General features: G+C 38.1%; 2 protein-coding genes and 2 non-coding genes across 8 annotated transcripts; 1 reads left to right on the top strand and 3 right to left on the bottom strand.

Annotated features, from left to right (window-relative positions):
• Positions 1–15791: 15791 nt before the first annotated feature.
• Positions 15792–176678, bottom strand: Clcn5 (chloride voltage-gated channel 5). 5 transcript variants are annotated; one of them, XM_058578705.1, is made up of 16 exons: positions 176493–176678; positions 175769–175889; positions 174232–174387; positions 161495–161636; positions 65515–65661; positions 44249–44400; positions 41386–41485; positions 37119–37306; positions 33109–33231; positions 31964–32170; positions 28839–28919; positions 27872–28414; positions 25525–25711; positions 24269–24667; positions 23899–24115; positions 15792–21998 (listed from the first exon to the last, which is right to left on the bottom strand). In XM_058578705.1, the coding sequence occupies exons 5-16, from the start codon at positions 65654–65656 to the stop codon at positions 21908–21910; spliced, it is 2430 nt and encodes an 809-aa protein (XP_058434688.1). In that variant the 5' UTR covers positions 65657–65661; positions 161495–161636; positions 174232–174387; positions 175769–175889; positions 176493–176678; the 3' UTR covers positions 15792–21907. The 5 variants fall into 5 exon arrangements, with proteins under 5 accessions (XP_058434688.1, XP_046298509.1, XP_058434687.1 ...); XM_046442553.2 differs by lacking the exon at positions 161495–161636; XM_058578704.1 differs by lacking the exons at positions 161495–161636; positions 176493–176678 and adding an exon at positions 176089–176209.
• Positions 67484–67557, bottom strand: Trnav-cac (transfer RNA valine (anticodon CAC)). The gene has a single exon. It is a non-coding gene; the product is annotated as a tRNA-Val (tRNA).
• LOC124091524 (U6 spliceosomal RNA) lies at positions 157757–157864 on the top strand. Its single transcript, XR_006851368.1, has one exon. It is a non-coding gene; the product is annotated as a U6 spliceosomal RNA (small nuclear RNA).
• A 44813-nt stretch (positions 176679–221491) lies between the features above and the next one.
• Usp27x (ubiquitin specific peptidase 27 X-linked) lies at positions 221492–224439 on the bottom strand. Its single transcript, XM_046442596.1, has 2 exons — positions 224386–224439; positions 221492–224116 (listed from the first exon to the last, which is right to left on the bottom strand). The coding sequence occupies exons 1-2, from the start codon at positions 224437–224439 to the stop codon at positions 221783–221785; spliced, it is 2388 nt and encodes a 795-aa protein (XP_046298552.1). The 3' UTR covers positions 221492–221782.
• Between the last annotated feature and the right edge of the window lie 33103 nt (positions 224440–257542).

The following is a 257542-nucleotide window of genomic DNA, read 5'->3' as shown; positions in this document are numbered from 1 at the left end:
TTTTCTCATCAACCCAGGGCCCATATGCATTCCCTTGATCTCTCAACACAAATCCTAGCCTATGGTTTGGGTTTTGTTGCTGTGGATTACTAAAGGAGGACTTGAATCTGTGACTTAAGGGAGTCATAGGTTCATGTTCACTTCTTGTACTTGTTCCCAGAACCTTCATTATCTCTGCTCTTTCCCAGGGAGGTTGCAGGTGAAACTCTAGTAACTGTAAAGTCACATGGTCTGAGGAACATCTACAGGGGCAAAGCTCCTCTGGGCTTGGAGCCAGGGCCCAAAACAAGCTGGAGCTGGTCCAGAAAAGCTGGGGATCAGGAAGTCAAAAGCCCAGGAGAGAAATCATTCTGCAGAAAAGACATCTGTGAAAAGCAATCTGCTCCAATAAATGTTAAGCAGAAGAAAGAAAGAATAGAAGACACTATGGATCAGCATTATTCCAATTGTGTGTGTGTGTGTGTGTGTTTACCATCAATATGAAATACTGATTCTGCTTTAAAGGAAATAAGAAAATAGTTTATTCTGAGCCAAATATGAGTGATCATAGCCAGGGAACACAGATTCAAATTACCCTGAATGATGTATTCCACTGTAGAAGAGGTTACATGAACTTTTTTAGCCACAGAAAAGAAGAAACCCATAAATCCGTACATTTACCAATTACATTGGTGGGAAGATCAGGTAGGCTAGCTACAGCAAAGCCAGGAAATTTCTATAGGTTTCAGATGGTATAGTATTCTTAGCTTTAGGGTTGGTGTGGGCTAGAGCTCTGCCAAGCTTAGTGATCCATTCTGAGAAGCATATGTATTAGTTACAAGAATGTTAGTTTAGGAACAAAAGTTAAGGTCAATGGCTATTAAAGGGCTTATGATAGTCCAAAGCAATTTTGGCTCTCCACCTAAAACATTCCATCTCTCCACAACCCTGATGTTCTATTCAGTCAAGGCCAAGCAGTCTGACTAAGGGCCAAGGGCCTTTAATATTGATGCAGCTTCTTTAGAAAACATTAGTTTATAATACAAAGTGTTGTACATAGAATAATAATAATAATTCCTCTTAAATCTTAGTAGTGGTACTCTGATTGAGTGCATTGTAAGTAATTTTGCTTTCTTCATGATAATATTCAATTGGGGGATACTGGAAATTGAACTCAGGGGCACTCGACCACTGAGCCACATCCCCAGCCCTATTTTGTATTTTATTTAGAGACAGGGTCTCACTGAGTTGCTTAGCACCTTGATGTTGCTGAGGCTGGCTTTGAACTCATGATCCTCCTGTCTCAGTCTCCTGAGCTGCTGGGATTACAGGTGTGCACTACCACGTTCAGCTCTAATTTTTAAAATCATTCTATTTTTACAATAAACCTATATTTATTTTATAATAACAGAAAGTGAACACTTTTGCCTTTTATGATTTTATTAGTTCATTATAGTTTTACATAATAGTGGGGTTCATTTTAACATAATAGTACATGCATGGAATATTATTTTCTCCATTTTAGTCCCCAGAACTTCCTCTTTCTCTTCTTTTCTCCCTCCTCCTGATCCCCTTTCCCTATTCTACTGGTCTTCCTTCTATTTATTTATTTATTTTTAGAATTGGTGCTTTATAGCTATACATAAAGTTGTTTTCAAAAGCAGATATTTGTAGCAGGTGTGGTGGTAGACATCTATAATCCCAGATACTCAAGAGTTTGAGGCAGGAGGATTTCAAGTTTGAGGCCAATTTGGGCAACTTAGTGAGATCTTTCTCAAATAAAACTTTTAAAAAGGGTTGGGATACAGCTCATCAGTAGAGAACTTGTCTAGAATGTACAAGGCCCTGGGTTCCATTCTGAGCATGGAAAAAAAGAGGTAAAAAGCAGACTTTTGCTTTTCACATGCCCCAAAGCCATCTCTTGTATAGTTGGGAACTGAGGAGAGTACTGGGGACTTAAATAACAGAAATGTATTTTCTCACAGTTCTGGAGGCTGGGAAGGTCCAGCAGGGTTGCTTCCTGATGAGACCTCTCTTGCAGACATACAGATGGCTGCCTTCTCTCCCATATGGAGTTCGGAGACTAATAAGAGAGATGGAAAGAGAGAGAGAATACAAGAGTGAACCCGCAGCTGGGTGCAGTGGCACATGCCTGTAATTCCAGCAACTACAGAGCCTTAGGAAGGAGGATTGCAAGTTTGAGGCCAGCCTCTGCAACTTAGCGAGACCCAGTCTCAAAATAAGAAATAACAAGGGCTGGGGATGTAGCTCACTGGTCAACCCCACTGAGTTCAATCCCCAGTACCAAAAAAAAAAAAAAAAAAAAAAAAAAGAGCACATGCATGCTCTGGTGACTTATCTTATAAGAACTCTTAATTATATTAGATAAGGACCATATTTGTATGACTTCTTTTAATGCAAAACCATTAGATCCCATAATCCTATATATTGGGACACCTATAGAACAATTTAAATTGAGCAACAAATATCTCTTGTGGTCACTTTGAAGTAAATATATTTTATAGTGTTTTATTCTTTTTATAAAAGTAATTGGTGAATGATTATAGCATTTGAAAAATATATGTATATATACACATATGCATGCATTTATATGTGTGTGTGTGTGTGTGTGTGTGTATAGCAAGGTGCAGTGGTGCACATGTGTAATCCCAACGACTTGGGAGGCTGGGGCAGAAGGGTCACAAGTTCAAAACCAGTTTTAGAAACTTAGCAAGTCCCTAAGCAACTTAGGAAGACCCTGTCTTAAAATAAATAAAAAGGGCTGGAAATGTGGCTCAGTGGTTAATCATCCCTGAGTTCAATCCTTGGTACCCCTCCAAAAAATAAAAAAAATACATAAAGGATATGTAAGCTCTAGATTAGTATTTCCAACCTATTTTAATGCAACAGTGTTGCTATCATTGAAATATTCACAGAATTGAAAACTTAGGGCTTAAATGGGTAATTATTTCCTTATTCCAAATGCAGCCACACTGAGGATTAAGGCTTCACTATATGAATTTGGAAAGCACCCAAACATTCAGTCCACCACAAAAGTAAAGGAAAGGGATGTACATACCTCATACATTCCAGGCAGTTTTCACACATAATCTCATGAAATTCTTTTAGTTGCTGATCTTGTAAGACAGGTGCTAATTTTTCTATTTTATATGTAATAATAGTAAACTTTATTAAGCACTTACTATGCAGCAGGCACAGAGTTATGGGGAATCCCTGTAAAGCAGTGGAAGAGAGCTTGGTGAAATTGTTGTCTAGGGCTGGGGTTGTGGCTCAGTGATAGAGCGCTCACCTAGTATGTGCAAGGTCCTGGGTTCGATCCTCAGCACCACATATAAATAAATTAATTAAATAAAGATATTGTGTCCAACTATAACTAAAAAAAATAAATATTCAAAAAAGAAATTATTATCTGTAGGTATGTGGAAAACAGAATGCATAAGTGATGAGCACAGTTATTTAGTTCAGATTTCTAACCAAAATGTTAAAGACCTGGGCCAATTTTTTTCTTGATACTTCTGCGATAAAATGTGATAAAGAAAATAAGATGATGCCATCTGCAGGAAAATGGATGGAACTAGAAGCCATTATGTTATGCAAAGTGAGCCAAACTCAGAAGGTCAAGGGTCCTATATTTGCTCTCACATGCAGAAGCTAGACAGGAAAAAGGAAATGGAAGGCATGGGTGGAGCTTATGAAAATCAAAGTGAGATGAGTAGAGAAAACGGACCAAGGGGTGGAAGGTGGGGAGGGAGGGGGGGAGTGCTGGGGAGGGATATTGGCCAAATTATATTGTTATATTTTGTGCATGTACAAATATGTAACAACAAATCCCATCAATATGTACAACTATAATGCACCAATAAAAATGTGGGAAAGAATGCAAGAGGACAGACATAAATTGAAGGAAAAAAAACTGTTAAACCAAAAAGGAACCAATATTTGATATTTCTCAGTTTCTCCCAATGGCCAAAGATGCTAAAATTAAGAAAAGGCTTCCAAGCACTATTAAGACAAAAGGGAAGGAAGGGAAGAGAGGGGGGAGGGGAATGGAAAAGATAGTAGAATGAATCAGACAGAACATTCCTATGTTCATATATGAATAGATGATCAGTGAAACTCCACATCATGCACAACCACAAGAATGGCCAGTTATACTCCATGTATGTGTGATATGTCAAAATACACTCCAGTGTCATGTGTATCTAAAAAGAACAAATAAAAAGAAATAAATATTTTTAAAAGCAAAATAAAGAGAAAACACAAAGGATGTGATTGTACAACTTTTTGTTAAAACCTCAGAAAGATGAAAGTATCAGGGTGGCATTCAGTCACACAAAGCACCCTTTCAAGAGATTAAAGGTGCGCCTCAGCGGAACCTTTCAAACAATAGAGCCCTTAGGAAGCTTAAGAGCTGTGTCCATAAGCCAGCTCAGAAAGAGTCCAAGGTAAAGAAGGGCTTATCTTGAGAAGATCTGTGGGTAAGATTCTTTGTTTCCTAAGGAGTTAAACCCTAGCTAAATCCACTGAAGACTAAAAAAGTTTTGGGAAAAAAAATGTATTCAAGCACAAACACTTTGCAAACATATGTTCCCTTCCATGGAAAAAGAAGGGAGAAGTAATAGGCCAAAGAGGCCCTAAGAACGAAACAAGGAACAGGCAGTATTTGCCCAGCTGGATTTCAGAATTGCCATAGATCAGTGGCTCTTTGATGCTTCCCATCCCCCTCCTTCCAACAAAAACATCCACAGCCCTTATCCAGAGGTTCCTTGTCATTTTATGTTGGTTATATTGGGGGAGATTACTTGTCTCTTCGGTTCCACAGATCCACAGGTTATGAAGAACTTTACCTAAAGGATTACATCCACACCTGGACCAGACATAGATGCTGAGATTTTAGACTTTCAGGAGGTGAAGTAATGGAGTGCAATTTGGGGGAATTGGAGAAGGAAATGAATATGGGAGGGACATGAATCATTGGAAATCAAGGGGTAAGCTGTGAAAAAAAAGACTCTACCATGGCACCCATGACCCTCCCCTTCTAGAATTCATGATCTTAGCCAGGTACAGTGATGCATGCCTGAGACAAGAGGATCGAAAGTTTGAGGCCAGCCTGGGCAATTTAGGGAGATCCTGGGGGTGTAGCCTAGTGATAGAGAGCCTCTGGGTTCAATCACCACTAGTGAAAAATAAAAACAATTAGAATCCATGCTCTTGTGTAATTTTGCTCCTTTTGAGTGTAGACAGAACTTGTGACACTTTTCTAGTATACAGAATATGGAAGTGGCAATAGGGTGTCACTTTAGCGATTTTTATAATATCTTGCTAGGTATCTGCTGTTAGGAGACTCTTTACCTTGCTGGCTTTGATGAAGCAAGGAGTCATGTTGGGGGTGTTCACAATGACAAGCATGATGATCAATTTTATATGTCAATTTAACTGAGCTACAGTGCCTAGATATTTGATCAAACATTATTCTGGATGTTTCTGTGACTGTTTTTTTTTTCAGATGAAATTAACATTTAAATCATGCAATTCAAATAAAGTAGATTACTCTTTCTCTCTTTTTTTATGGTACTGTGGATTGAACCCAGGCATGTTTAACCAAAGAGCCACATCCCAGCCCTTTCTAGTTTTAGTTTATTTAAAGACAGGATCTCACCAAGTTGCTTAGGGCTTCACTTAGTTGCTGAGAGTGACTTTGAACTTGCAATCCTCCTGCCTCAGCCTTCTGAGCCACTGAGATTATAGGCATGAGCCATCATGCCCACCAAAGCAGGTTACTCTCTACAATGTGGGTGGGCTTCATTCAATCAGTTGAAGGCCTGGATAGATCAAAAGATTGTCTTCCCTAGAGCAAAAGGGATTTTGCCAGAAGATGACCTTTGGACTTGAACTACAATATCAGCTCTTTTCTGATTTCCAACATGCCATCCCACCGTGCAGATTTTGAATTTATCACCATAATCAATAAGCCAATTCTTTAAAATGAACCTCTCAGCACATGCACACTATCATGGCCTATTTGGTTCTGCAGAATCCTAACCAAAATAACAAGGAACCAAGACTGGCCACTGGCAAGCAGCAAGTGAAGCTTTCAGTCCAAAAGCCCCCGGGAAATTTAATGCTACCAATGATCATGTAAGCATGAGTATGGATGTGGCCCACGTGAGCCTCAGATGAGAGCCCATCCCTGCCAACACCTTGATTTCAGCCTTGCAGACACCAGCTAATCCATGCCAAGACTCCTGACTCACAGATACTGTGAGATAATAAATGTGGGTTATTCTAAGTTGTGGTAATAAAGTTACACAGAAATAGACAGTTAAAACAAGAAGGTATGGGAACCTGGGGATGCCTGTCTATATGGAGTTAAAACTCTTTTTTGCTTTCAAGGGCTCTTCTAGCTTCCAGAAAGTCTGCCCTGTGTAATACTTTCTTAGCAAAAATATCCTTTGGAAATAACAAAGCCTTGTTTTGTTATAGAAAGAGGCTCAGGAGTTATTCAGACCTGGACTTGAATGCCATCTCATCATTTACTATCTGTGTGACCAAGTGACTTCACCTTCCCACCAGCACAGATCTCCCTTTTCTACTTGATATAAAAATGCTTCTTAACAGTATTGTGGTCATTTTGTGATACTGTGACAATATACCTGAGATCATCAATTTAAAAAAGAGGAAAGGTTTATTTTGGCTTACAGTTTAAGTCCATGGCTGCTTGGCCCCATTGCCTTTGGGCCTGTGGTGAGGTAGAACATCATGGTGGGGAGTGTGTGGTGTGATAGAAGAAACTGTCACTTCATGGCAACCAAGGAGCAAAGAGAGGAAGGGACTAGGATACCAATATCTATTTCAATGGCACACCCCCAGTGACTTACTTTCTCCCACTAAGACCCACCTCTTAAAGTTCCACCACCTCCCAATCATACCACAGGACAGTGATCAAGCCTTCAATGCATAAGCCTTTGAGGGACTCTTATCTAAACCATATCAAATATCTACTTCTCAAGATTATTGTGGGGATTAGATAAAGTAAGCATGGCATCTAATGCTTGAAACAAGTAAGCACTCAATATTCAGAACTTTTAAAAATAATTTGCAGAGGGCTCCTAAACCTGATAATCAGAGACGCACAATTACCTCTACTTGCACCAGATCCAGGGCCACTTGGCCATCTACGGCAATAGCTGATATTGGTATGATGAAAGTCTAATGATCATGCTCACCATTCCCTTTATATGGAGAAAACCTAGAATGCCAGGCCCCATAAATATTTGCTGGAGACTCATACAGGGAATACCAAAAACCTTAAACCTCCACTCCACAGCAAGCATTATAAAGACAAGAACTGTGTCTGTGTTGTTTGCTGCAATTCCCCCAATACTCAGCACAGGGCCTGAAACAAAACAGATGCTCAGTAAACAGTTGTTGAATGAATGAATGAATGAATGAATGACTACCTCCCCTCTGAAACATGTTGAAACTTAATTGCCAATGTAATGGTATCGAGAAGTAATTAGGTCATTAATAGAGATTAATATAGTTCTTGTGGGACTGAATTAGTTACTGTGAGGGCAGGTCATAATAAACAGGCAGCCCTTTGTATTTTGTGTCTTCCAGATGCACTTGTTTGCCCTTTCACCTTCTGCCATGTTAGGATGCACTCACCAGACACTCTGCTATACCCTTGAACTTCCCAGCCTCCAGAACCATAAACCAACATAGGCTTCTTTACTTTTTTAATGATCCAGGCTCTGGTATTCTGCTACAGCAACAGAAAATGGAATAAGACCAGGCATGGTGGTACATGCCTGTCATCCCAGAAACTCCAGAGGCTGAGGCAAGAGGATTGCAAGTTCGAGACCAGCCTCAGCAACTTAGTGAGACCCTGTCTCAAAATAAGAAATAAAGAGGGCTGGAGATGTAGTTCAGTGGTACAGCACCTCTGGGTTCAATCTCCAATACTGTAAAAGAAAAGAAAAGGAAAGGAAAGGACCTTTTTGTACAACTACTCGGCTTTCTACACACATTACCCCCCTCATTTACTTCTTGGTGCTACTCTCTAAGTTAGATATTAATATCATCTCCATTGGGCAGAAAAGATAACTGAGATACAGAGTGGTTAGGGGCCTTGCCCAGGATCACACAGCTAGTAGAAGAGGTAAAATATGAACCAAGAGCCGTTAGACCCTAAAGCCTATGCTCTTTCTACTACACCAGTATTGTGACCTGTTAGCAGTCATAGCTTTTTAGAAAGGTTAAAGGCAGAGGCTCTATCTTGTTTGGCTTCATATCTCAAGTTCTATCCCAGGAGCTATCAAATGGTAGAGGTTCAAAAAATATTTAATGAATGAGTCTGTCAGCGAAGAAGTCTTCTCATTCATCCATTCAATAAATATTAATTAAGCCTATACAGTATTCCAGGCCAATCTAGGTAGATACAGGGGACACACTGTTGAATAACAACAACAACAAAAAAAAAAGTATGGGACTTCCATCCTAATTGGAGAGATAAACCATGAACAGACAAGAAAACACCAGACACTGATGACTTCTGTGAAGCAGAAATAGACAAGAAAGAGCAAGAGTCATTAAGAAGGACTGGAAATACCTGTAATCCCAGCATCTTGGGAGGCTGAGACAGGAGGATCACGAGTTCAAAGCCAGCCTCAGCGACTTAGTGACGCCCTAAGCAACTCAGTGAGACCCTGTCTCTAAATAAAATATAAAAAATGACTGGGGATGGGGCTCAGTGCTCAAGTGCCCCTGAGTTCAATCCCCAGTACTCCTTGCACCCCACCCCACCCCCACCCAAAAACAAGGACTGGGAGATCATGAAAGACTTCTGGAAGAGAGGATATTTGACACTTAAACTGAATAACAAGAAGGAGGCAGTCCTGTAAAGGTCTAAGGGAAATACATTTGAGAACAATGAAACAGTTAGTGCAAAGATCCTGAGGCAGGTGTAAACTATATGCAGGGGGGCAGGGTAAATTACAAAACAAAGGTAGTGTGCTAGGAGCAAGTGAGGAAAGGTGGTGAGTGGTAGGAGATGAGGTATATTCATTTGCTCAGGCTGCCCTGACATGGACTGGGAGCTTAACCAAGAGAAATGTATCTCACAGTTCAGGAGGCTGGAAGTTCTCAGTCAAGGTGGTAGTAGAGTTGATACTTTCTTTTTCTTTCTTTCTTTTTTTTTTCTTAGAGTTTCACTAAGTTACATAAGGCCTAGCTAATATTCTGAGGCTGGTCTCAAACTTGCGATCCTCCTGCCTCAGCCTCATGAGTCACTGGAATTACAGGTGTGTACCACCATGCCTGGTCAGGGTTGATGCCCTCTAAAAGCTGTGAGGAAATATCTATTGTATGTCTCTTCCCTAGCTTCTGGTAGTTTAATGAAAATCTCTGGCATTCTTTGGTTTATAGGAACATTACCCCAAACTGTCTCCTTCAGATGACATTCTCCCTGTGTGTGTACCTGGATTCAAATTTCCCCTTCTTTTAAGGACAGTGCTAATATTGGAGTGGGGGCTCGCCTATTCCAGTATTACCTCATTCTAACTTAATGATCTCTACAACAAATAAGATAGCTTTTTTGGCATTCTGGGGGTTAAGACTTCAACATGAATTTTTGGAAGACAGAATTTAATGCGTAACATGGGGTTTGCAAGATACGCCAGAAGAAGGTAATAGAAGGCCTCAGAGACAAGGGGAAGGGGTTGGATTTGCTCTGGATGTAATGGAAAGTCACCAAGTGTTTCAAATCAGACAAGTGACATGATCTGATTTGTTTTAAAAGGATCATGCTGGCTGCTATGGTAGATTATGAAGGAAAACAGCCCCCTATGCCTGCATGAGTCATATAGCTCCCTGGCTGAGGATAGCAATTCTCGTCATAACAACCACTTACTGGACTTGAGGCTTTGGTTTTCATTGTTTATCATTAATTCACAGGAAAAAACAAATTTAGCTTCCAATTGATGGGATCAGCACATCCTTATAACTACCTCTAAAAATATTGTTTTCTTTCCTGGATGTTCACATTAAGAATATTATAAAAGTAACACAAGCTCTTGGTGAAAACTTCAAACAATATCAAGGGAAATAAATGAGTAAATATAGAACCTCAGACACTACACCCCCAACCCTTCTCCATTCATACTTCTTCATTTCTTCACCTTCACATTTGCAAAGAAACCTCCTTGGAGATCTTCCTCCTGGAATTGTTTCTCATCTCTGTCTCTGTTCAGACTCTCATTCACAATTAAATTTTAACACTCAAACAAACCATCTAACTTCACCAAGGCAGGCTCCTATTATGTCCTTCCCACAAATTGACATTCAGGATAAACAGGAGCACTGAGCCACAAGATTCAGGGTAGATGTGATCATGCTGGCTCATGCCTATAATCCCAGTGACTCAGGAGGCTGAGGCAGGAGGATTAAAAGTTTAAGGCTAGATTCAGCAATTTAGTGAGACTCTAAGCAACTTATTAAGACCCTGCTTCGAAATAAATAAATAGATAAAAAGGTCTTTGGATGTGGTTCAGGGGTAAAGCCTCTCTGAGTTCCATCTACAGTACAAAAAATAAAAAAAATAAAAACATCAGGGGCTCAGGGTCAAAAACATGGAATTCCAATTTTTGCTACAATACTTTCTGTCTCTGGGATACTGAGAAAATCCCAATCAAATGTTAGCCTTCATTTCCTCATATTTTGCCTATCTCATAGGGTTCTAGTGAAGTTCAAGGGTACTCTTAAAAAAACATTTCTAGAATATTGTTGAGTGTAGACAACCCTTTTCTCTACTCTCAATACACACAGTCTTATCTGCTGGTGATCATTCATAAACCAGGAAGTTTTGGTATTGTAACCGAAGTTACAAAGAAGAGTGATACTGGATGACAGGCTAGAGGGGAAACAGGTACAATTGACTTTGTCAGTCTGGGTGACATCTGATGTGAATGTTCTTTGAATGACTTTGTTCAGATGTGGCCAAGTGGGAGTTGGAGGTGGAGGTAACAAAATGAGTGAGTCCTTCTTGACACTCATTGCTGACAGACTGCCTTCAGGGTGCCTAGGCTGCTCTGGTATAGTGGTGCATTCAGAATTTGAGAGGTAGAAATAATTGGGGAACATTCTGGTGGCAGAGGAGTCACCAGATTGTCATCAAGATTGTGCTATTATTGGGAGAGGTTGCCAAGTCCATTGGCCTTAGACTTGGGGAAGAATGTATTTTTTCACTAGAAAAGACTGCTAGTTTACACCATTCAAACTTGACTATTTTGGATCATCACCAGGACATGGGTCTGTTTTGTCCTTTATTATATCACCAGTGCCTAATATAGTACATGGCAACAAGTAAGTGCTTAATAAATATTGGTTGAGTGAACTGATTATTCCTCATACATTTATCTCTTTTAGCCCTCAGGACCAAATGAATAATGATAATGTTCATATAGCCAATTTGTAAAGTCTGGTTTTCATAATCAGTTTCAATTTATCATCTCAATGGTCCAGTGAAGCAGATTTTTATCATCATTCTTTTTTTTCCTTTTTTAATGGTACTGTGGATGGGACCCAGGGCCCCGCACATGCTAAGCATATGCTCTACCACTGAACCACACTCCCAGCTCATCATTCCTACTTTATAGGAGACGTTGCTGAGGTCCAGAACAGTCAAAACATGCTAAAATCACCCACTGAATAAATAGAAAAGACTGAAATACATGTACTTTATTACCTACAAAGAGTTGTACTGAGATGGTGATAATCAGGTTGTGACTTAAAATATAAGAAGCCTTTATGGCTGCCAGGCACAGTAGTGCACGCCTGTAACCCCAGCAGCTCTGGAGGCTGAGGCAGGAGGAATAAAAATTTGAGGTCAGCCTCAGCAACTTAGCAATGTCTCAAAATAAAAAAATGAAAATTAAGAAAAAAAAAAAGGTCTGGGGATGTAGCTAATTGGTAAAGCACCAATTTCACAGTACACAGAACAAAACAAACAAAGCCTTATGGCTGGGTAATGGTGGTATCTACAAAGGTGGCGTACATCTGGGTAAGACCTACATCTTCAGACAGGAAACAGGAATAAGGAGGGCAAGTTTTACACAGACAGTATTCAGTAAACTCTGTATTTTCTGAGTTCCTGCTCTTTGCTAGACACTGTTTGGATGCAACGGTAAACAAGAAGCAGAAAAATGAGTTCTCTCAGGTAGTGGCAGGTGCTGAAATGGTATCCACTACATAGGAGGCTCATAAGGACTCAGGTTGGGATGAAGCCTGCTATACTCCTCCAGAGTTCTCCAAAGACTAATCTAAGGCCTGGTTCCAAATTGTCCAGGAATTTTTTTCAAGTGTCTCCCTGACTTGACTCTTGTTTTTATTATTTATTTATTTATTTGTGCTGTGAATGGCACCCAGCGCCATGTGTATGCTAGGCAAGTGTTCTACCTCTGAGCCACTTCCCCAGCCCAGAAATGTGTATTTTAATTTTTCAAATATTTTAGTTGTACATGGACCCAATACCTTTATTTATTCTTATGTGGTACTGAGGATCGAACTCAGTGCCTCACACATGCTAGGCAAGTGCTCTATCACTGAGCCACAACTCCAGCCCAGAAGTCTGTATGTTAACACCCATTTCAGATGATTCTGATGCCCAGTCAGGTTTGGGAGCCATGGCCATAGGTAAGCTAGAGAATCACATTCTACATTATTGGCTTCTTTTCTTGGCTCCTTTTTCTTCTCTAACTTTTAGTTAGCAAGTTCTACCCTGATCTTAGCTATAAGGCCTCTATAAGAGACATACTTGGACCAGAATATTAAAGAGTGGGGGGTGATATTCACCATACCCCTAAGCCAATGAGGTAACCGGAAAAACATGCCCCTTAGGCAAGGAGTATGTTCTGGAAGCCAAGCCATACTTCAAGGCCCATGATCCCCTTTCCAAGAGGAGACTTCCTTCAAGGCCAATTTAGAGACCCTGAGTTTTGTTTAATCAAAAAAAAGGTAGTAATTCCTTTACAGTAAGTCTTGAGTCTAGGTCCTCTGGCTCCAAATCCTTTTACCATTCTTTCTATCTTCTATTTGCAGCCTTCTGACTTAAGATCTTAAAGTGGACTAGTAGAGACATGAACTGTGGGCAATGCACAGGCATGGGAGCACCTCAACCTGACACCTTGAGGAGGACTAAGGGAACCCGAAAGTGGCTTTCTTATGAAATGAATGCTGCTCTCTGTTCAGAGCCCTATTATTGTTTTTGAAAACAATAAATTTTTCTTTTTAGTTGTACATGATAGTAGAATCCATTTTTCTACAAAAGTATATCAAGTATACAAGCATAAAATATATCTTATCCTAACTAGGACCCCAGTACCCCTCCTTCCCCTTCACTTTCCCTACCCTTGCTCCTTTCCCTCTATTGATCTTTCTGCCATTTACCCATAAGAACTTTTTAAACTTATGGTTGAGCATTTCTTTAATCCTACATCCCAGTAACAGTTGTGAATGCTTATTATGAGGTAGGAGAGCCTGTGGGAGGATCTATAGAAGCTCAAGGGAAGGGCAGAGCCTGAGATTCTAAGGGAAGGAACTTAGGAAACTTGAGATAGAGTCCAAAGATGAACAGTTAATGATACCTGAGGATTAGAATGATCAAGCTTTTTGTTTGCCTGGGATAATCTCAGTTTATGCCTCCTGTCCATGAGTGTCATGACTACCCTCCCCTTGTCAATTTGGCTTAGTCATGCAACAAATGATATGTCCACCCTAATAAGGGAGGGACTGGAACCTTCTTTCCCTATTGCTTTTTTAATGTTTTTTTAAACTGTCAATGGATTTTTTACTTTATTTATTTTTATGTGGTGCTGAGAATCGAATCCAGGGCCTCACGCATGCCAGGCAAGTGTTCTACCGCTGAGCCACAACCCCAGCCCTCCCTGTTGTTTTTATCCAGTTTGCCACTGCGAAAAGAAACAGCTTTCAGATATCAGGGTGGTTAAGCTCCTTGAAGGCAAGGACTGCCTTGTGATTGATTTTCTTAAATAATAAGAACCTGTCATATTAATTTTTAAAATAAGATCACAAACTTTATTATGCACATTACAAAGAGACTGTCTAATCAATTAAGACCTACCATGTGATTTAATTCAGTTTTCTCAGCACCTAGCTATAGCTATGAATTTATGCTTTTTGCCCTACCTACCTTGGATACAGTTCCCTTCTGACCAAACCTTAGCCACACCAATACTTTAATGATTGCACTGACATCTGGTGGTCATTTCCAGGTTTTGTTTGTTTTTTTTTTTTTCTTTTTTCTGGGCAGTTCCTGCACTAGATGATGGATCAGTCTGTACCTCATACTCTATCAAAGCAATTTTTATCTGAGCCCTACACTGACTAGACATGACAACCCTAATACTTAATAAGTTGTTGATAGCTGGTAACAGATGTATTGTTTTTTCCTCAAGAAATATTCACAGAAAGGGATGATAGTGTAGAAATGACTCACGATAAACTAATAACATCAAGAACTGAACTTCAGGGCTGGGGTTGTGGCTCAGTGGTAGAGCACTTGCCTAGCAAATGTGAGGCCCTGGGTTTGATTCTCAGCACCACATAAATAAATTATTAAAAAAACACTGAAGTTCATGGTGGGATTTAGGTTTGTGAGGGAGTCATTTTTACATAGAGATGTTCTTCCTGAAATGAAACCAAGTAGGCCAAAGGCTTTCAAGTTCTTTGTAGCAGCAAAATATTGAGTCAACTCCAATGCAGATGTGATCAAATGTTTGCTAGAGAAAAGTCTTAAACTTGGATCCATGGCAAACTGCCTTATCAGTAGTATTTGGCTAACAAAGACAGGGAGGGAGGGTCGAGGAGGTGGCTGATGTGGGGAAAATAGCAAGAAAGTAGAAAAGCCATACTTCAAAGTATAGCTGTTCCTTTATTTTCTGTGTTCCAGAGATGTGTGGAAAGGGAATGGCTGCATATTCAGTCACCTCTCCATGCCCAATCCCACTGTCACTACACGGTCACTACAGAGGGCTTTCCACAGGGCATATTTTATTCCCAACACACCATGAAAAGGATACTAAGAACCCTGGCATTCACTAGAGGAATATTTTAATCCCCAATAGCCCTCTTCATTTGAAGGGACTGTAGGCAACAGCCCTGTCAAAGTCCACGAGCTTACATCATTAAAAGTTCAAAAAGAGAAAAAAGGAAAAAATATAGCTCCCAGATTGTTCTCATGTCCTCAGGAAGGTATCACCAATGTATGAGACAGAACATTTAAGTAGGTATAATGATGACATTCTTTGCCATGGATTCCAGGTATCTGGAATATCACAGAAAACACAAGCTGCCCTTCAAGGGCCTCCTTCTAGTAAAAAGAATGTAAAAATAAGTATTTAATAAGCTTTTGTGTTTAATGAGCCTCAGCCTGGTGCAGTGGCAGTGCCTGTAATCCAGTGGTTTGGGAGGCTGAGGCAGGAGGATCGAGAGTTCAAAACCAGCCTTAGCAGTGTTGAGGCACTAAGTAACTCAGTGAGACCTTGTCTCTGAATAGAATACAAAATAGGGCTGGGAATGTGGCTCAGTGGTTGAGTGCCTCTGAGTTCAAACCCTGGTACCAAAAGAAAAAGAAAAATGTGAACCTTACAGTTGGAGTGTGCAGTTCCTTTCTATACTACCCTCCCCCAAGCCCCACACCCGCTCCCATGTTTTCTTTTATGGTTAGAAGTCAGCAGCTACAAAGTTTAGGGTCTTCAAAAACACACCAGACACCATGCTGGATAAGGCTGTGCTTTATTACATGCATAATTACAAATATGTGCTAAGTGAAAATGTATAAAGCAATGGCGACCTGGATTTAAGCCACACAGAGAAAGGGCTGGATGATCCCATCAACCCTTCTGCCAATGTCCATTCCATTGCCATTAACATGATTGTTTCCATTTCTTACAATTTGCATAGCACTTACTTGTCAAAGTACTTTCAATTCATTGTCTCAGTTTATCCTCACAACAACCCTGTGAGGTAGGTAGGGCAATTAACACTATCCCCATTTTGCAGATGGGAACACTGAGGCACAGAGCGGTTAAGATCTTGAGGCTAGTTAGTAGAAGCATAGGGAATAAAAACCAGGTCTCCGAACTCCCCAGTCATATCTTCCTTTTTACACTATGTCACTATGCATGACCAGGGAGCAGGACAAATTGAGCAGTGAGCCACAGCTTTGGTTCAGGCTGTGTGTCCGAATAAGCAAGTGAGGATAAAGCTAAGAAAGCAAGGCTACAGGGTTGGCAACACTCAAATGACTGTTCTGAACAGCTCAGCACCAAGCTTCCCCTGGCAACAGGCTCCATAGGCTTTGGTTGAAGCTAGCTTCGGGATGCCAAGTTAGTGCTGATGTCTATACATTAGCTTCATCTGAACTTTGACCAACACTCAGGAATTACAATTTCCAGACAGGTTTTCTTTGGCTACTTCACTTGGAGCCGGCACTACAAATGAGCTTATTACAGAGATATTCACATAGTGGCCCGTGGGCTGGAACCCAGCCCTTCTGACCCTCCTGGCCTTAGTGGCTCACCCAATGGCTGGTATACTTCCCATAGCCAGAAATGAATGGGCAGAGGTATGAGCAGGAGGCTGGTCTTGGTCAAATGAAGAAGATTCACCATCAAGACATTGTTGTCACCCTTAGGTGACGTGACCAAGATGCTGTCAGGCCCATTGCCTTTCTGGCCTGTACCTGGTTAGCAGCATAGCTTCTAAAGATAGTTTAAGAGAACAAAATATTAAACATATTTTATCATGAATGGAATAAATTCATAATCATTATACAGTCCCAATGGACCAAATACATAATAAAAAAGTGAATACTTATATAAAAAGCTGAGTACTAAAAAGGCAGGCTGATGGGGGAAGAAAGGAGTATGAAGAGGGGACAACATGAAATGGAAGAGGGAAAAGGCGCATTCTCGAAGGATCATGTAATCTGAGGTATCCTCAATATGATAGTGAGGCTGAATATTCCCACCCTAGAAAAATCATCACAGGCCCTGCCTTCTTCCCCATTTTGCCAGTTGGCATTTCCCTCACCAAATCCTAGACTGTCCATGAACTCCAACAGATGTAGACTAGTAGAAATAATGAGGTTTAGCAATGAATACTTCATAGGTCTGCCTGGAGGTGCTAAAGCCCTCAGCCTTCCCAAGGAGTGTCTGTGGCTTTAGCCCCAATGGAGCAAAGTGCCCTCAGCCCCATCAACTTAGGAGGACCTTCCATGTTCTGTTCTTAGAATCATCCTTTCTCTCCCTTCCAATGCCCACATTCAAAACAATTTACTTGTCAAAATGGATAGAAATTTGAATTCAAGGCATGGTGGAGGGACAGACAGGAGAGAGAAAAGGAGGGAGAGGGAGAGAGGCAGGGATTGTTTTTTGTAAACTCTCATTTTTCTATCATCACATACCATTTCTCCTCAAAAAGCCAAACTCTAGGCAAAGCATTCATTCAATGAGTGTCACACAGACGCTGGAGGCCTTTGGTAGGAACTTAGAGGTAGGAATCTATGACTGTAAGATTGGGTTGGGTGATCTGATAGGTCCCATCATGGAAAAGCAAACTCTGCACATTCCTTCCTTCCTTCCTTCCTTTCTTGGGTGATTTGGCAAAATCAGATTACACCGTGGAAAAGCTACTTCCGTTGACTGTATCTCTTCAAAACTTTGCCCAGATCCAGATGTTTAGAAATGAGAATGTAGCCAGCAAATGCTGGGGGTGTAACTTCAAGTTGCTAACACCCACCCACTTTTCCCAGAACGTCTCTCCTTAGAGCAAACAACTGAAACTGAAGCAGAGCAAATTCCAGCCATCACTCAAGGTCCCTTGCACTGACTGAACTTCAAATTTACACAGCTCCTGAGCTTTCATCTGAGGAACTCTCATCTATTTCTTTTCAATATATATAATACACAGAGAGTAGGGAGCTAAAATATAAATGTAAAGAAAGTTTATCACTGAGATGGTGCGAATGTCCTGGAGAGGCCTCTCTGAAGGTAGGCCCTTGAGCCAAAATGACTTTGAACCTCTAGTTTGCTTAGAAAGCACAGCTTCGGGGGCTTGCTTGACTTTGTATCTCCATGAAGTACATGATCAAGCACTTTCTGTTTATCCCAATGCCAGGATGCATGGCATGGGTTATGGGAATGCCTTTTTTCTACCTTCTTACATAGTTCATATACTTTCTCACCCAGACTTTTCTATTGTCCTCACTTTCAAATCCTTCCCCAAAAGAAATCCAGGTAATCTCAGAGGTGGTTTTAAAAAAAAAAAATGTTTTAGAACATTTTAATTTGGCTCACATAGTTAGAGTATTTTTTCTGGGGAGGGAGGTGTACTGAAGGTTGAACCTGAGGCCTTACACATGCTAGAGAAGCACTCTATTACTGAGCCATATCCCCGGCTCTTTTTAAAATTTCTTTTGTCTCGGGGTCTGGCTAAGTTGTCCTAGCCAGCCTTGAAGTTGTGATTCTCTGGCCTTAGCCTCCCAAGAGAAATTTCTTTTTTTAAAAAAGGATTCTCACTCTTCCTGTAAAGGATTTACATTTAGCCTTGGGTGTCAAAGCAATTTGTTTTGAAGTTCAACCAGAAAATTAATCATTTCCTCTACCAGCTTGCAAATTCAAAGTATAGTCAATGTCAGATAATCCACCAGATTTGTGGATCATATCATCTCTGCTCTATAGCAGGGCTAAGCCAGGATGCTGGGGCCAGAGAAAGAGGAGAGCATTGCAACTCGTTTCTAATTAAACAACAAAAGAGAAATAATCTTTACCATAGCCATTATTTTGTATAATCAGTCCCCTACTTCTCGTCTTTGGTTTAACTTCTCATGCACTAATTTTTTTTCATCTTCCTTAAATTATTTAAATTGGATAGCTGAAGATACAAAATATAGCAATTAGGTTTTTACAAATCTATGAACTCTCACTCCTTTCATGGCTGGATGGCTACCAGACATCTTTCCCTGGAAAATCCGAACTCAGCTGAAGCACTTGCTAGTATTCCTTTGTAAAATCTTCCCTTGTAGCAGGTGATTTTCTAATCCCAAATAGACTAGCCTCAATTCATTCATTTTAAAAATTACAAATAATCTAGTCTTTTGCCACTGAGGTGACCACCTGAGGCTACTGACAGACCTCCATATACTGGCTTTGTTTTTCTGGTTAAGTATGTCTAACTGCTGAAATGGCATTGTCAGGAAGAACATTTTCCTTTACCTCAAGACAAGAAACTCTTGAGTGTCATGGTGCTGAGCTAGTAGTTTTGTATAGCTCTTTAGCCACAATTAGCCAAACTTTGAGCCATGCACTATAGCTACTTCTAGAGTATGAGCTACAAGGATTCCTGAGAAACTGAGGTTAATGAATGAGATTTATCAGGAATGAGGTATCAAAGGGACATTGTCATTCTCTGGAGGGCCAATCGGTGCTTAGCATCTAAAGTATACCTTGGCACAGTGTTATCTGATTTCTTGAATTTATTCTCTGAATTAGCACCTTAACACTGGCTCATCTATCTAAAATGAAGAACAGAGCATAGAAGAAACAAAGGCAAACAAGACACCCTCCATGTCACTGCTCCATGTTAAAATACGACCAAACCTCCCCTTGCCACCAAACACCAGAAATAGTCATGTTTCCCATTTTGCAAACTTTAGTGGGCAACAACAGCTAATGAGGCACATATTCAACCAGAAATATACACATAAGAACTTTGTTTTCTACACAATATACAGGGTGGTCAGGCAAAGAGACATCTCACAGGAAAGAATCAGTGGCATGGAAGGGACCAAAGGACATAAAGCTATCGAGCCATGACTATAATAACAATGTACCCTGGAGCATGTTTTTTTTTCTTTTTCATTAAAATGCTAGAGTGATATACTTAAAAGGATAAACTCTGGTGGTTGCCTTTATATTTTTAAAGATAAAAATCAGAACAAGCCTTGGCTACATAGCTCTGAGCATTAAAATAATTTCAGATCTTGGAAAGATAAGAAGTAGGGGTAAAAAGTCCTAGACTCAGGAATCAACAACTTTTAAAATGAGGTACACTGAGGTGATTGGGGATTGGGTCTAGGGGAATGTGCTGAGTGATTGCTGATTCTGGGCTAGAAGGATGGGAGGAAGTGCAGTCTCACTGCCATGGGCATCTGGTGCAGAAACAGAAACATGGCGGCAGCAACTGGGCCACATGGCAAAGAAAAGGGCTGTGTATCGCCTCTAGTCCATGTGTCATATGATTGCTGAGCCTTGGTTTACCATTTACCTAGCCCTAGAAGTTATTATTTGTTATTAGGAATGATTGACCAGCCACAGTGCTCAACCCCAAAGGGAGGATTCAGTATTGAAGAGTAAGAAGGGGAACAGAATGGAAAGGGAGTAATTGCACATGGGTAAAACTATACAGAAAAAGAAATAGTGGTTGGAATGATGGCGGTGGTTCTTTAATTCCACCAGGTGTCCCTATAGTGTAAATTGTTTAAAACTGTTCTAAGTGTGGTAGGAAATTGAGACAGGCACCTTTTCAATTGGATACAAGCACCTTTGGTGTCACCAGGTCTTGTCCACACCCCTGGGTCTTAGGATGGATTTGCCTTTTGGAATTTTAAGGACCCCCAAGGGAGTCACAGTTGCCCATTCTGTTCCAAAGCTTTGAATATATTTGAAAGTATCCCAAGCCTAATCCATGCTCATGGGGACAGCTGGCCTGTTATGAGTACTTCACACTGGGAGGAGCATGAGTGTCAGTTATTTCAATCCTGGTGGTCTTTACAAAGGAATGCATGAGGATGTTGCCGCAGCTCTGAATCTTCCCTGGTTTACCAGTATGCAGTCCAGACTTAGTTCCCTTTACTGTTCTTACATATTCCAGAAGCCTAAAGCACCATCATTCGTGGAGGTGGCATCTGGTAAGAGTTTCACTTAGGACCTCACAAAAATGTGAAATTCCTAGTCTTTGACTTTGCTTAGAACTTTACTCATCATTCATTTCAAGGAAGCTGGAAGAAATCATTCGTTGCTACAAATTCATGGCAAAGTCCTTGTCTACTAGCTAACAGATACCATCTGGAAAATTACCATTTTTTTTTTTTGCAGACAAGGAGAAAGCTCTATAACTTATCTTTGTGCACTTCAAAAGAGTACCAGGAACAAGCAAGCTATAAAAGTCAACCTCTCTCAATTCATTTAGAGGAGATTAACTAAAGCAGCATTGTCTTATAATCAGAAATTAAAATTAACATACATAAACATAGAACAAACTAATAATGCTAAATATTGTAACAGGAACAAGAATAACATTTGAACTGAATCTTCACAGTCTAGAGAATACCATTACTATTTTCCTTCTGGCTTTCCTTTCGGTGGTTTGAAAAGCAAAGCCCCTTAGTTTACACTTCATCTTCCACCAATGACAGTTAGATCCACCAAAAGTAACTTTTTCATGAGTTTCCTGCAGGCTATAGGTCAGGACGGTTGGAATTTTTCTTGCATAGTTTTCAGTGATTGCATATTGGCTAACGATTACTTTTAAATTAAAAAAAATATTTAAAAAAAAAAACAAATATAATTAAACCACAGCAATCTTGTTTACTCTTTCATGAGATCTTCCTAATGCAGTATCACAGAAGCCTAACTGTATTTTCTCCTAAAGAGAAGATTAATTTCCAGAGATTATGTAGTGCAACTGGTTAACTTGTACGAAAGAGACAACACGCTAATATGACTTCACCATCCAAATATGGGAAATGTGTTTTGGGTACCCAGTTAATAAAATATATCCATGGTCTGCAATGTCCTTCCTGTTTTATATCCAGAACAACCCCATGATTCTAGTTGAAGAGAATGGAATCAGGATCTTGGTTCGCCATCTGTGCTATATGCTTTAACACATCCTTTTTGGTAATGATTCCAAGCAAACGCCTAAAAGACAAACACAATTCGACAAAACAAAAGTAAATCTACAGTTAAAACAACATTCCCAAAAGATGACACTTGTCCTCCCCAGTCTTTTTCAACTTTGCCTTTAAACACTATCTGCACTTCCAGAATGTTGAGACAACAGGAGTTGGATGCATGTTCCAGGCAAACAGGACGATGCACCAGTCCCTAAATATATGTGAGAACTTCTACATCTGGGTCTCAGGTCCTGCAATTTACTCTGCTCTATATTCTCTAAATATATGAATCTTTCTTACTTACTGCAACCCAGTCCAAATGTTCCTCTTCCAGAAACTTTCCTGATCCTATAAACCAGTAATAACTGTTCTGCTCCCAGCAACAGCATGTTTTGTGCAGGCCTCTTCTATAATAGCTGCCCTCTTTGCTACTTTCCTATAACCACTTGTGTATCCTGCATTCCCCCATAACACTGCAGACTCCTTGAGGATAGAGAAGGGTATTATTTATTTTTGTATCTCCACAGAATCCATAATACCTTCTTACATGAAGTAGGGATTCAGCAACTGTTGAATGAACCAGTTAAGGAGAGCCCCCTTACTGATTTAGATTCTGCTAGACATCAGATATGGCACTTGAAAATTTTAGAGGAGGGAGCAGCCAGGCATGATGATGCACACATGTAACCCCCCAGCTACTCAGGAGGCTGATGCAAAAGGATCACAAGATTGAGGTCAGCCTCAGAAATTTAGTGAGACCCTATTTCAAAAGTCAAAATAAAAAAGGCTGGGGATATAGTTCAGTGATAGAACACTTGCATGTACAAGGCCATGGATTTGATCCCCAACACCACACACACAAAAAAAAAAAAATTAAAGGAGGGGGGAATTCTTATGTAGCGGCTGGATGAATGCAGCAGAAAAATGTTCAGAAAAAAACTCCACCCTTCTCCTCTCCCGCCTCTCTTTTCCAGTAAAAACTGAAGGACTTCCTTTACTGGACAAGAAATATCCTGGGAAGGAAAGAGCCATGGACTTTGGAGTCGGAAGATTTGTGTTTCAAGCTACCTCCATTGTTTATTAACTGGGGACCCTCATGTAAATCATTAGACCTCACTGAAACTTGGTTTTCTTGTCCTCAAATAATAAGAACAAAGGATTGTAAGGGCCAAATACAATAGTCTCCTTTAAATTGTGGTTTCAGTTACCCATGATCAACCATGGTCCGAAAACAACGCAGTGCCATATTTATTGTCATTATCTCTTACTATGCCCGATTTATAATTTGAACTTTATCATAGGTATAGGAAAAATATAGTCTTTTTTTCAGGGGCAGGGTACTGGCAATTAAACCCAGAGGAACCCTACCACTGAGCTACATCTCAGACCTTTTTTGTTTTTATTTTTTAATTTTGAGACAGAGTCTTGCTCAGTTGGTGAGGCTAGTCTCAAATTTGTGGACTCCTGCCTTAGTCTCCCCAGTTGCTGAGGTTACAGGCATGCACCATGGGACCTGGTAGGAAAAAAAAAGAGTTTTATATAGGGTTCAGTACTATTTGCAGATTCAGGCATCTGATGGCGGTCATGGAAGGTATCCCTGAGGATAAGGGGAACTCTTGTTCTATACATATCCTACCTGATACCATTATAATTTCAGTGCTGCCTGAACATGAGAACACAGCTATTTCCTTTGTAGGCGAGGATCTCAGTTATTGATAATATGCATCTAACAACTTTCAAATACATTCTCTTCCCCAAATTCCTTTTCTACTAATTATGATGATCAAAGTAACATATCTACTTTTATCTCAGAGCTTCAAAATGTACTACTAATGTTCATTTACACTGGATTCTTCTTTTTATTTTTCTGTCTCCATATTCTCTTTCTTCCCACAAGCAATTTGTCTTCGCCCAAGAGTTCTTACCCATTGTGTGTAACCAGGCACTGTCGTAGTCCCAGCTTGCGGAAGATATCCACTACAATCTCCATGGGTGTCAGGTCAGTCACAGTGAAGGGGCTGAGATCCAGGATGTTCCGAAGCTTCAGGGTAGGTGGAGTGTATGGTGGCATTGGAGGAGAATGCTCAGTGAAATAAATGATAGAAGTGCTCACAACTCCATCCTGTTTCTTCCGAGCATTTTCTATTTGAACAGAAAGGGGTTAAGTTGAAAACAGAAGTGCTAGTTCAATCATTCTGGCCCCTAATCAGTCCCCTATCCCCTGTCCTCCCCCATTTTGTGCTGATTTATTGAGTTACATAGTAGATTCTATGATCTCCTCTCTAAAATACTTACCAATTGAAATAATGAGATCTCTTCGAAGGACAAAGCCTACAAGTCTTTGAGACTCCCGGGACACCACCACTGGGAAGCCACTGTAAGTGGTTTCACTGATTATGGTTTCTACATCTTCCACAGTCATACTGTCCTGAGTCAGGACAGTCAACAAAGGATCATTTCTCCGGGGTTTCATCACATCCATTGCCAGGGTCTTATGAGCAAACTCTTCTTTGGCTTCAAGAAAGGGGTATCCATTGAGACGGATATGGGCATCATAAATGCCCTCCCGTCCAAGTGCATCTGCCACCCACTTGCTTGTCATGGCTGCAGCCATCAGAGGCACAATATATTCCAAGCCGCCAGTCAGTTCAAACATTATGACAACAAGAGAAACAGTCATGCGAGTCACACCCCCTGCAAAGAAATAGACACAGGCTATTGAAGGGACACAAAGCACAGGATTCATTCCAATTATTGGCCTGTTACAGGCTCCATACAGGAAAAGCTACTTACCAGAACTAATGCTAGAATGGAGTCCTACCTATAACTACACAGACCCTGAGACTCTAGTAATATTATAATCAATCTGACTCAGATTTTTCAAAATAACATCCACAGAAATATAAGATACCTTCTTGTATTTTTTTTTCATTTGGTGCTTCCTTTCCCTAATTATAAAAGTAATACATGCCACTGTAGAAAATTCAGAAAATATGGAACAAAGTCATTATTCACAAGCTCACTGCCTATTAATAAGCAGAGTAAATTTTTAGAGGACATTTTCAAGTTTTCTATACACAAAAACATAGATAAGCTCACATTATGTATAAATATCCACCATGCTCTTCGCCTTCTTTATGTGGGGAATATTTCACATATTATTACAAATTTATTTAACATCATATTTAAAGATTTGAACATGTTAACATCATATTTAAGGGCTGTGTAATATAGTGATATATGGATGAACCATAATTTATTTTATCAATTCTTTACTGTGCAAAGTCAGGTTGACTGGAAATGTTTCGTCTCATAAATAATACTGTGATGCGTATTCTTGTGCAGCCCTCTTTGTCTAAATTTCTGATCATTTTCCCAGTGGGAAAGAGTAGAATTAGCTCTCATAAAGCTCTTGAAAAATAGCAAACACATTAGGAAATGGATGATCGTTTATAAAATTCTGCAGTCTGTGCTTAATATCACTCTTCTTTTGTATATCAGCTGGATAGCTGGGTAGCAACTTCTTTGAAATCATTGTGAACCCTACTCACCTAAGCAGGCAGCAGCCCCAACCATCGCATAAAGACCAGGGGTGATGCAATCAGCTCCCTGACTACACCAACTATTAAAGATTGTCCAGTCATGGTGGTAATAAGCCAGTTGTTCCATTCCTACTCCTAAAAGCCGACCTGCTATAGCACCAACAGCCATGCTAGGGATAAAGAGGCCAGAAGGGATCTGCAAAGAGAAAGCAAGAGATGGTTAGTGACAAATGATGCGACTGCTTGGCATACGGTAAGGGCTGGAGGACTGACCCTCTGCGAAGCAAACAGGCCATTGACAATTTAACTACGCACTATGCTAGCAAGTGGCTATAAAGATTTGTGTAACACTACAGGGACTAGAGGTTCTCCAGGACGTGCAGGCAAGGATGACTGCAAAGAAGCTTACCCTGATTCGGGGTCCATCAGGCAAGAGCCTGAACTCTCCAGACCAACACAGAACTGGAGGCAGAAATTAGGCCTTTCCCAAAGAAAAAGGAAAATAGATGGAGTTTCTTATATATGCAGACATTTTCCCCAGTTTGAATACTTATCAATTACAATTTCTGACTACAGTGGTCTATGCTGAATGCTCTACACGTAAGATTTTGTAGATTCTTCATAACAACCCCAGGAGGTAGGCATTATTATTCCCAAATGATCAAGAACCTAAGGATCAGAAAGGTCAAGAAACTCATCCAAGGTCAGGATTTAGTAAATACTGGTGCTTGGATCTAAACGGAATGCTCACAACCATGCTCATACATTGAATCCTAACCCACTGTGCACACAAAAAGGATGGTATATGAGGTTTCATTGTTTTGCAACAGCATAAAGAAATATTAAACAAACATTTTAAATAAGCAAATGGCTATGGTTGCATGCTTAAGCAAAAAAGGATACTTCATCTATCTTCCTGCTTTTTTTAGGATGCTGTAATAAATTATTAATATTCTGTTCTAAGAGGGAAATTATGTCAAGGATAATAAAAACAGCAGATTGTTTTAAAATAGTCTGAATTTGATTTTGGAATGCATTTGAATCTGGTGTTCTGAGGGCCTACAAATTCCCTCTAATTTTTACCCCATGGTTTCATTGTTTTATTTAACTGAAGAGACACTGCAAAACTTTACAGGGCCTCCATCCTATTTCTGTGTTGAGGGGCATAGATGGTTAGATGATGTCTAAGAAAGTAGTGTTGCTGAAACTAGGTTGCTGTCCCTTATTTTCTGGTTTGAGTCTCTGTTTCCCCAGAGAATACAGGGAAATACTCTGGTAGTAGGGTGCTAAAGAGAAGAAACAAGTAAAAACCTAGTAAGGAGGAGGAAATATCTTAACAAAATTTCCTTTCTGGTTTCTTCTGAAATATAGAAATGATTACTGGTATTTAAAATAAAACATGCGAGCCTGAGTTTTCTTTTTTTTTTAAAAAATAAATTAACACATAATAATTATGCATATTATTGGGTACAGTGTGATATTTTAAAAACATGTATAAAATGTATAATGATTAGATCAGAGTAATTATTATATCCGTCAGCTTGAACATTTATCACTTCTGTGTGTTGAGAACATTCAAATCCTCTCTTCTGTTTTGAAATACGCAACAAATTATCGTCAACTGTTGACACCCTAGTGAGCTATACAACACTAGAATGTATCCCTGCTATCTAATTTTATTATGTACCAGTTAGCCAACTCTTCTCAATCTCTTCCTCCCTATTCCCCTTCCCAGGATCTGACAACCACTATCCTACTTTCTCCTGCTAAGGCCTCCACTTTTTTCAGTTCAGGGAAAACATGCCAATGTCTGCTTTTAATAGTTTCAGAATTATATTAACTTGCGAAATGGATCCCAGTTGTTGAGTAGTTGCCTTGATTCCAAGTGTAAAAAGCAACAAAAGTAGTTATATATATTGGGCTGAAACATGAAATTCCTCTTTGAAACAGCCAAAATGGTTGAGTACCATCAACTTAATGGGGTTCAGAGAATATACTTTATGAATAACCTCTAAAGCCACCCTGTAAGAATTAATACCATACAGGACAAATATTGTTTTTTGGTTCTACAGGCACCTCACCATCCTTTTTGAGGGAAAATTGCTTCCCACAGAAAAGGAAAAGACATGTCTCCCCACAATCTCATCACTAAGGTTTGCATTTGGTCTCAAAATAATCTTGGACAACTTGAGAGAGGTAAAGTTATCTAGGAAGTTATGGGAACAAGTGGGGGTAAAAGAGGCTTTGGGGTGGGGTAATTACCACATGAACTATTGTAACTGTAAGATACCTTGGCTTTGCCCTCAAAAACCCACAGCCACACACACAGCCACTAAGTGCCAAAAGAATTCCTCACCTTCATGCCAAAGGTGAATATAGTAATGACAATTTTCAGGATGAGTGTTAAAGCCAGCTGCCACATGGCACTGTAGACTCCCACGCCAGCCGGTCTGTCAGGCAGTTCACCGCCCTTGCTTGTATTAAAACGGTTCTCATAATCACACAGCTTGGAGGAGTCCAGAAGGCCACAGTCATTGAACAGCTCAGAAATGAGCTCACTTGTACTCATTCGGGTATATTCATTGGGGAAAGCCAGGATGGCAGTGATGGCTGTCACGATGAGTACCTCTATGACGGGATACTTGCCCAACTGAGTGGTCTTACGCTTCCGACACCAGGCAATGTTTGTGCGGATAAACAGAGCTCCCCACAGACCACCAAATATGCCCAGCAGAATGAATGGTACAAGCTCAAAGAGATGCCACGGGGTGTGAAACTCCACATAAAACAGAACTAGGCGGCTGTTCCCAAATGGATTGATGGAGCGTAGAGTAAATGCTGCCACCAGGGCAGCAAAGAATGAACGCCACAAAGTTTTGAGGGGAAAATAGTAGCTGACCTATAAGAGAGGAGGTGAGAAAGCAAACTCGGTCAATACACAGAGAAATGATTTCAGGGGAAAAGGTGGTGCTGCTGGCATTAGAGTGGAGGATGACAACCGCCCAGGGATTTCTGGTCACACAGTAAATCACTGAGTTGTGCCATGCACTCAGGGACTGCAACATTTTTAGATATTGGCAAAAATCCTGACACACAAGCATGCACATGTCAGGTGCAGTGGCACACGCCTGTAAACACAGGGATTTGGGAGGTTGAGGCAAGAAGACCTCAAGTTCAAAGCGAGCGTCAGCAACTTTAGCTTAAAAAATTTATTTTTATTTTGAGACAAAATATTAACAAATAAAAATGGGCCTGGGGATGTGGATCAATGGTTAAGCACCCCTGGGTTCAATGCTCAGTAGCAAAAAAAAAAAAATCATTACCTCTTCCAGACTGAATAACACTCCTCCGATAGGTGCCCCAAAAGCTACAGATACACCAGCAGCAGCTGCAGCTGACAAGACCTACAATCCAAAACTCAAAATTAGCAATAAAATAATGCTGCTTTTCCATGTTCAATCATATTTTTAAAGGAATGTTGTTACCACACATTTTCTTTTTTAAAAAAATCCTGTACATGCTCCATATCCTCAAAAATGTAGTTCAATTTCTATTTACTTTGAGAGCAACCACTATTTCTGGATGTTGAACACACATACGTGGTTCCCATACTTATGCAGGACAAAGGGCCTTCCATTTGTGATTAATTTGGATATGGGCTGTGTTCTAAGTTATGCCTTCCATCTGCAATACACCCAATTCAGTAACTGATGTATTTATTCCCTACCTAAAATGAAGTACTTACAGTGATGTTTACATAGCACTTTGCAAAGGAATGTTTTTCAAATGAGATGTTAAAGAAGGCTCTAATGATACAAAACTGAAATTACAATTGGCTCACAGCTCTTCTGAAGCTGCATTATTTATACAACAGACATTTAGCTTTCCATGCTGTGTGCCCTACTCTATGCCCATTAACCTTTAGAAACAGAAATAGGAAGGCAGCTCGATTTTTAAAGGAAGAGAAAATGCTAAATATGTTTAGGCACAGCAAGGAAAGGGGCTAAGCAGGAGAAGAAGAAGCTGTTAGAGGGAAAGAGAACGAGTGATATTTAGAGAGTGTCACCTCTGTGTGTAGGCATGTGTGAGCATGTAAAATGTACAAGACAAACACTGATGATAGCAAACAAAGCATAGTTCCGTAGAAAGACAGAGTCCTTCCCTTGGATTCTAGTTGCTGTGGAGAAAGAGTTAATTGGGGGAGAAAGAAAACTCATAGCTAAAATGGCTTTTCATTTCAGACAGCCAACATGCAACTTGAGACAGAGGATTTCACTGTGTTTAGGATGAATTAGGGTGGAGAAGAAGGATTGAGTTGGCTGCTGCTTTAATTATCTACTGCAAGGTAAAATCAATCTATGCCCATCCTTCTCAAATCAGTTTTAATCTCAGCCATCTACCCACTTGGACAAGGCCACTGGCCACAAAAGGGTACCACCGATGGTAAGAACAATAGGAAAAGATAACTGGATAGTCTAAATGAGCAGTAGGAAGTAAATTTGAGATCCAAGTATCCACGAATCTACTCAGAGAAATATATGGCATCTGTACAGAGAAACAGGCAAATCAAACTTCCCTTTCATAATATAGGGGAGTATTTGAGCAAAAATGACAATTTTCTGGATGGAAAGTAACCAGCAATCTATAGTTTCAAACTCATCTCCATCAATGGAAAACCAGCAACAATCCACACTTTATTCTTGCCTGTTAAAATGTTTTTTTCCCTTCAACTCTGTTGCTTCCATTGTATATTATCTCTGTTTAACAACCTCTCCATTTTAACATGGACTTTGTGTCCCTCTACCACATAACACATACATAAACAGTCTACTACATAAGCCCATGTCACTTCTGCTATTTTTCCTCTCCTTTCTATGTGTATCAGGAACTTTCTCCCTTGAACTATCAAAATTTATTCTGTATTTGAAACCTCAGTGCCTTTCAGTTTCCTTCTAGGTCTTGCAGTTAACCTTTTTTGTTTTGTTTTTGAAAACCTATTTGTTTTCTTTTGTTTTCAGAAGAAATCGCTAGATTCCAGATTTGTGAAGCATCTTTCTTAATGAAATCACCTTGATCTTTGATCCATTACATGTGCTTGCTTTGTAATTCAAGGAAAATAAGCTAGAACCATTATTTCCTTAGGTCCTTAATTATAGCAGGATGAAAAAGGAACCAATGGCTTGGAACATTTTAAAAATGTTCCTCTTCAAAAGAGCATACATTAAGAACTGAATAAATTTGAGAACAACTACAGCGATGCTAATTTAGCCCAGTGGGGGTAGGTGTTTAGCAGAGCTGAGGCAGGAGGCAGAGTGAGGTCTAATCCAGAGAGAAACCAAGTCAAGTGTGCCCTTAGATAGAAATAAAGATAAAAATGTTGACACCTGAATTGCACAATGCATTTATATTTACTCTTGCATAGGAAATAAACAAGTTCTGCCAGGTGCAGTGGTGCATAGAGGCTGAGGAAGGAGGATCTCAAGTTTGAGGCCAGCCTCAGCAACTCAGTAAGACCCTCAACTTAGCATGAAGCTATTTCAAAATAAAAAATAAAAATGTCTGAGGATGAGAGGATACCTGGGTTCAATCCACAATACCAAGGAGGGAAAAAGGAATAGAAATCTTCTTCAGACAGGTGCAACAGCACATGCCTATAATCCCAGCAGCTTGGGAGGCTGAGGTAGAAGGATCGTGAGTTCAGAGCCAGCCTCAGCAATGGCGAGGTACTTAGCAACTCAGTGAGACTCTCTAAATAAAATACAAAATAGGGCTGGGGATGTGCCTCAGTGGTTGAGTGCCCCTGAGTTCAATCCCCAGTACCCCCCCCCCCAAATCTTCTTTAAAAATCTGTTAAAAAATTTGTAACTCCTTTTGTAAAGAAGCAACATATGCTTGCATAGGATTATATATAATAAAAAGTTAAAGTCATTACTTCTCTTTCCCTACCAGATCACTGGCCAACTCACCAGAAGTAGACATTTTTAACAACTTGGGGTAAACCCATTTTCCAGACATAGTAAGTTCATAGATATAAACATTTTTGAAATGTTACCTGAATTACAATATGCATATCAGTCACAAACTGACTTTTAAAATTTAATATTATTCTATCACCAGAATATCATATGTAGGACTACCTCATTCTTTTTAAGGGTTGCATAATATTCTATTATACAGGCAGGATATTGTTTATTGGATTAGTCCCTTCTTGATGGACACTTTGGTTGCTTCGGATTTTCACTATTTTGATAAACAGTGTACTGACTATCCCCAAAAACCTGTGTGAACACACATGCTAGGATGCCTGTAGGATAAATTCCTAGAAGTGAACTTTCTGAGTCAAAGGGTGTTTGCATTCACTATGGAAGAATTCCCAGATTTGCATTCATAAGACTGTATCACTTAAGTGCTCATGTAAAAAGTAACTATTAAGGCCATTTTTCATTACCTCTCTGCGTTTGGCTTCATTCTTCCTGTATTTGTTGAAGCAGTGGCAAAGGATGTTCCCACAGCAGCAAGCCACGTGCACTAGGGGGCCCTCTTTGCCCAGGCTCAAGCCAGAGGACACTGCCAGCACCAAGGTGATGGTTTTGATAACCAGGGTCCACTTACCCAAATAGCCCCTAATAATGAAACCACTCAAGATAGTTTTTATCTGCAGGACAAACAGAGAGATTGAACATAGACTAAGGAAGTAAAACAAGGTTAAGAAGCAAAAATCTGGGCCTCATCATAGAAACTACATCTTTTGAACAAGGGAGGTATAAATGCTTGATTTAAAGGGAACCCAGTTTGGGAGGGAGCTCAGGAGTTCAAGAAAGGTGGAACTATTCTTCAAGCTTTCATGTCCCCCCTCCCCCTTTTATTTTGGTGGTGGTGGTGAGAATGGGAGCCATGTGACATCTGGACAAGTGCATACTATATATGAGAATGGATAGCTGGAGAAATTTGAGAAGGCAGATGGGGAGGAATAGATGTTTCCCTTAGTTTACAAAATGGTGGCCTAAGGGGCATGTTCTGAGAGAGCAAGGTCAATGTTCTGGAACCAACCTGAAAGATTAGATATAATCTTGATCTCCTGCCAAAGAAATGACTACTACTTGGTCAAGAAACAGACAGGGGCAAGGTCATTCTGGTGACAAAATTTCAGTGGTTTTAGTCACCATAAAGCAACCTATGTCAAAAGTAGTTAGAAATAGGAATTCCCTTTAGCCTAAATTATATTGTGGGAGAAAGGTAGGGAAAAATTATAGGGAAATGGTTTTATTTCTTTTGCTCTACCAGAGTTGATAATTCCACTGTTTTTTCTGGTCAGAATCTTGGGGCTTACCCTGGGAACTTCTTGGGTAAGGACTGGGGAAGGTGTTTAGGAGCCTGGTTTAAGAGGAATCCTCAGGAGGCTCAGAATCAACCCCTTTTAATTTCCAGGTCACCTAGGCTAGGAGAAAGCTTCAGGGAGAACTTAAAGAGGCCTCAGGATCTGACTCTGTTTAATATTTACCAAATTATGGTACAGGCCGGAACACACACTAAAAGCTTTTAACCAAAAAGATTAATATTGTTACCATTCATAAACCATTTCAACATACTCACCTCAGGAATTCCAGAGCCACAGGCATAAGGTGCAAACACCTTGACAAGAGATACAGCAAGGAAGGCAAATAGGAGAGCCCAGAGGACATACATGAAATAATTGACTATGTAGGCAAAGGCCCCCTAGAACAGGGAAAAAAAGAGAGAGAAGTTCATTTTAGCTGAGATTACCTCAGTGAGGTATGGGGCTCTTCTGAGTCATGGTTTTACAGGAAAGAGTTCAGAAGGAAAAAGGCCTATATTAATTTGCTCAAATATTTCTTTCCACATTGTTCAACAAGGCAACAACTGATACGGTCAGGTCACTTGGTATTGAAAATTAAGATGCTTTGTTACACCTAAAGGAAATTCACACATTTTAGAAATGGACAGGAAGAAGATCAAACTCAAAACCCTGAACCAAAATTCACTGTTTATGTGAGTGCTTTGATAGGTTTTATAGTCTAATATATATGATCCTGTATCAATTTTACCAAGCATTTTATCAGTTCTTTTAATGAAATGGCCAAACCCTGGCTACACGTTTGAAGTGAAGTCCAGCTCTAAAATTTCATTACATTCACCTTTGGCTACCTATCTTGGTGTCAAAATCTCACAGGATATTATAGTGACTAAAATTCTTGGGTGGTTTTCCTTCCATCCTCCATCCCATTTTTCCCTTCCTTTTTTCTTGTGGTACTGGGGACCAAACCCAGGACTGCTCCACTACTGAGCTACTTTCCCAGCCCTTTTCTATTTCTTTTGTGACAAGGTATTTCTAAGTTGCTGAGGCTGTCCTTGACCTTGTGGTCCTCCTGCCTTTGCCTCCTAAGTCTCTGGGATTATAGGCATGCACAAGTGTGCCTGGTGATTTTTCTTGTTTATTGCATATGTTTAAAGTGTACAACATAATGTTTTTCATTTTGTTTTGTTGTTTAGGTGATGGGGATTGAACCCAGGGCCTTGTACATGCTAAGTACATGCTCTACCACTGAGCTACACTCATGGCCCTGATGTTTTCATATACATCTACATAATGAATGATTATTACAATCAAACAGACATACATAATCATCACCTTCCATTGTAGCCTTTCTTCATATGTGTGGTAATAGCATGTAAAATCTCTTAGCAAAATTTCAGTTCTTCTTCTTCTTCTTCTTCTTCTTATTATTATTATTATTATTATTATTATTGCATTGGGGGATTCAACCCAGGGGTGCTCTATCACCAACCTACATTCAAACCTTTTTTTTTTTTTAATTTTTTGAGACAAGGTCTTGCTAAATTGCTGAGGCTGGCTTTGAACTTGCAATACTCCTGCCTCAGCCTCTTGAGTAGCTAGGATTACAGGCTTGTGCCACTGAGCCCAGCAACAATATTAACTATAATCCTTACATGTTATATTCGATCTCTAGATTTATTCATCCCACCTAACTACAAATTCATACCTTTGGCCTACTTCCCATCTCCTTCTACTCTTTGTCCCTAGTAACCATCATTTTACCAACCTAGTTTATTTAAGATCCCATATATAATGATGACATCTTTAGAGATGCAGCAACAAGTATGTGAGTAGAAAGTTTGATGACATATATTTCAAAGAATAAAATGGCAATATTTCTTATGTACTCAGCATTGAACTCAGGGCCATGTACGTTAGTCAAGTGTTCTACCACTGAGCTATATCCCCAGCACCTTTAACTATTTTTAAAATGGAGAGAATATACCTTTAAGACTATTCCCTTTGATAATGAAGTATGCTACAAAAGAAATCTAGTTTGGACCACAAATAAGGATTCATTAAAATTAATGGACTGGTAAATAGTCATGCCTTACAAAAAAACAATTTTGGACCCTAGGAGGTTATGCTTGTTGGTAGAAATATTAGGAGTTGAAATTCATTCAAATTACACGGAATACAAAACTCAATGGACTTTTTGACTTTTCAAAATACAAAACATTATTTATATAATTCACTGACCTAGACAAAGAGTGCTCAGGTTTTTTTTTTCTATGCTATAAGCTTGATACAGGTTTTCCATGATTTTAGCTCCTCAAAGGCACAGACAATTGGTATCTCCTTGCCTTTCAAATGTAACCTAGGAGCAAGGAGACTCCAGAGGTACAAAACAAAGAGGGAAAGGGAGTGAAGGGTAAAGTAACAAACAGGCCAGAGGCACAGATGAGGCCAAATTCTTGGCAGGAGAAGGTTTCCTAAAACCTAGAAGACTCTTTCCCCAGGCTAGGATTTCATTCATAAAAAGGAAAGCCAGAGATAGTTGTTGCTCAAGCAAATCTCAAACTCCAGGTCTGGTTTGACAGTAACTACTGGAAAACACACACACACACACACACACACACACACACACACACACAACTATATGGGGACAGACAGTATGAGGGAGCCTTGTGGTCATAGAACTGTCCTACATTTTCACTGTGCTGGTGGTTATACAAAACTACACATGGGATAAAATCACAAAGAACTCTATCTCAAATCAGTCAGTGTAAAACTGGTAAAATTAGGTCTGTGGTTTGTATCTAAGTCAATTTCTTATACTATTTGTCATCATTATGCAAGGTGTTATTTAGGGAGGCTGAGTGAAGCATATAGAGGATCTCCTTGTACAACTGTTTTAACACTTCCTAGAAATTTGTAATTACTTTTTTCAAAAGTGTCTCATCAAAAGCAAGGGAAACACATGCATCCATCCACCTTCACTCACCCTGAATTCCAGGACCTCTCAAACTATTCTACCCAGGTCCTTCTAATCTAAGACAGTACATAGGGTAAAGGGAGGTGGTACCTGGAAACAGAGCTAAAACAGAGATCTTGAAGTTTCTATAATCACCCTTCTGTGCTGGAGAAAGAGTATTCCTTCTATCTAACTGGATTTTGGTACCCATTATCCAACCTCTCTCTCCCCAATCCCCTCTCACTTCCCAGCCTCCAGTGACCATTATTTTGCTCTCTACTTCTTTAACTCTCTATTTATATGTGATCTGTTTTCAAAAATAAAATTTCAGAGTATAAGCATATGTCCTAGTCTTGCTTTCCCCACTTTACCAACAGAGTGGAGGAGTAGGGAGCTAAAATGTACCCAATGTAGTTGGTGAAAGAGTGGAATTGGGAGTTGAGAGTTTGTTTTATGTGCTTTCATTTTCAGTGGGAGAGAGCTAACATAACAAAGTGGTAAGAGAAAGGAAATGAACCAAAAAGCAAAATCACTTGTGCACCAAAAAACACATGCTAGAGGACAATAAAAATGTTGATTTGATTGCAAGATGTGACTATAAGCAATTTTATTCCTAGGTTTCTGTTATTTAAAAAAAACATTTTTAGTTGTAGATGGACATAGTAACTTTATTTTATTTATTTATTTTTATGTAGTGCTGAGGATCAAACCCAGTGCCTAACATGTGCTAGGCAAGCACTTTACCACTGAGCTACAAATCCCAGCCCGGGTTTGTGTTATTTTGACATGGAATATATCATATGTTTTAGTATTCTAATGCGACACTTGGGAACCAATCACTTTTGGTGTTCATATGATAAACAGATTTTAAATGAAAATTTTTGTGTGGTGCTTGGGATCAAACCCAGGACCTTGAACATGCTAGGCAAATGCTCTGCCACTGAACCACTCCCCTAGCCCTAAACACATTTTTAACCCATTCCCTCCTTCATTAGAAATCATAGCTTACCTGTTGGGTGCTTCTGACATTCCCATTGAAATTATTAGGGAAAGACATATTCAGTTACATTGTATACTAACAACTCAGAAGACTTGCTGGGCTTATTTTAAACAAACCAACATTTTAAAGATAAGCAACAACTGATTGCCCATGTCAGAAGAGATGGAAATAGGATTGTGCATAAACCACAGAACAAGGCAGCTGGCATGTGTTCCCCTTTTTATAAAAAGAAATACAGGGGGAGATTCCACAATAGCCACAAGTACAATATCAGAAATGAAATAAATGTAAGAATAAAATCTAGTGGTTCCGAAATCATCACTGTATGTTACCTCATCTGTGTTGATGATAAGTTGGGACCAACTATTCCACTCTGGACATTTGTCTCTGTCTTCAAAGGTGACATGTTCAGAGTTCCAGCAACAGTGTTCATGGTTAAACCAGAACCCTCCTGTGCATATGCCTTCTTTTAAGTCTGTCATCCAATGAGCAGAGATGTCTATCAGGCCAGCTAAGGAACCTGGTTTGTGAGGGAGAGAAGACCAAAGTTAAATTCCATTTCTGATACTCTGTTCTTCAGTAATCAAAGTTTTGTCAGCAAAAACAAGGGAAAAGGAATCAAAATAACTGACGAGCACATACATTGGCTTGGTTTTCACTCATTATCTCCCCCATGAAACACTGGTGTCTGTATACAGGAGGGACTCGGGGAGAAGAAGAACAGTTGGTTGGGAGTAAGGGGCTATTGGTTTTGTCTTTAAGTTGAATCTACCTGGCCAAGACACTGCTTTGATTTAGACGGTAAAGTTTATTCAAGATTATTTCATTCTCGATATATATGTACATGTATGCTTACACACACACACACACACACACACACAGTTGAGAAAACATGACTTGCCCATACTGATAAATATTCTAATGGTGGTTATTGGAGATGGGGAGGAGAGCTGGTAAAGTTTATAGAAAGAAAGGCTGATCCTACGTAGCAGGATTTTACTACACAGACAAGGGAACTAGAGCAATGGCAGGAAGGCATTGTAGGCTAAGGGAACTGCATTTATAAAAGCACAAACTATGATGTGCATGGAAAATTAGATACATTGAAGCCTTCTGAACCTCGGACATGAACATTCTGAATTTTTCTTAGTGAGGAGAAATAAATGCTATTATACATGGAATATTCTTCTAAAAGAAAAATAAGAAAATGAACAGTGAACTGGGGACATATGTATTATAGATAGTCCACTGATAGGGTTAAGATAGTTATAGTGCTTTAGATTCTGGCCTTCTCTTCATTTCTGTCTTCCAGATGAAGAAACTCTGGCATAGAGAAATTAAATGACCCAAAGTCATGCTTTAGGGAAATAGTAAAGACATCATAAAATTCACAGCCCCTGAATTCCCAGACTGTTCTTGCACTCAGACACACTGCTTCCATTGTTGCTCTCCAGTGCTTAAAAACAAAATACTCTTGTGTATGAGGGAAAGAAAAATAGTCACTGACCACCTAGTGACAAGAAATACATTAAAAAGTGGAGGATATGACGCCTACATTCCACCAGGCAAGAGGCCATGTCATGTGTGTGTTTTGGTAGGTGCTAAAAGTGTTAGCACAGGCTATTTACATCCTTGAATACCCTAGTCAAATCTAGCACGTTGTTTGACACCAACTTTTGGCCACCCCACCCTCCAGCCTTCACTTCTTTCTAACTCATATTGAGTCATAGTAAGTCTGCCTGGACTTAGAAAATTAACAAGATGTTATATAGTTTGACTTACTCTCTGGTTATTTCATGTGTGTGTGTCTTATTTTACCCAACGCTATTACCCACCATCTTATCCTTCCTTTTATTTCTACCTGTCCTCCTCCTTCTCTCAATCAGCCCTTTCTTTGCTGGTTACAAATTTTATTAGGTTTCCCCTGAGCCAAAGAATAAAATGCTATCCCTTCTCCTTGTTATCATTTTAAGATTTTGCCCCTCCTTTTTTCCCCAATGACTACCTAAACCTCTACACTAGCTTCTGTGCCTTGAAATATGGCTCTTTTTATATATCTGAGATGATTTTTCAAGGTCATTGATGTGCTCCTAACTTCTAGGCTGTATATCCTTTTCCCGTCATCTTCCTTCTCTTTAGCTCTCTGCAATATTTTGCATCACAGACCACCCAATTCCAAACTCACCGTGCTCTCTCACCCTGTATGAGTCAGAAAGAGCAGAGTTAACATCCTAGACCATGGGTTTGCAAACTACTTCCCAAGGGCCAATCCTTTATTTGTAAATAAAAAGGTCCTGGTGGCAGCCAAGCTCATTTGTTCACCTGTGATCTATGGCTGCTTTCATGTCACATCAGCAGAGTGGAACAGGTGCTAAAATATTTATTAGCTGGCCCCTTTATAGAAAAAGTTTTCCAACCCCTATCCTAGATAAAAATCTAGCTATGGATATAAGCCATTTTTTTAAATTTAAAGTAGCCATTTTCTACTTTGTGGCTCATGAATCATTATCCCTTGGTAACAGCAGCATTATTAACAACTGGGCAGTGTGTTAAGTGCCATATCCTATTTAATCCTCACAGAAACTCTTAATGTAGGTACTGTTATTATCTCCATTTGACAGGTCAGTAAACTAAAGCTTCTAGGGGTTAACAAGAAACTTATCCAAAGCCACCAAAAATGTAGTGGGACTGAAATTCAATCTCTAGCTACCTGAAATTAGATCCTGGACTGTTACCTACCCTCTAACACCATCTCCTCTAGCTTTTCCACCTAATTTCTTCTATTTTTTTTTTCTTTTTTCCGTACCAGGGATAGAACTTAGGGTCATTTAACCACAAAGCCATATCCCCAGTCCTTTTTTTTTTTTTTTTAATTTTGAGACAGGTCCCTCTAAGTTGCTTAGGGACTTGCTAAGTTGCTGAGGCTGGCTTTGAACTTGTGATCCTCCTGCCTCAGTCTCCTGAGCCTCTGTGATTACAGACATGTCCCACCTTGCCTGGACACACATAATTTCTATTTCAGTCTAAGATTCTAGATACACCTAGGCCCCATCTTTTATTTTCAATTTATTTTCTGGTACTTGGGATTGAGCCTACGTTTCTCTACTTCTGAGTCACATCCCCATCACTTTTTTTTTAATTCTGAGACAGGATCTTCCTAAGTTTCCTAGAGCCTTGGTAAATTGCTGAGGCTGGCCTTGGACTGTGATCCTCCTGCCTCATCCTCCCAAGTGCCTGGGATTACAGGTATGTGTCATTGTACCTGGCATCATTTAATGTTATAAGTACATACCTTTTGGCATCTCTGCCTGGCATCCTTGGCTCTCTGCTTCCCCCATAATAGAAGCCTATTTGAGAACTTGCTTTAAAGCTATATTTGCATAGCATATATACTAGTTTTACTTAGACTGTATACAGTTTAAGAATCCCTAATCTGGAAAGCTCCACAATCCAGAACTTTCTGAGCTCCAACATATCAGCAAAAATGGAAAATTCCACATCTGACCTCTGAAGATGGACCATAATCAAAATTCATATGGTCTAAAAATACTGTATAAAATTACCTTCCAGCTATGTGTGCAAGGTATATATAAAACATAAATGGAGACTTGGAATGTAGTTCCTTGCTAGAGTGCAAGAGTAGCAAGTACAAGGAAGGCTATGTGTTCCATCCCCAGCACAACAAAACATAAAATAAATAAATTTCAAGTTTAGATTTGGGTCTCTTCCTCCAAATATCTTATTATGTGTATGAAAATATTCCAAAACCAAAAAAAAAATCTGAAATACTTCTGTCTGCAAGTATTTTGGATAAGGGATACTTAGCCTATATTATTTTGAGTGGTAAAGGAAGCTGATGGAGCTAATAGAAAAAGGTGGTATAAATAAATAAAACAAAGAAAGAGGTGGTACCATCTCACTGCTCAGCCACCATGAAAGAATGCAATGAGAAATTCCTTGAAAGAATGGACCACGTCACATGCCTTTATATACCACCAAATGAAAGAGTAGACAAAAGTTCAAGAAACAGCTGTCTCAGGGAATTCTTGTATGCATCTGCTCTCCTAAACTCCATTCAGAATACTTTTTTAAAAACTGTGTTTTTAAATAAAAATTGGTATATATGTGTCAAAAAACAACAACAACAACAAAAATGCCTGATGATTTCTAACAGAAGGGCTCTTCCTCAAGATAAGTACTAAAATGCAGGGTGGACATCGCCTTAAAGTGAAAATGGGCCAGGCCCGGTGGTGCACACCTGTAATGTCAGCTGCTTGGAGGCTGAGATGGGAGGATCACAAGTTCAAAGCCAGCCTCAGCAATTTAGCGAGGCACTAAGCAACTCAGTGAGACCCTGTCTCAAAATACACAATAGGGCTGGTTGAGTGCCCCTGAGTTCAATCCCTGGTACCCACCCCCCAAAAATGAAAATGGTATGTTATAACAGACAAAAGATGTTTAAATGCAGTTCTTCATTTGTTTAAGGTAGGAGATTCATTTCAGGTAGAAAAACAGCATACAGGCCAGTTCATAAATTAGGGGAGGGGCACAACACAATTTTCAGAGATTTGTTTTGAAAACTACCATAGTTGACCATACCTGATAAAAGTCCAATAAGGAGCATCAACAACCAGCCGGAAAATGCATCGCTCACACTGTGAATTAAGGCCCATGTTGACTCTTTGCTTTTATTGGTGATCTAAGAGAAAATGAAAAAAAAAAAAACTATTGGTATATGCTATACATACTCTTCCTTCACCTCAAAATTGCTCAGTAAGGAAATACAATGATAATCACCTGGGAATAGAGACCCATGGAAAATTACTTCTCATACAATCTTTAACTGAACGGATTTCACCAAGAACTTTGAAGTTTCCTGTACTCTACCTTCATCTGTAGTACTGTGTTGCTCACAAGTACCTTATCTAGGGCTTCCCTAATTTAGTCAGTAATTTCTTAGAATGTCAATCTTTTACTTATTGTAAGGATCTCTTTCTGTCTTGGACATCAGCTATCCCAAGGACAGTCACTTGAAACCAGAAAATAGTTTGTCTCGAAAATATAAACAAACAGAGACTTATGTGAATGATGAAAGTACAATCTGTGGTTTATTTCATAGAGCCATGTTTCAGGTTAGGCAAGTTCTAACACCCAATCCCATGAACCCCTAATTTTTTATTAATCACAGATACTTAGTGATACCAGAGATGTGTTTCTTTCATTTTTTTAGAAACCTGAAGGCACAAGCTAAGGCTATCAGAATATAAGGAAAGTTTTACCTTTTATTCCCAGCCTGGTCAATTTAACCTTTCAGTATCCATATTTTTAAAACCAACATTCTGCCAGTTTTGTCATGGGTACTTGTCCCTTTTCTGTACCATTATTTATTAGACCGGAAGTAGTTGATTTAGCTGTCCTACCTTCACCTACAACATCACAATAAGCTGAAAATTTCAAAAGAAATTTAAAAATGCATTTTGATCTATGACATTGTTTCCAATATCAGTGCTGAAAATAGATGAGGTTACATTTTTTTCCCTGTGACATTATTTCCTATCTGATAACAAATCATTAATGCTAGTGGGAAAAAAAGTTCCCATAGACCATGTGATAAATGCACTTCAGTTTTGGATTCCTAATTGTTATCATTTATCTCAGATGCAACCATTAATAGGAGAAATATGCTCTTGTCATATCACAGGTGACTCTCACAATTTGAATAATGTGAATATGCAACTGATGACAAACTGAACTCTGAAAGCAGAAATTCAGCAAGATTTCTGAAAGCAGAAAGCCAGCAAGATTCTCAGTTCTAAAGTCTGCCTGATTAATTGATATGATAAAAAGATTATGGAGTATACTCCAGAAATCTTAGGAAAAACACATAATGCCTTATATGATCACCCTTTTGAGTTGTGATAACTCAGTAGAATTACCACAATTCCACGGATTAAGAAGGAATTTCTCAAAGCCTGTATCCAGGACAACCTGACTCCCAGGGGTTCAGGTGGTCCTGAGAAAATCAATCAAGAGCTGGGAAAGGGCTTAAGAATGAAAGGCAAAGGCTGGGGGTGTGGCTTAGTAGTGGAGCACTTGCCTAGCATTTACCAGGCCCTGGGTTTCATCCCCAGCATTGAAAGAAAGACAGAAAGATTTCCACCTGACCGCTCAAGAGATTTGCTTGGCTCTGAAAGGAGGAAATTGTGAATTCAGGAGAGAATGGGGTCAGCTGAACAATCACATTTTTAATTTGAGTCAAAGTAGAAATAGTAAAGGAAAAAATACTACTACTGGGCTTCGGTGGTGGTTCAGTAGTAGAGAACTTGCCTAGCATGTGTGAAGCACTGGGTTTAACCCTTAGTACCACATAAAAATAAACAAATATGTCCCTCTACAACTAAAAAAAAAAAAAAAAGCATTAAAAATGCTACTACTACTGTGGCCTAAAGAAATGACTTACCAGGGGATCACCTACTGACAATTGTTGGGCTAAGGTTGGACACTTACTATTTTTTTAAGTTTTTTAGTTGTAGATGGACACAATCCCTTTACTTATTTGTTTATTTATTTTTTCATTTATTTTTATGTGGTGCTGAGGATCGAATCCAGGGTCTCACAATTGTGAGGCAAGTACTCTACCACTGAGCTATAGCCCCAGCCCTGACACCTACTATTTTTAATGAGCTCTCCATTGTGGCCCTTATGCAAACTAGAAATTTGGATTCCCTAAATTAAATGATACACAGCAACAAATTAAAGGCAAATGACCTTGGCAGACTGCTCTGAGAGTTTTCCACAATACTTTGAAAAGAGAAAAGTGTGGAAATTCTCTTGCCAAATTCAAAAGAACCTCTGCCATAACCCTAATTACCATCTATTACCTATTGCATTAAATTAAGGCCCTTAATCTGAACTGATTGGTCTTGTGGTATGAGTTGAATACATGAATTTATTTGAGTTTTATGGTTGTACAAGAGCTATAATCATAAGGAATTCATCCCCTATGATTCAGTAAACACCAGGGCTATGAGAATTTTTTTCTTTTATTCCTTTAAAAGGAGCCCACTAACTTATTTTAGTTTTAAAATTCTTGCTTCAAGGAAAAACCCGCAAAAGGGAGATGAGAAGGGGGAGGAAGATCTTTGACTTTAATTTTGCCACCCTCTTTAAAGATTGTTTTCACCTCTTCAAAGGCACTTATACCCATTCCAGGCCTGTAAGGACCATTTTTAATCCCTTATTTTAGGAAGACAAATCATCAATAAATACAATTTTGTAAAGCATCTAGGATAAAAATAATATTCAAGATGTCTTTCAAAATAAGTTAAAAATTAAACTCTACATTGATAATAGATATCAAATTCAGTCACATCCAGGACTGAAGAAAGGAAAAAAAATAAAAAGTATTTTCTAACACTTCCCCCAGTATTTCCTAACACTCACGTACCATCCTTTGTCTTACCTCTCGGTGTCTATCCCGGTCTCGAGACTTCTCTCTCACCCAATCAATTGTGTTGAAATCATCATAGGTACCTACACCTGGTATTGGCTCCTCCAAGAAGTCCATGATCCTATTTGAAGAACCTATTCCTCCACCATTGTATGACTTGTTCCCTATATTGAATGGGAAACAGACATTTTACTTCATTTTTAACACCTCTTTTCTCAGCTCCAACAGGTGAGCCTTTAAACTATCAGATGACTACAGTTAGAGTGTGCAATATCCTTACCTGGTAGGTACATCCATCACATTCAGAGGTTTTGTGATCTAGGCCCATTTGATGAGTAACTAAAGGCAGTGTGAATGGAAAGGGACAGATGAGAGCAATAGTACAAAGAGAGTAATAATAGGAGTTGATCTGCAATGAGAAAGGATTTACAGAAATATCAGGAAGGAGTTTGGAGCAGTGTAGTTACTTCAGTTTATGGAAGACAGACAAAAGGGTCAAAGGTCTTTGCAGACATATCACATCAAGAACTATTTTACAATTACAAGGCAGTAATTCAATCATATGAGATGGCTTTTGCCTAACCAGGGACTCCAAAGAAAGCATGTAAGCCTCTTCAAGAGTTAAGCTACCTGGAATGTTAAAATTTCCCTTCAATAGGCAGAAGACTTGGATTCCTAATATAAGGGCTCATAGAAACTCTAACATGTCAGAAAGTCGAAGATTTCCAAGTAGAAATTTAGAGAACAGTGCATGGCTCAGTGATAAGATGTCCTTCTCTGATCTTTCAATTAGAAAAATAACACCCATTTGCCCATCTCTCATGGTCCTTTACTTGCTTCACTTTCAGCATTTCCATCACAATTACTTATGTGTATTTTTTATCTTCCTTTCTAGATTAAAAGCTGGTAGTCCCGTATCTGATTCATCATTGCCTTCTCCACAGTGCCTGGCACATTCCTGATACTCAATAAATATCAGCTGAAACAAGATGCATGTATTTGATGGATGGCAGGGACGAGGGAGAAGTATCGAAACAGTTGTACTCACACATGTTTAGTACTGCTTAACGTACTTGTTCAAAATATTTTGGCAGAATCATCTGATGAAACAATATTTAGTTATTAAACACAAAATGTGAAACAGTATTGAGGAATTTATGCAAATTGCACACAGGAAGGAAAAATGCAGAGTAATGCCATCATTTAATGCACCGAGCCAAAGCTCATATTTGCAGCAGGGACAACCTTGGCAGGACAAGGTTTCATCCAAACTGTTTGGTAATGACTTCTTCTGCAGAGAAGGCCCGAGTGGGCCGCCACTGACTCCCTCCCCACTACTGGCATGCCCACTTTCACTAGAAACTCCTACCAGACAACTTCAGCACGCTCATGGGGTAAGTTTGAATGAATACGCCAAGCTGTATGTGTTTTACCAACTGTAATTCTGCTGAATGTCTAATTCAGCACACTTTACACAAGCAACGTACACATTTGAAAGGAAAAGCTCAGCAGAGTTCATATCATCTGGAGGAAGCGGGTAGGACAGGGGGTGAACAAGTTAATCTTAAAACCCCAAAGCAAAGTCCTTTCCATATCTTCACTGGTACCTGGCTGTAAAATGGATGGCTGCTGAATCACCAGCCCAGCATTTCCTATCATGTCAGTGTCATGCTGATAAAGATGAAAGCTAGTGTGTTGTTTGAGAGTTTGGAGAGGAAAGCCAGCTAGGAAATAAGGGCAGAAAGAGAATAAAGTGCATATGGGGGAGAGGGGGACTAAACTGTTTCAATTCCTAAGTCAAATGCTGACACGAACACAGGACTCCAGACAACCAAAAATTGACTTTTAAAAGCAGCTTAAGGCTTCCCTTGAATTTTCTCTGGCTTGAGAGTTCTTTCAGGAAGGAAAAAAAGGGGGAAAGAAAGAAAGGATTTTGTGAAACTGATTTTTAAAAGCATCTGAAAGCTATCTAATGTTACTTTCTCTCTCCCTATATATATCAAATGAGTCCCCCAGCTTTAAGGATCTTAAAGCAAAATGAAGATCTGCAACAGCGTCCTGGCAGGAAAGAAAGAATCCTATTACATCACTAGGTAACATGAGCACCACCGCATCATCCTCCTTTGTCGTAGTCGGTCTCCTGTTAGAGACGCAATTGTCAGGCCCCTCGCAAAGGGCAGGCAGTGATTAGAATCCTACTACAGACTGCTTGCGATTCTCCAGATCCCCTGCTCCCGGGGGCATGCTTCAGTCCTGAGTCAGGCTCAAGTCTGCTTACCTTCAATCACAGTTCTCTTTTTTTCTGCCTCAAGGAAGAAATAACCTTGGCAGCCTGCATTTAGTCATTTAGGTTGAGGCGCTTTTACAGAAGGAGCGCCGCTGGCTCCCAGGCGCTTCAGAAGGGCACTTGCTGCGTTCTCCGCCTTTCACAGCAACAAACGCCACCTAAAGAGCCACCAGTGCTCCCCGGCGGTCAGAGTGTGATGTCACTGTTGGGATCACGTGACCAGACCCTTGGACCAGCCTTGGAGAAAGGAAGATTTTTAACCGAGCACGGAAGCCTTAAAGATGTAGTCTCATCTAACCCAATGCCATCAAACTTGGGGCAGTCAGGTCAGCTCAGAAAACTGGGGTCCAGACAAAGTTTTATCCTTCAGACCAATCATTTAGCAGAAAGTCCCAAATCATTTACAGTTACAAGGGTCCTAACTAAAAAAAAAAAAAAAAAAAAAAAAAAAAAAAAAAAAAAAAAAAAGGAGGGAGGCAACAGAGAAAGAGTTTTTAAAATGCACTGGGTAGATATAACATGAATAAAACCTTACAAACTCAATGCTGAGTGGAAGGTTCCAGAAGCAAGGAGCACATAACACTATCAGTCTATACCTGTAAGTTCAAAAACAGGCAAACCTAAAATATATCATTTTAGGATCCATTGATTACATTATAGAGAGAAGGAAGAATATGACAAAATGAAAGACTGGATTTACTCAGAGGAGAAGGTTGCCATCTGGGAGGAGCACATGGTGAGGGTAGGATTTTTGGAATTCTGGTCATTTTTCTTCATACAGGTGGTGGTCACCTGAGTGATTACTTTTAATTACCATTTAAAGTGTACACATGTTTCCTATCTTAGTTGCTATAGACGTATCATGATTAAAGAAAAATGTGAAGCTGGGAGCCATGGCACACTCCTGTAATCCCAGCAATTTGGGAGGCTGAGGCAGGAGGATCACAAGATGGAGACCAGCCTTGGTAACTTAGTGAGACTATGTCTCAAAATTAAAAATAAAATTATACAGGCTGGAGTTGTAGTTCAGTGGTAGAGTATCCCTGGGTTCAATCCCCAGTACTGCAAAAAGAAAAGAATAATGTGAAGTCAGGTGCAGTTTTATATATCTATAGTCCTAGCTACTCAAGAGGCTGGGGTAGGAGGATTGCTTTGAGCCCAGGAGTTGGAAGCAAGCCTGGACAGACCTCATTTCAAAATAAAAAGTATTTTGGGGATGGGGTTGCAGCTCAGTGGTAGAGTGTGTGCTCAGTGTGCATGAGGCCTTGGGTTCAATCTCCAACACTACAAAAAGGAAGAAATGATGGAAGGAAAGAAGAAAAACATGGATAAACTAAATTGCATAATTACTTACCATACAAGGTCAGTTCTTTAATAGCACCCAGACACTTTGAAACCTCAGAGTACAATCAATAAAATGAGTTATTTCTTAGTAGTAATACTATCTTGTCGGGTGTGGTGAGGCACATATAATCCCAGAGACTCAGAAGGCTAAGGCAGGAGGATCACAAATTCAAGGCCAGCCTCAAGAAACTTAGTAAGACCATGTGTCAAAATAAAAGTAAGAATAAAAAGAACTTGGGATGTAGCTCAGTGGTAGAGCACTCCTGGGTTCATTCCTCATTACCACAAAAGGAAAAAAAAAAAAGTAGTAGTGCTTGCCCCAGAAAGCAACATTGACTTTGACACTCATTAATCTCACCTGGGTGAAAGCAGTTACAGCAGCCCTGACAATAAATTCAATACTATATTTCCATTGTTTTAAAGGCTTTCCCTTCCCTGGCCCTATTCAGAAGGCTATTTTTAAGCAGGTCTTAATTAATAGTGCAATAAGGCCAGTCCAGGAAAAGAATAAAATTGCCATCTTAAAACTCCTTAAGTGAATCAAGAGGACAGCCACTGTTAAACATTAACCCAGACACAGTGCGCTCCAATAATCAGACTGTACATGTAGGGCTCTGAAATGTTATTAGTTTCATCAGCTCTTAAGGTCCAATATGACCTGAAATGTTAACACAACAAAACCTTATAAAATGTGAGGCATTGAAGGAAATTTGTATGCTTTCAGTTCATCATAATTTTAACATTTCACTCTCTGGATGAACTAATATAGCATTAATGAGGAAAATTTACATTATTTGGCAATTTATATTAAGTGCCGATGAATTACAAACAGTAAAATAAATAAACAGTCATCTATGGCCCAAGTGTGACTGTCTTATACAATTAAAATTTCAGAAAACTAGGTATATTTTATTCAAAGAGGATTACATGCCCAACCTCATAAGCTCCTTCAAAGTCACTCTTTATTAAATAGGATTTTATCTGTAATATCTGAAGACCTCTGCAGAATCTACTCACATTATTTAATAAGAGTTATCTTGTTGGATTATTTCACATTTCAGCAGATACAGTACTAGCAACCAATGTAGCAAAATAACTCTATTTTGGGGGTACTCAAAAATACATAGTTCTATAGATTATATAGCTGGGCCCACGTTAATACCTTTTACTGAAATTTCTGGTGTTTTTCAAATGTTCTATCAGTGACTCTAAGGAAAGGACTTTTTAAAAAATCTCATGTAAGGTTGTTTTCTTTAAGTAGGAGAAAGCTAGTAGGTATGATGCAGTGCTCATGCTAAAATGAGATTTACTTACACTTAGGAATAAGAAATGAAGCAGAAGTATTCAGAGTCTGACATGCTATATTTCTTTCATTTTTTTCTGTCTCCATTCCCTACTCTGCCAAATTTGTAATCTTTAACATATGTTCATTTTACAGACTGCTCAGTGTAGAACAATTGCTGTTTTTTATCTTTTGCAGTACTGGGGTTTGAACCCAGGAATGGTTATCTCCAGTCCTTTTTATTTTGAGACAAGGTCTCACTAAGTTGCAGAAGCTAGCCTCACATTTGTGATCCTCCTGCCTCAGCCTCCCGAGACACTGGAATTACAGGTATGTGTCACCATGCCTGGTGGACAATGGTTTTATTATGAAATTAAGACAAAATGTTTGCCAATTTTAATGCAGTTTATGACAAATACCCAAAAGTTAATATTTTGGGGCATGCAGACTTATCTTTTTGGAATGCAGATTTGAATAGATCATTTCCTGGTTTCTAAGTTGTTGGAGGCTCCTACAACAATGTCTTGAAAATATGTTCAGCAGCAGAACATTTAATGAGAATTTGGCACATGTGTGGACCAAGGATTTAAAAATATTCATAGTAATTTTTAGAGTAGGAAAACTAAATATTTTAAATGTATAATGATGATGATGATGATAATGACACTACTACTCTTTTAGGTTTCATCAGTGAGAGAGATTAAATGGTTTGTTCTATTTAACCAAGGTGGTCGTGTCTGACTTTGTGGGTGGAGGGGTTTGAAACCAGGGGCTCTTCATCACTGTGCTACATCACCAGCCCTTTTTTTTAAATTTTGAGTTGGAGTTTTTTGTTTGTTTGCTTGGTTGGTTTTGGTACCAGGGAGTGAACTTAGGGGTGCTTAACCACTGAGAAACATTCCTAGACCTTTGCATATTTTATTTAGAGACAGTGTCTTACTAAGTTGCTGAGGTTGGCTTTGAACTCACAACCCTCCTGCATCAGCCTCCCAAGTTGCTGGGATTATACGCATCTGTGACTGTGTCTGGCCCATATGTGATTTGATTACAAATAACTTAAGCCATTAATCATATTCCACATCTGGTTGGTTTCTTTTGTTAGCATTTTTAAAAATTTAATAGCAAGAATAACTTCATAAAACTTAGCAGTCAAGAATGGCAGCAAGGGGCTGGGGTTGTAGCTCAGTGGTAGAGCACTTGCCTACCACATGTGAAGCACTAGGTTCAATCCTCAGCACCACATAAAAATAAATAAATAAAGGAATTATGTCCACCTACAACTACAAAAAATTTTTAAAACAATAAAATTTTTGAAAAAAAGAATGGCAGCAGGACCAAATAATGAGGTACAGACAAAGCAACAAAATGCAAAATGCTTTTCAAAATACAGTGTTTAAAGAGGTAAGCTTCTTGTATGTACATGTACTGGCAAGAAAAACAAGAGTAGAATTAAACAATGAGCCTAAATGTCAGATTGGACTCCAGTTTCTCTTCAGATCACAGAAATCTTTTCCTCTTTTACCCTCACATTGGGGTATTTAGGTGAGTCTAGATTTTTGCCTCTGATAGGAAAAAGAGTAAAACTTATGTCAAGTTTTGAAGGCACAGTGAATGTTATAGGTAAAATAGTTTAATGCTTTTACAGGAAAATAATTCAAGTTAAAGTACAATTAGATCTTAAATTGAATGATAGAAGAAAAGCCCCCTAAGGGCTAATTTGCCTTAGCTGAGTCCAGGGAAAGCATACAGTAAACTATTCAGAAAAGAGTCAATATTGAAACAGTCTTCCCCTTAGGTTATACTTAGGTTTAAAGACTTTTTAACAATGGGTCTTTAGAAGCACACTGCTTGAATGAGAAGGCATATAAATGAATGCATTTAACCTATTTCTTATTATGGAAACCACTTTCTAATTTTTTTTCTAAAAAGTCACCTGATGCTTAAGGCTAGAAACACTCCTTAAAATACATGAAAACAAATTCTGATTTGAGAATAATGTTTACTTCATTCCCTAACTAAGAAGCCATTAGAAATTTACCTGGGGGCTGAATAGTAACTGATTAAGTGAACTAGTTAAACACTAACAAAGACACAAGGAGAAAAAGTAGAAAAGGAAACCTCAGCATAGATCTTGAAGTACTGGCTTTAGTAAGATCACACTTGTTGGGAGGGCTTAATTGTTGACAATAGCCTAGAGAAAGAAATGAGCACTCAAAGAAATGGGGTTGAGGTATTGGTATGTGTCACAGGACTTCAAATGGTCCCTTTCAAAATGTATTTCAGTTTCCCAGGGATATATTGTATTTTTTCATGGCTGGAACAACGACCACATCAACAAAAAAAAATCAACATGATGCCTAGCACACATCAGCAGATATCCATCCTGTGGTCATTTAAATTTTGCCTCCATATAACAGCAAACACTAAGAATCTATTATGTGTCACTTATCTCCTCCATACTGGCACACCCTACTTCCCATTCTTGGACTGCTTTGACCATTCTAAGATCTCCCAATAAGTCATAAGCTTTCACATTTCATTTCACCTACACATTTGAGAAAATATTACAGCTAAAACACTAAAATTAATCAACATTTGTGAGACCCTTCTATCTTGTCATTTATGCCTCTATCTTGCTTTCAATCTTGCTTATCCAAATCCAGTCACCAAAAAGCAAATATTAGTGGAGTAGCTCTCCCAACTAAACCTTGGATAGTACTGCTGGACCATATTATTATTTTTATTATTACTACTACCAATATTATTACTACTATTATTCAGGGCCTCATATAAGTTAGGTATTCTACCACTGAGCTACATCCCCAGTCTTTTCTTTTTGAGGTAGGCCTTGCTAAATTGCAGAGGCTCACCTTGAATTTGTAGTCCTCCTGCCTCAGCCTGCCCAATTGCTGGGATTACAAGTGTGTGCTCCTATACCCAGACACATTATGGTTTTTAAAAATATTTTTTTTTTCTTTTTTGTAGGTGATCACAATACCTTTATTTTATTTATTTATTTTTATGTGGTGCTGATGATCAAACCCAGGGGCTCACACATGCTAGGTGAGCGCTCATACCACTGAGCCACAACCCCAGCCCCTTGTTTTTGTTTTTGATACCAAAGATTGAAACCCAGGGACACTTAACCAATGAGCCACATCCCAAGCCCATTTTATTTTTTATTTTGAGACAGGGTCTTACTAAGTTGCTGAGATTACACATGTGCACTAATGCACCTGGCCCACATTGTGTTTTAATGTACTATTTTAGTTTGACCCTGGAAAACTTATTCAGGGAGACTCTTCTATTGGTATGCATTCATATGACATACTGGCTATTAAATACTGAAATACCTCTGTAGCCATAGATAAATAAGCTCTTTCCTGAGGACCCCCCTCTCCACCTCTACTATTCCTTAGAAACTCCTGAATTTTTCCTGGATCCAGCAGCTAAAACCCCAGGAGGCCCCAGGATTCATTCCCAGTGCTGTCTGACATTCAGTCTGATAGATCAGTGTCCTGTGTTGATTTGAATATCACCTCTGCCCTCCTCTCATTTAGGGAACCACTGCTTTTGTTCTTGCTCACAGCAGGTTTAAACTTGCAAGTTTTAACCTAAGTGTCTAAGACACCAGAAGGACAAGGAAGAAGAAACTCTTTACTAACTCTGCTGAGAGCTAGACAATACAAGGGTTGCTGAGGAAAATTGGTAATGGAACTGTAAAAACTGCAACAAACCTATGGTATATAGTATTGACATTATTTCCAAGATCTTGTTAAGAAAACAGGAAGATGAGGCATAGAAGAAAGGGACAGGGGAAACTAAAAACAAGCATGAATCTAGACTCTATACCAACTCTGGCTCCTAATTTCCAGTTGGACACAGTCCTATCCCTCCTGGGTTGTAGGCATTTGCTTGAGGGTCTATTTCTTTTATACCTCCCACTCCCGGCATCTGCTACAATCTGGAAGTTCCCAACCTGCTACACCAGTACAGCCAGGGTGCTAATTAGCAGAGTTAGGACAAACAGCATGAGGATTTTTGGCTTGGCATCTGCAGGATCCCACTGAACAGAAAGACACATAAATCAATGTAGAATTGGAAGTAAATGGGCTAGATTTGTCAAAGGTGCACAGAGGGCTGTCCATATAAAGAAAACAGGTCTGTGCTCTATTATTTCATTTTTTTCTATATTAAGCCTACAATGGTTTCTCTTTATTAATATCCAAAAAGAAGTCCCCACAAGAGAGTAGCAATTATTCTCTAATGGCGGAAAATACTTCCAACAGAGGAAATACCAATCAGGAGACTTTTCTCAAATCACTGAGAAGACTCTGATGTCATAGACAGAAAAGAAAAATGAATGGTTAGAACAAAGCACATATCTCATCTGGAAATTAGCCTTAAAGAAATAGTTACACTTTTTCACACCAATATGTATATGTTATTCAATGCAGTGCTGTTTGTATTAACGAAAACCTAGTATTAGTTTGTATTAATAAAATACTTGGAAACAATGAAAGTGTTCAATAATAGGGGACTAGTGCAAGGAAAGAAGCAGACAGATGTGTACTGAAATAAAAAAAAATATATCCCTGACATATTGCACGTGAAAAAAGCAAGTAAAAATCATAATTAGGGCTGTGGTTATAGGTCAGTGGTTGCCTAGCATTAGGGAGGCACTTGCCTAGCATGAGTGAAGCACTAGGTTCAATTCTCAGCACCACATAAAAACAAATAAATAAAAATAAAGGTTAAAACTTAAAACAATCATAATTAAAATATGTTTTTATGTGTATCTGTTTGTGTGTGACTGGATGGAGAAACAATTGAAAGGAACATACCGATTTCTTTTCAGCAGTTGGGTTTAGAGTGGAGACTTCCACATCTTATATACATGGGTGCTATTTGAATCTTTTATAGTGAGGTGCATTTATGTGTTATGTAACTTTTTTTGTGTGGTGCTAGGATTGGATCTAGGGCTTCATGCATGCTAGATAAAGATTCCACTACTTAGCTACACATCCAGGGCCCCCCAGTGTAAGTGATTTTGAAAAGAAAAATAACTCAGAACAGTAGAGACAAGACATGCAGAGCAGTCCTATATTTTGGGCAGCAGACCACTGTGATATTTAGGAACAGATACATGATAGTTTCTGTTGAATACTAGGAGGAAAGCCTAGTTTGTAAATGAGTTAATGGAAAAAAGCCTTTGTGATTGGAGGGGCCTATTTTTCTAGCAATGAGAAGATATGAATTCTAATCCCATCTCCACAGCTCACTACTTTGTTACCTTGGGCAACTTCCTTAATCTTGCTGAGTTTACAGGTTTTTCATCTATAAAATGGAGGGATATGAGCAAGTATGATTTTTAAGGTCCCTTCTAACTTCATGCTTTATTATTTGAACAATGATTCTTGATATGATCACTCATGTACTGTATGGAATGATTTCTGTGAAGACCTTATCTCTGAGGAATTCTGAATGGTATTGTAATTGCATAGTTATCTGAGAACACTCTTCAGGCAAGATCATAAAATGGTGCTACCAATCCTTAGAAGAGAGGTAAGATTCAGTTTGTCAGTCAAATATAGGAGATCTAGTAGTTTCCTGGGACCCAACATTTCTGGCAAATGGTTAACTAGGGCTACACCAACATGGTTAAATTATCTCTGATAGCCACAGACCCTGGAACATGCAAGCCAGATCCCTGAAGCATTACCACAACTCCTCTACCACATGGCATAAATTGGAACACGGTGGGGTGGAAAATAATCCACTCAGGAATTATAGTACTACCAAATGCCCTTAAAAATATTATATTTCTATCAAGAGTAGACCAAAGTGTTTCACTGATTGGGAAATAAATGGAGGGACTGGGGTTGTGGCTCAGCAGCAGAGCACTCACCTAGCATGTGCGAGGCACTGGGCTCAATCCTTAGCACCAAATAAAAATAAATAAAATAAAGGTATTGTGTCCAACTACAACTAAAAATATATATATATTAAAAAATAAAAATAAATGGAAAGCTTTCTGACTCAGTCCTACAAGTAAACAGCTTAAAATTTATCATGCTCATCCTTAGAAGAAAAGATTAGACAAACCGAAAAATCAGTGACTTTTTCCTGGACCCATCAGAGAAATGTGGTTTGCAAAATAAACAATCAACCCAACATCTGAAGATATAGACTTATCCAAAGAGACACAGAGACACAGCTGAGATCTGCTTACCTTTTGAAAAGGCTGGAGCCATAACTTGGGTAGAAAAGCTTAAATGGCAACTTGGACGAACTGCTGAAGGCTGTGTATAGACCAATGTGAGTCTAAGAAACTTAGATCCACGGTCTCGGGGGATTGTCTAAGACCAAACCTCTACTTCCAGGAACCTGACCAAGTTCTCACAGTGAAGGTCCAAGAAAAAATCCCCTCTTCATTCTTCTAGGGGAGGAGAATAATCCTCATTGTGAAATATGCCCCAGGGCAAAATACTTGGCCTGAGTCTTATCCCAACTGGGGTAAGGGCATTCCTCCTAACTCCAGCTCCTTCTAGCTTTCTAGTTTCACCTAAGGGGGAACATAACAAGGGACAGGGTTTCAGGTAAATAGATAGATTGCAAATGATAACAGTCAGGGAATGGAATGGAAAGCAGGGAGAACAAAAAGCTAAATATCACAGGTGAAAAACTTGTGAAGGTCACAGCTATAAGAGAGTCCCAATAAAACAATGAGAATTAATCAGAAGATTACAGAACTGCTTCCTCACCCACACTTTACCACCATACCAAAGGACTCTAATATAATAATAGTAAATTACAGTTGAAAGAATTCAAAACAGAGAATCTCTAGAGGAAATGTACTTAGGGAAACTCAAAATCAAGAAGGGTGATGAAAATAAGAACAATATAGAAATCTGGCCTGACACCTAGTTATACCATACAGTAAATATGACCCAAGTCATAGGCAATTTGCCATAAATCCTAACACAATGAAATTAAAATAAAAACTAGTAATGGAAAAAAATGCTGGGCCAGGAACTGGTGACACACACATGTAATCTCAGTGACTCAGGAGGCTGAAGCAGGAGGATCACAAATTCAAGGCCAGCCTTGGAGACTTAGTGAGGCCATCTCACAAAATAAAAAAAATAAAAAATAAAACAAGCTGGGGATGTGATTCACTTGATAAGTGCTCCTTAGTTCAATCCCAAGTACCAAAAAATAAAATAAAGAAAGCTAGAAAATCCCTAAAGACCTGGAAATTATAAATAACCTATGAAAATTCCAAATAACCTATTGGCAAAAAATGGAAAATTTTTTAAATATTTTGAAGTGAATGAAAACACAATATCCAAAATTTGTGGAATGCATGAAAAGCAATGCTTATAGAGAAATTTATAGCATTTAATATTAGAAAAGAAGGCAGACTTAAATTAAAGCCTAAACTTCTACCTGACAAAGTCAGTTTCTCTGGCAAGTGCTTCTGAACACTTAAGGAAAAAAATAATACCAATTTTTCACAATATCTTCCAGAAAATAGTAATATAATGATATCAATTAACACCAGAAATATTTGGGAACACTTCCTGACTTACTCACGAGGCCATTACTCTATATGAAAACCAAATAAAGATATTACAAAAAAGGAAAACTACAGGAACTGGAGATGTAGCTCAGTGGTACAGCATTTGCCTAGCATGTGCAAGGTTTTACAGAATCCACTGTAAAAAGAATGAAAAGGTAAAAAGAACGAAAAGGTAAGCCATGGGCTTGAAAAATATATTTGATAAAGGACTGGTATTCAAAATACAAAGAAGTCTTAAAATTCATCAGTCAGAAAGCAACCTAAATTTTAAAATGGGCAAAAGACCTAAATCTTATCAAAGAAAAAATATACGTATGGCAAATGGTAAATGAAAAAAAGTAATCACCACCATTTGTTACTAGAGGAATGCAAATTAAAACAATAATGAGATACCAAACGATTAGAATGGTCAAAATCTAAAACAATGCCAATTTTGAGGAACTTACATTCTTTGTTGCTATGAACACAAAATGGTATAGCCTGGAACTCAGCAAGACCCTGTCTCAAAATAAAAAATAACAAAGAGCTAGGGATGTGGCTCAGTGGTTGAGCACCCTTGGGTTCAATCCCTGGTACTTAAAAAAAAAAATGAGCTAACAATCCACACAAAGACATCCGTGGATTTATTTATTTATTTAGGTATTGGGGATTGAAATCCAGGAGTGCTTTAAAACTGAGCTACATCCACAGCCTTTATTTTTCTTTTAATTTTGAGACAAGGTCTCACTAAGCTCCTTAGGGCCTTAGTAAAGTGCTGAGGCTGGCCTTAAACTTTCAATCCTCCTGTCTTGGCCTCTGGGATTACAGGAATACACTATTGTATCCCACAACATTTGTGAATTTAAATGTATATTGCTAAGTGAAAGAAGCTGGTATGAAAAGGTTACAGACCATATGATCTCACATATGTGACATTCTGGAAAAAGCAAATTCATGGAGATAATAAAGCAGATTGGTGGTTTCTGGGAGCTTGCAAGGGTGAGGTAAAGCATAGATGTTTTTCAGGGTAGTGAAAATATTCTTCATGCCACTGTAATAGTGGATAATATCACTCTGCATTTGTCAAAATCCATAGAAATTCACAGTACAGAGTCAACTTTAATGTATGCAAATTAAAAAATCATTTAGGAGTTTAGGATCCCAGGGTGGAATGTGGAATGTGACAAAAGAATATCTGTATCATAGATTAATGAAACAGCCTCACTGAAGGGGATAAGAGGAGAAGGTGCTAAACCAAGTAACTAGAAAGGAATCTGAGAGCAAAGGCAAAAAGAACTGTGCATAAAAACTGCACTCTTTGGGCTGCGGCTGTAGCTCAGTAGCAAAGCACTTGCCTAGTACATGTGAGGCACTGGGTTTGATCCTCAGCACCACATAAAAATTAACAAATAAAATAAAGGCATTCTGTCCATCTACAACTACAAAAAAAAAATTTAAAAAACTGCATTCTAGTAGATAAAGTTGTCTCTCATAGAGGGTACTGGTCAACAATTCCAAAACCAGTATACATGTATACTAGTCATGAACTAATGGATGATGGATGATAGGAGCCAGGTTTCTCTTTGTTCCAGAGGAAGGTAACACAGATAAGTAAGTGGGGGCGGGGAGGCTAAGATGATCCATGTAGTGATGGGTTAGAATTAGAATCAGTTTAAGTTTTTAGCTTAATTTAGACTCAAGTTTTCCTTACATTTCATGCTTAGCTTTAGACTCAAGTGGATGGATGGATGGATAGATACATACATACATACATACATTCACACACACACACACATACATACACAATGGGGTATTTATTTATGGTGCTGGGTGATTGAACTCAGGGTCCTACATATGCTAAGCAAGCATCTGAGCTGTATCACCAGCCCACATGCTTTTGTGTGTCTGCATACACACATATATTTCCTTAGTTGGCTAAGAGGCCTAGTAGCAAGAATGTCTTCATAGAAATGAGCAAACATACTGCCCATTGCTTGGTTCCATAATATTTTCTTTTTTTCACCTTTCTTTGTGTTTTTTTAATTATTAGTTGTTCAAAACATTACAAAGCTCTTGACATCTCATATTTCATACATTTGATTCAAGCGGATTATGCCATAATATTTTCTAAATAAAGGAACCAGAGCTCCTTGGAGAGATGCTTGATTCTAGTATTGGAGCAGGAAATATATAACACAGGTCTGGAGCATATTGTAGTGTCCAAAAGTAAGGGAATGATTTAAAAAAAAATACACACACAATAATAGGGGTTTATCAAAGGGAAACATAGACAACTAAAAGAGCTCCCAATGGCCCAAGCTGGAATAATTTGAGCAACAACATAAAGTAGAAATGAATTACAACCCAAAGTATAAAGTAAATGAATCCATAATGATATAAATGATTGACTAAATAAATGAATGGAAGAAAACAGACAAATCTTAATCCTAAATAATTTCTGTAGATGTTTTACCTTCAAAGAGGTGAAGAACTTAAGTGTGGACTACACAGTGACTTCCTTCCAATGAGTATAGTATGGAATGGTGGAAAAAAGAATAGTTTCACAGTAGAGAAACCTGACAAGCAATCAATCATCGAGGCCATCGAGGTTACCATCAACAGCAGTAAATCATGTTGACAGGATGGACCTTTGATATGATGTGCTGAGAACGGCACTTGACCTCAGTGGTCTCCCTCCTCAAAACCTATAATCCAGTCTAATCATGAGAAAAACATCACATAAATTCCAACTAAGGGACATTCTACAAAATACCTGAGCAGTGCTCAAAATCCTTAAGGTCACCCAAAAACAGGCAAGTCTGAGAATGTGCACAAGACACGATATATTCTATGTAATGTGAAATTCTGGATGAGACATTAAATAATCACTAAGTAAATCTGAATAAAATATGTACTTTAATTAATTAAAAATAGAAATAAATAAAAGGGTGAAACATTAGAGGACATCAATTCTAAAAGCTCCCCATATCCCTGTGAAGTAACCACAAGCCTACAGACACCATCATAGATATCATTTTAAAGATTTAGCATCTGGCCCCACAGAGGTTTAGAAATGGGACACATTTTTTTAAGCTTAAAAAGTAGCAGTTAACTGCCACCCTCCCAGACTAAGTGTCCAGGGGAGTTCCAGAATTATGAGGATGATGGATTTTGAAGTACCTTTTCTTCTCCTCCACACACAATCCACACAATTGCTTTAGTTGGGCAGCTCAGGGGAAGCCTAAATGAGGTTAGAATGGTAGGTTTCTCCATGAGCTGGAGTCCAAGATGTTTTCCGTTTCTCCCTGGAGGAAAATTATGACTTTTCTACAACATAGCAGAACAAACAGAACTTTTTCACAAGTTACTTGATGGAATTCAAGTTCCATCATGTTTTCATTGACTATTTATTTCATTCAACTGCTATGATTCTTGTTCTGCTCTGGGACATTGGGAGGTTATGCTGAGTCTTGACAGGTGTTATGTGGGAACACACCCTACCTCATAATATGCTTCAGCTTTGAAGTTATCCCTGACCCATTTCTATTTTATTCCCCACATCTAATCGGTCATATCAATTTCCCCTGTGAAATTTCTCCAGAACCTATTATTCCTTCCTCTTCATTCCTTTGTCTTCATTCAGGCCTTTTGATCTTTTCCCTAGATTTTTAAAATAACAACAGCTTTACTGATCTCCCACTCACTGACACTTCCTCTCAATCCATCCTCTATACTGCCAATTCTCAAAAACTCAAATCTGATCATGGCATTCCTCTGATTTTAAATCATTTGAAGTGACTTGGTTACAAGATCCCAAAGCACACACAATCTGACCCCACCTAGATTTCTAGCTAGCTATCCAGCCTATCCCCTGCTGCCCTCCCTTCTGCTCCAAGGGCCACCATCCTCCACACCCAGGAACCTTAGACCTCAGACAGGCAGAGTCTGTGTTTCTGGAATTCAAAAGGCATTCTCACGCTGCTGCACCTCTACGTGTGTTGCTCTCTCTGCCAGGAATGTCTCCTCGTGCAAATAGTTAATGCATTCTGGGTAGAAAGACAAGAAAGTGAGGGAAAGCAGGGAATGGGAGAGCACTACTAGAATAACACAGTGCTGGGCTCATGTCTGGGTCCTCCATAAATACTAAATGAATGAATGCAGTGCTGACCATGAGGTCTAGATTGCAGAGGCAGGGAGTGAGAACAGATGGACGATGAGAACAGCTCTGAATGTTTCCCTTTTTCTATTTTCCTCCCCCTCTGCTTCTTTCAGATCTCTGTGTTTATGTTTCTTCTAATTTACTGACTACTATAACACTACCTCAGATGCATTTAGCCATGCCATGCATAATTTATTTATTCATTCCCCATAAATCAATTCCTCTAGCCATCTGGAAAACAAGAACCACTTTTACTGCCTTTCAAGCTCCTTCCAACTAATCCTTTTAGTACGTGCTATTGTGCCTGCTACAAAATGTAGTATTTTATGCACAGTTTTACCGTCACGTATCAAGGATGTTGTGACCATTTTTCTGTTGGTACTGTCTATTAGGAAACCCCATGTGAAAACATTAAATAAAGTAAGAATGATTTGAAAGCAAAGCAAGAAAACTGCATTACTAGAGATTATAGTAAGTGGACTGATTTCTGCATGTGGCTCATAGAAAGCAGCCACATTATTTTATGGTCAGACTTTGAAAACCACAAGCAGTAATTCTCCTATAAAAGCTAGTGAAGAAGGATGAAGGAATTCTCATGTAAAAGCCCAATCTATAATCACAGGCAATGTGAAAAAAGAATCTTAATCTGCCTCGGTTTTCTACTCGATGAAATGGGAATAATGAACTGTCGCTTGCCCCAATCATCACTGAGACCAACACGAACACACAATGTACTTTGGTGATATGGATTCTATGAGACCATTTTCTATTAGAAGCAACCATGATAACTAGGTAGGCCAAACTGGCTTAGCCAGATAGAGCCATGATTGCTATTATAACTGACCCACTATGGATACTAAATGCATGTAAGTGCAAGTGATGTGCAAACACAGTTTTCTTTTGTAGAAGTAGGCAGATATGAAAAATCATTAAACACTAAACCATGAGTATCTCCCTTTTGTGAACTTTAAATTCAGGGTTGTCACCTGCTGGCACTTTCCTGAGTTATCTCTTGTAGGCAAACTTCTGTTCTAGGTAAACTTCTATTCATCCTTTTTAACCTGTGGTTTTTATACTGAAAGGCTTACCCAAATTCATTGCTTCCTCAGAAAGAGGCATCCATTACTTAAATGTTATTCCCAAGTTATTATCTATTGCCATGCAGTTTATTTCCATCCTAGTACTTATCACACTGAGTAATTTACTATGTAATTTGTCTACAATTGGCCCTATGTATTCAAAGGTTTCCACATCTGTGGAAATCAGCTGAAGATTGAAAATATTTTTAATAAACTGTGTCTTTACTAAATATGTACACTATTTTTGTCATTGTTCTCTAAAAAACACTACAAGTATTTTATAGCATTTATTTTTTGTGGTGTTTTTTCGTTTTTGTTTTCTTGTGCTGCTGGGAATTGAACTCAGGGCCTTGTGCATGTGAGGCAAGCACTCTACCAACTGAACTATTTCCCCAGCCCTAGCATTTACTTTTTACCAGGTATGATAAGTAATCTAGAGATGATTTAAAAAATGAAGGAGGAGGGCTGTGGTTGTGGCTCAGGGGTAAAGTACTTGCCTAGCACATGTGAGGCACTAGGTTAAATCCTCAGCACCACATACAAATAAATAAATAAAATAAAGGTATTGTGTCCATTTACAACTAAAAATATTTTTTAAAAAAAGAATACAGGAGAATATGTATATGTTCTATATAAACATTATGCCATTTTATCTAAGGGACTTGAGAATCCACAAATTTGGAGTCTGAGGACGTCCTGAAACCAATACCCCCTCTGATACCAAGGGACAACTGTATTTACTCATTTATTATCTTCTCTCACAAGATCTAAGTTCAGATCAATATCTGTCTCAGTTCCACCACTGTATCCACAGTATCTACAATAGTGTTTCACTCACAGTAGGTGCTCAAAAAACTATTTATTAAATAAATAGATGAAGGAGCTTTGTCCTTGCAGTGATAATAAGTTAAGGTTAATTAAAAAAATTTTTTTTTCAGTACCAGGGATTGAAACCCAGGGTGCACTACCACTGAGCAACATCTCCAGACCTTGTTTATTATTTTAGAACAAAGTCTTGCTAACTTGTCCAGTCTGGCCTCAAACTTGCAATCCTCCTGCCTCAATCTCCTGAGTTGCTGGGAACTTAGGTATGCACTACCATGTTCAGCTAATTCAACTTCTTAGCATGACATGCAAGATTCTGACTTAGTTATTTGAGCTTACATTCTGTCTTTTTATACCTCTGTATCTTATGCTTATTGATATCTTTCTGCAAAACCTTACTTTTTGTCTGGCATGTTCTCCTTCTTACAAAACAGCTAATCTTTCAAGTACCTGCTCCAATATACCCTTTTTTGTGAAATTTCTGAACCACTGTAGGTACACAGACACACAAGACATAATTTATAGAACTTATGCTATAGAATTATAGCAGTAAATAATAATGTAACAATGATATCTAAATTGTTTGAGATAGTATCTCACTATACAGCCCAGCTGGCCTCAGATTCCTGAGCTCAAGTGAAACTCCTGCCTCAGCCTCCCCTGTATGGGAACTACAGGAGTGCAACATCATGCCTGGATGATCCTTTATATTTAACTTTATGAGCATTTAACTCTATGCCACATACAGTTATAAGTACTTTATAGGTATTATCTCATTTAATCCTAAAACAACCCTAAGAGGTAGGTACTATCATAAGTACTTTGTGTGGCTGTTTAGCTAGCTAGAATTAATTTAATGAAGATAAGGATGGTGTCAAAGCCCTGCTAATTCCCAGAACCTAAAGTGTCTACAAAGTTGCATGCCCTTAAAACAAATTTGCTAAGTAATGAATTCTGACAGTACTTCTTTGTCTTCTGTCTTTGAGAATAGCAACACTGGTCAGTTAAAGTACCCTACAATAGTTTTAAAGTAATTCTACAAATTTAATCTTAAAGCTATAAAGTCCTTTCTAAAAGTACAAGAAGAAACACAGAAGTCCCCACTTTTGTGGGGATATAACTGACTATATAAAAATTAAAATATTTGTAGATTTGTGAAAACAAAGTTATAAAATACAAACCAGAAATGGAAAAATATGTCCAACCTATATCAGACAAAGAAATAGTAATAATATAGTAAAGACTCCAATAAATTAATAAGAAAAGATAATCAGACCATTAGAAAAATAGAAACATCATATGAACACATGAAATCACATTAAACTCCATTAAATAAAAATTATTTTTAAGTGGCCGGGCATGATGGTGCACACCTATAATCGCAGCAACACAGGAGGCTGAGGCAAGAGGATTATAAGTTGGAGGCCAGCCAAAAAAATCTTAAACAGTCTGGGGATGTAGCTCAGTGGCAAAGCATCCCTAGGTTCAATCCCCAGTACCAAACAAAATAAAAGTATTTTAAATGAAGATTAAAATAATAATGGAAATTATTTATTTATCCTATCATATTATAAACTTTTAAAATGATGATATTCAACACAGTGAGGTTGTCAGAGAAAAAAGCACTATTACATTCAAGTTGCAAAAATGCTGTTCATATGCTTAAACAGATATGTATCTACAAGGTTGTTCACTGCAGTATTGTTTGTAATAGCAAAACATGGTAAACAACTAAAATGTGCATTAACACAAGTTTAGTTAACTACAGTACAACCGTATCATAAGATTGTATACAATCATGGGAAAGTAGGTAACCAAACAACTTATTAGGAGAATTTTCACTTTGTAGATGTATTCTAGTTAATAAAAATCCAGTTACAAAATGGGAAAAGAAATTGAACACAAACTTCATCAATGAATATGTAAGGCTGGTAAATAAGCACATGACATTGATATTAGCCATTATTAGCCATTAAAGAAATTAAATTGAAACCATGATTAACACTACATACTTCTTAGGACAGCTAAAATAAAAATTAGTGAAAATACCAAGAGCTGTAAATGATGTGAAGCAAGTGGAACTGTCATGACTATAGCTAGTTCAGATGCAAAATGGTATAGGCAGTTTGGACAGTGGTTTGGCAGTTTCTTATAAAGTTAAACATACTAGCTCAGACATGTGTGCTAAGAAATGTGTTAAAACTCAGAGAACAGCATACCAGAAAGTAAATAAAGAAATTCCAGATACTTGGGGGGGGGGGGCGCTGAGGCAGGAGGATCCCTGGTTCAGGGTCAACCTGAATAACTTAGTGAGATCCTGTCTCAAAATAACATATCAAAAGGTCTGGGGATGTAGCACAGTGGCAGAGTGCCTCTGGGTTCAATTCCCAGTATGTATGTATGGATGAATGGACAGATGGATAGAAGGAAGGAAGGTAAATATACATTTACCATATGACCCAGTGATCCTATTCCTGGGTATGCTATTCATTTAAAAAAGATAAATCTCTAAGGCATTAACTTGAGTAAAGAAGCTAGTCTCAAAAGGTGACATGTGATTTAATGTATATGACATTATCAAAAAGAAAGAATACAGGGACTGAACCTGTCAGAGGTGGAGGTTACAAGAATCTAGGCATGTGTTAAAATACAGAGTCCTGTGTGTCAGAAAGGAAATTTTACTGTACATAAATCTAAAGTAAATTTTAAAAAGAAATTATTGTCATCAGTAATGATAATACCTTCTATTTCTCGGTCTAAAGGAGGAACATCATCTCTCAAGGAGAAATCCATAGCTGTTCCTGGTATGTCCATCAAGTCTTCATCGCTGGAGCTGCTCTGGAAGCTACTAAAACTCCCCTGCTGAAAACCTCTGTTATCCATGGCTCCTATAAAGAAAGAAAAATAGGAGGCTTATAATAATGACATCTAAGTCCCCAACCCCTCCTTTTTCAGTTGTGGTAAACACATATAAAATATAACATCTGAATCATTTAAAGTATGCAATGCAGGAGCACTGAGTACATTTGCAATGCTGTGCAACCATCACTACTATCCATTTCTAGAACTTTTTCATCATTCTAAATAGAAACTCTGTACCCAGTAAACAATCACTCCCCATCCCTCAGTCCCTGGTAACTTCTATTGTACTTTCTGTGTCTACAGACTTGCTGACTCTGGATATTTCATATAATGGAATCATACAGTATGCAGCTTTCTGTGTCTTGTTTCTTTTACTTAGCATAATGTTTTCAAGGTTCATCCATGTTAGGGCATACATTTGACTAATTTTTGTGGCTGAATATTATTCAACTGTATGTATAGGCCCTATTTTATTTATCCATCGATTAGTTGAAGGACACTTGGGTAGTTTTCCCCTTTGAAGTTGCCACTTATCCTTTTTTTGGAGGGGGAGGTACCAGGGATTGAACTCAGGGGCACTCAACCACTGAGTCACATCCCCAGTCCTATTTTGTATTTTACTTAGAGACAGGTCTCACTGAGTTGCTTAGTACCTTGCTTTTGCTGAGGCTGGCTTTGAACTTGAGATCCTCCTACCTCAGCCTTCTGGGCCACTGGGATTACAGGCATGTGCTACTGCGCCCAGCTGAAGTTGCCACTTATTCTTATGCCTTCTTTTGTATATTTACTTTGACAATACAGAACTGTGAAGTACTTACTTAATATACTCAGTCACCCTCTAGTTATGTACCTCTAGACTATACTAAATACTAAGTGGGGGGCAGGGTTGAGAACCATTAAAATGAATATAAAACCAAATAAGAGCCTGTGTACAAATATAAATGGAGTTCACAAATAATTGAGATTAAAATCAGATACAGTATTGAGAAATGTACTGGTCATATTTTATTTTTTAATATTTATTTTTTAGTTATAGTTGCACATAATACCTTTATTTTATTTATTTATTTTTATGGTGGTGAGGATCAAACCCAGGGCCTCACACATGCCAGAAGAGTGTTCTACCGCTGAGCCACAACCCCAGCCCCAATACTATAAATTTTCTACCTTCCAAGTGCAAATTCCCAAATTGTAACTTTTACTAAAAAAATAATCAGCAAGCTGTTTAAAAGAAAGACAACATTATGCCCAACTATATGTAACCCTACCCTTTCCCCCATTTAAAAAAAATTAAGTCTTAGTAAAAGATCATCAACAGTAAAGTTCTACTGAATGAAATAAATAATACTTGTTTTGAGGTTTCCTGTTCTTTTATAAAACTTCTTTGTCAGGCATGGTGGCACACACCTGTAATCCCAGCTACTCAGGAGACTAAAGCAAGAGAATTCTGCATTCAAAGCTAGTCTTGGCAAAATAGCAAGATCTTGCCTCAAAAATAAATAAATAAATAACTGGAAATGTAGTACAGGGGTAGAGTGCCCCTGGGTTCAATCTCCAGTATCAATCATTCAATAGAAATTTCTTGTTCTAGGTTGTTAGAATGATGCTTGATGAGTCTGGTAAGAAGAAAATTAGGATATCTTCAATAAAGGATAACTTCAATAAAAGACCTAAGAAAGTAGAATCAGAACAGATAAATATTTTAAACACTGAACACAAAAGAAAAACAACCAATATTTGCTAGGTACTTATCCATTTCCAGGCATTGGGCTATGCGCTTCAAGTAAATTCTTTCATTTAATTTCTCCATCATTTCTGTGTCTTTTTCTCTGTGTGTGTGTGTGTGTGTGTGTGGTGCTGGGGATTGAACCCAGGGCCTTGTGCATGTGAGGCAAACACTCTACCAACTGAGCTATATCCCCAGCCCTCTCCATCCTTTTTATGCTATGGCATTATAACTCTTTTTAAAAATATTTTTATTAGTTATAGATGGACACAATGCCTTTATTTTATTTATTTTTTTTTGTGGTGCTGAGAGTCGAATCCAGTGCCTCACACATGCTAGGCAAGTGCTCTATCACTGAGCCACAACCCCAGCCCACATTATAACTCAGACAAGAAACTGAAGCTTGGAAATGCTAAGTAATGCCCAGTTAAATTTTTCTGAAGTTGGGCTCCAAATCACATATTCAATTTCACAATACCTCCCTTGTGATAAGTGACCAGCCTGAGTTAAGTGAGTGACATTTAAGAAACATCTACTATGTATAAACATTGTGGGATACTGGGACAGATAGAATAATGATGCTGTGTAGGCTGAATGAAATGACTGGGAGGCAAAGATTTGGGAGTTAATAATGTTGAGGTGGTGGTTGAAACTAAGAGATCAAATACCCCAAGGGAAACTCTGTTTACTAGTGGATAAGTATGAATGCAAATAAAAGAAATGCATTCTCACTATTCTGCTATATGCACAAACAGTTTGAAATCTGTGCACATTGAACTAAATATGAGGTTATACTGGGACATTACTATGTTTTATGATATGCAGTGAGGTAGGGAAGGGAACAAAGCTACTTTAAGGTACTAATAATATATAAAATAATTAATCATAACACCTTTTTTGGTATTAGGGATTGAACCCAGGGGTTTCTACCACTAAGCTACATCCTCAGCCCCCTTTTTTTGTATTGGGCACTGAATTCAGAGACACTCCACTACTGAGCCACACCCTCAGCCTCATTTTGTATTTTATTTAGAGACAGGGTCTCACTGAGTTGCTTAGCACCTCCTCACTTTTGCTGAAGATGGCTTTGAACTCACAATCCTCCTGCCTCAGCCTCCAGAGCCACTGGGATTACAGGGAGGCACCACCAGCCCAGCTGTTGTTTTATTTTGAAACAAGTTCTTGCTACATTGCTGAAGCTGGCTTCAAACTTGCAATCCTCCTGTCTTAGCTTCCCAAGTCACTGGGATATCAGGTGTGTACCACTATGCTCAGCTGATTACAAAATCATTTCTTTGGCTACACAAACTTACTTTGCTGTGTGGATTAAATGGGTCATAGGATACTAATAATCCATGTTTTGCAAACTCTGCCAAGCTCCTTTACACCTCACCAATTTATCCTTGCTGGGCTTTCCCCCCTCTATACTGCCTCCTTCACTCTCCTTCTCCTGAGAGGACCCCCTCCATAATGCTCTTACACAAAATTCTCTGCCTCAACTTCTGCTTCTAGAAAGCCAGACAAAACAGGACTGTCAGAATTTTTTTTTCCTATTACTTAAAAACACATAGGAAATCTTTACTCTGTCTTCACTCCTCCCACCTAGGAAATAAATGTCTTTACTATTTAAGAAAAAATATTTTTTTTCTGTGTTGATGTTAGTCAAACTGATACGACTGCATTCAAAAGCATCTTCACTTCGGACTTTAGGAGAACATGCTGTCTCATATAAGCTTATTTCCTTTTTAAAAAAATAGTGAAAATCTTTTTTTGGCTTTGCAAATAACTGTTCTCCATAATGAATATTGCATTACTCAATGAGGACACAACTGGCAAACATTGTTGGGAAGTATTCAAATAGCATAACATTTGGATCTCCTAAGCAAGGTCAAGAACACTATACAGAATTGCCGACTTAAGGATTTATTTCACTTCCTAAGCTTGTTTTTTCTTGGGACACCGTTCATAGGATTTGAGTAAAGTACACTATGCACATAAACTTATTACTATTTATTTTATTTACAAGAATGACTGTTAGCAGCACACAGGGCCATAGACATACACATATCTAACAACCACATATCCCAGGCTAACTGCTTAAACCATGACTTTTTCCTCTCAGAAACTCCTGGCTTCCTTTCTAAAAATGTAGTTCCTCAACTTTTAACTGTTTCCTTCTTCCTCCTCTTATTTTTACTATCATCATCATCATCATCATCATCATCATCATCGCCATCTGCAAGGCTAGGGATCAAATCCAGGCCTTGTGCATGCTAGGCAAAGGCTCTACTATTAAAGTACACCTCTAGCCCTCTGTCAGTGTTTTGTACTCTTGCTTTGAACTTGACATGAGTGGATTTCTTCAAACCATCATGATTTCTATGTTGAGTGCTTCTTTCTCACTTCCTAATTTCTCAACTGACATTTGGGGGGATACAAAATTTGGAATAATACTAAATTTCTGGAAAAGTGACAGAAGGAATACCTACATGAAATCGCTATCTGGAACAGATCTTATCTTTTCTTGAGGTTATAATGTTGACAATCTTGAATATAGGCTATTTATTTGTGGACAATCTCTCAATTTTGGTTTGTTTGATATTTCCTCATGAGTAGATTCAGGTTATATATATCTTTGGCAAGAAGATCAGAGATCTTACGAAAAGCTTTGTTCTCCTAATTGTTTCTTATCAGAGGGCACATGTTTTTTTTTATTTGTCCCATTAATGGTATTTATTTGATAACTTGATACAAGTTGTGTCTAGCTGGGCCAGTGACACATGCCTATAATCTCAGCTACTTGGGAAGTTGAGGGAGCTGGATCACAAACTGAAGTGCACTCTGGGTGACTTAGCAAGACCCAGTCTTAAAAAAAAAAAAAAAATTAAAAGCACTGCGGATACTCAGTGGTAGGGTACTTGCCTATCATGCACAAGGTCCTGGGTTCAATCCCTAGTACTGCTCCCCACCCCCAACAAAGTGGTATATTTCAAGCCTCTTCACTGTTAATATATTATTTGTCTCCTTATAAGAATGATTATTTTCTGATTAAGTACATTAACACTAGGCAAATAAACTATTTCTTATAAAACATTTTATTTATTCAATCTTTATATAGATATGTAGAATCTTATTTTGTTCAATGGATTACAATCCATTGCTATTATTGCATTCATGTTCAAATTTTCTAAAATTTAGCTAGTGAGAATCTCTTTCGTGTGCATTTATGTACCCTTTTGACACATTGCTATCGTGCTTTGACAATTCTCTTAATCTCTGTCACAAAAGACATCCCAGACTCATCTTGTACTTTTGTTCTCCATTCCTAGAACCAGTCATTTCTTCAAAGAATCCTGAATCCTTTTACTTAAGAATGGTATTTTAGAAAGTAAGATATGGTATAAATATGTTCATTGTTATTGTGTGTTGCTGTTACCAAACTCTCTTAGTGGACATAGGTAGGAATACATATTTTCATATATATTTCCACATCCATATCTATATATTGACCAAAATGCTTTCTGCATACTTACATTTTACATATATAAAATATGTTTTTATATATTATACACACACACACACACACAGTATACCATAAGTACTCACTTAAAGCTGTAATTTCTATTAAACATGATAGGGCTCAACCTAGGTTTTTTTCCCTTCCTATTTTTGTACCTTTTTTCAACTGACAATGAAAAATATGGATCCTATCACCCCAATTTCTTTTTTCTTTCCTGAACAATGTCCCTGCATATAACCAATCTCCCATCTCCTTCCCACCTATTTTCCCTACATAGGTGTTCTCATACTTGTCAGGTTCTCACTCACAAAACAGTCACTGTCTCATGTAGGTGCCTTCTTTATCCTTTATCCTGCTCAGGTTCTGACACTAAAGAGGGCCCCATGTGATGTCCTGACACCATCTTTAATATATTTAAACTCCAACACCCCAAACTAATACCCTTCTGAGTTTGTGCCCTTCTCATACTTGGACTCTGACTCCCTATTCTGACCACCCACATGCACAGCTGTCCCTTTTGAACACCAAATAAACAGACAAATAATTTTTAAAAGATGAGCAAAAATAGCCTCTCCCCTTAACTCTGGATCTTAGTCTTAATTGACTAAGATAAAAGATGCTTCCCAGCTTTAATCTTATTTACTTGTTTTATCCTTTAAGAAAACCTTCTACAGTTTGACCATCCCTAATCTGAATACCTGAAATCTTATAAATGCTCCAAAATCTCAAAGTTTCTGAGTGTCAACATAACATCACAAGTGGAAACTGGCACATGTGACCTCCTATAATGGATCACTGTCAAAATGAAAGCACACTAAAAACACTATACAAAATTATCCTCATGTTATGTATATAAGGTATACATGAAACAAATTAATTTCATATTTAGACTTGGGTCCCAACCCCAAGATATCTCATTATGTATATGCAATATTCCCAAATTTGAAAAATTCTGAAATCTGAAACACTTCTGGTCACAGCATATTGGAGAAAGCATACTTGACCTGTATCTATAGCTCTTATTGCTCCCTTAAACTCCAGGCCTAAATTTCCAGGAATTCCATTTGACACCTTTGTTGCTACTTCAAACTTAGCAGGAGGAAAATAACAAAAAAAAATGGAAACAATATTAACCTAAACATAAAACATAAATAAGACATGTTCCATGACCTCAACCCCATGACAACTTTCCTTTTTAAATGCAGGTGGCATCAACATCAGTATTTTCAAAAATGCTCGTCTGGTTTTAGGGTTCACTACATTCAACAAATCTACAAAAAGCACTCAATCTCTTCAGGAGACACTCCAGGTGACTAGAAAGCTTATCTGAAAACCACCACCATTTTAGCTGATGAGAAAAACTGAGGCTAACAGAGTAACACAACTCAAGAAGTTTTCTTTTAGTATAAATTTATTAAATGCTCATGAGTTTCATACAGTGAGTAGAACTGAAAGAAAGCAAGAAAGTTTGTAAGGCAATGCAGAGTCCCTTCCCCCTCTCCCTACTGGTTATGTATTTCATTCAGGAAGTGATTTAATATACATGGTTCCAGCAACTCTATATTAGCCACACAAATCATAGGGAGAAAAAAGTATGGGAAATCCAAAAATAATTTATGTTTGGCTTTGGAATGTGTCCTGTAGTCATAGTTTCAAATGGGTGTACCTATTATTCTGGGAATTCATTAAAACAAAATAATGATGCTACAAGAGAAGATCTAACAAAGGAGAAACTGGAAAACTTCTCATTTTTCCCGTAGGGACCTTGAAAACTCCTTCCTGTAACCCACTGACATGGAACAATCAAGCTAAACTGAACAGCCTCATTTCAAACATTTCCTGAAGCAGCTCTCTGGTTCACTGTTTGGGTTATAAAGTGTTTCCTTAATAAATACATTGAAAGGAAGGGTCAACAAAAGAAAGTTAGAAGCAGTGAGTAAATCAAGCAAAACAGATGCTAGGGATAGGAAATAAATTCAATCAGTAAAAGTGAAAGTGGCATTTGTGCACAGATAATTCATTCAGATAGTGTTTAGTTTTACTTTGCAGATGCAAAGATGTTCATGAAAAATTAAAGCGGTATAGTTAGGAAACAACTGAAAGTTCCTTAAACTTGAGTTTTGATCACAAGTCCAGCTGAACTCCAGGCCCAGTGCTTTTTCCATAACACCTTGGGGCTTCGCTATGACATATCAATCCAAAGAATGGCATATCTGTCCAGGGATGGTGGCACACACCTATAATCCCAGCAATTTGGGAGGCTGAGGCAGGAGGATTGCAAATTTGAGGCCAGTCTCAGCAACTTAGTGAGATCCTGTCTCAAAACAAAAATAAAAAGGGCTCTGGATGTAGCTCAGTCGTTAAGCATCCATGGATTCAATCCCCAGTACCAAAAAACAACAAAAAAAAAAAAAAAAAAAAGAGAGGAAGAAAAGAATGGCACATCTGGAATAAATCAAACTTCCAGATAGCACAAGCCTGAGGTCAGTCAGAATTTGGGGTAGGCAAGGAACAATGAAAGGGAATTTAGTTATTGGCCCAACTAGAGAACATGGAGGGCTAAGTAGGAAAGCAATCAATGGGAAATGCTGAATAGTTGACACTTGTGTTACAAAGCTAACAAATGCCCTTTGTCACTTTCTCGCTTAAAATTATAAGCTATTTCCTCACTGCCTACAGGGTCAAGTTTAAATTTCTTTGCATCACATATTCAGGTCATATCAAATCTAGATCCTATCTACCCAGAAAGACTTATCTCCTACCACATATTTGTTATATCCCACCATAGGCCATGAAGGATCTCTGTCTGTATCTCTGGATGTCCCATTTGCTAAATCAACCAACCACAGATTTAAAGTATTTGGAAAAAATGGCTCTGTACTACAATGACAGCCTTTAAATAACAACTATTTCTATAACACTTACAATGTATTAAATATGATTAATAATCTAGAAATAATACAGTGGGTACAGGAAGATGGGTGTAGGTTCTATGCAAACACTATGGCATTTTATATAAGGGAACTGAGCATCCATAGATTTTGGGATCTGTAAGAAGTCCCAGGGAGAACCAATCCCCCACTGATATGGAGGAATGGCTGTAATTTTAGGTCTCTATGCCTTTATACAGGCCAGATGCTATACATGGAATCCTACCCATCCCCACTTCTGTTCTCCTTCCAGTCTGATGAAATCACATTCAGTCCATCTAGGGCCAGTTCAAATAGGCTTTTCCCTCAATACACCCTTTGTTCAGACATCTATGTTGCCTGCATAATCTCTTTCACTTGAGCCTTGTGATTACACAGTGTCCTTCTCATTTCTGTTGTTCCAGCAACTCCTGTGTTGTCTCAGAGTAGGTATTCATTAAGTGCTCACTGAGGAGAATTCCAGTAGAGGAAGAAGAGTTAAGAGCTAATCAACTTATTTATATGGCTGACACTCAATAAATTTATATGTTTCATTATGAGGGGAGGGAACTGAGGATACAAAAGGAGTTTATTGCCCTGTCCCTAACTTTCAAGGAATTTATCGTCTAGAAGAGGAAAGAGTCTTCACTTAATGCAGGGACACAACAGGTATGTGTTCAATGGTTAGAATAAAAGTGCAGTTGGTATTCAGGAAATGGAAAGGAGAATATACGCTAAAGAAGATCTGATGGAGGAGAGAGGGTATTCCAGGCCCAGTGTCAGCTTTTTCACTTCTATGACTTAAAGACCCAACTAGAACAACTGTAGAGGAGGAAAAGTTTACTTAAGGGCTCACTGTTTCAGAGGTCTCAATCCATAGACAGCCAGCTCCATTCCTCAGGGACTCCAGAAGGGGCTGAACATCATGGCAGAAGAGTATGGCAAAGGAAACCAGCTCACATGGTGATCAGAAAGCAGGGAGAGACTTCCTCTCCAGATACAAAATATATACCCCATAGCCACGCCCCCAATGAACCACTTCCTCCAACCACACCCCACCTGCCTCTAGTTACCATTCAGTTAATCCCATCAGGGATCAATTCACTGATTAAGTATATAACCCAATCATTTCTCCTCCAAACCTTGCATCGTCTCACATGTGACCTTTTGGAAGACACCACATCTAAACCATAACACCCAGGAAACAAAATGGCCAAAGACTTAAAGATGAGAATGAGGCTGGCATTTGTGCCTGACTAGAGGACAGTAATCTTGTGCGCTACTGCATAGTGGTGGGTCATGAAGGACCTGGAAAACCAGTGGAGTCACTATGGTTTTTGAGAACAAACACAATAAAAAACTGACACTGAGGCTGGGGCTGGGATTGTGGCTCAGTAGTAGAGCACTCACCTAGCACAGGCGGGACCTGGGTTCAATCCTCAGCACCACATAAAAATAAAGGCATTGTGTTGTGTCCATCTACACCTAATAAATAAATAAATATTAAAAAAAAAAAACAGGCTGTAAGAGAGCTTGTCTAGCATGTGTGAGGCATTGGGTTCAATCCACAGCACCACATAAATAACAATATAAGTATTATGTCCATCTACAACTAAAAACAATATATATTTTTTTAAAACCTATTTTAGGAGGTAAGTGTGGCAGCAGTAGGGGGGAATAAAGAGAGTAGAAAAGGGCAGGGAAAAGTTTTGTTACTTCCAATTTCAATGCAGGTGATTTCAATAGAAAAGGAGCAACACAAGGAGGAACACACATTCCCACCAGTTGGTAGTAAGATAAAGGCAAGAGCCAGGTGTTGGGTGTGAACGGGGTGGTGCCAGTTTGTGGTAAGGCATGTTGGTATCCTGTTTTACTAGTGACATTGACACGTGTTAGTTCAAATATATTAATATTCAAGTAACCCATTTAGCAAATACAAATGTATAAACCAATATGTGGGTGGGCTGACACACATGACCCCTCCAATGAAAATATAAAGCATGTCACACACTTCAACACTAATAAGCACAGAGCAGCAATAAACTCTATTATTTCTTGGTTTTACTCCAAAAATATCTGTTGACCTGCACATGGTATTCTGGGAAAGTAAAATATGACAGATACTACAAACGTGAAAAGGGAGTGCAAAAGATGAAGAAGGGGGTATAAAAGAGACAATTTAAAATTGACCAAGAGATGAGTACTGTCATATCATTTAATATAAAATATTAGGACAATCCTAAGTGTAACAGTGAAAGTGATGAAAGTTTACACACACATAAAATCATCTGTCTGCCCATTATACTTTGAGGTACTCAAAGACAAGTTTACTTAAATCTGTGTTCCCAAATACATACTGCCTCTTGGCTCAGAAAGTAATCCAATCTAGACTCTAATTCCAGTTTTAGTTATTTTTTTAAACCTTTATTTTATTTATTTATATGTGGTGCTGAGGATCGAACCCAGTGCTCTACCACTGGGCCACAACCCCAGCACTTAGTTATTTTATTTTGAGAAGCAGAAATAAATGCAAATCTTGCATGTTCCCTTAGATGCCTTAGAAAGTGCTTACTTCAGAAGTTTGGTATAATACTTAGTCCAAGGCATGTTCTCACCTTTCAGAGTTGCAGGTATAAAGCCCCAGAAGGAAATCATAATGCTGCTTCTTACAGTGTGGCCTTCATCTGAGAGTCATCCTCACAAATGGGCAAGGATGATGAGAAATGATGATATGTCTGAACAGGCAATAGCAGAGCAGCACTTCTTAAACATTTTGGCCTCAGGATTCCTCTAGTCTGCAAATTCTTTTCCTTTTTTTTTTTGTTTGGACCAGGGTGCTTTACCACTGAGCCACATCCCCACCCTTTTTTATTTTTTATTTTGTGACAGGGTCTCCTATAGTTGCCTAGAGCCTCACTAAGTTCCTGAGGCTGGCCTTGAACTTCTGATCCTACTTGTAAGCCTCCTGGGATGCTGGGATTACAGGCGTGTATCACTGCACCCAGCCCTAAACAGCTCTTATATACAGAGATTTTATCTATACTTAATTACTGCATTTGATATTAAAATTTTGACATATTTAATGATATATTTATTCACTTATTTCAATGTAATAGAAATGGGGGTATATCTCAGTGGTAGAGTGTGGGCAGGGTCCATGTTTCCATCTTAAGCACCATTAAATAAATAAATAAAACAATGAATAAATAACACTAAATAAATAACAATATTGAACTCATTATGTTAGCATTAATATTTTTAAAAAATAACTACATTTTCCAAAATAAAAATGAGAAAAAATTTTGCAAATATCTTTAATGTTTGGCTAAATAGAGGACAGCTGGATTCTGCTTCTATTTATTCTCTTGGCCTTCAGAGCAATGCCATCATCACTCATCATGTATCCTCTAAAAATTCAACTATATTTGTAAGAAAATGAGTAGAAAATACAAATTTTATTTTAATATTAATATGAAAATAATTTTGATCCTACAGCCCCCTCCCATAAAAAGATCTCAGGAACCCACAGACCACATGGTAAGAATTGCTGAAGCAGAGAAAAAACTTATCTTAGAGAAATTGTACTTGGACAATACCCATGATTGATGAGAAGGGAAAAGAGGACATACCAGTCAGAGTTTGATAGCTGGGAAAGTGAAGCTGATGACAAACTAATACCTTATGCAATTTTTTCCAAAGGAGTAATAGCCTTGATATATAAAGTGATTGTTTAAATCATTATAACTGAATTCCAACAGATGATTAGCTAAAACTCATATCTTCAAAATAGCCACATTCTCTCATTTGTCGAAGATAGAAAGAAAAAGGGTGGGGGGAAAGAATCACAATAGAAGGGAGACCAGTACAGAAGACAAAGGGATCTAGGGAAAGGAAGAAGGAAGGAAAGAGGGGAGATACTGGGGAATGAATTGATCAAATTATGCTATGTTGGGCTGGGATTGTGGCTCAGAGGTAGAGTGCTCGCCTAGCATGGGCACGACCCGGGTTCGATCCTCAGCACCACATAAAAATAAAGGCATTGTTTTGTGTCCTAAAAAATAAATATTTAAAAAAACTAAAAAATAAATATTTTTTAAAAATTATGCTATGATCATGTATGAATATCTTGATATTAAGTATGATTATGCACCAATAAAAGTAATTAAAAATAAAAATGGCTTTAATAATTCAGAAAAATTAAAATTAAACAATAATATACTATCTTCCATTAGCAGATAAGCTTTTCTTTGTTTTTATCTCAGAGATTCTTCAGATAATAATAACTATTCTGTTACACGGGCTTTCAAGTGTGTGATAAATGGGATGACTACAGAAGCACCCTGGAGGTTCAAAAATAAGGGACTGCCAGGCCTGACAAAGACAACACTAGACATTTACAGATCATTTTTACTATGGTACACACATATAAAACTACTAAATAAACTTTTAACAAGCTGAATATAGCATCACGTTGAAAGATTTCCCTGTTATATATAAGGAGGATTTATTCCAGGAATGTAAGACTGGTATCACAAGGGAAACTGTTAACATAAGTTATCAAATGAACAGATAAATTTTTTTCAATCCATAATTATCTCAAACAGATGTCAAGAATGGACTTTTAAAATATGCAGTCGGGCTGGGGTTTGGGGCTCAGCAGTAGAATGCTTGCCTACTATGTGCGAGGTACTGGGTTCCATCCTCAGTACCACATAAAAACAAATAAAATAAAGGTATTGTGTCCAAATACAACTAAAAATACTAAAAATATATGTATAGTCATTTTGGATCGAATTTTTTAAAATATATTCCATATGCAGGATTTCTTTCTGAATATGACAGAATATTTATATTAAAAACCAAAAATCAAAATGGATGGCAATGATACTTCCTGGTGTCAATTATATTTAACATAGTATACAAAAAACTTTAAGAGTAAGAAAGTAAGGAATGCGTATAGGAAAGGAACACTTTAGCTATATGGGTTTCTTATTTTTCCAAACAAATTTCAGAACTATTTTTTTCTAGTTCTGTGAAGAATGTCATTGTACTTTTGATAGGGATTGTGTTGAATATGTATAATGCTTTTTATTAATGTGGTCATTTTGATAAAATTAATTCTGCCTATCTAAGAAAATGGGAGGTCTTTCCATCCTCTAAGGTCTTCCTCAATTTCTTTCTGTAGTGTTCTATAGTTTTCATGGTAGAGATCTTTCATTCCTTTGGTTAGATTGATTTCCAAGTATTTTTGAGGTTATTTTAAATGGGATAATTTTCCTAATTTCTTTTTAAGCAGATTCATTATTGGTGTATTAGAAACATGATTGTTTCCTGAGTGTTGATCTTGTATCCTGCTATTTTGCTGAATTCATTTATCAGCTGTAGGAGTTTTCTGGTGGAGTTTTTTGGGTCTTCTAAATATAGGATCATGTTGTCAGCAAACAGATAATTTGAGCTTTTCTTTTACTATTTGATTCTCTTTAATGTCCTTCTCTTGCTTGATTGATCTGGCTAGAGTTTCAAGGAGTATGTTGAACAGGAGTGGTGCAAGTGGGCATTCTTGTCTTGTTCCTGTGTTTAGAGGAAATGATTCAGTTTTTCTCCATTCAGAATAATATTGGCCTTGGGTTTGTTATATATAGCCTTTAAAATGTTGAAGAAAGTTCATTGTATCTCTAGTTTTTTGTAGTGTTTTAAACATGAATGGATGCTTTACTTTGTCAAATGCTTTTTCTGTGTCTATAATTATGTGATTCTTGAACCTAATCGATAAGTGGGCAAAAGAACTAAATGGACACTTCTCAAAAGAAGTTTGAATTCTCAGCAAATATATGAAAAAATGTTCAACATCTCTAGCAATTAGGGAAATCCAAATAAAAACTACACTGAGATCTCATCTGACTCCAGTCAGAATGGCAGTTATCAAGAAGATAGATAATAATAAACATTGACAAGGATGTGGGGTAATAGATTTATAGATTGTTGGTGGGACTGCAAATTAGTACAACCAATCTGGAAAGCAGTATGGAGATTCCTCAAAAAATTAGGAATGGAGCCACCATATGACCAAGCTATCCCATTCCTATATATATCTAAAAGATTTAAAATCAGCATACTACAGTGACACAGCCTTATACAGAAAATGTGGCATATATACACAATGGAGTATTACCGAGCCATAAAGAATGACTTTATGGTTTTTGCCAGTTAATGCATGGAACTGGAGATTATCATGCCAAGTTATATAATGCAGTCCCCAAAAGCCAAAGGTCAAATGTTTTCTCTGATATGCAGAAACTAGTCCAAAATAAGGGGAGGAGAGTAAAAAAAGAAATAAAGACAGAGAAAGGGGAAAAAGTGGATAAGAAATTCCATGAAATTAGAGGAAAAAAAATCAATAGATTAGATGAAGGGACTGAGGAGGAACAGGAAAAGGGAAAGTGGGATGAATTTGACCAAACTTTTATATGTGTATGCATGGATGTGGCACAGTAGGTACTGGCATCAGGTATATCCTCAGAACACTAATTTTTTTAAAAAAGTAAACTGCAGATGGATTGAAGAGGAATTGGTGGAGTGGAGGTAGGGGTAAGGGTAGAAGGGAGAGTCCTGGGAATCAAACTGGAGTAGGTTGTGTTCCAAGATTTTGTGATTATGTCAGGGTATATTCTGATGAATTTTTTTTTTTAAAAAAACTGACACTAACAGTCTACTTACCTTAGTTACTGCTTACTCAGTATATCCTGTCCAGCTCTCAACAGAAATCATAAGGTATACCAAAAGACAAAAAACAACAAGGATCAAAAAAAAAACTATAATAGAAACAAAGAATGCCTTAAATGGGCTCATCAATTGGACACAGGAAAGGAAACAATCAGTGAGCTTGAAGAAACATCAATGGACACTTCCCAAACTGAAATGCAAATTGGAAAAAAATACAGGGAAAAAAAGCAAAGAAAAGAATATCCAAAAACTGTGGGACAATTACAAAAGATGTAACATGCATAATGGGACTACCACAAGAAGAAAGGAACAGAAGAAATACATGAAGTGATTATGACTGGTAATTTCCCAAAATTAATAATGGTACACCAAGCACAGGTTTATGAAGCTCAGAGAAATCTAAGAAAGATAAATGCCAAAAAATTCTACATCTAGGCAAATCATATCCTAACTGCAGAAAATCAAAGGACAAACATCATGCAATTAGCCAGGGGAAATAAACACCTTATGTATATATGGGCAAGGGTAAGAATTACAACAGACTACTCTTTAGAAAAGGATATAAAGATATAACATGCTACCACTAATATAAACAAATCTGGAGTAGTCTATTAATTTCAGGAAAAAAAAAAGATTTCAGAGCAAAGAAAATTATCAGAGATAGAGGGAGCATTACATAGCAATAAAGGGATCAAATTTCTGAGAGTATGTAACAATCATTAATTAGTATGTGCCTAACATTTAAATAACAATGTTATTTAAAGGATATGTCAAAATATGTGAACCAAAACCTGATATACAAGGAGAAATAGATGAACCCACTATTATAGTTGGAGACTTTAACACTCCTTTATCAGTACTTATAGATTCAATGGGCACAGAATCAATAAGTACACAGTTTACTGAAATAAACTATGAATAGCACCATCAATCAACTGAATTTTTCCTTGACATCAATGGAATACTTTGTGTAACAACATAAGAACACACATTCTTCTCAAGCTCACATACAACATTCACTAAGATAGATCAAGTCTGGGACATAAAATACACCATAACAAATTTAAAAGAACATAAATCATGCTCTCAGACCACAATGGAATTATACTAGAAATCAATAAAAGAAAGTCAGCTGGAAAAAAGCAAAATAATTTGGAAATTAAAGACATTTTTAATATTACATTAGTCAAAGAAGTCTCATGAGAAACTAAAAAACACTGAACAAAATCAAAAGGAAAAATAACATAAAAATTTGTGGGATGCAGAAAAACCAGTCCTTAGAGGGAAACTGATAGCACTTCTTTTTACATCTATAAGAAAAAAAAGAAAGATCTAAAATCAATCATCTAAGATTCCACTTTAAGAAAATAGAAAAAAAACAAAATGAATCCAAAGTAAGAAGAAAAGAAGTAATAAAATCAGAGCGGAATTCAATGAAAGGGAAGACAGTAAATCAAAAGAGAAAGTCAAACAAAAAGTTGGTTCTTTGAAAAGATCAATATAATAATAAATGTCTTGTCAACTTACCCAACCAAAAAAGAAGGCACAAATCACTAATATGATACATAAAACAGGGACTATCACTCTTGATCACATGCACATTAAAAGATAATAAAGGAACATTACTAACAATTCTATGTCAACAAATTTTATAACTAAATGAAATGGACTAGTTATTCTTGAAATACACAATCTACCAAAACTCACACAAGGAGAAAAAGATCATGTAAATAAGCCTATACTTATCAAAGAAAGTAAATCAATAATTAATAAATTTCCAAATCAGAAAGCACAGACCCAGATGGGTTCACTGGTGTAGTCTACTAAACATTTAAGAAGAAATTATACTGATTCTCTACAAATTATTTCAGAAGATAAAAGCAAAGGGAAACTTCCTAATTCATTCTATGAAGCCAGAATTGTCCTAATACCAAAACCAGGTAGAGAAATGACAAGAAAATCACAGACCCATATCTCTGAAAACAAAGATGCAAGAATCCTGAACAAAATATTAGCAAATTGAATACAACAAAAGAATTACATGCTATGACCAAATGGGATTTATCCCAGTTACTGAAGGTTAATAGTTCAACATTCAAAAATAAATAAACATAATCTATCATATTAACATACTAAAGAAAATCACATGATCTTATTGATAGATACAGAGAAGCATTTGTCAACATCCAACACCCATTTATGATAAAAAACTGTCAATAAACTAGGAATACAAGGAATTTCTGCAACCTAATAAAGAACATCTACAAAAAAATCTACAGCTAACATCATACTTAAACAGTGAGAAACTTGAAGCTATCCCAGTGAAATTGAGAACAAAGCAAGGATGTTACCTTCTAGGAAGCCTCTTCAACATCATACTGAAAGTTCTAAGGAATTCAGTAAGACAAGGAAAGGAAACAATGTATACAGAGTAGGAAGGAAGAAGCAAAACTGTCCTTGTTAGAGAATTGAATAACAGCAGATGGGGTAGAGAGGGAAGATGAGAGGGAAGGGGAGCGGGGATAGTAGGGGATAGGAAAGGTAGCAGAATACAACAGTCACTAATATGGCATTATGTGAAAATGTGGATGTGAAACCGATGTGATTCGGCAACTTGTATTTGGGGTAAAAATGGGAGTTCATAACCCACTTGAATCAAATGTATGAAAGATGATATGTCATGAGCTTTGTAATGTTTTGAACAACCAATAAAAAAAAAACTGTCCTTGTTTAGTGATTACATGATTGAGTATGTAGAAAATTCCACAGAATCAACAAAAACACTTTTGATACTAATAAGCAAGTTTAGAAATGTTGCCAGATACAAGGTTAATACGTAAAAGTCAACTTTTTTTATATTCCAACAGTGCAAAATTGGAATTTGAAATTAAAAACACAATGTCATTTAAAGTAGTATCAAAAATGAAATAATTAGGTGTAAAACTATCAAAATACAAGATTTAGGGCTGGGGTTGTGGCTCAGCAGTAGAGCGCTTGCCTAACAAGTGTGAGGCCCTGAGTTTGATCCTCAGCACCACATAAAAATAAATAAAATAAAATAAAGGTATTGTGTCCAACTACAACTAAAAAATAAATATAAAAAGACTATTAGTCAATTATTTTAAAAAAATACAAGATTTATATGAGCAGGGCTGGGGCTATAGCTCAGTAGCAGAATGTTTGCCTAGCATATGTGAGGCACTGGGTTTGATCCTTAGTACTGCATAAAATAAACAAATAAAATGAAAGCATAGCCAGGCACAGTAGTGCTTGCCTAGAATCCTAGTGGTTCAGGAGGCTGACAGGAGGATCATGAGTTCAAAGCCAGTCTCAGCAATGGCGAGGTGCTAAGCAACTCAGTGAGACTCTGTCTGTAAATAAAATACAAAATAGGACTGGGAATGTGGCTCAGTGGTCGAGTGCCCCTGGTACCTCCCTCAAAAAAAGATGAAGTAATATAGGAAAGGGAGTAGGGGGAGTAGGAAGGGAAGTGGAAGGAGAGGTACAGGGGTCTGAATTAGAATAAAATATATTCCATGCTTGTATAATCATGTCAAAATGGATTCTACTGTTATAAAAAGAACCAATAAAAATAAAATAAATAGTGATGCATCCTGAAAAAAAAGATGCAGTAATCAAGACAGTTTGATATTGGTGACAGAATAAATCCACAGAACAGAACAGAGCACCTAGAATTACACTACCCAAAATATAGTTAGTTGATCTTTGAGAAAGGAGCAAAGGCAACACAATGATGCAAAGATAATCTATTCTAAAAATGGTGCTGAAACAGCTGGACATGTGCATGCAAAAGATGTATCTAGACACAGGCCTTCGACTTTAACAAAATTTAATTAAAAATGAACCACAGGAATAGATGTAAAAACACAAGCTATAAAAGTCCTAGAAAATAATATAGGCAACTTCAGGTTTGACAATGAGTTTTCAGATAAGATACCAAAAGCATGATTTATGAAAAAAACAATAGGTTGGACTTTCTTATAATTAAAAACTGTTGCTCTGCCAAAGCCACTGCTAGCAGAGTGGAAAAAAGACAAATTAGATACTGGGAGAAAATATTTGTGAAAGACATAGCTGATAAAGGATTGATACAAGGAACTCTTAAAACTCAACAAAAAATGAACAACCCAGTTAATGGACAAGAGACCTGAACAGACACCCAACAAAGAAGATACTCTGATGACAGACAGAGAAGCATATGAAAAGATGCCTAACATCAAATGTCATTTAATTTGCAATTGCAAATTAAAATGAGATAAGACTACATATCTATTAGAATGGCTAAAATCCAAAACACTGACAAAACTAAATGCTGATGGGGATGCATAACAACTTTCATTCATTGCCTGTGGGAATATAAAAAGGTACAGCTACTATGGAAGACAGTTTGGTGGTTTCTTGCAAAATTAAACATGGTCTTACCATATGATCCATCCATTTCTTGTGTTTACCCAATTGAGCTGAGAATTTATGTCCATAAAAAATCTTGCACACAAATGTCTATAGCATTGTTATTCATAATGGCCAAAACTTGGAAACAACTAAACTGCCCTTCAATAAATGAATAATACAAATAAACTATGGCATATTAAATTATTTTTTTTTTCTTTTGCTACTGGGTATTAAACCCAGGGTGCTTTATCACTTAGCTACATCCCTAACCCTTTCTATTTTTATTTTTATTTTGAGACAGGGTCTCACTAACTTGCTAGGGGCTTCACTCAGTTGTCAAGGCTGGTTTTGAACTTGTGATCCTCCTGACTCAGTCTCCTGAGTCACTGGGACTACAGTAAACTGTGGTACATTCAGACAATGGAACATTATTCACCAATAAAAATAAATGAGCTGCCAGGCGAGGTGATACATGCCTATAATCCCAGCAGCTAGAAGGCTGAGGCAGGAGGATCATGAGTTCAAAGCCAGCCGCAGCAAAAGACACTAAGCAACTTGGTGAGACCCTGTCTCTAAATAAAATACGGAATAGGGCTGGGGATCTGTGGTTGAGTGCCCCTGAGTTCAATCCTTGGTGCCCAAAAAATAAACAAATAAATGAGTAAATATATAAAGGCAAAACCATTAACACATTAAATGATCAGTGATTGCCAAAGATTAGAATAGGGGAGGGGAAAGGTTGAGGAGGTGGAGCATAAAGAATTTACAGTGAAACCACTCTGTGTACTATAATGTTGGTTACATGTCATTATGCATTTGTCCAAACCCAAACAATGTGGAACATAAAAAAGAATTACTGTAGGGCATAATGGCATGGGCCTATAGTCCCAGCTATCTGGGAAGCTAAGGCAACAGGATCACTTCAGCCCAAGAGTTCCTTAGTACCATCCTTTTCCTTCTCCCTGATTTACTTGTTCTACTCTGTGTATCTCCCTTATATTATTATTTTAATGAGTGCATTATAATTATATATAAATGGAATTCATTGTGGTATAGTCATGCACGAAAATAGCATGATTTAGTATACTTCATTCCCCAACACTACACCATGTTCCCATCTTCTCTCCCCTTCCTCTACTCTTTTGGTGTCTCTTCTATTTTCATGAGATTCTCCTTTTTTTTTTTTTTTTTTTTTTACTTTATTCTCTCATTCTCAAGCTTCCACATGAGAGAAAACATTCGACATCTGACTTTCTGAATCTGCCTTATTTCACTTAGCATGGTGTTCTCCAGCTTCTCCATTTACTCACAGATGCCATACTTTCACTCTTCTTTATGGCTCAATAATACACCATTATGCGCGCGCGCGCGCACACACACACACACACACACACATGCACACACACACACACACACCACATTTTCTTTATCCATTTATCTGTTGATGGGCACCTAAGTTGGTTCCATAGCTTGGCTATTGTGAATTGCATTGTTATAAACATTGATATGGCTGCATCAGTACAGTATGCTGATTTTAGATTATTTGGATATATGCCAAGGAGTGGGATAGGTGGATCATATGGTGGTTCCATTCTTACTCTTTTGAGAACTTTCCAAACTGCTTTCCAAAATGGTTTATAATTTGCAGTTCCACCAACAATGTTTAACTCTACCTTTTCCCCCATGTCATTGCTAGTAATTATTGCCATTCTAACTGGAGTGAAATCAAATCTCAGTGTTAGTTTTGTTTTGCATTTCCTGGATTAATAGGGATGTTGAACAGTTTTCCATGTATTTATTGGCCATTTCTAGTTATGTGTGTTAAGATCATTTGCCCATTAATTGATAGCTGATCACAAATTATACTATAGAGCTATAGTAACAAAAACTGTATGACTGGTATAAAAACAGGCATGAAGACCAATGGAATAGAACAGAAGATGGAGATAAACCCACACAGCTACAGTCATCTGAATCTTGACTAAGGCACCAAAAATATGTTGAAAAAAGACAACCTTTTTAACAAATAATGCTGGAAGAACCAGAAATTCATATGTAGAATAAAACTAGATCTTTATCTCTTGATCAAAGTGGATCAAATGCCTAGGAATTACACCAGAAACACTGCAACTGCTACTACACGAAAACATAGACTCAACACTCCAATATATTGGTATAGGCATTGACTTCCTTAATAAGACTATTAAAGCTCAAGAAATAAAACCAAGAATCAGTAAGTGGGATAGCATCAAAGTGAAAAGCTTCTTTCTGTACAGCAAAGGAAACAAGAGTGTGAAGAGAGAATCCCCTCTTTTGATAGGAAATTAATATTGACATATATAAAGAACTCAAAAAACACCCAAAAAATAAAATAATAAACAAAATACCCAATCAATAAATGGGGAGATGATCTTCTGTCTCTTTCTACACCCAAACCTAAGTTAAACAGTTTCCAAAGCCAGACACAGGGGTACACACATGTAATCCCAACAATTTAGGTAGCTAAGGCAGGAGGATAGCAAGTTCAAGACAAATCTCAACAACTTACTGAGAACCCTGTCTCAACATAAAATAAAAAGAACTTGGGATGCAGCTCAGTGGCAAAGCACCCTGAGTTCAATCCCCAGTACTGACAAAAATAAGTTTCTAAGAAACACTTTTATCTACCTACTAGACTAAACAACCAATGCTGCCTATTTAGTTCAGTGCTGTTTTTCTAGCAACCAGCAGAGTGGCTAACACATAGTAAGTGCTCCCTAAGTAACTGCTGAAAAAAATGCCTGAATCTGAGGGAACTGATGGGAAAGTAAACAGTATTCTAATATAACAATGCACACTTTCCTTAGGCCCATGCACACAGATGGAAAGCATGGCACCTCTGCAGTGCAGATGACAGAGGGTGCAGAACTGAAGGATCAAGTACTGGAACAGCATGTTTGTATATGTATGCAAGTACTCCACCTACCTGCAACAAGAAAGCTCATTGTTTTCAACCAGACATGTGCATGGAATAGGTCATAGGGAAATCTACTCTTCTTTATGCTTCTGATAGTCTGATAAATCAAGAAATTGAGGAAAGCAAGAAGGGAGACATAACAACACTTAATCTTCTAGATGTAGGCATGGCTCCCTCTTGTTGAATTCTTGGCTGGAGACAGCACTTGAGAGAACACACTTCTCTAGGTTGAAAGGAAATGGGGGTGGGGACAGATCAGAAGGCTCTGGTTCCTGACTACTACCCAGTATGTGGATGACAGAAGAGGAATACATAGAAAACTCACTTTCATCTTCTGGGTACCTAAGCATGTGGACATTATTTAATAAGGAGATTTATTCTAGTACATAGCAAGACCACCAAAATGCCTGCAATTCCTAACTATTCTCTTCTGTGCTTCCCCAACACATACATGTCACTCAAAAACTATTACAAGGGCCTGGGGATATGGCTCAGTGGTGGAGTGCTTGCCTGGCATGTGTATGGTCCTGGGTTTGATCCCCAGGACAGGAAGAAAAAACTATTATAAGAGAGAGAGAGGGAGGCATTAATGTATAGGCTCTCTGTCCTTCTTGATGCTGATGAGCTCACCCTCTCTAAATCCTTGCCCAGGTGCATTGCATTGAGACAGCACTAGCACCCAGACAGCAAGGATTAGAGAGGGGGAGCAGGGAAGAAGGTTCAGGGCCCAATACTGTTCAATTTGGAGAAGGTTCTCTGTTACATAGGTCTGTGTGAGAATGGGAATGAGAGGTCTCATACTTTGGGTGTGTTGGGAGAGGGGGTCAATATTAAGTCCCATTCTGTGGCCCACTGCCAACTCATACAGGAATATTAGGTGACATGGAAGTCCACTCTTATACACATCTTCTTTGAGGCAAGGACCAAGTCCATCTGGTGTACTACTAAGTGCTTATGGCCCTGACAGCACAGTGTCAGCACATCCTAAGTGCTTAATCAGGACTTGCAGAAGGGAAGGGAAAGGGGAAGGGAACAAAAAGGAGGAGGAAGTGGAGATTCACAGGCACTTTGTCCTTCTATGTGTAGTAAAGGGCCCTTCTTGTATCCTGGAGTAGGTGGTGCATCAAGATAGCACTCACATCTAGGCAGCCAGGGAAGCAGATGGAACAGAGCAGAAGGCTGAGGATATGTCCATGACATGCACATGCACAGTACACTCATTTGTATGAAGGGATAAAGCCCAATTTCTGACATCCTGAGCCCACCCATCCACAGAAAACTGGACACAATGGGGAAGTATATTAACCATGAACTGACAAGACAGTAAGGCTGGCATTTCTGACAAGTTAGTTCAACATGGCATTGCCCCAAAGCAGGAAATCAGTACATTTGTTAATGGAATAGATAAATGAATGGACAGATGGACCAAAAATATACAAATGACTCACTTAAAAGATGAGCAACAAAAAGCAAACTGCTGCACAGACTCTATCCTTCATGTAGACAAGGCTCATGATTGTGTATCTTTGCACAAGACTGATTCACTGATAAGACAGCACTCATGCTGAGGTTGCAAACATAGGCAATGGTGAGCAGAAATCAGAGTTGAGCCACATGCACAGCTGCATGCATTTACTTTTAGCATGGAAATTCACACTCCTGCAGACAAGAGCGTAGAATAAAAAGGCCCTCCCAATTCTTTCAGTTTTTATAGAAATATCTATATTTACACAGGTGTGCACAAGGGGGAAAGGGTATGCATAAGAACAAAAAGGTTCAATTTCTGGTATACCTAAGTGCCTATGTCCTCAGCTTGGGGAAGCCCATTCACCACATATCTCCACTGGATAGGAAGTCCTGGAGAGAGAGACACTGTCCCTTATACAAAAGGGTACTCCTAGCACAGCACATGGCACATCAAGAGTAATCAAAAAGTATGTGTCGACTGAACTGTCTGGCAGAAGATTCATGATGACAAGGCTCACCCTCCTGTAATCCATGCATACAGGAGGTGTTTTGAGAATTCACAACTCCGATATGCAATGGGTATAGGAGAAGGAGCAGTTCGCTCTTCTGCACACTGTGTGTGTGCGCACGCGCGCGTGTGTGTGTGTGTCTGTTTAAAGTGTCAGGTACATGACAGGTTCAAGGAACATAATGCCTGGAGAACTAGTGTTAAGGTTCTCCCCTTCCCTTTCTTGTATGTTCATTTAACCTCCTGTGCTCATCAAGTGTGTGGTTCTGGAGGAGATGTGAGAGACTAATGGAATGGTGCCCCTCCCCACATTGGGCTATGGAAACATACATGAGAATTGGGGGAGTTCATTCCCTACTAGCCCCTTAACTGACTGGCTCATCACAGTGTTACCAGCACTTACACTAAGTCAATGATTCTCAAACTTGTGTGAATATAAGAATCAGTCAGGGGGGCTGGGGTTGTGGCTCAAGAGGTAGAGCACTCGCCTAGCATGCATGAGGCACTAGGTTCGATCTCAGCACCACATAAAAATAAAATAAATATATTGTATCCACCTATAACTAAAAATTAAATATTAAAAAAAATAATCAGCCAGAAGGCTTGTTAGAATCCAGATTGCTGTGGTTTATGAATTAGTAGGTCAGGTATGGAGCCCATAAGTTTGTATTTTGAACAAGTTTCCAGGAGATCCTGATGCTGCTGCTCCAGGGAACACACTTTGAGAACCATTACCCCAATTGGGCATTAAATAAATGAAAGAATGAGTAGGGATGATATAAAGAATTTACTTTTAGCTGGGTGCAATGGCAAATGCTTGTAATCCCAGTGACACAGGAGGGAGAGGCAGAAGACTGAAGAGGTCGGACTGGATAACTTAGCAAGACGCTGACTCAAAATAAAAATAAAAAGGGCTGGGGATGTGGCTCAGTGGTAGAGCACCCCTGGGTTCAATCCCCAGTCCTCTAAAAACAAAAAGACCTTTAAACATGAATGAGATTCCCTTTCTCTGAATTTTTGTATAAAGTCAATGGACTGGGACAGTATTTGTATCCATGCACCAAGAATGAAAGGGACTTGAATAGAAGGCTCAGGCATCTTCAGATCACGTGTGTGTATATACACAAGAAATAGCAATCTGACACATGGGTGGTTTGCCTAGGATCACACAAAGGTGAAATGTCTTTTCTGCATGTGTATGTGTAAAGAGCAACAAGTAGGGCTTACTTTTCTTCAAGCTCACTGTCTTGCACACTGGGCCTGGGTGGGAGAAGGTTGCTAATAATGTTTTTTTTTTCTTCTGACCTATACACACTAGGGATGCAACTCTGTGCAAGGGAGACATAGCTTCTGCGTTTCTATATCTGAGCACTCGGTGTGTGTGTGTGTGTGTGTGTGTGTAAAAATGATGGGGGATGAAGGACACAATGAGAAGGTTCACTCCCTGGCACATGTGTATGCATGAATAACGAGTGCAGAGGAAGTTTACTCGCTTCAACATGCCCACTAGACATGTGAGGACAAGCTCCATGTCAGTCTTGCTCACCCTGAATGTCCATGATGGCCACATGATAGGGGTTCATCTGTTTGTGAAAGATAAATGAATGAAGGATGGGTGTTATGTACAGGTTGTTGTATGCATAAGTGGTTCAGCCTTTGAGTGCTTGCCCAGGTGCACCATATGGACACATACCTCAGCACTGGCACCCTAGTACAATGATTCAAGAGGGAGAGGAGGACTCCGGGCTCAGGCACCCACAACCTGTTTATATGTGTGTGCTCACACATAGTTACAGGGAAGGCTCACTTTTCTGTATATATTATGTTCACATGTGAGTGTACAGATGAGTAAGACCTGTCTCATACAGCAGCAACAGGAAGAAGATTCCCCTCATTCAATCCCTGTCTATGGGAGGCGTAAGAAAGCTCACTGGTCTTTACAGTGGAACCTGAAAGGGGAGAACACAACAGGTTTCAACTCCTACATCCCTGTAAGTGGGTTCCCTGCACAAAAGTCCATGTTTCTGGGTATGTCTGGAAGCCGAGGAATAGGGAGAGCTTAAGAAATCTCACTGAGGGCTGGGGATGTGGCTCAAGCGGTAGCGCGCTCACCTGGCATGCGTGTGGCCCGGGTTCGATCCTCAGCACCACATACAAAAACCAAAGATGTTGTGTCTGCCGAAAACTAAAAAATAAATAAATAAATATTTAAAAAAAAAAAAAAAAAAAAAAGAAATCTCACTGAGCAGAACCTGAGCATGGTCATGCATGCACACTGGATAATGAAGAACATATAAGCTACTTCATTTTTTCTTTTGAGCAGAGAGTCCATTAGTTCACAACATCCATAGATCATAGAGTATTTAGTAGTCTCCTACAAGAATAAAGGGAAGCAACCTTTATCCATTTTTATCCTTCCTTTATCTTCGATGACCAACATAGTACCTGGCATTTATAGACGAAAAGGAATGGAGGAGAGAAATTTGACATGTAGGAGTTCATGTCCCTTTAAATGGAAACATGGTTCCTGTCCCTTAGAGCTCAGGAACTGTAATTCAAGAAAGCATTGGCACCTAGTTGTAACAATGTGACTAATAGAGTACATCAGAGGACCAACTCTGTGGGTATGGGTCTGTGTGTGGGTAACCCATTGGGCCCCTTTCCCTGCACACAGTGCACTTATGTGTGACTGTACTGAGATCTAGAAGATTCTCCCACACATGTCGGTGTAAGACCCAGAAAAGAGGGAAGGAAAGAGTATGGGTGCATGTGGGATGGTATGCATCAAGTCCCAATCTGCAATCTACCCACCCTCACGACATGCAGGCTGAATGAATAAGGAGCGGAGTGCATTCTCCCTGAGCTGTATGCTCCCTGAAGATAGGGCCAGATGAGGCCCATTATAATATGGGTCAACTGCCCAGCACACCACCTGCCATAGAGTAAGTACTCAATAGACAGTCATTTATGAATGGAAGGAGGACACAGAGGTGCTCTGTCCTAGTGAAGATGATACTCTCCCTCTTGAAACCCTTGCCCAGGTGCACTGCATTTGGAAAGCACTCTCACCCAGATAACAAGGATTAGAGAGGGGGAGCGAGAACAGGAGATTTCAGCACCTACAGACCTTTGTGTGAGTTTAACAAGAAGGCCTGCTGTTCTTTTTATTTTTTTTTAATTTGTTCTTTTTAGCTATACATGACAGTAGAGTGTATTTTGACATATTATACATACATGGAGTAGAAGTGATTCTAATTAGGATCCCATTCTGTGGCTGTACAGGATGTGGGGAGGCCTACTGTCCTTTGCCCAGGGCAATTACTTAGGATTGAACTGAAGTAATAGAGAAGCGTCTCCTGCAAGTGTCAGTATGAGAGTGAGTTTGACTTGTGTGCAAGTTGAACAGGGTAGATAAGAGATTCCCTATGTGGCATCCTCAGGGCATGCAGAGGTGATGGATGATGATAAAATTCCCCCCCACACACACACACCCACCCCCCGCCCAATAAGAGCCAGGAGGGCAGGAGCCAAGTCTGTCTGTTTCCCATGCCCAGCAGACTGCTCGAGACATGGTACTTGCAGAAACAAAAAAAAAAAAAAAATGAATGAGGGACACAAAGCTGGCAAGATGCAGGCAAGAAGATGAGAGGTGCTGTACAGATCTTCTGTCCTTCTTCATGCAGAGGTGGCTCCCCTTCTCTGAATCCTTGCCCGGGTGCATTGCATTCAGAAAGCATTCTCACCCAGGGACAAAGGATTAGAGAGGAGGAGCAGAGCAGAAGGCCCAGGCACCTGTACTCTGTTTGTGTGTCTTTGTGCATATTTCTCTCTCCTGATCCAATCCTGGCAAAACATCACTATGCACATCTAAGACCGATGCCCCTCCCCAGGTGTGTGTATGTATCTGCCCCCATGCACAGGTCACATAAACATGCTTTTTCAGACAAAACCTCTGAATACACTCTGTGAATGCCATCTTTTTCAGATCACACTTGAGAGTCTGCCATGCATACTTAGAGGGTAGCAAGAAGGCTGGGATGACACATGCACACACACATGTTGAAGGATGCTACCATGAAGGGGATATTTTATTCCCTTCATTCCTCTGCCCAGATCTAACCCTGATGATGACAATGAGTGGGTGCATGAGTCTCATCACCCAATGTATGTTTCCCCATCACAGTATCTGACACTCAGCAAGCTTGGAATAAAGAGAAAGTTCATACTCAGACAGAGGTACCTGTCCACAGGGCAAGTTTATTCTCCCACAGATACCCTCTAGAAAGCCCAGGGCCCTTGGCCATCTTGTTCACCACTGTGTTTCTAACGTCCAGTACACAGTCTGGCACCCTACAACAAATTCAAATACTGAAAAGAAGGTGGGAAGGTGGTAGAGGAGATGAATACATAACTTGGTCCTTCAACATGGAGACAAGGCTCAGCCTCTTTGAATCCTTGAATAGGTGTGTTGCACTGAAGCAGCACTCACACCTAGGTTCCAAGGATTCGAGAGGGAGAGCAGACATGAAGGCCCAGGCATCTGCCCTTGATAGATATGTGTATGTATAGTTAGAACAAAGAGTCTTGTTCTGCAATACTGCCTCAGCCTTCAGAGTACCCAGAACTACGATGCCATTTATCAATGATTGCACAAAGAGGCAGGGAATGTTCTCTCCTGCACAGTTTAGTGTGAGATTACAGAAAAGTCATGCCATTGTGCATCTGTTTGTGGGTGACAGTGGTAATTCCACACTGCAGCCCACCCACTCTAAGGGCATGTAGGTGGAAAAGCTGATGAAGAATTCCATTCTCCTCCCTCAACTGTAAGCTTCATGAGAGCAGGGACCAGGCATACCTTCTTTAGGACTACTTACCTTTGTATCCCATTATAGAAGAGTTGGTCAACACACATTTGTGGAATGACATGGAAGAAGGACCAAAAGGTGCTCTGTCCTATACGTAGATGAAGCTCTCGCTCTCAGAATCCTTGCCCAGGTGCATTGCATTTAGACAGCACTCTCACCCAGGTAGCAAGGATTAGAGAGAGGGAGCAGGGCAGAAGGCCCCCAGTGGGTCACCCTTCTTTACACAAGGTACTTACTTGTGATGAGAAAGAAGAGAAGGTTCTTGAGCTTCTCATTAAAGATGCCTATTTGAGCATATATTTTGTTTGCTCTCTTGACTAACAGTAACAAAGTATAAAAGAGACTTGTAGGACAAAGACTTGGAAGAGAAGGGGGGGGGAGAGAGAGAGAGAGAGAGAAGGGGGAGGGAGGGAGGGAGGGGAGATAGAAAATGAATATACGACAACACCAAGCTTCATTTTCCCACAAATCATTGAGTGCACTTGTTCTCAAATCTAACAACATCAGAATCACCCAGAGAACTTGGTACCAAGATGATTACAAGGGTTTCAGATTTGGTAGGCCTGGGACCCAATAATTTGTATTTCTAACAAGCTCTTGGGCAATACTGATGCTTCTGGTCTGGGAACCTCATGGAGGAATCACTGATGTAGTGGGAAAACCATGGTCTTTGGTATGCACAAACCCTGGTTCAAACCCACACTCCACCACATATTGAGCTTAAAGATTCAACCTGATTTTCCCAGAGTCATATACCACTTCTGAACAATGGGAATAACAAAGCCTACCTCTTAAATGGTGCCAAGAAAATAAAATAAGATGAGAAACCTAAAGTGGAGCACAGTACTTGGCACACAGCTACTACTCTCTATTTCTATGTGTATATGTGTTTGGATGAATGTGTATTTATAAGAGGAGTGGCCATACTCCTGCATGCAAAGACCACATGAGGGGCTGGGTTTTGGCTCAGCAGTAGAATGCTTGACTAGCACATGCGAGGCCCTGGGTTCAATCCCCAGCATCACATAAAAATAAATAAATAAAATAAAGGTATTATGTCCAACTACAACTAAAAAAATTTTAAAGATCATATGAGAAGGAAGAGTTACGAATATCCACAAGTGTGAGTATCTGCAGGGGGGAAGGCATAGGTTCATTCTCTCTGAATTCTTTTTGTGTGAATTGAAGAGTCCCTCTTTCAATTTCCCTAAATCTACAAAGTTCACATCCCTTCATATAAGAAATACAAAGGAAAACACTCTTTTCTGCTGTGTGTGTGTGTGTGTGTGTGTGTGAGAGAGAGAGAGAGAGAGAGAGAGAGAGAGAGAGAGGGAGAGAGAGAGAGAGAGAGAGAGAGAGAGAGAGAGAGAGAGAGAGAGAATATGAATATAAATGAGTGAGTAGGGGGCTGGAGGTGTGGCTCAGTGGTAGAGCCTTTGCCTAGCATGTGTGAGGCACTGGGTTCAATCCTCAGCACCACACAAAAATAAATAAATACAATAAAGGTACTGTGTCCATCTACAACTAAAAATATTTTTTAAAATAAATGAATGAGTAGGAATGGGAATATTTTACCTGTATGAAATAAGATGTACCCCTCCATCTCTCTCCTGCCCCTATATACTTATGCCTGTATATGCTAGACACCTAGCTATGTGTGGGTCTCCCTTGCGTGCTTACTGTCCCGCCTACCTTGCTTGTGTGTATGTGCACATGTGCATTTCTGAATGTGCAAAAGTGGCAAAGAAACTAATACACAAGTGCACCTTCATTAAATAGCTACTTCAGGAAACAATACCTTGACAGCCCACTACCCTTCCGGGGAGGTGGAGAGCACAGGGCAGAAAGATTCTACTTCCTGCTTACTGTGTCAGGGGAACTCTGTACATATAGGTCCACATCCCTAAATGCCAGTCTGTTCTGGGGATGGGGTCAGGTGCTTAGGGAACAGAGACTAAAGAATAAATTCATTCTGCAGCATCCACAGCATATGAGTGGACCTACACAATAGGTACGAATGAGTTTCATCCTCCTATATGTGCCTCCTAGGAAGTATGTTCAGGAGACTATGGCTTTTCTGTACACTTCTGGCTCCTTGCAGTCAGTAGACTGTTTGGTGCATAGTAGGAACTATAATAATATACCTCTTGGAGGCATTTTGGTAAACTACAAACTGCATATACAATGGAGATCCCATAAGTTTATATCACTTAGGGATGCTGTAGCCATCTCAGTTTGTGTAAGTACACTCTGATGTTCACACAATGATGAAAGCACCTAACAATGCATTTCCCAGAAATCCCCATTATTAAGCAACGTATGGCTATAAATGCATATTTGCTGGCAGGCAGGCAAGAGACAGAGGTGACCATAAAGCTCATCTTGCTCTAAATCTCTGTCCAGGTGCACTGCATGTAAAAAGCACTAGCAACAATTATCAAGGATTAGAGAGGAAGAACAAATGACAAGACTCAGGCATCTGCCTCACAAGGGTGGCATGAGAGGGATGAAAGACTATATTCACTTTTAGCTCCTTGAACACAGGCAGGCTTAACAGGGATGAGGAATTTTTATTCTCAGGTACAAGTTTGCCATACGGTAAGCCCAAGGCCTCTGATGCTTTGCTCACTATTCAGCCACCAAATCCAAGAGACATTCAAAAATCTCTGTGAAAGGAACTAGGAGAAGTGATAGAGGCCCTTTTCCTTTCTGTGCAAAGGACACTTGCCTTCTGAGTCCTTGCTCAGGTACACTACACTGGGGCAGCACTTGCAGGTGTGTACTAAGGATTAGAAAGGTGACGACCATACATGTACCCAGCTCACACATGAGAAAAAGGAAAGAAAAGATTCAGTTTCTGACTCCTACTTTCTCTCAAGCTGCATGACCAATATATTAGTAAATTCAGTTGGCTCTAATTTTCAAATATATCCATATCTGACCTCTTTTCATTCCCTTCATCACTACCACCCAGCTCTAAGCTGCCATCTATCCTTTCACCCGAATTATTTCAATGGTCTCCTAGTTGGTCTCCTTGTTTCTGCACTGACTCACTATATCTACCACACAGCAGTCAGAATGATACTTGTGAAACGAAGGCATGTAAAATTCCAGTAACCCCGGTTTTGAATAGAAAGTATGAGAATGTTCTCATGATGTATTTGTCTAGAAACAAGACAAAGACATCACAAAACTTTTATTGTCATTCTGATCTTGAAAAAGTCTAAAAACAATGCCCAATCCAAAGGCATGAGCACCCCTGGTGCCCAGAATATGGTCTCTAAATGCAATGTCTGACTGATAAAAACCAAGGCTTGTTAAAGACATAGCAGAGGAAAGACATGTCTCAGATGAGTCAAGAACATTTTTTAAAATTCCTGAAAGCAGAGAAGTTATCAAAAAAAAAAAAAAGAAAAAACTACTGGGTCTATATCAAAAGGACTGAAGAGAGGGCATAATAACACATACCTGTAATCCCAGATATTTGCAAGGATGAGGCCGAAGTATCCTAATTTTGAGACCAACCTCAGCAACTTAGCAAGACCCTATCTTAAAATTTTAAAAAAGGGCTAGGGATGTAGGTCAGTGTTAGAGCACCCTTGGGTTCAGTCCCCAGTACCCTACTGAAAATAAAGGACTAAAGAGCCAAACTGAAGAAGTTCACACTGGAACATTTGTGCTTCACTGAGAACTATAATGGACTGAAATACCATCTGTTTATCATAACAGTTTTTATAAATAAAAAGTCTTCTTTGGAGTAAGCTAGTGAATCAACTCATTATTTTGAATCCCAATAAAGAGAATCAAGTAATTATACTGTCTTTCCCATAAAAATGTACTACTGAATAATCAAATAGTAGATGAGGGGAAGTTTTTCTTTATATAAGTTATCCAACTAATAAAGAGAGAATAATAGAATTAGAATATCATCATTTTGCAAATCCTAATGAAATAATGGACCTCAGAATTGAGCATCAATGGCAAACTAACATCAAAGAGAGACAATCCACCATTATATGCTTCTTCATGGAAGTAGTTCTGCACCTCTTCCCCCAAATTAAGCCCAAATCTTATCAAGCTTCTAGATGCGACTATCTATTTACAGGAAATATAAACAAGGAAAATGAACATGTCAGCTACATTACAGGGATATGACCAGAAAAATCTAGATGCTGGAAATCATATAGGATGAATGGCTTACTTTTTTCCAACAAGTAGATTCTAAGGAAAAAAAAAATATGTGTAGATTGGGAAGTTATAATTTGAAGCTTTAAGATAGCTAACAATCAAATGCAATATGTGGACTTTATCCTAGTGACTCAAGAGGCTATCATAGGAGGATCACGAGTTTGAGGCCAGGCTCAGAAACTTAGGAAGACCCTGTCTCAAAATAAAATAAAAAGGACTAGAGATATAGTTCAGCAAAAGAGTACTCCTGAGATGGACAGATGGAAGGAAGGAAGGAAGGAAGGAAGGAAGGAAGGGAGGGAGGGAGGGAGGGAGGGAGGGGAAAGGAGAAAAAAGAGGGGAGAGGGGGAGGGGAGGACGGACCAGGGTCCATAACTTTGGAGACACACATCACCTTTCCCTTTCCTCCATCCTATTTTACTACCTCCCACCTCTCTGTTGATGCTGCAATGGCTTTGTTGTTCCTAGAACACAGTTGGCAGTTCCTGACTGCCCTATTTGATACTGAAATTTCTCCATGATCATCAATTAACTGCTCCCACCCATCCCGTACTCCCTTTCCCTACTTTATCATTCTCCAGAGCACTTACTGTTAATTGATACACTATGTATTTTACTTACTTGTTTTGTTCACTATCTGCCTCCCGCTACCAGGACAGATTATTGTCTTTTGATCACTGGTATATTCCTGTTGCCAAAGGGAGTACCCAACACATGTTAGATTCCCACTAAATATTCACTGAATGAATAAATTAATGACTCAACAAATTAGCTGCAAATCATGGGTCTGGGAAGAGAAAGAGATCTTGCTCTCTGACTCATGGCTACCCGAGCATCTAAGAAGACAGTCCTTCATAATCCTCTTGTGCAAATAAGTATGCATATGAGAAGGCAAGACAAAGTAAGGTAATTTCACTCCCTGTACCGTAAGTGTGTATGGATACATATGCACACTTGTAATATATAATAAGGATCAGATGCAATTTCCCTCATACTTGGGGTTTGTGAGAATAGCTAGAAGGCTCCCTTTCCATCAGACCTGGTGCATGGAAGTCCTAAAAAGGCTTTCTCTCCTCCCCTAAGTACTGACAAGGTAGGACCCGGTCAAAAGACTCTCCTTCCTTCTAGGTTGTGCCTGTCCTTGAGCATGAGGGCTTGCATTCTGTACAAGGAAAAAGGAAGAACAGTCTTCCTCTCCTGCAAGATCTGTATATGACTAAGGTGGGAGAAAGGAGAGAGGGTTGTCCTCCTTCCCACTGCCTGGGTGTGTGTGTGTCTTTCTCTTTTTGTGAAGGTGTGCCTATGTGTATATGCACATGCACAAGAGAGCAGGGAAAGCTGAGGCTCACCATCCTGCAAACCCTGCATGTGGGAGGGGTTTTCAGAAAGTACACCCTCCACCATGCAAGGGATGTAAGAGAGGGAGCAAAGAAAGGCTCACTCTCTTGGCATGACACATGGGTGTACTTAAGGAAAAGAGAGGCACCAGGCCAGACAGTTGCATGGAGGCAGCAAGGTAGCCATAGGAGAAGCACTTGTGGGTCAACCAGGAGGAGCATGCACAGAGGTGGGACAGACTTCCAAGAAGAGATGGCCAGTGGTAATGGTATATATGTATGTGTCCCACATGGAGGCCATATGAGAGGGGGGCTATATCCCTTTGGTACAGGTATGTATGCACTTGTGTCTATGCACTGGAGAGAGAAGAGAAGGCTCACTCTCCTGCAAGCCTTGGGTGTGGGAGGGTAATTAAGATGCTAACGGTCCTACACTCAAGGCATGGAAGAGAGAAAGCATGTTGGCTCTCCAGTCCACTACAGGCACACAAGAAAGTGTATATGTGTTCACATACCTGAATGCCTTGGACAGATATGTGTATGACTGTGTCCAAAATATGCTGTAATAAGAAGGTGAACTTGTTTATATCCACATATATACCTTCAGGAATGTTCACAACCAATTTTTCATTTTCCTTCTTTCCTTTTCCTTTATTTTTATTTCTAACATCAGAATAGCACTGATTTTGATAGAGCTCTTTTAAGTGCTTTTCATATACAACTCATTTATTCTCAGAAAATACCTATGAGGTAATGATCATTATCCATATTTTATAGATGAAATAACACTGGACCATCAGTGCATATAGAACAGATAGTAAGAATGGTCAGAATCTGGCATGTGGGCCATTAGAAGGAAGACATGACAAAGAAGGTCCAATCTCCTGACTCTGTGTGTGTTTGCACAAGAGTGGGGAGGCAAGAGGCCTTGTGATTGTCAGCCCTGGGAAGAGCTGATTAGGGCAGAAGTCATGCAGGAAGTGAGAAGCAGCTGTGTGAGACACAATCAGATTAGACATGTACTTTGAAAGTATAGCAAATAAGATGTGATAATGGTTGGGATTTAGACAATAGATGAAAAATAGATTCATCAAAGATGAATCCAGAGCTGGACACAGTGCTTCACACCTGTAATCTCTGTGACTCAGGAAGCTGAGGCAGTAGGATCATAAGTTTGAAACCAGCCTCAGCATCTTTCGTAAGAACCTGCATCAAAATCTTAAAAAAATAATAAAACAAAAGAGTCTGAAGATGTATCTTGGTTGTAAAGCACCCCTGGGTTTAAGGAAGGAAGGAAGGAGGAAGAGAGGGAGAGAAGGAGGGAGGGAAGGGAGGGAAGGGAAGGGAGGGGAGGGAAGGGAGGCAAGTGGGGAGAGGGGGGAGGGGAAGGAGGGAAGGAAGGAAGAGAACCCAGAGACTTTAGCTCACACAATTCCTCTACATCCTTGGCCTGAGCAATTGGGAAATACTGTTTACTGAGTTAGGCAACACTGAAGGAGGAGTACAGCTTTTGAGGAAAAGAAAAAGAAAACCAGGACTTTAGCTTTGGATATGTTAACCTTTGAGATGCTTATTAGACATCCAAGGACAGATGCTCAGTACACAGTTGGACATAGGTGTCAGGAATCCAGTAAATAGGTCCAGGCTGGACATATAAATATGCAATTCATCCTTATAGGATGGTATTGAGAGCTGCAAGACAAGATAACAGCTGAGAACTCATGAGAAGTGGGAAAAAGAAGTTCAAAGACCAAGTACTATATCTTTCTAATGTTTAGAATTCAGGGAGAACATAAACCTTCAAAAGAATCTGAGAAAGAGGCTTATGGGGTAAGAGGACAACCAAGAGTGTGGATTCCTGGAAGGCAAGTAGAGAGTCTCAAAAAAGAGAGGGTGACCAACTGTGTCCTGATAGATCAAGATGACTGAATGGCCCAATGAATTGGGAGGTGTGAAGGGTACTGGGAACCTTGACAAGGGTATTTTAGTGGCATGGTAAAGGTTAAATCCTTACATTGAAATTGCTCAAGAGAGAATAGAAGTTGGGTTCAGTGGCATGCACCTGCAGTCCCAGCTACTCGGGAAGCTGAGGCAGGAGGATCACCTGAGCCCAGGAGTTCAAGGCAAGCTAGGCAAAAGAATAAGACCCTGGCTCAAAGACAGGGTGTGGGGAGAGAGGGAGAAGATGCACAGAGAGTGCTGGTGGAGGGAGAGAGATACAGAGTAGAGGTAGCTCCTTCCACTAGTTTTTTTCTGTAACAGAAACAGAGAAATGGGTAGAAAGTGGAAGAACTTTCTGTGTGGAGAAGGTAATGTTTTTTAATTTTTAAAATTATTCTTAGATGAAAAATATTGCAATGCATTTAAATATGAATACAAACATTTGACTATATAGAGAACAGATGCTGATGCAGTAAACAGAGGGAAATGGATTGCTAGAGCATCGTCATTCTGTAGGGACAGGGTGAGGTCGATTTTGCAAGTAGAGGACCTGGCCTTTAGCTATGTTTGCAGACAGTTCATCTGTTATGTTCCAGAGAGGAGCTCACATGCAGGCACACCTATGGGTAACTAGAGATGTGTGAGCTTTGCAAGGCCCATTCTGATGGCTTCTTTTTTCTGTTTTCTTTTGTTTTCAAGGAAGGAGGAAGCAAGGTCAGCAACCAAGAGCAAGGAGGAAGGAAGGGAAATGACATTGGAGTTTGAGGGAAGAGGACGATTATGAAATCATCACCCAGGGCAGTACTTCCCAAGCATTTTCATATAGTGAGAACAGGAAGCTTAGGTGTGAGTTTGCTTCTAGTCAGAATCAGTTGCTCTGGGCAAAGCATGGAGTAAGGGAGGTCATCACGTGTTGATCTCATTGCATGCACTGCCTCCTCATTTATTTCTTACAACAGCCCCATGAGGTCAGCACAATTATTTATACCATTTACATATTGTGGAAATTGAGACATGAGTTGCTCATCCAGGTTCACCATGCTAGAAAAGAAGCAAGCCAGAATTCTCCCACAGATATTCTGACTGTCAAGAAAGTGGGCCTGGCCACTAAACCCTAAAGCTGTACTCAAACGTTTATGAGAACTGAAAGTGGGAAGGACCCACTTTCTGGCATATCCCAGGTTCACATGTGAGGGAGGAGGGAGGGAATAGAGAGGAAAAGACCAAGAATATATAAGAAAGATTGATTGGGTCTGGCAGTGTTAGTCATTGGTAGGGCAAGTGCCTGGCATATAGGAGGTTCTGGGCTCAATCCCCAGAACCCCACTGCCATGAAAGAAAGAAAGGAAAAGGAAATAAAAGGAAAGAAAGGAGGGAGGGAGGGAGAGACTAGAGGGAAGAGAAGGAAAAGAAAAAAAGGAAGGATGGTTGTGGGAGGGAAGAAGGAAGAAAGGATGGAGGGGGGGGAAGAACCAATGAGAGAGAAGGAGATGAGGGATGGAGGAAGGAAGGGGGAGGGAGGGAGGGAGAGAGAAAATGAGAAAGAAAGCAAGCAAACTCAGGATCCTGTCATAAATGTGTGGCTCCCTGGGGAAAGGAGTAAGAAGACAGCTGGCATTGTGGTACAGCCAATTTTTGCATTGGAAGGTTGTAAGAACAAGGTTACTTTTATTTTCGGTTAAGCCTTGCACAAGGTAGGAGGATGGCAGCTCCCGAAGGGCTCACAGTTCTGTGATAGCAGATGTAATGGGACAGCTCAGATGTCTCTCTTATATGCACACCATGCATGCATGCACATGAGAGAAAGAGTGAGCAGGATGAGAGAGTGGGAGGCAGGACAGGGAAACATAATCCAATGGACAGGGTACATAAGACAGAACATGTTGATGGGCTCACTAGCCTTCAGTGTGTGTGTGTGTGTGTGTGTGTGTTTGCTGAAAGCATGGTTTTATAAAAGCTCATAGGTCAAGTAGGAAAACATGGTTCAGCTCAAGAGGCTTGTATACCTTGCATACATGGCAGAGGAACTGGGGAGAAAGGGAACAGAGGCAGAAATGAAACCAATATGGGGAAGAATGCATACTGATTAATCCTATAAAACATTTTAAAATACCATAAACATTGTCACTGTTTTTGTGATGTAAATAATTATCATTTGAACAATGTCCCACAACCTTTGAAATAACCAAAAGACAAAGGGCTTTTAATATACAGACCAAAGAAGCAAATTTATTAGTTGAAGGATGATTCTTACAATCTTTTCCATAGATGTCAGTTAAGTAACAACACTGACTCTAGCGTAATTAGCCAAATAAGTTCACCTTGGCACTCTTTCTTGAGTCTTCAAACTTGCCGACCAACAGATTATAACTTAGAAGTTGCCTACTACTCTTGAAGGTTAAACTCCTATTTCTGAGCTTATTTGTTTTCCTAAGTTTAGAGTGGTAGATTATTTTTTTTTCCTTTACATACTCTCCAATACAAAGCAAACACTAATAGGCTGAAGGAATCTTTTCCTTCCCAGTGTGTGTACGCATGCATGCCTGTGGTCAGAACCAATTTGCTTTTAAAGTCTACTACCCTATAAAGCAGGGTAGTAGACTTTAAAAGGTAGTAGAGATGTGGGAAGGGTACTGAGAAGACCTGCTGGATTGAAGAGACAGTGCACAGCTCAGAAAGCCAGCACATCTGTAGACTGTGTGTGTGGGAGGGAACTGAGACAGCTCTTACCTCGACACGCAAGGCATGTGAGACAAACAGATTGGGAGTCTCCTCCTGTGTCTCTTGCTGACAGAGGATGCATGCAGACATAGGGATGACGAGGTATGGGGTGATAAGGAGTCTCATTCTCTTATAACCCTGTGAGCATCATCTATGTGTGGCATCTGGGGGTGGGGAGAGTGTCATCATAATAACCACACCTATAAGAAATGCATTAAGAACTCTCAGCCCTGGGTGATGCTGGGTGAGAGAAAAGGGGCATATGACTTGTGTGTGGTTAGTAGTGGGGGCAGTCACTCTCCTGTAGACCCTTAAGTAGGAATGGGATTTTAAAAGTACATACTCCAGCTGGGCATGGTAGTACACACCTATAATCCCAGCAGCTCGGGAGGCTGAGTCAGGAGGATCGCGAGTTCAAAGCCAGCCCCAGCAATGGTGAGGCGCTAAGCAACTCAGTGAGACCCTGTCTCTAAATAAAATACAAAACAGGGCTGGGGATGTGGCTCAGCAGTTGAGTACCCCTGAGTTCAATCCCTGGTACCCCCTCCTCAAGAAAAGTACATACTCCATCATTCAAGGCAAATGGGAAAGTGAACAGGTCAGATGCCTGAGACTACATGTGCGTGCAGGTATACAAGCACAGCCGCATATAAAAAAGCCTCAAGCCCAGTGCTCCCTGTTGCTGTGTCATGAATGTGTGAATAAAGAAAAGATATAACAAGAATGCTTGCTTTCCTGCAAACTACATGGGTGGGAGTGGTGTTTAGAAAGTTCCCTCTCTTATAGTCAAGACATACGAAAGGATGAGTGGGGGCAGATGGTTATTCACTCAGGCTCTGCATGTGAGAGGGAGGGAGGGAGGGCACAAGCAAGGTTCATTCACCTGCAAACCTTCAGTGTGTATGGGGGTGGACTGCAAAATTCATACTCCGACATCTCAGGCAGTAAAAAAGCAGGTTGGAGAGTGGGAGTGTGGTGGATCTACGGCTGAAGGCTTGTTCATCTGTGCATTTTGTGAGCATCTGCTCAAGAGAAGGTTTACTCTGTAGATATATGTGGATGCCCACATAATAGCAGCAAAAGAAGGGGTGAGGTAAGTGGCAAGGGTCCAGTGAATGTATCTGATAAGTGTATACTCCTGTGTACATGTGAGCAGGAATATGCAAACAGGAAATGGAGCTAAGGCTCCCACACACCTCCTACATATGTGTCACTTCAGTAGCCCCATGTAGTCTCAGCTTTGGAATTCCTTGTTCCACCATCAATAGCTGTGTGTAATCTCCCTATGTCTATATTTCCACAAAACAGGATGGCAGTAGTTCTTGATTTTTAGGGTTGCACTAAGGATTAAACAGGACACCATGACCATTGTCAAAATCAGCACCTGGAACACTGTAAGTGCTAATCGTTAACACTCAGTGTTGGCATTAGATGCAGCAAAATGAGTCTCTTTAGGGAAATATCACTCAAAGATCTCCCATGAATGTCCCTGGCTCCAATTGTTCACCTTCATCTTTATCTGCTACCAGAAAGGAGTTGCTAAAGGCTGGTGAGTTCCAAAGTTTATGTTCAACAATGTAGAGCTAAGGGAGAGAGAAAGAGTATTAAGAAGACAGGCATACAGATGGAATCTTCAATTTTAAAATGTTTGTTATCATTTAGTAGTAAAGGAAAGTGTGGTAAAAACAAACTGGAGACTGAGAAGGCTGTAAGTATGTGTTGAGGAGATGAGTAAGGTAATAAGCAATGGTATAAAGAGTAGGACCACACAATAGAGACACATGGGACTGACACCACTTGTGGAAATGTGTAATCAACAGAATAAGCCAGAAAAACTAGCTCCTGAAAAATTCTTAGATAAGGTGCCCAGAGGAGTCAGAAAAACCCTAAAAGGGAGACATACATTTGGGGTTTGGTACATATAATGTGTTTGCTGTCCTTAAGGAGCTATAAGTGTCTACCTCGAGTAAGAGTCCTATGAAAAATTCTCTAAGATACTATCTAACTATGAGACTTTATGCACACTGAGGAAGGAATTAAGCTATGTAAAAGGATATATTGAATGACTGACACAAGGCAACAGATGCAAAATGCAAGAATTTAGAGAACAGAGGTTGCTATAGACCAGATGGGTCAGAGGGAAGAGCAACCAAGAGGATGCAAAAGACAAAGACAGGTCAAGAGAAAGAGGAGGTGGAGGAGGGTATTCTAGAAGGGAAGGAGGAACACACCTAAAGGTACTACCTAAGAGGTCACAAATAAACCAGTTTAGCTGGAGTGGAGAGTTCTGCCAGGGAGAAGAGGGTGAATAAGGTCAAGGCCATGCTGTAGTCCTTAAATGCTGCAATAATGAGTTGGACTATCACTGTGGTAAGCCACCTCTTAGGAGAGGATTTTAGGTGGCTCACTGGCATTATTTCTCTTATTTAATGTGGCCATTTGAGTGAGAAGAGGAATAAAGTAAAACTAATCTCAATTCATACTTGTATGAAGTTTATTGCTTAGAATAAGATTAAAATAGTTATTTAAACTGTTAAAATTAGCTGATTTTTAAATATTTTTTAGTTGTAGATGGACACAATATTTTTATTTTATTTATTTATTTTTATATGGTGCTGAGAATGGAACCCAGTACCTCACACATGCTAAGCAATTTCTCTACCACTGAGCCACAATCCCAGACCAAAATGAGCTGATTTAAAGGAAGCCAGCAAATTCAGGAAGACATGAGGATTTTGATGATACACAGTATGCAAATGACTGGCTGGCTGTGAAACAGAACTACAGGCAAGGGGTAATCATCAAAGTTTCTTAAGTTGGAGAATAAATGTCTCTTTGGGAAGTTTGGTCTAGTGGCAAGTAGAAATATCGATTCGGCACTGGGAGAGCAATTTAAAAGTTCAGCTCTCAATATAGCAAGAGGAAGAAGATGGGGGAGGGTAGGGGGAGGGAAAGGTAAATACTGGGGACTAAAATGGATCAAACTATGTTATATATGCAGTTATGAATATGTTAAAATAAATCCCACCATTATGCAATTATAATGCACTAATAAAATATTTTAAAACTTAAAATAAATAAAGAAGCAAAAAAGAAAGCTCAGGTTTCACAATCTATAGATGAGAGCATTCAGGAGGGCCTGAACTAGCTTGAATAGAAGTGAGAACACAAGGGAAGTTGAAGGCGGGCAGGGAGAGGAGTGATTCAATAGATTTCAAGAACAGGAATTGGCAACTCATTTTATGCAGTGTTTTATGAAGATGAATCTTGCGACAGTCTTTGGAACAAGGCTTGAATGGGGATGATCGCTGAGGTAATATAAATGAGCATGAGGGACACTTTCAACAATCTACAGGACTTGGGTAATCAAGCTTAGGCATTATTACATCTGAAAATGCCAAGAATTCCAGCATTAACACAGACAGATAATGGCTTGAGCCCAGAATTAGGTATGTGGGGGTCTTAGCACCCTTCACTGAAATGGACACTTTGTATTGTAAAGCACTAAACAACAGCATATTATGTGGTATACAGATACCAAGAGATTTAATATCCTTTTGCTACCCCTGGTCTTGGGCAATCTACCTATGCTGTGCTAATGTTCCCAACATGAAACACTAATATTTTCTTCATTTCCCAACCCCTGTAACTCTAAATTCAAGACATAACACATGATAAAACTGGCAATTGAGTGAATTTTATTTTATTGCTCAATGGAAATTTAAACAAAAACCCCCAGCAACTTGGAAGGACCTTACTCATGAGCTCAAGTCCCCTCTAAAAATAGACACAGTTACACCATTCATTTGGTACATAAACTTATTACATCTTGCCTCTTGGCGGACTGGTGGAATGAATAGATTCATTATCTCTTCGTTTATGCTTTTCTTAGGAGCTGTCAAGCTTCTGCACTCTACATTTCCTCCAAGAACACACTCTAAGAATGTCTCTGCTATGAATCGCTCACACAGCACTTACACACATCCTGCCTTGCATTTGAGTTATTTGCATTGTGCCTTATCTCTCCCTACGGGAAGAGACAGCCTGCCATTGCTGGGAGGCCTCAGATACAGGTAGAAGCTCCAAAACTCTTTGTGAAACAGATCTGTTTGCTTTTATGTTAAGTGCAGCTGCTCCCACTCTGTTTGAAGTATTGCCATTTCAAGGGCCCAAAAATGTCTTATCAGCAGCTATTTGAATTACTTCCCCTTCGCCTTTATTGCACAAGAAAGTATGGATAAAAACATTTACTAATTCAGGAAGATTTCAGGGTGTGTCAAGTTTAGGGACACACACTCTATCCTTCAGTCACAGTTCTAACTACCCACCCAAGGTGTGGTGGCTAACTGCTATGACAAATATTGCCTTCACCTTAGTCTGTAATTCCAAAATGTAAGCTTACAAGTAAGTCATGACCTAAATTTTGGTCCAAGAGATAAGATATATTGAGTTGAAGGTTAGTTTTTATCCTCTGAATGAGATAGAGAAGCAAAAACATATTAAACAATCTGCAGAACTGGATTCTTGTTCCAGTCCTGCCTTACTTGAGCTGAATCTGAAAAGCAAGTGGAGGACACTCATGCATCCTATTTCTTTTATACCAAAATCAATGTGAACAAACCTGTTTGAGGCAGCTGGTAGAGAGAAAGCCTGCTGAAATGTTGTGGAAGAATTCATCTCATCTTGTCTTACTTTCAGGACCTACTGTTAACATCTTTTAAGAGAACACACATAAGCCTCCATCTTGTGTTGACCCTGAGGTTTATGCAGCAGAATAGAATCACAAGAAAGATGCTTCTAAGAACATCTATCTACCCTCTTGGAATAGAGTACAAGATTGAATAGGGGTGTATCAAATTCTGTATGTTTGGTTCTGTAAGTCGTATTATTATAGTGAGATTCTAACTTCCAGGGTAAAGGGAGCTTAATATACACTACAGTTAACACAGCTAAAAAGATTTGGTTTTGGTTTTTTTTTTTTTTTTTTTTTTGGTTCTGGAGATTGAACACAGGGGTCCTTAACCACTGAGCCACATTACCAGCCCTTTTTATTTTTTTTATTTTGAGACAGGGTCTCACTAAGTTGCTTGGGGCCTCATTAAGTTGCTGAGGCTGGTCTCAAACTTGCAATGCTCCTGCCTCAGCCTCCCAAATCACTGGGATTACAGCAGTTCTCCACCACACTGGGCTAAACAGATTTTTTAAAACTTCCTGCTCTCCTTAATTTCTTCTTTTAGCATTTGATATAATGTGCCTCCTTAGTTCTTGAAAGCCCTCACCTTAGCTAATCTAGTACTTTATGGTAATATGGTTATCCTACTACCTCTCTATTTATCATCTTTGTTGCCACCCCTTCCTTCCTCAAGGTTCTAACTGTATCTAGTCCTCTAGCCCCTCTTGTCCCAAAATGCATCTCTAATCATCTCTCTCCAAATTCTATTATAGGTTTCAGATATCATGTTATCTAAAAATTCCAAATTCTAAATGTGTAAGTCTGCTCTCCTGTTCAAATCATAACATATTTCAAACCATTTGATACCTGCAACACATACCCAAAGCTAAGTCACTACTAATCCACAAAAACAACTTTTTCCCCTCAAATTCCCTGCTATCACCATTGCTATTTAAGGTGGGTAGTACTAGAGATTGAATTCAGGGACACTCAACCACTGAGCCAAATCCCCAGCCCTATTTTGTATTTTATTTAGAGACAGGGTCTCACTGAGTTGCTTAGCACCTCACTTTTGCTGGGGCTGGCTTTGAACTCACGATCCTCCTGCCTTAGCCTCCTGAGCCACTACGATTACTGGTGTGCACCACCTCACCCAGCCCACCATTGCTATTTTGATCTTGCCTGCTTAGAAAACTGATTCTCTTTTGCTCCATCCTCCTTTATCCTTTGGATTTGTTACCAAGTCTGAACTTTCTTGTTTCCCATATTTCATTCATACTTATTCCTTTGCTTTCTATACCCACTCATCACAGATATTCAGGCCCTGATTACACCTTTTTTTTCAGTTATTCCTCTCCAAGTTCATTCCTATTATTGACCATATTCTGTTGCTACTCCCCCTCTGCTTCCCAGCTGTCTGTAGCCCTCTTCTATAGTCAAGCAAACTTCCTCACTGTCAACCTTCTACCAATGCCTAAGCAGACATATGTTTAGGACCACATTGGATTGTCACCCCTCCTTTGTACATGCCCAAGTATTAGCTATCTTTAAAGATTAGCTTAAGTTTCCTTTATTTCTTGCTATTCTCCCTTCCTAAACTCCCTTTGGAAAATGCTGCTCACTGCTTTATTGTATTATCATTCTCTACCACTACCCCTCCATTTTTTCTTTTCTTTTCTTTCTTTTTTTTTTTTTTTTGGTACCAGGGAATGAATGCAGTGTTGCTTAATCACTGACCCATATCCCCAGCCTTTTTTGTATTTCATTTAGAGAAAGGGTCTCACTGAATTGCTAAGTGCATCCCCAAGTTGATAAGTGCCTCCCTAAGTTGCTGAGGCTGGCTTTGAACTTTTGATCCTCCTGTCTCCACTTCCCAAATCACTGGAATTACAGGCATGCACCACAGTGCCCAGTTCATTGTTTTGTGCAAATTAAGCACAAGAGAAAACAGGGATTGTCAGGATTCTCTGACAATCTCCTCCTCAATGCTGGACACATAATGGGTACTCAAGAAATGCTTTGGGAGTATACAATGATTTCAGTTCAAACTGAGCTATTTAATTTTAAAACCTCTGCTCATGTTTCATTTCTCAGTGATCATATACTGAAATCTAGAAGAGCTCATGAGAGTCATGACACTGTTCCCTCTTCCAATTCCTCTCTTGCTTTGGATTTTAATACATGAAAAACACATATTACACAATACTAAAAAATCCACAATTTTAGAACTGTGGTAACAAAGGACCACAAAATCCAGCTATATACTTCCCTTACATGTGGAAAATCTGCTCCCCACCCCAGCATTCAGGTTAAAACAAAGCCCTTAAATTAAAAAGCAAGGACAACCGGAAACCCTTCCTCTCCAGGTCTCTGGGGAAGCACTGCTCTGAGGCTGACCCTGGTGGTGGGGAAGGTGGGTGTGGGGAGGAAACCTTAAATGCCTAGAATAGAGAGCTCAAGCCAAGGAAGGAAGAGACCCAAATCTACTGGGGCTCAGCACATCGCTCTTGAATGCCAGAAGTTCATAGGAGTCTTGCTTCCTAACTTGTCTTACTGGATTCTTCAATCTGTTTAAACTATTGTATTACTTAACCCATCACCCAGCCACCAAAGAACAAGTTCTCCCTAGTTAGCTGAAGGAAAAAACAGCGCGCCATTCTCATACCCTAGCATATTCTGCCTAGTAGGAACTGCAACAGTTAGTTTTTTTGTGGGCCAGCAAAACTTAATTAACTACTTTATAAATGAAGAAAAAATTATAGTCCCACATATATGCAAACCTCTGTAATTGCAACACATCCCTTAATTAATCATAGGAGCAAGCAAATTACTTACATTAAAGCAACCTTAAAAAAGTTGCTGGTGCTTGCCTCAAGGTTAATGTAACATTGAGGAAAGAAATTATAGCTGGGGGAAAATGAAGAAAGCAACATTCAGAACACTCAGCATATTGTCCCAGCAAAGTGTTAGTCGAGCTGCAAGAGACTAGCTGTGTGACCGTTTTTCTCCTTGACATAAACCACTGAATGATACTTAAGTGTTTCTTCCTTTCCTAAACAGAGATCATGTTGATCCTCTGTAGATCATCACTGGGAATTTTAACATGGGTGTTGATTACAATACCAACCTTACAAACCACATAGGACCTTTCAGAAGAACACAGGCAGGTTTCCAACTTCAGGTACTTTATGTGGGCTGTTTCTAATTCTAGGGTAGGACAAAAAAAATCCTATGTCAAAATTCATCTTTTCCAAGCTCAAAGAAAGTAGCATTCCTGGGAAAATGGGAGCTTTTTTGCTATTTTTCCAAGCTGGAATTTGGGTAGTTAAAAGAAATCATTTAAGGATATATAATATTATGAATTACAAAGAATAAGTAATAATCTATGTGCAGAGGTGCTATTCATTTGAATAGTATATAATGTTATACATATATACACATATGTATGAGAAAGAGAGAAACACTGATACCCTTTTGCAGATTCTATGGCACAAATCAAGAAGATGTAGCCAGCCAGCTCATAAATTTCCCACTAACCACAACTAAATATAATTCAAAACACCTGGAAATCTTTTTCTAAAAAAATAAATGAACTGAAAGACCCTATAGATTTGAGCAGTTGTCAGAATTTGTGCTGCCAGACAGATGGCGTCAATGCTCTTAGGACAATGAGACAAGTCAAAGGCTTAATTCATTCAACTGAGCAGCACCTCTCCACATGGATTACTATTTACACTTCATAACATACACTCACACTAATGCCATATGTTTAAGAAACCATCATTGGGGCTGTGGAAGAATGGAAAGAAAGTTCTCAGGCAAATTTTCACCACTCTTGGTTACACGAGTATGTTCATTCTGCAATAAATCACTGAGCTGTAAATCTGAATTTGTGCACTATTTGTATGTGTATTATATCTTAATAGAAAAAGTTTTAAAACTTCTCAGCATCCTTTGTCCAAAGTAATAGCATTATTAAACACCTTGCCATACAAGTGCTTAAATGGCATAGCATTCATTTAATTCACTGGTTAAGATGGAAATGCAATTGCTTATGGACTACTGATTGGCACATGGACAGTAAGAACTGATCCCACAACTAAATACATAAAGGAGAAATTATTAATTGAACAAGAAATGTGCAGACTGTATGGCTCAACTTGAAATAGGTTAACTAGGCAATTTCCAGAATTTTGGGCAATGGTAATACTCTCTCAGTTAGGGAGCCCCTACTTTCTCTAGGGGCTGGGGTTGTGGCTCAGTGATAGAGTGCTTGCCTAGCATGTGTGAGGCACTGGGTTTGATTCTCAGCACCGCATATAAATAAACAAATAAAATAAAGGTATTGTGTCCATCTACAACTAAAAAAAATTTTTTTAAACTTCCTCTACACTCTTAAGGGAAAAAAGCACTGAATAGTGTGTGTGTACAGAAGCTGGGTAAATAAAAAAACAATTCTGAAGTTTCACAACATTCATAATGTGACATTCCAGGGAATCATTAAATCAGGGCTGAGAATAACTAGTGTGAATCAGCAGAAAATGTTTATGAAAGGCACCATATCCAAATCAAAGTCTGTGCCATGGTCAACCCTATATAGTGTCCAAAGGATTATGTAACAGTGCAATGTTGGGAAATGACTTCTTTGTATGGGCTCAAACTACAATCAATCAACTTATACTTTCTAAATGCATGTTTTAATCAAGTGCCTACTATGTATTGTGGAAGACATGTTTTTGGAGGGGAGAAAAATAAGATATTTTTATTTGGACAGATTTATTCATAACCTATATGTACTGGGGATTTATATGGCTAGGTGCTAGGATAAAATATGTGCATTTGGGGGGAAGACAAATTTCATACCCTTTAGGATATCAGGCTATTTGGGAAGTCAAATAAGAACTGTTAAAGAAAAATAAATATGGTATTTAATCAAGTGTTGAGCATTATGGCATTCAGTGAACCTCAGAGCAGCAGGAGTTCAAGGAAGGGGTCCATTCAGTTCAGCTTCATATAGTTGTACGTTGAAGTATACAGACTGGGCAATCAGACTGCTGAAAGAGAGAGTGGCCTTTCAGGCTAGAGCAGAGAGTCTCAGCAAAGGGCCAGGAGGAAGACTAGTGTTACAGTGTGGCCTGAAGACAGGCGCTAGTTCCCAAACTCCTTATTATTGGTGTTTATGGAGACAAGTGCATAAATTAACAAGCATTTTAAGAACATTTACAGTGATCTGAGTGATTTTGTCATATGAATCTCATAGTAAATGATGAAGTTTATATCTTCCCTGTCTTTATAAATTCATTCTTCTCATGATTTCATTGTATTTTGCAAAAGTATTAATCTATGATGGTTTATAAGTTAAAAAATAAAATAAAAACTGTGGGTATTTCAGCACAGCTTTTTCAAGAAGCACTGATCAAGGAAAGTGATGTATCATCTGATTGATTGGAGGGGCTGGGGTGTGCGAGAGAGCTGGGGAGGTAAAGATGGATAAATGAGGTGAGGTAACATGATCAAGGCCTTGAAATTCAAGCATATGGAGGAATTTCTACTTGAGACAATAAGCATTAGAAAGTCATTCTAGGTTCATGAATAAGGAAGTAACACAAAGAAAGAAGTTATTTTATAAGACAGAGTCTGGCAACGGTTTGTTGGTTTTGATTGGAACACAGAACAGTCTCTCAGAGCATAAAGGGATTTGAGTAATCTGGAAATACGATGAAGAGGCTGAACCTAATACACCCCTGACCCAGGGTGATGAACCACAGTATTGGAGGACAAGGGGCAAATTTTAGATCTGCTGGTTATCTGGGGGTGAAAAAAAGGAAAAACAGGACTCCCAGGTTTCTTGCTGACACAAAAGGATCTTGCCTCTATAATAGGAAAAGCTAAGTCTTGACTGAGGATGACAAGTAAAGACACACTGGTAAGGAATGTAGGGGACCCAACACAATGACTTAGAGGATAAAGGGGTTTTTCTGGGAGGTGGAGTGATAACAAGGGGTATAAACACAGGAATCAGGAAATTTGGAAGAATATCACTTTAAACACTGAAACTCATCAAATCTTCGCAAACTTTAAACTAATCCATATAATTTCTACCCTGCGATTCCTTTGTATTATAATGAGTATACTTTAAAATGGCGTCTGCCCTGCTTCCTTTGGCTTCCTTCTCACAGACACAGGCAACAGAATGTTATCTGAGATTTAACAGGCCCTAATTAAGATGTCCCCTCTACTTGGGGACTTCCAGAAAGAATGTTTTATGATGCCTCAGAAAGAAAGTCATATAAAGTTTGCAATTATAACATCAGTGGTCTGTGAATATTCAGTTGGTGGTACGTAAGTATTTCCCAGGACATTTTATATGAAAGGCAGTAATTCCCACCCCCTTGCCATACTTATGCCTGTCAGGGGTTGATTCTTATATATTTAATAAGCAGTATTTAACAAACTACATTTATACAAGTATATTGCTGTTAGTGATGTTCCAAAAGCATAAACAGATACATTTCTCCCCAAATCTGGATAAGAGTAGGACTTACCAAATAAGATATTATCTATCTTTTATGGAAACTGCACTGTTTACCCCTCAAAGGGGCTGGGGTGGAAGATAACAAAATACCTAAAGCTGAGAAGACTACCAATAACTTTGGACAAACTTAGAAGATAACAAAAGACTTATGTGGCTGTAGTATCCTAATACTTCTAGAACTTTCAATAAGCAGGAGATATCAACATATATTGTCCAATGAAATATTTCAGGAACACAGGGCAGGTGGGGTGTCTATAAAAATAATAATATATCATCTCAAGAGTGTGTTGGTAATATAAGCTTAGCACTTGAGCTTTGGGCTTATTCTGTGCTATGTGCATTGTTCCTGGGCTTGCTCTGCATTTTTCCTTATTGCATAGTTTTCTGATTTTGAAGAGTATGTAGTCCAGCAGCCTTTTTCCAAGTAAGTGCAAGTGTATACTCCTTAGACCAGCATTATCAAAACTGTGATTTATGGAACATCTACTTCTATGAGATGTTTCTACATTCTCCTTTAAAAAAAGTATGATTGCCCATGGTCAACAAAAATGAATTCTACTGTCATGTATACTTAAAAAGAACCAATAAAGTAATAAAATACAAATGAAAAATTCAATAAAACCAATAAATTATATTTAAGCTACTTCAAACAATGAATGGGAAATATACTGATATATTAAAGGCTCTGAAAAGTCCTGTAATAAAGAAATTTATTAACTCTTTCAATGAACTCATCATTTTGGAAATGATCAGCTAATGGAGACAGAAGGTAGATTCCTGAGTAATTTCTGGGATAACTGACTCTGTTTTCTTAACTAAAAATGAAAAAGTGGAAAATAAGATAATATAAAAATCTATCTTGAAAGGTTTACCACATACAAATGAGCTAAATTGCATATCTGCTAACATAAAGATTAGAAGAGCCAAAGAAGTTTTAAAATTTAAACAAACACACCACACACACAAATTCTTACATATGTATGACTAAGGAAAGAGCAATTTAATTTATGTCCTAGAAAAAAAAATTCCATGTAGGTGTTTTTAAAACAATGTTAATTGTTCATAATAGAGGAAAAGACCAAATAGGACAGTACAAAATGCCAGGCATCTGGGCTGATGGCAAGAAAAGAACTCACTTAAAATTAAACACACCAGTTTTCATTATAGAATAATAAGTATTATGAATTTTAAAAAATCAAGAAAACAATCAATGATTGTTTTAAAATCAAGCCAGGTCCAAATGAAAAGTTTTGTAGTATTAAAAATAGATTATCAAAGTTACAACGATAGGATGAAGACAGCAGTAATTAAGATAAAATGAAAAACCAGAAGAAAAACAAACAGAACAAGATGGACAGTCTACTATGTACATAAAGAAAGTCTACAGTTCTATGTGGTTTTTTAAATTACTTAGATTATAGGTAAACATTATATTATTATATTATTATTATTATTATAGGTTGAGCATCCCTAATCTCAAAATCTGAAGTGCTCAAGAACCAAAACTTTTGAGTGCTGACATCATGCCAAAAATGGAAAATTCTACACCATGCAACTTTGTGTCATGCACAAAATTATTAAATCTATTGTAAAATTCCTTCACTATGTATATAATGTGTATACAAAACATAAGTGAGTTTTTATTTAGACTTTAATCCCATACCCAACATACCTCATTAGTTATACACAAATGTTCAAAAATCTGAAAAAAAATCAAAAATTCAAAATCCTCTGTTCCCAGGCATTTTAGATGGAGAGACGCAACCTATATTAGAAATAAGTGAATCACTGCACATAGCAATAAGAAATTGAAGCAACACAATAACTTAAGGAAAGTTTTCACATCATTAAACCATTCATCAAATTTACTAGAGTATGATTTTTTTTTAGAAAAGAAAAAAAAAACATTGCTAAGTGAAAATATAATGCCAAATTTTCAAATTTTATGCAGCATTTAAAAAATAATTATAAGTTGGATTAAATAAAATCTGACTCTGGTTATAAAAACACATGTCAAAAATATCTGCTGCTTTTAAACTTGACAATGCAAATAAGAAGGGCAAGACATTAGTCACAGAATCTGAACAAAACAGCAAATTTTAAAACCAAAACCAAAAAAACAAGGACATTATAAAATGATAAATTTAGACACCACAAAAATGATTTGTATTGTTTCTTTTTTGTTTTTGTTTTTTGGTACTAGGGATTGAACCCAGGGACACTTTACCACTGAACCACTAGACCTTTTTTTTTTTTTTTTTTTTTTGAGACAAGGCCTTACTAAGTTGCTGAGGCTGGCCTTGAACTTGCCATCCTTTTGCCTCAGCTTCCCATGTAGCTGAGATTGTATACAGGAGGGTGCCACCACACATGACTGCCACAAAATGGTTTTTAAAATATTCAGTAATTAAAAATCACACGATTTTTTTCCAAAATTAAAAAACTGGTTAACTCAACAAGACAGAGATAATCACAGCCTAGTTGGAGAATTATTCCATTATCTAAATATGGGGAATCAAATCAGCAATAAAAACAACAAACAATTCAATATATCTAAACAAAACAATACACTACAATCATCAGATTCATCATAAGATTCAAATGAAAAACTTCGGGTAAATGTCCTTTTTAATAATAATTTATCATGAACACAAAGACATTCTCAATAAATATGAAAAGGCAAGATTTTTACAAAAAAAAAAAAGAAGAAAAGGGATATAAAAATGCAATCGGCAGGGAGCGGGTGCTGGGGTTGTGGCTCAGAGGTAGAGCACTTGCCTACCATGCGTGAGGCACTGTATTCGATCCTCAGCACCACATAAAAATAAAATAAATATATTGTGTCCCCCTATAACTAAAAAAAATAATTTAAAAATAAAAAACAATCAGGGGCTGGGGTTGTGGCTCAGTGGTAGAGCGCTTGCCTGGCATGCATAACGCACTGGGTTCAAACCTCAGCATCACATAAAAATGAATATAAACAAAGGTATTGTGTACAACTAAAAAAAATTAAAAATACAATCAACCACATGCCTGTCATAATAATACTTATTATTTAAGCAACAACTGAATGAAGAAAGAAAGAACTGTTTAAAATATAGTGAATTCCTGCGCATGGTGGCACATGCCTGTAATCCCTGTGGCTTGGGAGGCTGAAGCAGAAGGATTGTGATTTCAAAGCCAGTCTTGGCAACTTAGCAAGACCCTGTCTCTAAATAAAATATAAAAAAGGGCAGGAGATGTGGCTCAGCTCCTGGGATCAATCCCTGGTACAAAAAAAAAAATGAATCAAAATATATCTATAGCTCCACAAGCCTATTTTATGAAAGGGGTAATTTGAAAAACTAATAAAATTTATAAGCTGCTAAAACAATTAAACAAAGGAGAAAAGCAGACAAAATATTGACTTTAAAGATCTATTTTGATTGATGGGTACTAAGTTATAGATAGGAGCAACAAGCTCTGGTATTCTATTAGTGACTTTGGATGACAATAATGTATTATACATTTTGGAAAGCTATAAGAAAGGATTTTAAAATTCTCACCATACAGAAATGATAATGTTTGAGGAGATAAATATGTTTAACCTTCTTTGGACATTACAGAATTTATATATGTATTGAACATTAATTACATGGCACCAAGCTAATCAGTACCATTTTATGTATCAGTTAAAATAAATTAAAATTAAATTGATATAGACATCCAGTAATAAAAGATATATTTTAGTTATAATTAATGTAAAACCATTTGAGTTATTATGAAAGTCCATATGCAAATATGCTGAAAAATCACAAAAGGAATTAACTTTCTCAAAAGAAAACATAGCAAAAAAGTACCTAAAGAGAAATAAAGAATCTAAGCCTACTAAAAATAAATAATATTATCAATGAACTTCAAAAGAAACTAAAAAAGGTACTTAAAAGGTTCAAATATGAAATAAACACTGATCTCATTATGCAAATGCTTCCTAAGAGGGCTCTATCAAACTCATTTTCATGAGGTAAATGTTAGCTTCATTAGTAAACCTTAGGGCTAAAATATCAAAAGGAAAATTATAGATTTGTCTTATTTGTGGACATAGATGCAAAATACTAAATACAATTTTAGCAAACTGTACATTAACATTTTAAAAGAATTGTTCATCATGGTTAATTTGGATTTAGCCTGAGGTTACAAGGCTGATTTTAAACAAGGAAAATGTATCATGAGAAAAATGATAAAAATACAATTAGCTGAATAAATGATTTTTAAAAGCTGAAAATTCAACTTTTAATTATGATTTAATAGTGGGAGAATTTTCTTTGAATATTATAAACATGATATATCTGAAAAAGCCAACATTCTTAAGAGAGACACATTAGAAATATTCATCTCAAAAACATAAAAAGAGAAACCTCACAAAGACATCTAGTGACTATTCTTAAAAATTAACTGTGCTAGAAAATTTGATCATTGCAATCAAATATGAAAAATAAAAAGGGCTAAAATAAAAGAGCCCTATTTGCACACTATCTAATTAATTATATAACTTAAAAAAAGTGAGATATTTGAGAAATAAAATTAATGAGTTCAACAGTGGGGTAAATTATAAGAGACCCATAAAATTCTATTACATTCCCATTTCCATAATAAACACTCTACCAAATACAAACTGGTCAGAAATCCCTATTGCCATAGCAACACACACACACACACACACACCCCCCTGACAATTACTCTGAGCACATATATTGTGGGGACTACGTACAACAAAAATGACAATTGGTTCAGTCCTTCATTTGCACCGTGATTGCTGAATCCGGTCAAGCAACTCTGTACTATTATAAAAATATGACATCCAAAAAGCTGGCCATCTAAATATAAAGTGAACAACAGTTCCTCAAAACAAGACATTAAAGACAGATGATTTGTATAAAAGGAATGAATGGAATAAAACACAAGTAAATGATTAGGAAATACCATATTCACCCACTGTGATAGGAAAAAAATAAATAAAGACAAAACCAAAGAACTACATGGCTATATGGATAATGAAGACATTCAAGAATTTTTTACATATTATCAACATCATATATACCAACCATTCAGATCCAGTACTCCCAGTTTGGAGACCAGGTCTCGCCCAAAATAGACATCTCCTCTCCCTCCAAAAGGGTGATTTGTACAAAAGATGTTTCTCATGGTTGTATTTAAAATATTTTTTTAAATCCCAGAGGTAGATTAAACCTATTCTGGTAGAGCATTTTTCCCCTCCACTCGTTCTTCATTCATTTTGAGGGATACACAATGGATAAAACACGTAATCTATGCACCAAATTGCATACATTAATTATGTACAGTTTTTTTTTGGAAAACAATTATACTTTAATAAATCTGGGGAAAACATGGAACTATCTGATCTCAAGGGATATGCATAGTATTATTTAATTTAGCCATTAAAATAAGTATTTCACATGGTGATGCATGGAAACAAATGTACCAAATGACAACAGTTGAAAAATATCTAATAATAAAAACAAAAAAATGCATACCCAGTTATAAAAAGCAATGTGAAAAAATGTTCTATGAGCGTGTAAATAGAAACAAAGGAGAAAAAAAGGAATTTGTTAAAAAAAAACAGACAATAATATAAATAGGATTTTAAACATGTGAAATAGTTTTCTATGCACACACACAAGCTTGCACTGCAACTTTAAGAACGCTTTCAAGAACAAACTGGTGTTATTTAGCTCCTTTTATTCTAGAGTTCCATGCCTTAGAGGAGATCTGCCTTTACGTGTAAATAACTCAGGGTATTCCTCTTCTCCTCTCTCCTCTGTTTCATTCTTAATTGCCAATAACATAAAACTGATATACTTCTTGTAAATTACTTGCTGCATTTATTGAAAAGGGGGTTTTATGTTCTCTTTTCCTAATTTTAAAACCAAATGAATGGAACATGTTCTATTTCCTTACTTTAAAAAAAAAAAAAAAGTTGCTTTTTTTCCCCTCCTTGTAACTCTTGATTGAATTCTTTCAATGGGTCAGTGGCCCTTGATAGAATTTTTAAAATTATCCTATCCTGTTTTATATGATTCTATTTGGTGTATTATAAAAAGAAACTCTGGAAGCAGACATTAAAAGTCTGCATCAGGGGCAGGGGGCTCCTCTACTTTCATGTCACCCTTAGCCTTTCCAGACATTCAAAGGGATTTTATAATGTTTATTCTGAAAACTTCCAACTTCATTTTCCCTAAATGTCACCTGCATTAAAAGCAATGTTTTGTCTCCTCTGCAGCTCTGAAAAACAGCCCAAAATTAGCAGGGCAAAGCAGAGAAAAAAAAATGAGCACGGGTGATAAAGGCAGTCAAAGTAAAAAGAGGAACTGCCACTAAAGCCAGGATAATCACCCCCAGATCCTCTCCAATACACAACCTACTGACTCTAGTTGGAAATTAAAAGCCCTAAGATTCAGAGGCAAAGTGTGCTGGGCACAAGGACTTAGACTAATTTCCTTAATGATGCCACCAAGAGTTTGGTGAATTGAATCCCATGAACATTTATTGTATCAGTGTGGCTTCACATTTAGCTTAAACACAATTAATTGTAGCCTGACTACATTCTTCTCTGAATCCTTTTGCTGTTCTAAAATTCAACAGCTGCTGCTCTCAGGCTGCTAGTAAGAGAAAGTAATAGACTTAGTAATATTTAGATTGAAACTCTGATTCTTTGAAAGACTTGACTTTTGCAGTTTAAAACTCTATCCAACAAATAAGAAAAAGAATGAAAACCTGCTAAGACTGAGGCGCTAACACAGGAGTGTGGAGAAATCAAATTTTAAAAAGCCACTGTGTCTTTTGGTGCAATTTCAACATAGAGTTTTGTTCATTTGATCATTAATTTTTGGCAGGGGTATAGTACAAGAGTTGAGTTTTCAGATAAAAATTGTAGATAAAGATGTAGATAAGGCTAAAAGACTGAGGAATGCATTAGCCATGAAATCAGAAATTAGAATTCAAGTGACTTTGGCTATGTGAGAGAATGGATAATGGGAAAAAAATTCACATGGTATCTTTGGATTATAGTATGAGAAATCACGGTTCATCAGGGAAAGGAACTTTTAATAAGTGCTATTGGGCAAATGGTTAAAACTCATTCCAGATGAGTTGAGGATTCAGAAAATTTTAATCATGAAAAGTGATAAGAAAATGGAATGAAATATTTATACTAGAAAATTTTATTGACACCAAGGCAAAAGAATGAATATCAACCATGCAAGATGAATATGACCAAATAAAAATAAAGTACATTATTCAGGCATAGTGTCACACGCCTAGAAGTCCCAGCTACTTGGGAAGCTAAGGTGAGAGAATCCCTTAAGCCCAGGAGTTGAAGGTTAACCTGAGTACATAGCAAGACCCTTCTCAAAACAATTTTTAAAGCCATTTTTTCATTCTAAAAAGAAAATCCATTTAAAATGAAGTATATTTTAAAACTACAAAGCTTACAAGGAATGCAATACAGAAAAAAGAAGTCATAATTTCATAGAAAACTAACTTAATATAGAAAATAATAAAGTTCTGTTACAACCTTATAGCTAATATTAGTTTCCTCTGGAAAAAATGGCTAAAAGATATTTAAAATGTACTTTTAAAAGCATATTAGGCCACTTAAAACTATTTTGTTTTACCTATATTATAAAAAGAAACAAAGCTTTAAACAGAGCTGAAAAGATTTCTTTTTGTTAGATGTTCCTAAAAGCATTAGATTTTAAATGTTATTTTAACATTGTAACATAAAACTAAGGGAGACATACACAGACATATAATTAACTCAGCATTTCAAAAATCATGAATATCTGTCTTTACTCTAAATACAGTAGATAGTACTAGACTTTTAAGAGGACTAATTAGAAGTCATAAAAAAGCAGTTTCGATATGGAAAAATTATAGAAAAAGTGGAAAAAATATAGCTGAAGAGGTAAAGCCAGCAGAGAGGTTGAAATTTTTTACAAAAATGTTGGTCAAAGGGTATAAAATTTCAGTTAGACAGGAGGAATAAATTCAAGAGATCTATTGTACAACATGGTAACTATGATTAATAACAATGTCTCATCTTGAAAATTGCTGAGAGTAAATTTTAAGTGCTTTTGACACAAAATAAGTATGATATGTTAATTAGCTCAATTTAGACAAAATGTATATATATATATTTAAAAACATCTTGCTGCATATGATAAATATATACAACTTTTAAATTATTTATTTTTTTCTTTTTAGTTATATAGACCACCTGGATATACCCTAACATAATCACAAAAGCAATGAACACACCCCACTGCGGTTCAGTCACCAGCATACCCCCCGTACCCCCACTCCCCTCCCTCCACTCCAGTGATCTCTTTTCAGTCCATTTACAATTTACTTTTTTTTTTTAATTAGTGTGTCTTGTAGATACACCTGATGCTGGGACCCACCGTGCCACATCTATGTTTGGTCAGATTCATTCCACTGTTCTTCATTTCCCTGTCCCTTCTTCCTCTTCCTCCATCCTCTTTTTGTCAATTAAAATAAATCACTCACCTGAAAGTTTACCTAATATTGAAGGAAATTTTTGAATGTTATGAACACACTGAAAAACAAGACGAGCAGGTATGATTGCCTGAAAATGAATTCTATTTTGTTAAGTAGGAAGAATGGACAGATTCAACACAGGTAAAAAGCTTCAGAACTCACAGAAATGAGCAATATTTGAGGATATTTGTGGATGAGTGTCATTCTCTCAAAACAGCTTCTTCTCAAATGTTTTAAAATTCATCAACAGTTAAATAAACTCTGTTTGTAAAGGACTAAACTCTACCCATCAAAAGTGAAAAAAAAGACAAATGTGTGATCTGTTCTGGGAGATGTGAACTGTAGCAAGACTGCTAAAATAAAGATAGAACACAAATATATTTTTTGGCAAAAATGATGAGGATACAAAGAGATTATGGAGTTGTATAGAGAATTGGTATTTTGTGTGGGTAAGATACTGCCTTGTTTTCCTTTAAGGTGTTTAGTTATAGGATAAAGAAAAAGTTACAGTCTCTTCAACCATTTTCTGCTTGTTTCCCCTCATCCCCTCCAAAGTTAGCCCCTTAACCTGTGTTTCAATTATCTTCTGTTATCCCCTCCAGCAATCTGTCACTCTTCCACACACACTTTGCTCTTGCCCTAATCATCCACATTGTTTTTTTTGTTTGTTTGTTTTAAGTCTACCATTTTGGGCGAATCTACAGGCCAAATCTACCTTCTCAACATATTATATTCACTAAAAACAGTGCACACTTAGATTAAATAGAAGTTAAAATCATTATGTAAAAACTGTCAAAAGCAATTTCAATATTGACAGGAGCTATAAGCAGAGACAATTAATGTGGACATGCTTTAAAAAAAAAAATCAAGACTGATCCTGGGTTCAATTCCCAGCATCAAAATTAATTAATTAATTAGTTAGTTAATTACGACTCTTAAAGATAGGAAATGAAGGACTTACATTTAAAGAGAAGGGCTGTTGGTGTTCCTCAGGGGTAGAGTGCTTACCTGGTATGCACAAGGCCCTGAGTTCAATCCCCAATACCACTTAAAATTTAAAAAATAAGATAGAGTAAAGAGCACACTTTAAAGTGTTTTCCTGTTGGCTAGGATCAAGGAAAGTTGTAGGTATATTGTATTTCTAGAGGAAGTCTTCAACATACTCTGTCTGATCAAACACTTTTATTTTATAGATGAAGACACAGGCCCAGGGCCTTGTGAGCCATGGCTAACATCAATTGAGCCCACACTTTGCACCAAGTAAGTGCTTTACATACAACCCCATGCACAAACCTCAGTACAATCCCCATTCAACAGTTTAGGAAATGAACTCAAAACAGTTAAGTACTTTCCCAAAAGTAGCATGGGACAAGCTGCATAAAATTCAGGACCCACTGTAAAATGAAACAGTGGGATTCCTTGTTCCAAAATTATCAAGAATTTCAAGATAGTGACGGCAGATCATTAAACCAAGAGCAAGGTCCTTCTGAGTCCCTGGCCTCATGGGGCTGCACAGGTCATGTGCTCACAAAGTCAATGCTGGATATACAGTCAATAAAAGTTTTACAACTGGAAGTTAATGCAATTCCCGCATACCTTCAAGTCTTTATGTACATACCCACAACATTATTCTGTATCTTGGGGAATTTAAGGGATCAGCTTACCCAAGGTCACACCGTTGGTTTGCAACAGAGATAAAATCTGAATGCAGGGAGCTTGACTCCAGTTGCCCATGGCCACAAAAGAGCCTTTTGCGCCCTGTACTTCTTCCAGGTGATTGAGATCAGCTGGTTATGGGCAACTGGAGAGGAGCAGCTGTCACCATCACAGCTGAATTGGCTCATGGCTGCTGGTTGGCCCAGCCCTGCCCACCACCTGCTCTATAACTCTAAAAAAAGCTTTGTACTGCCTAGGCTTCTGGGGAGGGCGGCAGAAAGAGGGACTAGGAGATGGGGGTGAGGGTGTTCTTCCCATCCCTTCCCTATTGTTTGCCTCCCCAGTCCTCTATGGGAGGAATCTGGACACATATCTTTAAAAAGTTCACTTATCCTGACGTACAATCTTGGGTAATGACCACTGATTTAGTCTACTAAGGGGAAGAATGAAAGATTCACCATAGAAATTATGCTAGACTTGGAGAAAAACATACCACAGTTTAGAATTCTAGCACCAACATGTGATGTCAGACTCTGGACATGTTGGTTCACTTCACTGAGCCTTAATTGCCCTGTCTATAAACAAGCTATACCATCAATTTCCCTGTGTTGCAAAATGGGCTTAGATCCACTGCACTGTGCCCCCCCCCCCCACACACACACACACACACGAAGCTTTGGAAAGAGAGAAAGAATCTCTGTGCACAACAGTTGCTTCAAAAAAAACTTGTATTTTCTATTTTAGGAAGCATCTCCTTAACATACTCAATTTGTAAGAGCAACAAATCCCTAACCCCAGTACCTGTTTCAACTCCACCTCTCTCAAAACAGATGTGCTTGAAAATCCTTCCTTGTTCCCCTACCTCAACTCAATAAAAAATTTCTTTAGAAACTAACAATTCATGGCTGGGGTTGTGGCTCAGAGGTAGAGCACTTGCCTAGCATGTGTGAGGAACTGTGTTCGATCCTCAGCACCACATAAAAATAAAAGTATTGTGTCCACCTACAACTAAAAAAATATTTTTTCTTTTAAAAACAAACTAACAATTCAATCCAAGTGAACAATCCAAATAATTGTAAAGAATCCCCAGGGTGGCTCTGAGATACCACTTTGGAGATCAATTTATTCTGATGCAAGCTCTTCCCCCAATGGGGGAATTGTCTAATCTATGTCCTCACCTTCCTTAATGAGGCTTAAGAAAAAAAAACAAAAAACTTCTGTTCAAGTTGTGTTTTTTCCTATTTTTCTCAGATAACAAAATTAACCTAAGTATACCTACCTGCCTTACTTTTTCTTGAATCTCAGATTCCATAAAACAACCCTCTCCCCAAGGAGAACAAATTGGCAAGATCAAGTTTACCTTCACTGCTAAAACAAAGTGCTGCCTACTGCTCTGTCATAACCTCTGAAAATGCCTTGATATTTATTGTGACAGCAAAACACTCTACTGTAAAAATATTTATATACATAGAAAACCCTGAAGAAAACACAAAAAATATTAAGAGCTGCTGGGTTAGAGGTATATGAGTACTTGGTAATTTACTCCCACATGCCTAACATCAAATAGAAAATTTACAAGTTGTTCTTTTGCACAGATGACTAGAAACTAAAAGCTTTCAAAACTGTCACTTTGTAATGACATCATCTTTGTCTCTCTCTATTTCAGAAGTCTTTACTATTAGTGGCCATCTCCATTCCCTTTGTCTGTTCTCATATTTAGCAACTCTCCAGGAATATTTGACAGCAATGACCACTTCACCCTGGAAACCACCACTTCTTGTGGATTTTTCTAACATTATTCCTTGACCACTCCTAGGCTAGCTTCTGTTGGGGTTCTGTTACCAACCAGCTTTTTCACTTTAGGCATGGTTCTCACACTTTAGTCTGCATCAGAATCCCCAGGAGGGCTTGTTTAAACAGAGTACTGGGCCCTAATCCCAGAGTTTCTCCACTGGTTTTGTGGTGGGATTCTAGAATTTTTCTTTCTAACAGTCCCCAAGTGATGCTGCCACACTTTGAGAGCCACTGATTTAGTTAAAAGAGAGCTGAACCAGATTAGACCTGGATTTCTGAAAACTGGCATTACTGACATTTTGGGCTATATAACTCTTTGTTGGTGGGGGCTGTCCTGTGCACTGTAGGGTGTTTCATATCATCCTTAACCTCTACCTACTATAAGCCAATAGTTGCCCTTAGCCATTTATGACAACAAAAAATATCCAGCAGAGGCAAAATCACCCCTGGTTAAGAGTCCCTGAGTTAGACTCACAATCAAGCCCTCTTTCACATAGTCTCATCAGAATCTTGGGATCTTCTTTCACTTCTTTTTTTTTATACACCCATCATTGGTGTGTCAAGTGAGAAGTAAGATCTGTCCTCCAAGCATCAAATAAGCACTATCTGGGAAACATCCTATGGAAAGAGTCTGAAATTTTAAATCAAGTCAAGGTGGGTCACTTCACTTCCACCTCTTTTAATCGCTGAGTGACTCTGATCAAATGCTTATACTCTCAGAGCCTTAGTGTCCTCATCTTTAAGTGAATTTAATAACATCAGCCTCATAAGGTTGTTGTGGAGCTAAACATGCTGTATTTAGCATTCCAGTGTTACTCAATAAAAGTTTCCTTTCAACATAGCACCCCTGGAAAGAGTAAGAATTATTCAGGAAAATGAACTGAAAGATCAGGTCACAGAAGGTCAATAAAAGCAAGGAGAATGACATAGATAGCCAAAGATGAAATTAAAATTTCTGTTGTTGTTGATATTAAAACTTGACATGTTGCATTTATACTAAACTAGAAATACAGACAGGCCCACCCAAGAGAAGTGAAATCACAATTCTACCAAAATACATGTAGACAAATGTTTGTAGCACGTAAGAGTGAAAATAACACGAATTTCCATAAACAAAATGTGATCTATCCATATGATGGAATATTACTAAGAAATAAAAAGGAGTGAAATACTGATACATGCTATTCTATGGATGGACCATAAAAACTTTATGCTAAGTGAAGGAAGTCAGACACAAAAGACCACATACTTTATGTTCCATTTATATGAAATATCCAGAATAGGCAAATCTACAGAGACAAAATAGACTGATGTTTGGCTGGGACTAGGGATTGACTACTAATGGGTAGGGAGTTTCTTTTTGGTAACACACAAACGTTCAGAAATTCATGCAAATATACTTAAAACTATCGAATTATATATTTTAAATGAGTGAGTTCTATGATATGTGAATTATATCTTAATAAAGCTGTTAAAAAGAGATACAGAGAATAAAAGAACAGCTAGAGAAATGGCAAAAATATTAATTATTTTGTCTTATATTCTCTTTGTGTAGCCCACACCAAGGACTGCTGATACCAACCAAAGAGAAATCGTCTGGTGATAAAGTGTCTCTGGCACTGGCAATGGCATGAGTTCACAGGCATTCCAGAGATATCAGTGAGGGGAAATCAAGAGGCAAGTATGTGTAGAAGCAAAGGCTATATGCTCTAGAGGAGTGCTTCTTAAACTATAAGGTGGCATCTTCTTCTCACAAGATTGCTGTGGCTTTAAAATGAAAGAATGTACTAGACACTTTGTAATCAGTAATGTGCCATATGAATGTTATAAAATCAAGTTAAACATTTCTGAGAAGGTGTGGGGGGTCATTCTGAGAGGTGGAAGGAAAATGACAGGAAGGTTTTCTTTTTCCTTCTGCTTAAGGAAAGGTTTAAGAAATGATCAGAGGGGCTGGGGGTGTGGCTCAAGCTGTAGTGCACTCGCCTGGCATGCGCGGGGTGCTGGGTTTGATCCTCAGCACCACATAAAAATAAAATAAAGATGTTGTGTACACCGAAAACTAAAAAATAAATATTTAAAAAATTCTCTCTCTCTAACAAAAAAAGAAAGAAAGAAAGAAAAAGAAATGATAAGCCACTTCACCTCACTGAACCAGTGTCTTGAACTCTCTCTGTTGGAAGCATCTGGCATTTTTTATAATTTTACAATCTTAGATTGCTTTAAAACTCATAAAATATAAAAGTCATATGTAGAGAACTTATTCAGCAAAGGGATTTGGGTGTGGAAAAAGTATGGACTCTGAGGGAAAAATCCTGGGGCTGAGGCCAAGATCTCACACTTGCTGAGCTTTGTCTTTAGTGAATTCCTCAGTGTTTCTTCATATTTGATATAGTGGGGAAAATATATCTTGCCTGTGTCACGAGGATCCACTGAGCTGATACGGTGGTAACATTTTTGTCATCACCTGAATTGATTGCCTCACGATTTTTTTATTGCATACATCTGTCAGCAGAAAAGCATTTGTGTATGCACTCTCATGTATGTACAACTATACTACTATTATGCACAACATGAAACATATTAAAATCAGAAGGAGAAAGCATGAGATAAAAACAAATAGAATATTAGGATTTCTATGGTCGATGAGAAATAATCTTAAATTAACTAAAATTGATAACTATACTACAGTTGTGTAAGAGAAGCTCTCTATTCCTAAGAAATACACAATCGTTTGAAGGTAAAGAATCATGAGATATATAGCTTTACCCCCAAGTGGCTCAGAAGATATGTATGTGTGTGTGTGTGTGTGTGTGTGTGTGTGTGTGTGTGTGTGTATATATATATATATATATATATATACACACACATATACATATATGCACATGAATGCCAGATTATGAAAATAATAATGCAAATGGGATAAAATACTAGTAATAGGTGGATCTGGGTAAAGGGTATGCAGAAAATGTTGGCAAATTTTCTCTAAGTTTAAAATTCTTTCCAAATCCCCCCTGCTTTTTAATTACAAGACCTAGTCATTAACTTGGTACTTCCAGAATGGCAGAATAAAGACCATGGCAGATTCTCTCCCCAGCAAAGCAACAATTTAACTGGTAAAAATTATTTTAAAATTATTTTCAAGTCTCTGGGACTTTTACTAAGGGCATACAGAAAATGGAGAATCACACACTTGAGAAAGTCTATTCAATCTCAGCAAGAACACTGAGCATGGTTTGCATCTGAGCTATAATCTACTTCTTTTTTTTTAACTTTGATTTTTTTTTATAAATACATAACAGCAGTGGAATGCATTACAATTCTTATTACACATATACAGCACAGTTTTTCGTATCTCTGTATATAAAGTATGTTCACGCCAATTTATATCTTTATACATGTACTTTTTTAAATTGCAATTCTTAATACATATATATATACCACAATTTTTCATATCTCTCATCACTTCCCCATTGTGTTATATACTCCATCCTGGATAGCCAAGAAAATGTGGGATCCTTCCCTCCCCCTGTTCCTAGTCTAAAGCTATAGTTTCACACCAAGATGGACAGGTTGCTGGTGTTTCTCATCCTTATCCACTGCCCCATTGTTGCAGAGTTATATCCCAGGCAGACAGGCAGGTACAGCCCAGAAGACCAAACCTCCCTTCCACCACCCAGCACAGCCTGCACCCCTAGGGTAGAAACTCTACTCCAAGTGCAGCAGACCAAGAACCCTGATCATGGTCACCCCAACTCTGTCCCGGGGCAGAGGCTAAAACACTTTTTATCATTAAAAAAACACTCAATAAAACAGATATATAACTCCCTCAACCAGATTAAAACCTATTTGAAAAACCAGAGTTAACATCATAATTAATAGCAAAGGACTGGATACTAAAATCAGGAACAAGACAAGAAGTACGATCTTACACCTTCTATTCAGTACTGTACTGGAAGTTCTAGCCAGAGCGAATAGGCAGGAAAAATAAATAAAAGGCATCCAGATTGGAAAGTAAGTAAAACTATCTCTAAATACAGATGGCATGATCTTATATAGAGAATATACTTACAAATTCACTAAAAATTATTAGAACAAATAAATGAGTTCAGTAAGGCTGCATTTTATAAGGCCAATATACCAAAAATCCATACATTTTCATACACTAGCAATGAACCTGAAATGTCATTAAGAAAACAATTATGTTTAAGATAATCAGCAAAAATAATAAAATACTTAGGAATAAATTTCACAGAAAAAGTACAAAATTTGCACTGTGAGAACTGCAAAACACTGATAAATTAAAGAAGACCTGCATTAAATGGAAAGATATCTCATGACAGACAATAACAAGTGTTGGCAAGAGTGACGCAAAACTAGAACCCTTAAACAACGTTGGTGGAAATGTAAAATGCTGCAGCTGCTTTGGAAAATAATTTGGCAGTTCCTCAAATATTAAAGAGTTATCCTATGACTGAAAATTCCACTCCTAGGTATACTGCCAAGAGAAATGAAACCCTGTCCACTTAAATCTTATACATGAGTATTCAGAGTAGCATTATAAACAAGACCCAAAAAGTGGAAATACCCCAAGTGTCTATCAAATGATGAATGAATAAATAAAATGTGCTGTAGTCACAGAATTGAATATTATTCATCCACAAAATGGATGAAATATTGTTACCTGCTATAGTAGGTAGTGGATGAACTCTGAAAAAAATGAAGCTGAATAAAACAGGCAGTCAGACATGACCAGACATTCTATGATTTCATTTACAGGATATTTCCAGAATAGACAAATCTATAGAGACAAGAAGTAGAGTAGTTGTATCCTAGGGCTAGGGCAGGGATTGTGGAAATAGGAATTGACTGCTAATGGGTACAGAGTTTCATTCAGGGTAATAAACATGTTCTTAACTTAGATTGTGGTGATGGTTGTACAATTTTAAATATGATACAAACCATTTTAAATTATACATTTTAAATGGGGGAACTGCATAATATGTAAATTACACTTAAATAAAGTTTATTTAAAAATGTAAAATAAACAAATCAATTAAAAACAGAAATCCTAGACTAGATTTAAATAGCAAGATTTTACTGACTATATACTGCCTACAAAAAGCCCACTTTAAAAATAATGACACAAATAAATTCAAAGTAAAAGGCTGGGAAAGGACACAGCATGCTAACACTAATCAAGAAGACTGAAAAGGCTTCATTAACATCAAAATAGATTTTAGAGCAAAGACTATTTCCAGGAATAAAAAAAGTCATAGCATGATATTAAAAGGAACAATTTATCAAGTGTTTCTAATAAATCTGAATGTGAAAGCACCTAACAAACAGGCTTCAAATATAGGCAGAAAACACTGGTAAAACTGTAAGCAGAAGTGGATAAATCCATAACATAATTATAGCTAAAAATTTCAACACCATTCTCACAACATTTCATAGAACAAATAGAAAATCAGAAAGGATGCAGAAAACTTGAAAAATATTAGCACACAACTGGACCTTAGTGACATTTATAGAACACCCCACCCAAAAGAAGCAGAATGTATTTTCTTTTCAAGTACACACAGAACACAGTAAAACAGACTATATTCTGGACCACAAAACAAGTCTGTTCCATTTTTCCTGAATAAATTTGAAAGAATTCAAATCATATGCAGTAAGTTTTTAGTCAAAGCAGCATTAAATAAGAAATTACTGATAGAAAGATAACTGCATAATCCCCAAAATATTGGAAACCACTAACAAGCTTCAAACTAACCCTTGAATGAAAGAAACAACTAAAAGGAAATTTAGAAACTATTCTGAACTGAATTAAAACGAATACATACCACATCAAAAACTATGGGACACTGCTTAAGCAGTACTTGAAGGGAAATTTATACCACTAAACTCCTATTTTGAAAAGAAGAAACGGTCTCAAACAAATGTCTCAGCTTTTCACAGAAAGAGATTTATAGAAGAAGATCAAGTGAAACCCACCATAAGAAAGAAAGAGAAAATATTAAAGATCAGAATAGAAATCAATGAGACAGAAAAAATAAAGAAAATCAAAGAAATGATAACCTGATTCTGTGAGAAGATCAATACAATATACCAACCTCTAATCAAATAAAATAGGGAAAAATGAGAAAAGACGAAACACCATTATCAGAAATGAGAAAGGGGATATCATTATACATTCCTCAAATTTTACAAATATAAGAAAATACTGTGAAGAATTTATCACAATAAATTTGAAAACACAGATGAAATGAGCAAATTCTATGCAAGACACAAACTACCTGTGCAGATTAAACAAGAAATATATAACATGAATACAATATGTCTATGAAAGAAAATTAATTTGTAGTTGAAAACATTCCCCTGAAGAAAATTTCAAGTCCAGCTGGCTTCACTAGGGAATTATACCAAACAACTAAGGAAGAAATAACACCAGTTCTACCAAACTCAGAAAACTGAAGATGAAGGAATTCTTCTCCACCCATTGTATGAGGCCAGTATTTCTATGATATCAAAACCTGGCAAAGATATGTTTAGAAAAGAAAATAAAAGACAAATAGCACTTAAAAACTGCACATAAAACACTCTTAACAGAATTTTAGCAAGATCATCTGGCAGGATCCATCACTGGAATGTAAGGCTGACATAACGTTTGAAATTAAATGTAATCCACCATACTACATGATTTTTAACAAACTGTATGATCACTGCAATAGATACAGAAAAACCAGTTGAGAAAATCTGAATTAGTTTCTAACATTAAAAAAAAAAAAACTCAGCAAACCAGGAATAAATGGGAACTTCCTCCACCAAATAAGGGCAACTATTAAAAAAAAAAAAAAAAACCTACAGCAAACATCATTTTTAATGGCGAAAGACTGAATATGTTCCCCATGAGATAAGGAACAAGGCAAGAATATGGGCTCTCCCACTTCTTTTCAACATTGTACTGTAGGTTCCAGCCAGTGCAATCAGGTAAGACAAAGAAATAAAAATGTCCAGAAAGGAGGACAGAAAATTCTTATTAGCAGGACACATGATCATCCATGTGTTGAATGTACAAAATTGGCTACTAAAAGTAATGAGGTCAGCAATGTTGCAGGACACAAGGTTGATATAAAAATCAATTCTATTTCTTATTTTCCTTGGGAATAACTTATATGTATTGATTCATTAAACCCTCAGATACAAAAACAAAATCAAACAAACACAAAAGTAAAGCAATCCACTGGAAAAAAAGTCCAGTGGGAAAATAGTGGCAGGGACACTTTTAAATCATTTTTTCAAATCATTTTTTCAGGATTCAGTCTGTTTGTATTTTCATGTCATTTTCTAAATTCCTAAAGAGATTTTTCATGGTATACATACATAAAAGTACACACACATACATACACACTCCTATGTAATACCTCAAAGGAGCAAACTATTTTGATTTGTAGAAACAAAAAAGAAAATTGGCAGTATTTTTCTTAGTTTTTACTTTTAGTCTTTAGTTTGATGCTAAGTAATGATGCTGTTTTTCTATGACTAAGGGTTAAAGACCTCTGTACATCTCCCAGTACTTTTTTTAAAAAAGATTTTTTTTTAATTTTATTTGCTTTAATTAGTTACATGTACAATTGTACGTGACAGTACAATGACCTTGACATATCATACATTTGAATCAGATGGGATACAATTTCTCATTTTTCTGAGTATACAGGTTGCAGAATCACATTGGTCATGCAGTCACATATATACACACAGTAATAATAATGTCTGTTTCATTCTACTATCCTTCCTATCTCCCAAACCCCTCCCCTTCCCTCCCATCACTTCTCTCTACCTAATCTAGGGTAATGCTATTCTTTTTTTCTCACATCTTCATACATGTATTTTGTATAACAATGAGATTTCAAACAGACTCTTTTTCACTACAATAACTAAATTTACACTTTTATTTTGGGAACTAACTGATCATTGCTATTGTATATTTAACTAACTTACCCAACAGATCCTTATTGAGTCTTAATACATAGACACTCACTCATGAAAGAGGGGTAACTACTGCCTTGAGGCAGAGTTTCGCCAGCCCCGTATGTGAGTGGTCTTTCTCCTTAGATTGCCATGACATGTAGCCCAAGTCAAAGGCAAGACTCCATAGACATGTATCAGCCCAAAGGCAACTGGATACATAGGTGCCCTAGGTGCTCAATTCTATTTATATATACTAGCAACAATCAAAAATTGACAAAATAACATTTTAAATAGCATCAAACAATTAAATACTAAGGGACACATCTAACAAAAGATATGCAAAACCTGTATACACCGAAAACTATAAAACATTGCTCAGAGAAATAAAATACAACCTAAATCAATATATCTTAGTTTATTGTATGCCATTATGCCTCAATAAAGCTGACAAAACATAGATAAAAATCACTTGCTCACAAGGCCAGATTCTCAGAAGTCATCAGACCAACTCCAGGCAGATCCTCCAGTCCCTTTGTTACATCGATGCTCCTGATTTGGGGCTGAGGAGTATGACCTCATATTTTCACATTCCAAGTGGAACAAACAACCCAAGACTGTTGGCTGACCTATTTCAATCCTGCCAGATACCCTAAGAGCACATATATTTTGTTGTATATGACCCAATTTTCAGTCATTATACATACTGATAAGATTCATAAAAAGGTTTTCCTCTGAAATATTTTTAGGGGGTACTGAGGATTGAACCCAGGGATACTTAACCACTGAACCACATCTATTTTATTTAGAGACAGGGTCTCACTGAGTTGCTTAGCACCTCACTAAATTGCTGAGGCTGGCTTTGAACTTGCAATCCTCCTACCTCAGCCTCTTGAGCCACTAGGATTGTAGGCATGCGCCACCACACCTGGGTTTCTCTAAACTTTAATGACTTACTCACTACAATACTGAGGCAGGGTGGAGTTATCTTATGAGGCAAGCAACAGAAAAGAGAGGGCTTTTGGAACTGAATAACGTTCTGGTGAAAGAATAAGCCTGGGAGACAAGTGTATGGCACACAGTAAGTGCTTCAAAAACTAGCTCAAATAACATAATAGAATTAATTAAGTTTAAAAATAAATACTATTATCACAGTGGATCAAAACCCTGTGAATTTGAAAAATTCTTAGAAGAGAGGTATCAGTTGTAACATAGTATCAGAGGCCTATGAAAATTCCTCATATAGCAGAATCCTATACATGCAATTAATATGAAGAGGTTGGTGCAAAATAATCTGTTCAGAAGTCTCCAGAAAATGTACTACCTGGAGGAAATGTCCCAAAACTTATATTATGTTCACCAGTAATTCATTCTTAAAGTAGATGTCTGCACTGTGTGTTTCTAATTTGTATTCTTTAAAATAAAGATTGAGGTGAAAAAAATAATATTAATTCAGAATTTGTCATAATCTAGATTAGAAATGGGTAGGAAAAAAATCTTTAGATAGAGATAAAGGAGTGTTCAATAGCATAAGCAAGATTTTTGGGATATGATAAATCCACTTGAGCAAGTTACCATTATAGGCCCCTCAGAAAAACCTAGTAGCAGCTTAGTATAGGTAGTAAAATCTGTGAAAACAGACTGCCTGTATTCAAATCCCAACCATAACTTAACAGCCACATAACCCTAGGGAAGGTACTGAACCATCTTTGTGATTCAGTTTCTTCATCTATAAAACAGAGGTGAAATAGTATTTACCTCATAAATTTGTTGGGAGGATTAATGAGTTAATATTTGCATGGTGCTTAGAAAAGAGCCTGGCACACAGTTCATCCTAGTTAAATGGAATATTAATAAATGCACTGCTACTTGTTCATTAAAACTGTAACTAAAAAAGTTTAAGCTATGCACTTCACTAAAATGCACAGTCTTTAGTTACAGTCGATGGGATTAATAAACTTTCTTTTCAGAAAAGTAATCTCTTACTATTCCTCCTGTGACAGTTCTTATTAAATAATATATCGTGGAAGTAGTTTACTGATCTGATGGGATCCAAAAGCATCTGATTATTCAAAACATCATCTGACACTTTCTGGCACACAGTTGGTGCTCAATAAATGGTTGCTGGTTAAACATCCCTCCAAGCCAAAGCAAATTTACCAGAGTTTAAAAATGCAACATGTATTACATCCAATAGGGAAGAAAGGCCTCATAAGAGGTAGGGTTACCACCTAACCGGTTAACCAACTTCAATGAAGTTGCCCAAGATAAGAATGGTGCTGGTTTACTGGAAAAGCAGCAAACTTAAGCCTTTGGTTTCAGTCAAATGATGCAATACATGTATTCCTTAAGACTTCTTCATGATAACAAGAAAAAAAGATTTAAACACAATCCACAAATAAGAAGAAAGTGCTATATTCTAAATGGCCTTGCTGGAAAACAACACAGGTATTCAGGGTAACTCTGACATGGAATTCATGAGGTCACCCTTCTTTTGGAAGGGAAGATACCAACCTTGCTTGTAATATTTATCCTGAGATGCCTCCTAAGTTAGCAAACCAATTTCCCTTTTTCCAAATATAAGACCAGAATCAAGCAGGAAGAAGTACCTTCCTGCTTCTTCCTGCTCTGAGTGATCCAAGTGAGCAAAAGTTGAAAGCATCATCTCCACAGGTAACAAGAGAAGTGTAGCCAGGTGCAGTGGCCCACTCCTATAATCCCAGCAGCTCAGGAGGCTGAGGCAGGAGGACTACAAGTTCAAAGCCAGTCTCTGCAACTTAGCAAGGCCCTAAGCAACTAAGAGAGACCCTGTCTCTAAATAAAATACAAAAAGGGCTGGGGATGTGGCTCAGTGGTTAAGCACCCCTGGGTTCAATCCATTGTACCAAAAAAAAGAGTATCTTGTAAAGAAGCCGCCAATTTATTTATTTCCATATTTTGCTTGTTCGTGTGTATGTGTGTGTGTTGGGGGGGTATTTATGGGAGAAAAGAATGTGTGTATAGATATATATTTTGGCTTATCAGAATGCAGCATGCAATTAAAGTTACTAGTAGTCACCATTCTGTCCTGAGTCCTGATAGATCTTTTTATTCCTTCTTCTGGGTAGACTACTTTTCTATTACTGGGATGCCATCTGTTGCAGCAGCCTCACCTGAAATCCTAATCAGCCCCTCCCAGTCCTCAAACCATATGCTTTACAGAGGAGAGAGATGAAGAAATGTAAGTTTTCTTGCTCCTCACCTCTGCAGTCACAAAGGGCTATTGTTCCAACACAACTTTCCCATGCTTTCTCCCACTCTTTTACATACATCATTCTATTCTACCCAGAATCATTGGCTTTTGCCACTCTGCCATACCCTCAACTTATCCTTAAAAATATTTCAAATGCCAAATGATGTCTCTCACTTCCTTCCTTCACCTCTCAGCTCCTTCTGAAGTCACGGGCTAGTGTACTGCCTTTATCACCATTCAGGATATTGGTGCAGGTGTGTCAATTCCTTCAGACCATTTCATTACTGGACTTGGAGTTTCTTCTACTGCTTCTAGACTAAGACAAGAATGTATCAGTCTGTTACCAGCAGTACCCCTGGGCTGCACCAAGAAGTGCACAGATCTCCATTCTCCAGGCAGGAAATGTGGGACTGGTTCAGGCTTAAAATCAAATAAGAAAAATATCAAGGTGAGATTGTCACTTAAAGTTGAATCAGTCAAAAGCCACCAAGGACAAGCCTGTAGTCTGACAAACTCAATGTTTTAAAAATATTTTTAGTTGTAGATGGACACAATACCTTTATTTTATTTATTTATTTTTAAGTGGTGCTGAGGATCGAACCCAGTGCCTCACATGTGCTAGGTGAGCGCTCTACCACTGAGCCACAACCCAAGCCCAATTTTTTTTTTGCTTATTATAAGGAATGAAACTCCAAAGGAACCATGTAATGCTGCTCAACAAGAGGGAAGAAGCAAGCCTCTGTGGATTCTTATTAAAGGATTCCAAGGACAACTTTATGTAAGTAGGATCAGTTCTGGATTGCTTACTATTTCTGAGGCAGGAATAGAACTGGGGATAAATTAGGAATTGGTCCTCTTACTTCTTAGGAGGCAAGAGCAGCTCAGCAAACGGAACCCCTAAGTAATAAATGGAAGAACAATGTGGGTCTTGAGGCAACATTGATCAAGAAATTAGTGTCACTGAGAGAGGGGACCTTTCTAGCCATTTATGTCTACAGTTAACTTTGCCATTGTCTCAGCCCAGTTAACAGCAGGAGCTGATTTTTTCTTTATTCAGTCACAACTGCTTCTCACATTCCAGATCTTTTTGAGTCTTTTAATGCAATGGGTATAGATCTCATGAATTTCCAGTTTATTTTTAGTCCTCCAAATGTTTAGATCTGGAACCAGACTATACAACCAAGAAGAACCTGACTTTGAAGGTTTGTGTAAAAAACTAATGACTTTAGGGACATGTAGAAACTTTGGCTTCATCTTCCTGTTAAAGGTTATGACTTTTGGCTGGAAGAGAGGATATGGGAAATGACTATCCTGCAACTTTCATGATGTTGAAAAGTAGGATATGGTTTTCTGGATAATCACTTAAGATCTCAGAATGATATATTTCTGGTAAGGGATGAAGGAAATTTCACAAAAATGAAGAAGAAATTATTTTAGTGGAGATTCACTAATATGATGAATATGAACTTCAGTGAAAATGTTGAGGAGAAAAATGCCAGTACTGGAAGGGATGCTCATGGCTTCTCAAGACAAAACAAAGCTAAAGAACTAGAAAGCATGCCCAGGACAAGAGAAGTCTACATGCTGACTTTAGCATATTGGTAACAACATTATTGGGATGCTTGGAATATCAGAAAGCAAATATGGCCTTACAGTTATCCTCATCAGAGCCAATGCAGTGGCATCTCACATATGATTATAGAAGACAGTGGTGGCATGGTTGAAGAGATGCTTTGAAGCCAAGCTGATCAGGGTTCAACTCTCTGTGCTGCCTCACACTTGTCATAAGATCTTGGTCAAGACACCTGCCCCCTCTGCACCTTAACTGGCTCATCTCTAAACTGAGTATTGGAATACTAACTTACTTCACTAAGTTTTAATGAAAATTAAAGGTTATAATGCATCTAAATATACATCACAATGTACAGCACAGAAGAGGGATCCAAAAGGTAGATACAACATCATCAACATCATCATCACCAGTTGTAGCAAAAGTAGTAGCTCAACAGGACAGAAGGTGGAAACCTGGAAAATAATATTTGGTTGAGAATGAAAAACAATGAGAAAAAAGTAATGTGGTTACTGTGGTACTGAGGATTGAAGCCAGGGGTGCTCTACCACTGAGCCACATCCCCAGCACCTTTTTTTTTTTGTGACAGGGGTGTAGTTGCCAAGGCTGACCTTAAACTTCTGATTTTCCTACCTCAGCCTCCAAAGTCACTGGGATTACAGGCATGCACCACCGTGCCTGGCAGTAGTGTTTATTGGACCACATTCTGAACTTCCTTGGATCAGAAGAAAGGTATAATATTGAATGCCCTCCCCTCTCTAAACTTCATGTGCACACAAATGTATGCATTCATTCCTCTGTTCTCTGTATCTTGGGACATAAAATCCAACCAATCTGAATATGTAAATCATGCTAAACCATGCAAGGTCAGTTTTTGGTAGAGAGAATCGTGTAGAAAACCAATCACATGAGCTGAAAAGTAAAGATGAGGAAATATAAATAGCTCTTTCAAGTTATTTTGAGATAAAGAAAATGAAAAATATATTATTAATCTGTGAGGCTAGAAGGACTAAAAGGAAGATTGGGGGAGTGAAAGGGGAATTCTTGGATATGTTTGCAAGGTAAAAGAACATGAACTCTTAAAGGAAAATACTGAATGTTGAGAGCCACAGCCTGACTGAAGATATAAGAGACAGAAGGGAAATGATTAATTGAATGGGATATCTTAAAGGAGGCTTCTGGAAAGAGGTAAAAAGAAAAATAAGTTTAGCCTTGGAAAAGATAATGCAGAATGAATGAAGATAAAAGTAGCCATGTAAATAAATGTTTGGAGGAAAAGAAAGTTTGTGACCAAAGGGCTCTCTCTTTGTAAGAAAGTATGTAACTAGATTATCTACTGAAGGAAGCTAGGGATAGAGAAGCTGAAATTAAGGGGCTGGAGGGGTGTGGTAAAATGGGACAGCTGTTGTGGGAAATTAGAAAAGAAACCAACTAGGAATGTGTAAAAAAGGATTAGTGAGCAGCCGTTGAGGATCCAGCTGTGGTTAGAAATCACAGTTTGGTCATGGATATAATCAGCATGGTGAGGCAATTTTCCCTAGTACTTACTCAGCAGCCTGGGAACAGGACACAAGAAAGCAGATGCTCAAGTTCATCTAGGTTTGGGGATTGACAGGACAGGTGCAGCGGAACAAGAGGGATGTGAGGATATTGAGGATACTGTGGGAATTAATATCAAATGGCTAGCAGGGCCAAGTGGGGGTGGGAAATACTTATCGGGTGGGAAAGAACACAGAAGTAGGAGGGGGCTGAAAAATCGAGGAGTAAAAGGAAGGTACTAGAAGTATCAGTGAGGTCAAAGAGGTTCTGTGAGAATAAGGGAACAGCAGATGTGGAAGGTAAGAAGTATTAGTCAAAAAGCTGAATTTTAAAAGTAGAATGGTTCCAAATAGTGACATGGTTAATCAGTGTGGTCACATGAAGAGGTCTTTGAGGCAGAGTGAAAATTAAGGTCATATGACTGTAGGTCAAGTATACATTATGTGAGGGCATTTATTGGTACATCAGTGTACAAATGCATGCACATTTCTGGACCAACTAACAAGACTTCTGAAAGGCACAGATGATCTGAGAAGGGAGTCTTCCAAAAAATGCCATTGGTGAGGTCTAGGAAAGGAGTCAGGGTACACAGAAGACTAAACTAGCTGCCAGAGGCCTCAAAGAATATGAGCAAGTAACCCAGACATTGGTTTATGCCAATGAAGAGGGTTGGCATAATACCTGATAGCATTCCTGTCAAAGAAAAAGGGGACTGGGTGCAGTGGTACACACCTGTAATCCCACTGGCTTGGGAGGCTGAGGCAAGAGGATCACAAGTTTGAGACCAGTCTCAGCAACTTAGTGAGGTCCTAAGCAACTTAGAGGGACCCTGTCACAAAATAAAAACTAAAAAGGGCTAGGGATGTGGCTCAGTGGTTAAGCACCCCTGGGTTCAATCCCAAGGAATAAATATATATATATGGAAAGAAAAGTTAGAAAAGTTGTTGAACATCATTATGTCACCAGAAGCTTGCTTGAGATCAAGGAATTATCAGAGAACAAGCAGCTTCCATTTAAGAGAGTTGTGGAAAACAGTGTCATCAAGGGAAAGAGTTACAGAAAAAAAATGGTTGCAGATACATGGACATTTCTGGACCAACAAACAAGAGTTCTGAAAGGCACAGATGATCTGAGAAGGGAGAGTCCACCAGAAAACAATATGCTTATAAAAGGAGAAGGGCTGTGCTGAATTTATAAAAGGGGAATTTCATCCTACAGGATGCTAAGGAAGCAGTGAGAGGAACCACAAACTCTCTAAGTTTCACCAAAAAATAAGAAGTGATTGATAAATGCAGAAATGAAAGCAACTTTAGGAAATATGGCCATGCCTTCTTAAGTACTGCTCCGTAAAGACCATGAACAAACTAAATGATAGGTACAAAGATATTCCCCAGATATCAGGAATGAGCATTTCTATAAGAGATCACATTGACTCTTATGTGCTATGATCTTAAAGAAAAAAAAAGAAGAAATAACTAAAGAGCACAATGCAGCTATACAGAAAACAGCTGGTAGGCTACAGGAACTAAATGTAGCTGTAGCAGGTGCAGATTTTTCAAGGTAAGATCATCTACTCTAAGTAGAAGATATATGTGAACAGGTGGCAGAAAAAAGAGAGTCAGTGAGAATGTGTGTGCACAAGTGCGCAAGCAAGAACACAAGTGGAATGACTCAGTTCCTATTTGTATCCCATCTTAAAAGGATAATTTTCCACTCTGGGAATGGTAACGCAAACATGAGGAGAGTTAATGAGAACACAACAGATGCTGAGATGTGGAAAATAGTAGAGAGGTTTTAAATGAATTTGGACCTGTGGGCCCAGATAAAATATAGCCTATGATATTTTTTAAAAAATACTTTTTAGTTGTAGATGGACCCAATACCTTTATTTTTGTTTATTTTTATGTGATGCCAGGATCGAACCCAGTGCCTCATGCATGCGTGGCAAGCACTTTGCCACTGAGCCACAACCCCAGCCCTAGCCTATGGTATTGAGGTAACCTATATTCCTGATTGCAAAGCCTCTGCTGTGATCTCTGAAAAAATCATGGCCAACTAGAAAGATGAAGGAAAATTAGTGTGACAATTAAAAGCATAACTTTCAAAAGTCAGGACGTATCTGGAATAATTCAGGATACAAAAACTGCTGATCATGATGTAAAAAAAAAAAATAGTCTTACAACGAAGTATAAAAGAGATGGTTATGCCAGGCACAGTGGCACATACACCTGTAATCTCAGCAGCTCAGGAGGCTGAGGCAGGAGGATTTCAAGTTCAAAGCCAGCCTCAGCAACTGAGCAAGACCTTGTTTCTAAATAAAAAAAAAAATTAAAAATGGACTGGGGATGTGGCTCAGTGCCCCAGAATTCAATCCCTGGTATGAGAGAGAAGAGAAGAGAAGGCTCAAAAAGAATGCTAATGGGGACTGAGGTTGTGGCTCAGTGGCAGAGCACTTGCTTTGCACACGTGAGGCACTGGGTTTGATCCTCAGGACCACATAAAAATAAATAAACAAAGATACTGTGTCCATGTGTAACTAAGAAAATTTTTTTAAAAAGAATGTTAATGGAACAACCTATTGCTAAATGCAACTATTGGATGAACTTCAAGGATATTATGCTGAGAAAAACAGAAAACCATCTCAAAAGGATACATACTACATGATTCCATTTATGTGACATTCATGAAATAATATAATTATAGGGACACATTAGTGTTTGCCAGGGGTTAGGAGTGAGTAGGAAGAAGGGATGTAGCTATAAAAGGTCAGTGCAAGGGAGTCTAAGGGTGATAGCATTGTTCAGTGTCTTGATTATGGTGATGATCACACAAACTACACATGATAAAACTGCATAGAGCTACACATATGCAAGTATGCTCACATTTATGTTGTTTCTCTCAATATAACCTCTATGGATTGTACAAATATCAATTTCTTGGTAAGATGTTATCACTGGAGGAAGCTACAGGAAGAAGTGGTATGGGACTTCCCTGTATGTTTCTTTGCAGTATCCATAATTATCTGAAACTATAATTATTTTAAAGTGGTCTTTTAAAAGAATGCCATTATATCAATGTTTGCCATGCAGAAGATGATCTGATTACATGCTGCAGGGGTGTGTACTTAGCACTACCCAAGTTGGGAAAGACAGTGAAAGTAAGTTCATAAAATTTATAAATGATATTAAATATGGAGACACAGCTTATCTCTTTTCAAATAGGACTAGAATCCAAAAATATTGATACTCATTGGAAAGTAAAAGAGATAAAGATAAGAGCCCACATTACATTCCTAGCATGTGGCATAGTTCCTGACACAAAGAAGAGGGCACCAAAATACTCTGGAAAGCAGTATGGAGATTCTTCAAAACACTACGAATGGAAACACCATTTGACCCAATTATACCACTCCTCAGTAGATACCCAAAGAAGTTAAAATCAGCACACTACAGTGACATAGCCACATCAGTGTTTACAGCAGCTCAACTCACAATACCTAAACTATGCAATCAACCCAGGTGCACTTCAACAGATGAACAGACAAAGAAAATACGATATATATTTATACACACACACACACACACACACACACACACACTGGCATATTATTCAGCCATAAAAAGAATTACTTTATGACTTTTGCCTGTAAATGGATGGACCTGGAGAACTGTCATGCTAAGTGAAATAAGCCACTGCCCAAAAAACAAAGGGCAAATATTCTCTCTGATAAGTGGATACTAATGCAGAACAAGGGGGAGAGGGAATTGAAGTTCAGTGGATTAGACAAAGGGGAATAAAGGGAAGGAAGAGGGATGGGAATAGTAAAGACAATGGAATGAATCAGACTTAACTTTCCTATGTACATATATGAATATACCACAGTGAATCTCCACATCATGTACATCCACAAGATGGGGGTCCTAATTAGAATAAGATACATGTGTGTATAATATGTCAAAATATACTCTACTGTCATGTATATATAAAAAGAATAAAAAATAAAAACATAAAATGAAGAAAGAAGAAGAGGAGGGCTCCAAACACATCTGCTGAAGAAATAAATGAATGCAAATTGAAAATATTCAGTAGGTTTATTGGAAATTTTTCTTAAAAGGTTCTTTAGTCAACAGAAAGATAATATTCTGGCAGAATATTCTACTTCGTTAAAAAGTATGTATTTCGGCTGGGCTGGCGTTGTTGCTCACTGGTGGAACATTCACCTAATATGTTGAGGCACTGGGTTCGATCCTCAGCACCACATAACAAAATAAATAAATAAGGGCTGGGATAGAGCTCAGTTGGGTAGAGTACTTGCCTTGTTTGCACAAGGCCCTGGTTTCAATCCCCAGCACCACAAAAATAAACAAATAAATAGATATATAGTTACTGTGTACATTCACAACTAAAATATTTATTTAAAAGTATTCATTTTTCTGAGGGAGGATGGATGTAGCAGATATTGCACTATTACTGTGCTTTGTACTGGCCAGACCTCTCCTCCTTGTTCTGCATTTACAGGACGAGTCAAGTCTGGTGAGCCATGAATAAACTAGGCATATGAATAAACTAGAGTGTATCCAACTAAGGCAACTATAATGATTAACTGTCTAAAAATCTTGTTATATGAATAACACCAGAAGGAATGCAAGATATTTATCCTGGAAAAGATAAAATGTGGCAGGTAGAAGGGACAAGTTAGATAATAATTATAATTATAATTAGGCCATAATATAATTATAATATTACATACCTCAATGTAGGTAACATGATGCTTCACAATTTACAATGGCTTTCATATTTGTATTTTTCTCTGTCCAATGTATGAAAGGCTGGCAGGTAGGGAAAGCGTTAGATTTTCTTCTGCACAGCTAAAGTGGTTAGAGTTAGAGACAGATTTCAGCTCAGTATAAGGAAGGGTTTTCACACATTTCAATCTGCGTGACAATGGAAGGACAATGATAAAAGCAACAAGGATGTGCTAGAAGATGTTGTAAGTACTGTATATTTTATTATCTGATTTAATATCACAAAAGTCCCATGAGATGGGTATTACTATCCCCCTTTTATAAATAAAAGAACTAAAGCAGAGAGTGAACTAATCTACCTAAGGCTGTAACCACAGCTAATAAAGTATTGGAACTAGAATTAGAATTCAGGCAGCCCCACACCAGAGCCACTGTTTGTGGGTAACTGGAACAATCACCTGCTAAGGCTGTGGCAGAGTCAGTTAGAGGTTGCACTAGATAAATATATTCCTAGATAACATGACTCTAGGAATCTTGGATGATAGGCCAGTTTGGATTTGAAACCCAGCATGGAACTCCTCTGGAAGTGGCATAGCTCCAGTGTAGGACTAATATTAGCTCTAAGGGCCCAAAGCATGCAGTTTGAGAGTGAAGGCAACAGTGTCAGGCCTGATGAGTTAAGACATCTTGGTGGAACAGTGGTATAACTCAATACATATGGAGACTGGTTTTTGGCTTCACCAAAATTTGCAATTTGAAACTCCATTAGAAGATTGGCATCACTGTAATTGAATTGTGGGAATATCTCTGTTCTATTTCCTATTCCAATCCCTGCTCCCATCAACTGATGTAACATGTATTAAAATTGCACAGTTCACTACAGCTTGACAGTTTTAATTAACAAGTTCCCTTAGCTAAAACTATATAAATTGCAATTTCTACCTCTGGGGAAATAGAGCGGTAGGGTTTTCCTTCATTAAAGATTAAAAAAAAAAAAAAAGAAAGAAAGAAACCTGCCATGTTGAAAGCCAATGTGATAGTTGCTACACTGAACTGTCTTTGGAGTACACAGTACATCATTAAAAGTCAAGGTAGAATATAAACTAGTGACTCAAATCTAGATGAATTTCTGAAAAATAAATTGGACAATGGAAAATGCACTAAGGTCATAAAAATAAACAACCTATATACAGAAGCACTCAAATTATCCCAGACTTACCAACAGCTGAGCTTACGGCACCTCATTGGGGGTGGGGGTGGGGGTGACTGTTGAAATGGCTAATCAGAAGACATAAAAGGAACATGCCAACTCTATAAAATGTGTTTTGTTGGGTGTCTACAGTTATCTACATTCCCATAATCAGGGTTCTAGCAGGAGCTTAAGAAGCAGAAATTGCAACTAAGGAGTGTAGTTTTGACTGCTTTCAAAATAGAGGCAACAGCCATCCCATGGCATGATGCTGAGGTTGGCATACCAAAAATGGCATAACCTGGAAAAGGTGGTAGCTGGGCAGAATGGTAGCAGGGCAGGCAAGGGTAGTAGGTGGTATTCTCTTACTTAATTAGAGACTCTGAGAGGTCAAAGTGGCCCGTCCTAGGGAACTCATGAAAGGCAAGTTAGTAACACACTACAGAATTAAACCAAGGTGTATTTGCCTCAAAGGCATGAACACTAGTTCGTCTGTCAGGAGTAACAGCCTTGCCATTAGCGAGGCCATTGACTCCGGATAAATTACAACCTAAAGCTCAGTTTCCCTGTCTATAAAATAAGAGGGTTGGCTTTTGGCAGGAAAAGGTTCCTTTAGATCATATCCCAAAGGAAATGCCAGATGGATTTGAGATATAAATGTAATTAAAATCTTAACTATTATTATGAGAAACAGGTTCCCCCTAATACTTGTAAGGCCAGGATCTAGATGGGTCACAATCTTGTCCTTCCTCTTCTCTACACCCCTGCTTCCTATGCTGCTAGAGGCCTTGGGCATCCATATGTGGATAACCCAGTCCTGATGTTTGAGCTCCACCCACACATTTCTCTCATTAAACTAGTGAGACCTAGGAGAGCTCTCACCTATAGTACAGCCATCCCTTGGCAAAAGGGACCCAGAAAAGAGGCCCTTACAAGCCCTGGAAGCAGACTGAACAGGGCATTCTCAGCCTCAAATTACCTGGAGTAGGGTCTAGAAGGAATAGGCAGGAGATCTGGGTGGGCACATCTCCTGGGCCTTTGTAATTAATTCCTTGCCCTGTGGTAAGATACATATAAATTATAAACCATAAAGGAAAAGTTTGATGCATTTGACTATATAAAAATAGAAACCATGTATACATACATGTATACATACAGATCAATTACAAAGTAAATATCAAAAATGAGAAAAAAGAGATGTTAACATTATAACAAAAACTACCTTTAGTAATTAAATAACTTATAAAACAATTAAAAAAGTGACTACCCAATAAGAAACTATCAATAATATAAGCATATAAAGAAAGTTCAACTTTGTTAATATTTAAAGGAATATATACAACAAAAAAACCTTTTGGAGCTGGGCATGGTGGCACATGCTTGTAATCCCAGTGGCTTGGGAGGCTGAGGCAGGAGGATTGCAAGCTCACCAATTTAGCAAGGCCCTAGGCAACTTAGCAACACCCTGTCTCTAAATAAAATATAAAAGAGTGTTGGGGATGTGGCTTAATGTTTAAAAAGCACCCATGGGTTCAATCCCTGGTTTACAAACTAAAAACTTTTTGATTCATCAAACTGGCAAATATTTTCCAAGTGATAATATTACACAGGATTGGCAAGAATTCAGTGCAAATTTACAACTTGATGAAAGTTTATCATCATTGATGAAAGTTTAAAGTGATCAATCTTTACTCTTCTACCTATCCAATTTTTACAATTATTCAAAATAAACACTTAAGAATATGCACAAAGATTTAACCCTGAAGATGTTCACTGCTGCATTGATAATGATAGGAATCAATGCAAATGTCCAACATCAGGTAACTGTTTAAACAACTTTCATCATTAAAATGGAGTAGTCAAAAGGGATACTGCAGATGAAGAGCAGACAATATAAAATTATACCCACAAGATGAAAAATGGTAGTTTATAAAAATGGTGTAATCCATTTAGTGTTCAAGTTACACACAAACACACATGCAACTTCTAGAAGGTTATATGCCTGGTATTAACCATGGTCATCTGTCTTTTTAAACTTAGGATGTTAAATTTTTCTTTGTTTCTTATTTATATCTTCTAATTTAAAAATCTGGTCACAGAAAATATGTTGTACTTATTTCTAGGATTTTTTTTAAAGAAAAATCATTTCTAACTAAGACTTAGCTACTCTAATATTCCACAAGAGCACCTCTTTGTAGCTTTAACATTTTAGGATTCTATAAAAGGAAAAACTAATTAACTGGATGGTATCCTCTGGAGAGCAGGAAGGAGTCACTGTAGCATATTCTACATTAATGGGGCAAAACTCTATTAGCATAAAACAAACAAGCCAAAAATAATAAAAACCCACCTAGAAGACAAAGGCAGCCTGCCTGTAAATACACACTGGAGAGTCCCCACCACTTAACACCAAAGATAAAATCTTTCCAGATTTTATCTTGAAAACGATTATTTTTTGTTTGAAAGATTTTTTTGTTATAATGACAAATGATTTTCAAACAAAACAAAACCTATATATTTAATGTACATTAGGCAGCTGAAAGGAAAGTCCACAATTGAACACAGTAGTATCGGGAGGGTGAGGGGAATACTTTTTCCACTCTTCTCTTTTCAAGGTAGAAAAGTTTCTGTTAGAGTGACATTCCTGGCCTCCTCTTACCCTCTTACTTACTCCTTCCCATAGAGGGAGTTACAATTATTTGTCTGAGTGATTAGAAAAGAAGAAATGCATAGTAAATCTAAATTCCAAAGCAGGGCCATTTTAACCAGTTTTAAAACAATGTAATTGTCTGTCCATCCATCCCCACATGCCTAAAAACATGTGCATGTGCAACTTGTGTGTTTAATCATTGCTTTTTGCCTGACCAATCCAGGAGATCAGAAATCAAAAGATTTAAGATAAGTAGTCTGTTCTATGATAGAAAGTTTTCGTGTATAAGCAAGAAAGGGGTCTGACAAGGAAGGCATAGGAACACAAATGGGTCCTGAAAAATCCACATTTTAAGGTATCTGACCTCTCTCCATTTTGTGTCACACAGAGCTCCTGTTTGGTGAGCAAAAAACCATGACAGCTCATTGACCTGTCTAGGTCTGGGTGTCCCTTCAAGTATAGAGGATACCTCTATTAAAATTCCATTCATTTTTCTCCAACCAGTTCAAATGTCACTTCCTTCCTTCAGCTTCCCTCTTCACATTATCTACATATTATCTCTTATTCTTTCAGGATTCTAAGCCCTCTGGTTCTACCACTCATTTTATATGAATTTATATAGTCATGTGTGTACACATTCTTTTGCTAGGTTCAAGTTTCTTGTTGGAAAGATCCAAGTCAACAATTTTATAGGAGAGATAGTATCAACACAATGTCTGACACAGTTACTCAAAAGATATATATATAGGACTAAAACACTAGAATGCTCCTAAATTTAAAATTTTCCTTGCCCCTCACTCTTTAATAATACAGAATAGAGAATAGGCTTAATGTTCACCTTAGAGATTTAATGGCTACCAGAGCATACTTTAGCCCCATGCATTTAATTTTTTTGGTTTCCTCAGCTTTTAGTCTCATGTATGTGATAAGAGGGTGAGATACTTCCCACTTGCAGGAGCTAGCTTGATAAAACTCTCTACAGGAATACTAACAGAAATATGAAATTCCAAGTCACATATGTAATTTTAAATTTTCTGGAAGCCACACTAAGAAAAGCAAAAAGAAACAGTTGCAGTTGATTTTAATATTAAATTTTATCCAACCTAATATATCTGAAATGTTATTTAAGCATGTAATCAAGGTAAAAATGATTGTACATGCTTTATTCTTTGAATTTCAGTTGCATTTTATACTTGTAGCATATCTCAATTCATACCAGGCATTCCTTGTTAGTTGCAAAAGCTAATTATTTCATTTCTCTTTGCCTTGGTTTCCTCAATTTTAGAAAAGAGATAATAGATACCTTACAGAGCTGGACTGAACTTTAATAATGAAATATGCATAAAGGGCTTATAGGAGTACTTGGAAAACTGTAAGGGCTAAGTAAATACTAACTACCATGATTTTCATTCATTTATGAAAAGACTGAGCTTTAAAAAAAAGTGTATTTCCCAAGTTCATAAAGCAAATCGATGCTGGTACTACTCTCTGTCTTGTAAATAGTTGTCTATTAAATCAGGCAGAGCAGCTGGGAGCAATGGAAAATCATATTTTTACCCATTTAAAATTCCAAACTGTTAGCCAAATGGAGTTTGGGAGTCAGTCCAAAAGGCAACATTCTTCAAAATGGTAGCTTAGAGAAATGCCATCCAGCTGTGTTATACTAATGTTTTTCTTTCCACCTACCACTTCCTTTAAGCTCTGGCCCCATTTGCTGTAATATTTCATCCATGTCAATATGTGCAAAAAATCCAACTTACATTTTACTCTGCATTATATTGAGTTATTTTGGTGTTTCTTTTTAAATGGGAAGATTGAATATTCTTGTATAAATATATAAAATTCCCAGCATCTAAGACCATCTGATATTTTGTCAAATATTAATTGTGCTGCTCACGACACTCAAAGTACAGATGAGATACATAAGACATAGCCAAATTGAAGGAACAAGGAACATTATTTCTGGCCTTGGGTTTGTGAATAAGTGTGACTTTGGGCAATCCACTCAAAATCTATCTCAGTTTGGGATAAAGTAATACTAAGTATTAAAATACAAAATCACTCATGATGAAGCTGCATCAAGCCTTAGGATTCTTATTTATCTCTCTTTAAGTGTTTCACAATTGTTTTTCCTTAAAAAATAAGCATCTACAGTTCTGGGAAAATTTACTTCAATATTCAAACAACTAGAATATTTAGCAAAATAAATAAAGAATAAATCTATCTAATATTTATGCTGCTATCACTGAAATCCAAGAAATCATCATATCCCCCAGCTTTCAAATAAGTAGCAAGGTTAAGAATTACACGACATCATTTCTCTCTGATATGTGGCTTCTAATGGTGGGGCAGGGAATAATAGAAGTTCATTTGATTAGACAAAGTGGAAAGAAGGTAAGGGAGGGGGATGGGAATAGGAAAAACAGTAGAATGAATCAGACATAATTTCCCTGTGTTCATATATGAATACATGACCAGTGTAACTCCACATCATGTACAACCACAAGAATGGGAAGTTATAATTCATGTATGCATAATATATCAAAATGCATTCTATTGTCATGCATAACTAAAAAGAACAAATAAAAAATTTTACAAAAGAATTATAGGATATCAGCATAAACACAAAGGGGCATCAAATGATTATATTCACAGATCTCTCATCCTACTCCAAGTTCCTAGAACTGTTTTCTCAATTTCAGTACTATTGATATTTTGAGTTACAAAGTTCTCTGTTGCAGGGGGCTGGTCTGTACATTGTAGAATATTTAGCAGCCTCCATGGGCTCTTCCCTGCCCACAGTTGTGAGAGCCAAAAATGCTTGTAGCACTACTGAATATCCCCAGAGGCAAAACTGCCCTTGGTTGAAAACCTTTACTATGGCTACTCTAAATTCCTTTGGAATTAAACTTATACAGAGACCTTCAATTTTCAGTGTCACTGAAAATTATCACGGCTTATGACCACCTAATCAATACAACATGCAATGATCGATACCTATTGGCAATCTGGATTCTCAAATGGTACTTTTCCATTTAATACATGTATAGTGGAATAGACTCATGCAATTACTCTATGGACCTATTACACTGTGAAGTTTATCCATCTATCTTTTTCAGGTCTAAAACATGTTTCTAAATAAATTGCGATTTTGGTAGTTAATATTTGGGATTAAGATATTTAAGTTTTAGAGCCCATGATGTACTTCTTTAATGTGAACACTCTGGCTTTAATTTACTGGCTAAAGTTTTTTTTTTTTTTCCCCAGTTTTAAAGGTTTTTTTTTTTAATATGTTTGAATTCACAGAAAGTTGTATAAGTAATTCAGAAAGTTCCTAAATACCCTTCACCCAGTTTTCTGCAATGATAACATCTTCTATAACTGAGTTAATGGCAACACCAGGAAACTGGCATTGACCCAAGGTGTTCAGATGTATGCCATGTAGTCATGTGGCCCCACCTTGATCAGGACACAGGACTGTTCCATCACCACAGAAATCCCCTCCTGGGGGCTGGGGTTGTGGCTCAGTGGTAGAGCACTTTCATAATATGTGTGAAGCACTGGGATCAATCCTCAGCACCACATAAATAAATAAATTTATAAAATAAAGATTTTTTTAAAAAAAGAAATCTCATCCTGATTCCCTCTTTACTCATCTTCTCTCCCCCGCCCCCCATCTCTATGATTTTGTCATTTGGTGAATGTTACACAAATGGAATCACATAGCATGTAACCTTTTGAGATTGAATCATTTTTACTCAACTTTTTTTTCTGGTGCTAAGGATGGAACCCATGGCATTGTACATGCTAAGATTGAACCCAGAGATACTCTACAACTAAGCCACATCCCAAGCCCTTTTTTTGTGCTACTGGGGACTGAATTTGGATGCTCTACTACTGATCTATGTCCCTAGCCTTTTTTTTTAGACATCTGACCAAAAATTTCAATACTACCCATCCACCATCCCATTCTCCTCCACCATGCCCCCATACTTCCTGTTACCCACCAAAGTGCACAAGTACAAGTTCTGGTTCCCAGTGACTAGGCTCTATCACCACCTTTTTATCTGAAGTTCTGACAGAAACTTATTCTCTTTCCTTGGGTCTATGCACATAAACAAATTAGGAAGAAGTACTAATGACAGATTATCAGTCATAAGATCATAGGATCAACCAAACATGTAAGGAATACCTACTCTTCAATACTATGGGACACAAAAAGAAACAAACATAATACATAGAAGAACCACAGATGAGAAAGAACAAACCACAAGTCCAGAGTCATTAAGCTAGCAGAGCTGATATACTGTCAGTGGAGCATTCAAAGTAAGGGTATTCTGCCCGCAGATCCTGCTGAACACTAGAGTTTACCCTGTTTATGGGCATGGGATTCAACACCTGGAAGAAAGGACACCAACATGATAATGGTGGTTACCTTAGAGGAGGAGGCTGAAAGGCCATTTTTGCTTTTCACTCTAGATGCTTCTGTATTATTTTTAAGAGAGTAGATGGGATCTCAGAGGCATAGGGAATAATGAGAAAAAAGCCCAAGAACTAGACACCCCTAAGTATGGACATCATTAAGGGGCAAGAGGAAATAAAAGCAATGGAGAAACAGTGGGAGAAGCAGACAGAAAGAGAACTATGGGAGTGCAACAATGTTGTGGCCAAGGGAAAGAAGTTTCAATAGGGAACTTAATAAACAGAATCAAAAAGGGAAAAGGGGAGAGAAACAAGATGGCAGAACAGAAATTAGATCTAAAAGAGGTTTCTTAAAAAATCATATCCTCAGGGCTGGGATTGTGGCTCAGCAATAGAGTGCTTGACTAGCATGTGCAAGGCCCTGGGTTCGATCCTCAGCACCACATAAAAATAAATAGATAGATAGATAGATAGATAGATAAAGATATTTAAAAAAAAATCGTATCCTCGTCAGGCTCTGTGGCACAAACCTGTAATCCCAGTGGCTCAGGAGGATGAGGTGGGAGGATCCTGAGTTCAAAGGCAGCCTCAGCAATTTAGTGAGGCACTAAGCAACTTAGCGAGACCTTGTATCTAAATAAAATACAAAATAGGACTGGGGATGTGGCTTAGTGGTTGAGTACCCCTGGGTTCAATCCCCACTACCAAAAAAAATCATACTCTTCTCCCTACATCACACACTTCAATCTTTGAGAAAACTGAGGCCCAGAAAGGGTAAGTGGTTGGCTCAATAGGTAATGGTAGCTAGGTGGCACAGCAAAGGAAAACCAGAACATGTTTATGGATAATATAGCAAAGGGTGCAGTGAAAAGAAAAAGGGAATAATTGGATAAGTAGTACCTAATAAAAGACAGGAAGAGGGCTTGGGTTGTGGCTCAGTGGTACAGCGCTTGCCTTGCATGTATGAGGCACTGGTGTTTCTATCCTCAGCACCACACAAAAATAAATAAACAAAATAAAGGTGTTGTGTCCACCTAGAACTAAAAAAAATAAATAAATACATTTTTAAAAAGGAAGAGATGGGACTGTAGGCAGAAAAATAATACAACTTTTCCTCTGAGGCTACATAACTCATTTGTTTCCTTCTTCATTTCCCAGAGGTCAGGGGAATCCCTCAGAGAGAGAAACTGGATTTCCCCCAGAATTCTAGCTTTGGCAGCTTTCCTCTCTCAAAAATATCCCCATATCCTAGGCTCCACTAACTCCCTATTATTGAGGGATTCCCATATTTCTAGTTCAGCCCAGACCATCTCCTAAACTCCAGGAAAAGCAGAGATGAACATCTCTACCTAGATATCTAATGGGCTCCCAAATTGAAATCACCATACCTACCACAGTATTCTCCCTCCAGCACTCAATCTCAGCAAAAGGTCCCACGCGATGAACTATTTTAGGCAAAGTACTGAACATCATTTTTCATTAGACTCACATCTGTCTTAGAGCAGTCTTACCCACTGAGCATTCAATGATGGATTGATAGTAAATTGAAAAGTTTTAAATTAGCCCGATACAGATCTATGCCAAGTGTAGCAGATAGATCATAAGGTGACTCCGAACAATATGAATCTCCTGGTGTTCGTTTCCTTAAACAATGCTCTTGCCCTGAGCATTAGTGGGACCTGTGATTAGGTTCTGACAAGCAGAATACAACAAGGGTGATGTGATTTCATTCCCTTTGCGTGTGAGAGAGAGAAAGAGAAAGAAAGACAGATAGACTGTATATTTTGTAAGATTATACAATCCTTTACATTATAGCAATTGCCTGTACATTATAGCAAGCTGCTATAATGTGAACTGCCTATGGAGAGGGCCTCATAGCAAGCAACTGCAGGCAGCTCCCAAGATCTTAGGGCCTCAGTCCTACAGCCACAAAGAACTAAACTCTGCCAACAACAACATGAGCTTGGAAGGGGGCCCTAAGCCTGAGATGAGACCACAGGCCTCGGCAGCACCTTGAGTGCAGCATGTGAGACCCTGAGCCGAGGACCAGCTGAACCATAACACACTCCTGATGTACGGAAACGGAGATAATTAATGTGTGCTGTTTTGAGCAACGAAGTTAGTTGTAATTTATTATACAGCAACAAAAAAACAAATATATGAAGCAATATTTTACTAATTACTCGGGTAAAAACATTTATAAAATATGTATAATAATAAAGCTAAAACTAACAATATGAATAAGGAATATAAATTTACCTATATTAATGTTTAAGTAAAGGCATAGAGAGAAAAGTTCTTGTTTTAAAAAAATCAAGAGTACTCACTTCAGCAGCACATACACTAAAACTGGAATCACAGAAAAAAGATTAGCATGGACCCTGCACAAAGGATAACATGCAAATTTGTGAAACTTTTTTTTTTATGTAAAGGGAGGGACAGACAGACAATTGGAGGGAAAAGTGGGCCATGGACTCATGATGAACTCACAGGCGTAGTTACCAAAACCCAGTAACATGAGACCATAATAACAGAGCATAACACGCAAGAGAACTATTGTGCCATATGAACTGGTTGAATCAAATCAATAAATATCTCCTGGGTGCCTCTATTTAAGGCATTAGAAGGAACAGAGTGACCATAAACTATGTTCCTGTACCTCAAGTGTCTTCTACTCTATTTGAGGTGCTAAAATAAACATACAAAAAGTTATACCATGATAAAGAATTTAAATTATGGTTTAAGATAATGATAGAAAAGTTTTATAAAGCTGATATTACAATTCACCTGGTAATTATCAGTTAGAGGCATAACAGAAGCAGGAATTCAGCAGAGGAAGATAACTCATCATTATTAATATTACAATTATTGTTTAGGAATAAGATGTAAAAATTACATTCAATACTGGAATTCACATTACTGAGCATGGGTTCTCAAATTTCAAAAATGAGGAGGTAAAAGACACTGTGTGCTAGTTCAGGAGTCTCTGTAGTACCAAATAGCATTATACTTTACAGAAGAGTAACTTTAGACAAAGAGGTATTAAATAATTTGCTCCTGATTACAGTACAGTAGGTCATTTTAAATGGGAAGCAGATTTTCTCTTAATCTAGTATGCTCATGAAAACTCACCCTGCCTTTCTAAGTTACAATGGCTTCTAATGTACTAAGTAAACACAATGTCTTCACTAAGATTTTGAAATCTCACGTCATCTTTGATTCCCCTCTCTTCAAAGTTGACAAGCAGTCAAACATAGTCATTTCTTCCCTCGTGATATCTCTCATTTAGCACTTCCTTCAATTCTGCAAAGTCAACATCCTATAAAATCTTCTATTTAATCTTTGCAGCAAACTTTTAAATCATCTCTCCAATTTCAGTTTTGCCTTCCCATCTGTCCTGCATAATTATGACCATGGCAATTCTCTGCTCATGTCCTTTAATTGTACCTCATTGCATACAGAATAAAGTCCAGACCTCTTAATTGTAGATCCATTAAGTTCTAGTACCATCACTTTCCAGCTATGCGACAGGGGCCTCATTTTTCTCATGTGTTGAATGGGAATAATACAAACTGCCTCTTGGTCCTGGTTTCCCTGGGTCAGTCCCTATTTATGCCTACTCAAGCTGATTAGCACTCTACTCTCAAGTGTGTTGGTCTGAAAAATCATTTGATCAACAAAGGGTTGTTACCAAGGTTTAATGAGACAACACATATAAATGTAACAGGCCTAGAATGACACTTTCTATTTTCTCAAGGGTACCTGGTACTTTGCTGACTGAAATTATACACAAGCACTCTAACAATAGAAGAACCTACTCATAATACATAGACAAACTCAGATGCTACCTACTCACCTTTGTCTGAATCCTGTGGTATTTTTGTTAGTCATCTGTTACTGTAACAAATACTTGAGATAAGTCAACTTAAAAAGAGGAAAGGTTTGTTTTGATTGGCATTTTTGGTGGCTTCGCTACATGGTAAACTGGCCCCATTGTTTAAGGTGTGTAGTGTGATAGTACATCATGGTGGGAGCACATGGCAAAGGAGGCTGCTTACTTCATAGCAACCAAGAAGTGTAAGAGAGCAGAAGAGGAGGGACTGGGGTCCCAATATCTTCTTCAAGGGCATATTCCCAATATCATCCTTGCACTAGGCCCCACCTCCTAAAGATCCCGCCACCTCCCAATAACACCACAGGCTTGGAACCAAGACTTCAACACATGGGCCTCTGGGGGACATTTAAAATCCAAACTATTGCAGTATTCTATATCTGTCTTAGAACATGTCTCTAACACTACCTTGGGTCATGTATTTGTGCACATATTTTAACTTCCTCAGGTTTTAGTCAGCTTTTTAGCTGCTGTCTGACTAAAAGACCCAACCAGAACAATTGTAGAGGAAGAAAAATTTGAGGGCTCATAGTTTCCAAGGTCTTAGTCCACAGAAGGCCAGCTCCGTTCCTTGGGGCTCAAGGTGAAGCAGAACATCATGGCAGAAGAAGGCGGCAAAGGAAAGCAGCTCACATGGTGATCAGGAAGCAGGTAGAGACTCCACTCTTCAGACACAAAATGTATACCCCAAGCCACGCCCCCAATCCCCACCTCCTCCAGCCACACCCTACCACTTCAGTTACCACTCAGTGAATCCCTATCAGAGGATTAGTTCACTGATTGGGTTAAGACTCTCACAACCCAATCATTTCTCCTCTGAACCTTCTAGCATTGACTCACACATAAGCTTTTGGGGTAGACACCTCACATCCAAACCATAACACTCAGAAACTAGCTTTTTGGAGGAAAGTGTCTGCTTCTGAATCTTCTTAGTCCCACACATGACACTTAGTAATAATGTCTTCCACATAGAAACACTCACAAAATTACCTACTTACATTTGGAAAGAATATGAAATTTTGGCCATAGAAATCTATTCCACTTACCCACAGGCTGCTTATTCAAGTCTTCTGCTTTCTCACCTCTTGAAATCATTTCACTTGCATATTAGGATCACAGCAAGGGTACTCTAATAGGAAGTTCCTTTCTTTCACAACTGACCACTACCCCAATTATCTTGGAGTTGTAGTGGAGGAGGGATTCTGAGAGCTGCTCTCCTAGGAATACACACTAACTAAAAGCACAAGTTCTAGAGCCAGGCTGCCTTGGACACAGGCTCCACCAGGTACAATCTTAGAATATTACTCAAGCACTTTACACCTCAGTTCCTGCCTCCTGGGTAGTTATTGTAAAAATTAAATGAGATAATTCATGTGAAGCACTTTTAAACACACATGGTAAGTACTTAAATATATGACAACATTTATTATTTCGTCTCTTTCTCAACTTCAGTCAAATCAGAATATTTTACTATGGAGTGAGAAATCTAAGCAACATCCTTTACCCAGGGCAGCCAAGTATGGGTTCTCAGGCCACCATCCAAATCACTCATAGCTCAGGATTTTCTCTGTCTGACTTTCTAGGACGTCTAGTTTCTCTTCCCAGTTCCTCCCTTCTTCATGCTTGGTCAAAGCTAGAGCCATTTCTAACAGCCTCTGTGATCATTAGCAAAGGTAAGACTCTTCCTGCCCTGTCCACTATGAATAACCTCCAGGCTCAAGTTCAATCCAAACCATACGCCAGCAAGGTCCTCATGTTCTCTGGTTCCTTTAACCAGAAAAATCTCTGAGAAGTTTTACTCTTTATTATTCCAGTCTTTTAGTTGCCACCTGTAGCCTGAAATTATAATCTTAACTCCTTTCTTGCAATTATTCCCATCACTCCAGTTTCTACCACCTGCAAAAATATATAGCTTTCTCCATTTATACCCTAGAATAAAACTTATCTTGCTCCTTTTTTTATATTTTTAGGTGTAGATGGACATAATACCTTTTATTTATTTTTTTGTTGTGCTGAGGATCGAACCCAGTGTCTCACACATGCTAGGCAAGCACTCTAACACTGAGCTACAGCCCCAGTCCTTGTCTTGATTACTGGTCTATTAACTTTTCCACAGTCCATCTCCTGACTAATATTACAAATATTAGATAATTAGGGTCACTTACCATGGGACAGTCACTCTTGTCTCTGAACACCCACAACTGGGTGAAGGAACTGTGCATTATACCAAATCAAGTGGCCACTCAGATGAATATCCCTTGACTTCTTGTATCACAGGCCAAAGCCCTCTTTTTGAGGTGAATAAGCCTGAAGGGATTTGAATACTTAATTTAAGCAAAACTCCATAATGTAAATATTAGAAAACTTATATCTCCTCTACTTCATACATACCTCTATTTCTCTTCAGGTCCTTAAGCAAAAGGCTCAAGAAATTGTAGGCTAGATTCACTTACAACATTCAAATGAGTTGAACAAGAACAACAGCTATTATTCTAGACACTGAGACATTTAATTTTTAAACTGTGGTCTGTAATACAATTACTATACTGTTTAGGTACTTAAACCCGCAAGAGATTAAAACTAATGATATAATTATAATGTTTCATCAAAAAACTAATAAAATCACAATCTTTATATAATTTAATCTTATTTATTTTCTTAGCATTAAGATTTAACAAAGCAACATCTCCCCTAAGCCCTATGTCCATAGATGATTCCTGGTGACTTTTAGAGGCCCATAGTTTTATGACCCCCCCCCCAACTCTGCCTACTGTTCTTTGGATTTGACTTCCCATCTCAACCATTAGTATACCTTTTACTTCTTACAAAAAAAAATTAGTAGTTGCAAGGAAGAAATCTAGTGGGGTATAGTTTTATTTAAACTTTATTATTTATAGAGATATCCTAGGTTGTTGTAAAAAGTCAAGCAGTTATAAAAAAGGTGTCAAGTGAAAATTTAAAAACCCCTAGACCTACTACCCCTAATGTCCAAGGTAATAGAGAACTGTCTCTAATGCCTCATTCCAGAAATTTCCTAAGCATATGTAAGTAAACATATATTCAAACTCTTATCTATCTATCCCAACATAACCCCCACTTCTTTCTACTGTACAAATGGAATCCTATAATACATATCATTCTGCACCTTTTTCCCCACTGAAAAATGTATCTTCATCATCATTCCCTGCCACTGTATCTACATCTACTTCACTCTTCTTATTGAGGTGAGCAGCAGCCCATAGTGTGTATACACCATAATCAACATATCCATCTCTCATGGTGGACATTAAGATTGCCCATAGTAAAAAAAAGGGCAACAACAAGGTAACCAACATTCTTGTAACAAGGGACATTTGTTCAGTTCCTTTTTCGTACAGATTCACTGGATCAAAAGGTATTCACATTTTACATTTTCATAGGGACTTCCAAGCTGTCTTCCAAATGGACTCTACCAATTTATATTACTACCAACAGTGCACAGAGGTAGGCTTTTAAGTCAATGGTCTGGTCTGAAGCTCCTGCAGCTCAAATAGAGAACTAGATATTTAACACAAGAATAGCAAAGCACTGATTATCAGAAAACCAAGTGCCACAGTTGGTGGCAACAACACCCTGCTGTGACTAGCCTTGCTCCCATCCAAATGCAAATTCAGAGGGTGCTATTCCTCAGTATTAATCCAGCTCTTAAATAATAAATTTGTTAGATTGAGATTTAAAGAGTAAATTCAGCATAGAAGAGAAAACTATACTGCCCCTGGCAATATCACCCATAATTATCTCTAACACCAGGAGTGCTACATAATGGTGTGATATAAGGTAGTTTCCACTCACCCATAATTAGTTAAAGGTTTTGGCAAATGGAGACGCACTTTGAATTTGCAAGAACTCAGTACATCAGCATATTTATGGATGGGATGATCTTACTGAGAGATTTTGCTAGTTTAACAGAGAATGGGGGGGGGGGTTCCTAGCAGTGAACCTCTGTAAGCAAAACAGCAAGACTCTGAATCACATCTAGAATAACATTTGGTCAATATTTTATGTTTTGTGAAGCACCTTAGCATACCTTCTTCATTTAATCTCCATCATAAATCTGATAGAAAAGCCAAACAGCTATTACTCATTAAACAAAAATTAAATGAGCACATACCATGTGCTGGGCACTCTCTGCTATGTACTTCATATTAGATGAATGAGACATTCCCTGATCATTCACTGGTCACACACCCAATAGACCCATCTTTGAAGGCTTCACATTACCCAGTCAGGATTACTTAGGCAACATGTCCTACACAGCCTATGTGACCTGCCCCCTGACCATTCTTTCACTTTTATCTCATACACCTTTATACCTCATTCACTATGGACCAGCAACCCTAGACTACAGTAGGAAAAAACACCAATTTTTTTTCCACATCAGGGATTTCCACTTAATTTACTTCACGTTGGATCCTAATTCTTTGCCTGGATAACTCCTACTACATCTTTCAGGTCTCAGATGAATCTGTCATTTCCTCCCAGATCTCTGCCCCACCCCTCTAAATTATGCCTCATCTATTTTTTCATACGTCTTTCCTTGCACTCACACACTCACAAATATATGGAAATACCTATATATTTGTTTGCACTCCATTTCCTCAGGAGACTGAAAGGCCTGAGAGGGCAGTAATCATGACCCCAGCATCTCCAGCCCCAATCCAGACCCTGGCACACAGCAGAAAGAACTAGAAGATTGAATGAATGCAGCCAATACCCTTGAGGGCTAAACAACAGAGCAGGGAAAATACACAAAGAAAGTAAAGACAAATTTTACCAGAGGATGAGGGAGGCTATGTTTGCTAAAGGAAGGGAGGTATTTGCCAGGAACACTTCTTACTGAAATGATTTAGGTGAGCAGGGTAGGCAACCTGCAGGTGGGGCAAGAGCAAGTAATACGTGCTGCTTCTCAAAATTTGGGTTTTGATATTTGAGTGCATGGTGGTACAATTATTCAACGCAGAGACATGTAAGAGGAGGAAGCTCTGTTATTATTTATTACCACAGTACTGAACCCAGGGAAGAAAAGATCTTGGCAGAGTTGGGAATTTGGACAGCAGGAAGTCCCCTGCTCACCTGCTTCTCACCATTCTCAAGCTAAGTAGGAAACAGCACGATTTCAAGTAATTTTCAGTGTTGAGTCACAGGTGGCTCATAGGTCAAGCCAGACCAAAGGGAGGGTGGTGGAAAGACCAGAATATTTAGCATAGACAAAGCCAGGTGCTATCTCTACATCTGGACATATTTTTGGCCAGAAGATGTCAATGATGTAATTAAGGATGTTTTTCTTGGAGGGTCAGAAGAAGAAAGAAGAAAAATTCAGATCATGGCATTTGCAGGGAAATGGATGGCATTAGAGAAGATTATGCTAAGTGAAGCTAGTCAATTCCCAAAAAAAAACAAATGCCGAATGTTTTCTCTGATATAAGGGGGGGTGACTCAAAGTGGGGTAGGGAGGGAGAGCATGGGAGGAAAATTACGTCTAGATAGGGAATAGGGGTAGGAGGGAAAGGGAGGGGGAAGGGGAATAGCAAGGATGGTGGAAGGTGATGGTCATCATTATACAAAATACATGTATGAAGATGTGATTTTGGTGTCAACATATCTTATATACAAATAGAGATATGATAAATGATGGTATAAAGGTATATTAAGAATTGTATGCAAAAAAATGAGAGCTCATGTATAATGGCATAATTTGGTGTGAACATACTTTAAATACAGAGTTACAAAAAATCGTGCTGTGAGTGGATAATTATGAATGTAATGCACTCCACTATTGTCATGTATGTAAGAAATAAATAAAAAGAAAGAAAGAAATTCAGTGCCTGAGTATCTCACATTATCTGGTAATAACCATTTCATTTCTACCGGATGGTCCCAGTCCTGGATTTCTTTCTTTATACTCTGTGTTGTAATTTCTGTTTCTCTATGTTGTCATAGAAAGTAGTCAAGGGAGAAATCCTAAACAAATACAATAAATTGCAACCTAATGCTAGAATTGTTTGGAGCTGAAAGGCATCACAACATGACATTACTGAAGGAGTTACCTCATACTACTAATTCCTCAACTGTTTCTCTGGTCTGACCACAGGTCTATAAATACCCAGGGTGTTAATGAAGGTAGTAAGAAGAAGAATCTGGCATTTGTTGCCACCAATAGTGAAACTTCCTAGTCCTTCCTCTCTCCCTACGCTGGACACCCAAAACAGCTCTACATGAAACAGGAAGCTCTGAATCATAATTCTGGTTAAAACATAAGAACCGATAGTTTATTTAAAAAATGCTAATGTAGTAACCAGAAGAAAAAACTATCTCAGGAGCTGCAATGAAAACACAATGTTTTTAGGGGGAAAAAACTAAACTTTTCATAGTACCAATAAAAGATAGTGGGAGCCAGGCGCAGGGGCACAGGCCTATAATCCCAGTGGCTGAGGCAAGAGGATCATGAGTTCAAAGTCAGCCTCAGCAATGATGAGGCACTAAGCAACTCAGTGAGACCCTGTCTGTAAATAATACAAAAAAGGACTGAGGATGTGGCTCAGTGGTAAAGGGAACCTGAGTTCAATCCCTAAAAAAAAAAAAAAAAAAAAAAAAAAAAAAAAAAAAAAAAGAGTGGAGAAAGACAAACATTTAGCTAGAAACTATAAAATTCCCAAGCCAAAGGGAGCCAGCCTGATGCAATGGGGCTAAACAGGTAGACAAAGAGCCAGCTTTGATTAGTGTTAAGTCCCTGGATCTGGTCCTGGTCTAGGTATCTTGTGACAACTGTGTGACCCAGAATGTCTCACTGGGCCTCAATGATTCCATTACAAGATTAGACATTTGAAAGAGATCACCTCCAAAGATCATTTCCAGTTTTAAAACATCCCTTTCATAACATACTTAATTTTATATTTATGCCCCAATTATAATATAATCAAAGCAACTACAATGAGCCAGCCATTTCCATGACAGCCTCATTCATTCACACCCAGAAGTATGTGAGGTAATATTATCTTTTTTGCATATTCTAATAATAAAGGCCAGCCTTTGCATGCATTCAACAACTGCCAGGTAATTGTCAAATTGCTGTATAAATGTATTAATGCATCACATTGTCCCAATAATTCTATAAGTAGCTCTCATTACTAATCCCATTTTACAGATGAAGATGTCAAGGCACAAAGAGATTAAATAACTTGCCCAAAGTCACAGAACTAGTAGTGACAGAGCCAAAACTCAAACTCAGCTAGTTTGTCTCCAGAGACTGTACTTGACCTCAGATGAAACAATTAAGTCTCTTAGAGTTTAGGTAACTTTGGCTGTCCAATGGCAGAACTGGGTTCAGATCCAGGTGTATCAGATTCCAGGGCCTGCAGCTGTGTGCTTGGGAAAGAATGATTGACTCATAAAGAATAATTTCCTGAAAGGCTGTTTTCATTTACCCCCTACTCAATTCTTTCCACCACAATTCATCCCCCATCTATTTCTCTTGAGTTGTGGAAAGGTAACAGGTAAAGAGAGACAAAGAACTCATTTAATTTTTTTTAAAAAAAATTATATGTTTGTTTTTAAATTGACAAAGAACTCATTTCTTGAGTACCTGCTGTAAGGAAGGCACTGTGCCAGATGGAGGGAAAAAAAAGGGAGAGGCACTGCTTCCTTACTACTGCTATAAAAACCTGACTTTCATTCCAGAGTCACAAGGGTACTAACATTTTGGTCAATAGTCAGGACCAGATGGTTTTTTTTTTTTTTAGGTAATAGCAGTCCAATTAGCAATCCATGGGGCTACCCAGATTTCACACTGACCCTCTGTCTTCAATTCACTGACTGCTTTGTGACAGTCCCTCCTGGCCCACCAAATGTTAGCTAAATATCCAGAATGTTTACAAATACCCTGTGATGTGCTAAAAAAAAATCTGCAAAGTTGAAACATACACTCCCTTTGGATTTGAAGCCAGCAGGACAGTTTCTCCTTGCAACTATTTATTTTATAACAATTTCCTCTGCCTTATTTCATGCATACCCTGACATATTATGTCACCTCATCTTATTACGTAACGTCTTCTTTCCATGCAGTGTATTCCCCTCCATTTTTACATAATCTCCCTGTCCCACACTCTCACTCCCCAAAGGACATTTTGGAATCAATAAGACAGCCAAAAATTACAAGAGTACTTGAGGAAGTATTAATAGCAAAAATCCTGCTTTAACCACACTCTCCAGAGCTTGGTTGCTTTTTTTGTTTGTTTGTTTGTTTTGTTTTGTTTTTTTTAATTCAAAGGTAGAGGGGGACACAGAGTGGCTGAAACAATTTTTCATAAATCCAAATGCTATGCTCCATGTTGGAGGCACTTTTTGATAGTTGAGTGACTTTTACATCTCATTTTCAAATCATTTGTTCATGTGTTATACAAGTAATACATAGCCAGGCACGGTGGCACATGCCTGTAATCCCAGCAGCTCGGGAGGCTGAGGCAGGAGGATCACAAGTTCTAAGACAGCGTCAGCAACTTATCAAGGCTCTAAGCAACTCAGAGAGACCCTGTCTCTAAATAAAACATAAAAAGGTCTGGGAATGTGGTTCAGTGGCTAAGCACCCCTGTGTTCAATCCCTGGTATAAAAAAAAAGTAATATATATTTGTTGCACAAATTTGGAAAATAAAAGATAAAAATTAAGTGGAGGGGGTAAGTGTATACTATCACCTGAAGCAAGCCACTTTAGCAACTTTGAATCATTTCTTTACATTCTGTATTTATCTCACGAATATTTTGCACAGCATTAGTCCTGATTAATGGCCAGGTTATTATGCTCTATGGATCTGCCATAATTTACTTATATTCTCCTGGTACAGAAACTATGTCTTCAGTTTTGGTTTTTTTTTTTTTTATTATTAGTTGCTCAAAACATTACAATGATCTTGACATATCATACATTTGATTCAAATGGGGTATTAATTCTTATTTTTCCACTATTTCTTCAGTTTTTAAATGTAAATATCTTTTAAATAAAATGTGTGTGAGTGTGTATATATATACACACTCACACACACATATATACACATATATATTTCCTTCAGAATGTATACTTCAACAAGTAATGTGTGTTATTCACAGATTAAAAAATAAGTCAATAACAATTTCTTTTAACAATTTTTGCTGTGCTAGAGATCAAACACAGTGCCTGTGTATGTAAGCACACACATTCTACAACCAAGATACATCTATTTAATACTTTTGCATATACCATCTGAGATATTTCTTAATATTATACATACATGGGTACAAACACATGTTAAAATGTGGTCATACTATTAATATTAAAATAGCAATAATACATATTGAATTCTTGCCATATGCCAGTCATTATGATTTTCCCATTTAATGTCATCAACAACTTCTCAGTGGTTCCCAAATGCACAATAGAACCACCTGAGGAACTTAATAATACTAATTTCTCCGTCTCACCCTCAGGGATTCAGATTCAATTGAGCTGAGTGAGGCCTGGGCTTCAGAAATTGGGATTCCCCAGGTGATCCTAATAGGCCCTGAAGTTGGGGATTATTAGGTTAACTACTATTTCATACCTATTTTACTGATGGAGAAATTAAGGAGCACTACGGCAAGTTAACTACCCGACACCATACAGCTGATAAAGAATGTGTGCAACCAATTTTCCCATTATAGAAAACAGTGCAACTAATATCTTTATGATACATCCTTGGGCACATCCTTAATTATTTATGATAAATTTTTAAAAAATGAATTGTGTAGTCAAAAGGTAAACATACTTTTTAGTTCTATTAGAATGTCTCTCTTCCACATTTTTATTGGTGCATTATATACATAATGGCAGAATTTGTTGTTACATATTCATACATGCACACAATGTAACAATTTGGTCAATATCCCTCTCCTGCTCCTCCACTCCCTCCCCGCCTCCCACCTCCTAGTCCTTTCCTCTATTGATGCCCCTTTATTTTCATGGGATCCCCCACACACCTTTTTTTCCTTTTTCCTCCCTAGCTTCCACATATGAGAGAAAACACATGAGCCCTTGACACTTCTGAGTTTGGTTTATTTCACTTAACATAATGATCTCAAGTCCCATCCATTATCCTGTGGTAAACCCATTTTTTTAAAGTTTTTGATAAATATTGCCAAATTGACATTTCCACTAGAAGTGTTTTAAAACGGTTGCTCACTCAAGTTCTTGCCAACACTGAGTTCAGTCATTCCATTTTAATCTTTGCAAATTATATCAGAGAAAATTGCCTCCCATTCTAATTTCCCTTTCTTTGACTACACCTGAGATAGTACCTTTTTCATGTTTACTGGTCATTAGGATTTCTCCTTTTATATATATTCCTTTGCACATTTTCCCCATCCATTGTACTTTTTTCTAGTAAAACCCTCCTATTTTTCTTATTGCTAAGTGTTTATGTATTAAGGATAATAAGTCTTGTTGCAATTATTCCTAATTTTCTCATTAACTTTATTTATGGCTTGTGCAGAAGTTTTTAATTTTCATATAATTGATGATATTAATCTTTTTCTTTATTATTCTGCCTTTGATATTATGCACACAAATATCCTCCCTACACCAAGATTATACAGTCTCCTCTAATTTTTTTAGTTCCTTTATCATTACTCTCTTTTTTAAAAACTTTTATTTATTTAATGCAGCAGTTCCAAACAGGTTTACGCATCAGGATTGCTCACAGGGCTTCTTTAAATGTTCAGGTCCTAAGACTGAAGCATAATTTGAGGGGCATGAGACCTGAGCAAGAATATTTTTAAAGGACCATAAGAAATTCTGATGCCCTCCTCCTTTATAAAGAAAAACTATTTTAGCTGAGTACAGTGGTGCACACCTATAATACCAGGGACTTGAGAGACTGAGGCAGGAGGACTAAAGTTCAAGGCCAGTCTTGGCAACTTGGCAAGATCCTGTTTCAGAATAAAAAATAAAAAGGACTGGAGATATAGTTGAGTGGTAAAGCACCCCTAGGTTCAATTACCAGTACCCCCCAAAATAATATTAATCCTTCTAAATTTAAGTAGGTGCTATTTTTTCCAAATTATTTCAGCATGTTTGTTAAATAAATAATTTCATTAATTTGAAATGTTACTTTTATCCTAGTAGTCAGTAAGTTCCAGGAGAGCAGAAACCATGCCTGTTTACCTTGACCATTGCATCTCTAGGGCCCAGCACACAACTCAAGTTCAATAAATGTTAACTGAATAAATAAATAACACCTGACAATGTAAGTCTCCAACCTCAAAGTGGGTAGTCTCCTCTTCAATATTTTCTCTTTTAAAAAATATTTTTTAGTTGTAGTTGGACACAATACCTTTTATTTTATTTATTTATTTTTATGTGGTGCTGAGGATCGAACCCAGCACCTCACACGACATGCTAGGTGTGCACTCTACCACTGAGCCACAACCCTAGCCCTTCAATATTTTTTTGACCATTAGACCAATAAAACTGATATTATGCTGGGCACAGTGGCACACACCTATAATCCCAGCTACTCAGGAGGCTGTGGCAGGAGGATCCCAAGTTTGAGGCCAGCCTCAACAACTTAGCAAGACCCTTATCTCAAAAGAAAACATTTTTAAAAGGGACTAGGGAATGTATCTCAATGATAAAGCATTTGCCTACCATATACAAGGCCCAGGATTCAATAAAAAATGACAAAGCACAACTGATGTTATTAAGGCTCACCATAAGTTGTCAAAAACCTTCTGTTTAATGTGGACAGAACATGTATTAGAGTTCAAGGCCAGTCTTGGCAACTTGGAAAGATCAAAGTGAAATCAAAATAATACTATTGACAGTGTTTAAGGGGTACAGGGTTTCTGATTAAATTCTCCATGGAGGAATTAGACAGCAATGATCCAAGAAACCAAGGAGATTTGGGTTTCTCTACCTCTTACATTTTCTCAAATAGCTCCTCAGAGACTGACTCAGAAGCTTTGTTGAGTTTGACACATTTCCATAGAAAGAATACTGGGATAGGGAAACAGGAAATCTGGGTTTTAGTGTTGTCACTAAGAAGAACTAGTATCTATCTAACCTTAGGCATGTTGCTTAATCTCTAAATTAAGCTAGATATTCTCTGAGACTCTCAGGGATTCCAAGGACAAACTGAAATTATCTCCATAGAACAGAATCCCAAACCCAATCAGGGTAAAGGAAAATAATAGTGATAGCAGTATTTGTAGTAGTAATAGCTATCACTACATTTTACTGAGCACTATTATACACTAAACAATATTCTGAACATCATTATACACCAAACAAGCATTTTATGGTTATAATAAACGCACACATTTATATGGCACTTACCATGTTCCAAGTGTTTTGCATGTATTAGCTTAATTCATCTTTACAACACTATAAGGTGAGTTCTATTTTTACCCAATTTTCATAAAAGGGGAAACTTAAACACAGAGGGGTTAAGTGACTTGCCCATAGCCTCACAACTACCAAGTGATAGAAACTAAAGAGTTGACTCCAGACCCACACAGGTAACTATTAGACCATATTGCCTTCCAAAATATCATGTCACTATACTTCTCAATTCAGAAGTTGTACAAAAGAAGGGATTGGCTGTAGTGATCAAAAGAATTTACTTATGTGTACTGCTCCTCTCTTCACTAATACTTGAAAAATGAGGTTTCACTTCAATGTAATTTTAAGAAGAGAAGATTTCAGGGCCTTGCAAGATGTATTATTTATTAAGAAAATATGATCTTTTTTAAGGTTTGTCAAACATTAAAATGTTTTATTGTAAAATAAATAAATCATTAACAACTAAAGACATGTCATTAGCCATAGGGAAAAACAACACAAGCTCTTCATGCATCATTAGGAACAAAATTTTATAGCCCTACCTGCACAATCTCCAGTTCTATAATTTAAAAACTATCTATGAAACAGTGACCTGACAGCCCAAACGTACCTCAACCCAGATAGGTCAAACCTAAGCTCAGTACTCTAGCTTCTACCATAACTGGGTCCTTCTGCCACTTCTCCTGTTCTCAATGGCACCACTAGCCTCCAGCCCCCAAACTGGCTGGCAATCTTGTCACATCCAGTCACAGTACATTCTAGAAATTATCCTCTTCTCTCTAATCTCACTGCCCCTGATTCTTCTGCTCAGACTCTCACCATCTTTCTCCTAAATCACTATTCCAGAAACCTCCTGAATGAATCCAGGCTTTCATTATCTCCAGCTCCCACCCCACCTCAGCACCAATGCCAAAGTAATCTTTCTAAAACAAAATCTGCTTATGTTACTTCCCTGTTTGGAATCTTTGTCTCCAGGATAAAGTGTAAAATCCTTCCTAGAACATACAAGGTTCTTTATTTTCTGGCCTCCTCCAACTACCTTCCCTGCTTTGTCTGAGGTCATGCCCCTATACATCTCATACTAGGCAAACAAAGCAACTTAAAGTTCCTAACAGTGCTGCTCTGTCTGCCAGAATGCAATTCTCTCATTTGCCCATCTGGCCAACACCTACTCATTTTTAGAGTAGTTCAAGATTCAAAATTCATCATGCTTTTCTCTGGGCTTCCATCACATTTTGCTCCTCTCCCTATTGTAACACTGGTTCAACATTACACAATTATTTGTTCATGTCTGTCTTTCCTAAACCACAAGGAACACTCTAAGGTTCTGCATCTTATCCATCTCTTGTATTCTGTTTGTTGAATGAAGGAATGTCTCGGGATTTAAGTGAGTTTATCCAAACTGCTCTTTTTAAAAAAATATTTAAGTTTTAGGTGGACACAATATCTTTATTTTACATTTATGTGGTGCTAAGAATCAAACCCAGTGCCTCGTGCATGCTAGGCGAGCACTTTACCACTGAGCCACAACCCCAGCCCCCCAAACTGCTCCTGAATGCCCATTATGTGAGTCAATGCCAGCATTCAGGCCAAATCCCATTTCAACAATATCTTTGACAATCCATATAAATCAAAACTGTGACATTTGCATGCCTACGAATTTTAAACCATAACCAGCACAATGAAATATCTTTAAAAGATACGTTAATCCACTTAGAAACCTATCTGTTGAATATTTATAGATATTCAAGCTACTTCACTCTACTCCATCTAAGTGGTCCTTAACCTTTTGTAGATCACAACCAATTTTGGTGTTATTTATCTATTGTTTCTTAAACACAAACTCCCTTGTGATAAACATAAGAATGCCATGTACCTCTGAAGATTCCAATACAATCCCCAAGGACACAATCCTCAACCCCATCAAAAATAAGATAACTTCGCATGTGAGACAAATTCACAAGTTCACAAGAGATGTGATCTATCAGCTAAGACACTGTTGAACTTGGTTCTTGGTAGCTTACATTGTTAAAATAGGCATTTTTCTTCTATCAGCAAGTACAAACATTACAACATTAAACATGCTTTTTCAAACTGCCTAAATCCCAAGAAGGTCTTTATTGCAAAGGGGAAGCCAGAGAGGTACCAATATCTGTGTCCCCCATCTTTCAGAATCTTGTGATACAAATCTGCTGGTAACAAATGAGACACGCAAATAAGAAAACATCTTTCTCATTTCCTCACATATAACCCCCATGAGCACATGTTTAAATGAAGAGAATTATTTCAAATGCTTCTGGCATGACATTTTTCTAATTTCCCCCAACTACCACTTGAAAATAATTTGAACTTCGAGCTAGCAGCAGCTTCTTTTAAATTAATGTGCTTTGTCCTTGTAAAGACAAAGGGTTAAATTAAAGAAATAGCTGGCTGCCTGCCACTGACTTGGAGAGTTGAGTGGGGGTGGAAGATAGAGGAGAAAGAACAACCAGTTAGAGGAATAAGTGCTAATTTCTTACCCTGCCACATGGCCATCTTGATCGTATCTTCTCTCACACTGGGGTCACAGGCTCAGTTTCCCTGAGCCCCCCAGTTTCGTAGGGAAACTTGAATGGCACTGAGATAGATAAACAGCTATGTGGTCCTCGTTTCTGCAATATGCTAAAGCCCCAAATCTGAAAATGCAAACAGAAAAAATAAACACTTAAAAAGAAAAAAAATTCAAATGATTGAAAATTATCTCCTGCCCCTCTCTGAATCTCTCTTTTAAAGACAGGCAGACCAGACACAGTAGTGTCACATATTCCTTGGGCATCAGGGTATTGCTGAAGAAAATCAGAGATCTAGAGTAAGTTCATATTGTCATTCAGTTTTGAATTCTACATGAATCACTGGAGCTTTAGTACTCGGGGTTCAGAATCTCAAAGGATGAGTGGTTGGATGAGATAACTGTTGTATCTTTCCTATTGCAAAGTCTTGCATGTAGAATGAAAGGCAGCATTACTACCCAACCCCCTCCTCAACTCCCCAAATACCCAACTTTACAGTAAGTGATCAGTAGAAAGAAGAGCAAATTTTGTATATGCTAAAGTTTTAAAATAGGTCTTACATAGGAAGAAAAAGAAGAAGAAAGGAAGTATAATAAAAGTAAAGAATGATGATACCCTTTGGGTGGTGGTTCTTCCTCTCCATTTTATTTTCCCCACTCTGCAAATTTCCTATAGTGAATGCATATTGCTCATAACAGGGTGAAATTAATCAAAGAAAAAGGAAAATGCAAAAATAGAATGCTAGTTTAATTACAATCTAATTAATTTAGCTAATTCCTACTATTACAACTTCAAATCTAGTCTTAGGTAATACTGTTTGCAAGAATATGAAAAGAAATAGGAATGTGACAAAAAAATGAGAGGTCTGACTACTGTACATAATTTGATTTGGTGGTTTAATATATTAAACACTCTACTTGTCCATTTAAGTTCTTACTTAATAATTGGGTCTTCCTTACTTAGCACACAAGCCAATCTGCTTTTTCTCAAAAAAAAAAAAAAAAAAAAAAAAAAGCCCTCTCCTTTTTGACCTACTGAACATCAAAGTAGATTGCTATTTCTATACAACCAAAACGTCCACTTCTGAATTGAAAAAGCTAAAGTACAAACACTGAAGGCTACTACTAAAAGAATCATGTTAGCTGTCTTTAATGACCTTTTTTTCTTTAAAGGACAAAAAGGTTAATGTGTACACCCATCCCCAAAACACCAAGAGAGAAAAGACAGTGCCTTGGATAAGGAAAGTTTCGCCACGTCCTAGGAAACGAGGAACTTTAGAAAGTCCCAGGATGAATTCATCAGGAAAAGGAGCTCCAAAGACTTATGTGGAACATGGAACAGTTTGTTTTGGTTTACCTTTTCTTTTCATTTTTTCATTTTTTCCTTCTCTTATTTCATTGTTAAGAAGTATTGTGCGCGTCTTGGGACAAGGAGAAATTTAGCATTTGTAGTTAAATCCAGAAAGCTGCTAATAAATGTCTGAAGTGTATGTAAAGCGGATTCTTACTGGCTTTTAGTGCTCCAACTTCTGTATTTCCCTCATTTATGGGGGGGGGGGCAGTTTCCACTGACGTTATCGCACGGGCACACGTACAACTTCACTCGGAACTCCGGGCAACTGATTTGCTCTGAAATGGTCATAAAGGTAAACGCGCATCAGTGTAAAGGTAAAAGCTTTCTCTTACCCCTTACTGGCAAAGGCGCTCAAGCGCCAGGCTCAAAAAGTCAAGCGAGAACCAGCCACACGCGTTCAAGTGGCAAAAGGAAAACGCGCAGCGACTACTTTTCGGAGAGTATGAACTCGACTTCGCAAAGACCCACACAAACCTGAAGCAAGTCCAGAGCCGGAGGGAGAACAGGGGCCTCGACTGAGCTTTCCCAGAAAACGACACCCTATCCCAGTCCTAGAAAGGGGACCATAGGCGAAAGCAGGGCACTCTTGGCGCCGCTCCGTAAGGAACCTTCGCTTGGGCAGCCCAGGGACCCTTCTCGGAGAACTGGGTTGGGCTCCCGGGAAGATGCCGCCCCGCACTAGCTAGAACTAGCCTGTCTACCTCCTCGGAGTGCCAGGGGGCGGCGTCTGGACAAGGGGAACCCCGTCTCCGGGGGACTGAGCCAGCAGGGGAGCGCTTCCCCTGTGTCGCTATGATCAGAGGGTGCTCCGAGGGTGGGCCGGGGACGAGGGGCCCACTAAAGACCTGTTGGGGAAGGGACAGCCCATTTGCCTTTACCTGTCGCCGAGGTTAGGAGCTGCGGAGTCTGTGTCCGCTGCCGGTGGGCAGCGCGCTCAGGCGGCTCTGGCGTCCAGTACACTAAGTTGAGCTAGCGCCCCACGTAGCCGGCAGAGCTTCATTCACACAGCCCAGTCAGGGAGGAGGGGGAGCGGAGCTGGCGCGCGGCTCATGTGACAGGCGCCTCCAGAGTATCAGCTCAGCCCAGCGGGCGTCTGCGCGTGCGCGCCACGGAGGGCCCTAGCCCGGCACCTCGGCCCGGGCAGGGAGGGGGCACAGCAGCCTAGGAGGAGCTGCTGGGAGGAGTTTCAACACGCGCAACCGCAGTAGGACGGCCCGGCTCGCTGCCATATTTAATGAGGACTGGGCGGGTCCAAACCCAGTGCTGGGCGTGTTAGTTGCTTTTGAAACCAATGCCCATTCTGTTTCACCGTTTCAAGCCTGTCAGTCCCTTGATTTTGGTTCTGTCCTTAGCATGAAACTGTTTATCACGAACTTCTGGCCCACAGAGTGGTTAGTAGTAGAAAGCTAATACTAATAACATCAGATCATGTATTTTGAGCCTCGTATATGCCAGGCACTGTCCAAAGCCCTTTACTCTTTTTTTTCATCTCACTTAATAATGCACATGATAACCCCATGGAGTATGTACCATTATTTCTCCATTTTTTATTCATAAGAATGCAGAAGCTCAGAAGGTTAAGAAAATTTTCCAGCCTCACATAATAGTAGGAATAAGAATAATGTTCAACAATGGTGATACTTACAGCAACCAAGTTGATCCTCATAGTAACACTGGAAAATCTATGTTGCAGTTATTGGTATTTTCTGCATTTTACTCATTACAAACAAAGGCTCAGAAAAATAAAACTTATACAAATAATAAGTGGCACATTCCAACAAAGATTTGACTCCAAAGCTCTTGCTCTAGGGTTTGAAGAAATAGCCCCTCCCCTGTTTTAAAGAAAATAAAACTTTGGCCAAATGGAGTGCATTTACTTAGTTAAAATGAGCCCACTAATAAAGGTACTGCAAGAACTGAGATTGAAACCAATATCATCAATCCAAATAATATAAGTAGAACCCAAGTACTCTAATTCAGCATCTACTGCAGTGAACAATTTTGAATGCCTACTTTGGACAACCTAAGTATACAAATCCTATATCTTAGCCCAATCAGCATAAAGTCCAAAGACAAATCTGTAACCCAACACAGCCAAACATCTAACCTATTGCAATGAGGATATCACACACCAGAAAAAAAAAAATGGTCATCTCAACAAACAAGCAAAAATAAAACATAGGGTCATTATAGGAACTGGAGGAAGGATAGATAATAGGTGAATTTAAAAGAAAACTTTTCTTTGAAAATGTGTTTGAGTGGGCTGGGGATGTGGCTCAAGTGGTAACACTCTCACCTGGCATGTGCGGGGCACTGGGTTCGATCCTCAGCACCACATAAAAATAAAATAAAGATGTTGTGCCCACCGAAAACTAAAAATAAACATTAAAAAAATTCTCTCTCTTTCTCTGTCTTTAAAAAAAAAGAAAGAAAGAAAAAGAAAATGTGTTTGAGTGAATTAGTCATAGTGTGTTAGAATTTATGTATTTTGGCCAACACACCCCTTCATGCCCCTGAAAGAAAGTCACTTTGTCTTTACCTAGCACTAAATAAAAAGACATTGAAAAAAAATTTAAAAAGCATTGTTTGGTAAACTTAAAGCAAAGGACTGTGTCACATGGTGTCACCACCAGGTCTGAGTTGTGAAGTGAACTCAGATTTCTGTATCCTTGGGAACTACAAAGTAAAGATAGATGTGGAATGTCATGTCCAGATATCCCTTATCTGCAGCTCTGCACCTGGGTTGAAAATCAAGGCTACTTCTCTTTGTCAAAGAAACTTGTATCCTACAGACAAATGTGGGATGATTTATTGTTATGGATATGATTTCAAGCAGCAAAGTTTCCAAAGAAACTTAGACTTTAGAGAAACTTTAGGAAAACAAAGTGCATTTTAAAAATATTATCACTTTACAGCTGCTGTGTAGGGAACTGTAGAGAATTGTCTGAGCTATAACTAGAATGCAAACTGGGACCTGATTTCAAAGGATCCTGAAATTGGACTGAATTTTCTGAGAAGAAAATTGAGCACTTTTATTTGTTGGTGTCTTGTTGGGTGTAAATTTCTGATTTTGGAGATTGAACCCAGGGCCTTGTGCATGCCACTCACTCACTCTATTCCTGAGCTACACCCCTAGCTCAAGAACTGGGGTTTTTCAGCAAGGCAATCCCTTTACTGGAACTCTTCTTTAAGAAGGTGAATTTGGGGTGATTGTTTAAGGAGAGGTTTGTTTGTATGCTTCTCCCCCCTCAATCCCACTATCCACCCCCATCATTGCAGGGTAGGAAAAAAAAAGAGTTTATTTGTAGATACAGGCCCTGGTGAAATAGAAGAGGCAGGAAAAGACAGGCATAAATAATGCAATTATAGTTGGAGAGGTAAAAAAGAAAGTCCAGAATACAAGCTAACACTAGAATAAAACACCTCTTCCTCAGATAAAGGAAAAAATTGGTTGAAGAATAGCAATCCAGTTGGAAGCAAACTTGTCTCTGAAAGATTAGTGCTCCAAGATGCCTCTGCAGACCGAATATATTGGCTTGACTTAGGGTATTTGTGGTATAAGTTTAAGAGAGAGAGAGAGAGAGAGAGAGAGAGAGAGAGAGAGAGAGAGAGAGAGAGAGAGAGAGAGAGAGAGAGAGAGAGAGAGAGAGAGAGAGAGAGAAAGAGAACACAAGCTTGGAGCAAGGTGGTTTATAGAAATTATGAACGGGCTGCAGTATACAAAGATTGCCACTTGGTGTCGCCACTGACCGCTGACAGCACGGAGGGCTCCACGGAGGTGGAGGTGGGGGGGCTTGCTTTAGAAAATGTACGCTTAAAAGAAGAGAGAAAACGTTTTATCTTTTACAAATTGCACAACAAAGCAGTTATGACAGTGGTGTCTGGAGCCAGACTGCTCGGGCTCAAAGACAACCAGAACCCAGCACTTATTAGCTGTGATCCCTCATTTGACTTACCTAATTTCACTCTGCTTCTGGTTTCTTATCTGTAAAATGGGATAATAGGATTAAATGTATTAGTAGATGTCGAACAGTTATAATAGATTAAGTTTTAAACAAATAAAAGCTAGATAATTATGATCAAGGCCCCTTCAGCCTTTGGATCACTACTTTTTAAAAGGAGTTATTTATGTGGTGTCACTGCCAATATCCCTTACCAGACAAAGAAGTCAGGGTGTGGTGCTAATGAGCCAAAGATAACGGTTTAACCAAGAAGTATGGATTCTGAGTGTTAAATCTGTTTTCTTCCCCATGGCCCAGAGCACACTTCAGAAAACCTCAGCTTGGCCAAAAGAGTGAAGAAAGATCAAAATAAATAAATAAGTCCTGTAGAGAACATTGTATAAGGAGAGCAACTAAGAACAGAATAGGGAGGAAGAGCATGAGAAGAGGATCACCATTGAACAGGGACGAGAGGGGGAGGGAAAGGGAGAGAGAGGGAAATTGCATGGAAATGGAAGGAGACCCTCAGGGTTATACAAAATTACATACAAGAGGAAGTGAGGGGAAAGGGGAAATAATACAAGGGGGAGAAATGAATTACAGTAGATGGGGTAGAGAGAGAAGATGGGAGGGGAGGGGAGGGGAGGGGAGGGGAGGGGGGATAGTAGAGGATAGGAAGGGCAGCAGAATACAACAGACACTAGCATGGCAGTATGTAAAAACATGGATGTGCAACCGATGTGATTCTGCAATATGTATACGGGGTAAAAATGGGAGTTCATAACCCACTTGAATCAAATGTATGAAATATGATATGTCAAGGGCTTTGTAATGTTTTGAACAACTAATAATAATAATAAAAAAAGATGTTCTCCACTCCCCACCCCCTGCAAGATACTCAACAGAGCACAAAGTAGGGCTGGGGCTATAGCTCAGTTGGTAGAGTTCTTGCCTCGCATGCACAAGACAAAGAAAGCACAAAGTAAACACAATGTGATCTTAAAAGTTAATTATATATTAAAAAGAGAAAACAACAGTGTATTTCTCTGTATAATAAAAGGTAGCACTTTAAAGTTAATTTAGCAAGATAATTCCCGTGGAACAATAGATCATATAGATCGTGGTGACACTTAAACTGTCAAACTGTCATGTATAGAGCATGACAGTTTTATCTTTCCTTTTGAAATTGACATGGCAAAAGAGATTGAAATAGTTACGTGATGATTACATGACCATGTAGAGTAGTGAGTGAACGTGTCTGGTTTTATTTTTGTCTAATCTTTCTACCTTTTGTAGAGCCTTTACTACTGTGCCAGCCACTGTAGTATTCCCTAGGGAATACTAGTTTTGTTTGTTGTTGTTGTTGTTGTTGTTATTTGTTTGTTTGTTTGCTGAGGATTCAACCCAGAATCTCACACATGCTAAGTATGCACTCTATCACTGAACGATACTCCCAGTCCAGGTGCAAGTTTTAAAGTGAAATATCTGGGGTATTCAATGAATGCTGGGGATGGTTCTAGAAAATGGTGCAGAATAAAAGAAAATGAACAAAGTTCTCTAACTTATGGAACCTATTAAGGTAGCAGGTTAGGAAATTCTGAAAATAGAGTGATCTGAAGTCGTTTTAATTGTTCTATACCTGGAGAGCTGACTATCAAAATTAATTCATGGCTTCTATACTGATAAAGGATAGCTAATATCATAATTGGAGAAATACTAATGAAAAATATAGTGAAACACCTTTGGCAAATACAAAAATATTGATAAGAGCTATGTCAACAAACCAGGGAGAATATTCTCATAAATTGCTGGTGGGAGTGCACTTAGTCGTTGAGGAAAATGGTGCAATAACTATAAAAATTTTAAATATATGGACTTAGATCCCATTTCATTTCTAGGGATTTCTCCTCCAGTTATATTTGCATTGGTATAAAATGTGTGTACAAGGTTATTTACTGCATTTTTGCAATAATAAAAATGAGAAACAATCATAAGTACCTCAATAGGGGGTCTGCTAAAATATATAATGGAAAATTTATCCAATGGAAAAAAAGAAAGCACTTGATGTACTTATATGTAAAATTATCTTCAATACATTATCTGGGGAAAAGCAAAATATAGAGTTGTGTACTTAATTTTGTGCCATGGAATTATATTTCCTGAATATATAATTTTTTTTAAATCACAGTGAAACAGGAGACTGAGGCAGGAGGAGCAAAAGTTTGAGGCCAGCCTTGGCAATTTAGCAAGGCCCTAAGAATCTTAGTGAGACCCTGTCTCAAAACAAAAACTTAAAAGGGGGGAATGTGGCTCAGTGGTAAAGTGTTTCAATCTCCAATACCCAGAGAGAGAGAGAGAGAGAGAGAGAGAGAGAGAGAGAAAGGAGAGAGGGAGGGGGAGGAAGAGAGAGAGATTGAGAGATTTTTTTTAATAACCTGTCAAGGATAGTGATTAGTTTGAAGAGCCACTTGGTTAACTTACTCCTTAGTGCCAGCTAAAGAAAGAACTTGTTAGTCTGTGAACATATACTAGCACATCTATGATATGCAAAAATCTCAGTCTCTAATTGGGTCCAGCATTATTTTTAACAAATGGTTTTCATGAGAAATTTTACTTTCTAAAAAAAATCCATGTCAGGGGCTGGGGTTGTGGCTCAGTAGTAGAGCACTTGCCTCACACGTGCGAGACCCTGGGTTCGATCCTCAGCACCACATAAAAATAAATAAGTGAAATAAAGGTATTGTGTCCAACTACAACTAAAAAATAAATATTTAAAAAAAAATCCCATGTCAGGTTGCCCTTTATGTAAGAGAAGTACAAGGCTAGCTTACACTTGAAGGGAAAGGAAAGGCCCATTTTCCCCAAATGCACTGTGTACCCCATACTTTCCTTAAACACAGTAGAAAAATTAATTACTGGAAAAATGAAATAAAAACAAAGACATACAAAACACAAGCCACATTCTTTTATGACAATTCAATAGACACAGAATTAGTCCATCAAATTGTTGTTAAGGTTTAGAAACATTCACTCTCAATTCATTCTGGTTTGATAAGGACCAAAATAAGTAGTTTGTGGACTGGCACTGGGCCACAGACCATACTTTGAACTTTACTGCCTGAGAGCACTACCAAAGCATCCAACTCACTCTAGGGTTTCCATAAATGCTGGTTTAATACATCATTCTTTTTTTTTTTTCTTTTTCTGGTATCAGGGATTAGAACCAGGGGTGCTTAACCACTGAACCACATCCTCAGCCCTTTTTATTTTTTGTTTAGAGAGAGTCTTGCTGAATTGCTTAAGGTCTCACTAATTTGCTGAAGCTGGCTTTGAACTTGCTATCCTCCTGCCTTAGACTCTCCAGTCGCTGGCATTACAGCTGTGCACCACCACACCTGGCTTAATACATCATTCTTACAGAGTGTTTTCACATCTTTTTCTCCCTTCTATCCTCACATCATCTTCAGAGTTAAAAGGAGCAGATGTCACCATCCCCATCTGTCAGAAGAGTAAGTTGAGGTACACAGACTAAGTGATTTCCCTGGTTTCAGAGAGCAAGTGTCAGAACCCCAAAATTCATCTGTCTCCTATTGCACTTTGTGACAATGGCACTACATAAGACCTCCAGTCAAAGAGAATTTCAAAAGAGTTCCAAGAGGTGGAAAAAAACTACTTTGTTTTCCGAATGACATCACGTTGACAGCAGAGCATGATACAGCAGAAAAGCTAGTTTGGAATCCAGGCTTGAGCAAGAGGTTTTACTTCTGAGCCTGTGTCCTTATCTCCAAAGGGAGTAATAAGAGTTTCTCCACAAAGCTTCACTAAGAACTAAATGGTAAAATAAACAGTCGCAAAGTTCAGAAAGTATGACTGTTTAATATTAGGCTCAGTTTAGAACGCCTGCATTAAAGAACTTTTTCCATATTTTCATCATATGGAATGTGTGCCATCTACTGGTAGAGTAAAGAACGCCATTCTAGAAAGAGGACATTGCTGTCTGGAGAAATGGATCTATGAAATATGTCCTGGTCTTTTTCTTTTACCTTGGCTACGAGAAAGCCTGGAGTTCATTGCTTGGTCCAAGCTTAGCATGGGACTCGATAGATTTTATTTTTCCATATTTTTATTGGTGCATTATAGTTGTACATAATAATGGGGATTGTATATTTTATTAAACTCACACACCCTAGTTCCATTTTATTTTCCTATCTGTATTTTTCCTTGGTCTGATCAACTCATTTTTACAAATCTTTGTAGTCACTTTAAATACCTTTCAAATAAACAGAATAATGATTTCCCAGATCATTATCTTGCCCAGTTTTATGAATTTGACAAGAATACATTCTACTTTGTTTTTGCTGGTGGTCCATTGTCCTGGTAACTTCCAGAATCTAACAATGTAATAGTAGATAAGTTAACTTTTAGATATAATGGAAGTAAAAAGAATTCAAATTTAGGGCTGGGGATGTGGCTCAAGCGGTAGCGCGCTCGCCTGGCATGCGTGCGGCCCGGGTTCGATCCTCAGCACCACATACAAACAAAGATGTTGTGTCCGCTGAAAACTAAAAAACAAATATTAAAAGTGTTCTCTCTCTCTCTCTCTCTTCCTCTCTCTCTCTCTCTTCCTCTCTCTCTCTCTTTAAAAAAAAGAATTCAAATTTAAAATAAAACTTTAAGACTCAAAGCCTAAGAATATTAACAGGACTGTTATCAAAAAGTGCTGAGACATTACAACATGAGTGAAGTGGTATCTCCATTTATTTACACACTGAGTACTTATTCTGTGTCATACACTGCTGTAGGTACAGAAAACACAACAGTAAACAACATGACAAGAGCCCATGCCTTTGCTGAGCCTACACTTTTGGGATGTGGAAGTGAAGTCAGATGATGAAGAGATAAACAAAAATAATATTCTGTGGTATACATGGGAAGTAAGTGCTATGGGAGAAATTAAGCTGTGAAGGAGGATATAAAGGACAGTTACAACTTAAAATAATGAGAAGATCTTGTGAGGAGTCATCTGAAGTGAGACTTGAGAAATAACTTGAAGGAAGGAACTAAGAGAAGAGGCCATGCTGGTGCCTGGAGGAAAAGCATTAAAGTTGAGATTGAGGGAAAGCCAGGGGGAGGGCTCTCGGATGGAAGCCTGCCTGGTGTGACTGGAACAGCTGGTGTAAGAGAAACAGCAAGGAAGACAGAAGTTGGTGAAGAGGTCAGAAAACTAACAGTGGGTCAGATCCTGACCAGCCATAAAAGGACTTTGACTTTTGCTCTTATTTGAGCAATGGCTTAAGAGTCCTGGGAGGATTTCAGAAAAGGGATAATAGGATTTGACTTCTCCCTTGAAAGGATTGTTCTGGTTATTGAGTTACACGGGAGGGCAAAAGTGGAAGAAGAATCATCAGTGAAGCAGCAGCTTCAGCAATCTAGGCAAGAGATAATGGTACCTTGGACCAAGGTGAGGGCATTAAGAGGTATTTGTCTTCAAGGCTGCACCATCAAGATTTGCTGATGGTTTGGCTGTGGGGTATTAGACAAAGACACGTCAAGAATGATCCCAAGGTTTGCAGTGTAAGCAACTAGGAATAATGAAGGATGAGTGGGTTTGGGGAGGGCAGAGTTTGGAAATTCAGATTTTTAACCTTTTGTTCATTTGACTTTTAAAAAATTTTAACTGGGAAACGATTTCAAATTAACAGTTCAGGGCCAAATTAATTTTGGCCCTGTTCTGTAGCTGAGTGAAAGAGTGCTTACCTCACATGCTTAAGGCCCTGGGTTCAATCCCTGGCAGTACAAAATAAAATGTTAATAAAATAGCACACATGCTATTAATACTCATCACTTATTAATATTTTTTCTCCTTTTTAATTTTTGTTTTATTTTAATTGATATAATAATTGTACATATTTATGGGATACAATGTAACATTTTAAAATATGTATACATTGTATACTGATCAGATCAGGGTAAGAGTTTTAATATTTTTTAAATTTGAATATATATTAGATTACCAAGTGGAGATATTAAATAGGCAGCAAGGTATACAAGCTGTAATTTAAGGCAGAAGTTTAGGTCAAGATAGAAATTTGAGAGTCAAAACACACTCTACGGGGTTGGGGTTTTGGCTCAGTGGTAGAATACTTGCCTTGCATGTATGAAGCACTGGGTTCGATCCTCAGCATCACATAAAAATAAATAAATAAAATAAAGATATTGTGTTTATCTACAACTAAAAAATATTTTTAAAAAACACACTCTACTGTCATGTATATCTAAACAAAACAAATATTTTTTTAAAAAAGAATGATTTGACAAACATCCCAATCTGAACCTCGTTAAAAAAAAAATTGAGAGTTGACAGCAGTTTACTATTTACAACCCTTAAGATGAAATGACCAAAGTAGAGAACAAAGCTGAACTGTGGAGCCCTCCCACATTAAGTGATCAGGAAGCTAAGCAGGAACTGAAGAGAAAACTAGGAAAATAGCTGTGAAATCCATTCAAACAGAGTGGCATCCTGGAAACAGTGAAGAAAGTGTTTCAAGAAGGAGGAAGGGAACTATGGTTGACAAAAGCAAACTGAATATTTCAAAATAACTAGTAGAGAGGATTTAAATGTTTCCATCATAAAAAATAATATATTTTTTTATGTCAGGGGTAGATATATCAACTACCCTAATCATCACACAGTATATACATGTATTAAAATATTATCCTCCAATATGTAAAGTTACTATGAGTAAATTAAAAATGAAAATGTAATAAAATAAATTCAGTTTTTAAAAAGGACTAAGCAAAAAAGGGAGGGAGTGATCAACTAAATAAATCACTATTAATGGGTCAAGTAAAATGAGAATGACATTGGATTTGGAAATGTGGAGGTCACAATGACAATCCACTTTGGGAGAGTCATGGGGAATAAAACCTTGATAACAACGAGTTTAATATGGAAAAGAGGGAACTTATACTCAAGGTAAAGTGAAGGCACTTATCCTTATTTCCCCTGTTAAGAAAAACCCTAGGCATGACATATAAAACAGACTAAGATGTTTTGAAAGATGAAAACAGGAAGGCAGACCAACTAGGGACCTAGGAATCTGAAGAATGACATGGTGCTTCAGTGCTATCAGTGGAGGCCTAGAGGAGAGCTTGATTTTTCGCCCCTTCCCAACAGGAACAAAGTACCTCTCCTGCCCCATAGTGAACATAAGGTACAGAACATGGTCTTCTATCCCCAACTGGCAGTAACAAGGCAGTGTTCCCTTCCTTGTACCATATCAGGGCCAGTTCAGAGAGAGGGTTTAAATAAGATTTAGTCATACCACATAATACCCAATAAGTCCAAGAGACAAATGAAAATAACTTGTTGGAACAAAGACCAAGAGAATCTCAAATAAGAAAAAAAAAGATACCAAGACCCATGTGACACAGATTTTGGAACTATATTTACAAGGATTTTAAAACATGTAATAGAAAAAATGCTTCAAAGAGCAAATATGAACAGGCTTGAAATTAATAAAAAAATAAGTAGAAATTTTCAGCAAAGGAATAAATGACATAAAGGAAAGTCAAAGGGAAATTTTTAGAACCAAAATCTACAATAACTAAAGTTTAAGATATCATTGAGCTTGGTGCAGTGGTACATGCCTGAAATCCCAGCAACTCGGGAGGCTGAGACAGGAGGATCACAAGTTCAAAGCCAGCCTCAGCAAAAGCGAAGAACTAAGCAATTCAGTGAGACCCTATCTCTAAATAAAATACAAAATAGGGCTGGGGATGTGCCCCTGAGTTCAATCCCCGGTACCTTCCTCCCCAAAAATGCATCTGTATAATTGAGCAACTGCTTGCAAAAAAAAAGATATCATTGTTATCGAACAGCAGAAAGGAGAATATAGAGGAGACTGAATGAACTAGAAAATAGTACAATAGGAACAATGCAGTTTAAATAACAGGCAGAGAAAACTGAACAAAGTCTCAAGGATATGTATAACTATACCAAAAAGTATAATACTCATTGCTAGGAGACCTAAGAAAAAAGGAGAAAAAAATGTGGGACTGAAAATGTATTGGAAGAAATAATGACTAATATTTTCCAAAATTTGGGAAAATACATAAGCCTAGAGATTCAATAGCTAGCCAAACACCAAACAGAATAAACCCAAAGAAGCAAATTTTTATAAAATAAAAAACAAAGAAAATATCTGGAAATCAGGATAACAAAGAAACACCTGCACATCCATGTTTACTGCAGCACTATTCACGATAGCTAAGATAGGGCATCAGTGTCAGTGTCCACAAACAAATGAATGAATACAGAAAATGTGGAGTATACCATTCAGCTATAAAGAAGAATGAAATCCTGTCATTTGCAGAAAAATGGAGACAAGGAACTGGAGGACATTATGTGAATGAAATAAGCCAGACACAAAAGACAAGTATTGCATGGTCTCTCTCATCTATGGAAGCTTAAAAAACTCAAACAATGTAAAGTAGTAATTAATAGAGGTTGGAAAGTGGGGGAGGGTGGATAAAAGGAGGTTGGATTTGCTCAGTGCATAGTGTATACATGTGTGAAAATAGCACACTGAACCCCATCAATATGTACAGTTGATGTTAGTCAAAAATAAAAAATAATTACAGAAAAAAATAAAAAATAATACCCCCCTTCAAAAAAAATCTTGAAAACAGCAAGTGTTAAATGAAAAATGACATATTACCTAGAAGGGAAAAACTATTTGAATCAACGCATATTTCCATTCATAAATTATAGAGGCCAGAAGGAAGTGGTACAACATTCTTCAAGTGCTGAAAAGAATAGCACATATAAAGAATTCTCAAAATTGAATGATAAAAGAAAATAAATAAAGGAGAGGGAAGACTAAAAGTTCACTGGATTAGACAAAGGGGAATGAAGGGGAGGGAGCAGAAATGGGAATAGGAAAGACAGTAGAATGAATTGGACAGAACTCTCATATGTTCATACATGAATACACGACCAGTGAAACTCCACATCATGTACAACCACAAAAATGGGAAGTTATACTCCACGTAAGTATAATATGTCAAAATGCACTCTGCTGTCGAGTATAACTAAAAAGAGCAAATTTTTTAAAGTACTGTAACAACATAGAAGAAAGAAAATAAACAATCCATTTTAAAATGAGCAAAAGATGTGAAGAGGCATTTCACTGAATGGTTGGCAAATACACATATTAAAAGCCATTAGGGAAATGCAAATGAAATCTAAAATGAGTATCACTACACACCTAATAGAACAGTTAAATTAAAAATCGGTGATAATACTAAATGCTGGAAAGGATGCAAAAACACTGGATGTTTCACACGCTTGTGGTGGGAATGTAAAGTGCTCTGAAAACTAAAATGGCATACTTTCCAGAATGGTATAATAGTTTCTGAAACTAATGACACACTTACCATATGATCAAGAACAAGTTCAAGGTCCTATATGAGAAGGAACAGAAGGTGCCCCTGACTATTATGGCTATGGTGGTGTCTGCCATTGATCAGAAGCACTTCCTATGGATCCTGAGGGCTAGTGAGCCAACTAGCATGGTCTTGATCAGCAGCCAGAGGCAAATCCACCCCATTAGCAGCATGGAGAACTTCATGCTGGTTGCAGATATCATCTAGGACATCTGACTACTACACTACTTGGAGGGAAGGAAAACACTGTGCCACCAAGTTCCTCAAGGTGTACTGTGAAGAATTTGTGGTGGACAATATCATGCTGTTCTGGTATCTGAGACCAAAACCTCATGGTGTACATGTACCTACCAGAGACCAAGGAGAGTTTCAGGGACATATGCATGTTACACAAAGTGGATATCCATTCAGGCACCTATGCAAAAACATTCTGGAAGACCTTGAGCCAAGGAGCCTCAAGGGACTCAGCAGGAAGTCAGTGGTGTGGGACAATATGTTGGATGGCAGCATGAGGCTCCCTGGGCTGGTGAAGATCTACCATTGTCTGCAAATGTCACACAAAGCATCATGCTGCCACACCACACTGGCTTCAAATCTTCAGACTTTCCAGATGTCCCACTTGGCCCATTCCATCATAAAGAACACAGTGTCAAGCATTCCTCATTTTAATTAGTTCATTTTAGTTATACATAATATTAGGGTTCATTTTGACATTATACGAGCATGGAATATAATTTGCTCTTGCTGCCCAAATTCTTCCTTTACTTCAGCATCATGGAGCTTGGCAAACTGGCTAAAAAGATAGGCACCGCACCTGATATTGTCCTGGATGACTTCTAAGACACCCACAGTATCACCATCCCCTTCCATCCCTGGGGATGTTGCCACTGCCCCTGTGCACTACCTATTATCCTGTTTTTGTACAAAACACAAAGAAGTGGGGGGGGGGGCAATGGGGGAAGATGATTGACAAATGCATTAACAAATGAACCTCAAGGACATTACAGTGAATGCAAAAAACCAATCTCTAAAGGTCACATATTGTAGGATTCCATTTACACAACATTTTCTAAATCAGAAAATTACAGAGATGGAGAACAGATTAGTGTTTGTCAAAGATTAGGGATTGCGGATGGGATATGGCTATAAACAGGTAGCAGAAAGATGCTTGTGGCAATGGAATGGTTCTTTATCTTGATTGCAGTCAGTTTATACAAATCTACATATATGATGCAATGGCACGGAACTATGCACACACATAGTGCCAATGGCAGTTTCCTAGATACATTATACTACAGTGTATAAATGTAACAATTAGGAAAATCAGAGTGAAATTTACAAAGGACCTCTCTGTCCTATTTTTGCAACTTCCTGTGGATCTGTAATTTTTTCAAAATAAAAACTTCAAAAGGAATGGGAGAAGAGGAATTAAAGACATTGAATATAGGCAATTATAGCAAGGAATTTTGCTGTAAAAGGGAGTAGAGAAATGAAGTGGGTCGTGAGCAAAAGATGGTGACTCAAAAGAAGATTTTCAATGTGTTAATGGGTGTAATAATAGCATGATTGACGCTGACAAGAACCTGTAGAGGGGGAAATTATATGAGAGGGGCAAGAGTGGAGGGAGGCTGGGGTGTAGCTCAGTGGTAGAGCGCTCACCTAGCATGTGTGAGGCACTGGGTTCGATCCTCAGAACCATATCAAAATAAGCAAATAAACTAAAGGTGTTAAAAATACAATAACAAAAAATGCATTTAAAAAAAGAGTGGAGGAAATTTCCAGGAGGAAATGGGATCTTATAAATAAGTGGAGGGGTCGGGCTCATGAGGTACAGGGACAGTCCATCAATAGTAATAAGAGAAAGGGCAGAGTATATGCACAGATTTATGTAGCTGAGTAAATGCAGTGGCAGAAATTTGTGGGCTTTGTTTTCTGATTGCCTCTATTTTCTCCCTGAAACCGGAAGCAAGGTTATGGGCTGAGAATGAGGATGTGTGCGGAGGTGTTAGAGGTTTGAAGGGAGAAGAGAAGGTATGAAATAGTTGTCTAGGAAACCAGCAGAGTAAATGGACTAGGATAATATTATGTGATTTCCTGGCAACATTAAGTGCCCACTTGAGGTTCGTGGTCTTGAATTTAAAGTGAGAGTGTCATTTTGTGTGTGTGTTTTTTTCCTCCAGCCATGTTCAGCTCCACAGATACAGGAGAGGAGTAGGAGTCATTGGTGATAAAAAGATGGAGGCTGCAAATAGGTGAAGGGAAAAAAAAAACTGGAAGGGGAGATTTCAAAAAAACTGAGATACTAGGGTATTGGAAAGATCAGGTATGGAGATATTTGAATAACAAAGAATGAAGGCAGAATTGAAGATAATAACAGCGAGACAGTGGCTCAAATGTTTGAGAAACTGGGGGTGGGGCACCTGAGGAACTATAGAAAACAATAGCAAGATAGGAAATGGATAATATATTCTTTTACAGAGAATCACAGATGGTGATTTTTTAAATTTATTCTTTTTAGGTATACATGACAGTATATTTTGACATATTATACATGAAAACAGTGTATCTTATTCTAATTATGATCTCATTCTTGTGGTTGTACATGATGTGGCATGTCACTAGTCATGTATTCATATATGTACGTTCATATATGAATACAGAGGGTGGTTTTTAAGGAAGAGAAAGAGAGAATAACCTGGATGCAGCAGTGAGGGATCTCAGGCTGAGAGGGCTGTAGGGTCCTTGGGTAGATCCAGATTTTAGTTATAACAAGAAGGTGAGGGTAACAGTAAGCAGACAGGAAAAAGATAGAGAGGATTTTGCTGATGATTCTGAATTCTTGATAAGAAATTATATAATATCTCATCCAATATAGGACCCTTTTGAGAATGTTGGATGCTAAATTGAGCAGGGCTGTGGCACACCATGTATAAGAGCTGAAATTGTTCTGGGCAAACCAGGACTATGGTTTTCAGAGAACAAAATAAAAGGATTTCTGGAGAGGGTTAAGTGGTAGAGATAAGTTAGGAAAATAAACAACATGTGGGTGAGACTTAGAACAAGAGACACAAGGGTAGTGACCAAAGAGCCTCAGGGTTCTTGTGATGACTGATATAAGCAAATTAGAAAAGTATATTTCTGGTGATCTGAGGTAGGTAGACATGACCATGTCTGAAAGTGTTTAGAGAAAGAGTAGGTGGTCAGGGCTTGCCTTCCCTCCTGTTGATTGGAGATACATCATCCTGGAGGCAGGGAGTTGTACTCCCAACCTATAAGGACAGTAACTTGATCCTGCACCCCACTGATGAAGACCTTGATATTTCTGAGACTGTTCAGGCTTCCAATATGAATTGTTGTAGGAACTGGGCCTGGACTGACTATGGATAAGGAAGTTAATTAACCTAGCTGTGAACAGCTAAGGATGGTAGAGGCAAGGGATTTTGTGGTATTTCCCACAGGAACCATAAAGAAACACACTGCCATTGCCTGTGAAAGCTAAATAAATTATCATAGGAATAGAGCGTAGAATAGAGGTTCTCAGGGGACTGAGAGGGGATTGTAGAGTTAGTGCTTCATGGGTAGAGATTCAGTGTGAGCAGGCGAAGAAGACCTGGAGATGGATGGTGCTGATGCTTGCACAACAATATGAATGGACTCAATGCCATTGGATTGCATGCTTGAAACAGCTCAGATGTTAAATTTCATTTATATATATTTAAAAATTAAAACAAACAAACAAGGTCTTATATACCTTAAAGTTTTTGGGAGGGATGGTATTGTTTCGATTTTGTGGGGGGTAGGTACCAGGGATTAAACTCAGGGACACTCAACCACTGAGCCACATCCCAGCCCTTTTTTCTGTTTTATTTAGAGACAGGGTCTCACTGAGTTGCTTAGCACCTCTTGAGCTGCTGGATTACAGATGTGCACCACTACACCCTGCCTGGGGTGGCATCTTTTTATTGAACAAAATGTTCGAAACATAGAAAGTCAGTTTGAAACCACAAGGAAAAGTAGAGCTTGGTTTTCTGAAGACTCAAACCACATTCCTGACATTGTCCTACTGAGGAAAATCACCAAGTGGGATACATCCTACACAGCCATAAAAGATGCTATTACCAGGAAATGTTGGCCAAACTTGTGTGTTTATCTCCCAGCAGAGCTCCATGAGGCTGATGATCTCCTTTGGACAGCACTTAGTGATGTCTTCCACACTTGGCCTGTTCCTGGATGTTACCCACATTATCAGCTGCTGCTCACAGATGGCATTCTCATATGGCTCCTTATTTGCAAACATTACCCAATGCACTATGCCAAAGCTGCTCACATATAACTTCTCCATGGGTTTGCATTGATATCATTCAGGTGCTCAGGGGCCTTGTAGTAGAGTGTGCCACCATTTTTGTTAGAGGTGCTGTTCACTTTCCTCTGATCATTGTGTTCCTCTTTAGTCAGTTTGCTCCACATCTTAAAGGAAGAAATGTCGAGGTCTGCTATCTTTATGTGAAAGACATGATCAATAAGGATTCTCAGGCTTCAGGTCCTTGTGTATCACACCTTCTCCATGTAAGTAGCACATTTTTTTCCAGTGGTCTCCACAAGGATCCCTCCTTTTACAGAAAGCAGGACACTGATTTCAGAGTTAGTTTCCATGGCAAATTTCCAGAAGTTCAGTTGAGGGAGGAAGGATGATGGGAGAGTCAGGAGTTAACTCAGATGCAGAAGCCTCACTAGGGAAAGCTGCTGGAGGTCATGAGAGCCCTCACCAGGGTGCACCAGGATCAGAGCTTGAGAGGTCAGGAGTGGCCGCCTGCTCTGCATCCCCAGCTCATGGGGCCAAGCCCTTGGCCCAGGAATCCAACTGCACTCCCTCAGCAAGTCCTGCAAAGCCACGTACTGCCTGTGAATTATATTTTATCTCCCTTTTCAATATTTGTTTCTGTTATTTCCCCTTCTTTGTATCATTTTAGTGCAATCATTTCAATATCATGTTGGGTAATAATGTTACTAAGATTGCAGTAGGTTTTGGAAAGATATCCTTCTCTGCTTCTATATCTGTTGTTTTTTATTTGTTTGAACGGTTTTTGAATTTTAGTTGCTTTTTTCAACTAAGATGATATGAGTTTCCTCCTTTGCATTTATTAACATGGTGAATTATATTAAGATTTCCTCATTGAGCCACTCTTGAAATAATGAGTTAAACCCTATATGTTTATATATTTTAAAATGTTTGTATGGAAATAAATCTGCTTGTATTTGGGCTAGGAATTTTTCCTTTATGCTTAAAATCAAGATTGGCCTATAATTTGTTTTTTAATGTATTACCTCCGATTTGGAAATCAAGATTATTCTAGCCTCAAAAAAATGTAGTTTTCCTACTCACCAGGAAAGTAGGAGTTAAATATATTTTGAAAGTTGGCTTAAAAACTATGATAAAACCATTTTGGTCTTCTTTAAGGGATTTTTTTTTTACTACCTATGTGATTTACTTAGAGGTTACTAGTGTATTCAGCTTTTGAAAGTACCTTGTATGTTTTGGCTATAAATCCTTTGTTTAATATGAATTTACAAATATTTTAATCCCAATCTTCAGCTTGTCTTTTAATTCTCTTAAATATCTTTCTAAGAACAGACGATCTTAATTTTGACAAAGTCCAATTACCAATTTATTTTTATGGCCCATGCTTTTGGTATTATATATAAGAAATATATACCTAATCCAAGATTATGTTTTAAAAAATACCCAAAACATGGTGTTATATATAAAAAATATATACCTAATCCAAGATTTTTTAAAACATATTTTTAATATGTTTTTTTCAGAGGTTTTAAAACTTTCAATTTTTCATTTAGACATATGACATTTTGAGTTAATTTTTATATATGGAAAGAGGCGTTTGTCAAAGTTTATTTTTGCATATGGATATCTAATCACTTGAGCAACATTTATTGAAAATACTGTCCTTTTGCTAATTAATTGCCTTTGTGACTTTGTCAAAAATCAATTCTATGTGCCTATATTTTGGACTCTATTCTGTTCCATTGATCTATTTTACCCATGTTCATGCAAATTATACTGTCTTGATCACTGTAACCTTATAATAAGTCTTAAAGACAATAGCTTTAAATATTTCAACATTATTTTTCCTTTTCAAAATTGTATTTGATTATTCTAGGTTCTTAGAATTAAAATATGATTTCTGGAATCAACTTGCAAGTTTCTCCCCAAAAAAGTCTGATGAGATTTTGATTGGGATTGCATTAAATCTATAGACCAATTTGGGGAAAGTTGATATCCTAACAATATCGAGTCTTCAGATCCATGATCATTATATACCTCTCAATTTATTTAGACCTTTTGTAATTTATTTCAGCAATGTTTTCTAGTTTTTAGTACACAGATCTTGAACATGTTTTGTTAATTTTTTTATTTCTAAGTATTTTATATATATTTCAACACTGTAGTAAATAGCATAGATGTTTTTTTAATTTGAATCTCTGTTATTTTGCAGCTAGTTTATAGAAATGCAATTGGTTTTTGTTTATCAATCTTGTACTTTTCAAGATTGGTAAAGTCATTTGTTAGTCTTAGTGATTTCCTTTGTGGATTCCTTAGGATTTTTATATAGACTATCTTATCATCTTAGTATAAAGAGAGTTTTATTTCTTTTCTACTCTGAATGCCTTTTGTTTCTTTGTCTTGCTTTATTGTACTGTCTAGGACCTCCAGTAGAACAATGAATGTAAGTAGAGGGCAGATATCCTTCCTGTGTTTCTGATCTTGGAGATAAAGCAGTTTTTCACCATACATATGTTGCTACATGTAGATTTTTTTGTGGATTTTCTTCAACAGATTGAGAAGGTTGCCCTTTTGCCTAGCTTGCTAAGAATTTTCATTATGAAGTGATGTTTAGTTTTATAAAATGCTTTTCTGAATCTATTGAAATGATCATATGGCTGTAACTTTTCATCTTTTAATATGGTGAGTTGCATCATGTGGTTTTCAAATGTTCAATTTCTTTTTGTATTCTTAGAATAAATCACTTGTTCATAATGGGTAAAATTTTATTAAGAATTTGTGCATCAATATTCATGATAGAGGGCTGGGGATGTGGCTCAAGCGGTAGCGCACTCACCTGGCATACGTGTGGCCCGGGTTCGATCCTCAGCACCACATACAAACAAAGATGTTGTGTCTGCCAAAAACTAAAAAATAAATATTAAAATATTCTCTAAAAATATTCATGATAGATATTACTTACATTTGTGTGGATTTTGGTGTTCTTTTTGCTTTTTTAAAATTAAAAAAAATTAAGGGGGCTGGGGTTGTGACTTAGTGGTAGAATGCTTGCCTAGCACATGTGAGGTACTGGGTTCAATCTTCAGCACCACATAAAAATAAATAAAAATATAGGTATTGTGTCCATCTACAACTAAAAATATATTAAAAAATTAAAAAACAATTATTTTAGTTGTAGATGGACACAATACCTATATTTTTATTTATTTTTATGTGGTGCTGAGGATCGAACCCAGTGCCTCACACATGTTAGGCAAGTGCTCTATTACTGAGCTACAGCCCCAGCCCTTTTATTATTTGTTTTTTTCTTTGACTCATTTGGGTATGAGAGTAATGATGACTACATACTATTAGTAAGTGTTCTCTCCTCTTCTGTATTCTGGAAAAGTTTGTGCAGAATTTGTATTATTATTTCCATAAGTATTTGATAGAATTCATCAGTGAAGCCATCTGTGCCATGAATTTACTTTGTGGGAAGGTTGATAAATAAAAATTCAATCTCTTCTTTAGTAATGGGGAAGTTCTGGTTATCTGCTTTTTCTAGAGTGATCTTTGATAGTTTGTTTCTTTTTAAAAAAAATATTCTTTAATTATAGTTGGACACAGGAAATTGGCTTTATTTTATCTATTTATTTTTATGTGGTACATAGGATTGAACCCAGCTCCTCACACGCGCGAGGCAAGCACTGAGCCACAACCCCAGCCCCTGATAGTTTGTTTCTTTCTGATTATTTGTCCATTTTATCAATGTTGCTGGATTTATTGGTATCAAGTTGTTTGGGATGTTCCCTCATTTTCTTTTTCATGCTTCCAAGATCTATAGTGATGTTCCTCTCTTTTGTTCTTGATACCAGTAATTATATCTTCTGTTTTTGTTATTTCTCAATCTGAATAGAGGTTTGTGAATTGTATGAGGTTTTTTTCCAAAGAATCCACTTTCAGTTTTATTGATCTTTTCTATTGTTTTTCTATTTCATTTTATAGTGATTTCTCCTCCAGTACTTATTTTCTATTCTGTTTGATGTGTGTTCACATTGCTTCTTTTTTTTTTCTATTTTCCTAAGATAGTGCTGTACGTTTCCTTCTAAGCATTGCTGTAGTTTTCACCCTCAAATTTTCATGTCATATATTAATTTTCATTCAGCACAAAATGCTTTCTAATTCCCTCTTTGATTTCTTGATTTTAAAATCAAGAGATTTAAACATATTTTCCACATAGTTACTTTTTTGATCTCTTCATTTTATTATGTAGATTCACTTCTTTATGTATATATTTTTTTATGTAGACCTGGTGTTCTTCTTCCTGAAAGCCTAACTTTAGCATTTCTTGTACCACTGTTCCACTGGTGATGAATTTCTTCAGCTTCTGTGCAACTACAGAGTTCTTCATTTTTCCTTCTTTTTAAAAGTATTTTGGCTAGGCAAAGAATTCTAGGTTGATGGTTCTTCATCAGTCCTTTAAACATATTGCTTGACTGTTTTCTAGCTTACATGGTTTCTGATGAAAAATATGGTATCATTTTTATCTTTGTTACTCTCTACATAATGTGTCTTTTTCTGGCTCTCTTTAAGACGTTTTTCTTTGTCTCTTTTTTTTGAGTAAATTGATTTTAACAACTTTATGTTTTTTATGCTGGGAATCTGAACTTTTTACGTTTGTAGCTTTCTTTATTTATCATATTTAGGAATGTTTGTCATTATTTCTCCTAATAATTTTTCTTTGGCATCCTTTCTCTCCTCTCTTGAGAATAACACATTTATTAGGCTGCTAGCACTCATCCCACAGCTCACTGATTTTCTGTTTATTTATCAGACTTTTTCCTGTGTGTGATTCTTTTTGGATCATTTTTATTGCCAGGCCCTTCAGATTCACTAAACTTTTTTTTTTTTTTTGGTCTCCACTACCCCTCACCCCCTAATTATTTTTAATTGCAGGACCTAATCTGCTGTTAATCACATCCAGTGTACTTTATACCATAGACATATTTTTTATCTCTACAAATTCATTATAGATCTTTTTTATATATTCTATTTCTCCCCTTAATGTGTTTATGCTTCCCTCTATGTATCTGAAAAATAACAGTTGTTGTAATGTCCTTGACTACTAATTAGATCATCTATGCCATTTATGGGTCTGTTATTGATTTCTCTCCTTATTATGAGTCATTTTTCTTGCTTCTTTGCATACCTGATAATTTTTTTTTATTAAATGCCAGATATTTTGAATTTTATATTGTTTTATACTGAATTTTACATATTTCTCTAAATAATTTTAATTGTTTTTGAAAATGTAGTTAAGTTTCATGGAAAGAGTTTGATCCTTTTGAGACTTTTTTTTAGTCTTTGTAGAGGGAAATTCTGGAACAGTAAACAGAGATAAAATTGAATATTTCCTGTTGCCAAAGGGAAAAAGTCCTTTCTTTGTAATATTTTTTGAGAAACCTAGTATTTGTTAATGCTTCCTCTTTCCCTTTGATATACATATAGTTTTTAAAGACTAAGCCTCTTGCCAGCTTTGTAGCCCAGAAAGGTTTTTCTTAAGGGACTTGGGAGCCATCTCTTTGAATTGCAAACATTAAGGAAGATAGCATCCCTATCTCCCTGTCATCCTATGAGTTGAGCATAGATGTCTTGCTCTTAGCTGTAAACACCTGCTTGTCATAAAGATAGAAGTTTGATTTTTCCTTCAGATAAGGGCAGTTAGCTAGCACAGATGGCTAATCCAATTACTATGTGAACTTAGGATGAACTAGGAAAAATTTACTGTAAGTCCTCCCTTATCTGCCTAAATACTTTCCAAGATATTACATGGATGCCTGAAACCGTGGATAGTACCAAACCTTATATATATGTATATTTCCTTTTTAAAAAGTGTTTTAGTTGTACATGGACACAATATCTTTTTAATGTGTTTATTTTATGTGCTGCTGAGGATTGAACCCAGTGCCTCACACATGGGAGACAAGTGCTCTACAACTGAGCTATGGTTCCAGCCCTATATGTAAATTTCTTATATATGTTTTCTATAAATTTTTCCTATACATAGTACTAAATTCTGTATATTTTTCCTATACATACATAGCTATGATAAAGTTTAATTTATAAATGAGGCACAGTAAGAGATTTACAATTCCTAATAATAAGAACAATTATACTACTATAATATAATAAATATTGTTTAGCCAGGTGCAGTGGCACATGTCTTTAATCCCAGTGGCTCCAGAGGCTGAGGCAAGAGTATCACAAGTTCAAAGCCAGCCTCAGCAAAAGCGAGGTGCTAAGCAACTCAGTGAGACCCTGTCTCTAAATAAAATACAAAATAGGGCTGGGGATGTGGCTCAGTGGTCAAGTGGCCTTGAGTTCAATCCCTGATACCAACCAAATAAAAAATTTAAATAAAAACATTATTTAACATTAATAAATTGTTTACTTCTGGATTTTGCCATTTAAGATTTCATACTAAATATTAATTTTATACTTTTCATTTCATATTTAATATTTTCTGACTTACAGTTGACCTTGGGTAACTGAAACCATGGAAAGTGAAGCCACAGATAAGGGGGGATTACTGTGTACGTATCCCTCAGTATCTGAGAGAGATCAATTCCAAGATCCCCTGAGGATATAAAATTCTGCAGATACTCAAATTCTTTATATAAAATGGTATAGTATTTTTATGTAATCTATGCAAATCATCTTGTATATTTTAAATAATCTCTGGATTACGTATAATACCTAATGCTATATAAATATTTGCTATACTGTTTTGTTTAGGGAATATTGATAAGAAAAAAAAGTCTGTACAGGTTCAGTATAGATGCAACATTTTTTCTTCAAATATTTTCAACCTGCCATTTGTTGAATTTACAGATCCAGAACCCAAAAGTGTATACCAAAAACTACAAACATCTAGTGGAAGAAATCAGTGAAGGCCTAAATAAATTTTTGTTAAAGAATTTGAAGACTTAACATAGTAAAGATGTGAATTTTCAGAGCTAGGATTGTGGCTCAGTGGTAGAGCAATATCCCAGCACATGCAAGGCCCTGGGTTTGATCCTCAGCACCACAAAATAAATAAATAAACAAACAAACAAATAAAGGTATAAAAAAACAGATGTGAATTTTCCTCAAGTTGGTCTATATAACTCAATGCAATGCCAATCAAAATATAAACAATATTTTTGTCAATACTGACAAGCTGTTGCCAGAATTTACACACAAAAAAACAAATGAATAATAATAACTCAAATAATTTTGAAGAGAATAAAGTTGAAGTAATCACACTACCTGATTTTGAGACTTACTATGAAACTACAGAAATCAAAGTGTGGTGTTGCTGGGTGCAGTGGCACATGCCTTGTAATCCCAGCCCTTCCAGAGGCTGCGGCAGGAGGATTGCAAGTTCAAAGCCAACCTCACCAAGTTAGCAAGGCCCTAAGCAACTCAGCAAGGCCCTGTCTCTAAGTATAATATAAAAAAGGAGTGGGGATGTGGTTCATTGGTTAAGCACCCCTGGGTTCAATTCCTAGTACCAAAAAAAAAAAAAAAGTGTGGTGGTGTTGATGAAGGGATATACCTATTGATCAATGAACAATAGAGTCCAGAAACAGACCCACATAAACATGGCCATTGAATTTTGGATAAAGGTGCAAATGCAATTCTGTGGACAAAGGATTATCTTTTCAACAAATGAACAAATGATATTGGAACAACCAGTCTTCCATATACAAAAAAAAAAACAAAAAACTGAACCTCAACTATACACACCTTACAAAAGAAATAATTCAAAATCAATAAAACATTTAAATGTAAAACATAACTCTGAAACATTTGGCAGAAAACATAAGTGAGCTATCTCCAATATCCTGAGAGTAGATAGAGTGTGTTGTTGTTGTGTTGTTTTGTTTTTGCAGTACTGTGGTTTGAACTCAGGAGAGTTTTACTACTGACCTGCACCTCCCCAACCCTTTTTATTTTTTATTTTGGAACAGGATCTCACTAAATTGCCAAGGCTGGTGCCTCGAACTTACAATCCTCCTGCTTCAGTCCCTCATGTTGCTGGGATTATGGGCCTTTGCCATCACACCCAGCAGGCAATTTTTTAAAATGTATGATACCAACAGCCAGACCCATAAAAGAAAAAAAAAAGATAAATTTGACTTCATTGAAACCCAAACATTTTATTCTGTGAAAGATGTGGTTCAAAGAATGATTAGAGAAGCTACAGACCAGAATAAAATATTTGCAAATGACATAGCTTATTTCTCACAACTCAACAGTAAGAAAATCATAGAATTTACAGGGAAATGGATGGCATTAGAGCAGATTATGCTAAGTGAAGCTAGCCAATCCCTAAAAAACAAATGCCAAATGTCTTCTTTGATATAAGGAGAGTAACTAAGAACAGAGTAGGGTTGAAGAGCATGAGAAGAAGATTAACATTAAACAGGGATGAGAGGTGGGAGGGAAAGGGAGAGAGAAGGGAAAATGCATGGAAATGGAAAGAGACCCTCAGAGTTATACAAAAGTACATACAAGAGGAAGTGAGGGGAAGGGGAAAAATAATATAAGGGGGACAAACGAAAGTCAGTAGAGGGAGCAGAGAGAGAAGAGGGGAGGGGAGGGGAGGGGAGGGGAGGGGGGATAGTAGAGGATAGGAAAGGCAGCAGAATACAACAGACACTAGTATGGCAATATGTAAATCAATGGATGTGTAACTGATGTGATTCTGCAATCTGTATATGGGGTAAAAATGGGAGCTCATAACCCACTTGAATCAAATTGTGAAATATGATATATCAAGAACTATGTAATGTTTTGAACAGCCAACAATAAAAAATTGGTTAAAGAGGGCTGGGGATGTGGCTCAGCGGTTGAGCACTTGCTTAGCATGTGTGAGGCACTGGGTTCGATTCTCAGCACCACATAAAAATAAATAAAATAAAGGCCCATAAATAACTAATGAAATATATTTTTTTAATTGGCTAAAGAAACATTATGTTAAGTGAAATAAACCAAACTCAGAAGGTCAATATGTTTTTTCTCTCATATATGGAAGCCAGAGAGGAAAAAGGAAAAGAAAGGTGTGGTTGTGTCTCATGAAAATATAAGGGAGATCAGTAGAGGAGAGGAAAGGAGAGAAAGGAGAAATACTAGGGTATGAATTGTATTGTTCCATGGTGTACACATATAAATAAGGAACAACAAATCCCACCATTATGTATAATTATAATGCACCAATAAAATTGAGAAAGTAAGTATATCTTATGAATATAAACCAAAAAAAGGCCAAAGGACTTCAGCAATCTCACCAAAAAGAAAATAAACACACAAAGATATTCAATATTAGTCATCAATAGAAAAATACATATGAAAATCATGCTGAGATACCACTACACTTTTATTAAAATGGCAAAAATTTAAAAAAAAAATCCTGGCAAAACCAATTGCTCCTGGGGATGCAGAGCAACTAGAATTCTTACATTGCTCTTTAGAATGCAGAAAGGTATGACCACTTTGGAAAACAATTTGGAGTTTCTTATAGAGTTATACATATGTTAAGCATCTTACTTATTGGCTTTTACCTCAGAGAAATGTTCACACAAAACCTGTATAGAAATATTCAGGGCTAGAGTTGTGGCTCAGTGGTAGAGCACTTGCCTGGCATGTGTGAGGCACTGGGTTCAATTCTCAGCACCACATACAAATAAATGAATAAAGATCTATTGACAACTTAAATATATGTGTACATATAAAATTTAAAAAAAGAAATGTTCATAATAACTATTACTTGTTTGTAATAGTCCCGAAATAGAAATAACCCTATGTTCTTTAGTAGGTGAGTAGATAAATAAACGGTGAGAGTACTCAGGTACACAAAGGAACAGACTATTGATTCACCCAACAACTTGAATGGATTTCAAAGGCATTATGTTGAGGGAAGTAAGCAAGTCTCAAAAGGTTATGTATTGTGTGATTCCATTTATGTGATATTCTCAAAAAGATGCAACTACAATGACAGATAACAGGTTAGTAGTTGTCAGCATTTGTGATTGGGGTAAGCTGTGACAAGGGGATAGAAAAGGAAATTTTCTGGAATAATGAAATTGATCTTTATTTGGGTTGTGGTGATGGTGTCCTGAACCTATACAAGGATTAAAATTCATCAAACTGCATACCAACAAAAAATTAGTTTTATTATATGTTAATTTAAAATAAAAAGCACGGGGTGGGTTGTAACTCAGTGGTAGAGCACTTGCCTAGCACATGTGAGACACTGGGCTCAATCTTCAGCACCATGCAAAAATAGATTAAATAAAGGTATAAAAAAACAATAGCATTAAAAATAATAATACATAAAAAAGCAAAAGTTATTGAACATCCTAAAGAGCTTTTGTTTATGTGAGTTAGCCTGTTGATATTTGCCATAATAGAAAGTAAAAGTGATAACGTTTTAAATATGAATTTGTTAATTCATTTAAAATAACAATGATGAAATACATTATATGTTACATGAATAGCATGCTTTTAATGGAAAACAACTGTATATTCTGAAACAAAGCATTTGGTTCCATTATTTTACACTTTTGCAAACCTCTTTTATGTCTGGCTTAATAGGAGACAGCTGGATTCTCATGTCTGCCTCTCCATTCAATCTGTTATAATATCACAGGTCATGTAGCCTTGAGAAAACTCCACTGTGCACTTGATGGAGTGATAAACTCAAATATATTTCAGTGTGATTGTGAAAATGGTTTTGACTTTGCAGACTTTCAAAAGGATCTTGGGGTCCCCAGGGGTTCCAAGACCTCGTTTTCATCATGGTTGCTGGTATTTGCTAAAATCTGATACTTTCCTTCAGCAGTTCTGGATTGCTGACCTAACTTTGCCTTATCACCTTCTTGATTTTGAATGTGGCTATTCCTATTTTGTTTCTTGATTTCCTGTTGCATTTGTGTATTTGAGGTGAGATGATGGATTTCTCACATCATTTGTACCTACCTTATTGACCTATCATCAAGGTACTATTGGTCTTTTCAATTTTGTTTGATGGGCTTTCCTTAAATTTTGTCATAGTATGTCTATCTTTTTACTTGTGGGATCTGTTTGCTTGCTTCCAATGTGACTTTGTAATTTGTTTTTCTTCACTGTTCTGAGACTTATAAACTTGGATTTTAATTTTCTATCATCTTAAATATAATTTTTGAACCTTTATATTTCATTTTGCCCTTTCCAAGGAGCTATTGTGGTACCTATAATATCTATATCCCATCATCATAGCTTTACTGCTTCTAGTGTTTCATTTGGAAAAATATTTTCATTGTATATGCTTTTCATTTATCTTCTTTTAGGTTCCTTTCTCTCTTCCTCATTCCCCCCAGTTTTCATATTTGACATAGGTTTATTGTATCAAATACTCAAATCTCAAATTATATTAATTCATTTGTTCTCAGAGGAGAACATCTCTTCTCTATGTCATTTCTATCAGGGGCAAAGGCAGTGGGAAAAATCTTCAGTGCTGGGTGGCAATAAACCTGCATATTGTCTTTTGCTAATTTAAAAATATAATGAAACAATTAAAATCATCAGCAATTCTGAATAATATCAATGATAAAATACTACTCTCCTAGGAAATACTTCTATTGCCTCCTTCCACCAACTGCCCATGTCACTAATTCATCAGATCCATGGAATTCAAGCCCATTATGCCATAATAACTGTAAAAGAGTCCTCCAGTTTTTGGTGGGCTGCTTATGCATATTTGGGTTGGGAGTAGTGAAAACAGACTCAGTTGTTCCCTAGATAGATCTTTAATCCATTTTCCTATTTTCAGTCCCACTTCTCATTTCTGTCAACTGCCAAATCTGGTCTAGGAGTTCACTGGTAAAAATGGCTTCAACTTCCACTCCAGCCTCCTTATAAAAGTATTCTGGTCCTAGGTCCCACCACTTTCTCTAAGATATGCCCTCCATGAAAACAGAGATTTATTTTCATGTGTTCTGTCACAATGTCTGGCACATAGAAGAGGATTATCTGTCTCTCTCTCTCTCTATCATCTATCAATCAATCAATCATCAGCCATGATCATAATTTTATCTGTATTGCTGTGTAGTGCATCTCAACAGATGGTACCAAGGCATCATTATGAGTGAGTTACAAGTTCCAAATATGGCACAGATTCATCAGAGAGGCAGAAGTCTCCATGGGACTGTAAGACCCAAGATTTACTCAGTGGCAAACCATGTGGACAGATGATTAAGGACTAGTGGCCAATCCCTGATATCCTGGCACTATCAGAATTGTGGTTTTATCTTGGTGGTAGATTGGATAGATCTCAAAAAAAAAAAAAAAAAAAACAAGATTACTGGTGAGGTGGAGGCTTGGACAGAATTAGGTTGAATTATTGAAAATAAGGTTGTTTATTTTCACACAAATTTCTGGAAAGAAATACCAGGTATACATCCATAGTTTATATAATTGAAATCTTATCTTTGGAATAGATAATATATTCACATACAATGGTGGCATTTCATGTTTAATGTTCTTCACTTTGCTTTTTATAATTAATGTATCCTACCATTTATTCCATATTAGTATATAAGATTTTTCAGTTTCAAACAGCTGCATTTTAGTCTATTGTGTACAAGTAACATAATTTACTTAACCAGTCCTCTGTTAACAGACATTTAGGTTGATTCCAATGTTGTAATAATAACCTTATAAATAAATGTGTACAAGTATATCTGTAGAATGTATTCATGTATATCTGCAGGATAAATTCCTAAAAGTGGAATACCTAGTGTAAGTGTGTGCATTTGTAATTTTGATTCTTTCTGCTCCTTCTCTTCCTTGAAAGAATTGCACGATTTATTGAGCACTTGGGATGGTGCCAGGAATTGCACTAAAGACTATATATGCATTATCACTTTGATTCTTTACAACTCTTCAAGAAAAAGTTTTGTCAATATAATCTATATTTTAAAAATTGAGATATAATTCACAAGACATCAAATTTGTCCTTATTTAAAAGTATACAATTCAGGGGCTGGGGTTATGGCTCAGCGGTAGAGTGCTTGCCTAGCACATGTGAGGCACTGAGTTCAATTCCCAGCACCACATAAAAATAAATAAAATGAAGGTATTGTGTCCAACTACAACTAAAAAAAAAGAAATAAATAAATAAAGTATACAATTCAGTGACTTTTAGTATATTTGGAAGGTTGTGCAATAATCACCACTAATTCTACAATATTTTATTCACCCCTAAAAGAAACCCTGTATCCATTACCAGTCACTCTCATTCTCCTCCCCCCAATCCTCAGCAACCACTAATCTACTTTCTGTCCCCATAAATTTCCACTTTCTACATATTTCATATAAATGGAATCATATAATATGAGGCCTTTTGTAACTGGCTTCTTTTGTTTAGTGTGTTGTAAAGATTCACTAATCTAATGTCATATTATATATCAGTACTTCATTCTTTTTTTTTTTTTTTTTTTTTTGTACTGGGATTGAATCCAGGGGCACTTAACTACTGAGATACAACTGATAAAACTGATACCACCGGTTAGTGGTGACAAGTCCTGCTTTCCCACATGTTGAAGTTTCAACATTAGAGAAGCACACCGAGGCAAGCATATAATATAAGCAGGGTTCATTTTAAAAGGGGTAACAAACTTCTCCTAGGAGGGAAAAGGGGGCTATAGCTGGTATCCTGATATCCCAAGAAGGGAAGGTGTCCTTTCCTTTTTATATGTCCTAAGCTTCCTTTGTTTTCCTGCCTATCCCCCCTTATCTTTCTGCTTCCTGTATCTGGGACTAGGCCTGGGACTAGGCCTAGGAATGTTTGGTGGGATGGCCCAAAAGTGGGAAACTTGTGGGCTGAAGGGGGAAGGGCAGGATGGAGCAGCCCAGGACACACTAACTACCTTAGAGTTCCCTGTAGAGAGGAGCAATTCCTGGGACAGATTACTTTGGAGCAGGGGTAGGTTCTTGATAAGGGTGGAGGAAGGGCTCTGAAGGAATTAACATTTCAATCCCTCAGCAGTCAAAATTGGTCTGACTCGGGCTGGGGCTGTATCTCAGCCCCAGTAGAGCACTTGCCTCACATGTGTGAGGCACTGGGTTCAATCCTCAGCACCACATAAAAATAAGTAAATAAGGCTATTGGGTCTATCTACAACTAAGAAATATTTTTTTAAGAATTGGCCTGATTCCATCTGACCTGACTTGATTTACACTGACTGCCTGTCTAATCCTGGCTTCACAACCCAGCCCTTTTTATTTTTTTTTTCTTTTGAGACAGAGTCTCTTTAATTTACTTAGGGTATCACTAATTTGCTAAGGTTGGCCTCGAATTTGCCATCCTCTTGCTTCAGCCTCTGGAGTTGCTGGGATTACAGGTGTGTGCCACCATGCTTGGCAATACTTCTTTCTTTTTAGAGCTGAATAATATTCCATTGTATAGATATACCACATTTTGTTTAAGAATTAATCAGTTGAAAGTCATTTAGGGGTTGTTTCCACATTTCGGCTATTATGAATAATGTTGTTATGAAAATTCATCTACATTTTTTTTGTGTGAACATGTGCTGGGTCATATGGTAACTCTGTTTATCTTTTTGAGGAACTGCCAAACTGTTTTCTAAGCAATTGTGCCATATTATATTCCCATAGCAATATATGAGGGTTCCAGTTCCTTCCTTCCTTCCCTCCCTCCCTCCCTCCCTCCCTTCCTTCCTTCCTTCTCACTTGTGGGATGAAACCCAGGGTTTGGTAGGCAAGTGCTTTACACTGACCTATATCCCCAGTCCCATGGTTCAAATTTCTCCAGTTCCTTTTTAACTTTTGCTATTCTGTCTTTTGTGGTTTGTTTTTCTCTCTTTTTTTAAAGAGAGAGAAAGAGAGAATCTTTTTTGTAGATGGACACAACACAATGCCTTTTTTTTATGTGGTGCTGAGAATCGAACCCGGGTCATGCCCGTGCTAGGCGAGAGCTCTACCGCTGAGCCACAATCCCAGTCCTCTTTCTTTTTTTTATAGTAATGGAGATTGAACCCAGGGACTCACGTGTGCTAGGCAAATGTTCTACCACCAAGCTATATCCCCACCCCTTTTGAAAATTTTATTTTAAGACAGGATCTATCTAAGTTGTCCAGGCTGGTCTCAAATTTGCAATCCTTCTGCTTCAACGTATCAAGTAGCTGGGACAACAGGCATGTGCCACCACTTCTGGGTATCTTACTTTTTTTTCTCAAATGCTTTCTTTGCATCTATTGAGATGGTCATGTGGTTTATTTCCCTTTCATTTTATTAATGACATCTGTTACATTAACCGATATTCTTATCTTGAACTAACCTCGCATCATGGTATAATTACCAGTCTTGCCATAGTGTATAATCCTTTTAATACCCTGCTGTACTGTGCTTTACTAATAGTTTGGTGAGGATAATTGCATCTGTTTTTATAAAGTATATCAATCTATAGTTTCCAATATACAGGTTCCACAGAATGAGTTGGGCAGTATTCTATCATCTTGTATTTTTATGACTTTGAGAAGGAGTGTTAATTCTTTAAATATTTGGTAGAATTTTCTAGTGCAACCATTTGATCTTGGGTTTTTCTTTTTGATGCTTCCGAAACAAATTTTCAACCAAACCTCCTATTTTTATTGCCACCATCACTCCTATTTCCAGAAGCTCTTGGTGACATCAGATTCTGAGCTTTTTTTAGAAGCACATGGTATCAATTGTCTCTTTACTTGCACCACTGCCCTTTTAGCATTTAGCTTTCTTGGGACTACTAAGTCAGTTTTTCATCCATCTCTTTTCTTTGACTTCCTTCAAGACTTTCTCTGTCTTTGATTCTCTGAAGTTCGGATATGCCCAGATATATTGGATTTGGTGTGGTGTTCATCTTAGTGTTTGCTGAATATGTGATTTGCTGTGTGTCACAAATTTTGGAATTGTTTTGGTCCTTATGGCTTCAAATATTTCTTCCACCTTTGTATTAGAGATCTGCATAGAACCAGAACCAAAGGAGAGAAAGAGAGGTAGGTAGATAATAATAACTAGGTATGGAGTGTGTTTAATGTTTGCTATAGCTCTAAATGCTAGAGGCACTAAAATCCTCTAATGTCCTTCTTTTGTTGCCCTTCATAGCTTTGACGTTTTTATTTGTACTCAGAGAGAATCTATTTTACAGCTATTTTACCAGTGAATTCTTGCTGTACTGGAGGTTTGTTGGTGTGGGGTACAATGTGGGAGAAGGGAATCAGTCTATAATCTTCTTATAATGTCTTGGTCATCAGGTGGGACTTGGCCCTGAGGATTGTGGCCCACCCAAAAGTTTCTGTTCCTCCTCCAAGAGTTTCACTGCCCTCCCTACGACCTTTCAGACTGCTGTAATTCCATTCACTTTCCATTAAGCCTGCTCCCTCATGACCCCTGAATTTTTCCTCCCTCAGGTGATACAGGAAGCTAGGAGTGGGGTGGAAATCTCTTCCCCACGTGGGATAAAGTTTCTGTACTGTTCTGTGGTAAAGCCTTCCCTAATCCATAGCTGGAGTTCTATTGTGAAGTGTCTGGGGTTACACAATAGCTACTCTTCCTGCCAGATCCACAAGGAGACTTCTCTGAGATCCTCACCAAGAGAATTTGGTAAGGTTAATGGAGGGAAAGCATTAAAAAATGTGGGCCTGCTATGATTATAGTGCCTAGGTTTTCTAAGTCTCATGCTAGTCCACACTCAGTTTCTAGCATTTGTCAAAATTACTAGTGAAGGATAAATAAGATTAATAAATTAATGAGCTAAATAAAATTAGGTCATGATATAGCTTTCTTAAAGATGTTTCTTCAGTTGTTGATAGACCTTTATTTTATTTATTTATATGCCATGCGAGAATCGAACCCAGTGCCTCACACATGCCAGCCAAGTGTACTACTGCTGAGCCACAACCTGAGCCCCATGATGTAGCTTTTTAAAAATGTTTTTATTAGTACACTTTAGTTATACACAATATTTGGGGTTCATTTTTACATAAATATACATGCATGGAATATAATTTGCTCCACTTCATTTCCCAGTATTCTCCAAACTTCCTCTACTCTACTGCTCTTCCATTTCTTTATTTATTGTTTTTTGAGTTGGTGCTATAGATAAATAGATATAGATAGCAGAATTCACTGTGGTATATGCATATATGTGTAAATGCTGGTAAGGATATGGGGAAAAAGATTCATTCACACATTGTTGTTAGTACAACCACTTTGGTATAGCAGTATGGGGAGTCCACAGAAGACTAGTAAAGGAACCAAACCACCATATGATCCACCTATCCATTCCTTCATATCACTTTTTAATTTATATTACTAATTCAGTTTGCTAGTATTTTTAGAATTTTAGTACCTAGATTTATGAGGATGGTTAAAAAAGTATTCTTGTGCCATTTTTATCCAGTTTTGACATAACGCATATATTCCAGCTGCATGAAATGACGTGCAAATGTTTCCTCCTTTTATATTTCCTGTAATAGTATATATCAGGTAGATCTAGTGATTATCCTGCTAGAAATCTTGGTTTGTTATTTCTAGCGAAGAGTATATTTTAAACTACTGATTTAGTGTTTTTAAATATTTATGTATTTCAAGCTTTCTATTTCTTCTTAAGATTTGTAAAATTATGTTTTTTAAAAGGTTGTTTTATCTACAATTTTACATTTATTGGTAGAAAGTTGTCTATAGTATTTTTAAATTATTTTAAAATCTCTATTATCTCTGTGTTTTCCCCCTATATTCATCTTTTTTTTTAGCTGTAGATGGACACAATACCATTATTTTTATTTATTTTTCTTTTTATGTGGTGCTGAGGATCAAAACCAGTGCCTCACACATGCTAGGCAAGTGTTCTGCCACTGAGCCCCAGCCCCAGTCCTCTATTGATTCTTAATATTATTCACTCGTAAATTCCCTTTTGTATTCTTGTCCAGTCTTACCAGAGGTTTGTCTTTGCAAAGAACCAAGTTTTGGTTTCACTGATCTTCTCCATTGCCACCTTGTTTTCTGTTCCAACAATTTGTGGCCTTGCATAGATTATGATTTTTCTTCTGCTCTCATTAGGCTCATTTGTTGTTTATTGTCTAGCTTCTTTAACTAAATGAATGACATTATTAAATTTTGGCCTTATTTTTCTAATAAAAAGCATTTAAGGATATATCACTCTAAGTTCTGTTTTAGCTCTATTTTACAAGCTCTGCTATCTGTATTATCATTGCTCAGTTCTAAAGACTTTGTAATTTATATTATGATTTTCCTTCAACCTATGAGTCATGTGTGTGTTTTAAACATTCCAAACAGCTTTTTAAGAGTTTTTGTTATTGGTATTGCTTTTGATTTCTAATTGCATTGTGATCAGGGTCTGAATTAAACTAATTCTGTGGTATTTGCTGAAACTTGCTTCATAGCATAGAATGTGGTCAATATCCCAAGTGTGCTTGAAAAGATAATATATTATTAACTCTTAGATGCATAGATATGAGTGTACATGTGTGTCCATTAGATTAAGCTAGATAACTATGCTGTTATGACCTATGTTTTATTGACTTTTGTGTATAAATAACCTAACAGTCTGTAAGGAAAGTATGTCAAAATCTTCCACCATGATTATAGATTTGTCAGTTTCTCCTCCTTGTAATTCTAACCATTTTGCCATATATATTTTGAAGTCATGTTATAAAATTTGTAAATATAAAATTTAGAATTTTTTATATTTCTACTGAATAATTATTTCAATTATTTTGTTCTTATACCCATAATCTATTTTGTATGGTCTAAGCAGCTTTCTTTCAGTTAGGCCTTTATTGGATACTTGATCTCATACCATAATACTGCTAACCTGTGACCTTATGTTTTAAAAGTTTCTTTTGAAGAACACATAGCTGGGTTTTCTTTTCATAATCCAACCTGACATTCTAGAGTTTTTAAACCATGTGCACGTGTTGTTATCATTGTATTATTGTATTTGGATTTGATTCATTTTAATTTATGCTGTTTACCCTAATTTTTCAATTCTTCTTAACTTTTTCCTCTCCTTTCCTGTCTTCAATTTTATGGATGGGGGTTCCCCACTCTTTTTTTTCTCATCTGTGGCTTAGAGGTTATATATTCTTTTTGTATTCATTCCATTGTCCCCTTCAACTAGTGTGTAAGATAGAAAGTCATGCCCTCAGAAATGACATGCATAATTAACTTACAAAAGTCTAAAATCTGGGGCTGGGATTGTGGCTCAGTGGCAGAGCACTTGCCTAGCATGCGTGAGGCACTGGGTTTGATTCTCAGCACCACATAAAAATAAATAAATAAAAATAAAGGTCTATCAACAACTAAAAATAATAATTTTTTAAAAAGTCTAAAATTTGAAAAAAGGAATCTTTTTACTGTTCTTCAAGATTATACATGAATTAAGAACTCATATTGTTATTGTTGCCTGGTGTTTCAAATCTAGATTGCTTTTTCAAATCCCATTAGCAAAAATTATGTTTGTTTTACATTGCAGTGTTTATTTACATTTATTCAAGTGCTTAACATCATTTTTATTTTCCATTCTTTCACCTGCTGCAGACCTTTCACCTGGGATAATTTTTCCTTCTCCTTTTCACTTATGATACCCTCTCTTAAATTTATTTGGTGAGGATCAGCTAGTGAAGAACTAACTCAATATTTTCTCAAAATGTCTATATTTCACTTTCATTATTTTAAAATATTTCACTGAATATAGAAAGCAAAGTTAGTGATTAGCAAATTGAAGATCATGCCCCTATCTTCTGATTGCTAAAAAGTCACTCTAATTATTGTTCCCATAAAATGAGCTATCATCTTTCTCTAGCTCCATTTTCTCTTTCCCTCTGTTTTCCTACAGTGTCTGTGTGTATACTTGTATTTTTAAAAAATATTTTTAGTGGTTGATGAACCTTTATTTTATTTATTTATATGTGGTGCTGAATATTGAACCCAGTGCCTCACACATGCTAGGCAAGTGTTCTACCACTGTGGTACAACCCCAGCCCTAGACTTTTTATTTATACTACATGGACATCTTGAATGTATGTATTGAACTCCTTCATTAAGTCTAAGAAAGTTCTCAGCCATTATCTCTTCAAATATTGCCTTTTTTTCCCATCTGTGGCTAAATATTTATTTTTCTTTTTATGTGGTGCTGAGGATTGAAACCAGAGCCTCACACATGCTTTATCCCTTTAATGTTCACATTCATATTCTTTCTCAGGCTATATTCAAATGTATGCTAGATTTTCCCATTATAATTTCCACATCTCTTCATTCTGTCTATTTCCTGTCTATTTCTGGATCATTTCCTCAGGTTTACCTTGTACTTCATTAACTCTTCACTTAATGTCCACATCTCTTCCAGATACATTCACTGAGTTACTATTTTTCACTTATGCAAGTTCTTTCCCCCCAATGTGCTATGTTGCTTTTTATAGATTCCTCTTGCCTGCAGATATTTTAAAATTCTCTTTTTTATTATTTTAGTTGTAGATAGACACAATATTTATTTTTATGTAGTACTGAGAATCGAACCCAGTGCCTCATGTGTGGAAGGCAAGCACTCTACCACTGAGCTACAGCCCCAGCCCTTAAAATTTTCTTTCAGCATGATACACACAATTAATTTTTTAAAAGAGAGAGAGAAGAGAGAGAGAGGGAGAATTTTTTAATATTTATTTTTCAGTTTTTGGTGGACACAACATCTTTATTTTATTTGTATGTGGTGCTGAGGATCGAACCCAACACCCCGCACATGCCAGGCGAGCACGCTACCACTTGAGCCACATCCCCAGCCCTACACACAATTAATTTAAATTATGTGTGCAGCTTCCTACAAAGAACTAGGATAATTATTACATGGACTATATTTTCCCATGAATATAAAACATATCTATAGTATGTATGTACAAGTTTTAAATACAAAATTAAATCATATAATATTTAAAAATAAGAAAATATGTATGCAGTAATTCTACAATCTGAAATCCGATGAACCTGATTCTGTTGTTTGTTTTTTTTTTCCTTTCCTGTTTCTAACTTAAGTTGCCTTGTTTCTTTGTGCAACTGCCTGCTTTCAGGTCTTTGCCCATGAAAGTTTATTCTGGGGGGTTTTCTGAGGCCTGGGATGGATATGTTCTCCTCTAGAGGATTTGTGTTTGTTTTTACCAAGCATCCTGGAATACTTCTTGTGTGGGAACTACCAAAAACCAAGTCTGTGACTTGAAGTTCACTGATAGAAGGGGGATAGAAGAGAAATAAATCTGTCTGAGGGCTAGAGTGTGGCCTTCTCAGGAAGTGATTTATCTACACACATACCCCTTTTTTGCCCTTTCCTTTTAGCAAGAGAGCTCTATTTAATGGCAAGGCCACTTCCTGTACAGTTTTCTGGAATTGTCAGGAACAGGGGCAGGGTTAGTCTGGTTGGCCCTTATGCTGCAGTTATAGGCCTTTAGGGTCTCTCCATAACACGGGGAAGGTCCTGAGCCTGACTTCTCTCCCTCTACCCCTCTGAGGCCATTGAATCAAAGCTCAGTTGGGCAATATAAGCAAATGCCCCCAGAGCAAATTGGCTTTGGTGCTCCAATATTCTGTTTCCCTGTTTACAATATATTTTTTTTTGGTATTGGGGATTGACCTCAGGAGCATTTGACTACTGAGCCACACCCCGAGACCTATTTTGTATTTTATTTAGAGACAGGGTCTCACTGAGTAGTGTAGCACCTCGTGCAGTTACTGAGGCTGGCTTTGAACTCGAGATCCTCCTACTCCAGCTTCCAGAACTGTTGGCATTACAGGCATGCACCATTGCACCCAGCTCGTTCACAATCTTTCACCCAAAATTGGCCTGCAAGTTTCTCTCTGTCCTCTGAGCCCTTCAGTGCTTTTAAAATAGTTTAGAAAGATTTTATCCAGCATTTTTGGGATAGTTAAATCAAATAACCAAATCTGCCATTGTTGTAAGCTAGAAGTTCATATTCTTAAACGTTGAAACATTCACACTTGACTTAAAAGGCCTAAATTCAGGCAATATCCCCACCATCTTCACAAACAGTCTTAGAACCTTAGACTGCTTAAAATATTAATAATCCCCTGATATCTGTCATGTTTTGTACTCCAGTGTTTTTAGTGTCTTTTTTTAATATTCTCTTATTTTTCAATATTATTATTATTTTGGTTTTTCGTTTTTGTGTAAGATGGGCCCTCAAACTCCTGGGCCTAAATGATTCTCCTGCCTCAACATCCTGTGCAGTCCCAGCTATTGTTGTTTTATATACTTAATGCTTATATTTCCCCACATTTACAATTTTTGTTCACCATTCCTTGCCTCCTATCTACCCCTTATCTCTGCTTTTCATTTCCTTCTTCCTGAAGTGAATCTTTCAGTTGTTATTTTTTAAATATAATTTTTTGTTGTAGATGGACATGATGCGTTTATCTTATTTCTTTATTTTTATGTGGTGCTGAGGATCGAACCACACACCCTTGCTAGTTCTTGCATGCTAGGCAAGAACTCTACCACTGAGCCACAAACCCAGCCCTCAGTTGTTTTAATGAGAGTCTATTATTGCAAAACTTTCTTAGTTTTGTTTTTCTGTAAATGTTCTTATTTCACTCTCAAAGAGTGGTAATTTTTCTCACCAGTATTTCTTAGGGGCACTAATTCTTGTGCCAATTGGTGACTCTTCTTCAGGGTGTATAATTTCTTTGCAAGGGCTGTATTTCTATTGTTGCTTGTTTTTGAGAGTATCTTCCGCAGATAATTTCTTTTTCTGGTATAGGGTTCCATGTACCATGAATTGTAAAAATTGCAATTTACTATTGCAGAGGTTTTAGAGGTTTTTCAGTTATCCTACCCCAGAATCATTTTTTCAGCATGCTATTCCTATAACACATAATAGGGTAAATTTAGATGCCCCAGTCCACATATGACATAGGCCTGGGGTTTTTATTTCTCCTGGTGGCTTGAAAGAGAGCATGAACCCTGTCAATACTTACTTTCCCAACCCCTTCTAATGGCCAAGCGAAGCTACTAGAGGTTTTACACTGAGATTTCAGTTGTAGTTTCTCTGCCTCTGATGGACCTGAGGCTGTGGGTATTAGACTACCAACACCAAGCACCTGGTCCCTTGGGGTCTGATATCTGTAACCATTAACATACACAATGTCACTGACTTTAAGCTTTATTTTTGTTTCTCTAGACATTTCCTTTTTTTTGAAACTTAGTTATACTTTTAAAATTTTATTATAGTTCATCTCATGTTAATATGTTTTGTAGTGGGGAGGCACTATTCATATCATCTTAATATATGGTGTGTTGCCAGAAGAAACCATATTTTACACACAAGATTTTGCACCCTTATAATTAAGCACTTTTCCTTATCACTTCCATCTTCATAAATACACACCTCTTTAAATTTGAAAGAACTAGGAGTATCTAGATTATAGGCATATATGAGGCCAGACCTCTATAAAATGTTGGATTATGTTGCAGATATACCAGCCATGTAGCCATGTAGTATGTCATTCCTCTGGAATCTAAAATTTCTTAGCACAGTGATTTTTAGTATTTAAATATTTTAGTAGCCAAACCCTTTCTTCAAATATTACAGGGAAACCCTCAAATAAAAAGCAAGTAAGATGAGAGACTGCTCTGGTTGAAATAGGGTTGAACATTCTGATCCTCGCTGTTTTATCCTCCCCCTTGCTTCCTAAGGTGCTAAGGCACTCCCTGGGGCATCTTCATAGACTGCTTAGACTCCAACAAATGTGAAAGGAGATAGATTAGATCAGTGGTTCTCAAAGAGTGGTCCCAGAACCAGAAACATGGACATCACCTGGAAATGTGTCAGAAATGCAAATTCTCAAGCCTCCATCTCAGAATCTACTGCACCAGAAATATTGGGGACAGGATCCAGCAATTGGTGGTGTTAACAAGCTTTCCACGGGACTTTGATGCTTGTTAGTTGGATATCTTACTAGAATAGAATATTCCATTCAGGAGTTATTTGAAAAAAGGCTAGAGTGTTTCCACAATTAATATTTCTGCGCATCTAAATTAACCCAAGCATCTCTGGAAGCCTGTTTTCCATCCACCATTCTCTCATACCTGAGTGAGATTATAGACGTTCTCAAGGACCAATTTGGCCATGGCCTTGATTCCTTTGAAATGGCTTCATGTGTCAGAAATCACTGAAAGGAGTTGGGATTCCTATTCTCAGTTTATTAGATGGAAATAATGAAGTTCCTCCTAGTTTTCCTTGACAAAAAGATTTGAGGTCCTAAGCTCATAAAATTATATGGAGCAAAACAAGCCAGACATAGAGTACACACCAATTGCATTTATAGGAGGTATAAAGACAGGCAACACTGACCTATAGTGAAAGAAGTCAGCATAAAAGCCTTTGAGTTACCAGTAATATTGTTTCTCGTGGATGCTATTTACAGGAATATGTTCATTTTGTAGAAATTCATTGGAATATATATGACATGTGCACTTTTCCTGTGTGCTTAATACACTTCAGTACAAAAATTTAAGAACAGCACTGAGTCACCTGCAGGAGAAGTTAAGTACTCGTGTAATGACACACTGCCATTGAGTGCTGGGCTACATACTGTGAGGATGTGGACCTTCACTTCTGGTTATGAAATATATATTATGAGCAAACACAGATTTCCAGCACAGGGTGTACTACATTATGACAATGATTTGTGTAGAGACAACCCCATTTACTGATTGGAAAAGATCTTTTGGTTGATGGCACCCCTGACCAGGATCCCCTGTGAGTGAAGAGGTGAGTCAGTTTTAGTATCTGGCTATTCTAAAAAAATGGACAGTGGCAGGGTACTGGATTTCCAATTAGGTTAGGCAAAAAAACTGTAGGATGGATGTGTAAGGGGTGACCAAGCAGTAACCCAATTCTTGGTTCCTTATTCTGAGTGTTGTGTGTGGTTAAGGCCCTCAGTTGTGAGCAGCCATCTTTTATCTGTGTCCTTCTGGGCCCAGATCATAAATCTATATGCAACTGAGTCTCTTTGCTTTACCAGATTATAGATATAAATAGAGTTAAGGAATTAGCTTAAATTTTACTGGCTTTTCCCCCTATCTGCTCACACAGGAGCTCCAGCTCAAGTGTAAAAATGACCCATTAGTGTCTGAAAGTTTCCAGTAGCTCACAAACCAATCTGTTGTTTTGTTGTTGTTTTTTATACCATTTTTCATATTCTTTCTTGTTTTGTGCCCCATGTTTGTGTATTCTGCCCATAAAGCTACTTAAGTAGTTATCCCTTCCCTCCTCTACCCCCTTGGCCATCACTGCTGTACCCACCAGAGGAATATGGGTGAAAGCACCAGGGGCTACCTCCAGAGCCCCAAAAAATCCACAACCATGGAGATGCCCAGCCATGGACCTGCCATTCTCAAACAAGCCTGAATCTCAGCTCAAATTAACACATACCTGCTGAATACATGTTGTCCTTGGTCCCACGGTGGCATAATCAAAAAGCAGCTCCTGGATTGCTGGTTCAATTTAGGGTTTGGTGACTGATAGGGGAATAGGGCTGGGTTTGAATGATGCCCCTGTTGCTGAGGCACAATGGTGTTTTCTAGATAGAGGTGTGAGGTCCAGTCAGGAAGTGCCAGGCACAGCTGCTCCCTCTGGTGGTCTGTGCCTTTCACCAGCAGTGACAGGGAGGTCAGTGTCAGCAGTCTAATGCCACTCATTTGTGAGTTCCTCTTAGAACTATTCCTGGGGTGCAGGGTATTTAAAAGACAGCGTCTAGATCAGACAAACCCCAATGAGGAACATTCTATTAAAAATGTGAACGCATACAAGATAAAGGTTGTGGAAATGTTCCTGATTAAAGGAAGCAAAAGAGACATGACAACTAGATGCAATACCTCACCCTACCCCAGATCCTATAATAGGGGGAAGAAACACTATAAAGGACATTTCTGGGACAAAAAGACAAAATTGGAGCATGAAGGGTAGATTTGATAAAAGCATCATATCAATGCTAATTTTTCTGATGCTATACTGTGGTGATAGAGGGGATTTGCCTATTGTTAGGAAATGGCCTCTGATATATTGCAGCATGAAGGGCCATGATGGATGTAATTTATTCTCACACAGTTCAAACACATTTATGAAAGAATGCACATGTGCAAATGATAAAGCAAATAAGGTAAAATGTTAATAGGTAAAGCTGGATAAAGCGTATGCAGATGTTCGTTATACTATTTTCTTTTATTTTTGTACCTTCTCTTAAGTTTGAATTTATTTTCAAATAAAAATGTTCAAAGGATAGTTTCTGTGCAGTCAGGATCTGATGGCAGATGCCTGACTGAACTCTCCCTGTGGCAGACATGAAGAATGAGGACATGGCTTTGTTCCCAGGTAGGGCTTCCAGACACATTCCCAAAAGGTAGCCAGACACCTAGTCTGAAGTTGCCAATTGGCACCCAAAGCACCCATCTCTTGATCTCTCCCATCCTACAAGGCACGAAAAATGTTACACATTGTGTCCTGAGGATTATGGGCCCTGAGTGTTAAAGAAATATTGGTTATGAAAGGATGATGTATTAGTTTGTTCATCCATCCATTCACTCAGTAAATGTTTTGAGTACTTACTTACTGTGTGCCAGGAACAGTTCCAGGGGGTGAGGATGCAGCCAGTGTACAAGAGACACAACCCCTTCCCTTAAAAAGCCTATGAGCTCATTGCAGGTGTGCTTACAACCACATGAATAAACCTGTATTTTCAAATGAGTTGATCACAAAGTAAGCTCAGGAAGCTGTGAGGAACCCACCCTTTTACCAAAGCCAGTGGATCTGATGAATTTAATTCCCTTCCAGGATTTTCTAGGGAATAGTTACTTTTGTACCTGATGCTGAGGAGAGGAGGACTCGTGCTGCTTCCCCCATCCTGAGCTCATCCCATCTGTTTCAGCTTAGCTCTCTGCAGGCTGCTCTGCCCTCTGTCAGGATCAGGGAAGGGACCAACAAGCCACTCTATCAACATCCGTGAGCTGATGGATCAGTGAGCTTTGGAAAACAGTCTTTCTCCTGATCTATGCCTGTGGGTAAATGTGGCAGCTATACCCATATTGCTTTTAGAAAGCAAAGACCACCAAATACCTTTGTGTGGCAGTCTGATAGCATTCTAGCCATGAGAATCCAATCACTGGTGTGCCAAGTCATGAAAACAACATGATTGTCCTTCAGCTGAACAGAAAAATTACCTTTGGGGAACAGTTGTTCGCCCCTCTCCAATAATGGGCTTGACATCAACTGTCATGCCCTGTGCACAGAGACAGTACTGGAGTCCATTGTGTCATGGCTCCAAGCAGTCAGTGTTGGGGAGAGTTCTTAAAATTCTGTGTGTGTGTGCGCGCGCGTAAGTGTGATTGCATGTGACACAGGTCCCTTCTTTCCATGGGTCTCAAGTGGGACTGACCTTCACCTCTGATGTATTATGGGCCCAGTCCAAAGAAGTTTCAGATTTGGATCCAACAAACGTTTACTGAGTCCCTACAAAGTTCCAAGCCTTTTACTTTATACTTTGACACATTTTATATCATTTAATCTTTAACAACAACCCTTTAAGGTAGGAATTATCTGCACTTTACAGATGAGAAAACAATCGCAAAGAGGTTCATTGATTTGCTCAAGTATATCATACAGCTTTTTTTTTTAAACACTCACACACTACACTGTCAGCTGAGGCCTGTCTGTGTTGATAGCTTATCTTACAGCATTTCTCTTGTCTTCTCTACTTTTGGAGCGGCTGCTCCCCTTATGCAAGCCCCCTTATTCCTTCTCCTTTCACTAGCCCATATGGGCTTTTCTTTTTTTAATACTGCATTTAATAGCACAAAAAAATCACGAATACAAAGAAACTGGCAAAGGTGTTTGTCAATGATATCCCTGCCTCCTCCGCTTTTCTGCTTTCATACCCATGTACGTAATGGGCTACATTTTTTATAAACTTTTCTTTTTCCCCCCAAATGTATAACTGTTATGTGATTGGTCAATTGAAGCTGAAACACCCATGGAGAAAGATGTTTTACGGTTACAAGGGCACACACCCCCCCACACCACCCCCCTCCCCCCCACATCTTCCCACACAACCTTTTGGAGGAATATAGGATATGTACCAGTGTCACCATTTCCCTGCTCCTGCCTTCCCCACCCAGAGCACTCCTGCCATTTAATTTTCCTTTAAGTGACTGCCTCGACTAGAGCCTCTTCTCCCTCCCCTTCTATTTCTCTTCCATCAGGACCTTTTTGGACACTGGGTACTGTTCAATTCTTACTCTGTCAGGCCCATGGGCCATGGTCAAGTAGGTCCTTAAATCTCGATGCCAGTTGTAGTACGGTTGTCGTCATCTTCCATTACAGGTAGTCGGTGTGTCGCTTCAGTAGGCTTGTGTATTCATTTCTTTCACTTTTTCTGACTCATGTTCCAGGACCTGTTTGTGATAGAACAGTAAATACCCTTCACTGTCCAGCACATCCTTAATACTGGCCTTGGTGATGACAGCATCATCACATTTGAACCACTGGTCCTTGTGGTGCCGGATGAAGCTGGTATAGTGGCCACTCTCCAAGGTTCCTTGGTGATTAACCACAGCAAACAAGGAATACTTATTCTCGTTGTTTCCACTATTAGTTGGCAGCTGCAACTGTCCATTCATTCTGCTCTCTTTACTTGAGGCCATAAACGGTGTCATATCCAGCTCCAGAGGAAAGGAAATGTATGTAGTGATCTTGCGCCTCTGTTTGGCTGAGTGTTCAAACCGTTTGAAATGAAAACAGGCAACAACTGGTAATTTATTCATCGTGAGCTGTTTGGTTGATTCCTGGTAGCTTTGGCAACTGCCACATTTGATTTTGGCACTGCTTCCTAAGTGCTCTGGCCTAGTAAACCTTCTCAAGCAGTCTGTGAGGGTGGTGATGCCTGGTATGTGGCTTTCCCCATTCACACTGCTGTCCCTCCCTGGACTCATAGGCCAGAAGGAGGTGCAAGAGCCAGGCAAGTCCAAACTGATGTCCCAGCATGGGTCTATGGTGGTGGAGACCCCATGGCAGGCTTGACAGGTGACATCAGACTGTAGGCCACCTGTGAAGATTTGGTCTATGATGCAGTTACAGTGGTTGGGATTATTGGCTGCCTTCCCTACATCATCACCTTTGCAGTGCCTGTGCAGGACATCTAATGCCGCAATGAGGAACTCGTGGGCATCCTGTTGCCTGTACCCTGCTAAGTGGCGAGCATGTATCCACACCAGGTGCAGTAACTTATAGGGAACGTGAGGAGACGGGTTTCCAGAATACAACTCCCGAAACAGCGAAGACATCTCACAGACCAGACACAACTCAGGACTGGGCATTTCACATCGGTGCCTGTCGGAGAGGAAGAAATCTCTCAGGATGGGAGTGTGGGTCAGGGCCTGGACGATGCAGTTCATAAAGCACGTGTTGCCGAGATTGATTAGTCCTCTTAAGCCGATGGTGAAGCTGGACGTGATTCTTCTCCGCCGCGGGTTGTGCCCCAGCAGTTCTAACTCGGGTTTGGTTGTTTCCCAGGTTGGATATTTCTCACCAAGGCCTGGGACTGAACACTGCTGGTGAGAAACCTCTGTTGAGGTGGAGGCTTGTAATTTCAAGGCTTCTCCTTGCTCTTCTTTGGCAATTTGCTCAATGTCTTTGTCATACACATAGTCCTTACACATAAAGCAGTATATACCTCCATAATAAAGGTCTACCGCTAAGTTGTGTTGTTTTGTCTCGGCGTGCTCATGAATGTGTTTCTCTGTGAAGCAGCCAAAGAAGACACAGGAAAGGCAAGAGTGGAGTCTGTTCAAATGGGTGCCACACACATGGCAGATGCACGACTTTGCCTTGCTTTTCCTAGTCTCTGGGGTTCCACACCACACGAAGCACTGGTAAATGACCCGCAGTTCCTGCCTCCAGTTCTCTCCCACCTTAAAGCTGTTCACGTGGGAACAACCTGGTGGCCCCACGGCAAAATCCACATCCAAGCATCCGCCCCCAGGGCCGCGCCGGGGCCGGGGCCGGGGTGGGGGCCGTGGCCTAGGCTGCGGCGGAGTGCGGAGCCGGGTCTGGGGCCGGGGCCGGGGTCGGCGGCGCGGAGCACGACTGCGACGCGGAGAGGGATCGGGGGGCCGCGGCGGGTCGGAGGGAAGGGTGGGGGGAGGAACCTCGTCGCTGCTGCCGCCACCGCCGCTCCGCGTTGGATTCTCATCCTCCAGCTCCGGCTTCGGCTCCCCCTTCGGCTCCTGCTCCGCCTCCCGTACCGGCTCGGGTTCGGGCTCGGGCTCCAGCTTGAGCTCAGTCCGGCGGCCCGGACCCTCCGCCGTCTCCACCTTCCCCGCCGTCTCCACCTTGTCGGTGGCGTCCACCTTCCCGGCCGCCTCCACCTTCCCCGCCGCCTCCACCTTCCCCTCCACCTTCGCCTCCGCCTCCGCCTCCACCTTCCTCTCCGCCGTCTCCGCCGTCTCCGCCTCCTCTACCTCCTCCGCCTCCACTGGCGGCGGCTCCTCCCCCTGCTCGCAGGGCTCTGGCGGCCACTGGGCGTGGCGGCGCGGGGGCCACGCAGACCTGGGGTGTCCCCCGCCCGGCCTGAGAGAGCGTGGTGGCTGTGGCAGCTGGACCCAAAAGGGACTTTCACTGAAGGAGGCGGCGGCGGAAGCAGGCGACGCCCCCGGGAATCCTCCCGCCGAAGCCCCCTAGCGGAGGCCGCTTCTGCAGCCAGGCCCCGTTTCCTTTAATTCAATATTTTCCAAACTTGCTTGTTCACGAGAATCACGTGGGGAGCATGTTGAAATTACAGATTCCTCGGCTCCACCCGCAGGCCTACAGAATCAGTCTCTGGAAGGGAGGTGCTCCGGAACCTGTATCTCTAACTAGGGCCCGAGAGGCTGCTTATGATCAGGCAAGTTTGGGAAACACAGCTCTAATTCATTGAGGCTGGCGGGAAGGGGGGCGGGGACCGCGCAGTCTCTTTAAGGCGCTTCCAGTTTTCAGCTCCAATCGCTGCTCTGACCCCCATCGTCGTCTCCTCCCCTCTCCTCGTCCTTCCCTAGGTCCATGCAGGCTTCCCCCAGCACTGCGGGGCCAGGGGCCAAAACCAGAAATGTTTCTGAGGCTGTGTAGTGTCCCCCCATGAGGGGGTCCTAGGGAGTACAGGCAAAAGCCGTGACAGCCATCATTCCGATGACTGAGCCTGCCCCCAGTGTGTCCCAGTCACCCCTCCCACTCAGGTCCTTCTCTTCCCGCAAAGGTTGAAGCTCCAGCTCCATTTGGGGGCAGGCCTGGACCCCAGATCCGGAGCGGCGGATCCAAGGCCGCTGAATCTGAAGTGGCACCTCCCCTTTCCCATCTTATCAGTGTTCTGCGGAGTCCAGACCAGCTCCTTGCCTCCTCCTCAGGCAGCCTCCCAAAGCCAAGGGTGGGATGAGGGTTTGGCAGCTGGCTTTCTGCCCAGTAGATGCTGAGCATCCCAGGGGCAGAACTCAGCTCTTCCATCCAAGGCCAGTGGGGCAAGGCACCACAAGGCCGTCTCTCCAATTGGCACCTCTCCTGCTCAGAGAAGGGCCTAAACTACAGATGCAGTCCAGAGACCCTTAATCTCTAGCAGAAGCCCAGGGCAGGCAGCAGGTGGGAGTGCAAAGGAAGCCTGTGGAGCTGCTAATGGAGAGAGGGGATCGTGCAAGGATCTGAGGGGCCTCTGATAACCCCTGTGCTGAGAGGCTGTTGGCACTGGGCAGAAGCACCATGGAGCCCATGAGAAATGAGGCCAGAACCGGCAGCTCAGGTCTTGAGCATGGCTGGGGGTATGGGGAAGCAGATCCATTTGCTGGTCCCAGGGAGTGCAGCACAAGGCAGGCATCAGCACATTGAGCCAAAGGGCAGGCCGTGTTCTAAGAAGATCCTGGTCCTGGTGGTGGCCGGCTGTGGCCAAGTGCACCTTGGCAGGCTTGTGGGGCAATTCTGCTTGGTTATATACTCCAGCAAAGTTCTCTCTGGTCAGCGCAGGATGTCACCATTCACACGGCTTTCCCTCCAGGAAGGGGAAAAGGAAGGACGCCTAGGGTTAGCAGCAGGAGGAAATCGTTATGAATCAGGAACCCTTAAGGAGGATGCCTAGTTCCCACCCAGCTGAGGGCTGCCCAGGTGCCTGCCCTTCCTACATCAGTTCTGCCTTTAATTCCTTGAAGCACCCCAACATCTTTCCAATAAATACTTGCCCTTTGTGGCCTGCAACCAGAGGAACTGCAACTATCATACCCACTGAAGGAATGCTGCTGCTACTAAAAGTGACTAGGGTCATGGAGTGTAGGAGGCAGGGGAAGGGTTACTCTCATCCCATCTTCACAGAGTAACAGACAATGAAGAGACCTAATGATCTGTGTATACCAGGGACTGTCTCCCATTGAAGACTAGCCATGGTTATCTGGTTGCCTTACTGATCAACTTCCTGTAGAAGCATACAGGTCCACCTGGACTCTGCTCAGGCCAGCGTGTTCTGGAAGTGGAGGACTCTGCCACCATTCATTCAACAGATGTTTATTCAGCACCCACCCACAACCAGGTGGTATGAGGTGCTGCAGAAACAACAGTGAAACAAAGACATTTACCCCAGGGCCAGAATTGTGGCTGATTTCCCCAAAAGGCACACTAAGGAAGTGTTTTTCTAGGTCACTAGCAGAGAAGAGACACCCAAACCAAAAATACATATAAAAACATTATATATCAGAATCACTATAACGTTTGATTATTCGAATAGTCCCTATGGGAAAATCACAAATTAGTTATACTTCCTTACATTCATTTCCTGATTGCACGTTGCTTTTGTTTTGAATCACATGTGGAGGTGATCTTGAGATGCTTAGTGTTTGAGTCTGGATTCAGTCTTGGGCAAATGTCACGGTCTGCACCTCACAAAGACATGACAATTCCTGGCAAAAGAGGCTGATCGTAGGAGAAATAGCTCCTCACAGTCCCCCTTGCATCTGAGTGCTAAATACAGCTCTGACCACAAGGTGGCAAAAGAGTAAATTACAATTCCTCATATACATATTTTGTATGTTTATATAAAACTATTGGTTTGTATTAAATGCTCTCTAAAAATATTTGAAAAATGCTGCTCACCTACATGCATTTTTAGTTTGATGTCTTAAATTTTGCGTCATAAATGTCAATTGGCTGCAAACATGTAATTTCTGACAAGTGCTAACATTCAAAAATAAAACTCTTACGTCACTATTTTACATGAATTTAGTGGAACCTAAATACCTTAGGGATTTGAAAGCCACCATCATCTGTCTTAAAAATTTATAACCAATAGTTGCAAGTTGTATATTTTCCCTTTTCTCCCTGAGTTCTTAATTCCACTCTATTCTTCCAACAGAATTTTGTCTCAATAATATATATTTTTGCACTTGAAACAATTTTATAGATTGTTCTGCCATATTATTCTGCAGCAAAATTGTATAAATGTGTATTTAAATGCTCTCTAAATGTTCCTGTTATCATAAGGCTGTAAGGTGGTGGTGTTTAAAATTTTTCTGTTTTATCTTGACAATTAGTATTACAATATGATAGATCAATGCATTGTAAATATATTACAAAAGGTTTTATAGGTAATTATTAAAAATAAAAGTTTATTGGCAGTAAAGAGGATTAGTAGAGCTATTTTGAAAAAAATTAGTGGATGTATCTGTGGATAAACATTGCTCCTTGCTAGAATGAGACATGATTCAGCATCCATTCTCTTCCTCTTTTTTGTTTGGTTAAATGTTAGCATACAGAAACCTCCTTCATATAAATGGGTAAATCAGAATGGATATTTGTTTTGCCAATATCACTCAAGTCTTTGAATTGTTTTGGAAATATATGGGTAAAAATTACACAAGATGTTTTATCTTCAAAATTATTTCTCATGATTTGTCAGCTACAACTCCACTGGGTTTTCCTTCAATTTTATTGGAACCAAAGAAATGGAAACCATCTGAGTTGAAAAAGGATTTGATCCCTTTCATTTTTTAGAACAGTTTGTTCACCATTGACAGCAGTGTTTGGAATTGTCTCTCTGGTGCCCTGAGGATTTTACACTGCAGGGCAATACATCCAGATGAGATTCAGGATGGGTAAAAGATATGCTTTCCTTTTGTAAGTGCATGAGAAGGGAAAGATGGAAGGAGAGAACCAGCTTGATTCCTCCACAGTAAGTATGTTATATGGCAGATCAATTTTTAAAATGCATATGAAATTTGAGGATGTAGAAATTGATTCCCTTATATCTCCTGTACCCTAGGGTAATACACACTCCTTTGAAATTTGCTGGTTTACATTGTTATAAAACTAATACATATATATTTGTGGGTTTTTAAAAAAGATATAGAAAAGGGAATGACATGAAATGTGAAAGCCCCTCTCTCTTCCCATGACAATCACACCAAGTTCTATTCCCTGGAAAAATTTGAGAAATTTTCTATGCAGATAAAAGTATATTTCATACATATATTCTTTTGATGAAATATAAATGAGACTAATATGCAGAAGTTCTCTCCAAGTTGATTTATGCATCTAATGAAACACCAATAAAAATCCCATGAGATTTTTTTAGGGGAGACTTAACGAAGTAATACCTAAATTAGTATGGAAAACTAAAAAGCATTTACCTCTTCCTTTTTCTTCTTTCTAAAAATAAGGATGTAATTACTATAGGTAAATAGCCATCTTGTAACTAATCCAATTGAAAGGCAAAAAACGAAAAGAAAAGAAACTGATCACCTCTGGGTCTATTCTTACATGTGAGGAAAAACTACTGTATTTTATCAACTCTAAGAGGTACATCTCTTCAGATTTTAACATTGCTGAAATATTTGAATGACAGTTTATGATTATTTTGGCAGCACTTTTTTTCTTTCTTAGTGATATATAAAATACCGTGTGTCTCACAGTAAATAGTATCTGAGAATCAGTGTAATGCTCAAAATGTCATCCTTTTAAGTCATTGTTATTTGGATCCTGGTTGTGTGTAGCCTGAATACAATTCCTAAGTGAGAGTAGGCTTGCTTGCTTTTTTTCCAGCTTACATAAATTTATCCGGTGCCCAGTCTAGGGTTGTGAACACAATCCGAGGTCTTTATGTACTTGTAGATAAGATCAAACCAGTGGGTTTGCCACATCCTTTGTGGAATCTTCAATGTTGACCTCTCAATAGCAGGCTTTCTATGTCACTCCTAGCAAAGCTTCAGTCCTTATCCTGCCCTTTCAGAGGCCCCTACTGAATCTGGCCTTGGGCTCTGAGACCTTGCTTCCTATCAACTCAGCCTTGCTTCAAGCAGACTACACTTATTTCTAGTCCTTGAATAAATTAAGCCGGATCCTATTTCTAGGCCTATATCCTTAGTTTTTCTACTGCATGGAAAACTCTTCCCTTAGAAATCCTCATGGCTTTCTCCCTCATTTGCTTCAGATCTCTGCTTAAATATCACCTTATCTCAGAACCATTCTTTGATCACTGTATAAAATAGCAACCCATCCCTGCTTTAATTTTCTTCATAAGGTATCACTACATGATGTATTAAGTAACAATCACATGGATATATTAAATATTATACACACACAATTAATATAAACACAAGAGAGTAAGATGTTCACTATTCTATCCCCAATGCTTTTTGAAAGTTATTACATATTTAAGTATTTGGCAAATAAACAAATAAATGTTTTCCTCATGGATGAAGTCGTCCATATTTTAATATTTTTATTGGGCATTTTGTATTACCATTTTTGTGAACTGGCTAGTGTTCTTGGGGCTCCTCAATAATCTTAATAAGTAGCACTTAGATGGCTCTTGAGGTATGCCAAAAGATGTTCCTATTTAACTTTTTAACCCTTGCTACAATTTTAAGAAATTCTCTTTTATCTACTCCCATTTTTAAGTGATGAATCTGAGGCAGAGAGATTGAATAACACCCAAGTAAGTGATAGATATGGGATTCAAGCTCAACAGCTGGAATCTAGAATTTGGTCTCATACCTACTAATATATTTGCCCTTTATCTGTCAGATTCTAAAATATAAATATTTTCCACATTTGTCATTGTCTGTTGTCTTTTATTTTTACTATGTGATGGTTAAGATTATTATATAGACAGGTTTATTAAACATTTCTTCATGTGTTCTAGATTTTAATATCTCATTTTAGAAAAGTTTCTTTTTAATCCTGATTATAAAAGTACAGAGTGAGTATAAAGAGCCTGAGACAAAAAAAAGTTTGATGATTTCAAGAAATGAAAACAAAGTCAGAGTGGCATGAGCTTGATGACCAAGAAAGGGGAGAGTGATACAAGATGAAGATGAGGACTGAGGTACAGGTGAGGGCCAGATCACTTGGAGCTTTGTAGAGCATCATACAAGACTTGGATATTATCCCAGTTCCACTGAGAATCATTTGGGGGTTTTTAGAAAGGCAATGGCATGATATTATTTATGGCTTACATGTAATAATTATAATCTAATAATAATAACAGTAATTAATATTGATTGCTTATGGTATCCCAAGTACTGTTTAATAAGTAATTTAATAAATTATTTAAACCTCATAACACACTGATGAGCTAGGTACTTATATTATTGTTACTATACACGTAAAGAAACTGAGGTACATAAACAAAAAGGAGCTGGGGATGTACCTCAGTGATAGAGTGCTTGCTTAGCATGTGTGACACCCTGGGCTTCATCCCCAGCACTGCAAAAAATTTTTTTTTAATGAAGTACTTTGGATTTTCTCATGCTTATTCTCTGCTTCTATACTTCTTCCTATTCAGAATATACCTAACATCAGCAATGACATGTCTGATACCTACTTTTTCTTTTTTAATATATATATTTTTAGTTGTAGATGGACAAATACCTTTGTTTATTTATTTTTATGTGGTGCTGAAGATGAGACCCAGAGACTCATACGTGTAAGGCAAGCGCTCTACCACTGAGCCACAACCCCAGCCCCCTGATACTTGCTTTTTCTAGGCCCTTGATGTCTCATTGGTGGTCTTCAGATCTCTTCTAGGCTAACAAAAGGGAAAATAGCAAGTCAACTCGACAGTACGGCCCCTAAGTCTGAGAACTGGCCTCCTCCCCATCCCGTTTGGTCCATACCAAAAAGCTCAGAAATAGCCACCCTGCTGTCCCATTCATGATGACCAAGAGTTAGCTCAGCAGCCCCTGTTTACCATTGCAACAGTACTAGACCTTATACCCTGCACTCCCACAGCCATACCAGCAATCAGAAAACCGAGGAATGGGGTTCATCAGGATATGCCTCAGGAGATGTTGGAGATCCCAACCATAAAGAGGGAAGCAGTGAACCTAGAAGTGTGGAAGGGCCAGAAAATGGAGGAACTCAAGGCTTTCTTCAAGCATGCATGTAGTCCCAGGGAGCCTGCAACCAAGTGATTGCAATGGCCTAAACCTTTCTCTAACTTAAAGAAAGGAGAAGGAGGAAGAGAGGGAGGGAGGGAGGGAGGGAGGGAGAGAGAGAGAAAATTTATGGTTGTAGGGGTGGCAGCAAAGATGAAGATTATACTGCATCATATTCCAACCAGCCATCTCCCCAGTTTTCCCCACAGTTTGCCTCCAGCTATTCTGTATCTTCTATCAATCTTCAGCAGCTCTGACTGTAGCCCATAAGAATGATGCACCATTTGTTTGACACTTTTGATTCTCTACTTATGCACATTATATGGTTTCTGACAAGCTTGCTGCAAGTTGGCACAATATCTGGTCTTACCTTTGCCTTTTAGGAAAATATTGGAATCCCAAAATATGTGCCCAGTGCTGGAGGTTGGGATAAAGCTTGAACCTGCATGAGCTTAAAAGAAGCTCAATGAAGAGTACATTCTGCAAATGCACTTACCAAAGTGTTTTATTCAGCGTTTTTTCTGTGACTTAAAGAATTGATGAGCAATTTTAGAAAAGAAAAAGTTTATATATGGGCTCAAAGTTTGAGGTGTCTCAGTCCACAGACAGCCAGTCCTATTCCTCAGGGATTGAGATGAGGCAGAGAATCATGGGAGAAGATATGGTGGAGGGAAGCAGCTCACATAATGATCAGAAAGCAGAGAGTGACTCCACTTGCTAGAGACAAATACATACCCCAAAGCCATCCCCCAGGGACCCACCTCCTCTAACCACACCCTCCTGCCTTCAGTTACCAATCAGTAAATCCAGTCAGAGGGTTAGTTCACTGATTGGATTAAAGCTCTCATACCCAACCATTTCTTCTCTAAACCTTCTTGTATTGTCTCAAACGTGTGATTTTGGGGGATATCTCACATCCAAGCCATAACACAAAGTATGTAATCTGACTTCTTATGCTTGTCCTAAATGCCTCTTTCAAGTTTGAAGGGTAGGAAAAGATGGAGTTTGTAAGATTGTACTGAAACTGGCGGATAAAAATCTTAACCACATTCTTATTCTTTTTTAATATTAATCCTCTTAAAACCACAAAAAGCTATACAAACAAAATTATATAACCTCAATAGAGGGAAATTCACTGATGTCTACCAAAATTACATGTGTATTCACTATTTGACTCATGAATCACACTTCTAGGAATCAAACACAAAGATAACACTAGCCAATATACAAAATGACATGCACAAGACCATTCATTGCAACACTTTGCATAATGACAAAGGTTTAGAGAAATGTTCACTACTAAGGGGCCAGTTGAATAAATTATAGCAAAGTTGCAAAATGCAGTACTGTAGAACGAGAGAGATTTTTATATAATGATTAGGACTAAAATATCTTGAAAGATTGTCAAATGTCCTCTGGGGAATGCAGTCCCCTCCAGTTGAGAATTACTAATCTAGGACAATGACCATAAATAAAATTTTTTAAATTAGGTAAGATTATGATGGAAAATTCTACCATCTGAACACATTGGTCAATTTTAGCATCCTTAAGTGTAGGTAACTACATATTATGTGCCTCCTGATAGGATATGGTAGGAAGCATACAGTGCTTACAATACATACCAGTGATGTATTGGTGCCAAAAATAAAAATTGAACCTAAATTTAATAGTGCCAATTTCCCATTGATGGTGAATATAGAAGGGAAAAGAAGAAGTTCAAAGTCACCACTAGGAAACAATCAGTCAAATCCAGAATGTGGGATCTTTCATAGGAAAGTTGTCAGTTTCTTCAATGATAAATGGCATTTAAAATTAGATGCAGGAGAGAAAGGCAAATTTATAGACTTTTTAGTTTGTTTATTCTTTTTCTACCTGAAAGTAGACTATATTTTGACATAGTCTACATACATGGAGTATGACTTCCCATTCTTGTGTTTGTACATGATGTGGAATTACACTGGTCGTGTATTCATATATGAACATAGGAAAGTTCTGTCTGATTCATTCTATTGTCTTTCCTATTCCCATCTCCACTCCCTTCCCTTCACTCCCCTTTGTTTAATCCAATGAACTTCTATTCTCCACCCCATCTTATTGTATGATAGCATACACATATCAGAGAGAAGATTCAGCCTTTGGGTTTTTTTGGATTGTCTTACTTCACTTAGCATGATAGTCTCCAGTTCCATCCATTTACAAGCAATTGCCATAATTTCATTCTTCTTTATGGCTGAGTAATATTCCATTGTGTATATATGCCACATTTTCTTAAATTCATAGATCTTTTAAAGCAGCTTACCAACCAAATAAAATATTATATTTGCTTTGGATATTATTTTTAAAAGTTTAAAATACATTTCTTGAAACAATCAGGAAAATATGCATATGAATTGATGATATTTAATTATATTTAACAATTATTTTAGTAAATTTTGATAATGGTTTGTGATTGTGTAAAAAGTCGTTTTCTGTCAGATAGTCACACTGATATTGAGTAAAATGATATAGTATCATTTGATTTAAAAAATTAAAACAAATCTTAGGATGAGGAGGATAAACAAACAAGATTGGCAAAATATTGAAAATTGTAGCTGAGTAAAATTGGTTCATTCTATTAATCTCTCTGTTTTATAAATTTTTACATAATAAAATGATTTTAAAGAGAAAACAAAAGTATGTATTATGTATATTTTTCCCCTTTCCTCCTACTAAATACAGTTATAAACCTTGAACACTGTATATAATACAAGCCTAAGAATACTCTGAAAGGTAGATAAAATAAAGCAGACTGGCCATAGACCTCAGAGCCAAAGGAATGATACAGTATACAGTGCCCCGAGGGTTTTTCTCCCTTGAATATCCTGTACTGGGTTGTGGAGAAGCTGGTAACCTGGAAATATCAGTGAGCACAGACCTAAAGAAAAGCCTGCTGTCTCTAAGCCAAGAACCAGAAAAGGAGCAACCTTTCCAGAGAGGTAAGTTGTCGAAAATAACCACTCTACTCCAACCAAACACCATTAAAAATTACAGCATCCACCATGCCAACAAAGGTCAAGCAGGAAACTTAGACTTCCATCTTTACCAGGATCCCAAATTTCCCAACACAGTGGTGTCAGAGAAAGGCAAGTTGGGAGCCAGAACTTTCATTCTGTCTGACAGTAACAGGCCCCCTCTTACACAGTATCATTGGAGACTACGTGGAAATCCTGGACTTCCGTAACCACCTGAAGATAACAGGTGGAGAGGTCCCTCCTCTTCTCTCCATTAGGGTTGTATCAGTAGAAGCTTAGTGGAGAATCATCAATTTCACAACCATCCATCATTCACAAGAATACCCTCACCATTACTACATGGTGTCAGTGGAGGTCACAAGGAACCATAAAAAGGAACCCCTCCTTGTCCCTTTCTGCCAGAGTGATATCAGCAGATTCATAATGGGGAACTTCAACTCCTACCTTGCCAAGCAGTAATGATGAGACCCACCCAGATGTCAATTAAGCTGGGTGGGTCCCCCAGACTTCTGTTACACCTAGAAGTGATCAAAGTGGCATTCCCCTTCCCCTGCCAGACCAGTGTCAGAAGGACCCTGATAAAACAGGAGATCTTGAGTCTTAAAACTCCAAAAATGCCCAGGTCTCAATTTAAACATCACTCTTATCAAGAACCAGGAAATCTTTTTAATTTTTTTTTAAATTCGAATTTGTTATATATGACAGCAGAATGCATTACAATTATTTTACACATATAGAGCACAATTTTTCATATCTCTGCTTGTGTACAAAGTATATTCACACCAATTTGTGTCTTCATACATGTACTTTGGATAAATGTCCATCACATTCCACCATCATTTCTGACCCCATGCCCCCTCCCTTCCCCTCCCACCCCTCTGCCCTATCTAGAGTTCATCTATCCCTCCCATGCTCCCTCTCCCTACCCTACTATGAATCAGCCTCCTTATATCAGAGAAAACATTCAGCATTGGAAGAACCAGGAAATCTTTAATGAGAAAAGTCAATCAAAAGATTCCAACTCTATATACCTCAGTATATAGCTCAGTAGTAGAGTACTTGCCAGGCATGTGCAAGGCCCTGGGCTCAATTCCCAGCACCACAAAAATTTAAAGACACCAGTAATAAGTGGCATTAATGTTCAAAAAGACATGTGGGCAGCGGAGCACAACAGACACTAGTATGGCAATTTGTAAATCAATGGATGTGTAACTGATGTGAATCTGCAATCTGTGTATGGGGTGAAGGTGGGAGTTCATAACCCACTAGAATCAAAGTGTGGAATATGATATGTCAAGAAATTTGTAATGTTTTGAACAACCCACAATAAAAAATTAAAAAAAAAAAAACAACAAAAAAAAAAAACAAAAAGACATGTGAAAAAGTAGTTACAAAACATAACCAAAACAAATGAAAAAGTAGAAAGTCCTAGCAAAGAAATAGGAGAAATAAAAAAGAATGAAATGGAATTTTAGAACTGAAAAATATAGTAACTATAATTTATAAACTCAATGAATGGGCTCAATAGCAGAATGGTAGGAACAGGGGAAAGAATCAGTGAGCCGGAATCTAGATGATTATAAATTACTTAATATGAACAACAGAGAAAATAGACTGAAAAAATTGAACAGATCCTGAGGAACATGTGGGGCTATGACAAAATAACAAATATTGGTGTCATCATAATTAGGAGAGGAGAGAAAAAAGAGGGGACTGAAACAATATTTGAAGAAAGATTGCTGAAAATTTCATGAAAAAGGAACATGAAACTACAGATTCAAGAAATTTAGCAAACTCCAAATAGGATAAACACACACACACACACACACACACACACACAAATCCACGTGAGGACATACCATAGTCAAACTTTTGAAAACAGAAGGAAACATAAAAATGTTGACGTCAGTAAGAGAGAAACAAAGCCTTACATTAGGGAAAACAATTTGAATCAGAATTTCTCACCAAAACCCACAGAGACCAGAAAGAACTGGCACATTTTCCAAGCAGTGAAGGAAAAAACTGTCAATCCAGAATACCTCTATCTAGCAAAAATATCTTTCAGGAATAAAGCAAAAATCAAGGCATTATCATATGAAAGAAAATTAAAAGAATTTGCCACCAGCAAACATAAGGAAAAGAATAGCTAAAAGAAATTCTCTAAACAGGAAACATAAAACGGAATTTTGAAGAAAAAAAAAGAAAGCTTAACAGAAAGAGTAAAGATATGGCTAAATACAATAGATTTTCTCTCTTCTTCTCTATAGTTTTCATAATTATATTTAATGGTGAAAACAAAAATTATAACACTATCTGATATGGTCCTCATTGTATACAATGTATAATTAAAACAATTATAAGTGAAGTAAGGTAAAGAGTGGTGAGGTTCTACATTTTACTGAAACTGGGAAAATATCAACACTAGTAGAATGTGATAAAGTATGCATATATAATGTAATACCTAGAGTAGCTAATAAAAAAGTGATAGAAAAAGATATACTTCAAAAACTCTATAGGTAAATAAAAATTCAATTCTAAAAAAATCCAAGTAACTTCTGGAAAGGCAGAGAAATGAATACAGAGAAACAAAAAACAAAGAGCTCTAACAAATAAATAAATACAATGTCAGACTTAAGCCCTAACACACCAATATCCAAAACTGGAAACCCACAAAACATCTTTTACTATGTAAATGGCTAAACAAATTGTGATGCATTTGTACTATAGAATATTATTTACCAATTAAAGGACAAATTATACATGAAATAATGTAGATGAATCTCAAGGGTATTATGTTGAGTGAAAAAAAGATTCAACTTCAAAAGGCTACAAACTATATGATCCCATTTATATAACATTCCCAAAGTCACAAAACTAGAGATGGAGTACAGATGTAGTCTTTAAGGATTCAAAATGCTGGGTGGGAGGGGGTGTGGGTGTAACTATAAAAAGGGTAGCAGGAGGAAGATCTTTGAGGTGATGGAACAGTACTATGTCTCACTTGTGGTGTTGGATACAGAAATCTACACTTAGTAGGATGATGGAGAACTATACACACAACATTGTCTCAATGTCAATTTTCTGCTACACAACATATAACCACTGCTAGAAACTGGGTAATGGTTACCTGGAACAGAACGTCTATAATCTATTGGAAAAGAAATTTCAAGTAAAACAGGAGGAAATCAAATTCTTAACAATAATTTTCTACTAGAATGTTAGGGGTTTTGTTCCCCTAAATGCTTCTGAAGGTATCATTTTATTTGCACACAGAAAAAAAAAAAAGATCCAATTTTCAGGACTTTTTCTTCTTAGAGGACAATGAAGAATTACATCACTTTTTTTTTTTTGCTTCAACATACAATGAAAGTGCATGATTTTCACCTTTGCTCTTAAAGGAGATGTGCTCTTGGGCATTTCATACCAGAATTCATTGAAAAGGACATGATCAAACATTTATTTGGAATAAATATAAACTGTCTTAATTAAAATACAAAAACATAAAAGTTATTTCACTGAAAGAGTGTCTAGTGCCACCTGAACCCTTGTAAATATGCATCACTGACTAATATTAGGACCAAGTAGACTGAAAGATAGTTCACCCAATTAGAATTAAGTGATATTCAAAATTCGAGACCAGCCTTGGCAACTTAGCAAGATCTTACCCCAAAATAAAAAAATAAAAAGAGGATGTAGCTCATTGATAGAGTATCCCTAAGTTAAAATCCAATTTAGAAAGGTAGCTTAAGTTTTCTTACTTCAAATATTAACATTTCACTGTAAATCCTAGTTATCTTCAAAATAATGATCTTTTTGGCTGATCATTCCCTTTTCTCCTTAATATCTTTTTAAAAAGCACTTGGAAGGAAAGCATGAAATGGTAAAGCATCAGGGGTTCCCACAGAAGATGAGATGCCAATAGTGTGAATCACATAATTTAGATGTTCTAATCAGTGCAATTTTCAGATTTTTCCTTTAAAAATGTTTTAATAAATGTCACGAAAGTAAAAAAAAAATTAGTGATACTCTCATATTTCCCTAATAACACAAAACCTAATATTTGCAAAACCCTATTAATGCTAGTAGCACTAATGTGTTTAGTAGAGATGGTCACCAACTTACAATGGTTTGACTTATTATTTTTTTTCAACTTACAATAGTGTGAAAGCAATACATGTTCAGTAGAAACTGTCCTACTGATTTTGAATTTTGGTCTTTCTCAGACTAACAACATGTGCTCTGGTAATCTCTTGTGATGCCTGGCAATGACAGTAAGCTATAGTTTACTACCAGTCTCATGATAACAAGAGAAAACTACTGAGACCACAACATACTTTTTGGCTAAGCTATTTTATTTAAAATATTTTCAACTTACAGTGTGTTTATCAGGATGTTTATCAGCAATCAAGGAGCATCTGTTCAGGGAATAGTAGTTTTAGTACATGTCTCACAAGGTGATTTAGATTAAATGAGAAAGGGAATTTTAAATGATTATAGACTCATATTAAAATAATGTTATATCTATTGCAATAATGTCTATGCACACAATAAATATGAATAGGAGAGTACAAAAAGCATGGGAGCTTATTAAAGTCATACTCCTCTCTGGATCCTGGCAAATATCATGTGGTTAGGATGGTGGGCTAGGTAACAGGAAGGACTTAGCTTTCCTGCGGCTCATGCCAAACTGTTGTCATGTCCACTGACCCTCCTCATTATTGAATTCTTTGACTCCTGGCTCACTGTCTTCCAATTCTCTCCTTTTTTTGTTATCAATTCTGGTGACTTCATACTCATGAAGATGATGAAAATTGAGAGAGTTTTATACCAGTACCCAGGAATAAGGGAATACACTTGAAAGAGGGACTGGGACAATTTTGATCAATTCTTTTCTCCAAACACACAACAAATGGACTTTTGTTTCTTTTCAAGTGACCAGTTTAAAGAGTATGTGATTCATTGCAATGTTGGTCCAGGGAAAAATAACCAGCCAGTAAACTATTGAACACAATTGTTCTGCAAGAGGTCACATATACAATACATGGAAAAACAAGGGGGAAAAGATAACATCAGTCAACCCGCATTATCTAAAAGGCCCCACAGATAACTAGCATTTGACATGAGACCAGAAAAAAACAAAGTTTGCGAGGCAGATAATGAGGGAGTTTGGCAAAACCTATTGCAGGAAGAGGGAAACACGTACACCTGGGCCACAGGAGAACTTAGTGAGTATATTCTGAGAAAATTCAAGTAGGAAAATATTGCTAAAGGAAGGGAAATGACAGAAAAGGAATCTGAAACCATAAACTGGATCCAAATCACAGATGGCCTTGCAGACCATGACAAGGAATTTAGCAGTTTTATTGCAGGAATTGGGAAACAATTGGAAGATCTAGAATTGACACATCTTCTAGAAAGATCTTTTTGCCTGTAGATATAGAAGAGGTGGAGTCTGTCCAGGTCATCTTGATGACAGCTAATGATAGATAGTGGTTGTGGTCATTTACAAGGAGGACTGTTTTTTAGGTAGAATTGATTATTAACCCTAAAAAGGGCACTCCACACAATTCTGGATCGATAACTATCACTCACTTTCAAGAGTATAAACCTCAAAATGCAAAATGCTTATCCTCATAACACAACAATTTCTAGTGGGTTTATTTCTGCTGAAAGGAAATCGAGGAACTATGAGACGAGAAATGAAAGATGGAGACCAGGCAGAGATACACAAGAGACTTTATTTGTCAGAGCTCAGAAAGGCCCTTGGGCAGGAAAGTGAAACCTTTCCTTAAAAATGGCCACTGTCACTTATGGCCATTCAGATGCTAAGCAAGTACCTTACTCCTGCAATCCTTCATAATAGCTTCACTGACAAGGTATAGGGAGAGGGAACCATAAAAGATGATTTTTGCATTAACCATGGAGGGGCTACCCTGTATTGTCCATTAAGTGGTCTTGTTGGAGGAATGAACTGGGGAAGTGGTTTCATGCACTCATACCATCAGTAAACCTAATTAGGCAAGGTATTTAACCTGCCTCTCAAGACTTGGAGTAGACAGTAGTGTAGATTCGGGTGCTGCTGTTTCAGTCATCATAAACACCTCTGAGACTTTGGTTTTTTTTTAAATAAGAATTACATTAACCCAGTTATAAATTTATCTGGTTGTTCATAATGAAGAGGAAGAGGAGGGAGTCAGAGAGGAGGAGGAGATGACTGGATGCAAACAACAGTGGCAGCAAATCAGAATTAACCAAACCCTGAGTCCACAAATATGTCAGCAGGACCTCCACACACACAATATTGTAAAGACCTCCAACATTTTCACATTGTCAGGACAGGTTTGGGGAACTGTAAACATCCCAGGGAAAAAAATCTACTGCCAAGAAATATGACATGGAGGGGAATCTACCATCCTGGGGAAATTTAGAGAAGATTCTGGGACCACATTTAATGTTATTCCTAGTGCAGAGGCAGGAAAACAGGAAGATTAAAAACAGAGAGAATGGATCACATGACCTGAGTTTGTGACAGAGCTGTCCCCTCCCAATGATGGAGGTGGGAAGCAGATCTCCAATCAGCAAGCTTCCCTGTATTCAGCAGTGGGGTTAATTAGACAAACACCTGATGTGGCTCATTTTCAGGGGTAAAATGGCTGCTGCTCACCACGAAGTTTTGCGCTTTATATACTGCTTTAGCAGAGCCAGGCCAAGGCAGGAGTGAGCTACTTTTGGTGGGCAGGGGCAGGGCCAGGTCATGGGAGGAGTTTTTGTGGCAGGATGATTTAGGGAGACAGGTAGGTAACCATATCCTTCATAAAGAATCTGTCTGAGGGCTTGGGTTGTGGCTCAGAGGTAGAGTGCTTGCCTAGCATGTGTGAGGCACTGGGTTCGATACTGAGCACTACATAAAAATAAAATAAAGATATTATGTCCACCTAAAACTAAAAAAATAAATATTTTTAAAAAAGAATCTGTCTGGATCTGATAAAGTATTTGCAGAGTGCCATGACAAGGAAATAACCTCGGATACTATGGTGTGCCTACCACCATCTGAGCTCTACTAAGAAGGCATGTCTGCACATGAAGCCATCAAGGTGAATCAAATGAGAGAGATGAATTGCAAGGCAGATTACCTATAGGAGCAATCTAGAAAAACTGAACTAAAACCTGATCTTCTTAGTCATTCCCCCATCCTAAAGTGGGATAGATGGTTGTCACTGAACATTGAAATCCAGTTGAGTGAGTACAATATAGTTTGTTGTTGTTGTTTGGTACCAGGGACTGAATCCAGGGTGCTCATCCAGTGATCCACATCCCCAGCCCCTTTTATATTTTATTTTGAGACAGAGTCTCCATAAATTGTTGAGGCTGGATCTGAACTTGTTATCTTCCTGTCTCAGCCTCCTGAGCCACTGGGATTACAGACATACGTCACTGCTCCAGGCAGAAGATAGTTTTCAAGGCCAGGGAAGATGTCATAAGGACTGAAAAGTTTTACAACTGGCTGGTGGAAGTGAGATAGGGTATAGGACAATGTGACAGTGGAAATGAGATAATCGTTAAGGTTCTTTGCTTGGACAGTTGATATGGGACTAGGCAGAAGAAAGTCAGGGAACATACAGGGAGCATTTGGGGATGGGATAAATCAGAAGGCAATGATTAACCAAGCGAGAGATCTGCATAAAAATTGCTGGAAGCCTTTTTGCTAATCATTGCAAGGGCACTCCATTCAATTAGGATGGACCCCTGGGCTTCCCAACATGCAGAATGGCAATAGCCACTCAAAAAAAAATGCACTTGATATTTTGGCACTTAGCCCACAGTGTGAAATAAGGAAAGACAATTTTAATTCTGATTACTAAACTCAAAAGAACTAGGAAGTCCAAACCATATGTTGTCAATTGCTTTCTAGAAACCATTTAGAAAACAAATTTTTTTGATGGGTGTTCTTAGGTGTCAATTTGACTAGACTAAGGAATACCTAGAAACCTGGTAAAGCATTATTTCTGGGTTTGTCTGTGTTTCCAGAGGACATCAGCATGTGAGTCTAAGTACACTAGATGAAGAAGATCCACCATCAATGTAGGTAGGCACCATCCAATTACCTGGTCCAATTTGGGGCCCGAGAGAACAAATGCAGAGAAAGAGATGAATGTGTCAATCAACCTTGTAGAGTTGGGATTCACTCTTCTCCTCCCTTTATACATCAAAACTCCAAGCTTTCTGATCTTTGGATTTCAAAGCTTAACAGAAACCTTTTCTCTGGGTTCTCAGGCTCTTAGCCTAAAACTGGAGAGTTACACAATTGGCCTCCCTGGTTCTGAGGCAATAAGTCTTGGACTCAGTGACACTACTGGCATCTCAGCGTCTCCATCTTGCACATGACCTGTTGTGGAATTTTACAGCCTCTATAATCACGTGAGCCAATTCTCCTAATAAACCACATCTCATGGACCTATATATCTATATTAATACATATGTCCTATTGGTTATAACTCTCTGGAGAACTCTTAACAGTGGTGAACTAAAGGTTTAGGGATGATGGAGTACTATAGCAAACCAACAATAGAGAGATGGGGAAGAATAAGAGGGTTTTAAGTTTCTTATTAAGTCAAACATCACTTGCCAAAATATTCATGAATCCCATTCCTAGATATTTACTTAGGAGAAATAAAAATGCACACTCACCCAAAGAATCTGTACATAAAGGTTTATAGAAACCCAAAACAATTCAAACACACTTCATGGATTAATGGAAAAACTAACTTTGGTGTGCCCACACAATGAAATACTATTCAGTAATAAAAGAGAATATATATACTATTAATATACACAATAATATGGATGATCTCAAATGCATATATTGTATGATTTCATTTATATTCTGGAGAAGGCAAACCTATAGGGATAGAAAATAGATTGGTGGTTGCAAGCAGCTTGCAAGAGGAGAAAATTGACTACCAAGGGCCACAAGGACTTCTTAGGATATGGAAACATAATATATTTTGATTGTGGTGGTGGTTTTATGACTGTACATGTTTGTCAAAAAGAAGTACTCTACTTCTAAAAAGGGTGGAATTTACTGTTTGTAAATAATATCTGAATAAACCAAATTTTTAAAAAATATTGGGCTTAAAAAGTTTAAACTGATTCTCCAAATAGGAATATATTGGGGGAAAAAAGACACTAATCTGGTTGCTTTTTGGATCTAATTTCAGATCAAGGGTGGGGCTCAACCACAAAGAAATAAGCAATCAAAAACTCACCTATTTTTTCTGGAAAGAGATGGGTTCCTCTCTATCTTTCAGGGAAAACAGGTGAATCCTGAGGCACCATTATGAGCAATGAATTTTGCCTGCTTATTACTGAATTTTATATATGAAACTGTGCATCCAGAAGAAGTTGTTTTTGTTCTGAACCAAGAATATCCAGAGACATCCAACCATTCCACCCTCACAAATTTCAAAGAAAGTAGAAGTTGAGGGTAACCCACATATAATTATTCCCCAATACCATATTGGAAATTACAGAAGGGAACAAATACCTGGAATTTCCCATTGAATTCTGAGTATAGGTCGAATTTATTAAAAATTCCTCATCTATAGGAATTGTTTATGAGATGGGCAAATTTCTAGAAATTTTCCACAAGGAGCATCGAAAAATTTAAGAACCTATGGAGGATGACACTGCTAGAAGTTTTTTTTTTTGGGGGGGAGTCCAAATTTAACATGCCCACTCTACTATTGAATTGAGCATAAAATGGGCATGTCTTAGGGAACTCAAGGTTTTCTTTTTTCCCCCTAATCTAACAGAGCCATCAATCTTCATAATAGGGTGTAGAGAAAGAAAAAGCTGCCACAATGCAATTAATTATGACGGAAGAGTCAGTTGGCACTTTGCTGGTAAAATCCATCAAAGGGTTCATGTATTCATGTTTGGGTTGAAATGGGTATATGGACTACTTCATGGGTATGGCTACTTCACACCCCAACAGAAACAAATGCCATTGCCACTGTCACAGAAGAAATTAAAATAATAGACAAAAAATTGTTTGGAAGCTGAGCTATTGCTAAGATTCATCCATAAACATTCCTGTGTGATTGATTTGGAAACCAAATGGAACTTGGTGAAGGATGATGCTCTATTATTTCAGTTTCAATTTGAGGTTTCAATTTGTTCATAAAATCCTTGGCACTAGTAGTTGTCTATAGCGATTAACTGAGTAGAGAAATTCATGGAGATTTCACCTTTTCTACGGGAAATAGTTATATCAGTATTGATGTCTCTTAACTTATTTATCATTATTCTCTAAATAATCTTAGGAAACTACTACTAACTTCAGGAGAGAGAAAAATATACTTTGAAGATGACTCTTTTGTAGAAGGATAAACTGGACTGGAAGTCAAGGGAACTATAATTTAAATAAACTGTCTTAGAAAATAGGATTGGGTCTAGGCAGTTAAAATTTTGGTCTTTGGGCTTCCACAAAAGTACTCCATTTTGAGAATGTCCAGACATCATAGTAACAAAGTCATCCTATTTATTTCTGCAAGTCAGTAGATTGTTAGAATAGTGAGACATTCAGTACTTAATGATCTCTATTTGGCACTACCTCTGCTGTACCTCCTAGTAGAGAGTCAGTCTGGCATACCAGTGAAGTGTAAAGACTCTAGAGCTATTGTTGTCAATGTTCAAATCCTACCTCTGCCATTTCCTAGCTCTGATGTTTTTGGCAGATTTTCAATGCCTCTGTGCTTCAATTACTTTGTCTGTAAAAATATACAGTCATAAAAATAACTCTATTTTGCCAGCCATGGTGGCACACATCTGTAATTCCAGCAACTGGGGAGGCTAAGGCAGGAGCATTTCAAGTTTAAAGCCAGCCTCAGCAACTTAGTGAGACCCTGTCTCAAAATAAAGAACAAAAAAAGGACTGGGGCTATAGTTCCATAATACAGTGTCCCTGGGTTTAATCCCTAGTACCAAAACAACAACAGCAACAATAAGAATAATGACCCCATTTAAGCATTGGTGTGAGTGGTGACTAGACAAAAGCATTTAGAACCAGGAGAATTCTTGTAAGTACTATTATCATTTTCATTTCCAGACATGCCAAGTATAAAATTAAATTAATAAACAAGTGTTCCTTGGAACTAGAGATCTGAGCTGGATTCTCTTCTCTGCATTTTGGTTCCTGGCCATTACAACTTGGAGAAGGTCCTGAAAACACCAAAATATCACAAACACCCCTCCAATGAGTAGGTTCCAACATTTCCCTTTATATTTCTGGAAACTCCTGTCATAAAAGTCATCATAAGGGTTCTGTTAGTTTCCTAAGGATGCCCTGACAAATTATTACAAACTGGGTGGCTTCAAACAACAGAAACTTATTCTCTCATAGTTCTGGAGGCTTGAAGTCCAAAATCAAGGAGTTCACAGAGCCATGATCTGTCTGAAAGCTCTAAGAGAGAGTCTGTTCCATGCATTTACTTAGCTTCTGGTGTTGCGGCCATCCTCAGCATTCCTGGATTTGTAGACACATCACTTTGATCTCTGCCTCTGTTGCCACATGACTCTCCCTCTGCGTCTGTCTGTGTCTATTTTCTTACAAGGATGAGTTAAGGGACCACCCTCATGACCTCATCTTAATGACAAAGATCATATTTGCCAAAAGATCACATTCACAGGTACTAGGAAATTCAACAGATCCTTTGGGGGACACAATATAACCCATAATGGGAAAATGGGTATTCTAGAGTATTTGAAACTATGATGCTGTCGCACATTGGATAATGCAGAGAAGTAAATATTGAAAGCGAGTCTAGTTTTCTGCTTCCTAGAATGCTTTGTGCAATGGTCCTAAAACCAGCCTCCCACAAGGGGATGTGAGGGGAAGGGAGAGGGATGGGAATGGGAAAGACAGTAGAATGAGTCAGACATAACTTTCCTATGTTCATACATGAATACACGACGAGTGAAACTCCACTTCCTCTACAACCACAAGAATTGGAAGTCATAATCCATATATGTATAATATGTCAAAATATACTCTACTGTCATGTATAACAAAAAGAACACATTTTTAAAAGCCTCCCTAAGAACTGTTTTCAGGCAATTCCTAAATGGGGTCATCACTTTAAGTAAACTTGGCCAAAGGCTCAGGGTTGGCTCTTCTTGGTTCAAAGCCACTCTTGTTAAGTTGATGTCATTCCAACTGTGAAGGGGGATGCCCCTAGTACTGGAAACCACTCAAATAAGCTATTTTGCTTTTAAGGCAACTGGGGGACTTTCAAATTCAAAATGACCTGATGAATAACAAACCTCACAGAAATGAATAGGTAGCCACACATATCTCACATCTCCAATTCTGTGAACATTATGGAAAGAATAGATCATTTCTAAAGGTTGAACTGCTTAAGGATGGGGTACCTGAAGGCTAACATTGAAATAAAAGCCTTTCCCTTTAGGTACAAGAGACCGAGGAAGCCAAAACCACACACACTAGGGCCTGACTAACAACTTTTGGAGGTTTTAATACACTGGGGGCCCATGAGTGGGGGTCAGAAATAAAACACAGTTTGGCAAAAAATTGCAAAAAAATTGATCCAGAGTGTTAAATATTTTAAATCAATTAGCTGTAAGATAGAGTCCAAGGTCCAGATCAGAACTATACTCAGGTCAAAAAGAAGGTCCTAAAATATTTGAGACTTGGTCATGGTATCTTGACAGGTGCCACTCTTGATCCCAATCTAATGTAGGGAGTGGAGAGGCCCTTTTCCATTAATGTGGAAGCTGGTACTGTGCAGATACAGGTGAGATAAGAGAATTAATCAGCCTTGTTTGTTCAGGCATTGCACTTAAAGAAACGGAAGCAGAAGCCCTCTATCCTTTACCCAGAGGTGAAAAGCAGAGGCAAATAGAAGGCTTTCTCTTAGAATGCCACCTATAGTAGACAAAAAATGTCTACCAATATGTTTTCACTGGGGCCAGGCCTCTCTGAGGCTACCATCAGCCACTGACTAAGCATAGTACAAGGACAAATCCCAGCCCTTTTCTGTTAGACACAAGCTTCCTGTAACCTATCTGCCTGGCTTGAACTTTCTTTGAATTGTATAGCTAACCAGGACTCTTCCTAGCTAATCCTACTTCCCTCCTCCCCTCCTCTCCTCTCATAGATATCAGACTTGGATTGTAGTCAATGTTCTCTTTGCCCTTCTTCTTCTTCTTCTTCTTCTTCTTCTTCTTCTTCTTCTTCTTCTTCTTCTTCTTCTTCTTCTTCTTCTTCTTCTTCTCCTTCTCCTTCTCCTTCTCCTTCTCCTTCTCCTTCTCCTTCTCCTTCTTTTTGTACCAGGGATTGAACTTAGGGGCACTCAACCACTGAGCCACGTCCCCAGCCCTATTTGTATTTTATTTAGAGACAGGGTCTCACTGAGTTGCTTAGTGCCTTGCTTTTGGCTGAAGCTGGCTTTGAACTCGCAATCCTCCTGCCTCAGTCTCCCAAGCTGCTGGGATTACAGGAGTGCACCACTGCACTCAGCCTACCTCTTCCTCTTATCACTCAAAGACATACCCCAATTAATTTCATGCACATCAAATCCATCTTGGCATTTACTTCTTAAAGGCTGTGAACAGAACTGTTGGCAGGGTCCAAGAAAACAGAGAGTCTAATGGTGTTTGGGGACTAGATCACTCACCACCTGGTGGGAAAAATCCATCCTGAGCTATGGATGGAAACAGATAATTATTTCCACAGGTGCTAATCCAAATGCTGAAGATTTCACCAGTAGTGACCTGGAAGAATGTCTGATGGAGGGGAACACCTTTTAAGTACAATAATTCTGGCATGCAAAATACAGGTTAATAAAGTTGGCTGGTAATGACTATTTTGTATGGATACCTTATAAAGTGATAATGAGATTCTGGGCCATTAAAAAGCAATTAATGGCTAAGTAGAAGCACTAGAGAATCTTGCTGATATCTTATAATGATGTCCTTTTCTCCTTTAGCTTATAGAGATGCTCATATCAAAGGGGACAAACTCAGGACTTAATAGAGGCCAGAGCTCTCAAGATAGTTAAATGCTCACCCCAGGCAAGTCTTTCAAGGCCTTTTCAAGTCAGAGGCCTGGTTTGAAAATTCTGGGTCCTGAAAAATAGGATGGGAATATCTGTATAGATACTTCTAAGATGTTGATTCTGTAGATCCTGTTGAACTCACAAATTGCAGAGATAGCCCATTCTCCTTGCGTAAGAGGTAGTACTTTCTTTGGGATAGATGTCAGTGAATCCTCTCCCTCACCATGCAAATGATTCTCCCTTCAGGAGCTGCTCCAACTTTTTTTTCTGGTACTGGACATTAAACCTAGAAGCACTCTACTGCTAAGCTGATGAATAACAAACCTCACAGAAATGAATAGGTAGCCACACATATCTCACATCTCCAATTCTGTGAACATTATGGAAAGAATAGATCATTTCTAAAGGTTGAACTGCTTAAGGATGGGTACCTGAGGGCTAACATTGAAATAAAAGCCTTTCCCTTGTGGCTACAACCATAACCATTTTTATTTATTTACTTTGTGTTTTGAGCCAGGATCTCATTAAGTTGTCAAGGTTGGCCTAGAACTCATGATCCTTCTATTTCAGCATCCCTAGTGGCTGGGATTACGGGCACATGCCACCATACCTGGCTGCTGTGTCCAATATTATCTCCTGGCTGCTGGGCTAATAACCTCGGTTAAATCCCAGCAAAATCCAACTGGCGATATGCTGAGTTTGATAATAATGGAAAGAGATTATATGCTGAAGGAGCTGCAAGAATTCACTAGAACATAATAGTTTGAGTAACGTGAATACCCCTGGGGCTGGATTTTGAGGTGCTTGATGGAGTAAGTCAGAACATAAGGTTAAATAAACTAGGATTAATTGATGATACTTTGTTGAGAGGTAGCTTTAACACTTTGGCAAGCACTCTAAGGGTAGGGCAAACTCACAGCTAAGGTGGCTCTTAGAAGTCACAGGAGGCAAAAGCCTGTGCTGTGTGAAGTAGAAATGTCTGGTTCTCCTAGAAGAGGGTCTAGGAAAGAATAAAGAGGCTGAAGGGATTGTACGTGATGGAACAGATACATTATGTGAGGTCAGAAATCCCATCAGTGCCTTATGTTCTACAGGGGGCCAAGAAATTCACCATTCACCAAAGCCATCAAGTAAATACTGGTGAAAGGGGCACCCAGCATCACAAGAAGTTCAGCAGTGACTCTCATCTGCAGGGTAGGGCTGAAGGTTTGAGAAGTGATCCAAGAGCTGGCTTCATTAATTTCCATGGAGATCATGGGGCCTTGAAGTAATAGAGGGCAGATTGCAGCAATTAACTACCAGAAGTCAGGATGTTGCAATCACCTTAATAACTGGTAAGGTTACAAGAGTAACCAAGAGGGCTTGATATGCAGGGAGTTGTGAAGATGGTTAATAGAACATGCTTAGGAGGCAAAACAGGCGGGCAGACAACAAAAGTGATGTGTAATATCTACAACCAGAAAAGGCTAAGCATGGGGGAAGAGGATGAGATGATTGCCCTAATAGAAAGTATAAAGGAGCAACAGGGGCCTGGAGTTGTGGCTCACCAGTAGAGCGCTCACCTAGCATGTGTAAGGCGCTGGGTTTGATCCTCAACACCACATAAAAATAAATAAACAAAATAAGTAAAAGTTTGTGTCCAACTACAAAAAAGAAAAGGAGCAACAGGAGGGAGATGGTTGTGATGACAGAGCATTTCGGCATAATAATTGTTGTTGTAGTTATATAAATCTTGTACTTGTGATAAAATATCATGGAATGATCCACAAACATCAAAAATAAATGAGTGCAGGCAAAAAAAATGGTAAAATCTAAAGATATGTAGTCTAGTTCATTATATTGTGTCAATTTATTTCTTGGTTTGGAGAATGCAATATAGATACAAGAGATGTCACAATTAAGGAAAGCTAGGTCATAGATACATGGGATCTCTGTACGATTTTCGCAATTTCTTGTGAGTCTATTAGTATTTCTAAAGTTACATAAAAGGAGATTTAGATCAAAGTTCAAATCTCAGGCATATTAGTATAAAAAATAATGGTAACCCTCAGGCTAGAAACAGCAATCTGTGTACTTGTAGTTTGTTATGAAGCAATAGTTACCTGAAACACAGAGGAATTATGAAATTCCATTTTCAAGCAGAACAACAACCCGGTGTATTTTGGGTCCTAATCAAGAAAGATGTCACAAATAGTTGAAACCCTGTTGTTTTGTTATTGAGATATGTACAACAAGATTGTTTTTAATAGGTCAAGCAAGAAAGGCCCATGCCAGGGGCTGGGGTTTTGGCTCAGTGGTAGAGTGCTTGCCTAGCATGTGTGAGGCACTGGGTTTAATCCACAGCACCACATAAAAAATTAAATTAAAAAAAGAAAGCCCCATGACAAAACTTGTTGCTTAGAAGCAACTTGGAACAAAATCCCATGAACAATGGTGATTCACTCTTTTAAAAAATGCTGCAACATACACGACCAGTGAAACTCCATATCATGTACAACCACAAGAATGGGATCCTAATTGGGATAAGTTATACTCCATGTATGCTTAATATGTCAAAACATACTCTATTGTCATGTATATCTAAAAAGAACAAATTTTTAAAAATACTGCATCACCAACCATTTTCTGTTTGCTTTCCATCAAATCAGTATGATCCAACATCCACTTATATGGAAAATTCCACAAAACCTGGAAGTTTCTTGTTCAATTCAGGGAAACAGAATGGTACTGAGGAAGAAAAGAAAGAGAGCCCTAGATCTGTCTGGGAACTGTTGGATCCTCTGTTGAGCCTTGAAGGCTATTTCATGAAGGGAAGGACAGACAAGAGAATCTTGATCTCGTCAAAGTCATCTCATGGCATGAAGAGCAGAAGTGAAGGGCCCTGATTTTTGTGCACACTGTTTCAGTTTAGAAATGCCAAAGAAATGTTTTCTGGCCTGGTAGACAGCTGTATAATTGTGTGAGAGCCTTAGTTTGAATAAGAAACATAAGAGTTTGAAAAAGAAGAAATTTTAAGGGGTCACGTTTGGGAACAACTATAAAATTTTAAATTAGTCTAAAATAAAATGTTTCTGATCAATAATATATTGTCCTTCAGTAAATCTGAATGACACTGAGTTCGATTTTCAATGACTTTATGAGTCTAGATATGCCTCAGGCTTTGGGGGATTTGTTTCCTTGTTGTGATTCTTTAGATTTTTGTTTTCATTTCAATTCCATTTTAAAATAAGTAATCTTACCCTGTTTGGGCTTTAAAGATTTCATAAGCCTTTCTACATTCTCAAATGGGCTGAAAACAAATATCTTCCAACAGCAGTTTCTACTTTTAGTAACTATTTTATGTTACTGTTCTGGCCACATTTTGTGAATTTTAGAGGTTATTTTAAATGTTTCAATGGTTTTGCATTGTATGTTTCTTTTCTACTCAATAAGCTTTTCATTTGCTCAATTTTTATCAGACTCACATATTATTTTGAAACCATATGCTTTTGTGTCAAAATTGAGGATGTGAATATTTCTAACTTTCCATTTTTATGTCTGATTAAATCTTATTCCTGTAGGCCATTTTCTAAACTTTTAAAGAATTATATATTTGCATGTTTTTCAGAATTTGTGGTGTGATTTATCTTTAATTTTTATATTTTAGATATAATTTACATAAATGAATTATTCCTGCTCTGTTTGACAGTGTTTTCGTGAAATTTCCAATTGCAAATTGGTTTAAAATGCATGCTTCCAATCATTAGTTCTTTTTTTCCATTTTTATTGTAAGAACCCTTAACAAGAAATCTATCCTTTTAATAATTTCTTTGGGGCAGGGGGTACCAGAGATTGAACTCAGGGGTACTCGACCACTGAGCCACATCCCCAGCCCTATTTTGTATTTTATTTAGAGACAGGGTCTCACTGAGTTGCTTAGGGCCTCGCTTATTGCTGAGCCTGGCTCAGAACTGACAATCCTCTTGCCTCAGCCTCATGAGCCACTGGGATTACAGGCATGTGCCATTATTCCTGGTTTAAAAATTTCTTAAGTTTACAATATAGTGCTGATAATTATGGGTACAATGTTATACAGCAAATCTGTAACATTTATTCATCTTGTATTACTGGAATTTATAACCACTGACTACCATTTCCCCTTTCCTTCCAGCCTCTGGCAACAACACTACCCTCTGCTTCTATAAGTTTGACTATTTTAGGTTCCATACATAAGTGGAATCATGTAGTATTTGTCCTTCTTTAACTGGCTCATTTCATGACCATATGTCCTCAAGCTTCATCCATGTTGTTAAACACACCAGGATTTCCTTTTTTGTTTATTGAATGCTAAGTAATATCTTTTTGTATGTGTACACTGCATTTTCTCTATGCATTTATCCTCCATGGACATTTGTTTGTTCCACAACTTGGTTACTGTCAATAGTACCTCAATGAACATGGGTGTGAGGAGAATCTTTCTGAGATACTTTAATTTTTTGAATAAATACCAAGAAGTGGGATTCCATCATATGATAGCTTGATATTTAGTTTTTTTTGAGGAACTTTCCAACTGTTTTCCACAAAGGCTATGCCAGTTTTTACTCTAATCAAATGTATACAAGGGTTCCCATTTTTCACATCCTTTTCAGCATTTCTTATCTCTTTGACAATGGTCATACTAACAGGTATAAGGTAATGCCATTGTGGTTTTGATTTGCATTTCCCTGATGTTTAGTGATGTTCAGCACCTGTTGGCCATTTGTATGTCTTTTTGGAGAAACAGCTATCCAAGTCCTCTGCTGATTTTTATTCAGGTTATTCGTTTTTTGTTTATCTGTTTTGAGTTGCATGAGTTTCTTATATATCTTGGATATTAACTCCAAAATATCTGGTTTGAAAATATTTTCTCCCATTCCAAATGTTGCCTTTCTACACTGCTGATAGTTTCATTTGCTGTGTATAATCTTCACTTTTGATAATGTAAGTAGATGTTACAAAAATCATGAGTTGAACTATTCATACTAAACAGATTATGACACATTTTTATCATCAATGAGTACAGGCTATTCTCTTCTCTTTATTGTTTTGTTTCCTTCTTTACCCCAAATTCCCACTCTCATTCCTCTCTCTCCCCATAGACAAACACCCTAATTGTACTTGAAATATGGCCTGGATTTGTTTGTATCTTTAAAAATACATAATGTTACTTGATGTTGTAACTTTATAATACACTTTTTCCCTGAAAACTCATTTTTCAAATTTTAGTTTCTTTCTCAGACAGTAATATTCATTTTACATATCTAGCATTTTTATATTTTTGATGGTCTGTGTAACTCACATCAAGGCAGGTTTTATTCAACATAATGTTTCTCAATCCAACGACATTACATTGCATCTATTTGCTTTGCTTTCAAAATTGCAGCTTTTATCTAATTTGGCCTGTTTCATATCATGAAAGGCCATTCTCATAGTGTCAGGGTCAGGAATGAGTACCTCTATTTGGACACAGAATGGCTGATGGTGAAATCTGAAATTGGCTTGCTAAACATTGCTTCTAACCCCTGTGTAGTGTGTCTTCCTTTATGACAGAGGCTGAAAAGCTAAAACACCCATTACTCCTCTGAAACAAGGGAACAGATGTGATTTAGGTTCTGCTAATCAGGTATACTCTTGTGAAAATTACTTTTCAAAATATAGTCAAGTGGGGAGAGAGGTGGTAATAGGAAAGGACTCCATTTTGTTGCTGTGAGTCTAGCAGACACAGGGTGGTTCTGGAACAATGGATATGATGGAAATTTCCATTTCTCAGCATCACAGCTAAAGTAGCATGTTCCTACAGCCAACTACTGAGATGGCAGATTATTATGCCAGGATTTGGGATAAGATGGTTTGTTCCTGAACCCACCTATCCAGAAAGAAATTTCCTGATTTACCAGCTTCCTGACTGTGACAGAGGTATTGGTCTTCCTGGTGATGTTTGTTTTATTGGGCTAGTAGTCAGTTTCTCCTTCGGTCCTTCCAATGATTTTGTAAGCACCTTATTACCTATTTTAAATTTGTATCCTGTTAAAATAGCTAGAATGCTTTCTCTTACATGAAACTGAACTTTAATACACATACTGACCAAAATAAAGTTCTTCCTATAAGAACACACTTCACCAGGGCCAGAAGACCAATGTTGTTTCACACAACTACCCATAACAACTGGTTCTTAGGAATCATTAAGGCCTATTAGGTATAGTCTCTATTATGCCCTGCAAGTCCCAGATGAGTGACCAAAAGAAAGTAGTCCATTATATGTTGTTGGAACATATATGTCCATTATGTGTTGTTGGAACTCTTTTCCCTGGGCAATTAGAACCCCTTATCCTCAATGGAATATATTTTTAGTTGCTGGAAGCATCTCCTCTTTCAGAAAAAATTGACATAATAGATTAATGTCTCACTCTTTTTTTGCCTAGAACTCTTGACACCTGAGGCTTAGATAGAAATGGGAGGAAATTAGGGGAGAAGAGTAGGATCTGAAGATCATCTTTAGCAGGCCATTGGATGAAAAAAGAGCAAGAACTAGTTTCAAAGGCACCAGGGCTAAGAGCTTCTCCAGGAGATTTTCCCCATTTCACTGGGCCTGCTGGAATTGCACCAAGCTCAGGAAGAGTCAGCTTTCTGAGCCTCTTCAGAGTGACCAAGGTAATTGGCTCATAGGCCCCTGCTTCCTTCTTACTTTGTATCTGTGTCCCAATCCACCCCACCCACCAACTTAGGCTGTTGTCTCATCAAAAAGAGAGTTCAAAAGGCAAACTTCTAGATAGAATGCTTGTAAATACCATGATTCCAGATGTTATCTAAAGACCTGATAGATTTGGAAGCCTTGGACAGCCCAAAGGAGAGTTCACAGAAGGTACTAAGCCATGCAGATGAGGCACAACTACATATACTGTAGCTCCACCGAATTCAGTCATAACCAGCCCTTCCCCACCTCAGCATTCATAACATATATAACTGCTTTGTTAATTACCTTCCTGTATTTCATATGTTTTACTTATCCAGACTCATACCCATGTTTTATCTATGGTCTGAATTTTCTACCTTCTGACTTTATTTCCTACGCTCCTGTTAACCACTTATTATTAACACTGTCTTTTCCAACCAATAAATTCCTAAACAAACCCCTTTTGGGCAGAGTTGTGGATTATTTTGCCTGTTCCCTTTCCTGGAAGGCAACACTGATGGGACCTGACCCAGCTGGACCTGAGAACTTGGCAAACAATACCCTCCACCATCACCCCAGGAATTGTTATTTTTGTATAGTTTTCAGAAATGTCTTCAAAGTTGGAGGGTTTGGAAAGGCAAAATGTATAACAAGGTCATGCTCTGTGTATGAGACAGAAGATAAATTGGAAAAAATCCCAGCTACCTCTCTGTAATGTAATGCACTAGCTGCTATAATAGTTCACCAACACACAATTTTAGTGACAACACAATAGAAGCTTAATTATTGATCCATAAAACCAATAGTGATATTTTTGCCTGAGGTGGCCTCCTTTTATCTTGTGACCTTACTTTTCTCCAGATTCCCACTATTCCCCTCCATTTAGCTGGAAGATGGGGAAAGAGTCCATGGCAATGTTGTAACTTTCATGCCCCACTAATAAGTCCTAATCACCCAAATGGAGAAGTGGGAGAAGCACTCAGATCAGTAATCCCTGACTGGGCAACAGCTCCTAGCAACCATTCCACACCATGGAAACAGAGCATGAATCTTAGGTGGTCACTAAGCCTTAATAGGCACATCTTATTCCTTTTCAAACAATCAGCTTCCAAAGAAATCATAGCAGGAAATAAAAGTTAAAATTTTATCAAAAGACAGTAAGACAATATTTCCTGAAAATAAATTAGAAACAAACTCTTTTAGTATCTGACAATTGGCTCAAAATGTAAAAGTGGACTTGAGAAGTCTTAACACTTTTTCATGGTGCATAAAATTATCCTCACCCTTCACCAATGTTTAAATAATTGGACACATAGGCTTAAAGGTAAAAATATATATTAAGGGTATATGTCTGTGAGCTCTTTTTTTATACATAAAAATATTTGAAATACTCAATATTTGAAAAACACTGGTATTATAGACAGAATATTTGTATGCCCCAACTCCAAATTTATACATTGAAATCCTAACTCCTAATGTGAGGGCATTAGGAGATGAGGCCTTTGGGAGCTACTTAAGTCATGTGAGTTAGGACCTTCATGAACTAGATTAGTGCCCTTATAAAATGGACCCCAGAGGGTTCTGTTTTCTGCCCCTTGAGAATATAAGAAGACAATCATCTGTACACTAGAAAGTGACCCCTCATCAGACACAGGATTTTCTGGCAACTTTCTAGCCTCTGAAAGTGCAGAAAATAAATGTTTGTTGTTTAAGCTCTTTGGAGATTTATTATAGCAGCCTGAGCAGACTAAGATAATTAATAATGAAATAATTGTTGTTCCGGGTTTTTAGACAAAAATATGGTTTTTCCTGCTTATAAGCTACTCTTCTGGATCTAGCAGTAGGGGTCTACCTCTCCTGGGTAGCATTTATGGGGAACATGAAACCCAAGTATATTTTGGATGGTCAGAATGAGGGAGAGTTCCCAGACACTGGAAGCTCACATTAAAGAAAACTCCATCTGGGTCCTTCCCATACCTGTCTATCCTGTGGTCCCCTCGAGTGTAGTAAATACTCTTTACCCTCACCTAACTGGTAAATGAGGAACACTAGATCTTTTCATGCAAAGATATCTCTTCATTTACAAAAAAAAATAGTGTATATAAGCCACATGTCTGCTCTCCTGAGCCATGGACTCTTTCTCCACATTTAAACCTTGAAACAAAATTTTGTTTCATTCCCATTAAATAGTGAGCATTATAAAATTAAATGAATATTTCCTAGGGGGGGGATGTGTTAGAGGGCTTTCTGCATAGAATTTATCTAGAAAAATCCCCATTAGACAGTATTTCTTATTACAAGTCCTTCTTTCCAGTCTCCAGTGATCAGAACACCCTCCTCCCTACCACCTGCACCATTTCTCAGACAGCTTTCCACTTTACTTGGCTTTAGTCTTTCCCTCAGTTATCTTACCCAGGTCATCTCAATATCTCTATTTGTTCTTTCTAGAACACTTTAGCCTCTTCTGGTTTCTACCTCCAAATTTGCTCACTCCCCATGCTACTGAAAATCCCCTTCAGAACTGCAACAGGCAATTAATTAGATTGGGGTTCATGACTTTGTACCTAACCTCTCCCCTCCTTCAAGAATCCATCTATTAACAGAGCTTACCCTCCTTAGAAATTTTAGGGGATTATATATCTAACATTCTTTTCTGCTACCTGTACAACATAAATATCCTAGCATTTTTCAGCTTATTTGTAGGGGAGACACTATGTTTTGGGGTGTTGTCTTTGTAGAAGCCAATCACCTGGACACTGTCAGATAGGGAGTAGGGAGTAAATAAAAATTAAGGATCAAGTGTAATGCAAAACACATACAAAATATTTTCACTTAAAGCTTGTCAAAGTATCTGCTCTTGTGAATGGGCATCACTAACACTTGAAACTGATTAGTCCATAAGGGAATTTAAACATATCGAGTTTCTTTGTATATTCCAGCTGTC

The sequence above is a fragment of the Marmota monax genome, unplaced genomic scaffold (genome assembly GCF_021218885.2).
Source record: "Marmota monax isolate L192 unplaced genomic scaffold, Marmota_monax_Labrador192_F-V1.1 WCK01_AAM20220418_F8-fsc00170, whole genome shotgun sequence".
In the NCBI taxonomy this organism is placed as follows: Eukaryota; Metazoa; Chordata; class Mammalia; order Rodentia; family Sciuridae; genus Marmota; species Marmota monax.
This window is presented reverse-complemented; position numbering and strand designations above follow the sequence as displayed.

Bases quoted from the DNA above. Each gene is read 5' to 3' on its own strand.
- Clcn5 (XM_046442553.2), bottom strand. The intron at 44,401-65,514 runs GTATTATCATTA...CATTCAATATAG, and splicing joins TTTAGACCGAGAAATAGAAG to GGAACAAGTCATACAATGGT. The intron at 25,712-27,871 runs GTGAGGAATTCT...TTCTCTTTGCAG, and splicing joins TATTCACCTTTGGCATGAAG to ATCCCTTCTGGCCTCTTTAT.
- Usp27x (XM_046442596.1), bottom strand. From the start codon at position 224,439: ATGGGGGTCAGAGCAGCGATTGGAGCTGAAAACTGGAAGCGCCTTAAA. The intron at 224,117-224,385 runs GCGCGGTCCCCG...GGCCTCCGCTAG, and splicing joins GGAAGCGCCTTAAAGAGACT to GGGGCTTCGGCGGGAGGATT.